We start from the raw sequence: 288358 nt of genomic DNA on the forward strand, positions 1-288358 counted from the left end.
TCAGTGGATGGCAGGTTCGGATTGGCTATAATTGAGTGTGTAAAACTATGAGTTGTGGGTTAGCCTAGCGTTGTGTATTATGGAAGTGAAAGATGCCTTGTTTTTGTTCTGTCCGTGTATGATTTATTCTGCACTGTGTGTGCCGAGGTGCATGTAGGTGGGTTTTATTTATTCCATTTGAGCAGGCTTTTTTGGTTGGCTAATTAACTATAATCCTCTTCTCGCAAATACGTTTGTGTAGTAATAGTAGGCTATTTATCATTTTTTTCTCATCGTTATGTGACCATGATTCGTGTGTGAGGTTGGTGCGTGTGTGTTATATGACTAGCTATTCTTAAGCTCCTCTCTGCAGAATACATAAAGAACCAAATCGATAAATCAACTAATATTTAAAAATGGCAATAACATCATGATTTTACTTTCGGTAGGGAGCACCTCCTTCTACTCAAAACATCTTCCCACGCCTATGATCCCAGGGGGAAAACAAGGGTTAACATGGCTTTCAAGCTGCTAGGCACATTATCCATACAGTCAGTGTGTCATGTGCAGACAGGCGTGACGGAGGAGGCGTGCTTCAGGGTGTGTAAGGTAACAAGAAAACGGCATGTTGTGGCTGAATACAAAGAATACCTACAGTTAAGAGTTCAACTGGCTAATTTGGAGCCAAACTGGGGTACCAGGATTGAAAAGCCTTATGTTGTGACCTATAAATCCATTTTGACACCCCCAGATCTGCAGTATTCTGGCCTTCACCCCTGAAGACAACAAGCACAAGATTGTCTTTTCTGTCTGTGGGCGACACGCTGTTGAGAAGGGAAATTGTGTAGCACTTTGTGGGTGGCCAGCGTTCTCAGGTTTTGCTTTGTGTTTGATTTTACACCAAGCTCAGATATTCAAACTCGCTTGGCTTGTGATCAATGTGAATTCTGCACGTGAGGTAGGGAGTTTGGGAATGGAAATGGGCCAGTGAGAAGTGTATACATAATGCCTGTAAAACAGTCTTTAATTTTGTAAAACCATAAGATTGTTGATAAAATTCTATAAAAAAAAACAAAAAAAACATGCACAGTCGAAGATCCTGACATCAAGGCGTGCCAATTAAGACTTTTGTTTCTTTTCTTTGCGATCTCTAATAGAGTTTACTAATGAGTTTATCTTTAATACCTTCTGCTGGTTAAGAAAGCACTCTGAGCACTGTGGGGGTGAGACATGAAAGGATTGCTCTTCAGGTGAATGCTTTTCAAGAGAACAGGGAGGCATTTATCTTCTCGGCTCGGCACGCCTGTCTCTCACGCAGCCTTCCCACACCACGGCGAACCCACAGGAACCCGCAGCAGTGCCGTCCCAGGAAAGCGCAGAGAACATTGATCATGTCAGCAAAAAGCTATAAGCAGTGATGGAACCAGCATCAACCCACAAAGGCACTGCCGCAGCTAACAGATTACTCAGAGAGGGAACTGCAGAAAATTTCTAGACTTTTATGAAAATCTAAAGGATTTGCCCTCCTCTTTTGCCCAGTTGTTCTTAGATGCATTCAAGATGCATTTAACATGCTAATCGACTGACGGGAAGTCAAAGCATACATTCCGATTGATTATGACAGCACTTAGCTTTCACCGTCCAGAATGTAGGAAGTCACTTATTGTACTTGTGTAAATTGTAAATTGTAAATTGGAATTTGTAAAATGTATTTTGAATTGCTGTTTTAGCTAAATTGAATTTCTAATGATTGATGCCTTGTACTTCACTGTATTTCTGCACTTTGTTTGCATTTATGTTGTAAGTCGCCCTGGATAAGGGCGTCTGCCAAGAAATAAAATTAATAATAATAATAATAATAATAATCTTCGTTTGAAATTCATTCCCCTCAATAGGCAAGCACCCACCACCCAGCTAGAAACCCCATTTGAAATCCAAACCTCCGCTAAATATATGGAGCCGATTCTTGTTTGAAGCACATGGCCCATCTTCCCTGGACAGAGAAAAAAGCCCTGACTTCAGAACCTAAGCCCAAAGAGTCTCCTTTTCACCCCTACAGAGAAACAGGTGCTCAAAATTAATTGAAGTTGAGTGGTGCCAAAAAGCAGCGTGTAAAAACACCGCCGCCAAAGCCTCGCAATGATCCTGGCACGGGCTCTAATGAGTCTGACTTCTTGGAATGAAAGCCCACTGAAGGCTGCCCAGTTTGTTTGGACAGGAATGGTGGAAACTGACCCGATTTTCATAGCCATTGTTCAAGTCATTTCACGGGCAACACATTTCAAGCTAGAGATTAGTTTGCCAGTCAGCCTAAAAACAGGGAGATATCACAGGGAACTCAGGTCTGGACTCAAACCATGTAAACACCACCTACTGACCAGCTGTGGAACAAACAAACAAACAACAAAAGTGAAATTGGTACAATTAAGCAAAAATTGACAGATAAAATGCTTAAAAGTACCTAATTTGTCCATTACAGGGGACTGGGGATCTCTTGGGGTTCTGAGAGACAGTTGAGAAGAGTCATCAGCTTTGCTCTTATGGAAATAAATACCTGAACTCTATTTAATAAGCAACTGCACAATTTATTTTTGTACAGGCTTAAGCCTAGGGGGATCTCTTTTGGGAGTATTGAAAGTGCCTGTTAGAAAAGGGGTCAATGAACTAGAATTTCATTTTCAGCAGTTTAATTGTATCGTGCAAATGAAAGATTGCATCATATCTGGACTTGGGTTGGATGCATCATTTCAAATTGCTGACATTTTCCAATTTTATTTTCTGCTCACTCTTTAAATTGCCTCTAGGCCATTGGCTTTCAGATGTGATGCACAGCCGACCTGTCGTAACTTAGTTAAGTACTTTATAGAAGTAAGATGTCAGTATGAGACAAGAAAACTGAACTTTAACTGAGCACAGAGAACATTGTTTTCTCCAACTTTCACAATAAATAACACGTTCTGTTTTTAAAATTATTTATTGTGCTGCAAAGAGCCAAAAAAAAAAAATAAAGAAAAAAAATACAGGAAATCGCCTTACAGTTTTTTCTTCTTAAAAAAGGAAAATAAAAAATAAAATAAAAATAAAAAATAACAAGCAAACTGCAAATGCTGCAGGAAAATCCAAAGTCTTCATCTATCTCCTTTAGGAAACTCTTTGCATTTTATTCTCTGTTAAACAAGCACAATGTCATTGGAGAGCAAAATGGGTACAGTATGTAGGAGTTTTCTTCTTTTCTTGAATAGAAGAAAAAAAAGAAAAAAAAAGAAGGAACAACCCATAAAACAATCCTAGTCCCACTTCGTGATAAAGTTTCAGAAACATCGCCCCAAACTCACAGGAGCAAACCTACAGAGAACAGGAGAGTTGGCTTTTCGGGAATACCTTGATGTCTTTGTTAACCGAGGAATTAATGGTTTCTTACGTTTTGCCTGTTTGGACAACGAAGCTCAGTAGGAGATAAAATGACAATCTAATATTAGCAAAGGAGTCAGTGTCTGTGTCCTCGAGCCCATCGCAATCCCCAGTTTTCATGAACACTGCTACATCGTCCTGTATGTTATATCCCACCAAATGACTTCAGGTTAATAAATTAGGTCATTAAAACAATAAATTAAACTGGTTTAATTTTTTTTTTACCCCAACATTTTTTTTTTTTCTTTCGGCAAGTGCCACTCAAGTATTTACAACAATACTTGCAAGTCCCACTACAAAACAAGCTAACAATTTATTTTCACATTAAACAAAAAAAGGGCAACTCTTTCATGAAAAGCACTTGTAAAAAAAATGACAAACAGGTAATTACTATATAAAAGTGCCAAGACCTGTCAAAATGAATATTAATTACATTTTTTTATACAATAGAAAGATAAAGTTACACCCAAGACAAACTACCACAAACCCCCAGCTTATTTCTGACAACATTCCAGTAGTTTTGACATCAGAAACATTTTTAAAAAGGAGAAAAAAAATGAAAAAAGAAAAAAAGAAAAAGAAAGCCATGCGGTTCAAAACACTCTCAGAAAGACCCACACTTCCTGCTGCTATTCTATGCAATGCAGTCTATTAAAATCTTATCAAGGTGAAGTACACAGATGTGAAAATTGCCTTTCAGAGAGGCTGAGCGATCAGCGGATTCAAAACAAGGCAACAAACAAAACAAATGAAAAAACGAAAACAAAACAAACAAAGGTACAATGAGATGGTCTTCCTTTTTCCTTTTTTTTTCCGCCTCAAAATCACAAGCAATCAAGCATGAACATGGAATGCCTGGTTAGCCGTTTCAATTCCAGATAAAATCTCTCTTTCTCAGTTATAAATACATTCAACAGGAAACAAAACATAGAAAATTATATATATATATATTTATATATATATGTACAATACTTTTTTTGTTTGTTTTAGCATAAAATATTTACATAAATATTCCTATAATGATAACATCTCAGGAAGCATAATCTCTTTATTTTATTTTTAAATTCTCAGCTGCAAAGAAAAACAAAAAGGTGCTTGAGTAATATACAATTAAGCAGCTCCCGAGCAAGGAAGCAATTTCTAACTCTGCATAACCAGTAAAATAAAAACAAACAAACTAAAATAAAATCTTGACTTTTTGTTGTTTGTGTGTGTGTGTGTGCATGTGTGTGTGTGTAGTATATTATATTTTGCTTCCAAATGTTCAGACCCCCCGTGACAAGATCCATCGATACTTACAATTGACCAAAACTGGGCTGCCACCTTCTACTGTCCGACACAAACACATCAAGATCCAGTGCTCAAACACAGAAACCAGTAGGCCTCGAAAATGTTGCGTTGTGTTTCAAAATGGTTTGCTACCTGTCCCTGCAGAACTGGCCATTTAAAAAACAAAGAAGCAGCACACATTACAATTTATATGTTCAGCATCAACCCACCCTTTTTTCCTGTATTTTTAAATGTTATTTTATGTATTATTATTTTTAAGATGCATCTTTGAGAGCGAAAGCCCTTGGTTTTTGTAAAGACAGTTTTGCCAACTCAGCAGACTTTGCAGATTGCAATCTACGGTAATGTTTCTAGCAAACAAAAAAAGTAAAATCATTAAAAGATGGCACCGTGTCGTCCTTTCAGTTCTTTAGTGGGATAGGCTTCGTCAAAAGCAGTTTTCAGAGCAGCAAAGACAGCCAATGTCTTGGGGGGCCCTGTCGATTAGGCTCCCTAGTCTCAAACTCGGCCTGAAAGACTCTCGCTTCCAAAGGGTCCACAGTCCCTCAACAGCACAATTACGAGCATACACAACTTTCAAGACTTTTAGAACTTTGGTGCTACAGTGTTCTAGAAAACACTTGGTCAGAATATCGTGGCGAAACAAAGCAGGAATGCGATCGTCTTGACACGCAACAGGAGACGCCCTGTGCTATCCCAGAGCCGTACGAGGTTACAAACCCAACACAATCCATCAAGCAAGTGCGAAATCAATTTATTATCATTTATTTGTATTATTACTAGTATTATTATTATTCGTTTTGTTTCTGTGGTGATTTTTTGTGGTTTCGTTTGCATTTATTCATGTATTTAATTACTTTTTTTTCTTTTAGTTTTTCTGTGAAAAGTTCAGTCATTTTTTCTCCTTTTTTTAAATTTAAAATTTGTTTTTTTATTATTATTTTTATTATTATTAATATATACTCTGTGCCCTAGAAAGTGCCATGCCTCCTCACACAGTTTGGTAGAAATTGTCCGCCTGCAGGTTGTTTTGTTTCTGCATGCTGTAGTAGCCGCTGTATCTGGAGTCTGGGTCCGCCATGCGAAGCATCCTCTGAGGACTGTCCACCTGAACCATGGTGCCCTTCTTACAGTCCACATACACCAGCTGGTTGTTCAGACAGGTGGGCTGGAACAAACAAGACACATCAAGACACTTATAGAGGAGACGCTCTTAACTTATTTCAGCAGTGATGGTCAAGAAGCATAAAATAAAACAGACTGTTCATTAGATATGATGTATGGGTCAGATTCTGCTAAAAATACAAATAAACAAGCATCTCACTGCCTGGAGTATATGACATTTAGATGAAACTCAACAAATACCTTAATTTATGACATATATCATAAAATACATGTATTTGAGGAGGACGGCCTCTCGTGTGTAACCTTCCTTCTGTCTGTTAATGAACAATAGCTGTTAGGAACTTACTTTACACACCTCTACATCCCACTGGTGAAAATGTTGCTTCCTACACAACTAAAGACTCTCTCGCTCTGGGCCATTACCCCTGGGCCGACCGTGACCCAGGCCAGAGGGGCAGTACCAATGAGAAGACAGGGCGGGTCCGTACCTTCGTGGGCGCTCGGTAGCAGGGCACGGGTATCCACTGCTTCTTCTGGTTGATGAGGAGGAGCGCGGTGATGGCGATCAGAGACACCATGATGGGCAGGGTGACCCAAGCTACCGAATGCAAGGTGCTGTCTTCGCTGGGCGTGGGGAGCTTCCCATATTGCATCTGGAGGTTACCTGCTTCCCCTGTGAAGACATCGTTGGACCCGCCGGTTCAGTTACAACTAGGATGGCACGCACTCACACGACACACAACTATTCCATCACAGTTTCGATGCAGTGTTTCTAGGACAATTTAATTTCTCACAATCTTACCATCTTAAAGGTGATAGTTAATCATGCCTTAAGAGTTTCAACCGGTTATAGATGGACAGAGATAATATAAACTGCTGCAAAAAGCATATTAGCAAACACTAGGAGAATAATAATAATAATAATAATAAACTAAAGAAAAGCAGTGCAAGCAATTAAAATACATTTTTACTATACCAGTTGCCAATTAGATTCCCATTTTTTGCCACTTTAATTTTTTCCAGATGGTCGAAGGTTTGAGCTTTCTACTAAACTATCCCATTAAAATTCTGCACCATCAACATAACGTTCCTTTCATTCTTATTCAAAACCAGCATGGGTTTGATTAACTACAGAAAGAGGTTTGTCCAAAACAATCTCTCCCCTGCCTAGCTTTAAACAGATGGCCTAACATACAAAGCTTACAAAAATGCATCTTTACACATTGAAACAGAGTTCTGTAGTCTAAAAATAAAAGTCGACTTTTTCTGTAATGATTTCAAGGGGAATTTGGGATGTTTTCACTTATGTATTTTTCCACAGGTCAACAAGGCAAGGTTAAAAAAAATCAGCAAAACAATCCTATGGCTGCAGCAACTACTACCAACAGCACCCCGACTACCAGTGGTTATAATAATAGTAGGAAAGTTATGATTATTTAGAAATGTTTTCTCTTGTCCTGATTTTATAATGCACTACTATACATTTGTTTAACCAAATAAATACTTCCTGAATTGGGTACTAATGACAGTATCTAGTGCAAAGCCAATTACATTATATACAAAGCCAATTCATTATTTTACAGATACCAGAATAAGATGGATTTGTTAATTATTTTTAATTTCTTCATCACCCCATGTCCGTCACACCCAGATGCCTTCCTAAATCATCCTGGAGCTCTGAGGAACACTACTCCACAGGGAGAGTGACTCCCAGATGTGCACGCAGTGAGAATTGACCCCGATGTGCACTCTTCACAATGAAGTCCTCACCACACAGGAACGTGAGCAATCGGAGTTCACAGCACACGCCTGTTCTGTCAGCAAGAGGAGTGAGCTCCCGTGACTGGGCGTTTAGGGATATAGTTGATCAAAGACTGACGTTTATAGCCTTTTCTCTCAAGTTCAGGAGCGAAATCCACGTGAGACACAAATTCATGACTGTCAGACGGCCTTTAATCCTGTTAGTTTCTTCATTACAGGTGTCTAACAAAAAAGAAAGCAGGTGGGATGCTGTTGTTAAGACTAAAAAAGTCCTAGACGACCGTTCAGAGATTTCTTTCAGGAAGTACAAATTGAAAAACCTCCTTTCCTAAATCTTATTGTATCTGGCTGTGTTGTTTTACAATCACTAATGAGAAAATGGGCCACAAATGTAGCTGTGGGGTAAAATATTTTGACCTATATATTTATGGCTTCCTCAACATTGTGTAAAGCTTATGCAACACAGTGAAAGCCTATGCTAACCCCCACTCCAGGGAACCACATGTCATTTCAGGAGCCGAGCCTTGCCTAAGTAATATGTACTGCGATTTAATTTCTTGTTAGCTGCAAGATAAAATCCTCAATCCTACTTTAAGCAAACGGTTTAATTTGTGGTTCGAGATCAAATGCACAATGAGGAAACTGACATGTCGGAAGCTAAATTAGTCAAAACGAAATGCCAGTTAAATTGGATCTGGGCGTAGGTGATTAATGCCATTGCATAGTTCTTGAGTTAAAATTATAAAGAAAGCAAAATAGAATTGACTTGAAGTTTAAAAGCAGCAATCTTGATTGGTCATTAACAGCTTTTTCTGAAATTTAATTAGGAAAGTTAGCTCAAAGTAGAAAGTCATGAGATTAAAAAAACAAAAACAGACCAGAAGTTCAAGCTCGGTCTCTAGAGAACAAAACCCTTTGGCTGTGAACATTTTTTAACCACAAGTCCAACGAAGAAGATGTCTTATTAACCAGAGTGAAATGTTAAGTGGCTCGGTACAATGACTCAGATGAGGCCGTCGATTCATCAACACCCTCCAACAATGTCACAGCAGCGCGGGCTGTCACACAGAGTCCTATAGCTTTCTCTCTCTTCAAACGAGGCTATAAAAATACACCGACTGGCAGACTCCAAAATAAGACCAGTAAAACCAAAAACACTCCATGCAGACACCGCCACCCTCTCACCTCTGAACTGCGGCAAGATCTCGTTCTCGCTGCCCGTCGGCCAGATTGGGACGTGGAGATCGTTCTCGCCTCTCTTGTCCGTTTTCTCAATGGGTATGTTGGTAGGTTCGGGCACATACATCTCTGAAAGGAAGAAAAAAAACATCATATAACAGTGTGGACTAGCGCTTAGGACTCCAAAATAGAGGCTCATAGCTTAAAACCACAGTTGCCACAGTGCCGCCTGTGCCCTTGAGCGAGGGGTATGAATGGCTACTCTTGTAAGTAGCTTTGGATAAAAGCTTCAGACAAATAAATTCATTATTTTAATTGTAATGATTTCTGATGAAATTAGGAAGCGTTCAAGGAGAGAAAATACAAGGCGATGCCAGCTGGCCTTCTCTCACACAGTATCTGAGCCACATCGGTCCCCAGGCCAACAGCCAGATCCATTTGTAATAGACTGTGCATGTGTAGGATTTGTTAAAAGAACTGGGAAAATTGTATCAAAAAGGTAACTGACTCATGATATAAATATACATACACACACACATACATATACATACACACACACTCACAATTAATCATATGAGTGTCTCATTCGGTCTTGGACACTCGCACCTATTACAGTTTTGAATTTCCAGAGAAGAGCATTTGGGATTAATATGTCCCTGTCACCGTGGTGCAGTACTGCACTCCCAGCCCCGATTAACTCACAGCGTGGCCTTCCCAGGTGAGCCGGCGAGCCCTGCATGCATGCGCTGAATAAATAACCTGATTGAGTTGTGCAAAGTGCTTACTCAGAGAGAGAGCCCGACTGCCGGCTCTCCCAGTGGCAGTGCCGGGCAGGAACAGAGCGGGCACGTCCTGCCGCGGCGTGAGTCAGTGGCAGTCAGTGAAGATGTGCACATTGTGTGTGTTAATTTGTTTACAAGCAGCTGGTGTTAGTTGGGGGAATGCTCTGGAGGAACCAGTTATGAATATGCAGGACAGGCTATTCTTCTCGTCTCACTGCACGCAATTTATTTTGCCTGCTTAAAAAATAAAGTTTTATTCTTCAAGCAGGGGTCTCCTTTAGACTTCTTCACGCATCTGGTCTGGTCTGATCTATTTTCCCGGGGATTTAGGGAATGAATCTCAAAGGCACACAGGCCTTTTAGCAAGAAATCATAAAGATTCACATTTTTAACCCTTGTCACCCTTGTAGCATTAAAGGACAATGTCAGTTCCTCGGCACCACAGCGGGAGTAGAGCCCTCTGATGAGATATCTATAAAGTGATCTTAGCCACCTTTAACCACGGCTAAGATGTACGAGCCTCGCTGGAGGAGGTGGAGTGCAGGAGTATTACGGGGTGTTTGACTGAGCAGGACAAGGCAGGGCCCAGTCCCTTCATTACCTCTGACCTGACTATTCAAAACGCCGTTGTAGGGCTACATAGTCACAGCGAGCTGCTCCCACAATCCATTTCAACCAAACGACTGACCGAAGAACAGGTGTGATTTAATGGCAATGGAGTTGGACCGTAAACCCGGCTGAACTCGATGAGCGACACGGGTCGTAGTCGTGAAATGGCTCGTTTTTCTCGGCAGGCTGTTTATGTCACACAGTTGGGTTTCCCACGGATTCATAAAAGTTTATGTGCATCAGGTTTTGCAGCCACATTTACTCCTTGCAAAATGAATTATGTAAACAAATGTATTCCGCCTGCTTTTCATGGAGTTATATAAAACAGCTAGCCGTCCAACGTGTGCTCCCATATGCAGAAGGGCAAACTTGTTAAAAAAGGTGTGTGTGTGTGTGTGTGTGTCAGTGGTTGGTGGGGAGTGACGTTACCTGAGCACATGTGGCAGCAGCTCCCCTCCACGTTGATGGGCTCCACGCAGGGCAGAGCTGGACAGCTGACCGTGGAGCACAGAGTCTGTCCCTGCAGGCAGTAGCAGTGAGTGCAGCTGTCGATGTCCCATCTCTCCTCGTCCGCGTACGTCTTCCCGTTGAAGTGGCACACGGCCTTCTTCGGAATCGTGTCCTCTATGAGCGAGAACAAAGGCACACCAGATTATTATAATTATTATTACGTAATTTAGCAGATGCATAGTTTTATGGTCTCTGCAGACTGTTTGAATCATGCTTTCATTCAATCTGTGAAACGGGTCTACCAATACATGGTAACTGAAAAACCAAACTGCCTTCCATCTGTAATTCCACTTTGCCTTCCCAAACTCACTCGAGGGAATTAATTTTTAATTTTAAACAATTTCCTAGGCTTGTTACGCGCAGGCGGCCCGTGAGTCACAGCATCCCACAAAGCAGCCATACCCTTCAGTGTATCACTGGCAGCTTATTTCAATCTATGTTTCCTTCCTAAACAACACTCAGAAAGGGAGTACTGTTTCCTACTGCAATGGCCATGGTTTGGTTTAAACACTCATTTCTGAACCCAAGGTCTGCAGCATCAATAAAATATACCAACCCTGCCGTATACTTTTCCTTCTAGGGAAGAGAGAAATACTTCTGCAGCAATGGATGTTGAATGCATGGGCTTCTTTATCATAGATATGCAACAAAAGCATAAAAAAAAAAAATAAATAAAAAAAAAAAAAATCGACAAATAACATTGGAAATGATTGACAATCATCAGGCCAGGCCTTACATATCCTGAGGGCAAATAAGAAGCCAATCAATTGATTACTTTATACATGAGCAGGGGCAGCCTCTTCTGCATGCTTTTCTATTCTCATCCTTTTCTATTAGAAAAGGATGAAACTCCACCACCAATGATGAAACAATAAAAGCACAGTGAATCACTAGAGGGTGCAAAAACACCTTGGTTTTGCAGTTCCCATGACACCATCATAGACATCCTCCCGAGAGAAGCAGCAGAGACTTGCCAATCAAAATTCCCTGTTTAAAGGACTTTGTAGAGCCACAAGGGGGAAAAAAGGCACCCAAGCGATATTGCTGTTCCTTTGTGTCTTCTGTAAGGGTTCGATGCACTAAACGGCTCCAGCGGGGTAGTGCTGGGGAATATAATAACCCCTGGGGTCCAGTCCGTGGATGCATCAGTGAAAGCTTTACAGGAGACAGATGATAGCACTGAAGGGGAAGATGCCGCACTAGATGCGGGACAGGGGATCTGCTGCTCTACAGAAACTGTGCGGCTCGTTAGCTTGATTAGCTAGGCTTGGGAAAACTCACACTTTGAAATAGTCCACAGGTTAGGGATTAATAAGTATGGCTCTCCCTTGATTAAGTGACTGTACACTGAAACCTCATTTGTAGCAGACAAGCTCATAACAAAGCATAAAAAATAGTGTGCTTTTGCAAGTAGAATTAGAATGGTAACCGAATTTCGCAGTTTGTCATTTTTAGAGTACTTACCATGAAATATTAAGTCTTTTCATTTGCAATTATACTCATAAACTGCATTTCCTGCTGTGACAGTATGGTTTGTAGATAGGAAACGGCTTAGTCAGGGACCTTATAACTGGAGCCTTTTATTCACTAAATAAAATCGATTAATTAACATTGATTTGATATTTAAACTGTACAAAGATGCATCACCCACTGAGCATAATTAACATTAGCTATTTGAAAACAAAGCTCGTGCAATTTTCAATACAATTAATTAGTCTACAGGTACTTGCACACTGGGACACCTATTTTAAATGTACTGCATGCTCCGGAACAGTGTACATGTAAATTAACTTTTTTACAGCAGGTGTCACGAAAAGGTATTTTTCTTAAACGCTGTGGGGAAGGCTATCCTCTAGAGATCTGCACAGAAACGCAGTTTGCAGCTTGACGTTTTACCTGCAAGGCAATTTCTGATGCATTTATTTTTTAATGTCTTGAAACTTGCATCTGGATGAAACACTTGTTTGGCACAGACCTTGGAAGTATATGAGAAATGACTCAGACCTGACTAGAATCAGAAAGCAAGCAAAACAAATACCAGCTGGTATGGGAGTTTATTTTTTCTATATACTCCCATTCCTATAATGTGATATTTCATTATGGACAGGTTAGGTGATGTGACTTCACATAGACGTCTGATGGGGTTGAAGTCGACCATTTGTATTTCACTTCTGAGAGTTCAACTCAATTTCAGCTACAATCATGAGCTTTTAAACTGCTACTGCTTAGCAGAAGTGTTAAAATACTTTTTTCCACTGAGCTTAAAATGTATATTTTAAAGAGATATTTTTTGGATTGCACATAATGTAGTTTTTTTATTTATTGCCAGATAGTACACAAGTAAGTACACAGAGTTGCAGTGTATAGTATGCAATGTTAATCAGCAATTCATTTTTAAAATGTATACATCTTCATTAAACTATACTTATTTAGCAATGGTATCTTTCCGGGCTGTGCTGCACACTGAATCAGCTGAGAGAAACTGTAAAGATTCCAGTTGGCCGAACAGAGTAAAGACCAGGAGCCGGTCAACTGCGGACTGTGACTGCATTGATTTTATTTTCGTCATTTAGACTACATCTGCAGATGGGAAGATAAGGAAATACATAAGCAGAGATATTAATGAACCAGGTTGCTGTGGTGTTTGGCAGCTGTATGGATAATACTGATAACGATAAGCCAAGGAATGGAATTAATTAACTTGTTAGCAGAAAACAGCTGCCTATTCTCTGCGCACTGTAAACCGCAAGCTGGAGTCAACTGCACAGTCAGGCAGGGGTTAAATTCGAAACAAGCACCATTAATTGCCGGCCGGTGAAGAATACCCTTGGGATCAACGGGGGAGCTGTGCTTTGCCACAACAGCAGAGAGGCCCGGGTGATCGCGGGAAGCACCTGCTGCTTGCGTTATGAAAATGTGGTGCCAAACAGAGCGGCAACGCAGTTAAAAATGCATTGGAAGCAGCGCAGTGAGAGAAACCTCCGGTACGATCTATCAGTCTTTCGTCTTGGATTTCTCCCGCTCTGAAGACAATTGCCCAAATCGCTTTTCTGCTGAACAGAGCCATCACTTCACCAGCCCCCCCCCCACCGTCTGGCCTCCTCTTATTTTGGTACAACAAGGCACAGCTTTATAAAGCTTAAGCGAACACTGCATTCTCTAGTAACTACACACACCCAAGTGGAAGAGTACATATAATAACCCTTATTTATATCCTTTTTTGAAGTTTGGGGAAAACAAAAAAATTGCATTGTACATTCTGTTCTGGGTCTGTGTCAAAGATGTGCAGAACATGCTGTGCTGTTAAAGAGTGGTGTCATTATTTTACTTTCTTCACTGTCTCACGTTCACATTAACCAATGCAAATGCAGAGAAGGCTGTTTGGACGCAGCTCTGAGTTGCGGTACAACCACACTGAGAAATGAGTGTGTTAATAATGCGGTGGTGTTTGTGTTTTCAAACCTGTGGAGTTGTGTTGCCTCTGAACGCTATTATTCTCTCTCCATTTTTTGTATTTCTCAATGAGGCCACATGCTTTGTCAAGTGCTGTTCTGCAAGGCCCCAGCACAGGCATAATTTAGAGAGGTACTGCCGGTGACAGAGTAGACCAGGAGCAGAATGACAAAATGTTCTTCTAAGCAGGAGCCCAATGCTGCAGTGTGAAAACACACCATTATGAGCTGAAACAATGTGATGCAAACTGAGAGCTCATCCTGTCGCTGACAAGGTTGTGCCCTGCGGTGATCCCCAGCTATGAGGGTTATTACTTCTGGAAGGTATGATTCAAGAGAAATGATATATGTGTCATGGCGTTTGTGAAGCGATCAAATTGGGTTCTCATGCCTAAAAGTGTACGAGTGGAGGCCAACAATGGTGCTGATGTTGGTCTGTCTAAATCATCAGTTACTGAATACCTCGAATGGACAGACAGTTTGAATAATGACTGAATCAATTAAGAAGTTTGGATAAAATACAAAACAGACTTTCTGGCTCTCCAGAAACAGGGGAGGCCAGTCATGATGTACTTTCTCCTCCTCTTTTTTCTTCTTCTTTGCAACCCAGTTCTGTATATATAACACACACAAAAAGCTCTTCTGCGCCAGAGAGCAATTTAACACGTATTCAGTGTCCTGGTAATCCTCAAGCAGAAGCAGCCAGTGTGAGTTCATTTTCACCGACTAATTTTCGAAGTGCAATGAGCTGTGGAAGTGGGCTGCATGTGGTTTGCGGTGCCGGACTAATCAAATACAGGTATGAACAGCCTTCCTACAAGAGGCCCCTTCTCATCAGCTGGTTTTATAGGGGCCAAATTAGTAGGTAGAGCACCTCGGCTTTCCCGGACCAGAGAGTGAAGCGCCATTTATGGCTGCGAGTGCTGCTGTTGAGAAGGTGGGTTCAGACGGATGTGTGACAGACATCCAGCGGAAATGATACAGTCATTAATCCCCCTAGATCGACAGGTGTCTGTAATTGGAGAAATCTTGGCAATAGCGGTTCTAGTTTAATGGCAGTGTTAATCGAGCAATAATTCACACTGGTTACTGTGACTCACTAAGCTGGTTGAAAACAGCAGCTTGTTATATATTTTGTAGCTATGAACAAGGTTCCAGCATTCACAATTCAACTCGAAATAGTCTAGTCCTAGAGACAGTCCTGCCAAATAAAATTGAGCATCTTTAACACATTGACGTATGCACCGAAAATACCGACGCTAACACAGATGACCTTAAATGTTTATGCAGGTGGCTGATGGCTCCTGCCTGGTAGTGTTTGGGGGAAACAAAACATACGTTCTTAGTTTTCTTGTATCTTAAACCTGATAACTCTAAGCTGGAAGAAAACAGAATTAAACTATGATCTTACTGACCACCCTCCTGTGGTGAAAGTATTGCCATATTTAAAGACACGGCTGGTGCTGCGCCTAATATAAATGCAGTGCAGGTGTCCTTTTTAACTTTCAGATCTCAATGAATTAAACTGTATTGTTTCCATTAATTGGGTTGCCTTCTGTTCATTACTAATTATGGGTAGAGTGCAGACAGCCCACCAGAATATGTAATGCGGCTGGTCAGTATGCAGTCCTTTTAAAATAATCAGGCAGTGTCAGTAGCTAATCCTAGAACAGGCTATCATCTCCAATGATATCAACATCTGGTCCCACCTCAATGATCCCACTTTACTTTTGCTTTGTAAAAACATTTGTTGTCTCTCTTTGAAAGTTTTCTTCTTGCTGATTATCTGGGAGTTCCAGTTCTCCAGGTGACCAGACTGTATATATTTGATCTTTTCTTTTATCATTACTGCCTGAGTGTCTCCTTTAAAACGCACACCCACAGACGCTCCCCTTAGAAGCAAACAAGAAGTTCCTGCTATGACGCATTTAATAAAGAGGATAAAAACAAACTAAGTGCTGAAAATGTATCCAAGCTGAAGGGAATAGAAGTTAATTACCTTTTCACATGCGGAATAGAGGCACTAAAAATAGTCAAGAAGTTTCAGCACATCGCACCTGTCTACCATTAAAATTCGACCGGCCCTTTGACGGTAGTTGCAGCTTAATACTGAATATAAGAAAATGCTCTTAAAACCAAGACTCCTGAGAACAGCTGTTTCAACTCATTAATGGCAGCTGAAACCATTGACTGAAGAAAAATAATGTTATTATAGGTTAGGGAAGAGGGTGGGGTGTAATTCAAATTGCTGCAAGTTCAGGCACTGTGCAATGTATATACATATAAATATAAATATATATACACATTGACATAGAACAAACTGCCAAAGGTCTCTCAGTGCTGAAGCAATACTGTCCTTACAGCATTAGCAAGTCCTTGCAAGGGACAGAAATATTTCTTTACGATCGCAGCTGAGGTTATGTAACCTTAATTAAACTTTACCCTGCAGCTGTCATCAGGAGAACAGCTTTCAAGGAAACAAAGACTAGGAAAAAGCAGCTTCTTTCAGTATCGATGAACTCCTAAAAACTGAGGGTGACCACCTAGGGGTGTTAGCGACTTACCCAGGCAGTAGGGGCAGCACTGCCCTTTCCTGAGGACAGGCCGGGCACAGGCAACGAGAGGGCAGGACTCAGAGTAGCAGCTGATCACCCCGTCCAGACAAATGCAGCTGGTGCACACGTTGGGCTTCCAGGACTCGGCCGCCAGGAAGATATCCCCTTCCTCGTTCTTGCAGTAGCTTGGCATGCTCTCATTGCTGGGCGACAATGGCTGCAAGGGCTCGTCTGAAATGGACAAAGGATTGGAATTAGGAGTGTGAGGTCATAACCACAATTATAATCATACTCTGATCAAAAAGGGCCTTGGTATTCAAATGGTATTGGACAACTTATGTATTCAAAGGTTGTGTTTCAAACCAAGTCATACTTGGGAAATTAAAGGCGTTTAGCATTGGTGTATTTTTAACAGTAGGTAGAGGAGTTACAATTGGAAATTTTAAAGTAGCTACTAATACAAATGCAGAACTAGAGGAGAGGAACCAGTCATCTACTAGAACCTAAGAAAACAGCTCAACAGGATAAAGCTCAGTTCAAAGCAACTTCTTCACTGCGTTGACATTTCACAGTTTCTCCCACAACTTCAAAGAAAATATGTCCAATGCAAAAAATTATAATAAAGCAATGGCATAAAGGCGATACATTGAATGGGACATGTGCCTTCAGGCATTATTTTTGCATTCTTTTGAAAAGAGAAAAAGAACAAAAGACTGGAATTAAAGTTAGAAAATGGTAGCAACCCCAGCTACGTAAATAGTGGCTTTTACTTTATTGGGTTAAATGTTTGCAGACAATGGATTGATGATAATAAAACTGTTGATACTCTAATAAAATATGTATAGTACCTTAGCAAATACTATAACGTCTAGAAGACCATTTTTGAGTCAAGATGTAATAAAATAAATACTTCAGGCAAAGTTAAAGCACAAATCTAGACATCGAGAACTACTAGAATGTACTTTTCCCCTCCAAGTGTTCTGCCGACAAATTATAGAATTTCATATGATCATCACACCAGCATCTATGGAGGATACAAAGATCAGTATTTGCCTGTATGACAAATCACACTTTTAAATCTATCATTTGTGTATGTGATCCTTAGTAAAAAATAAATATCACTGCCACACATACATTCCTCAGCTTTATTCAATTTTCTTATTTTACTTATGCTTTCCACTGATAACGCCAGGGCCTACAACAATTTATTAATATGTGACTAAAAATCATGTTATCTGTAAGTTACAATGAGATGTATTAATGAGCTCAGCACAAACATCTCTCACACCCACACACATTCATACTGTAATATACAACTTTCCTTGATTTCATTTTGTATTCGGGGAGATGAAGGAACAAAGTAATTTTAATAAATAGAACTTTCAGTAAACTTTTTTTATATTAGGACGTTTTTGTATTTTGTCATATATGTCAGACAGATCATGTATAATAATAATAATAATAATAATAATAATAATAATAACCAATGAGGAATAATAATAATAATAATAATTATTATATATATATATACACACACACACACACACACACACACCATTATGACCACCTGCCTAATATTGTGTAGGTCCCCTTTTTTGCCACCAAAACAGCCCTGATCCGTCGAGGCATGGACTCCACTAGACCTCTGAAGCTGTGCTGTGGTATCTGGCATCAAGACGTTAGCAGCAGATCCTTTAAGTCCTGTAAGTTGCGAGGCGGGGCCACCATGGATCGGACTTGTTTGTCCAGCACATCCCACAGATGCTCGATTGGATTGAGATCTGAGGAATTTGGAGGCCAAGTCAACACTTTGAACTCGTGATTCATCAGACCAGGCCACCTTCTTCCATTGCTCCGTGGTCCAGTTCTGATGCTCACGTGCCCATTGTAGGCGCTTTCGGCAGTGGACAGGGGTCAGCATGGGCACCCTGACTGATCTGCGGCTACGCAGCCCCATACGCAACAAACTGCGATGCACTGTGTTCTGACACCTTTCTATCAGAACCAGCATGAACTTTTTCAGCAATTTGAGCTACAGTAGCTCGTCTGTTGGATCGGACCACACGGGCCAGCCTTCACTCCCCACGTGCATCAATGAGCCTTGGCCGCCCATGACCCTGTCGCCGGTTCACCGCTTTTCCTTCCTTGGACCACTTTTGATAGGTACTGACCACTGCAGACCGGGAACACCCCACAAGAGCTGCAATTTTGGAGATGCCCTGACCCAGTCGTCTAGCCATCACAATTTGGCCCTTGTCAAAGTCGCTCACATCCTTACGCTGCCCATTTTTCCTGCTTCTGACACATCAACTTTGAGGACAAAATGTTCACTTGCTGCCTAATATATCCCCCCCACTGACAGGTGCCATGATAACGAGATTATCAGTGTTATTCACTTCAGCTGTCAGTGGTCATAATGTTATGGCTGATCGGTGTGTGTGTGTGTGTGTGTGCGTGTATATATATATATATATATATATATATATATATATATATATATATATATACAGTGAGGGAAAAAAGTATTTGATCCCCTGCTGATTTTGTATGTTTGCCCACTGACAAAGAAATGATCAGTCTATAATTTTAATGGTAGGTGTATTTTAACAGTGAGAGACAGAATAACAACAACAAAATCCAGAAAAACGCATTTCAGAAAAGTTATAAATTGATTTGCATGTTAATGAGGGAAATAAGTATTTGACCCCTTCGACTTAGTACTTGGTGACAAAACCCTTGTTGGCAATCACAGAGGTCAGACGTTTCTTGTAGTTGGCCACCAGGTTTGCACACATCTCAGGAGGGATTTTGTCCCACTCCTCTTTGCAGATTCTCTCCAAGTCATTAAGGTTTCGAGGCTGACATTTGGCAACTCGAACCTTCAGCTCCCTCCACAGATTTTCTATGGGATTAAGGTCTGGAGACTGGCTAGGCCACTCCAGGACCTTAATGTGCTTCTTCTTGAGACACTCCTTTGTTGCCTTGGCTTAGTGTGTTTTAGGTCATTGTCATGCTGGAATATCCATCCACGATCCATTTTCAATGCACAGGCTGAGGGAAGGAGGTTCTCACCCAAGATTTGACAGTACATGGCCCCGTCCATCGTCCCTTTGATGCGGTGCAGTTGTCCTGTCCCCTTAGCAGGAAAACACCCCCAAAGCATAATGTTTCCACCTCCATGTTTGACGGTGGGGATGGTGTTCTTGGGGTCATTCCTCCTCCTCCAAACACGGCGAGTTGAGTTGATGTCACCCAGTTCTCCTCTGAATCATTCAGATGTTCATTGGCAAACTTCAGACGGGCCTGTACATGTGCTTTCTTGAGCAGGGGGACCTTGCGGGCGCTGCAGGATTTCAGTCCTTCACGGCGTAGTGTGTTACCAATTGTTTTCTTGGTGACTATGGTCCCAGCTGCCTTGAGATCATTAACAAGATCCTCCCGTGTAGTTCTGGGCTGATTCCTCACCGTTCTCATGATCATTGAAACTCCACGAGGTGAGATCTTGCATGGAGCCCCAGACCGAGGGAGACTGACAGTTATTTTGTGTTTCTTCCATTTGCGAATAATCACACCAACTGTCACCTTCTCACCAAGCTGCTTGGCGATGGTCTTGTAGCTCATTCCAGCCTTGTGTAGGTCTACAATCTTGTCCCTGACATCCTTGGACAGCTCTTTGGTCTTGGCCATGGTGGAGAGTTTGGAATCTGATTGATTGATTGCTTCTGTGGACAGGTGTGTTTTATAAAGGTAACGAGCTGAGATTAGGAGCACTCCCTTTAAGAGACTGCTCCTAATCTCAGCTCATTACCTGTATAAAAGACACCTGGGAGCCAGAAATCTTGCTGATTGATAGGGGATCAAATACTTATTTCCCTCATTAACATGCAAATCAATGTATAACTTTTTTGAAATGCGTTTTTCTGGATTTTTTTGTTGTTATTCTGTCTCTCACTGTTAAAATACGCCTACCATTACAATTATAGACTGATCATTTCTTTGTCAGTGGGCAAACGTACAAAATCAGTAGGGGATCAAATACTTTTTTCCCCTCACTGTGTATATATATATATATATATATATATATATATATATATATACACTCACCTAAAGGATTATTAGGAACACCATACTAATACTGTGTTTGACCCCCTTTCGCCTTCAGAACTGCCTTAATTCTACGTGGCATTGATTCAACAAGGTGCTGAAAGCATTCTTTAGAAATGTTGGCCCATATTGATAGGATAGCATCTTGCAGTTGATGGAGATTTGTGGGATGCACATCCAGGGCACGAAGCTCCCGTTCCACCACATCCCAAAGATGCTCTATTGGGTTGAGATCTGGTGACTGTGGGGGCCAGTTTAGTACAGTGAACTCATTGTCATGTTCAAGAAACCAATTTGAAATAATTAGACCTTTGTGACATGGTGCATTATCCTGCTGGAAGTAGCCATCAGAGGATGGGTACATGGTGGTCATAAAGGGATGGACATGGTCAGAAACAATGCTCAGGTAGGCCGTGGCATTTAAACGATGCCCAATTGGCACTAAGGGGCCTAAAGTGTGCCAAGAAAACATCCCCCACACCATTACACCACCACCACCAGCCTGCACAGTGGTAACAAGGCATGATGGATCCATGTTCTCATTCTGTTTACGCCAAATTCTGACTCTACCATCTGAATGTCTCAACAGAAATCGAGACTCATCAGACCAGGCAACATTTTTCCAGTCTTCAACTGTCCAATTTTGGTGAGCTTGTGCAAATTGTAGCCTCTTTTTCCTATTTGTAGTGGAGATGAGTGGTACCCGGTGGGGTCTTCTGCTGTTGTAGCCCATCCGCCTCAAGGTTGTACGTGTTGTGGCTTCACAAATGCTTTGCTGCATACCTCGGTTGTAACGAGTGGTTATTTCAGTCAAAGTTGCTCTTCTATCAGCTTGAATCAGTCGGCCCATTCTTCTCTGACCTCTAGCATCAACAAGGCATTTTCGCCCACAGGACTGCCGCATACTGGATGTTTTTCCCTTTTCACACCATTCTTTGTAAACCCTAGAAATGGTTGTGCGTGAAAATCCCAGTAACTGAGCAGATTGTGAAATACTCAGACCGGCCCGTCTGGCACCAACAACCATGCCACGCTCAAAATTGCTTAAATCACCTTTCTTTCCCATTCAGACATTCAGTTTGGAGTTCAGGAGATTGTCTTGACCAGGACCACACCCCTAAATGCATTGAAGCAACTGCCATGTGATTGGTTGGTTAGATAATTGCATTAATGAGAAATTGAACAGGTGTTCCTAATAATCCTTTAGGTGAGTGTATATAGCTCTGGAAACAATTAAGAGACCACTGCAAAATTATCAGTTTCTCTGGTTTTACGATTTATAGGCATGTGTTTGGGTAAAATTAACATTGTTTTATTCTATGAACTACTGACAACATTTCTCCCAAATTCCAAATAAAGATATGAATAAAATGAAATGGCTGCCATACATGTAGAGATCCAATTTACTGAGCCATCGTTGATAAATTCAAAAGTCTTTACACTGAAAGTTGTCTGCTAGTGGACAGTTTGTTGTGTAAATGAATTAAGAGGTCAAAGACATCATAAGGGGTAGTGATTCAAATCAATTCAAATGATAAATTATCTGATTTAGTTTATATTAGTATCAAGTTGCTTCTTTGAAGTTTCATACACAGGTGTCCTAATGGGAAAACGAACTTGTGTTTGTCATCTGTCAATCATCTTACTGGTGTCATTTTAGAGACAACATTGTATCATGATAAAACCGCCCAAAATATCCTCCACACAAGCTGGCAACCTTACCATTGTCCCTTTCTTACTTCTTCCTCATAGGTTATAGTTTCTGTTTGAATATATTTTTTCCCATGTTCAGCATGGTTTGAGTTAGCGCTGGCTTATATGTTTAAGAGCAATGCAAGCACGCTTCTTTGCTGGATGTTCTGTTGATGAATCCACTTTGAGATACCTATCCAGCTTGTATTTGTCTTTATTTTTTTATTGTTTCTGTCACAGGTTGTTCAGTTAGGATGCAGCACATAAAAAAGAGGTTACTCTTTTGCTGGCAGTCAGCACTTTTTCTGCATTCTAAATATGTTAGTGAGCTGCCTCCTATCTACACAGCCACATCGACAGAATTTAAAGTAAATAAACGACAAAACAAATCTCAAAAAGCATGATTTCCACAACACTTTCGTGAAATAACAAGCAAAAAGCATTTGCATATAATTTTCTTCTAAGACTCTGTGTGGTATTTGTTTGAAGACGGTCACTAGAGTAAATTAACAAATTAATTGCAGTCATTAGCCATGCTAGGCGTGAGGTTTGTTACGACCGGAGTGCCCCCTGTGATGCTATCACACAGACTTTACCGAGAGCAATACGAACACACAAATGCCTCTTATCGGAGCCAAAACTCTAGAAGGCAAGGATTTCTGAAACATATTTATTAACATAAAAATACTTTTTATGTCTTTCCCCCCCCCACTCTCAGGGGGTTTACCCTGGTTACATAGTTTAAATTAATAATGAATCCAGTCAGAAATCTCCATGGTTACCAACTCTGCACAGCCGATCCCCCCCGAGGAGGCTGTTGTCACAAGGGCAGGACTCCACTTCAAAGGCACAGCTGCACATTACATTGTGGTTTATGGGAGCGGCCTTTCACAGAACCGATACACTGCAAGTGCAATGAGGGAGGATTTTATAGGTGTGCTTTTTATGGTTCTGGCTCATAAGCGGTTTAAAAAACGAAAACAAAAATTAATGAAGGAAAGGGGAAAAGATGAGAATGCCAAGACACCACTAACAAATTCAGGGACTTTAAATAAACCCTTCTTCAGACTATATATAACCTCCTTCCTCCCACCAACTGATGCACCACTGTGAAGAAGAGCAAAGAGCCACCAATCCAACAACTGCCCACTGGTATCTCACCAATCAAAGATGCTAGTCAAAGCTTCTGCCTCACAGAAAGTCCTACATGGTCTGAGCATTGGTGTGGGCGATGGCGTGAAGGGGCTCCACAGCCGTTTCATTTCAGCGGAGACTATCTTGGCACAGGCCCATTGAACCGGATGCCACTAAGACAAAACACTGTCCAGGACAGTCATGTTACTAATCCAGATCTACATTACTCACCTACATCCCACTATTACTCAGTGCTGGGATGTATTATCCAGTCAAATCAAATGTTTGCTTTTTTATTCTCTCCCAATTAAACTGCAGGGAGGTTTCATATAGAGCAGGGTGTATTTTTTTATGATGGAAACTAAGAACGTTATGTGGTGAGATAAGAATAAGTCAATACCAACGGCTCTAGATTGTGCCAAAGGACATACAGGCATTTCTTGATGTATAAAACCTTTTAAAGTTTAAAATGTTTTATGTGCCAAATGTCAACTGTCTGGGGGGTTGTTTTGTAGACGAAAACTATAATTTGCTTTTTGTTTACCTGCCAGACTCATGCCAGTTCAGCAAATCAATGAGAGTTGGGACGGGTGAAACAAATATTTCTGAACTGAATGATGGGGGCTACTATATATTTAAGGAAACCAAACAACAGATGCTAATGTATTCTGAAATCAATTTAAAAGCTTCAAATCCTTCAATCACTGTCACAGGAAACAAGCTCCTTATCTGACAGGTAAGGTGGTTGTATAAAAACACAGAGATCTTTGGCAAATGTCTTAGACCTCACCCCCTTGGTGCACATGCACACATCAATCAAAGAGAAAGGCGGCTGCAAATGAATCCTGACCATAATGTGACAATAATAGCAAGTGCTGATGAGAACTGCCCTTTTCCGAATCAATCAATCTCTGCAGTCAGACCACAGCCAGCGTCGAAAACCGGACTGTGCGTCAGCTGAACAGCTTCAAAGTTGCTAAACCACATGGTTGTATGGGAAATGAACATGGAACGACATTTAAGAGCTTAGTATGTCAAATTGTCAGTCCTGGCTAAGGGGAATTGAGCGATTTAACATGTAGTGGACAAGATGAGGTAGAAATACATTGACCATGCTCAAACGACTTAATAGCCATACTTATATTATGTCAATAACTGCTGGATTTTCAATTAAGTTCCTATACAATGTGAGAAAACTGGAATCAACACTTTTCCATTTTTAGCCACAATTTACTATAAGGGTAAATTGTAAATAAACTGCAAAAAAAAATTAAAATATATTAATCCAATCATTATTTTTCAAATGTATTGCTAGTTAGCAGATACTAAAACTATTGGTTATTTATTATTGGTATGTACAATGTATTATCATAATTTACAGCTATTGCATGATTTATTACAGGTTTATTAATGGTATGTAACAATTAACACTTGCATTAACAAACAGATTAACTGCAAAATAAATCTATTTTTAAATGTAAGCATTACTTATCCTTTTTTCCTATCCCTAACAGTCAAGATGACAGCTACGACCAAACAAAAACACAACTATCTGAAACTAACAAATTACACAAAGATTAACATTCTCATGACCAGAATACAAATTAATCAATTAATACATTAAAATTGAACATGACCTTAGTTTCTAATGTTAAACCATATCATAACTGTCAGAGATTAGGAGAAGGGTAATCTCCCATGATGCCACTCTGTAGTGTACAAAAGAGCAGCTACTATCCTTACTGGGCCGGCGGGGGGGTGGGGGGGATAACAAAATAACACAAATAAAAACCAGGAGCTAATTCTCCAGGAAGAGGCGCATTAATCAGCTGCCGTGCGAATTCACATGGAGATCCTGCGGCAGGTAGAACAAGAGCAGGAGGAGAAACAGAGGTGTAGCGTAACATTTGCCTGCTGCACTTAGTGATTTATTTTGATTCACAGCAGTAGGAGAAGGCTTTCAGACACTGGAGGATTTCACTGGAGTGTTTTCAGATCCTCAGGTTTTCTGTTTCCTTTCTTTCCTCTTTTTTTTTTACAGTAATTACAGAGCTCTCTACTGTGAAGGAGCTCATGTGTCTGGAGGTAGCTGAGCCACTCTTTCATCTGCTGACGAAACCGCCTGTAAAACCTGCTGCGAGGGGCAGGGGAGGGGTGTGTGTGTGTGTGTGTGTGTGTGTGTGTGTGTGTGTGTGTGTGTGTGTGTAAATGGGTCTCGTCTAAAACAAGAGCTTCACACTCCTGAAAAAAATTGATATACTGGTGGACATCAAGTATCTAGTAGTGTTATTTACATTATTCATGGGTTCATGGGTCTGAAAGCCTATTGACATATTGACACATTGAACAGCTGAGTAGCCATGATGTGAAAACGACAGATAAAGAGACGGGGAGATAAGGAGAAGATGAACTGAAGAAGTCTATTCGACCACTCCAAAATTAGCTCTGCCAAAGAGAATCTTGCATCCTCAAGTGCACCTGTCTGTTGATGAAATGCAGAAACACTTCCCCTCCTAGTTTGAATAGATCTCTCGATTATAAACGCTAATGAAAAACTGATTAACCAGAAATCTCTGATTCTCGGTCAGCTTTAGAGTTTTCCATAATCTCATCATCTCACAATACTGTATGACGTGCTTTGAAAGAGAAGTGGGAACAAAATACTGATTACTTAATAGCCTGTGGAGGCTGAAAACCCTCCCCCCCCACTTACCTACAGAACTGGAAACCAGATATGAATCTTTTAATTAACAAAACAAAACACAAAAATGTGTTTGGAGAAAGAAGGCCAGTTTTGCTTGCAGTTTTGTTTCTGTTTTTTGCCCATGTATAGTTCTTGTTTTTTAATTTAATCTCACAGTTAATGCGATTACAGGCTGCTTTTGATGTGAAAGGCAAAAACAGAGCATCCAATTAAGTATCGCATCAGTTATGGGTTAATTCAAAGTTTTCTTCAATTAAACCTTCTATTATTAACAGCTTGCCCTTTCTGTCTCCGTTTACCATTCAGTTGTACAGGAAACCGAAACTAAATATGCTGACTGTTCTTTTAGCTTTTGTTTTTTCCCCACAGCTTGACTCTTTCTGTCCATTCAAATGTGTGTAAAACGTGTGGCTGGGATGAGTGCGGAAACCATCTGAACCCCTCAGTCACTTAAACGTGATAGAGAGAGTGAGTGTGTGTGTATGTGTGTGTGTGTGTGTGTGTGTGTGTGTGTGTGTGTGTGTGTGTGCATGCGTGCGTGCGTCTCCCTCTTGACACATCTGCTGCCACTGACTGCACCATCACACGTCTTACCTGGACACTGTGGGCAGCAGGAGTCCTGGGTCCTGATGGGGTTCTGGCACAGCAGGGGAGGGCACACCTCCGTCTCGCACAGCACGCGCCCGCTGTGGCAGGTGCACTGGGTGCAGGAGTCAATGTTCCACGTCTCGCCCTCCACAAAGTACTCTCCGCTGGGGGCGTGGCAGATAGTCGAGTCACTGAGCTCAGGCTTCTTCGAGTTAGGGTCATCTGGAGCATGGTAAAAAAAAATTGTACTATTAATAGCAGCAAAACAAAGACCAGGTACACAAATATACAGTAAAACTGCCCTTTGTTACTGCATCACAGAATCTATGAGTACATTTGCAAGGTAAACTGTTCATATTACTTGTCTGTGAAAATGATTGTACTGCTTTAGTCCCCTAGTGAGAATGTGGGCAATATTGAACCTGCAAACAAACATTTACGTTTTCTCCTGCTGCAAAGTTAAGTATTTCCCTCTGATATTTAATGCCTATTACTGGAATTGCTCTGTGTTTGTAGCACCATCCTTTTGCCTTCATTCATTCTGTTGCTCAATATTTCACTTTATACTGCCCATAATAACTCCAAAGTGCTTCCTTTATGTGAGTAACTCTGGCATAATACCACATTAGAGCACTTTGATCATTCTTATAGATTTATGAGGCACTTCTTCACAAGGCAGAAGTGCATGTTTCAGAAGCTGTTCCACTCAAAGAAGAACAAAACACATGAATAATAATAAAAAAACAACAACAATGGTTTCCCTGAAATGGAAAACTAGCACTCACTAAAAGAAGAAATAGAAAAAACACGACTGTTCTTCTGTTTTTGTTTAAGTGTGGTTTCTCTGCCCCAGGTCCCTGCTAAGAAAAGCACTTATGAGACACAAAGCAGAGAGAAGAAAATTAAGTGACAGAAGTACAATTGAAACCACAGGCTCTACATTTAGACCCAGTGCAAAGTTGGTGAAAAACATTTCCCAGTGTGTTTTTTCTTTTTCCTGTGGTACTGTTCACCTTTTTAAGAGACTTTCAATACCTTGCAGAAACCTGGTATATAAACCAGCTGTCTCTGAAACACGTTAATAAGCACATACTTCATAACCCTTCCACTACTGCTGGGTCTCATTCTGACTAGGTTTTTTTTTTTTTTTTGTCATTCTGATTTAATTCTGGCGTTGGCTCCAAGCAGTATTGTAAATCATTTCGATCACATGGGCACGTTTTTCATCTTCTTAAGTATGGATTTCCTTGAAATTACTATCTGCGTCAGTTGCTCTTTGGAGCGCATCCTTTTAAGACATATCTAAAACGCCAGATAAGAGGAGAAAGCAATTTTTTTCCCTTCTGCATATGGAGAATTGAGGTCTGGGCAGATAAGGAAAATCAACAAAAAATCCACATTGCAGGCACAATGCTGGGGCTATAGGATGCGCTACAATATGTCAAAGCCGATATAAACAACAAAACGAGAAAACTTAATCCCCTGGGCCGTCAGAGAGACTTCCAGTGTGTTTTTTGAATTTTCTAAACATAATTTGCTCTTTGTTCCACTTTTCCAAACTCCATTAGAATTTTTCCTCTACTATGCTGGCAGATTTTACACCATTTTCCTCACGATGTTCTGGCTTCTGGAAAATCTTTGACCGGCCATTCTAATGTATAGCCAGTAGCTGCAACGATCAAAGCCATTGAAGTTTGTGTATGTGTGATTGTGAGTGATCTGGTATACTTGTGGGCCAGAGTCTTGACTGCTGAGATCCTATGAGACCCCAGTACGATTCCTGCTCTGCTTTACATGGTGTCTTAACCCTATTCTAAGAGACAGCGATTGACCCTGCCTTGAAAGACATGTCACCTGAGGGATATGATTTGGCCTTATCCATCCAAATTACTATTATTCTTGTCCAACAAGATTTTCGTTTGCTGATTATTTGCTCTGCTAAATAACTTCAGTGTGCCAAAACGTGAGGAAAGTGCACAGAGACCAATTCCACCAGCAAACGTGCAGCACTCGCATGCTTTTCTTGTACACATATTGCCAAATCTTTATCAAGTCTTTCCCATGAGCTATTTCTGCAGGAACAGCAAGTCAAACAACAGTCTGACACGGACACACTATGAGAGGTAAACCCCAGGAGATTTGTTTTTGAATTTTAAGGTTGTATTATTAGCATTGTGATTAATGATAGATCTTTTCTAATGTCTCCAAGTCAATATCATCAGGATCTTATTGATTAATTCATCCAGGGAACAACAATTTAATTTACTGGATACATAACAGTAATAGCAAGTTAGTTTTAAGTGTATTGTATGGTCAAACCCCCCAGAATAATTGCTGGTGAATATCACTGACACAGAAAGAGTAAAGTACTATTTTCTTCATATATTTTATTTTTTTCCTATTCTCCAAAATGTCTTTCAGTGTTGAGTGGACAGATTTAATCACCCCACCCCTACTCTGTTACCAGAGCTAAATTTCCTTAACCACTGCTTAGATTTATTGTCTGTGTATCGGCGGTGGCAGAAAGTACAATTTTTAATCTGTCTCATAACGGCTCTATCTCTCAAATCTTCAGTTCCCAGTGAGAGGTTTCTACAGATAAAAAAAAGTAATAATAAAAGAGGGGAAAGCGAAGTCATCAGCAGTGGTGCTGCTCTCCTGAATACAATGCATCCTCATACTACAGACATTGCCTGAAAATCGGTTAATTAAACAGATTTCTAATTGCATTCGCCTCGACTCGAGTCCCTTTCTTCCTCTTCTTGCAAAGTCTGCAGAAACCTTTTGTAACCCCGGTATTTTACCTCAGCCCATCAATTACTGTTGCAACAATGAGGGTGTAACTTTAACTGAAGGTGGAAGGGAAAGATGGGGGGGTGGGAAAGATAGGGGGGTGGGAAGGGATGAGGGTCATATTGTGCTGCAGATATGCATATAAATGATTTCTGCCACACGGCGGGAGATGTTCTACACGACAGAGAAAAAGGCGAATTAGTGTGTGACACAGTGTGATTAATGTGCTGTCAGAGGCGAGTGGTTAGTGTCTTTGAAAAGATGCACCGCAAAACACGATTTATAAAAAAATAAGCTGAAAAAGAGATTTCCCATTTATTCTTATTTCTAAAGTGTTTATTAAATCAGTGCCTTGTTCTCTTTGCTTTTTTCCTTAATAAACCGAAGACACCTGCAACCCGCAGGCGCAGATGCACAAGCAGGAGGTGCTCCCGTGGATCGCAAACAGTGCCGTGTCATCCCTCTCCAGCACAGGATTGCGTCCAGGCTTCTCAGTGACAGGCTGTTACGCTGTTTGCAGGGGAGCCAATTATACAAACGGGAGTATGAACAACCACAGAATGAAAATGCCAGAATAAAGGAAGATGCAAATCGAGGATAGATTAAAAGCCGGGAGAAATGAGTCTATGCAATTAACATATTTTTACATATATACACACAAAGAGGGAGAGCCAAGAAAACTTAAGCACAATTCTTTTTTTCTTTTTTTTTATGTATCAGTAGAGGCAGAATCTCCACCTCCTGATCATTTTAATTATGTGCTTGGAACTGTAGCTGCATATTTAGAGTTTGGTACAAACATTGTGCATCACATAACACAAAGTAAAATAAACCGGACTCAGATAAAAGAACAAAAGACTGAGAGACTGAGCCTTGGATCCTCACACTCCTGCCAGACACAAGGGAACAGTGCGTCAGAACTACCTCAGTGCTCTTTATTTGGAGAGTGTACGGACAATACAACCTGGCACGAATCAGCGGTGGTTGGACACAAAACAAACAACAAACAAACAAAACACAATCGCTGTGGTTTCAATTCTAGCGATGGGAGCTGCAATATGATCTCGGGCTGGTCTGTTCAACATCATGAAAAGGAAAGGCTGCAACACAAGTAGCTTAATATAGAGCACTGCCCATTTGTCCCTGACCTTTAAGGTAAGGATAAAGAGACACCTTTTGTTTTTTTTTGTTTTTTTGGGGGGATATTCACATCACAACACAGATCCTTGGCATACACAGTAGTTATGAACTAGTCCCTAGACTTCCAATCCTTCACTAAGCACAGGAATTCAGACTTAATAAAGTTAATAACAGTCAGGTGTTTGCTTTCCCAGAATGCTTTTCACTTGGATTATAATTGTAATAAGCTTGCCTATGACTAGAGTTTTTATTTTCCTCACAATTCCATGTATTTAATGTACTTGTAATTAAACAAAAACACCCACCACCAATCCCCAGTCCCTCTAATGATAACAATTTTAACTTAATGAAGTGGTTCTTGATAATGAAAGCCTTTCTTATTTCCTCTGATTGTTTTTTTTTTTTTTGACAGGACTACAATTCACTGTAGTGGTAAGAGAAACCCTATGTAGTTTGACACATGCTGCATGCAGATGTCAGATTGTTGAGCATGGCTCCTCTACAATACGCAAATCATTCTTATTAAAACCAAGTCACTGTTGCAAAGAATCAGGGTTCTCTCGTTCTGTGAATCTCCTGGTGTAGCAAAGGTACGGTGAGCAGCTAGAGGTCTCATTCAAAGGTTTTCTTATGCCTGCTGTGATGGGAGGACTATATCAAAAACTGGGTTGTAGTGCAGCAACAGGCCAGTTTATTGTGTTGCATGCTTTTACTACAGAACAAGCTGGATTCTGACAGCGAGGACCATGGGAATCGGGAGTGGAGGTGGGCGGATAGGGGCACCCCCCCGTTGAACTCCCATGTCTAGAAGCTGCGCAAACAATTAGAGGTAATTTTGAGTGAAGGGGTCAAGCAGTAGAGAAAGAGAGAGGTGAAAATGAGGTTTGGTAAAAAAAAGACAAAGATGCAATGATGCAAGTGAAAAAATCACAAGGGGCCACAAAGACACACAGTTGCGTGTTGCTAGCATATACCTCGTAATCTGAGCTTCATGCTAGAAAAGAATTGGAGGTGTGAGTGAGACCGGGCAATCTCGGTTATGTGAAAAGCAGAGAATGAGATTTCTCATCTTTCGAATTTAGTCTACAGCCTCAGGAGACATGATGGTGAGAGGCAATCTATTTGGGTTTTTGCATAACAACAACAACGATGAAGAACAGAGAGAACAAAAATAAACCCGTAGAAAAGAAAAAGAAAATCTGTAGCCCCTTGTACCAAACCAAGCAAAGATTAACTCTTCCCAGAGTCCCAGAAACTCGATACATGTGTCTTTGTTTTGCTTACCCCTTGTGATTTTTAATTCACTGCAAGTGGGACATATTAAACTAACCAATAAAATAAAACTCATCAGTAGTTCACATTTGCACAGTTTTCTAAGATTATTAGTCACAGTGGATTGGTTTCATATGTACCGCAAATTAGACATACTAAAAACTAGTCGTGGGGTTTTATAATACATGAGCACACAAGAAATACACACAGGTCTATAAAAATTCAAGAAAAAGGACTCCGTAACTCTGTGTTGTAACAAGCGATAACGTTATGTAACTCCACCACTAAACACAGCAGTCCCCCACACATAAAGCACAACACAATCAGGAAGACGAACTGTTGCTGGCCTTCCTTACCTGGACAGGACGGACAGCACTGCCCCGGGCGGATAGTGGGGTTTCCACAGGCGGGCACAGGGCAGGTGATCAGGGCACACATCTCCCGGCTGTTGTGGCAGTAGCACTCGCGGCAGCCATCGTGCCAGTTCTCCCCGCTCTCGTGCCGGCGGCCGTCCATCGACAGGCAGGAGCCGATTTTCACCGGAGGTGGCATTGAAGGGCCAACATCTGCAGGCAGACAGAGGGAAGAGAGAGAGACACACATCCTGGTTAGCTGCCTCAAAGCATCCATGTTTTGATGGAAAAGCGGCAGGAAAAAAAAACGAAAGCTGCATCCTGATTGATGAGAGGCATTATCAGCATTACCAGAACCTATTTCTGGTAGCAAAAGAAAAAAAATCCAATGTAATGAGATTTATGACAAAGGTATAAGCATCTGGCAACCTCACTCACAAATAATAAACCAACTACAGGCCAATAAGGATGGGTCTTTTATTGCCTTGGCAGATTTAATGAGCGGTAATTACATAATTGGTGTCCCAAAAAATCAGGCCCAATTAGCTATACTGTCTCAGGGAAGAGAGAGAAATAACTGCACTTTTTTAGTTTGTCTAGAAATTGTGTATTCAACTGACTAAATAACCTGGGGTGTGTGTGTGTGTGTGTGTGTGCGTGCGTCTCTTTTGCCTCTAAAACACCCCCACTTGGATGACCTTACACAGGAACTCTCTGGACCTTTCTTTGTATTACTTATCTCCGAGCCAATCAGATGTACTGGTGTTTTGGAGGACTGTGTACAGGAGGCACCAAATAGGACAAGTCATGTAGAAGGCTTTTGCTGGCCTTAAGACCGACCAAGCCAAGCGACAAGCGAGTTCCACACTTGTTCACCCCTAAAACCCTGCATTCCTGTCTACACGCATTTCATGTCACATAAATATGGAGAAACATGTCTACTTTATAGTGCAATGCTTTAATTTGCCATCTATGAAGGAGCATAAAGAAGGACCCTAAAATAGTGCCATCTCCGGAGGCCCCGAGCTCAGGAATAAGGCAAGCAGCCGTCTAAATCAATACCTTGTTGCAAAGAAAAAGAAATAAACAGCCTTGATTAAATCTGTCATCTAGATATTAGAGGGAATGTGTGTTTAAATATTAATCAGACAAGATTAAATGCAGCTCTTTATATTAATATTTCAGAGCAGGACTTAATGATTAAATATTCATAATAAATAAAATAATCATAATAATAAAAGCAAAAAAAGTTTGAGGAACACAATGGGGGAATGTCAAGAAAATTAAAGAGCGCGAGCGAGACAGAGACAAAGAGATTGTCTGCTTCAGACAGGATTATAAGAAATGTAATTGAATCACATGCACAATAAAATGTGGTAATTATCACAATACAGACACCGATTTTTAGTTATAGGGGAAAAAAAAATGCCCACGATGATGTAATAAGAGAGAACGGCATTTATTACTACAGGAGAGAAATATCGTACATCTCCCCTTGGGCGACAAAAATCTAATTTAGCATCATCTGACATTTCCAGACCCGTGGAGGGAAGCACAAAACTGAGAAGGAGCGGGCCAGTCGGCACGTACCTCGGCACTTGCAGATAAGGCAGCCGTGGCTCTCGTGCTCAAAGCCCATTGGACAGTCTTTGTCACATGGCAGTTCAGGACACTTCTTGCAACGGCAGATGTCGCAGCCATGCTTGTTCTTCCTACAAGGCACAAAGAAACACCAAATGCAGAAAAACAACAACAAAATACATTAAAGTACCTGTCAGGGCTTTGTTTTCAGGTGCTATCATCTATCTGCCTAGGTTGCAGGCCTCTTGAGAGCACACAACCTCTTAGGATTGACAGAAACCAAACTGACTTTATTGGGAGCTTAAACTAAACACACCAGCTACACATTTAGCTACAAATCTAGTATCCTGTTGTGAAGGCCCAAAATGATCCCTCTGGCTATCAACGCTATCTTCCTTCCCTTCCTCAAACCCAACTCTCTCATTTTCCAAGTGGACCATCTGCTTGGGTTGCAACCAATGAAAATAGAATAAATGCAAACAGATAGAATTTGGAAGAGGGCGGGAGGGGGTGGAGTAAAAAGTAAACAAAGGGCTTCGACGGCAAACAGATTGCTGTTCCGTTACTCCACCGTCCATTAACCTCATTTGTCAGCTTCACATTCTGGCAGCTTTTCTTAAGGTTTCCCTTTTGTCACATAAATAATAGGGCTTGGACAGCTGCATAACCATATGAAATTCACATTCAGGCAAAGCGATGGTATTCAACTCTGTGATAAGAAGCTATCAGGAGTGATTTCCATTGCGGTGCATATCAATGTGTCTGGCACAGAGAGTGAAAGACGAGTGAGAGAGAGATTTTGGTAAATGAATAATTCAGGTAAGCACCTTGGTGCTGAACAGAAGGTAGTGCTTTGGAAAAAAAAAAAAAAAAAAAAAAAAAAAAAAGATGTCTAGTTTGCAGGACTGGAAGACGTACATAAAAGTATGCAATACTTAACAGTGTGTTTGAGGAATGCAGGGATAAGTAACAAGGGCACCTGCATTAAGAGGAGTCTTTTCTACAAGACACCTAATTTAGTACCAGGACTGAGGTAACTATCAATGTCTAGACTGACAGCCCGGCTCTTCTGTTGTATCTTAATAACGTGGTGTAATTTGTGGACCAAACGTGCAGTAGGATCAAGAATGGCTGAAGCCCATAGCAAAAGTGATGCTGTGGTTTTCCAGGTACTACCGTATAATGTGTCAGTCATCAACAAAACTTGAGTATTATCACCTGTTAGGAAATCTGAAGAGGTACGGTACACAAGAAGGAGAATAGGCTGTGATTTTAGTCACAAAACATGAAACAAAACTGGACGGAGATCGTCAAGGTTTCTCAGATTTGTGCACCTCATCCAGTCTGCTTTGCTCATCTTTTAATAAAACAAAAACACAAGAACTACAATAAGCCCGTCACCTACAACAGCAATGCTGCATAATTATCCACACAGACACGATTGTGTATTTATAAATCAATCGGAACGGCCCCCCAGAACATTTTGCAAAAACACCATGGCGGTACAAAGACCTACAAGGAAAATGACATGTTGAATTCTCCCCTTGGGGTAGCTAGAAGAACTTAAACACCTGCGCACAATACTGATCTACCTCCATGCAGCATTCCTGCTTATCCAGGTTAAATAAGCGGTTGTTGAATGGCCAAATAGTTAGCCAAGTAAAAAGCAAGCCAAGCCGAGACAAGACCAGACAGTCGGGGAACACACAGACTAATCAGGCATACACATAACAATAATACTCAGATGCTAAAAACGGCTGCTCACCCCCTTCTTTGCCAAGGAGTGTCTGAGAATTTCCTTGTTTGAAAGTCACGGTATAACCCCCGTGGTAATAACCGAAATTAGCCAACATATATCACACACACAGAAAACAATCTGTCTGCCTTGGCCCATATTGTTTGAAAGGCAAAACCGAGTTAAATCAAAAGTTTGTTGAACTAAAGCACAGTAGGTCGTAAAAAAACGTTTGAGACGACCCAGGCAGTGCATTAAAACGTTGTAAATTGAGGATCGAAATCCTGTTGTAAAGCAGTTTCTCAACACCAGGGGGTTGAGTCTAGACACAGCCTGCCCGGCAGTGCTCAAATGAACCTCTTTGAAGCAGCATGGGAGTTCGGTGAACAGGAGGTGAAAGCCAGCTCGGCTCGGGTGCAAGGACCCTGGAAGTTGCTAGAGGCTGCCTGGAAGGACTTTCTGTGGGATCTTAATGGCACGAACACTGGTATGCAAGCAAACCTGAGAGATCTGATCTGCGTGTGAACATGTGGAGATACCAAGGGAGCATTCTCCTAATTATGAAGAGCCACATCTACCATTAAAGCGGACCTCACAAAAATAATAATAAAGTGTGTTAAAGACAGTACAGAACACTATCCTGCTGTTTGATTGTGCCATTATTATTTTTTAATTCCCACAAACCCATTTTGCAATGCTTCACACAGGGCCCAGTGTGGACCGATTTACACTGACTGTGGTGATTACTGGCATACACTCATGCAGCACAGCTGGGTTCAGTCATTTGCCTCTTCCACAGATGTCAGTTCTTTTAAAGCTGCCGTGTCACCTTGACTATGGTAGCCGTCAAGATCAAGGATGAGAATGAGAGCGTAGGAATGTCGGCTGAAGTCTGTTCGGTTATACAGAAACACCATTCAGAAGCATCCCAATCTAGTGGCAGATTGGGCAAACCCCTCCGAGAGGTGGGGGAAATTTTGTGTCCGTACTTCAGCAGTAACATGGGACAAAGTATTAACTAATCACAGAAATACCTGCAGTCATGTCATCTGTGCTAGCTGTCCCGGGCTTTGACCCTGATAATGTCTGAGGACAAACAAAACCCTAATAGAAGTAAGAGAGGTGACTAACATGAAGCCGAAAGGGCAGTCCTTGTCACAAACCACCGACTTGCACTTCTTGGGCCGCGGGCGACACTGGCAGATCCCACAGCCGTGAATGTCCGTCTGAAACCCAAAGGGGCATTCGAGTGAGCAGCCTGCGATCAGCCCAATGCACAGCTCCTCTCCTGCAAAGACACAGAGAGACACACACACACACACACACACAGCAGGTCAGCCAAAAAGACAATTCAAAAACTGGTGTTCTATCACCTATCAGACAAATTTACATACATTTAGAATTGGAAACAAAATATTCCAGGTCTTCATTTTTTGTCCCCTTTAGTTTGTTTTTGCTTTCACATTTTTTCTCTGTTCCCATTCCTAAATATTGTGGAAAGATTACACGGTCACCTGGTTTAATGTAGTGTAGATAATTAATATTCTGCAACAGTGTGGAAAATAGCAATTATGACCAGATACGAGCCTATTAGGTTGACAGGATTGTTCCTGAGCACATCTCTGGGGATGATGAGGCTGTTTGTGTATTTTGAGCAAAGTAATAAGGCACTTTGTTCTAAGCAGGTTCTTTACCGTCTATTAAAGCCATCCAATACTAACAGCAAATTGGCTGGGGCAATTCCAGGACAAACCATTAAGTGAATAATATCCATTTAATTTGATTTCTCAGTCCTAGTTAAATTCTTTTGACTTGTCAAGCTGACAAATGTAGTGCAAAGCCTTTCAGATCCCAGTGCACTTACAGAAAAAAACAAAGCAAACGATTGTGAAAGATTTACAGTAAGGATTCGGCTTTTACAGTTATTCATCTCCTGGAGTTTTTTTTCGGTTAAATCATGCTTCATATGTGACCGAGAAATAGTACCCCCGCAGGACAGGAAGTGCCAGTAATTGCTAGGGGTAGAGATGCGTACATGAAGAAAGCTCTTAGCGTACCAGCTGAGCTTGCATAGCAAACCTTCCTGTCTGTTGGCCTTGACTTCGTCACTGTGAAGTGCAGTCCTCAGAGGCACAACGGTCAGAATCCAGGCTTCAGGAAGGATTGCCCAATTCAGAGGAATTAAGTCACTTTTTGAGCCCCTCTGTATGTGGATGTGGAATAAATACGCAGACTGCCTGGTCTAGTGTTAAAAGGCAAAGATAAAATTGCTGCGTAGCTACAGATACCTTGCAATACCATCATTTAACCAAAGTGTACAGCGGTGTGCTGTAGAGCAGCAGTTGTCACTCAAAGAATCTTCACTCGGTGCAGTTGTCCGGCACTGTGTATACCAAGTGATGTGCAGGGGCCCCGGTTTTCCCCAGTGCTGATAAACCTTATGTGGGAAGAGATCTAATATTTTTTTAACAACAACTTCTGATTTAAAGGGGCTTATATAGGCTTCTGCTAGAAATCTTAAACACTATTACCTTCTTGTAAAGATCCTGGCTTGATTAAATATGATTCATATTCTGGAGCTAAATTGGCAGTCTTTGAGAAAAAGTACCACTCAGCACCAGGACATCAGTGCAGGGACTTTATTATATATATTTTTTTCTTCTTCTGAGATCCACAGTGACATTAATCACAGAATTACTTAATTGAACCCTGAAACAACTGGCGATTGCAAGCCACCTGAATCCTCCAACTTTGTGTAAACTAAACCATGTGAAAAGTAAACTTAAGCAAATGTCCTAGTTGCCTAAAGGTTTCAACTGAGAGCTCGGATGTATCCAAAATGGGCAGGACATGGTTTGAGGGTGAGATCAACTCTATATTTCCACCCACCACATTTCACATATTTGGAATTAATAATAATAATCATACTATGAAAAATACTTTTACTGTAGTGTTTCCATTCACTGTAAATGTGACTGAACCCAGAAAAAGAAAGATGCAATATATAATGTAGACGTTTTGATTTAGTTTTGAAGATTCTTCTCTGTGATCCAGTTCAGCAATTTCAGGTGGGCCTTTTTGTTTCTTTAAGTACTGTCTAGTACTTGATTTGAATTCACAATGCTTTCAAAGAGCAGTTCGTCAAGCAATTCCAATTACTTCTCAACCCCCACAATGCTGCTGTGTTCGGCAGCTTGGTGTTCAATGTTAGCCCATAAACAGAATATTGTCTTCTTTAAGTGGAGTTCACTATGCGTTTTAAGACAGAAGCAGCTTCTTTGTCTGCTGTTATTGTTATCTGCTCAGCCAGACCACTTGGTTCTGCATTATTTAGCCTTCTGGAAACAAAAGTGACATGGTTTTAGTCTGGAGTGCACTGATGCTGCAATTGAAGAGTTCGGTAAATCAATGCCCCAGATGTGGCACAGAATGGGTAACAGTGCTTACTTTTTATTCATTCATTAATTTATTTATATATTTTTGTTGGCTTGGTACTCCTGCACCCTTCCTAAAAAAATACCGGGTCAAAAATAAAGGTTTTATTGTAGTAATATAAAACACAACACTGCATTTATTCCCTGAAGGAGAGACCAGAATAAAAGACCATGTTAAGTGCATAGAACACACCTCCCTCGTCTATTGGTAAGCAACTTTTTCCTTTTGTTTTGAGGGTGAAAGAAAGCTACGCTGACGTGTGGTTGAGCTGCCTACACCTACAGTAAATGGATTTTGTCAGCGCAGCATTTTCTCTAACAAACAGTTGTCACAGAGCAGAGTGAAAAGCCGGCGAGAGTCTTGGTACAATCCAATTCGCGGCTGCATTTTGTCGAGCTGTTTATCCAAGTCAATTAACACAAACCCTGGTCTGTGGGAAGAGTTGACAGCCTAAGCCCATAAATACCTGCGGAAACTGCTTGGCAGTACATTAACTTTCAAGACCCACGTTGGCTTGCTGCAGTAGAAAAGTAAGGTCTCAGCTAGGAATATTTTCCGTTCAACTTTTCTTTGTGTGTATCACCCATTCTTGAGGCCTGATCTATGATTTTGCCACACAGACACCGTGAAAGCAAATAGTAGTTGTATTTTCAGGAAGATTTACATTTATATATATGTGTGTGTCTGGTGCAGATATATAGATATATACAGTATGCGTGTGTGTTAGCAGTCAGCCTACAGTAAATATAATGGCTTTTTGTTGTTTTGTTTAATTCCACTGCTTTAGGCCAATGCACACATAATCACTAACGTTGTGAAATGTGAAAAATACAAGACGCCTCGAGCACATGCAGTCGTTGCTGTTTACTTAAAGGTGTTCTGATGCACCACCATGTTATTATGCAGGCTCGTTTCCTCTTTGTTGGTAGAGAGGTGAGGAAGGCAGTGCTCAGTGAAATGCAGCAAAAAAAAGTTATTCAGCTGCATTTGCCATTTTCTTTGTTGTCGAAATAATGAGCGTCTGGGAGATAGGTAGCAGTGCGTTTACATGAGAAACAAAATATATCTTTGGTTACACCAGACACATCTGCATAACACTGAGAACCTGTGCCTCCAGAGGAAAAGAATGACAGGGTTGCTGAGCTGTACATAACACATGTGCACGGCGGCGGCGGTGTCTTCTCTCGCTCTCTCTTGATGCAATAATGGAAGTCTCTGCATAAGCAATTCCCCTTGTGCTGAGGACGGCTCGTGTTAACCCAGCGCAACACATTTGAGTATTTGTCTTACTTTATTAAACTAGCAGAGATGGAACAGTTTATCATCTGCCTTCAAGGGAGACAACTTGGAGATAAAATGCAAGGAAGATCTTGATCCTGCATTTAGTTTAGTGGTGTAGTGGAGGTTCAGGAGGGTTAAGTATTCTTTTAAAATTCATAAGGGTGTCACGCTGATCCATGGCATTGATCCTGCTTTGAGGGCCGTGTTAATAAAGCCCTTGATTATTGATTGATCTATGGCATTTTAAGCTCCATCCTCAGATCAGCTTACACGCACTTAAGAGGGAAGAGCAGGGCTGGGGTAGATTTATGAGTCTTTCATTGTCATGTTTTCTTTTCTTTTCCTAAAGACAAAGTGTGTGTGATACTTGACATCTCTCACTTCATTGCTTTGCTTGTCGTTGGACCCTAAATGTTATTTGTTTTCCTTTCCTCACCAAACGGTGAATCGATACAGAGGGCTTCCGAGATTGCAGGGCAATGGATTGATGACCATGTAACCAACTGGGAGGGGAAAGGCAATGATTTCAAAAATATGAATGCCAACTAAAGAGAGAAGATGGAAACAAAAAGAGGGCTTTGAATCTTTTATATCCCCCCAGCACTGAACATTTTAAGGTGAAAGTCAGGGTCGCTGCCCATTTTTACAGACAGTTGCAGGCAGCACTCTTTAATGATAGCCATTACTCTGCGGCAACTTGTTGACTAATCATGTGGTGAGTGGGCCGCTCCAGATGGCCTTGGGCATCCCATAAGTCAGAAGGTAAACAGTGAGATATGCAATATAAAAAGCTTTTTGAAAATGTATCACAGCAGAGATTAACAAAGAGCTGGGGAAAGGGATGTACTGTCAGAGCTGGCGCTGGAGTCTAGAAATCACTGAGAGCCACATTAGAAAGATAAATACACACAGACATAGACAAATGCATAAAAAATGAAATTAAGAAACAAAAACTCTGCTAATTTCATAAATATACATATTATATAACTGCCCAATATAATTTGAATACTATAAAGAACACAAGACAGACCTAATTGTGATTAATTAAAAAACATAAATACACATTAATAAATATAATAACGTTATTACTGTTTATTACAGTACCATGCTTACACTGGGCCTTCAAGCTAAATAAAATACATTTATTTACTTGGCTCTAATACAAATGAATGTTAATTAATACTTAGACCTCAAGGAATAAATACATTAATACCAGATACCACTGAATGAAGGAACTGTGCCATTTTGTTCTAATTGTGAATGCAGTTTTAATAAGTGAGACTTAAGGAAGGTTCATTTAAAGAGAACATCTGAACTCAATACAGCCAACCTAAATCTCATCAAATACTCTTGGAGTGAGACAGTGCCAAGGATCTTAAGTTTCCTTTATCAAAGTCATGCCTTCTTTGCGGTTTGCATACCAACTGCCCCGAGTCAACAGAGTCAACACGCAAACACGGGTACGGACTGTGACAGACTGCTGCCTCATAGTCTGCAAACAACAAAGGGCTGAAGGTGTACTAAACCTAAATATAGCACCTCGGTAAGCAAAGCATAACTTATTGTGAACGGTATATTTAGGTGAAAGGACACAGCTCCTCCCTTATACAGTGTTGGTGGCCTCCGCAGCCCAATCGGTCACATGCACGCAGGTCTATAACGTGTCTCTGCTGTGGCGCAGGATCGGATTTGGCTGCTGCTGCCACCACAAAGCATCAACCCGACTCATATTTTCTCGGCTCTGTGCAAGCTCCCCGAACCTATCCGTCTCTCTTATTTATTTCTAGCCCGTGCGCACGCTCCTGTAACGTCCACTCGGAGACATTGCTCTCAGGGTTATATATAGCAGGCATCTGTTGGAGTGTGAGGATGTTCTGGGATTTTATTTTTTTACAATAAAAAATGAAAGAGATTCTGGATAAGCCATTACAGATACATTTATGAAACAGATTTATAAACCTTGAATAGATGTAAAAAATATAGATACAAAAAAAGCTTTCAGGAGAAAAGCCAACACATAAACAAAAAGAATAATCAAAATATCCCTGTTCACTCCAAGTATAAAAGCTCTGAGAAAATTGCCCTGGTAGAGCAGCTGAGGGATAGAAATAAGAGCTTCACTCATGCATTTTTAATTACATGCTTTGTGATAGCACTTTGCCTAAGTGAAGTGTACGGCAGCTCAAAGTCATGGGGCCTAATTTCTAGGAGAGTACAGTGCAATACTAGGCGAGATTATGCTGAGAAAATTGAAGGTGGCATAAAAGTAATTTAATCTTTCTTAAATAGAAGGCCTGCAGGCCCAGAACTGGTGTAGCTCTCGAGTAACCCTGGCGATCTGTTTAACGTCCAGAGATTTTCTCACCGTGTAACCAACCGTGTTTTGGCAAAGTTTTGTTTCAATGCTTCAGCGGTGGGTGTGGGGCCTAAGCTTCTCATTGTTAAAGATAGTATTCAGGCAAACACGAAAGGACCCAGGGCAGGCATGACTAAGAAAGGAGAGTCATATAAGCTTCTGCAGAGCTCCCCCACCCCCCACAAAAAGAAAAAGAAAAGAAAAGTTTTATCAGACACTGTTTCGCCTCAGTTGTAATTCCTCTTGTGCTCCTGTATTTCAAATCCCCCTCGTGATGCACAGATGCGGCTTTGTTCCAAACACATCGGGGCAGGTAGGTGTGCAAGCGCAATTTACCACTTCCAAAAACTTGGTTTGCCCTCCATGACTCTGTGGCACCTTGCCTGGACTTTGCCTGGGTGGTTCTCTTTTGTTTTTTTTGTTTTTCGTCTAATTGCTTGTTTAAAATGCTTTGTGATGGACAATACATTGCAGGGCTGCAGTGGCAGGGCATGCTCTGTATTGCAAAGGAAGCTATGGGTTACATTTCATGTTTAAACCATGAGGCTGTGTGTACCCACGGTGAATATTGATAAGCCTGGCAGCACAGGGTTTTTAAGTGAATATTCGGAGGAATGGATGAAATGTGCACCAGTACTGGTGAGTGGCCGAAGTGATGGGCTGCTGAGGTCAAGCAATGAAGCGGTCGTTACCAAGAATTACAAATACTTTACATAGTCATTGCAAGCTGCGGACCATATACATTGAGAACTACTAGAAAAACATGAAAAGCCTCATGGTGAACTTACTTGTTTTACATTGACAGGTGCGGCAGCCATTCTGGTTCAATCGGAAGCCAAAAGTGCAGTCCTGGTCCGTGAGGGTGCAGTTCTCCAAGACCTCACAAATCGGAGGCCCAATAGTGATGTATGTCGGCTCTGGAAGACAACAGTTTGACATTTTAAACAACCTGGCTCTTAAGCATCTGCAAACCCTTTTTCAGTGATGCTTTTCCATGGCATGTTTCAAGTTGCCATAGATTTTTTAACCATCAGGAATGGCCCCTATCTGTTTCAGTTGACTCTTCCCAGGAGAAATGGTTGAACATCTGCATTAAGCCTATGAAGTATCAGAAGAATTTAAGAAGAAACAGACTTTGAATACTAGCACACTTTCCTGTAAAAACAAGGCCAAGGTTATGTCTCTTCTTGAGCACCTTATACCACATGCTCTTAACATATACCAAAAAAAACCCTCAAACCTCTGGGATTAGTACACCACTAACAAGCACCTTATAAGGTCATATGTACAATCCCCAACATAATACAGGTTTGGGCAATCTATCTATTGTAAATGTATTATAAAAGCAGAGAGAGGTGTAACAAAAGAAGAGAAAAAAGCTGATGCGTCTCGAGATGTTTTACGGTTTTACTTTCATATCTGCAGCTTAGTCACTTATGGCAGGGGCTAGCCAGCCACTGAGTTACTGTAGGCTTCTCCTGCTCTTTACTCCAGCTAGTTTTCCTACCTTTGTTCTTTCTCATGATCTCTTTTAACTGACTGCCAGTTCAAGGGGCCTTGCATTAAAATAAATTGTAGCCCTGCCAATCCCCCCCCGCCTTAATGGAATACAACAGCTGAGAGCCCCAGCCAGGAGTTAGCAAAAAGGGTCATTGGAGGGGAGTCAAACTCCCCAGGACGGCCTAGAGACGGATGTGAGCCTCCATCCAAATCTTATTTAGAAATTAACTGCAATCTGTGCGTCTCGGCCAAACAAATTGATTGAGTTGTCCTAATCCGCCCTGTCCCCTCTTTAAGGCCGTGTGTGGTGTGTGCCCAGGCAGTTGCTGAGGAACTCGGCAGCAGGCTTCGAGGGTGTCTTGTTTCATGGCGCTCACGCAGAGAAGCTGTGGACTGCAGGATGGGGGTGTGGGGGGGTATGGGGCTGAAAAATGACAACAAGACTAGAAGGGGGTATCACGTTTTACCCAGAGAAGCTGCTCATTCCCTGCGCCGACAATAGCAACACAGTTTACATGGAAAAAATGACAACAACAAGAACAGCAGTGCCAGCTTCGGTATTACATTCAGCAGGCTTGTGAGGCCCCCACTTCCCCTGACTGAGCTGATGACTGCTTGCCCTCGGCGCAGTCTAGTGTGAAAGTTCAGAAAATCTTTCAAGCACCATACGCTGATTGAGTTTCCACTGTTGATTGTGCATAAAAACAACAAACAACCACCCATCCAACCAACCAACCAACCAACCAAGCAACCATCCAGCCAAAACAATCATCCAACCAAACAAACATCCAGCCAAACAAACAACCAACCAACCAAATCCTGTAACTCCTTTTCACTCTTTAACTCTTCCCTTCCCACTGTTTCCATTGGCCAACTTGATTTTTTTTTACATTCTTACTATTAGAAGTGATTAAATGTTGTTCTTGAGATCTCACATTAATAGGTTAATACAAAAAACTGTCAGTCCAGAAGTCACATGACACATTTTAACATGAAGAGGTTAAATAGTTTCAGAATCTGAATTTACATCATATGATTGCCATGTCCTCTTTAGTTCAGGTAATGCAGAGTTTGTTTTATTACGTTTTATGAGCAACAAATGATTAATGGAGATTTATTAAATATGGGTAGAAAAAAAGCCATCCCTCATGAAACTGACTCCATGGTTTGCTTCACAATAAAGAAAAACCTGCTTTGAGCCAACAATAAATTCTGTCAAAATGCTTCTGTATATTTGTAGACTTTACACACTTAATCGAAATGGCAGGAACCTTTTCACAGAAATTAGTTTATTCTTTAGAATAAAGGAGACCAGCAAAAACTGAATCTAGTAGCACAGTAGTCAGCTAACTCAATGCCCCGGGAAAACAAAGTAATCAGTTAGTAGTCTTGTCACGTCGGCAGGTATTTCTCGCTCGTCTGGAAATAAACAGATGTAAATGAACCCAGAGCAAAATACTTAACTTTGTTTAAAAATTGCTACTTTCCCACTTGGATGGGGTTTTGCAAGATGTTAAAGTCCTCGTGAAGGGTAAAGGCACACAAACACAGGCATGTACAGGCTGGAACACAGGAAGATACATAAAACCCAGACTCTGTGATGACTGGAAAAAATATAAATACATAAAACATTAAAATCCATCAAAATCATGTGTGCTTTGGTTCATTTTCTTTACCAATTTGGTGCCATTGGTTTATTATTGAGATCAACTCACAAGGTCCACTGATAGGGGCACTTACAAGCAAACTATTGACAAGACAGAACAATGGCCTCCAGTCACACTGTTGGACTAAAGACAGAGCTGCTTTGATTGCTTTATCACCTCTCCTCTCCATGTTTTTGTGCCTTCTTGTCCATGCGCCCAGAGAACTGAAATTCAGTCCTTTTATTACGAATTTCACTCTGCAACACCCAAAGTAACAAAAAGTAATATAAACATTTGGGCACCGCAGTCCACAGTGCACCAAATGCCACATTTGAAAGGATGCTTTCTCGACCCCCTTCAGCAAAACGCGCATCCTCAGAGACGCCTTCGCTCAGGCTGTTCGGTTACTGAAGAGGCTATTGTGTAAAGTTCTCCTTTTTGATGAAAAGCCTAGCTCAAAGAAAACCGAAACAGAAGGGTTAGTCTGCGACATTTAGCACTGAATAAGTGAGCGTGAGGCTCAGTTCGCTTTTAATTTCATGTTCCACAAAATGTAAAACATGACACGAACAGTGCCGTAAACGTCTGGTCATACATAAACTCCTACACATTTTGCTAACCTTTTTAGAACTGGGACAACTCTAAGATTAGTTGAATGGTCTGAATGTTGAATGGACTCTGAAATGTCCCTTTCAACTCCCAGCCTCCAGTCAATCCTTTACAGTAATGAATCAGTTTACATTTGTTATTTCACATACTTTCTGGAAAATTAATTAGATTTTTTTTATGCATACAATATTTTTAAGTTAGAACCTAATACAATTCAATTAAAATATAGTTCAATATGTCTTCTTAATTAAGATCTCTTCTTAATTTAACAAAAGCACCTGCCACTCTGAACAAAAACACATGACTGTTATGCTTCTTGAATACTACTACTACTAATAATAAAACAACAGTAGATGTAAAACACTTCTGTAATGTTTTCATTAGTTTTAATACATTCAAATTATGTCAAACCTAACCAAAGTTCCTAAGGTCAAACTGTTTAATTAATTTGTATTCTATAAACAATTTGCCATTATCTGTGTGTTTTATGTTGTCATATTTCTCCCTGAATTCTTGTAAATGCACAAAAGCAACACAAAAGGAACAAACAAACAAACAAACAAACACAAACAGTGATGTGAACAGTCCTCTGGCATAGCAAACAAAGGGAAGCCTTCAAGCCCTAGAAATGAGTGCCTCAAAGGCACTTGACTGAGGAGACAATCTGGTCTCTTATGAGATGTTTGGATGTCGCTGGCTGCTAGGGTTGTTGTAGGGTGTCAGCATGCCGAGTCGTTATGCAGAAGCCTCAGGTCTCATGTTCTATAACTTGACTTAAAAAAATAAAATCTGTCCTACTGTGGCAAATATCTCAACCCATCATAAGCGCTAGGTGTTCCCTCTGATCCCACACTGCAGGAGCATTTTTAACAATCATGAGCCTTATAACAAACGCTGTGCCAACCCAAACTAGAAAAACATCCATTTTAAGTCACTTGTAATGAAGAAAACTTTCTGATATGAAAAAGTAAAGGCTTTTTTTAAATTGTCCCCATTCCTGTCTATTGAATTAATCGTCACACATTTCCTCAGATACAAGATGGACTATTCTCCGGTCAAGAATGATCAATTTCCTTTTTTTATTTTTTAAATGGATCAGGCCAAGGGGGCATATTCAATATAAGAACAATTATGCTGCTCATTCTAGGTTTTGTATTATTCTACAAGAGGGTGAAGGCTTTTATGTTTGACAGTTAAGTTGAATTCAAAAATAATGTACACACCTTCCAGCTACAATTTAAAAGCCCCCCTCCCCCTCCATGTGAAAGGGCTAAAGGCAATTTAATCAGATTTTGGCATTGTCACTAGTACCGGATCAATTCTCCATGCTTCACACTCCGCGGTTTGATAGCTCTCTTATTAAATCTGGACTGAGAAGCATTTCAGATTGGTGAGCGAATGCAAATATTTGCAGCAAACCTTGACCCAGTGTCACTTTATGGCAGCACATCAAGGACACCACAGGTAAAAGCTGCATTTCATCAAGACTGAAAGTTCAATATGATGGTACAAAGAGGCAGGATCAATGGCAGTGTGGCCTTCACAGATTCCATGCATTACATCTCATAAAAACACAATAATGAGCATCTTAAATCTTTTTTTATACAGAGTCAAACTTCTGTTAAAGAGTTTTGACAGAACAAGGTCCCTATGAAAAAGATTTGTATGACAATTGGAAATCAAACCAAAGCAAATGGTACGACCCATTTTTGCTTAGCTGTTTTGGTTTTAATAATTGATAAGATACGTCTGCACATTTCTGTGCTGACTCAGCTGCTAATTGACACACTGATCTTGCTTTGAGTCTTCCTCTTCAAATCATTTTAAAATTACACACTTTCAGTATATTGCGTCATCACCAATGACAAAAAGATGAAATAATACGAATATTATTGGTTATATCTCCTTTAAATTACCAATGTCCTAGTGCCAATTCAAATAAAATAAAGTTAATCAATTCTAATGTGTTTGTGTATGCATTAAATGCAAACGTTACAGACAAATACATAGGTAATGCATTTAGACATAGTTGATAAACATATTTCATTCCGTACACAAAATCAAAGAAAGAACAAATATCAATAATAATAAATATCCAATACATTGTTTCTGGTAGAAATATCATATTATACACATTAGTGTATTATTACACAAACACGATTAAGGCTCCTTCAGAAAAGGATGATGTTTAGAGGTCAAACACAATATGAGCTAATTACTCCCAGGTAGCAAAGTACATATCTCCAATTAAAATACATCAATCATCTTTTCTCTCTTTTTTTTTTACAGGGTTTAACGATGGAAATATTTTCCTTTTTATTTTCTTTCTATCAATGAAAACTTCCCAGTATGGCTTTAGCAATGCTAATTAAATTCTCATAGGAGGCTAATTAATGACAAAAGCCACACAAAAAAACACAAATTGCCTGAAAAGGAATGAACTTGTTAGTGTGACCTATTTTAATGGTTAATAACTGTCCTGTCTTCTCCATTTAAATATGCCCTAATACGTTAACTGTTCATAAATTGTTTTATGTTGTTTTATATAAAACACTCGGCAATCAGTCTGTCACTATGAGCCTGCACTGATGATGTACAGTAATATTATTAAAGAAAATGCAGGTGTACATTTAGTAGTAGTATTTTAATTTATTTTAATACCCAACTTCATGACTGACAGTAATGTATTTATACCTGTCAAACACACATACAGGTATCGGTACTCTTGTTCTCAGCCTTACTAGGAAAGTACAATGCTGAAATTTGTTCACAGACTTCAAGGACTGTTAATGAGGATTCTTATATTTCATATGATAAATAGTTTTTGTCCAATACACTGAATGTATATCTGGATTATCTTAACTAAAGCAACCTTCTGTAACACTATTGATTTTGAAAACATCTCAACAAATATATAGCTGATATATACACACAATGTTTATAAATGAATGAAACGGGAATGGATAAACAACGCTAAACGTGCATTTAAATATGTAATTGCTGGTGCTAAGGGTGCATATTCTTTTCTCAGTTACTGCTGATGAACCACAGCCAAAACACACATTAGGTTCACAGGTGTGTCCATGGTGCCTCCCAGGTGTGAATATCGAGTTTCCCAGGTGTGACTGCGCCGATGCTTTTAAAGATACCCGTCTGCTCAAGAAACTGGCCATCTAAAAATCTGCTTCCAGTCTCCCAAAGTCAGTTGTGAAAGTTTAAAACTGTTGAAGCAGCAAGAAGAAACAAAAGTACAGAAAGAGGTAAATAAATAAATGATAACTTGCTTTTAGCAATGTAAGTATCCAGAGTTTATTTGGAGTAAGAAAGAACCGGAGCGAACAAGGGCAGTAAAGCCAAAACACAAACACAAACAACTTTCAAAGGCATCTGGTCAATTCGGCCGAGTCAAAAATAAAAGTACAAAAGGTGAATTCAGGAAAGAATAAGGTTAGAGATCAACCCTATGACTGGCTGAGCTAATGCTCTGTGAAGGATGGAAATATAAAAACCTGGACAACGCACAGATCCCTCCTGGGTTTACTTTCTATTCCTGGAGCCAGAACACCGAGCAATAAACCGCTCTCTTCCAGTTGTCTGCTGTTTCATAACAAGCAGGGCCCTGTGCTTTTGAAATCTGAACAGACTTTGCATGTCAAAGGAAACACAGCAGCGCAAAACATCTTTTATAAGGGAGGCCGGCTGCAGGTGCAGTGGCAGGGAAAAGACCCACAGGAACATTTCACAGGATGAGGCATGCAGCAGCACGCCACTGAACAGAGACATATGGGGGAGGCGATTGGGAGTTCGCAAGGCCAGAGCTGAGGAGGAGACTGATGTGCAGCGGGGCTTGTAGGGTAGAACGGTGAAGGCGTTCCCTCTAGACTTGGCAGGTCATTCAAACCGTTCTTTTGAAGAGGCAAGTTCGTTCCTCTGGGCTGTGCGAATAAGGCACTCAGGGGGCCGCCCGGAATGACACTTCTGCGGTAGGCCTGACCACACGCTATAGGTCAGAATACCAAGAAATTAAGTTGGATAACAATTTCTGTTTATGTGTACAGAAGAAATAAATTTGATCTCTTATTTTTTAATTTGCTTTATTTGCATTATTGGTATAGGAGCCTCGATCCAGCTCTTTAATTAACAGCTAACAGAGCATTCACTGTAAACTGGGACAGAGTTTGGTGTGCAGCATTTTTGTTTGCCTTATCGATTTGGCCATGTTAAAATTGTTCCAATACAGGCAAGCTAACACCCCCTGAGCTAACATTGATCCAGTGGCCCTGGCCCAGTGAAGTATGAAGCATGAAACACAATCCGTAACACGCTGGTCAGCCTACTTTTAGTTTGCTTGATCTCAACTTTACTGGCAGAAGGGGCCTGTTTTAGTGCTGGCAATCAAAATGTGTTCCCAAAAGTAACCAACATAAAAAACTTTTTTTTCACTTTAACAGTGTTAAACTTTTAGCCAAATTGCTTGAGTGATCAGAAAATGTGAACTAAGCGCACCAAGGGAGTAAAAATGAATACATAATGTCTGTCTGCAGGTTTTCCACTTTCGGTGAGGTTTGTCCTCTCCTACTAATGTGAATACCTGTCTATAAACCTTTGCGTGCGTGCCTGCGTGCGTGTGCCACATAAAAGGACAGGAAAGCATTATATTTGCAAATTCCCAATACTTGGCATTAGTTACCCCTTGAAAATCCTGGTAGGAAGTGAACAGTCTAGTGGTGTATGGAAAGGGTCAGGGACGGAGAACACACTGTTGATACAGCGCACTATGCTCTAACCTTCATAACACAATTGCATCTTGTTCATGTTATCAAGGGGAGAGCAACCTGAACAACAACATAGAGCACACAAACATATCAACACAAAGAGGATCCTTATGATTAGTAATATTTTTTAGAGGCCTAATCATAATAATAACACCTGAGGATTAGGCACCAGATTCTTCCATCAGCACGGTGATGAATCACTCTGACCACACAATAGCAACTGATTAATTGCCGCAGTGGTTAGGCACTGTTTAGAGAGCTCACAATAATCCAAATCAATTGAATAATGAGCATTTAAGGGGTAAGGCACCTCCATTATAAGCTGTATTAAACGTTTGGCATGTGGGCATGTGTGTCACAGTGCTCTGTTTTAAGCTCTATGGAACACAGAGTTAAAGATCCATTATTTCAATGATCTGATAATCAATGGTTGCTAGGAGCCAGACGTTTCGGAGGCGGTTGCCTAGGAATAGAGCGGAGTCAGAATTCACCTGTGGAGTTATTCAGGACTGATATTTAATAAGAGCTTGCACTGTATTGTGAGCACCACTGGGTTTTTAATTCACAGCAATCGAAAGGAAAGGAAATTGAAGGAACTGTGACTTCCTGATGCTTTGCACTGAGTTAAAGGGAAAAAAAAATACACCAGTGGGCATTTCTGGAACAAGTGCCTGAGAGTTTGTTGAAAAAGACAGTGGCATTTCAATAGGAACTTTCTCAAAGCACCCATCCTGTCATGATCAAATAAAGCACTCCCTAAATAAAAATGTAAAAATGCCAAGCCAGCTTAAAAAAAGGGAACAAATGAAAGGCAAAAAATAAATAAAACATTTATAACCTCTAAAATCCATTATTCCATTTTACCACCTAGAGATTGTTCTGACTATTACGTTCATGTTAGAGATTGTTATTTAAAGCCTGCCCCCTGAAACAACTGTCTACCTATCTTTCTAAGTGCATAAGCGTGCAATCTAAATAACACACAAATAAATATACACACCAATATTATTACGTTTTTAGGTGATGTAAACCTCACTGATTCACATCTTTCTTCCCCGTCAGAAAGCCTGTGGCATATTTTCAATCTCAGGGCATAACATGGGCTTGTGAGCAGCCTCTCCGACCCTCCCTCATCGAGATTAGGCTTTGGAGGACTGAATGGATTTCAGCTCCTAATTGCCTTCACACAGACCTTTATTTACACTCAGGGCAAAACAGCAGCCTTCATTTTTGTTCTTGCATTTCTTTTCTCTGCATTAACTGTGACACAAGGAACCAGAGGTACAGCACCCGGGGGGGAGGAAATCAAAAAGCAAGCTAATTATATAAATAAACATAAGTAACCACCTAAGGAAGCAGTGTGAACAGGAAAAAAAAAGAATACAAGCATTTGAACAAGAAATTGGGAGGATGGGGGGTACCCAGAATGCCTCTGGTGAAGTCTTGAGGTAAAAACAAGTACAGTGCCATGCAAGCAAAGTTTAATGGTGACAGGATTCAGGATCATGCAACAAAACCCCTTGAATTGCAACATGTCAATCGCAAAGAGAAGAGTATCCAGCTGCCTAATTAGAATATTTTTTTCCCTCAAGTAGTGTTATGGTTGTGAACACAGTTCGTAATGTCTAAACTACATATTTATGCAGAGACATTTCACTCTCTCACCCTCCAAACGGATATGCATCACATTTTATTACTTAAAAACTGCAGTTAGTAGAAACCTGGCAAATGTTGGCCTAGAGGCTCAGAATGATCAGAAGAGCATTATCACAAGCATTCGATTAAAATATAACATTTTTTCACTTGGATCTGAAGATTCCAGAATGATATTCCTGATGGACAAGCGCAGATATGGTGACTCTGATGAGTCCTTAGAAACCGGTTTGATTTAGTTAGTTATTCATTTCCACTCCCTGCTTATTTCCCTCCACATTAATTACATTACTCTCCAGAGAAGTGTACGAGAGGAAGCTGAAAACAACAACAACAACAAAAAGACATAAGGGACTAAACTCATAAACTATTTACCACCAGTCTGTTTACTCGTTTCCCCTCAAACCAAACTGGAACAACACATTAAATTTGTAATGTGTCACATAAATCTTGCAGGGTGCTAATTTAGCACTTTACAAAGTTAAATGAGGTATAAGTAGCATCTGCAGTCAGACCTGGGATTCAGAGGAGGCCGTACAGAAGCACGTGAAAATGAATGACATCAATAGCACACCTACAGGCTGCAAATACGGCTCGTTTATAATCTGATACTGGCTCGTGCAAAGCTTTGGGTTTGGGACACTTTTCAGGTGACAATAACAGTTGCACCCCCAGGATATGCTTTTGAATCCAGTGTCCCAAACCCACTGAATCCCTTTCTGTGGCCATTCCTTCATTTAGGCACTTTATTACCTAAACAAACCAGTCTTATCTTGTTAGCCTTCCTTTCGGACAAGTAGAGCATTAAAGTGGAACAGGGAAGGTATTGTGAGACAAGAAAAGGTCTGAGAAGTAACTGTATGGCAGCTTAGGTGAACGGATGCTTTCGCACATAACAGCCCCACGTGGCCAAAGTTCTTAACTAGATTTAGAAATCAGTGTGTATGTAGGTGTACTGTAGAAACCCCTCCCTTCCAGTATTACTCTAGCTTGGCTTTGCTATTTAGTGTGAAGCAGCCACCCAGATCCTTCTGCGGATGCACTCTTGCAGCAGATGAAGACCGGGTGTAGAATACAGTTTGGGACAGCGACAAGCTCATATATGAGGAGGACGAGCCGCCCAACGCTTTGCTTTATGCTCTCCCCTCAAAGAAAGCATTTCTCCCCAATGAGGAAAAGGAAAAAGGTCAGATTCCTTTCAGTAACTCACATTACAATAGTGTCCAGATGATTCAAAACCAGAAGAATAAACATCCAACACTACAGTCAGCAGATGCCTTGTAATACGAATTGTATTTATCTCTTTGGCACAATGCACTGTGAGTCACTGGGCTCTGTGTTGGATTGTTGAGCAGTGCTTGCAGTTTCAAACTAAATGAAAGGACTGTAAATCCTGCAGCCCCAGCGATGCAGTCTGTACGGTGCTGTGATCTCTCCCGTCTTAAAACGCAGCGGAACGTGACATAGGAGGCATCTGCTTAAAGCACCTCACCTTGCCTGCCAGCAGCACGAGTATTTATTTATCCCAGTGTGCTAAAAGTGAACATTTCCTGTGTGTGAATGTTCAAAGGGAGGCTCAGTCTTGTGCTTTGAGAAGGAAAAATGTGGTGTCGGATGGTGAATACTGAGTGAAGCGCATGAAGTTACAGATGAATCACGTCTTTAGGCACCATCTTGATCGGAGTGAGAGGTTTCAAAGGATGATTGACTCATCAGGGGATATGTGAAAGGCTAAAACGGAGACTAGACACGTTTTCAACTCGGATCTGCACAGGGTTTTATTGCAGAAGGGCCAGAGTCGGATAGACCTAAAAAATTGTCCCCTAATGTTTAACGATCACCTCTTCCCCTGGATTCTTCTGGACTGGGTCATGACCAATTCACCATAAAAACACAGAAACTGTAAAAGCGAAGAGGCTTGAATGGTACTTAAAAATAAATTAATTAATACAATAAATAAATACACATACTCCAGCAATCCTTTGTAATGTATGCCAGAGATGAGGTCATAATCTGGTTAATGAAAATGACAACATAGTACTTCAAACATAAATCTTGACATACAACAGACCAAGAATGTGTTGGCTACGATTGCTACACTTAATACTCCGTGGGCTTAGAGGCATCGATTGCATTGAGGCTTTGAATATAATTAACCTTGTCCTTGTCTTTTTCTTTTTTAATATCTTTTTTTAAAAGAAAAAGAAAAAACGCCTGTTTCACCAGGCCTTCAAGTTTAATTTATGAGAAATTCCTCTGTTATTCGGCTTGGGCTGCAGTCACCATGTGTGAATCACTCCTGGCTCCCTTTCAGTAAGAAGTCATCCACAGTGCACAGAGGGTGTCCCCACAGTAACTTAATCCTCCTCGCCACCCACTGCTTGGCCATTTACTAAATCTATTTGAAAAGAATCAGCCGTAATGAATTTCAAATGCACATAAATTAAAGCTAATAGACGCGCACGCCGGTGCCACACAGGGAGAAAATAACCAGTGGGATATTCTTTTGATATGACGACTCCGTGGGAGTGGGCGTGCAAACAAACCACCCCAACCACGCGCACCATGAAAGGGTTGCCGTTGCTGCCAATCTGGGAAAGCGCTGTGGCGAGGCAGTGTGGAAATATAGACATGTTTAATAGTGCCGGGGGCAGGTCATCAATCTCAGGGCTGAGGCCGGCATTGATGCATCTCGATCAACTAAGTTCCCCCCCCACAGTGCATCCCAGTCCCAGTCGGTCATACCAGCAGGGGGATTTGATGCAGTTTGAAAAGCTGTGACTTATAGTAATGGCTTGTGTTGTGCGGAGAACCGAGTTTTCCCCAAGTTGGCTTCCACCCACCCTCCCCTTGGCAGCGCTCGGCCAACCATGCGATGGGAGACCAGCTCATCCATCCCTTAGTTCTGGAAGAGTGCTTTAACCAGATGCACCACTCAGGTGCCCCAGACCTATGCAGCTTTAACCTCACAGTGGCAATCCCATTACATGTAAGCATGTAAGGTAGCTTTCATCCCAGACTGGACTTGGCAAATCTCCCTGTAAATCTACAGGAACCAGGATGAGGTCCAACCCTCTGCAGGGATTTGCAGTGATGGATGCAATGCTGATGATGTTCAGCATAGAGAGATTTTTAAAACGCTGCAATCACCATTACAGCTTTAAAACTAGTAGGCAGAATCCAGGGAACAGAAAGAAATGCAAGGAAATAGCATCGGCCACGCTACAATAGTACAAATCTGTCCAACTGGGTTGCGATCCTAATTTCGCTTTCATATTAGAAAGCAGAGCATCAAAAAACATAACTGCGCTCTTTGTGTTTCTGTTAGACTGTGTACATGTGCGGCAGAATTGGCAGAATAGGGTATTGTAATAGGTGGGCGGACATTTAAAGATTTTACTTGAAAATGTTTGTGTGTGTGTGTGTGTGTGTGTGTGTGTGTGTGTGTGTGTATGTATATATATATATACATACATACATACATATACATACAAATATTCAATATTGTGATTTCTTATTTACTATGGAGTTTGGTTGTATGGTAGAAAATGGATTGTGTGGAAGTATAATGAGGAACTCTACATACGGTCAACTCCATTCCACTACAGCAGAGATCACAGCTGAATTGGCACCAACATATTTTAAACAGGCTCTGACATACACCCTGCTGTGTAGTGCGCAACTGTTACACAACGCGAGCAGTAGAATTTTGGACTCCTGTGAAACCGCTTTCACCACCCCAACATTGGCCAGATAGTACTATGCTCCCTACAAAATGCGTCTGGAAACATAGTAAATCTTCAGTACAAACAAACTGTAGTGGACTGGAAGAACAAAAGCCATAGGACTGGCAGAAGGATTCTTAGAATACATTCACACATTCTGACACCTACGTTGGATAAAACAAAGATGGAAATGGTCCCTTGGGGTGGAAACAAACCAAAGGAAAACAATAATGCACCAGCAGGGAGGCGTTTACTTCCTTTATGGGAAAGTGACTTACACATGGTGGCCCTTTAGATGGCTTTTGAATTAGTTTATGGCCCCTAAGAGAGTTGAATTGAAGGTCCTGCTGTGCGTCTATGTGGGGGTGGAAAATATGAACATGCAATCATAGATTCCACTATAAGAGGACCTGTAGTGGGACCCCTTGCTTTTCAAATGGGCATGTAAACAGTCTGTGAGAGCAAGGGTGAGGGCAATCAAACAACAACAAAAATATAGTTAAAAATATAAACCAGTATTGAGAATCACTGCTAGAGAGAGAAATGAGACAAAGAGCAGGAAAGAGAGAAAGAAGAAAGTATCTGGCCTTTGCACTTCACTAGACAACACTCAACAAAAAAATTATGCTCTGCTGCCTGGCTTCCATACAGTTGAAAAGACAAACAGTGGTTAAGCTTTGAAAAACACAGAAGGTCATGTGATCGAATCTCTTGTCACTAGGTTGAGGGTGGGGGAGAGACTGTACAATTTGAAGAATAATAAGGCAAAAAGCAAAGGGGGTTTGGTGGAGGAAACATTAGGAAGCTGAGGGGTAGCAGCGGGTTAGAAAAGGAAGAAAACCAACAAACGCATAAACAAGGTAAAGAGAGCACACACAAGCACCGAGACCGAGAGTTAGAGCTTAGAGACAGGAAACAAGTTTTCTTTGCCTGACCTTCAGTGGTTTTGGGAACACTGTTTTTTTGTTGTTGTTGTTTTTTTGGCTCTTTTAGATGTTGTTTGTTTTCACAAGCTGCCAAATGTGCCGGAATGCGAGCTATGCAGGTTTATGAATAGACCACTGTGGCTCTGACGTTGGAACAGCTTTGTTTGTTTGAGCCCTGTACTGGCCTGCTTCTGAAAAGTGGGTTGCAAACCCCCCCCCCCCTCTCCCTCTCCCTCTCCCTCTCCCTCCCTCTCTCTCTCTCTCTCTCTCTCATGCAGTATGACTGTGCTTCCTTCAGGGATATGGAGGCCCTCATCCAGTGGTGCCAGTGCGGATGCCTCCACATTCAAAATATGGACAACAAATTTCAAAACTAAATCCATAAAGGTGAGAGGAGAAGCAGAGCTCTTATGCAAGTTGGAGAAAGCTATGGTACAAGCAAGTGAATCCCAAACATCCCAAAGACAATAGCAGTGGCATGATTGGAAAAATCAACATCAACTAGTGTACTTTATTAACTCCCCGAAAGGCCATAGTTGAATGGTTATTTTTGACTTTTGAGGGGATGGTGTGTTGTTGTTGTTTTTTTTTTTTTTTTTTTAATGTTACCAGAAATGGATGCCCTGGAATACTTTGCTTACAGAGGCCCACTTGGAGATAGGACTCAAGGTCATATAGTGAAGTGAAATCCTGGGTCCGTAAAGGCATGCTTGAGGAATCCATTCACTTCTGTGTCACGAAATGAGCAATTAAAACCCCACGGCCTCCTTACCAATAAATATGTATATATATATGTTTCAAATAAATTAAGCTTCCCTTACCTGCACTAAATTAAAATAAGCAACACCTGCTGATCTGGGAGCAAAGCCAACGCTTGTGTTTACAGAACAGCACGAACCGTTCCTCGCAGGAAAACCAAACCGACGATTTCCTGCAGCAGACAGTGAAACCCTGTGGGCAAGGACTGCGAAGAGAGAGGACCCGGGCGATAATGTGCCGCAGTCATGAAGATTTATGTCCTGTCCGTATGGACCGCCAGAAAAGCATCAATATCCATGGCAACAGGACAAAAAGAGCAGATCTGGGCTCAAGTGAACCACAGAGGTGTTGTACATTCAGTGGTCGTTGACATGCTGGTTATAAAGTCCAGCACTGGTCAATCAAAGGCATGATAAATTAAACCTCTCCCTCCGGACTGATCGGTGATGGACTGGGTGGAGGCCGAGAAGGAATCTCAGACGATGCGGAACAATAAAACATCGCCCAAAGGCATGTCTCTTGCATGATTTCCACTCAATAGGAGACTTGGCTACTGAAAGGTGCTCTCGCAAAACTCGGCCTCTCTCTCCCCTCGCTGGGCCTCTTCTAACAATGCCCTCAAGGCTTTTGCACAAATTAATTTTGCTCATCTGAAGTTTCTAATGAAAACAAAGGAAGTATGTCCTTGGCCTCTCTTTTTATTTTTTCGAAATGTATTTCATTATTTGGAAGTCAAGATGTGCCACTGCTGTAAGAGCTGCTGCCTGGGAAGTGTCAGCATGTGGGATTAAGACTCCTGCATTAATTAATTAAATGAGCTCAAAAGGAGTTACCTGCCTTACCTGTTCATCTGGCAGTTTATCAATAACCTTTCCTTTACAAACACTGATACACAACCCAAGTTCTTGTGAGGGCTGGGGACAGTGACATGGTACAAAGGGCTGAGGGGGCTGTCAGGTTTTTTCTTTTTGGATCTAAAGGGTAGATATATAGGTACTGGACTCTAGAGCTTTTTTGCACTGAGAACAACAGATGTATTTGGGTTTACTGGGGAATTTGTGTTTATTTATTCATTTATTTTATTCCTAAGAGAAAGCATCTGTGTTCCAGGCAAATGTCAGGACTGGCAGGACAAAAATAGAATAAACATGTAGAATTCCATTTCTGTGTTACATTATTTTATCAGTGTAGCTAAGAGTAAAAACAAAAACAAAAAAGTACAACTGATTGTCTAGATTTGAACACTGACACCAGGCTTGTGTTTCCTAGCAGGAAAAAAGAAAGTAGCTTCTTTCGGCTCTTCCAGAACTTTGCAATGGAATAAAAGGCTCCGAATGAAATAAGACGTCTGTTTAGTAATGACTTTCACCTTGTGAGAAATTAGCTGCCTTCTTGGTTGGCATACTTTATTCCCCCCACCTGCTCCCGCACTCCCCACACCATACATTCCCATTCAGCCGCTCTCTCTCTGGCACACACGACTGCTCCCCAGTGACTCGAGGAGAGCACTGATCTCGACTCCCTTTCTTCTCAGGCGCTCCCCGGTGCTGAGGAAACATCATGGCCTCCTTCCAGAGATATCACTCCTGAACACGAAAGGGCTGAATGGAAAATTAATTTGATGGAAACACCCAGCCGGGAACTCCCAACAGAGCCCAGGAGAAACGAAAGCACATCATGGAGCGGTCTATCAAAAACCAGACTTTCAAATTGAACATGTCTTCATTGTTCAATGCAGAAAAGCCAGATTAGAGGGAGAAAAAAGGGGAAAATGAAGAAGTGTGTTTTCTAGGTATAGGAGCTGGACTTTCAAATGCTTTGCCACCATATAAAACGCTTTCAGATGCCTCCAAAGGTTTGTGTTTTCTTCAGGTGGGAACCCCACAACACAAAAATTCAAAAATAAAACGGCAACAATTTTCTTTAGTCATATGAAAAAACGAAACAAATAAAATCGTATATATAATACAAAAAAAACTAAAAACAACAAAAAAAACTTGCTAAATTCACAAAATCCCAGAGTGTGAAAAAACATCCTCTAATAAAGTGAAATTTGACAGGACACTCAAAGTCATTACATCCTGGTAACTGGGACCACTCTCTGTGGCTTGTGTTCATTCAGACTCCTCACCTTGAGGTTCATTTCATTTAATTAGCCAGATTCATCCAATTTTTGTACATAAGACTCCCGTTTGGATACTCTTAAGAGCATGTCTTAAGTAGGAAACATCTCATTAAGTATCGAGGGGAATTCAAACAGAAAGAAAAATGAAGCTTTTCATGATTGTACAAAAATGATCTGGGGCTGCTGCTGTGGTTGTCGTCGTCACAGTTTATTTTTTATTGCATCTCTGCATTCGAGAGCATTTTGAAGACATTTAACAAAACAAATACGTATTTACTGTAGTAGGCATTTACTGCAGTGTGCATCTATGGTGGTGCTCAGGCTACTGTGTGTTTCTGGCTCTTTAACATGGCTGAAGTGGCCTTCGGTCCTGTTTGTTAATTCGAAATGTGTATCTGTTTCACAGCTTACTTTCCAACCGAGCTTCTTGCTCCTCTGGACCATGTCATAAAGGCGTCCAGTGCATCCATTAATATTTATGTGTACGTTTTGGTACAAAACAGCTTCTCCTCTCCTGCAAAATGTTCAATACGGACGGAGACAAATGGGCATTCTGGTTTTATTGGTATCGTATACCCATTTAAGATTCAAATCTATATATTTGTTTTGCTACACATGACCAGAATAATATTTTCTCAGCACTTACACAAGCACGCGTCTCCGGCAGGTCTTACCAGTGTGAGAGTACGACCCCCTTAAGAAACTCCCTGTCGCTCATAAAACGCAGTTCAAATTCAAGCTGCAAGATGTATTGTGACTGTATATCATCGGAGGTCCAACCACCACAAAAACCTGCACATCCAGCAAATATATTAAGATTATAAATAAGGGCCCTGCAAGGAGCAATATTGCAAAAACACATCTGTGATAGAGCACTGAAGTTATAAATTGCATCCAAACCATTTTTGTTTTCTCTCAACACTTACAGCATCTTAAATACAAACTGCACATGCTCTCTTATCAGCGGGAAATTTCCATAATGTGTCCCAATCCACGCTACTACATATTCAAACGACACTGTAATCCTGTCGTTTTCAGATTCCTATCTCTAGGATAATCCTGCCCTAGAAAAGTTAAAGGCACCTTGAAAAGGAAGTTCAGGCTGTCATTGGACAGTCTAATTTACAGTGAGATATCAGTTCCCTGTGAGGATGGCACTGTCCAAAGCTAACACCACCCTCTCTCTCTAGCTGGACAGTAGGTTAGATTAGCTCTCTGTGAAAACAGCCATATCACTCCGAAAGTGACTGACTGTCTTCCCCTCTAATAGTTTACATTCCAGACCGCTTTCTGTATTACTGAACAAATACAAACCCAAGGAGTGGAATTCTCCAAGTTTCCTCTCTTTCGTATTTTCTTTCTCCACCCCAAAAGTAAATTTTAGATAGGGTAACATGCGTGATGTTGGCCCATGAAGGCTTCTTTTACTTCACTGATATTCCTGTGCCTGGTTACCGAAGCCGCTGAAGATTTTAAAACACATTCTTTATATATAAAAAAAATATATAGAGAGAAAACACAAACTACACACGGTGTTCCAAGCCACCAGGCTTCCATAATGAGCCGATACAAGATGAAAAGGATTCCCTGGGGGGGAGGGAAAGCACAAAAAGCTGTGAAAAACACTTCCAAATCCACTGCAGGAAAAGCAGAGATATGAATCTGTTATCAAATTCACCAAACCGACAAGAAAATATTCCCAACAATTTGTTTCACCCGACATAAGCTGTATAAACAGGATTAGTGCGATGCACAGCCACACAGAAGTCAGACTGCCATAACCGTGCAGTGTACCGTCAAAAAGGATTCACATGCTATCTGATAGAGCCATCAGGATTCATTCAGAGAAAAGCACATCCCGCTTATGAATATCTATTTGCTCCCTCAGATGTTGTAAACTTCCTTGTGTGCAAAAACCACAGCTTTAAAATGACTTCTCAGCACATGCGTGGGGAAAGCGCCTCGCCTCTCGCCCCTCAGAAGGAGCACTGATATATGCATGCTATTTCATTGCCCTGAAATATGGCGCATGTGAAGAGCACAACTCTGAGCGATGATTTATTTACCTCTTTAAGATAAGTATGCTGAAGAAAAAGAGCCTAGAGGAGAGCTTCCCATGAATTGCTGTCCTAGCGTATTATTTATTAAAGATGAGCGGGAAAGTGGGGATCCATCAGAGTCAACCCTGCAGCTCTTTTCCCAAAGTGGTAATCATTTTGTTTGTCAATCCATGGAGTCCCTTGGCTCCACCAACGTATTTTTGTGGAAGGGAAATGGCAACATTAAAAAAATTAAAATACATCTCCTTATAAACGTTTAAACTGGCTGTGACATATGGAGTAAACTCAATTTCATGAAAGAGCCGCTTTCCTTCGTGTGCTGTGGACAAAGTGCACCGGATCAAGCAAGTGTCGAGCAAACTGCATCTTGACCCCACTGACGAATGCGTCGCCTTACACAGGAACGCGGCACACGCTCCTGTTTCTGTGAAATAAAATGGAAACGAAAACAGAAACCAGGGAGAGCAGGGGAGAGTGGGGTGAAGATATTGTGCAAATTGCCTTTAAATAGGTTTTAAAAGTGTGTCAACACTCCGCTTCCCGTGGAACAATGATAACCACAAACAAACCAGCTCCACAGTCTGCTCTGAACACACTCTAGGCAGGAACAGCAGTACAGATGTGACAGCGTCTGCTCCAGATGTGTTTGTTTGGGTAATTTGCTGCTGGTTTCATTACATGGCTTACAAATCATGCTCAAAGTACAGACAGAAGACTGTTCGACTCAATTCTGCTCCATAAACTAGATAAAGCAGGGCTGCACATGACAAGAAAGAGTCAAGGAAGATGTTTGTTTCTTACAGGCCTCTCTCATGTGTACAGTTTCCCTTCGCAAAGAACCACACTAAAGAGGGAAACGAACGCTTTCTGATAAGCATATTGTTCGTCTCCACCTGCTTACTGGTTTTATCTGATTCCAACGCTGAATCATCCGTGAATGTGGAAATCTTTACACCGAAATGGATGCAAACAAAATCAATCATAAAATGTACTTCACTGAGATCAACTACAGTGGCCCAAGTCCAGCTACACTATGCAGGATGTCCTTTATTACTCGTTGGGTCAATAGTATGAAAATAAACATTTACATGGAGTAGAAGAAAATCAAAAACTGGATAATAAAAACACTGGAAAATACAGCACAAGTACCTTCAATATATTCTCATTGACAGGGTCAGGGATACACTACAGCTGGCTGTGCTATCCACAAGGGAGATATTTCATCAATGTCTAACAATAGGATCCCATGCAGTTACTTCAATAACACCATGAATCAGGGTATGTTTACGCTGCACGTGAAAACCTGTTCAAATCAGATTAGCCTTGTATCAGATTGGGAAACCTGGCCATGTAAACGACATAATTAGATTTGGGAATTGGTTTATGGCCAGATATCAGATTTCCTGTTACAGAATTTATGTACCACATGAAGTGTGTTCCCATCAGAAAAAAACAAAATTGCCCAATAGCAGGAATAGCAAGCGTGTATATATATAGGTTATTAAAAATTTAAAAATAAATGAAAGGAAAGAAAAAGAAAAAAAAAAAAAAAAACATCTCAAATTCCGGTTTCATCTCCATCGACAGCTCAGATAGAAATAATGAATGTGCCCGAGGTGGAAAAAATGAAAAGGAAGAACAAAAACAAAAAACACGCCAAGCAATGAAACGAACACACTGCCTGCTATCCACAGAGGAGACGTAGGCCTGCTGAACATTAATTTAATTTGAAAGACCTTTATATAAACAGAAAATATCATTAGCGCTGTGGTTGGGAGCCCTCGTATAAACAAGGGTTGTAATTAGAGCTGTGGGTACCATTGCTTTGTTGGAGCTGCCATACAAGACACAGTCGAGGTGTCGACATGGACCACTCTGTTTATGTTACTTCCCCTCCACACACACTATCACATAAAAATACATATTATATAAGGAAGTAAGATCACAAGCTGACTACAGATTTATGCAACTGTTCTACATGTCTATTGTATTTTTGTGTCTGAAGGCCCAGCAGTCAGAGAAAACTCAAGGCAAGCACAGTATCGTGGCACAAATCTGTCTTAGGAAGAGACGTTTCGCCAGGAGAATTTATACAAGCACCTAGTCCCTCACTCGGGAACTAAGAAAAGCCCTGGGAGGGAGGGGTGCGCAATGAAGTCACAGGAGCACATCCTCCCAATCAAATGCACTTGCCGTGGGGGATGATGCTCGGTGAGGGTGTGTCGGGGAGTTATTTACCAGTGACACAGCTGCCAACATGCTTTTTGTTCTCCAGCCCTTTTCCTGAAAATTGATATCAAACCTGGGGGAATGGATGGGGATGGATGAAAGGCATTGCTCCAAACTTTTAAAGGAAGCTGATCCGGCAGCTCGGGAAAGTTCCGCTCCATTTTGAAAACCCGAGCAGACAACGGGAGGATGAAAAATTGAAAAATGAAAAGGGCACAGGATCGTTATGTCACTTCTTGCATCTGCATTCACACCAATCAATTAACACGGCGGTTAAAACAGTGACACACGCAGTCAGGCGGAGACGGGCTCCTGTTTTCTCCAGAAGTGCTGCAGTCCTGCTTCCGAACATTACATGATATCAGAAGGCAGTGGCAAAAGCAGTTCTCACCTCATACACGCAACCTTGGCTCCCTCGCTCCCAGACATCTTAAAAGAGACGACTAATCCATTATGGGCAGCTTTCTACTGTCACAGAGAATCTCTTTCCAGCCTGTTGGCTCCAGCCTCAGTGAGCTTGACAGGGCTAAAATGCATCTTTGACTCCGGCCCCCTGTGTAAAAGCGCCAGGCCTTCAGGTTGCACCTCCAGTGTAGCAAATATAAAGACGCGACAGTTCTGTCTTAATAAACAGAGGCATTTCACAGATAGTAAACACAACGAGGAACTGTGCGACTGGAGCACTCTCTCCTTAGAACAGGTTTGTGTACAACAACCAAAGTAGGAACTAATCACTTTGCACATTCTAGTTTTTGCTGGTTTTGGACGAAAGAAAATAAACACTTTGGGTCCCTTTTGAATGTTTCCTTATTTCTGGTACAGGATTCAAGTAGATCTAAACTAATAAAGCTTAAAATGCTGACCATGCAAGTCTGGGGTTGCTAACCCCAGATTACAAAACAGTGCACACTAACCTCAGACTTGGTTAAATATGACAAACATACTGGAAAAACATGAATCAACAATAGCAACCCAAAGAAATGCCTTGGCTTCATTAGGAGCAACAGGATTTTACCTGTGTGATCATCTTCACTGTGGAGGCTACAACATTTAAACCAAATAAGTAGATTCAGCTGTCTAAAACACAGTAATCTGCACATCACATTGTGAGCACGTGCCTTAAGATACTCCCTAAGGCACACATCGTGACATCTACCCTGATGTTGAGTGCTGCTTTAATTGGAACTGTCATTCTAACACCTGTACACTATGAAAATAAAAAACAAAATATGATGCAATCGTGTTGCTGAATTGGAATAAAGCCTTTAACTATTCTATTATTCCTATTATTCAGATCCCGTGGAGACTGGACTGTTTGTGAGTGGGTGGATATAAAAAAATGGTTCAAGCAGAGTAATGGGATAATGTGTTTCAGGTAGGTACTTGGACCTGGCGCCCTCTGGATGTTGGAGACAACTTTACAGCACAGAGTGGTGGAGGTGCAAGGGTGGCATCCCTTACCTTCACACACCGGGCAGCACTCCCCTGGCACAGTCACGGGGTTGAGACAGCTGTGCCCACAAGCAGCCGCCACACAGCGGGCATCTCCACCAACACATTGGCAGAACGTGCAGTCGTCCTCTCGCCAGTGGTCACCATGTGCCAGGATCTGTCCGTTGACGTAGCAGCCAGCGAGGTTCAGCACGGGGTACATGGGATCTGAGGGGAGTCATATAAAAGCAGTATAAAGACACTGTTCTGTACTTGAAAATCCCTTCGGTGCAACCAATAGAGCTAAAAGACCAAACTGATTTGGGTCCAAGAAGTGGATTACATCATGTTATAAACACCATTGAACAGTAAAAAAACAACATTATTTATGTATTTAAAAATACAGAAGGTTTCCAAGGCTTAACACATGAGACTAACTAAACACAGCGGCGTAACTTTAGTGCCATTTTCAAAGGATTTCAGCCATCACACTTATTTACACAAATAAAACTGATGTATTTTTTTAATTATTATTATTTTTTTACTATAAAATCAACCTGCTTTTCCACATACACTTATGAAACAGAGCAGTGACTAATAGGTATGCAGTAAGTAAAAATTACCATATAGCTATACTACATACAAATAGTATGCATGTGTGTATGCAGAGCTCTGTTTATTTATTTACCCCAGTTACACAAAGAAAATATGTGATGGGAACATTTTAAAAGGCAAGTGGGAAGTTATTATTTGTACCTTCTAAATGAAGTGTGCAGATTATACTTATGTTGGCTCCAGTGTGTACTCTGTACGTGGCACCTGGTAGACAAATACACATTGGACAGTCCATGTGCAGTTAATTGAGCAGATTGGCAGGGGGGGGGCTTTAAAGACACAGTGCTTTATGATACAATACACACATTGTGGACAGCTCCTTGAAGTTGTCCCCCCCCCCCCACTTACAGCACAAACGATCAATTCCATATCATTCACTTGTCTAATAAAAAATCACGAATAACGTTAAAACCATAATAGTTAAAACATTAATTTAAACAGCACAAACCGGCACAAACGTAACACAAACGACAGAGATATGTTTGGTTTGATTCTGTTGTTGTGGGGGGGCAGAGTGACGTCACTCGCCGAAAATAAATAAATGTTAATATCTTCAAAACCAAAGCAGCACAAACGTTTATTTCAACGGGACAAACCAGCACAAACGAATGATATGGAATTGATCGTTTGTGCTGTAAGTGGGGGGGGCAACTTCACGGAGCTATTGTGGAGGGCTGTATGATACGCATGCTGTCAAGCCATCCACTCCTTTTTGCACTATGGGCCCCAGGCTATGGGCTCCCGAACCATCAGATCAGTTGGAGAGTTCCCCAGCTGTGGCCCCACCCCGTCTGCAATGCTCGACCAGGTGTGCAGTGACTGGACAGGAGCCCAGCCTATAGGACACCCCCTGTGCTGTGAGGTAGGGAGACATCTCAGTGCGTTACCTTCACAGACTGGGCAGCACTCTCCCTCAGGCACGTAGTATCGGTCACAGTGCAGGACGCCACACTGGGCGGTGAAGCAGATGGAGACTCCCCCCTGACAGCGGCAGAAGCGGCAGGCGTCCATCCGAAACATGTCCCCGTCGTAGTATTCCACCCCGTTGAAGATGCAGGCTGGCTTGGTTTCTGAAAAACACAGTCGTAAACAATTAAGTATGTAGGTAAGACACCCCAGGCCCAAGTACTTGAGCAGAGCTGTACATCTTTCACATTTGTTTCACTAACCTGTACCAAGTTATGCGGCATAATTAACTGTAATATTATTAATAGTAGTAATGTATTTGATGATGGAGCAGAGCCTGAGACTGTTTACAAGAGCAAAATATAAGGGACATCTGAGAATTAAGAGATCATGATGTTGTCTTTATCCCTATTCAAGACCCATCATGCTGTGCTGAGTGTGAGGGCTTGTGCTCCAGTCCTCTAGGCTCAATTCAAATACAGCAGGCCTGGAAGCCTGGAAGGGAGCCAGCCACCCACTCCCGCCCCGTTCATTTATTTTGGGAGGCTAAACTTTTTTGGTTGGTTTGTTTCTATGCATTTTATTTTTAGGGGGAAGGAACCTTCACATTGATCGTCAGCATCTCCCGGACCTCTATTAACAGCCAGGATGTTTATAACAAAAGTACAAATTAATTCACTTTGCTCAGTTGGCACATGATATATAGGGATACGTTCAGAATCCACATATTTCTCTAAGCTCTCTAAGCATCCACACATCACTCTAAATGCTTATCTGCTCCTTTCAGCTCTGTTTCATATAAAATATGACTTTAATACTGAAGTATCCAAACCTCTCCAACCAGCCAGCTATCTTAAAGGCCTCTCCAGCACGCAATTTGCTGAAAATTGTGCATAGTGTATACTGCTGGTGCTCAGCAGTTACACAGTGTGAACATCTGATGTACTGTAGTGGTGAACAGCTTGATATGCTAAACACAGAAATGCTGTAAGTAGAAGAAAGAGTAAGGAAAAAAAAAAGTTGTATTTGCTCCCACTCATTTATTTATAAACTGTCAAAATGTGCCATTTGACAGTTTCCAGAAGCCATTTATACATAAACATACTGCTTGGTCAATCACATCCCCTCATATTCACAAATTAAGACAAATACATTGAGTTTGTGGCACACCTGGTCTCAGCCATTCTCTCCAAAGGAACACGAAATTGCTCGAAACTGCTACATTTTCTTTAAATTGAAAACATTTCTCTTTTCTTCCTCACCCTCCTGGGGCCTGAATTGTTCTCTAGAGATGGCTAACTAATTCGACAACAACAATGATAAACATTTAACAGCATTGTCTTTTAAAACCACACAAACACAAAACTCTACCTTATACAATAAGGTATTGAGCCATTTCTAGAGGTGAATACATAGTTCAGTACCATGTTATAATAAATTGAGCAGTGCCTATTATCATTGCGGAAATAAACTAAACTACTAATTGCTGCTGGGGTTGGCTCAGTTTTGTGATAGGTGTTATGTTATGTTCATTTTGTCTGTGTCATGATTACTTATTTTAAAACACTGGAGTACAAAAAGCTTTGCGATCTATCTTGCCTGTTTTGCTGTGCTAGTTACCTGGCAAACACTAAACAGAACAGAGCAAACAATCACACAACTCCTTTCATAGAAACGCAACCTCTCAAATACCATCAGAACATAAGGAAACAAAGCACGTCAATTGCATGCAAATACATCACAAGACTTTCGTATAAATAATACATTATAGATGTCAATGCCGTGAAAAACTAGGTCACTGTGACCTATCTCCATCCCCGGCATGCAGACCAGAATATATAAACAACTCCCCAACCTCAACATCACTCGGTTCAAGGTGGATTACCCACAATGTACTGTAAGACTTAGCTCAGCAACTCTGGTGTCACCGGCTCTGAGGAACATAATTCACCGGGACATTGTAAGCATGAAGGAGAGATTATATCGACTGTATTTACTCAACACACAAATGGGTCTCGTACTCAGCCTCCTACAAAATAAAATAAATCAATAAATCTTGTGATCAGGCAAAAACAAGGAATGCAGTGTTAAAATAATTCAGGTCTGACAACTGGATTGAGAAACCCGATATCCAACACTTAGCAAAGCAAAGAGGTAAAATTCACACAGGAATTAGAAGTGAAGAATCACATTTTCCTCAAAGAGCCCAATTTCACAGGTCTACACAGTGGCATAAAACACCTTAAGCATTTAATAACTTGAGTATTAAATTCAGAAGCCTATTCTTTATGTAGACAATTGGTTTTCCCAACTGATTTCACAAGCCCAAGACACACCAACTTCACATAAAACCCCTCTACCCCCACCACCCCATACATACTTTAGAACAAAACTGAGTTTCAGAGAGAAACCTGAGCTTTTCCTGAATTGTGTCATTGGATTTTATGGAAAAACCTATGATTAAAAAAATTAAATCCAAAATCTGAATATTTCAACAAGCCAAGTTCTAAATAAGATTACAGATGAAGGTTGAAATGGTCTAATGGTTACATTTAGGTTGTGAGAGAACTGTCGTCAGTAATTTTGGAAACGTATTCACAAAATATAATTTAGCCATCAAATTACATTACAGGCTAGATTTAAGATTGGAGTCCCCAGGAAACTAAACCTTCCATTAAAAGTAGGGTTGTCTTTCTACTGACGTAATTAAATCGGGTATAGATTTGTGTGGGCCTAGCTTGGAAATTTGGGTTGAGGTACAGGCTGTTAAGGATTAAAAAGGTAACCGTCAAGGTAATGCAATTGCGGTTACAAGAATTCACTCTCTTCTGTAGCTTTCTACTAACATTTCAGTATGACATTAGAAAGCCATGCTCTCTTATCTTGTTGCTGGAACACCACTTGGATTTCCATCAGGTCGGGAGAAAGCCCAATTTATCTGACTTTCCCACCTTTCCTAAAAGAGAGCAACGCCGCAGCTACTTAAAATAAGACCCTAAAACACCTCACATTATGCCAACTAGCCACTCTGGATGTCAGTAATGGAATAATACATGGAACACTAAATTTAAATGTCATTGGAATTGTCATACAACTGAAGCCTTAGGCAAAACAAATAAATAAATAAACAAATCAGATAATTGGTTCCTGCACTGCCACAGTTCACTTCTCTGCCCGCTTAATATCCTTGCTAGAGGCCCTGCCGTGTCCTGGCTATATTTAACTCCCACAGAATCTGAGGGGCACCCCTGTATTCCTTGGCAGCTGGCGGACATCCTCAAGGAATTCTCAAGGCCCATTTTCGTCCACTCCCAAATAAGCCTGGTCATTGGATTCATCTGGCAGTTGAAATAAACTGTGGGTCAACATTCACAGAGGCAGAACTTTAAAGAAAAAAACAACAACTTTCATATATATTGTTGTTTTATATACTTGTATATATATATATATATATATATATATATATATATATATATATTGGTTTGTTTATTAAAGAAAAACTACATGGACACAACAGGAGAAAAAGAAGAGGGAAAAAAAGGCCGACGGCTCAAATCCCAAGATGGGGGCAGCCAAGGCCTGAACACAATCACCATAGCAACGAGTGTTTTACACTCCTGTTTTGTTCCCGAGGAAAAGAGGTGAGATGGGCCACCGAAATTACACTGTGTGTAAAAATTAAATTAAAATAAAATCGTAAAAAAAAAAAAAAGAAAAAAAAAAAACATGCTGACCTAAACTATAAGCTTGCTAACCAATATTGCAAAATGTATAACTACACCACAACCTCAATCTAAATCCTGCAAATCTGTGGATGTATTGTGCCCATTCTAAGGGTTTGGACAGAACGCCACAACCAATGACCTTTTTGTTATTTGAGTGAAACATGAAAGGCAAAAATAAAACTACAATGGAATTTCAAGATACAAACCTCTTCAATATGCTTCTGTTAATCCTCTTTCACTGTGCTGTACTGATATGTAATTTACCAGAGGGTGAGAGCATTGAGACTTTATTGATTGCAGATACAACTGTGGAGACATTTACCCTTTTAGAGGTGTTACATTTTAACCAAGGGCAGGAATGAATGACCTCAGTATAATGCCTCTCAGAAGTCACCACCATCAGATTAGTTGTATTGATGAGAGTAGCTGCCACAAATTAAATGCATCCTCCAATCACTGTGGCTGAATGTGTGAGACTGGCAAACATTCGATTTCTATGATTCAGCTGATCAACTACAGTTCGCAGATCTTTGACAACACTTCTGGGTTTGGCCAGACCTGGTGGGAGCTGTAGTTTTGCTGTTGATGATACTCTATACTTGTAATTTTCTCGTTAAGCATCTTGTCTCACTGCTTCAACACAAAGAGAAAACAAAAAAGTATTGTATGTAAGTGGTGGTGGTGTGGGTCAGCTACAGTTCACAGCTTTAATCTGTTCTTGCCAAAATCACTTGAACTCTAAGTCTCCATGGTTCAGGTAATGTACTTCCATCCTATAACTCTCTCCAATCTCAGGTCCCAGAAATCATTAGATTTTGAAAGAAACTTATGTCAGAAAAGGAGCCGTCCACATCCCACCCACACACCCCCTTCAAAAGCAAATTTAAAGCCTGCTTTATTGCTTCTGACACCCCGAAAGAAAACCTGGCAAACACATTGGGAAGAGTTTGTAAGTTTCCAGCAAGCCACTGTGTGATTTATACTGAAAACTACCTACATCAATTAACTTCCACTTTAGCTTGTCCCAGGACAGAACCCCCACCCCCACAAAAAAGAAGAAAAAAAAATAAATGAAGGGAGACACGGTGGAGAGGGAAAGAATCCAACAGCAACAGTTGCGGTCGCAAAACCTATTTTACAGCGTGCTTACTAAGGTAAATCGAAACAAGGACGAGGCTTGTCTTTATGTTGGAGGGCTGCCTGAAAGCACCGAGACATGCAGGCAGACTCTCGCCTTCCCCAGCTCTAAATAAACGAGTTCAATATTATAACCACCAGACCTGATGGAAGCAGAGGATTCTATACTGAATTTTATTACTGAAAAACATCAAGGGCCTCTTTGAGTGGCTCCCATGTGACTCAATCCTATGAAAGCCAGCGTTGACGAGCAAATGTGCCACCTGGAGGAAGGGTTACCCATCGCTAGGGTAAGGTGGGTCAATAGCAGGAGGGGAATCACTTGCGAACCCTGCGGCAAACTCATGGCGTTCTCGCCGAGATCTGTGTCGAGCCTCCACTAGACACGATCGGGTTGCTGCCTGCGTACTAGTGCTGCATGTCTTGAGACTGTATTCTGCAACTCTTTAATCTCTCCTGGTGTGGCTTGGCAGTTGTAGCCGTAAGCTACATGAATAACAAAGTCAAAAATATCAACCCGCAAACAAAATAAAGAAATGAATAACAAAAAGAAAAACATCAGTGCTAAGAAATTCAACATAGATCACGGTCCCTCTGGTCCACCTCCAATTACAAACAAACACAAACAAACTAAAACCAATATGACGACTCAAATAAATAATTTTCCATTTACAAAACACGTATTTCACAATAGGGTCAGTCAACAGCCTGCTAATTGACATGCCTCTTCACCGGCTTTTATGGGCTTTAAGCCATTTTTAAATTGGTGTTTTTATTGCTAAACGCCGAGCGCAACGTGCCTTGTTTAAGCGACAGAGCGTTCCGGATAATCTCGGCTTCGTCTTAAGCCAAAAATCCGCAAGTAATATTTCAGTTGCGAAGAAACGGGCCTGTGTTTTATATTTATGACCTTGCACTTAGGAGATGCAGTGAAGAATGCTCTCCATGACCCATGCGATTAAAAAGGAAAAGGCTTATCTTAGTGTATGACTTCCGTTCCATGGGGGATGCCTGGTCTCCCAGAAATAAATATTCCTGGCAGAGAAACAGCGTTAAATATAATCACGGAGCCGTTTCAATAAATCAAGAGTCAATTGAAATGCAGGCTTTTCTCCGTGGATGTCACAGCATAAAGATTCACACTGCCTGGAAGAAGCAGAGCGGTGTACCTCATTGACCCGCTTTCTAATGACAAGGGAAAGGGGGGCACTTTGAAGCAATTATTTTGTGCTTATTTAGTCATGGACTGTAAAAAATATGGACAGAGGTAGAATGAATACATTTCTTTTGGGGACTCATACATTAATGGCTAATGACAAACCACACATGAAAGATATCTAGATCTTCTATAATTTTTGCATGTGGGTAGAATCTCCAAGAGGAATCATGGGAACCATTGGCGTAGGTTTAGGGGTGACAGGGAGGACACATCCTCCCCAATGTTGAGAGAACATTAAAGTGTCACCCCAATCATTTATAGGTGGCTCAATTTTTTTTTTTATGTTTATGGGGGGACGATGCAATCATTCATAATCGCTATTTATGGAAAGTACGGGTGAAATCTGTCCCAGAGTTGTTACATTTATAGTAAGAACAGGCAGTCTTAAATTAGCCATGATTAGGGGCACAGACATTAGTTTTCAACACGTTATATCCAGGCTTCAGCTTTTCAGATGTCAAACAAGGACAATGAGTTGAAACAAAGTGTGTATGCTTCACAGTGGCAGCTGTGAGGAATATCTGGCATTCATAACAATTCACAAAGTACATTTTATTCCCTCTACTCACACACCTACACGCACACTGTGAAGATATATGCACAGATATCTGGAAAATGGGGGGAGAGGGAGAAAAAAAATAAAGGAGAGGTCAGAGACGGGGAATGAGATGATGCATTTCATTGGCCAAAGGTTCTGATTAAGGCTCCCTGTATATTCAGGTTGCGCAAATGAGGATTGAGGAAAAGTACAGCAATCTGTGTTTTTGTTCTGATTTTCTGGTGAAGCTCTTTTCTGCATTCGCTTGGTGTCTCTCCTGGGGACGCACCTCGCGTGGTACCTAAGATGAGCCACATGCCTGGCAGACTGCTGGTTTAGGCCCTGGCTGCACTGAGCTGTTTGTTTTGGACGTGGGCCAACCAGGACGCCACATTGGCCATGGCGTTCCCATTAACTTGGGAAGAAACTGCCTGGGGTTGGTTTTCCTCAACTTGCTTCACTTCTCTCCTACTGAGCAGACACCCTGTCATAGCCAAGTTGCAGTTTGCCAACTTGAACGAACACTGGGTTCATTAGCTCTGCCACGTTTTCCTGATTAAGTTATACCCCACTCGGCTGCAGTATAAGCCACAATGAAAGCCATTCTGAGCATACGGGGTTGCTTTCCAAAAAATAAAATAAAAATAAATATATATATCTATATAAAAATCAGTTCCAGGATGCTTCCTCTCTCCTCAATTACTTGAGCCCAAAGAGAGCGAAATGCAGAGCAGAGAATGGAAAATGCCAAGAGTCTCGGCATCGGTACCGCAAGTTATGAACTCAGTGGAAAACCATCCCTTGAAAGCGAGCCAATGCAACGTGAAATTACAAAATTATAGTCTGATAAAAAGCAACAGCAATAAACAACACAAACACGCCACACACACACGCACACAAACCCCACAAATAAAGAAAGTATGTAGCGTGTTTGGCAGCAGGTTGTATTGTTGTTGTGTGTGGCCTCCAGATGCCGGAGGTCCACTTCCCAACAGAAGCAGGATGACTGGGGTTGATTAAATAGCACTGGCAGCATCTCTGAGAACTGAGAACTCCATGCAAGAAAAACCTTGGAAGGAAAACATCAAAAACAAAACAACCTATTCAGGCTTGCTTTCTTCAAATGATCTTAATTAAATCAGCTTTATTTTTCATTTTTCATGGCAAGCAGGTCAAGAGCACGTGGTGCTGATTTTCCCACTTAAAAGCCGACAGGTTTTTGGAGTTTGCAATAGCCTCTTATTCAACGATACTCGTATAGTGGGTGGCACATTCAGAACTCTGTGGTCCACGGAATTCCAGTTTCTCTTTTGCATTGGGGACTACAATACATTAAACGTGCTGTTTTGGGGTAGTTTACATTTTGAAACACAGGTTTATTTATTTAAAAACCTAAAAAAGGTCAAGGAACCAGAATATTTTGAGCAGCACATACAGTATCTGACAAGAGAAGCAACCTCATCACCTGAGCAATTTAATTTAATCTGTTAAAGCCACTAAGCGGCAAGTTGCAAATTAATTTGAACCAAGAACAGTTATTGAAGGGTAATAAAACCCCACCTGAAAGAGATATATTTGTGAGGTTCTTTCAACTTCAGCCTGGAAGAAACACATTTGAATCAATTATTTGAACTAAATGCACAATGTCAGGATGCTGCAGCAAACGACAAAAACAAAAACATATTCCACATCCTGTTCATTTACCTGCAGTGGAAGTGACTGGATGGAGGCAACTCCAAATCAAAACAGCAGTCTGCCTTAAAGAACAGACACAGGCCTGAGTTTAACTACATCCTGTGCAAATATCTGCAATGTCATTGAGGACCATCTTAACTGACTTTCCTTAATGATTCAATGCTGTCAAACGGACGTTATCTTGTGTGGATTTTAGTCCCGAGGTGCGAAATAAAATTTGAATCGATGATCCCTTTGCATGAAAGTGCCTCAAGACAAAGACTGGAAGAGGGAGGATTGAGCTGGGCTCATTGCCACAGCAACAACAACAAAGGAATTTACCTTTTTCTCCAGGTAAATCTGGTCTGCAACACGTCAGCTGTGTGTTTATGTAAATGTGCAGGTTTACTGTAGTCTCTTATACTAGAACTTACAGAGATGCTTCTTTAAAATATGGATGTGTCTGAAAACGGTCAAACATATATCTTGTGTCTTGTTCTGTTCGTTGAACTTATTTTTGCGTAGATATATTGGTGGCCAAGGAAGGAAGACGCTCATTGTGCATTCAGATAAGCTAAGTACGGAGAAGGTGTTATGCATATGACTCCCACACAAATGCCTTGGGACAAAGTCTATTATCACTTCTTCCCAAGGTGTATTTTTTTTTTTTTTTAAGATTCATATGAATATTGTTAGTATAATAGGAGTATGAGACTCTTCTGGCAGTTATGGAAATTCAATAACTTTATCGCTTGCAGGGTTTTGAATCTAAGTACCAATTCAAATTTGTTCTCTACAAGTCAAGGAATCTGCTGGGCAGCTGTAAAAGTCCAGCACAATCTAAGTAAGTTCTCCTTGTTGTATCTGAAAGCAAGGGATCACACACATGTGGTTTCATTGCATGTTTGGTGTTGACAATGTAAACCACATTGCAAAGCACCTGTGGTTGTTTTATGCTACCTTATTAGAAGTATTCACATAACATAAGTGGACTGCTATTGTCAATGTTGTTTTGGGTTTGTATTGCTGAGTTAAAAGTGTCTTTATTTGTCTGAAAATTGATTTGGAGTTACGCTAAAATGAAACCAATGCAGATGTAATGCAGATGAGTTTAAAACATGTTAACACAGCTGTAGCGTTTCATCCATAGGGGACTGTATGTAATTTGTTTTTGTCTACCCTAGTGCTGGCCGTTTATTTTTAGAAAACTTTCTGAAAGAGGTGTTCTCCGAGGATAGTCTCAGAGGAGGAAAAAAATACAGCAAAACAAGACAAATATCATTTTATACAGTTTGAAGCCATGAAACACTTGTCTTGTTGTTATGTTATCTATCTTTCTTCCTGTGCGTTTAAGTGGTATGGTACATGAAAGGTGCATGTTTCCTATCCGATAGAAGTGTGGATTGATAAGCACAAACTGGGAATGTCAGACTGTGACAGCTACAAAAATGGAGAAAAACTACAGATGTGAAACTGAAATGATGCAACTTAGTAAATAAAATGTAACTACTTCTGCAAAATGTCAAGTCCAAACATTGAGCATGTATAAAAATAAACAGTTCTTGAAATGAAAAATAAAAAGTGACAGAACTCATTGACGGACCATTGATGGGACATATCACAAAAACAAACAGATACGTCTTCTGAATAAAGAGGTAACAGCCCTTCAAAGGCTGGGAAACCAGTGGCAGTACTGGGTACCAGTGAGTACTGGCCTATTTCAAGCACTACTGGGATAAAACATTAAGCCAAAAATGGAGCACATCCTTACGTGGCAGTGTATCATTGCGAGATGGCTACAAACAATAAATATGTACACCACAGGCTTAGCGTAAGTAAGAAAACCACATGTTTCTTGGGTGGTGCTCGTTTAAATGTCTACATACAATGCAGTGCTCCTGAACGGTGCTGCAGCAGAAGAAATAATTTGTTATGAATGTATTGTTTGGAAGGAATGAGTCATGTATTTAGGTTTAATAGACACGTCAATTAGAAAATCAAATCGAGCCACATTGTGATCCTCACACGCAGCTCATCAAAATTACAGAGAAACTGGAGTAAACCACCGCAGACCACAAGACAAACCCCCACAACCTTAAACAATGGTAATAACTGACACATTTAGGTTTATGTTGAGGCAACAAGATAAAAGATAAAGGGAGGAAACATTGTGTTTCATGGTCAGGAAACAGGTATCATATCTGTGTAAGGAAATGAAACTACTCCCAGTGGTTTCCTGTGCGTGCACAACCTGTTCATTTGTTTTGTCATGTTCACTATCAACCAGTTCATTTCCATGAACTCAAATGTAGACCAACTGATTGCCTTGTGTGGACGTGACTGGCTTAAATATCCTGGAGTTTCTCTGAACACAAAGTTTCATGCTTAGAAATGCAGCTGTGAAATCATTGAATTTCAGAAAGGAATACCGTTACCAGAGGTATTAACATGGGTTTGATTTCCTTAAGGCTTTCCACTTAAGTCAAGACATTTACACTGATAATAAACACTGACTATATAAATGAGACGAATCAAGGCATTAATCTTAAGCCTTCAGCTCTGAAAGCATGAACCTGAAGCTGAATGTTAGACCTGCGCCTTTGTGCTGGTACAAAAAAAGTGAACTAGATGCTTTTTCTGTGGAATGTAAGAATTCTTATATACACACACATATACATATATATATATATATATATATATATATATATATATATATATATATATATATATATATATATATATATATATATATATATATATATACACACACACACACACATATATACATATATATATACACACATATATACACACACATATATACATATATATACACACATATATACATACATATATATATATATCTATATCAGTGCAGTGACAATGGGGAAAGTGACAACACATTTATGCATATAAAGCTACAAAAATCATTATTCTATCATTGAATTGAAAGACCATTTTTTGAGTAATACAAATGTCATCCTCGATTGAGCTTTGTGTGGCACTTTTGCCCAATCCTATTCCCTGTTTTGTGAAACAGCGCGCTGGCTGACTGGCTGATCGTTCGGTACACTGAACTGTATCCAACTTTTAATGGACTTAACCCTCATAAGGGTTTACTTCGAACTAGACTAAGACCTTCTTGACCCGGCTTGCATATGTCTTTCTCCATAGAACATTCCCCACGGCACAATATGATTTATTGGTCATAACCTGTCTGGTCAAATATAACGCCCTTTTCAACTCCCTCATCATACGACCATTAAGACGGACAGCGCAACTGCTGCTCTGCAATGGCCATAGACGTGTTAAGCCGTGGCCCGCTCCTTATTTCTCCCTGCTGTGTTTGTTGCTATTGCACTGCTTCTGCACCACCAAATCTACCGTTTGCTTCTCCGGTGGGGCACAGACAAGCAGGCTGGACTATGCACAACAAACGCTGTAGAGATCAGGCCACTATCCCTGACACAAATGCATTTTAAAACAGATGCACCTTAAAAGGACTTGATCCGTTCGTTGGCAAGTATGATAATTTCACCACCGCTCAGTAACTGTTTCACTGCCTTAAAAAAAGTAACGTCATATGAATAAGGAGCAAAATATCATCAGTATTTCTGCACCAACAACAAACACAACATTAATAACAACACCACAAATAATAATAATAGTTCCACACATGCAAAGTAACTCGTAACTTATGTATCCTGAGGCCACAGTGTCGGCTCCATTTCTTTCCCAATTTGTTTATGCTGCCAAATTAAAGGGCTGGCTGTCTGGCACCATGCTCGGCACGTGGAGATCTTTTGCCTTTGTGCTCTAAACTGCTGCTGAGATAAAGCCCAAGTAATTGTGCAGCCTGAGGGGATGGAGACCGGCTGAGCTTGGTAAACCCGATATAAGACATTCAGCCTGCTCTAGCAAACTACAGCAAAACAAAGCAAAAGATGAAAACAAAAGCAGCTCCTCACTCAGCGTTTGCTTTTAAAATATTGTGCTCTGGAAAATACTTGTTGTTTTTCCCCGTCAAGGGTCTTCAGCTGAATTTGGGGGCCATCTACATCAGAGATAACCCTCCCTAGCAAGGGCCATGTGAGACAAGACCACATATTTTCTGGTCTGATGCTTTTAGAAAATCTCAGTCTCTATTGACAATGGTGTCTTAAAATCTAAGACTGGCTAGAAGTCATTAATCTGAACTTGTGTGTGTGTGTGTACTAGAAAAGGGTCTTTCTCCCAAAAAAGTGAGCAGACTAATTGCCTGTTTCAAAGGCCAGGCTTACACAGTCAGAGTGAAGGAACTCCGATCTCTCTAATCCCGAACAAACAGTAGCGAGGGGGAATTAAATCAAGTACAAACAGCGTCAATGGAAAATGGCCCCCTCGAAGCTCATCAATGAAACAAATGCACTGGCGGCACAAGTGGAAATTAGGAGCAGCCACATCCAGCACGGAAAAAAAGCAGCCAGTCTTATTGTTGGTGTCTGGGGGAGAACTACACCTCACTGAGAAATAGTTTCTTGCTGTTCCTACCCCTTCATATGTACAATGAATGTTTTCTTTAGTTTTTTCTCACTGGATTTAGCTGGATCTGCAGCTAGGCAGCTGGGGTGAGCTTTCTACACTGCAGGGAAAATAAATAAATCAATAGTTTGGAAGCTGTCCAGTTAGCTGTAATTGCTTCAATTTTTTTTCTTTGGTGACTACTACAGAGCCCAGAATGATCTCCCCATCTTTACTGCTCCTCTCTGGGGCGTCTGTAGGTCTCTCTGCTAATCTCTGGCAGGCTTGGAGGCTTGTGCGGCCTGTTGTCGCTCCTCTCAGTCACCTATTTAGACTGAGTGGCTGTGGTTGCTATAGCCACAACAACCAAACAGGTCTTGGCTGGAGCTGTCATTGCACTTCCCCGCTCACTTTATCAGCCTTGGGCTCTACCCAGCAGTATTTTAATGTACGTCCTGATTGTATGGAGTTGAACTACACTCGTTGGTTACCTTCAAATTCATTGCAGATAAAGGGATGGGGGGGCGGAAGAAGAATATACAGGAAGGGCGCTTAACCGCAACATAACTTTTCAGCATCCTTTAACAAAAGCAGCATGGCAAGACAAGAAAGGTGGTTTACCACTTGGTGATGAATGCGTAATTACAGCCCTTTTACATTATGGAGGAGTTGGAGCTGCCAGATTTGTCTGCCTTCAGAAGGGCGGTCTGTCACAATGCCAAGGTCTGCTGACATGGATGTTTGCCACTATGACAGCATACAAAAAGGCAAAACATATGCAGCTCCGGTTAAAAGGGAGGCCAAAAACTTTGAACGTTACAAGGCCTGCTTGGAATATCCAATGACTAAACGGTGAAGATTCAATAAAAAAGAAATGCATAAAAATCCATGTCCTCTCCTGGGTGTCACATGAAAATGCAGATCATTTTATTTTATTTTAATATTTTGGTCGTAACTATAAAAACGTGCTGTCATTTTATTTGATCTTTGCACGGACGTCACTTAATGTAGCACGTAACCAAGCTGCGGCGATTCCAGAATCTGGTCCGGACTGTTTAGAGGAAGTTTCCTCCTAAAAATATATTGTAGTAATATTTTACAGTTTAGAAACTTCTTTACATGGGAAACAGTCCTGAACACGAACAAGAACACCCTCACAAACACAGCACAATGTTCAAACAGAGGCTTTTACAGGACTAAAATGAGTGGAAGGTTGTCAGAAACGTAAATATTCAGAGGAAAAAGCATTTGTAATAGCTTACTGTAACAAGATATTACAGTAAACAAATTCACCAAAAAAACCAAAATCTATTTCCAATGCAAGTTTGACAGAGTAATCCCACTTTGAGAAGGATATATATATTTTTCTTTATTCAAACCTAATACGATGGCAACATATTTTCGTATTTATTAATTTGACTCTTACAGTGAGTTCCTTCATGTAAGCATATTAGTTACTGTAGAAAACTCTACATTTGCTGTAAGGTGTAATATATTTCTGTCATTCCACTCAGTTTGCAGGAGACAACATTGTGTTGTTCTCCACACAACATTGCCATTTACTCGCCTACTCTGAAGTCTGCTGCTGCATCTGTTGCCGTGTCCCCGCACTGTGAGAATCGCACACATATGCCAAGATTAAACTTTAAAACCCTCAAAACCGAGAGTCTTGCAGTTGGTGTCGAAACTGCACCTTGGGGGAGCTTCTGAGCAAGTTCTCCTGCTGTCAATTCAATTTGCAGTTACAGAGCTTGCGCTTTGAGCACGTCCTGGAAGGGCATATATTTGCAAACTGCGGCTTTTACGAACTGGTAAGAACCCAAAAGGAGTTAAGCTCACAGTAGCTAAAACGTGACATCACCTTTAGCTTCGGGAATGTAGCAATCTAATGCAGCAGCCACTCCCCTGTCTATTTCCCCCCCCTTTTGCCAGGGAACTCGCAAAATAATCTGATTACACGCAAGGAGGCAGGTGTTCCCTTTCAGACATGCCCTAACTGTCAAAGGGCCAATGGCACCAAATACTTTCACACTGCCTAATCTCTTCCATAACAGATTGTAAACACACACGGTCGCGCATTCCTGCTTCCCCAGGCTGGGCTGAGAAGAAAGGGAGATTTAACTTTTGTGAGAGATGAATGTGTGCTTGTGGAGCAGGGGACGCGGTGCGAAATGAGCATTGCATCGATCGATCCCTTGCACGACACTGAAGTGTGCGCAGGGCCAAGGGACGGCGATTCCTTTAACTGTTTCCTACCTCAACTTTGCCACGAATCTGTGCTCTGACCTGATGCAAATTCCCCGGGCCTAGCCAACACACAGGGAAACTGCAGTTAAAGATCAGTAAAAGAGGCTCACAGGGATGCTGTAATAATTAGACGCTGGCTGTACTGGATTTCACCAGTCTGTCCCAGAAGGTTTTGTCTCCTACATTGATAAATACTCATCCAAGAGGTTCAGCAGCTCCAGTGAGTCTGTAGCAGAGCCGGGTCTGAGGCAGCAACCTCCCGTTCCCAAGATGTTCATCAAATTGCTTTGGACAGGACACAACATTGGTCTTACACAATGTAATTAAACACACGTATACCGCTACAGTCATGTGCACGAGCGTAAGGCTGCATCTTTAACTCATTATAGTTGATACGGATGCACCAAAAGCATAAATAACAGGGGGGTGCTAAGGAAACTGTCCCAAACAGTCCTTCGATCCCATTTGAATGTCTCGATCACATAAATTACTTCATATTACTTTCCAATCATAAGGCCTTTTCTTGTGCATTTATTTATCTATATATATATATATATATATATATATATATATATATATATTAACTTAACTTATTATGATATATTATTTCTGATTGCACAAAAGCTGGTTGTGACCATCTGAGCTTTGAACACGGACATGCTGTGTCAAGCAAGGGACATTCCCGATGGACCCAAGAACAGCCTCACCCAGTCCTTGTCCATTCCCACTGGCGCATTTCAGCCTAAGCTTATCATTGCTGTGGTAAATCTTGCACAACACACACAAGAGATTTTATCACCCCTTGCCCTATGCACTGTTTACATCTTACAGTTTACAGCCGGTGTGCTGTGAAGCAAATAGTGAAATATACATAAATGTATGCATTTTATTCCTTGGCTGTTACATCACACCAGAGATTGAGAGACTGCTATACAATCACGTTGTCTCTATAGAATACCCCCGAGTCTTCTTTTTAGTTTTTTTACTTACTATATACGATGCTTTAAAAAAATAAATGCTGCTATTGACAAACACAATCATGCCTTGTTAAAACAGCCATCTCAACAATACATTTGCAACACATCTGCTGTGATTGGGGGCCTTTTTTCCCCTTATTATTAGGATTATTTGTGCATGCTGTGGCTTTGCTTCGACACACGTGGAGACCGTGGACTCAGACCCATGCAGGACGGCCTCCTGCATCGTGCGACGGGCCCGGTGCCTCAGGGTGATGTATTTAGACTGTGCTCAGCCAGCACACCCTTTCATTGCAGAGGCAGCAGTCACCTGTCAAGCAGCTAAAATAGCTTTTAAGTCTCCCCGTGCAGAGGGATTAGTGGAGTCAGTCATTCCAGCACATTACTTTAGAGAACGGAGGAGAAAAAACAACCCTGCTAGCTTATGCACCAGCATTCAGTACAAATCATGACAATTCGCTTTTCTTTACGTATCCCAAACAAAAATGTGAGCGTAGGTACTGTACTGTCAAGATTCAGCACCAGTTGTTTTTAACGTGGCTTTGTAAAAGTTTCCCCTTGGAAACAAAATGTGCAAACTCGTGATCCCCACATCTGTACAGCTGCTGATGCCAAAGACAAAGAAGTAGGCAGACGAGAAGACTATTCTGAAAGACTGAATAGACGCATACAAATGAATAGAAGGGCGGCAGGTTCCTGCTAATGTGAAAGAAACTGAAAATCAGTATGCAGTGAAGAATAAGTCCACAGCGATTTTCAATACATGTGGCAGTGCCGTACATGCTGCGTTTATAGTGCCTCACGACAAAGACGTATTGTACAGCTAAGTCACCTGTAATGGAAAACTTGAACAGATTAGTAGCTGTGCTATATTTAAGAAGGAAAAACCATAGCACCAGCTAAAGAAAAAGCTTAACTTCCTCTGTATGGCATGAAAGGCTGTGTATGGAAGTTGTCAAGACTACCTGGCCATCTCTCTCTCTCTCTATCTCTGCAGGGCATTGCAATTCACAGGCTAGCTGAGCCGGTCCTGACTGCAGTAAAGGTCTTTTTTTGCAACCAACCACCCATGCTGAGGTTTCAATGTACCGCTATGGGTTCTTTCGCCCATTGCACTGTATCTCTAACAGAGCATTACATCTCTGCTCCCTGGCAGGATGTCAGTATCATCCAAACTGAGGATGTTGCGTCCTATTCATTAATTTTCCAGGTGGGATCGAGCCGCAACGTTAACTACTGCCTAACTGGCATCGTCGTCCCATTTCCCTCCCCAACATCACAGTCATGACAATGTAAAGGCTACAAACAATGAAATATTGAGGACTGATTTTATAGCCTGAGATGTATTTACTTACTTTTAAAGAAAAGTGATAGAAGTTCCTTTGCCAATCGATGCCGATCTTTACATATGTTTCAGTTTCGACATGCTTTGAGGCTCACTGTGTTTAAGACATTTAATGACCTCACATGAGGCTGCGATCTCACATGAGTCACCGAATCTGGGCTGCTTCTTCGGGCTACACTCTGGATGCTGGTTCATACGAGGGAGAACAAGAGCAGGATTGAGTCAAAAGTCTTCTCGGAGGCAGGAGGTTTTGCTGTGTTTATGCTTCGAGAGCTCAAAAAAAGAAGGTACCCTTAAAGCAGGGTTTTAATTTCATAGCTGAAAGGTTTGAACAAACGATACGATAGCAAAGTGTTTGTCTCATCACAACCTCTTTCTATCGCGCGCCTTCAGAAGCAGGCATTCGCATACGACTCTGAAATTGATTTGATAAAAAATTATAAAAAAGGAGGGGTTTCAAATTGAACTTTTTCTTTGAGAATAATCTGATTAACCTCCGAGGAGCCGGCACAAATAACCTTCATTAGCACGGAGGAGAAGGGCGTCTCCCTGTGGATTCCCTCACTGTTCCCTTTCCTCGGGATTCGTCGATGGCACAGGAGTGAAACCCAGCAGACCTGGCCCTTCTGCACCGATGGTTTCACTCCAGCTCCACTGGCATCAGTCCTCATTTAACTGCCTGTAATTTCTGCTCTGCACATTGTCTGGGGACTGGATGCTCTCACTGCTTTTACCTTAGGAAAGCAATAAGCAACTGGGTCACCTGTAGTTCAGAGATCATGTTTTTTACATGGGGGAAAAAATAGAAACAATCGCATCACTTTAACTCTGTGTGGGAGGAGAGAGTGATGTAAGCTCTTATTTACTGAAGCTTTTCTCTTTAAAATATATTTCTAAGAAAATTGTGTTCCTGCTTTTCTTTTCTTTTAATAAGGTGCACATTGCCGTTGATTACCTAACAAATTGGACTGCTTTTAGAAGAACCTTGATTAAAGCAAAAAACTATATTAGTCACAGACATGTAACAGTGTTTATGTGAATTGAAACCTTTCAGTTTATGACTTACAGTTTTTAATTATTGCTAATGCAGTTTGTTCTTTTTTTTTGTGAACTTCAAAACAATTTTGATTTGGTATTAAAAATGTTAAGTGACTTGCAGATTAAGAGCTGTACGGCTTGCTAAAATCAAAGCATAAATTTATCTTGAAGAACTTGAAGAAACATAAACCAAATACAAGGCCATATTTAAATCACACATTACATAAACTGGATTGAGCCAGTTAAAATCTCAAAAATCCTTTGAAATTGTTATTCAGAAATAGTTCCTAATTCTGTATCAAGGATTCAATAGCTAAATCATTTTGATAGGCTTATTTTCAGGTGTTTCTGTACCATAACCTTCTGGATTCCCTCCAGCGAACAACATAATTTGTGTAATTTCTATTCTGCTGTAGGAAAATGTTCTACATAATGAAGAATTAAACGACCCCACTCATGAAACAGATCCACAGACAATTTTAGTTAAAAACCAAAATGACTAAAGCACGTACACACTCTCTACACTATGTATTGCTCTGCTTTACCAGCTTAAAAATGTGAATGTGTGTATATATCGAATTACTGTATTACTATTTGATGTGAGTATCATGCAAGTCAGTGAATCTTAAATTAAGTTCTTCACTGTCTGCGTATATATTTTTTCAGGCTACACATAATAGCAATACATTTCCTTCTGGATTCTGCCGTGACTGGCTCTCGGTTTTCAACTAGACACCTGTGGCTTTAGTGCTCATCTGGAGAAGGCAATCAATTATTCAGTAAAAATTATATATATATATATATATATATATATATATATTGCATTTTTGTGAAGACTCATTTGAGCCGTTTCAGGCATAGGTTTTAAAAATTCCAGTGCAGCCACATGTTACCCCATATATACTCTCAATTCCATAAAACATTCAATAGCTCAATCTTCAAATCTGAGCGAAAAAGAGCAAACATTATGCGGCGTGCCATACATGAGCAGCGGGATGATTATTCCCTATTCCCCCTGAGAAGACGTGAAATTCTCCAGCAACACTACAGAGCAATTAGACCATCAGTGTGGTTCCAGCTGTTTCGCTTAATTGAATTTCTGTATTTTGACATTTGGAGTAGTGAACGGAAAATCACACTGTCGATAGTGGCTCCAGGCTTTCGTGGAGCCTCGGTTATAATGAATCAGACGGTGATATTTAGAGGTTTTAATTAGTTATTTTTTTAATTAATTATTTTGTCCCACACACCCCTACCCCACAAGGTAGCCTAGTATATGTTTGCTCCACTTTCAATGAGCTTCCTGCTGGGAAGGGTGTGAGGAGGCAATTGGATGGAAATGACAGGAGAGGTATGTCCTTAAAAAGAGCGTCCATTCATTATCCAGTCAGTGACTTCCACTAAACATGAAGGGCACAGGATCAATAGCACATCTTGGCACCCAAAGGATATACACTGATTTGCTTGTCGTTCCCCCCCCCCCCCCCCCCCTCCTTCCAGTTCAATGGGATGAACGTTCACAAAACAGGGATTGGACATTGATATAGGGGAATAGACGCTGACAGTTTAATCGCAATTTACAGGCTACAGTGGCTTCTCAAAATAGGAAAGTCAGAGTAAGTATTTACTTTTTCACACAATCGCACCTCACCCCCCCCACACACACACACCGTACTGTACAACCTTACAGCTCATGAAAAAACATTTACCTAATTTGCAAAAATTATCGTCAGCAGTTTCAAAAATGGAAATTACCACTTTCTATATGTATCTATGTGAGCATTTGTGCAAGTGTGTGTGTGATTTATAACATTTCCATCACCCCCACTTCAACATAATTGTCAAGCTTTTCAATTGGGAAATGTGAATCCTATTGGGGCCAGATGTTCAGACTGCTTTCTGATTTTGTATTTTGTCCTTTTATCATCCTTCTCCTTTGATGCTCTAGCCCTGCCCCTTCGCCGTCTCGGAGAAGTATCCTTGAAGCCCAGGGGAAATATACTGGCAGGGCAGTGTGAGGGTAAAGCAATGATAGAGAAATTGGCTACATATATCGTGCACTATCACTTCTCAGAATTCACTCACAGGAACTGGGAGTTTTTACTTCTTTCTTGCCATGGTTCCAGGCATAAAAGGCAAAAGCAAAGACCCAATATATCTTTCCTGCCTTTTAATAATTAATTTTGATACTTTTTAAATATATTAAGCTGAAGCGATCCTGATGTTTCTCAATAGATCCTGCCATTTCTCTGCACTTCCAGTTTGAAATGTAATGCAGCTGGTAATGGATTCCCTGGCTATGACAAAAGGGATTCTGTGATCAAGAGACAGCAGTTTATCTACATTCAATTAGAAACTTGTTCATTTTGCATAATGAAGAAAGATATCAAATTCTGAGCACAAACCATACATAACAGAAGGTTATCATTCAATAAAAAATAAAAAAAGTATTTTCCACTACAAAGAAGATAAGTACATGTTTTATTACATTTGCAAATATTAACGACTATATTTCATTAATACCCTCCTTCGCCATTGTTAGTCAACTTGGCTCGGAGCTACAGCTCTCATATAAATGCAGAGATGCCCTCCCAAACACGCTGTTCTCCTGTGGTCAACTTCTATAAAGGTTGACTTTGTGCCAAAATATGTTGCAAGAGGTGTCAGTTTTCTAGGTTTCAGCCGTGCATGTGTGCTATTAAAAAAATGAAACTCATTAAGTGGCACATTTTCAGGCTAAAAAGAATATTAGAGTTGAGTAAAATAGACCACGGAAGATCAGAGAACATTTCTTTCTTTCGCTGTTGTTTTCACTCGGTATGCGTCTGCATCAGATCAGAATCAAAAAAACGTCCTTTAAAGCTGCACCCTTGGAATGGCGTCCCAACATCTCAAGGACATGCCCCGCGGCAGCGAGTCTCAAATAGAGAACTTCCCAACGACAGCCTCCCCAAACGACTGGAAAAGTAGGTGAAGCACACCGGTGACCTTTCACACGCCGTTCAATCAGCGTAATCGTGCCATTTATCTTGGTGCTCTGTGTTTAATATGCCTGAAAAAATACTCTGACAAGAACAGAGATCTCTCATCTATAATACCAAATATAGAAGCCCACATTTCCACACTTAAAAAAGTGGTAGGCTCCCTACACTTGTAATGGCCTTACCATAGGTTATATACTATGCAGATATGGGGGTTGGGTGTTTTTTTTGGGGGGTGGTGGACAACAACAAACTGCCAGTGCTAATAAAATGATACGATAAGGTACCTATACAACATCTAGCACAATAAGCCCCAGCTGCAAAGCTGGGAGTCTATCACAGTGGTTCGAGGACAACAGCACTGAAAATCTAGCATCGAGTCCTGAGCCTAATTCCATAGAATGGCTCTGCGATGAACTGCAAATCAGGGATAGAGGCTCTCCCTGCACTACAAACTGCGTCTGCAGAGGATAAAGGCACAGGATTGGCCATCTACCTAAAGGATCATGGACGTGGACCCTAAGGAATATTACCAACACCAGTCTTTTTGGCATTTGTCTTCTGATGTCTTGTCCCAACACTTTTCATATATTCATTAAAACATGAAACTGATATATTCATTAGAACAGAAACTGAAGGGGGTATACTTCAGCATCTGGAGAAGCACGCTGGTGTATGCAAACATGAAGCCCCGGAGAAGAAGAATCTTGTTTATAAACAATCTCCTTCACCCTCCAGGTACCGGCATGTCTCAACTAGCACTTGATAACATAAGGTGATATCTGTTTGTACAGTCTAGCCCTACAATGCATAGCATTCATTCACAGACAGGGGCTGAGCAGACTCCAAAGACAAACACATTCCTGCACCGGGGCTCTAAGCTGGTCCTGAACTTCCCTGTCAGGAGATAAAATTAGTTCACAAGTAACTGTTACAGTGAGTTACTGCATGGCATGTCTCCTTTCAGCATGCAGTTTGATTGCAGAGTTATGCTGATGTCGGAGGGGGTGAATCAGTCTAGAGTTCAGTCTAGAGTTCATCCACAGTGAAGCTTAGGCAAGAAATGCAATGTAAGATCCCAGTGAAATCCAAGTAAAGCTGGGAGAGATGAGGTGAAGTATGAAACAGCCATGGAGCAACATGTCAAAGGAAAGTACATGAATGAGGAAACCCTTTGGAAGTTGCTCACATCACTGTGTAGACTGACGGTGGTAAACTTCCATGATAGTGGCCACCATGTTGTGCAATTTGAAATTGTATTCAAATTTTAGTCGCAGTGGTTATGGAAGCATGTCTGTGGTTTTCTGGAACCTTCCCCCAAACCTGTAAAGGGCTGGTTTGCCTGGTAACACAGCTGTGTGCTTTCCACAGCTATTGTCACGGTGCCAAGTCAGTCTCCAACACAACACTGGGGACACTGGTCCAGGCCAAGAGTTATATTTACCCTCCAAGCTCATCTCTGCTCTTGCTCTGTGTTGCTATGTCACCCACGGGGTTTACAAATGCAACCACGAAAATAAACTTTGCTGTTAAGGATGTCTTTCAGAGAAGGACCCCCGCAAAAAATCTCCCCTCCATCATAACCCTACTGACACTCAACAGTGCCCATGGCAAAGGGACTTTTCCACTGGACTGCGACAACTTCATGATTCCAAACTGTTCACAGAATACCATGAAAGGAAGAGTCTGGATCATCGCCTTTGGCATATTATGTCCCGTAATGTGTGTTTGGTTTGATAATCTCTTTGTGTTCTTCTTTAATCATTACTACTTAAGCCACACGATTTCGGCGTTCGATTTACAGCTGCAATTAACATTGCATAAATATCGTTCTTTTTTTTGTCTAATTAGACCCCACACAACTTAATGATAAAACAGACTCAAATATTATGAAAGCAAACACTCCTGAATTGATACTAATTAGCGCTTCATTCTTCATATGTGCCGAGCATACTGCTTACCTTACACTGACAGATTTGTGGAACAAAAAGCATTTTGTTTGTTGGAAGACGCCCCTTATTACATCAATTATTACACCATTGCAAAAGTACAGAAGATGGAGCCGGGAGGATTGGGGAATTGTGTAAAATGGCAACGTTTAAAATATGATCTGGGACACATAGTAATTAATTTGTTCATCCGGTGTTTTAGAGAATGAAGGGCTTTTTCCAGTCAATGAGTAAAAACAAGTGAATGCAACTTGCAGTAAATGGGCTTATTTTGAATGGGACAACAAGCAATAAAAACAAGCAAAGACAAAAATGCATTTGCACAAGGAACATTTAAAGGCAGGCAGATACTTCCTGTAGCAAACTAAGAACTCCCAGCCCTAGTCATTACAGACACTAAATTATAATTTCAGGATAAATAGTTACTGTGAAGGTTTCCCAAAGATGGGGCAGGAAATTACATAATGCTTTAGCAGTGAATACCACAGATGTGCTAGAGCATGTCATATCCAACCAAGTACTAACCTGTTCTCTACAATACACACGAAGCAAATCAAAAAGTCCACCATTGTAGCTTTCAAATGGTGACAGACTTAGAGAGAGCAATTGCAGGCCTTTAAATATTCCTAACCATTTCTAAAACACAGCATATCATTTTAATCTAAACATATAGGCAGATTACATTTTCAAATCTCTTTAGCGCTAACCATACAGGGATATGTCACTTTTATTCACTGAAATGTCGATTTAAAGGGATGCTTGTTCTTTCACACATGTCTCAAAAGGGAAAATTAAAATGGAGGAGAAAAATATTACAGGAGGCTGGAAAAATATCAAGATTTTTTTCTAAATAAAGTGACTTCACCCGGCAACTGGATTGAACGGATCACGAGGATCTGTCTAGTTATTGGGCCAAAATGTAAAACCTGATTTGAGTCCATGCATGAAATCCACATAAGATCAACATGACACAAGCAAATGTTAATATGAGGTGATTTAGTATGTATTCTTAATTTTTTTATCCGTAGAGGGATGTAAGGATGTACAAAAGGTGACAACAGCTTAATCTGCATGAGACCATCTCCCTTCCTGACGTTGGTAATTGCACTGCAATTTACAGCATCACGCCTTTGCTAGATACTTTGTTTGTTTTTTGTTTTTCCTGAAAGTCAGACCAAAAACACTGTTTAGAGAGTGGCTGCCTTCAGTTTCAATTACCCTTTTCTTCATAGCTGTCCTTGTTTCCCCTTTCCACAATGAAATTAGCTGCCATACCTGTGTGTAGCCACTCAGTGCAAAAGCCTGCCAACTGGGAAAGGAATAATCAGGGCTCTCTGTCCGTAGGGAAACATTTCCAAATGCTCTGATGGTGAAAACTTGGTTTAACTGGTGGATTACTGCCACGCTGAAAATGCAAAAAAAAAAAAAAAAAACGACAACCCAGTAGACACTGACTCTGCAGATAACACGAGAGTTTCCTCACCCCGATCAATTTAGATTACTTTACTTTCACAATCCAGCATATTGCTCAACAGATGGAGGCATCAATGTGCCATAAAGCCCACACTTTATGCTCCATAAGCCGAATGATTTATTTAGGAAATGTACAAACCAGCATTAAAGTAGCGGATAAAAAAATGTGTGAGTGTCATGATTAGCTCACTGATCCGGCGGAGGGACTTCAAAGCTGAGACTGAGTTCGATAATCTTTTGTGTCTGCTTGTCCTGCGTGTCCCCACCTGGCCATCGCAGTGTGCTCCTGGGAACGGAAGACTTTCCATACCAGACACCAAAGTTTAAACTTGGTTGGGAGTATTAGGCTACCCAAGAGGCTTCTGGGAAACTCTAAAAAAGAGATCACCTTCAGCCTTCTACTGTAACAGCCACGATGGACTGACACTTCCATTGCTCTGGACCTGAGTCTCTGTAAGGACTCTGTAAGTACTTCAGATGTAAGCAGTAACCTTCTCATAAATGTGGATGAAGTGCCAAGGATTTTTAGTGTGTGTGTTTTGTTTTATTCTAGCAACATGCTGTCATCTAATTTGTGATGTCGGTCAAAACACTAACCAAATAACAATATCACTAGCATGCTGAAATGATTGAATTTGAAAACACACTGCTTCACTTGGGGATTTTCAGAGGCCCCAGTGCTCCACATGGAAAAAGCAAGGTATAACCAAGAAGCAAAGCAATACAGAATATTTTGACTTGGTTTGAGAATACTCAACAGCATTGATCATCTTCTTATCTATCCATCAATCCATCTCTCTATCTTTTTATATGTACACACAGTCGAAGACAATATTCTCCTTCCTGTGTATGAGACACACAGAATACAAGTCAATGTCAGAGAGGAACAGTATAATAATATAATAAATCAGATGTTTGTAAAAATACATATTGGATCATTTATCACACTTCCCAACTCACACACCTTCCAACTCAATTAAAAAAATGTATGTCATTGAAATTAGGAAACACAGGGATGGGTTGGACTACTACTACTTTGTTGGTTTAAAGAAACAATTGGGTGCTGTGAGTGGGAACACAGACCCAGTTTGTAACCTCGGAGTGTGCATGTGAAATCCCACAAGAGTTCAGCCACTAGATAACCTGTTCATAAAAAAAATAAATCACTTTTCACATCCAGCTCTAGCGCACCAGCACTGTCAATATTTTACATGAGAGCGCTTTGTGCACCCTGCTCAGCCTTTACGAGTTCTGACAAGAGCAAGTGTCAGCCCCGGAGAGGCGCGATCACAGGGGTTGTGTTTAATGTAAAACTCGAGTCATTTGGATTTCTATCAGCTGTCGGCAGTAATGGGTACATAAATAATTCCTTGTAGAATTAACGGTGAACTGAGCATCGAGAGATGAGAAAAAAGGGGAAAATAGGTGTGAGATGTACTAGAGTGTTTTATTTTTTGCCTTTTAAAAGTTGAATGTCTTCACACGGTCATCCATCCAGAGAAAAATGATATCAAGGCAGTTCTTGGTGCACTGGTGAAGTACATGTTCGGTTTTTGTGTGTCTAGATCTATCTGTCTATCTATATAAACACACAGACACACATTTATACATATGCATAGAAATACATACATATATTTAAAGCCTCATGTTTGCAAATTTGAAAACTAACTAGGAAACAGTAGATGGGAACCTCCTACCTCTGCACTTTTTGCGTATTTTGCAAACTAATTAATAATTGTTATGTCCGGAGATATTCATTGGGAGAATGCATACAATTATGCATTGCTTGGAACCCAATGTTGTGACAATAGGGAGGATGTTTGTATTCCCATCTGGGCTTCCTTTCATGTAATCAGTCATTAATCTGTATCTACTTACTCCTACATTATCCGGTTATGCTATTTTGTGACCTCAGACGAGATGGATAATTTTGTGTGTACGTTCAAGGGCTGTATCAAAAAACTGCATCGACAAACAGTGGTCTCAACAACAAAAGGCTTAATTCATCTTGATTCATACCAGTAGCTAACGTATCATTATGGAGTGGATTTGGGCTATGACATACTGTTCCCACAACCACAGCAAAACTGCCTAATAACCCCCACCAAAGTAACCTTAAAACAACAAATAAAGGATGGGTGTGTGTTTGGGGGCGGGGGGGTGGAGGATTTAGGAACAAAAAACAAATTTCCATGATGTGAGCTACTGCTCAGTTAATGGCCAAATCAGAGTGCTGTGTTGAATGGTATGTCATGAGCTACGTTTAGAAGGTTCAGAAGCTACAATTTTACATTTTAAACATATATTGTTGCCATGCCACCACAAGCCTTTAAATATACTTTACCTCATTGGATGCCATATCGATGGAATGGCACAAAGGACTCTCTCCATACTGTGAGGATTCAAATGCACGCCTTTGAGAAAACGGGTACAAATCTGAAGGATGGACTGATTTGTATGCAAATGTGCGATCTCAACGAATGAAGCATTTACTGCAAGTGAGTTTCCATCCAAATAGCTCCCCTTGTACATCAAACTCTCTCATTCTCGCTGCCTTGCTTTACACAATGTGAGCAGAGCATCGACCATTCAGTTGGAGCCGCTGCTTACATTCACCTGGTTAGCCTTCTTTAAGCACTACAGGAGATTTAGTAGGAGCGATTTAAGTTCTGGATAGGATAAAGTAGAACCTATTTTGCATTCATCACATTACTTTAGACTTACAGGGGCATCTTTTCCCTTAAAAAGTTGAAGTTCTCAATTTATGACTGACTTTGAAATGGAGGACAAACACAAAGCATTAAAGATCAGGTCCCATAGTGTTGTCTCAACATCTAGGGGGAAATCAAATCCAAATTATGGTAATAACTTCTCTATTATAAAATACAGATAAGGTGGAGCACTCGTCTTAGATTAATATTCCCACAGTGCCTCGAGTCATTAATTGCTTATTAGCCAGAAGATTCTTTGGCAGGTACAGTAAAGTGGGAAAGTCTTTTAAAACAGCTTGTTCACAGATTGTTGGAATGGTTGGAATTCCTCCCAACTGTTTGCTTAAATACGGAGTCATAAGCAGAGATAGCACATATTAAATCTGGGGAAAATAAACCAAACATTATATACAAATAGAAAAATGAAAGTGCCTTATCTCCATTTAGTCATACACCGGACATTTCTCTCATGTCACAAACATGATTCAGCGTGCTTAGCAGTGCTGAGTAATTATGGAAGCTCCAGAGATAAATACTCCCTAATAAAACTGGCCATAAATTGTGTCTGAATGGGGCACTCGGAGGAAAGGATTTTTAGCTTGGATATTGCAAGACACTACCCAGACCACTTGAATCTGAAAGGATTTTAGGAGTTACACCTGTAGTCTCCTGATTTAACGTAGCACCTGTTCTATGAGTCAAATGGAGTCTCTTATAGCCAGGAAGTCAGATAAGCAGGATGCCGGTACACATGGGAGCCGGTTAACTGGAAGAACAGAAAATAGTCTCCAAGAGAACCCACACACTCCCTCACTCGCACATTAATTTACTCACATACTCTCGCACACAATAACGCGCACAATTTTAATTAGCAATGGCTGAGATTTTGCAATTTTTCATTTTTGGTTGGTTCTGAAGGCAGCAAGGAACGTGAAAAGCCTGGGGGATAGAGAGAGGATGTGCTTCTACAGTGAGGGAAAAAAGTATTTGATCCCCTGCTGATTTTGTACGTTTGCCCACTGACAAAGAAATGATCAGTCTATAATTTTAATGGTAGGTGTATTTTAACAGTGACAGACAGAATAACAACAAAAAAATCCAGAAAAACGCATTTCAAAAAAGTTATAAATTGATTTGCATGTTAATGAGGGAAATAAGTATTTGATCCCCTATCAATCAGCAAGATTTCTGGCTCCCAGGTGTCTTTTATACAGGTAACGAGCTGAGATTAGGAGCACTCTCTTAAAGGGACTGCTCCTAATCTCAGCTCGTTACCTGTATAAAAGACACCTGTCCACAGAAGCAATCGATCAATCAGATTCCAAACTCTCCACCATGGCCAAGACCAAAGAGCTGTCCAAGGATGTCAGGGACAAGACTGTAGACCTACACAAGGCTGGAATGGGCTACAAGACCATCGCCAAGCAGCTTGGTGAGAAGGTGACAGTTGGTGTGATTATTCGCAAATGGAAGAAACACAAAATAACTGTCAGTCTCCCTCGGTCTGGGGCTCCATGCAAGATCTCACCTCGTGGAGTTTCAATGATCATGAGAACGGTGAGGAATCAGCCCAGAACTACACAGGAGGATCTTGTTAATGATCTCAAGGCAGCTGGGACCATAGTCACCAAGAAAACAATTGGTAACACTACGCCGTGAAGGACTGAAATCCTGCAGCGCCCGCAAGGTCCCCCTGCTCAAGAAAGCACATGTACAGGCCCGTCTGAAGTTTGCCAATGAACATCTGAATGATTCAGAGGAGAACTGGGTGACATCAACTCAACTCGCCGTGTTTGGAGGAGGAGGAATGACCCCAAGAACACCATCCCCACCGTCAAACATGGAGGTGGAAACATTATGCTTTGGGGGTGTTTTTCTGCTAAGGGGACAGGACAACTGCACCGCATCAAAGGGACGATGGACGGGGCCATGTACCGTCAAATCTTGGGTGAGAACCTCCTTCCCTCAGCCAGGGCATTGAAAATGGGTCGTGGATGGATATTCCAGCATGACAATGACCCAAAACACACAGCCAAGGCAACAAAGGAGTGGCTCAAGAAGAAGCACATTAAGGTCCTGGAGTGGCCTAGCCAGTCTCCAGACCTTAATCCCATAGAAACTCTGTGGAGGGAGCTGAAGGTTCGAGTTGCCAAACGTCAGCCTCGAAACCTTAATGACTTGGAGAGGATCTGCAAAGAGGAGTGGGACAAAATCCCTCCTGAGATGTGTGCAAACCTGGTGGCCAACTACAAGAAACGTCTGACCTCTGTGATTGCCAACAAGGGTTTTGCCACCAAGTACTAAGTCGAAGGGGTCAAATACTTATTTCCCTCATTAACATGCAAATCAATTTATAACTTTTTTGAAATGCGTTTTTCTGGATTTTGTTGTTGTTATTCTGTCTCTCACTGTTAAAATACACCTACCATTAAAATTATAGACTGATCATTTCTTTGTCAGTGGGCAAACGTACAAAATCAGCAGGGGATCAAATACTTTTTTCCCTCACTGTATATGTTTTCACAGTTTTTAAAAAGGGACTTCCTACTTACTTTCTACTGGTAAGCATGCAAGAACCTTTTATTAAAACATAAGTGAACCCTTGCGATTACGGTTGGGAGCTTATCAGCCCAACTGACTGTGCAAAACAAAGATCCCTGCTACCTGGTCAACATCCATTATAGAATCCTATGGCCATTTGCACAAGTGACTTTAATTAAAGAGAAATCAATAACAGCAAAAGCTCAATATGGCCCTGGGGTGAGTCAAAAAACATCAGCACAATGGGTGACCCTAGAGAAACTCCTACAGTTGGGTGAATTCTCAGTTAAAGGCCCATTCCAATCAAAGCTGGACATAAAGGAGGTCAGAAATACCCAACCTTGCCCCAAGCGATCTACAACAGCCACAACATTCAGTCCCGGAGCGGCTGAGTTCACTTCTGCCAGTAGACTGAGCTTCCTGAAGCTGCCTTACACAGAATAGGGATGATGCTTCAGGGGCATCATCACAGCCTTTACTCATTTAATACATTTTAATTATTTTAATCTAACATGGTTGTTGCCCTTGAAGCTTCCCAGAATCACCGTCTAAGAACACAACATGATGATTTGTTGGTTATTCTGAAACGTAGGTTTAAATCAGCTGTGCGTCCCAGTCTAAACTCTATTGCAAACGGATCTTAAGGTGTCTTGACTCAAACTGATCTTAAAGGATCTTACCATAGTCCTAAATCTTAATACTATTAAACTATTAACCCAAACACTAATTCCAACAGTAAGACTTAAATCTAATCCTTTAACTCTAACCCAACTCAAACACTGACTGTAAACCACCACCAAAACATTTTCAACAATATATACCCATATTCCTGTATACCCATACAGTTAATATGAAACTGGTTGAGTGCAAAGCTGTATCTCTAAAGTTGCATTAGTTTCCATTTTGTCACAGCCCACCTCTTACTCTTTTCCTCTCATTCATTTCAGAAATATCCTTATCAAGGCTCTTCACCCTTCAATAAAACACATTTTCAACCATCATAAACTCAAAAGCATAAAAAGCCTTCCAACTCACTCTTAAGTTATATGTAACAAGCTCAGCTATGGCAATAAACCCAGTATCTACTGCAGATGCAGACTGTGACTATTTTAAATTGATATGCTGTGCGTCTGGCTATCACCTTACAATGCAATTCGGAAGAGAGAACATTGCAGCCCATGTGCGCTTGACAGTATGAATTATATAGTCAGAAACAGCACTCCCCTATAAATTGCACACAGTATCAAAATACATCTCAGAAGAGTCTCCTTGCACAAATGTGTCTGGTATAGCCTTGAAGTATGCTGTAGATATGATGTTGTGAGGGTTATTTAGGAAAAAGGGCACCAGGCAATTTACTGTAGATAAGAATTGAAAAAAATTGAATTTGGCAAAACTTTTCCTTGCACTCTGTCTGTTGTTGGGCCAGAAGCTTCTTCCATTCTGCCCTATAACCTATAAAAGCTGCAGATGTGAGGAATTGAGAGCTTTGCCGTTTCCCCACTTGGATCTCGCAGCGCAGCGAAGGGAAGCACAGTCTTACCGTTGATGCACTCGAAGACATCGCAGCACTTGCCCGGAGTGCCGTCGCCGCGGGAGACGGCGTGGGGCGAACTTCCGGTGGCACACTGAGGGAAGCCGCACATGCTGGGCAGACACTCACACCTGGGGAGAAAGGGCAGTCAGCATCAGACAACCACTCGGCACATCCCCCCAAAGCAAGTATGATGCAGATCCCCAGATTCATTAAAGGGGATGGTTGACGGCATTTGCTATCTATATCTATTTATATTTATATGTATATCATAAGGAATAGAAATAGATGAAGTATCGCATGAGAAAGACCTAGGAGTCTATGTGGACTCCTCACTTTCTCCATCCAAACAATGTGGGGAAGCAATAAAAAAGGCAAAGAGACTGTTAGGGTATATTGTCAAAAGTGTAGAATTGAGAACAAGGGCAGTAATGTTCAGACTGTACAATGCACTAGTTAGAGCTCATCTGGATACTGTGTGCAGTTCTGGGCTCCACACTTCAAGAAAGATATCGCTGCTCTAGAGGCAGTTCAGAGGAGAGCAACCAGACTTATTCCAGGTCTGAAGGGAATGTCCTACTGAGAGACTGAGGACCTGAACCTTTTCACCCTGTAACAGAGGTGGGGACTTGATTCAAGTCTTCAAAATCATGAAAGGCATCGACCACATCAAACCAGAGGAGCTTTTCCAGATCAGCAGGGACACATGCACCCGGGGACACAAATGGAAATTGGGCTTCAAGGCATTCAAGACAGAAATCAGGAGACACTTCTTCACACAAAGAGGCGTCACAATCTGAACAAACTCCCCAGTGATGTGGTAGAAGCTGAAAATTTGGGAACATTTAAAAATAGACTGGATAGGATCCTTGGATCTCTTAGTTATTAATGGACACCAAACAAGCATGATGGGTCAAATGGCCTCCTCTCGTTTGTAAACTTTATGTTCTTATAAAATGTTAACCAGCTAAGAATTGTTTTAGTACCTAATAATCTAATTAATCTAATACCTTCTCCTTTTTATTGAATATAAATAATTACATGAACCAGTAAAATGTCTAGGAGAAATGAAGACAAAATAAAGCATCAGGAAATTCATGGGGGAGAGAAGTGGAGTTAAGGACTTTTGCAATGCTTTCTCTTCCAAACACACATGGAATATAGGAATGAACATAACAATGTGAAACAAATCTCCCTGGTTTTAGATTCTATGTCACTGGATTATGTTGGGTGTGGCCCAGGACATGGAGCTGCACAAGGAAAGGTATTCTGCAGGAGAGAGAGAACAAAAAAAGCTTGCATTAAACCCACACTATATACTAGGTGCCTGCTGAGGACAGGAAAAGGATTGCCAACCCTGAACAGCTTAAGAGTTTAACAGCTTTGCCTGATTAGATCAAATGAAAACCTGGCTGCTGGCAGAGACTGAGAGTCATCATCTCTTCGGTGTCGGCAGAGAAGAGAATTCTGGACTGGAGTTACAATTTGGTGGGGGGAAAAAAATGGCCAAAAACAATCCACTCGTGTTATTGTAAAATATCCCTCTACATTGAGCTACCGTTTGCCTGTCCTGGCATGTCATTTCAGAAGAGCAAGGAAAGAAACTCAGTTAAATCCTTGGCCTAAAGGGAATGTGAAAACTGTTAAGTTCTCAAAAGTAAAATGAACACACAAAATCATGCCATCATTGTCAACATAAAGTAACTGTGTGCGTGTCCGTGTGCATCTGTCTCTGAGTGTGTGTAAGAGAACGTAATGCAAATTCAATTTTGGGCCAGCAGGTATTTATTAAACTTATCCGTGTTCGAGTCCTTTGACTTCTTCAATGACTCCGCCTGCGAACTCAATCTGTGTTCAATCATGCAGCGCCGTTATTTTAGATACATTTGCCCAGTGGTCTAATTGACTCTTTAACTGATAGCATCTTTAAACAAGCCCTTTGGGCCTGTTTACTGCATGTAACCTGCGTGGTGGCTGTGCAACCGAGGGCTGGCAAATCCATCAGTTCTTCTCCTTGGACAAAATCCGCCTCCATTTAATGCGCTCGCTCCCCCCTGCAGACAGGCCATGTGGTAAGTGTCAACACTAAGTAATTGTGACTGTCATCTTATTTAGGATTTTTTTTTTGTACACCAGGTTTCCTGTGAGATCCCATAAGACATCTGTGGTGCAGAATGGTTTTGTCTAGGCTCCTTGGATTAAATTAAAGCATCACAGATAACTAATGACAATCCAAGAACAATGGTTTAAATACGCTGCTGACTGTAGCTCGCATTAAGAGCCATCTCCCTTTCTCACCTTAATTGTAAGGGACTTACGTTGCCCAGGGTCCTGCACAGCAAGTACAATGGGAGACCTCATTAGCAGAATTGGAGATGGGTTGTAGTTTTAATATTAATATGGTAGAGCTATAACATATAAAGTAGTATTATTAAAATATATGTAATTAAATAGCATAAGATGTTTTATAGCAGATAATAAATGGCATGGCAGAATATGATAATAGATTGATGTTGGCATGTAAATGTCATGTTATAAAGTATGTTATTAAATATAGTAATACAACTTATTATAGGAAAAAATCTAAAAGTCTAATATATTTATAATTTGTAATAGCATATAAAAATTTAAAACATAATTAATAGTATGTTAATAGATTGTTTATAATGAATACCTAAAGTGTTACCATTAGATGAGTATATGTACATAGAGAGATAGACGGATAGATAAACACATGCATATTTAGTTTGGAATAGGAGCTTTCCAGCTGAAAAATATCTGAGTACATAAAGCATCTGAGAACTTCGACTTGGCAGGTGAGTCACAGAGACTCCTCGGAGGATGGCAGGATTATATGAAAAGCTAATGAAATGTAGTAGTAATGTATGTGAAATGTAGCATTGAATGTGTCTGGAGCACTGGACTGGAAATGTCTAGCTACATGTACAGAGATTTTGTGCATTGGGGATTTGACTCAGTGTGTGAGACTTTTCAAACCCTGCACACAAAACATTCTGACTTCACCTGAAACAAAACACTGCAGCATGAAGTGAGAGTGGGGCAGGATCGGTTTGCACCGGCAAGCACACATTCACAGAGCAGTTGGAACTGTGTTGGCAACGCGTTTTATTAAATAATATCTCACTCGGCCAACTTCCTAAAAGTTTTATGGATCTCCGAATGAACTGGCTGGAGGGAAGACTAACTGATGTGAGACAGGAGGTTATAAATTGCCCCACAATAGGAGAGTTCTGAAAGAAAACTGAATTATCTGTATTTTCTTCCTGCCTGGGTTCTTGCTCACCTAATATAGGTGCTTATTTTGACAAACTGTACCAGTCTAAACACTATCCCCTGATCTCAAGCAACTGGTGATTTAAAGAGACCTAGTGTACTGCAGCCACCAACTACTGGAGCCAATCATCTACACATTAATGTCTGGTAAATCTTTGTAAAATCATTCCCATCAAAACAATAAGGAGTGGAGTTGGGTAGACACACTCAGGTGGAATGAAAACCTGAAGATACCACAGCCTTGCATGACTAGAGTTGTCCATTGCCTTGGTTGAAGCACCTGAAAAACTGTCATGTGGACTGTTTTGAATATGCGACGGGAAAGGTTAGGAGCAGGTCTGGCTCACCTGGTGGGCAGGGTGCAGCAGCCGTCAGCAGTGAGCCTGACCTGGGTCTCGTAGCTGTCTGCCGGGCACTGGACCTGCTGTACAGGGGGACACTCCACTGTGCTGCAATCCACACTAAAGACTGGCAGGGGGGAAGCAGGAGAAACCACACAGTTAGCCCATCTACGAGAATGAAGGGAGGAACCAAACCTGCAATGTAACAGTATGAGGCATGCTCCTAATCTATAGGAAATGGCTTTATATCAGGCAGGCAGTCTATGAATATGTAATTACCAAGCTATTAACACTGAATTTGTCATGTATAAAGGATTTATATATGAGAATAATGCACTTTGAGAGTCATTAGGTAAAAGGTCTAGTCACTAGTGAACTGGGCAGCTCTAAAATAGATCTTTATTACACAAATCACTGAGGACCTGTAGAGTACTGTTAAAATGATCCCATGATTCCTTGAGGCAAAATAATCCATGGTGGGTAGAAACCCAGGAGGCACTGCAGCGCTCCATACAGGAGACATATGGGAGCCCACAGGCTGTATGTACCTGGTTTGCACTCATACAGATCGCAGCACTCCCCGGGTTTCCCAGAAGCCTTGGAGACCAGGATGTTGAGATAGCCAGGCTGGCAGACTTTCCGCAGGCAGCCAGCAGGGTTGCAGACGCAGCGGCTGGGCAGGGGACAGCATTCTCCGGGGGGTGCGTACCCCTCGATCAAGACAGAATCTTCAGGGCAGCGGGGTGAAAACTGCACCTCGCAGCGCGCCTTGGAGCAGTCCGGCTTCTCATCTGGAAAGAGAAATGAAAAAAAAAATGTATTTGAGTGTGTGTGTGTGTGTATATATATATATATATATATATCAAAAAAGATGGCACAACTACACACTGTGCCACACAAAGCATCTCCGGAACAGACAACTCTTGAAACAGCAAGTGTTCTTCTGCAAGTGCATGTTCTCTGTTCCACAACATCAAAAGCTTTTTAAGCGAGGAAAAAATATCTGAGAGAAAGAAAAGAAAGCACCAGAGGAAAAATATCCATTTGCCACCTCTTGTGTAGGTATTGGAATGCTTTATTATATATATATATATATATATATATATATATATATATATATATATATATATATATATATATATATTTCTTAAGATGTCATACTAAAATCACTTAAACTCTTTTTGGGATCATAGCTCTGTGTAGATTAAGCTTTTTTCTTTTGACTTTCTGTGTTGTTGTTGTTGCCCTTCTGGTTGGCAGACAAGTACATTCCAAACAGCTGAAATGCTTTGTTTAGGTAAGGAATTCCAGGAACAGGAAAAGATTATTTAGTAAGCCAGGGCTGGTCTAATCCAGTTCACGGTTTGTGCCAGCGTCAGTTCTTATCAGAGTCAAACATTATCAAGAACGTTAAGAAAAATAACATACGATCACATAAAATACAAAAACAAAAAATATGACGAGCAGAGAGGTCTTTGTTCCATCTCTGAAATGTACACTGGTTGTGTAAGAGAGACACGCTGGAATCATTTATGCACTTAAAAATAATAAATTAATGGAGCAGATACTGACAAAAGATTACACACACATTTGGGCACGATTTCTATATCTGATCTCTTTATACCTGAGGTACCGAAGCAGTGGGAACCTCTGAGCTATTCATGTTTCAGCCCAGCAGGACACCGAACACTTCAGACAAAATCCCAACCTGCTCTGATGTGATTTTCTATGAAAGTGTGATTTACTATGGCACATTAGGACAAAACACTTCTATTGCGCTTGTGGAAAATGCCAAAGCTAATTTTGTGTTTCCAGACGGTTGGTGCATCGAGAAACAGGACAGACTTGGCACCAGAATGGGCTCAAATACAATACTTCAATCCCATGATTCATCGCAGCCTACGGTAACTTCCCAAATCACTGTGGATGCTCCGCTGAAACACCTCACAGCCCCCTTGTTCAGAGAGGAGAGAAGATATGATGCCTGTGCCATTTTCTGTGAAACTGTTCAATTTTGACCATTGCCATCAAGGTGAAAATGACATAAAAATAGTCTCCAAACAAAACTGTATACTACTTTAGATCCTGACAGCTATATTTCCAGTCCCTGCAGTTTATTGCTCTGAAACAGATTGCTAAAGTCTTACTAAGTGCTTCAGGAGTATGCAGGACAGGCCTGGATACATTGATTGGGTATTTTCTATTACTGATGCTGAAGGCAATGCATTACAAGAAGATATTTCTGGATGATTTAATTTGAGATGAGGCGTTTCTCAATCACCGTGATGTAATGAAACACTAACTTGATTTTTTTTTTTTTTTTTATCATCTTTTCTTGTTTCTTCCCCTAAGGATTTTATTATTTTTGCATTTCCTTCCAATATCGCACAATAAGAATTTCAATTTCTCATAAAAATACCAAGACTGGAATGCTAATGGATCCCCCCCTCAACCTACTTCACTGTAATTTTACTTTTACTTTTTTTTTTTCCAAGATCCAAGGTGAAGATCCTGAAAAACACTATCTCTTTAGCAGTCTCGAAAATGTTGTGAAGAATAATGTCTGGGCTAAAAAGGTTATCGCCTGGTGACTTGAAAGATAGGATCTCGAATGTTGAGCACAAGGCTAAGGATAAAGACCAATGGAGTTATTTTCTCAGTCATGACGCTTTTATTATAGTTAGTATTATGTTAGTTAAATAGCACAACTAGTGAACTGATTTGATTCTATGGCAACTTTAACCACAACTTTTCAGCTTTTCCTTCCCCCATCTCCCTCAAGTGTGTTCAAGCCGCTTTGAGTTTCCAGCAGCGTCTCACACCTCTGCATTATAGAGCACGGTCTCAGGCAATCAAACCTCACGCTTGGTTGGTAGCTGCTTGGTAGGTCTGTGTTTACGAATGTATTTTGATCGACCTCTCTCAAAGCTCCCGCTGACGTGAACCGAGCCCTCAGTGCGAACTTTGTGGTTGATGTAGCACAATGCAATTCAGTTGGGAGATTTGTGCGTCAGCATGAATGATTGTTAATTGTTTCAGCATTTATCTGTAATCGTTAAACCCTCCGTAGACAGAGGAGAGATCTCAGAGGGTTGCAGTGTGCAAAGCTGATCAAATCAATCCAAAACCTCACCTAAAACACATATCAGATTCTCAAAGCCTAAGATAGTAATGTGGGGATTCTAGTTTGAGATCCAACTTGTGTGACATTTCTTCCTTCCAGACTTGGGACGTTTTAAGTTTGCAAAAAATAAAGAGAAAATAAATATTATACATATTTGAGGGGAAAGCCTCTTCCATAAATATTTTAAATAATGTCACAGGTAATAAACAGGTTTATTTCCTGTTAACGCATACCATGGCATTCTGTCTGAGCCGTGAAGGACGTTCTATTTTTGCCACCCTGTCTGAGAGACGTGCAACCCCCCGTTTGTGATTACACAAAGCTGTGTTTTCCCCCGAAAGCAGACCATTTCCTCAACGCAACAAAACAATATTTTTCCAGGGTAGAACAATGAAGCTCAATTAGGCATGACGGTCGTTTAATGTTCCTGTTTTCCTCAGAGAATGTCCAGTTATGAAGTACACTTTGTTGTTGACTTGACAAAGGTGGGGGAGGGAGGCATATTCGTTGAACTTTACCCTCGGTATTGTTTTGACAAATTTCTTTGAAAACAAACAAAGCATACGTAAAGTATCATTTGCACCAGTGATGCAAATCTCAAACAAAGAATCAAACAAGATGGACAATGTATTGCATGTTTTAAATGTAACCCCCTGTATCAATGAACTGGAAGCCCCTACCCATAATGCACCTTTATTTTTCTTTTACAGTGCATGGAGTTCCATCTCTCTTCCCTATAAACTTCTAAATCGTCTCTATGGTATGAGGCCTTTGACTCCCTACACTCAGTATTCCAGCCCACAACTCTGAATTACATGTCTTTACCTACACTGCTTAAATCAGACATAACAACTGACCCTATTCCTCGCTGCCAGCCTTCTGGGCTTCTCAACTCTCTGAGGTTCGCCCTTCTGAGAGCAGTTCCAAACAGCTGCTCATAATTCATACAATAAATATGGCCTGCTACACTCTCAAGGAAAAACCTTCCTTGCTTAATTAAGTTTCTCCTCTCCTAAGCGGAATAGAGGCACAGCTTTATTTCAGAAGCATTTTTTTTTACTGGAGGATGCAAAGAATAAACAGCAGGCGCAGTAGAGCATCGCACAAAACATACACTAAACTTTATATATAGACCCAGTCCTTCTATATGAATACATCATGTCACTTAAGCAGACTATTATTATCATATAGGAAAACTGCCTCAAAACAGTCATAACAACAGATGTGCTCATTAAGACTATTTGCATAATCCTGATCTTGACTGGACCAATCATCTCTCCTTCCACATTCACTTTAACAAGATTTAATTCACAAATGTCTGACCCAATTATATCATAATTTTCAATTTAAATATAATACAACACAAGGTTAATTAAAATAAGTTACAAAAATAGTTTATGGAATTCTCTGAAAGGTGGCCAATGAGTTCTTGACCCCTTGTTGCTTAACCTGCCCAACTTAAAGAGATATCAAAATATCTTCTGCCTATTACTCTGTGCAAGTCCATTCCTAATCCTCTGCCCATTAACAGCTGTCTAGGGTCACTAACAGCAGTGTTTTACTATGTTGCTTCCTTTGCCTATCGGCTTCCAACAAAATTATGACAGCGTGATGGCTGCCCTCCATAACTACTCCAAACTAACACGCATGTGGAAATCCTAAGCAGGGTAGCAATATGCATAAGCACTGCTGGTGTGGATGCTGTGCAACTAGGAGCACGCAGTCATTAAGCACAGTGGGGATGTCTGGCTGTATGTACTTGTTTTTATAATATGCAATTACAATTATTTATTACACAATTTCAGGATATACTTTGTAAATTCCTTCATTGGCAAAGCGCTACTAGATGCTAGCTAGGGCATGATCTATGTAGAGTAAGTTTAATTAGCGTCATACGAGAAAACACAGAGACAATTTGGGCAAATGAAGGACATCTATTTACAAGTAAACGAGAGAGCATCTTATTTTTTTTCAATGGTGGGTAGTACCGGTAGCTTTCACTGTAGTTTGGACCTACCGAAGAAGCATGCTACACACAGTAGTACCTTGAGCACGGTCTCTTGGGATCCAGTACACCGGTTACTCTGCAGAAACTGAACCACATTCCCACACATTCATTCAGAGCAATGAACTCACAGACTGAACTTTCTCTACACACACGCGGGAATTAGGTGTTGAGAACAGACGGGCAATACTTTTCACAACTGACAAAATAATGCAAGCAATAGTGAGAAAAAAAAAAAAGATATTGAAGTATTTTTAAGTATATTAAGTGATGGCTCCCAGGAGTCTAATCCATGGTCGGACCCCTGCGGAGGCCTGTTCTCAGAGCTCCATACGCATTAACACACAACGGCTGCACCGATTCTGTAGAGACAGGTGTTAAAAGCCTCTCTGGAGTCTCTGTGGAAATATTTACTCTTACATTTTTTTTTTGTCTTTCTGTGTTCTGCTACTGTCCCCGTGCACAGTTTACAATTTCTTTTCCCTCAAGGATGCCAACGCTTTTTCTCTGAAGCAAGTGCTCTCCCGGACACATGGGACAAAAACCAAAAATTAACAGTAGGGTGCACCTGCGATTCCCAGCGTCTCTGATGTCGGCAGCTTTGCTTTGAAAAAGTCAGGATCAAATGTAAACTTTTGATGTAGCACGCTACCAAACCGGCGTTCAGATGCACGCACAAAAACACACATCGATCGTGACTTAGTTTTAGGTCTATAATTAAAACTGTCAAGAACTATATTAGAGGAATGTGTCCAGACTTGCACTCAGAAACATTAGCTACAATAGCAGCTTCCTCGGACCTCATCTGGACCAAGTATTTATGGTGCGTCTGCGTCAGGGGTGGGCGCATTATTGAGACAAATTCTACTGTGGTTTAGACTAAACAGGGCGAATCAATTACAGAGCTGAAAACCTGGCTTGTAATGCGTTCTCAACACAGTGCGCCTGTGAGGGATGCTTCCTGAATAGATGGGAGACAATAGAAACTGGGACAGAAAGCTCAGAAGACTAACAAAATAAGAATAAGGAGAAAGCAAGAGGAGACTTTTTGCCCTCAAAGGCCACACACACAGGGAAAAGCTGATACAGTTGTTTGTGAGGAGGTTTAGGAAACTGTACTGTTTCGATTCATTCTGCAGATCTTTACTCTCAGTGTCAATGCCTGAAACACAATTTTGATGCTGAGACATTATACACATTGAGGGTGACTTCTGAAGCTACTCAAAATGTTTTAATCTAACAATTTATGGTTTATATATGGAACAATAACAGAACATTCATATTTATTTAATATTTAGAGCGAGAAGGTGTACGTATTCAGGCCTAGTTCTTTGTAATACTATTCTCTTGTTAGCTTGACAAGACCATTGAACTGCAAAGCCATGAATATGTTATACTATGCTTGTGCAGATTTGGCAAAGGTTTGATAAGCCACTATTCAAATGCCTAAAGAAACTGTCCTTGTTTCATAGTGGACAAGATACTGACCGTGTCAGTATCAATGATGAGATCTCACAGTGGTGCAGGCAATACCAAATAAGATCTCTCTTACCATGTCACAGTGCCAGTGTGCCAATGTGAAAAATGATTTTGTCAGCAATATCAAGTGCAGTCAGTTCGGCTACAACAATCAGAACACTTGACCGGATTGTAATCAAACAGACACTGCCATAATATAAATATATATGCAATGCTAAAGAAAAATATATTAATAAAAGTCAAACAAGTACAAGAACGGCTTATAAAATGTGCAGGGTGTAAGTATTAATTAATGGTATGTAACATTTTTTGGATTGCTTGCTTCCGAAAGTGTCCCTCTCAGTCACAAATGTAATTTGATTTTGAAAGTAATAATGGTACTTTTGTAAAAGGCTTAGCCTTAGCAGTTAGGGTGACTTTATTTTAAGAACACTAAAATGAAAAACATTTGTCATGTAGAACAGCTATTTATTTTATTTTTTATTATTCAGCAAATGCATTCTGAGCCCGACTGGCCAGAGGAAAGTATTAATCTGGCATGAGTCGTTGCTGCTGCTTCTGCTACTTGCATGTCAATATCTTATAAAGCACATCCATAAGTGACAAACCAATGAGATATTTCAGTGTAAGTATGAATCTCTTTTTCTTTAAACAGCGTAAAATAATTAAAAGAATATGAAAGATAAATAAAAACACATTTATTGATTGAGCTGGTGAGTTGAAAAGGTATTGCTTTTTAAGAGGAGAAAGAAACTAAAACAAAATATATATTTAAATCCCACAAAGGCAAAATATCCATGGCAACAAAAGGTCTCCGTAACATCTACAACAATTCACCCTAACCTCTGACAGTAAACAGCCAATTAATATGCGTGTAAATGTGATATGTGGACAACAAATTTACTGAAAAAAAATTCTTGGAGAATGCTGTGCTTGATGTGGTTTGCCAGTTTTTTTATTGTCCATATTTTCTTTCTTTCTTTCTTGAAATGCAGTGGAGAAGTAGAAAGTGAGTGTGAAAGGGATACAATTCTCTCTGAAGGCAGACAATCAACTACACATCTCCAACAAGAGCCACTACCCACGTTGGGCTGTGTGCATTGTTAACGGTCGGCGAGTATAAATAGATGTGAATTCTTACGATACAGATGCTCAGTATTTACTTGTAATTGCACACCACATGTAATCATTAGAAATATCAATCATCCATGGCGGCATCACAATGTAGGTCAGATCAATTTTCTTCAATGACACTTCCCCTCCTCCATGCCTCCGACGTAGTTAAACAGCGTCAAAAGGCCATCTGAGCAGCGTACTGAAATGCCTGAATGCCAACACATATTTTGTAAAGTAGTTTTTTTCTTAACGTTCTCCAAGTGCACGACTAAACGCTACAGTGAAAGCACACTGACCGATTCGATTAAATTTGGAGGTGAAATCTTAAAAAAAAAAAAAAAAAAAAAATGGAGCAAAATCACTCTGTTTTAGTGAGCTCAGCAAAAGTCTTTATCATTGCCGACCTTGGTTCAGCACAGGGGAGAGCAAGCATCCTAAACAGCAGAGAGTCATTAGTGGAGTGGGGGGCTGCTAGTCTGTCAGGGAAGAGAAGAAAGGGTGGATCAAAATGCATTATAGTTCCACACTGTAAGACTCATTGAGAAGTTCCTCTTCACTTGTAGTGCCACTTGTTATGAAGGTATTTTAAATGAGAAAGCTGATAAGCTTCCCAGTCTCTGCAAAGCAGCAGGTGAAAGTGAGGAATCCTGAGGGAGCAATGAAAATGTGGAGCAACCCAACCAAATTACCAAAAGAAAGCAAACACCACAACTCTGGCTTTTGCATTACATAACTGTAATCCACGTTGCTGGCAGACAGTCTCTTCTCCAATACGTGTTTACACCGAGAGGAATGCTGCTAATCAGTGTTATTTCAGGGTAGTCTAGAACACAGCACGGCTAGAAAAGTGCTTCCAGAAACGTGTTGTTATGTCGCTGCGGCAAACCGGAACATCAAAGTGCTGTCTGGGAAGTCAACGCGTCCAACATTAACAAGGGACACCAGCAATCACTGCCAAAGTGTTTGGTCTGGTCTTTTTTCAGCAGCTACAATACACTGAGCCTCATTCTCCCAATGAATCCATCCCCAGGCTGACCTCAAACAAAATAAGACAACTAAGGAAAATGAAGACAAGTTTGCAGGTGCTTACAGAGTCGAGCAGTTCCAGGAACAACACCATAGCAGAGAACAGTTTCTCCGCAATTAATTACTCTGTACTTGATGGTGTACTCTACCATTTCCAAATGAACCTGTTGCTGGTTAAAAGAAGCGTATTATTTATCATGCAAGAAAACAAGCAATATACACTCACCTAAAGGATTATTAGGAACACCATACTAATACTGTGTTTGACCCCCTTTCGCCTTCAGAACTGCCTTAATTCTACGTGGCATTGATTCAACAAGGTGCTGAAAGCATTCTTTAGAAATGTTGGCCCATATTGATAGGATAGCATCTTGCAGTTGATGGAGATTAGTGGGATGCACATCCAGGGCACGAAGCTCCCGTTCCACCACATCCCAAAGATGCTCTATTGGGTTGAGATCTGGAGACTGTGGGGGCCAGTTTAGTACAGTGAACTCATTGTCATGTTCAAGAAACCAATTTGAAATGATTCGACCTTTGTGACATGGTGCATTATCCTGCTGGAAGTAGCCATCAGAGGATGGGTACATGGTGGTCATAAAGGGATGGACATGGTCAGAAACAATGCTCAGGTAGGCCGTGGCATTTAAACGATGCCCAATTGGCACTAAGGGGCCTAAAGTGTGCCAAGAAAACATCCCCCACACCATTACACCACCACCACCAGCCTGCACAGTGGTAACAAGGCATGATGGATCCATGTTCTCATTCTGTTTACGCCAAATTCTGACTCTACCATCTCAATGTCTCAACAGAAATCGAGACTCATCAGACCAGGCAACATTTTTCCAGTCTTCAACTGTCCAATTTTGGTGAGCTTGTGCAAATTGTAGCCTCTTTTTCCTATTTGTAGTGGAGATGAGTGGTACCCGGTGGGGTCTTCTGCTGTTGTAGCCCATCCGCCTCAAGGTTGTACGTGTTGTGGCTTCACAAATGCTTTGCTGCATACCTCGGTTGTAACGAGTGGTTATTTCAGTCAAAGTTGCTCTTCTATCAGCTTGAATCAGTCGGCCCATTCTCCTCTGACCTCTAGCATCAACAAGGCATTTTCGCCCACAGGACTGCCGCATACTGGATGTTTTTCCCTTTTCACACCATTCTTTGTAAACCCTAGAAATGGTTGTGCGTGAAAATCCCAGTAACTGAGCAGATTGTGAAATACTCAGACCGGCCCGTCTGGCACCAACAACCATGCCACGCTCAAAATGGCTTAAATCACCTTTCCTTCTCATTCAGACATTCAGTGTGGAGTTCAGGAGATTGTCTTGACCAGGACCACACCCCTAAATGCATTGAAGCAACTGCCATGTGATTGGTTGGTTAGATAATTGCATTAATGAGAAATTGAACAGGTGTTCCTAATAATCCTTTAGGTGAGTGTATATACATAGTTCTTCATTTTAAATACCCCCAAAGAAAAGGTGAGACTAACTGCAAATGCAAGACTGTGTAAAATTAAAGCTGGAGGCTTAATACCACAAGTGAAAATGTGTCATTTTTTGTTAGCCTTAAACTCAGAGTAGAAGGCACAGTTTAATTAAAAACAACATCAACAAAGGCAATATTCACTACTTTCCAAATGTACTACATTAACTTGGATGAACTCAAGACTTTTAAAAGTAAACATCTTAATTATGGACGATCAATGTTTAACCCCAACAGGTAGGGTTTTGCCAGTATTTGGTTTCCTGCTACAGGGCAATATTTTGTAACACTGCAGAAGAAATGGTAAATGTCTAAACTCTGCAGGCATTTCCTGAACTACATCAAGGAAGTCAGAAACCAATACCCTGCCTGAGAAGTGTTGGACAAGTTCGCTTGGCTGCAGGTGTCCTCCCAACCACAGGGAGGCCTCCAACGCTGGGCTAGGGCAGCTTCTCTCAGTCAAAGGCTTACACATGACAAAGCCTGTGAACAATACTTTCATCTCAAGCATGTGAGGCTCTTACGAGTGGAGAATTTCCCCAGCTGAGCCCTCAGGGATTTTGGTAACTTCTACCCCCCCCCCCTGTTATCGAAGTCCAGAACAACATGACAAGAGAACTGAAAGGTGGGGTGAATACAGTGTTTCCTGTTTTTAAAGGCATTAGTTCACTGTAGTGGAAAACACACACTCCACTTTTGCAGCAGCCCATTCTGGGATTCCTGTTTTGGTGCTCAACAAATCCAATTACGTTTCTGAGTACTTATCTTACTCTTAGCCACAGATGGAAACACCCTGCATTAAGTGGAATCAAATGGTCTCATCAATTAAAATATATGGGTATATAATCTTGAAGATGCCAAAAGTACAAATGAATGAATAAATATCAGCCGCTGCGAAGTTTTGAATAATTCTGATATATGATTTTAGATATTTCAATTGCCCTGTTAAAGCCTAAATTAAATACTCTCTTGCACTAAACAGCTGTGTATCTTCTGCACCCATCAGTTTCAGATGTACGAGCACTTGTTTCAGACATGAACTACTGAGAAAAGTCTCACACCCTTAAAGGAAAGAATAGAAAGCTATTCACAAGCAAATTTTTGTTTTTGTTTTGCTTTGTTACAGGTGCTGTCAGAGGCAGGACAGTCCTGGAAAATTTGACGCATGAACACTGTTCCCTTGAGGTCTACACTGTTTTAATTTCACATTTGAATCCAAGCTGAAAAGTCAGATGAAGCCCCCGAGCTCAAGCTATATGAATCAGAGCATAATAGCCAAGAGTCCAGTCACCCATAACTCCACAGCTACCATTAAAAAACAATCATGAGTGCAGTATCAGTCAGCAAGACCGATATTTAACAGCAATGGTTGAGTTCCGTGCACAAACAAATCTACTACAATGTATAACCTGCTTAGAACGACAGGCAGAGCGCAAATAACGAGACGAGTGCGATACGAGACGCAGTGTGGCCTCCACCATTGACGGGCAGCTCCCGGAGAACTGCACTGCCGCACAAAGCAAATCCATTTAAAGGAGGCAGGCCAGAATTTTGTGCTCTTCCACCCAGAGAACTAGAGATAAGCCAGTTCACTGGGCCTCAAAAGCAGGGCTCAGAGCAATTGAGTGCTAGAGAGAACTTGACAGCAGAAAATAAATAAATAACACAAACACCCAAATGCGCTAAAGGATTTGTCATGGGCTGAAAGAAGTTCTCTGAAGATCCCAGAGAAGATGCAGTCTTCGGGACGGATGGTTAATGTCGTGGCTGATGGGGATGAACAGGCCCACGTCGAGCAGTCATTTCGCATTGAATGTTTTACAGCTGACAGGAACAGCTGTGCTACTACAGTGCGTTGTGGAATAAACAGGTTTTTAACCCGAGCAGAAAGGTGACCATTAATAATTTACGGAGAGCACTGATGGGATTCTCGGCTGGGATTCCTCTTCAACAAATAGACTTTTATTGCTCGAGTTACATTATTCAATATCTTATTTTTTGTTGCTCTTGTTACAGACAGGAGGTCAATACCAAGCGCACACACACACACACAAAAGAACACGTTTCCACACGCAAGGTATGACAGCAGGCAAGCTGGGTGTTTTACAACACGTCTCAAAGGCTGGTATTTATGACTAACTAAACTCTGCAGCCCACAAGGCACATTTCTAAAGAACCGTCTCCACTTATGTCTCAAGCGGTTCTGTTGTCATGTAGGCCTAAATGATGCTTCAGACAAGGGAATGCAAAAAGATGTACACAATAAGACGGAGAGAGACGCGAGGCAGAAGGCAAAAAACACATAATGGTATAAACATTTCTAGTGGTTGTGTCAAATGTCGAGACACTTCAGTCAAAGGGAAACGGTATAGGAAATGGATGCTGGGGATGCCTGCCCCCTCCTGCCGCTTCCTGTCACCTTCAGATTAAAACAATAAATAAAAAGAAACAATTATAATAAGAAATTCTGAAGTCCCACACACTAATTTCTACAACCACTCACTGAAATAACACTTAACCCCGGGCAACTGTGATGTTCTTGTCTAATATATTAACTAGCATTACAAATAAGAAAAGATCATTAGACAGTTTTAATCATTTCTCTATAGACTGTTGCTTCTGACCCCCTGGCAGTGGGAGCAGGGCAATTAGCCTGCCTGCTTCCTAATAGACAGTTAAAAGCCCAATCAGTGTGGAAGCTTGCAAAGCACCTGGAATTCACCAGTGTATGGAAGTTGTAGCTAAAAGCGTGACTGGATGAGCAACAATGAAAGTAAGTCCAAAAGTCCTTCAAAGAGCGTTGCTGCCTCACGTGTAGCAAACCATACGTGTCCACCCACTCGACTCGTGAAGAAGTGCCTTTCAAAACATCTTTGCACGGCACGTTCTGCACCATTCCATCTGAGACACTCTGAATCAAAGCTCCATAGTGCGAGAAAAATTGTCAGATCTGTATCCTTGACAAGAAAACCGTCGGCTGCTTTTTCAACCATCTGTTCTATCCTAAGGTCACGTCAAACCATTTATTTATTGACGTATGTATTTGTTAATACACTTCTTGCAAACGAAATGACGTTTCCCATTTAATTCTACGATTCCTGGACAAATGTTTTACGGCACTGATAGCTGCGTCATTTTTCAATAATCTCTTCCAGCCATGAGATAAATCTGTTGATACATAATCACCCAATTTCCAGTTTAACTGAAAGCTCCAAAGAAAACCACAACTATTGAAAAGCAGCGAGAAGTGGAGAAACGACCGAGCAACTTTTCACGGCCTTGTTAGCAGAATTCCTGGTACCTGGTCTCTAACAGCCTGCGGAGAGACTTCAGCCACTTCCTGTTACTGTCAGTCTCCCTTGTAGAGTTACCCTTGTTCACTAAGCTTTTAAAATCGTATATACATGTTTCATGGGTAATCATTTATGTTTGAGTGAATTTTCACTTTTACTCTATGCAAGGGTAACTTGTTTTAAAAGTCAGGAAATGGAAATGCTTTGGACTCGTGTTTGTTTTGTGATGCAACATCAACTTGGACTTGCTTTTTCTGTTTTTCTTTTTTAAGAGAAAGATCAAGACAGAGATGGGGTCACAGGTTCCTTAACTACAGTCACTCGTGGCAACTAATTAGACTACAATAAGCAATGTCTGTCACATTTTATTTACTTGGCTGGCTTTTAGCAGCCGTCTCAACGTCAGAGGTTAAGTCAATTAGTCTGGGGGCCCCAAGCAAAGCAAAGCAAAAAAACAACGGGGAGGGACGCCTATTTTTGCTCAACATTTAATTTGGTCAACCAGCAGTGGTTAAAGGGAGAAAACAAGATTGGGAACAGGGTGAAAATTGCAATCACAGAAACGAACAGGCCTTTTCTGGATTAATTGAGACAGGTAAGCTGGTTTTTCAGGCCTCTACACGTTGACCATTTTAATTTGCCTATAAGACCTGGAGCACTATGGCTCCCCAGGATCAGGGCTGCAGAACACGATCCAAGCTCTCAGTCCTTTTTGAGAAAAACACATTTATTTTCCTGACTGCTTATGCTCATGCTTGCAGGGATTGACATAAACATGATTGGAAGCATTAAATACAGTTCTAGATAGAAGCTGAGCCGAACGGGATTTGTCACAGCTGAAGGTCTGTTTTATTTGATTTCTGACATTGTCCCTTTTACACACTGCTGTACTTGAGTTTCTACCACACTGTGTTAAATACACTTCCCTCCCAAACTGCCCACATTTCTTGTTATAATTACTTGTACTAGTTCATACCAATGGAGTTTTTTTTTTTTTTACACTGAACTTTGGGTTTCCTAATTTAAATACAGAATTCAACTATTCAACTACTTTGTCCCATTGTGTTTGACTTAAAAGGTAAATGTCGAGTAACTTGTATGCAAATTTAAAAAACTAAAATAACAACCACAGCTTAATCAGTTTAAAAATGAATGGAAGACAAATCCAAACATCAAGACCTGTGTGAGTATATCTGGATGTGATATTCTATTCTGTACAATGGGAAATGTTGATTGAAATACCTAATGCATTCATGAACACATACATAATCAAACTCACACACACCTTGCCCTGCTTTTAATGAATGCCACTTACCATAAAAACCTGTAATTAGATTCCAGTTCACCCCCTAACCAGCACTGTAATTCCCTGTAAGTATACCCTGTTGACCACTCCATTGATCGTTCGTACAGATTAATGAAGGGAATTAATTAAGCTTTTCTTGTGGACTTGGAACTGATTTTCATGGATTTCGAGTAGCTGCCGTGTGTCCAATCCTTCTGGGTATTTTTCCACCCCCCCCCCCCCTTTCCCTGGGAGAAAAATGCTGCTTAGCTGTTACATGTTCCTAAATCTCCAGTTTCATCATAAGATCAAACATCTGTGCTAAAGGCTTATCGAGAAGGGAAAAAAAGTCCTTGAAATCATCATGTGGTGCCGTTCCCTTATTTGAATCTTCACAGGAACGTTTTGTCATTTTCAATTCATATTTAAATAATATGTTGTTGTTATTGTTTTGGCTGCTCCCTCTGGTATTTACAGTACAAGTCTGCAAAATCCATTCTTCTCCCTTTCGTTCTTCTAGGAGTGCTATGTTCAGTGGCTAAACACAGAGTAAACAACTGTAATATTTGCTTTAAAGTTTTAGGTTCTGTAATCCTTCCCTCCGCCAGCTTAAGCCTGCACTTACACACGGTATTAAATGTTTAAATATTGGCCTTCGAGCTTGAACTTGGATTGCCCCATTTTCCCATATGACTGACTGAGAGCAGTTGCATTACATATCAGTTCTTATAAACAGGCATTGAGTCAAATTAAACCTGGAAAATATTTTAAGATGACAAATGTGTGTTTTTTAATAGAATATGACACTATACAAAAGCTGAACTCATTATTACATCTTCCAAAGCAAAAGTACCTAAGTGAAACATAAGAAACACTTAATTTGGCCTCAGCACAACACGAGCTGACAGTTCATCAACTCAAAGCCACCTCCTTCCCGTACATAAAAAACAAGAATGAAAAAGCAACAGGGTGCAATATCAGGCAGCACTGACAAAAATAATAAAATGTAGAGCTCGTTTACAGGTTTAATAGACCAAGTACACTGCTTTTATAAGCGGACAAACAGAGCAAGCCTTTACTTCATCCCTGGCTTCAGTACTTCAACATCAGAGACAAGTCTCCTTTCCACAGGGATCGTTTCCTCCCCTCTGACTTCCAGGGCTCATGTTAAATAGATGTCAGCGCTTCCCATGATACAGAAACAGAATTAATCTCTCCACACTATATGGGCAACAACACTGTGTCCTCATTACACAAGTATACTGATCCACAAATATGTCATGAAGTCTTAAGAGGGAAAAACTACCCTGAAGACTCTGCTTGACATGCTTTCTTTCCCCCTTCATTATTTGCTCTTTCAGTAAAGCAATGCATACATTTAGAAATGAAGCTTGTTTGCCAAACATCCAGCAGTGTGTGTATTAATTTAAGTAATGAATAATGAATACCGATATCTCGTGAGAGGAGACGTGGAGGGGTGTTGGTGTTGAGTAACAGTCGAGTTACAGGTAACGCGCTAAAGGAAAACATTTCAGTCTTTCTGTTGAATTAAAGATAGGGACACACATTTCTTTGCCGCAGTATAAATTACTGGCAGGTTTTCTCCTGAAAAACTTTTTTTTTTTAAATTGTGCTTTAATGCAGATGCTTCTCAGGCAACTGGGAGGTCAAAAAAGTCAAATCATTAGGATGTATTTATAATGGAATTTATAAGAAAAACGAGACAAATTAAGTCGTGATGTCACCTTAAAATTGATATTACTTCCACAGACCAGAGAGATTGCAATTTATTATTTATTCTTTAAGCCCCACAGAGACATCCGAGGTGATTAAGTTGAAAATGGTTGGTACGGAAAAAGTCAAAAGAGCCCAATTAATACTGTACTGTCATCCTTTGCCTCCAAAGAGGTAGGCTACTACAATGAATTAAACTGTGATATTCAATTGGAGGTCTGTCGGAGACCAGAGACTGAGAGCTGGTAGCGGTCACAGTCGGGACCAATCTAATCATTGTAATGACTGACTTGTCCATTTATCAAAGTAACCTTTTGACAATTTGAAAAAACTGAAAAACTCAGCACTTCTACAAAAATAAAAAGATGTGGTTGAGAGAGATCTGACTTGGAGGATTTTAGAACAAAGTTTGGAGAAAATCTGATGAGGAGAAAGGAATAAATTCAACTTTCCATAATGAATGAGTGTGTTTTAAGTCTATAATAAATTTCATTTTAGAAAGTAATTTGCGATTTAGATGGGGAAGTTGCTTCAGGTAAATGGGGAAAAGGGCAGTTTTCTTATCAGATCTACAACCCAAGGGGAGATCCATTTTATCACATATTCACTTCTTCTTCATAGTCCAATATGATTATCTTTGAAAGAAAAAGGGAGAGGAAAAAAAAAAAAAAAAAACAGGGAGCTAAGAGGCCTTAAGGGAGGCGAATGACATTTTGATTTCATCTCCAAAGGCTGGATTGGATTGCATCTGTGGCCAGCGCTGATAAGGAGCCACTTCGACCTGATGACTGTTAAACATCAGACAGTCAGAAACGTGCTCCTTTGACAAAGAGGCGTTTAACATAACATATTACAGCATTTTAGGCTTTTAGCTTTTTCGGATTCAATGGTGCAAATGACACAATTGTTAACCTTGTTCCCACACGGGGGTTAACCTTCAAATTCGGCCCCTCAAGAAATCTGATCAAGAAATCAAACAATCTGCCCCACCCCAACACAACAGACACACATATATACTGCAGTCCCTCCAATCCACATAACAGTCCCAGATCGCTACAATATACACACGCATGCATATATTCGAACAAGTACCCTGGTACAGAGATAACATGATTTGCAACAGAAAAACAAACGCAAAACAGACAATACACAAATGTCCTGCCTGATACAAGTGTCTTTCATTGCAGTCACACACACTGTCAAATGCTAAAACAACTGAAACACAATTACTAGGAAAAAAAAGACAATTACTGTGTTTTTTATACGATTATCATCATCGGCGGCAGTAGTAGTGTTTATTTAGGTGAAACCCATATCCAAGGAGACCTGCGTGGTTCTGCAAACAGTAAGCCACAGTGTTGTTCACATACACAACAATCGCATCTGAGTCAGTGGGTCTGGAGCATGTCCAATCTAACGACACAGCCACACCCAGGCATCCGGCATTTCAGACACCAAAACAACGGCGGCGGTTTCACAGACACTGAATTCGGGCTCCCTCTGAAAAGGCAGCGCTTCCCCGTCCGACACAGCACCGCGCATTCAGGACACGGACCTCCTCTTGTCTTCTGGAGGATCTCCTTTAAAGTACGGTGTTCACAAACAAGTGCCTGACCTGATCCTAGTCTTGATGGCACTGATTACACAGCGGTTATATGGGGAATACAGTATTACTCTCCCTCCCATACTGACTTGCTAAATTCGCTGTAGTGCGAGTGCAGTGGAACGTGTCATATTGGCAAGTACATTAAGTTCTGTAAGTGACGGCACACTGTGCAAGGGAAAACAGTTACACCGCGGGCTAATTTACACTTTCAAATAATTAAGTGCCTACCCTAGATGTGTCCTTCTTTGATTAATTTTTTAAAGGAGAATACCAAATTGTTCAAATATTCATGAAGCGGGTCATGTGGCCGAGATTGGTTTATACCAGTCCAATTGAGGCAATCAGAGGGCCACATCTTTTCAATCAAGTCACTAAACTAAAACCAACTGGAATGAATGCAGACGGCGACAGGAATTGGATCAGCCCCTGAGATGTAACGTGCGTTTAACTTCACACGCCATCGCTGGCGCATCACCTGCAAATCACTGCAGAGCAAAGTGCAAACCCACCGAGCGACAGCGTGTGAGAGACACTCGATAGCCAGGTGCCGTGGCCTTGGGACGGCAGGATCTTTGGGCAGATTGGAATTGCCACAAGACTAAACAGCACCATGATGACAGGCCGATTACCTGAGCTCCCACATAATTAACTTTTCATTCCCTGATAGAGTGAAGATGCACCGAGCTGTCACCAGGGAACAGAGGATTTTGCAGCCAATATGTCACAACTGTCATTGCCTGGCAGGTGAAATGCAACAGTTAAATGCTGATTGTATCAAAACTTTGACATCTCTCTCGATGTATGTTTGTTATCATTGTTGTTGCATTTTTCCATGTTTGAAAAGATGGGGGGCGGGGGGGCTGACACATTTTGAAGACACCTCTCATTACAGAGCTAGTAACATTTAATGAGATGGGATTCATATTGTGCTGCACAAGGAGGCTGCGGCTACAACACCAGCAGAATAAATCACACTGAGAGTTGGGAACTGTGCAGCCAGGATGACAAAAACGAATAGGAAGAAATAAATATGTTCAGTTCTCTGTTTGTATTTTTTTTTGTGCTATACTAGTTAACATTCATATGGAATTTAAGTATTTATTACTGTGTGGGGTTTCCACTGACACAGATAGTAAAGCAAGAAGGACAGCCAAAGACAGGACACATGAAGACTAATGGGAGCAGTTGGTGAGTGCCACTCACTTTAAACTGGATTTGTTTCTCAAAGAATAAAAAAGATAAAGCTTTCATGCACTGTTGCAGCCGGAACAAAAACGGTAACAATAATCGTTCACTGATTTGAGCATGTATGTGTATATATATATATATATATATATATATATATATATATATATATTCATATTCAGTTGCTGAACATAGTTGTTCTTTATAGTTCAGGTTAATCTGGTAAAAAAAAAAAAAAAAAAAAAAAAAAAGGAACATTTTCCTGTGGACCTGCAACCAAACATCCTGCTGCAACAACACCGCTGCCCCCCCTCCTAGAACAGGAAGTACATAAACAGACAGGGCCCTGGCGCCAGCTCCCAGGGGCCCCATACTGCTCCAGCCAGGGACCAACCTCCGTCCGGTGTTCCCCAGCACCACCTCAGAGCTTCTGCATTATGTAATGCGCAGTGCAACAAATCTGATAACTCTGTAATGAAGCGCAGCGCAGGGGCAAGCGGCCCTGTCTTTAAGAGTGGGGACAACTGATTCATGCTGTCGTTTACTTTGTGAGAAAAATAACAAACAAACAAACAAAACAAGATAATCTGCAGCATGCATGAAAATATTTAATCAGTCACCCTCTCCAGTTATCGTCTGTAATAAGCAGTTGTTTCTCACTGTAATTAACCTGAATGCAGATTGCGTTTTAACGACTTTGGTATTGATTTAGGTGTCCACCTCAGTTTTACTTATTCTACACTGCAGCCTCCGCCAAAACTATAACATCCTGCGTTTTCAAAAGCAAGAAGAAGAGAAGCTTCAAGTCAACAATTAAATACAAAACAAGCTGTATCATATAATGAAGCAGAAAACATCTCCGAGCTCCATTTCGAAACACCACCAGAGAAACACCCAAAAACTTGTAACAGTGTCATTTGGCATGATTTCCTGTGAGATAATGACATGATGATGACAAAAACTAAATCATGAATGCACTATATACATTAGATTGAATTATCAGCTGATTTTCTTCCTCCTTCTGGGAAAATATTGCATCTGAGTAATTTTAATCAAACGCAAAGGCACAATTCAATGATTCATAATGTCGTACATCCCTCAATATTTCACAAAGAGGAAACCCATAGAATACTAGCCGTTCCTTAATAAGCACTTATAGTAAGCTTATAATTACTTCCTGGCCACACATTTCCATCGCTGACTAACAGCAAGGATTCTGGGAGAACAGTGAATGGTGGTTAACGTGTACACCATTAAATTTGAGATAAGGCCAACTGTATGAAGATCAGTTATAAGCAGGCATATAGTATCACCTATTCCAGGAGAACACATCTGAACAAAGAAATGTCATGGCAACATGCAGTCAAATTACTCTGGGGTTGTTTCTTGCATGATCTACAATACTCTTTCTCCACAATAGGCTACTGTGTGGTTCATTATGTGGCACTATTAATCATATCAAAAGCATGAAGAGGAAAAAAAAAAAAAAGTGATATGTAAGTACAGGTCGATTCTGAAACTGACTACTATTGTGAACAGCCTTAAAGCACCATATTGTGGTTTACTGTTGCAAGAACAATAAATAATTGCAGTATGATATTAGGAGTCAAAACTTTTGTGGGAAAAGGTTCATAATAGACAATGCAGAGCACGAAATATGTGCTACTGGAATCAATTGAATCGTTTGGTCTCCTTCACCCTCCAATCTCCATCTTACACATTCAAGTGCTGTCCGATATATGCGCTGCCACTCTGCACACAGGGATTGTTGTTTTAAAGGAAGATTAAAACCATTTTGGCCGCTGCCTGTTTTTATTCTTTGAAGGAGAAAGCACATGCATTAGGGTGACGAAGCTGTGAAAAGTTCAACAACGAAGCTTCTGGGTCCTCCTTTTGTCCTCAGCGGAGGAGCACAGAGTCTCCACATAAGAGAATGCATTGATCTGTTAACAGGTTTTCTTAATTGGAAACTATGAACCTGGGAAAAAGCACATGACCGATATTTCTGCATCACAATCTCTCTCAGTTTATGACCAAACCTCATCATTACCTAGACATATCAAGATATCTGAATGGGGCTTGCATTGAAGGTTCAGAGTCAGTTTTGTTTCCCTCCGTTTGTGTGAAAACATTTTCCGAAGCCAACGGGATGCACAATTCCCCAGCCAATTTTAGAGAGGACAGGTTTTGTAAAGTTGCCCCTAAAGTGAAAGAAATTAACGGGTAAATTGAGCGTTAAGCCTCTGCTAATTTGAAAATGTTATTTGATTACTTGAGGCAGCTTTGCAATAAATAATGAGGGTCGTTCACTGGCCCCATTATAGTGGAATGCTTTGAAGAATGTTTTTAAGTCCACACCTTTGCCACAGTTACTAAAATTAATTATAGCTGGGGAACAAGCTAATTTCTGGCACAAACCTGATTAAATAATTTGAATACTTCACAAACGCTGGTAGGATTTTGCCTACCAGGCAGGCCGCATTGCACACAGCTGGATCCAAAGATAAATAATGGAAAAAACAAAATGCAATATACAAGTTTTTTTTTTTTAATTATTATTAATTAATTCCTCAATTGCAATACCTCACAGTAATGAACAAATGTGACTCTATCAACAGTTTAATTCTCAATTGACATGCTTTTCCTTGAGAGGGAAAACTGCTCTCCTTACACTTAAAGAGCCTCTAAGATAAGACAATTGGGCGTAGCAAAAGCAAACTTAATTTAGCATTTTAAACTGAACACTTTGTAGGGTTAGCTGACATGCAAGTATCATTGTTGATGTAAGTCCTTTGTATCCAATATAAGCTTATCATCAATTAATAAATATACTGTGGATTTATTATGTTGGGAAAAAATCAAAATAAGCACCGTACACATACAATAAAATGGCACAGGGAAAGTGCTTAAAAATATCGATCAATCACGTGTGTGTGCCATCTTCTGCTCCACCTCGCTTAGTTGCAAGAATACGTACCAGTGTAAAACATAAATAAACCATGTTTGAAGTGTTCAAATACCATCCGCAACATTATCCGCCATCGCCACCGACTTTCTCTACATCTGTGCTGCGCTGTTTCACGAGAAGGAGACGAATGCTTGGGCAGCTGGGTCTGCTTGGGTTGAATTAAGCGAGGGTCCATCATGGGTTACACAAGTCATGCCAAACTACCAGCTGGAGTACAGTAGCCCTTTCATCATCTCCGGTACGAGCAAATAGAGTCTTGCGGCCGGACACGCTTGTATGCATTCCATTGCCATTTAATAGATAATATAGTAAACCGAAACATTGCAAAAACAACACAGAAGGAGAAGGATTAATACGATAATATAAATGTACTATCTGGCAACATGCCTCATCATATAAAACCTCGTGGAGCCATCTGCTGCGCATCCCACTGCAAATCAGCACATGCACAGTCTGACTTTCACCTGCACCGTCTCGAAGATCCTGTGAGACACATTCAATTTCTCAGATCAGAGTGTAGTTAATCTATATGCAGCACTTACACCCATATGAATATTTATGTGTTTTTATACGTTTTCAAAGAGTAGCCAATATTCGCTAATTTGGGGGCGGGGAAAGACAATTTTCTGTGCCTAGTTAAAGTGGGTCATTGGGAGTATTCACTATGTTTTTATTTAATTTTGTTTACTTTCCAAGACTTTATCAAACTGAATTAAAAGAGTTGAAGAGGGTTCTCTCGTTTGTTCCACATATTCTGCCAAATATCAATAATATATTAAACAAAATAATAAGCATCAGATACTGGACTTGAAGAGACCTCCAAAGAATCAAAAATGCTGATTAAGTGTTAAAAAAAAATAAATCCCAGCAGCTGTTTAACTGCAGATGCACTGACCTCAGTCATGTGACTCACATACTGCCAATTTAGTATTTTTTCTATTTGTTTTTGGCTCATTCATATTTTCTTTTATAACCTGCAACCAGTTTTCACAAGATTTTTTTTTTGTCCTCACAGCTTAGCAAGCACTGGGAGAAAACAAATATTTGCTCTGACAGTGAATAGATCGTAATGAAAGAACAGCCGATTCACATTTGACCTTGTCTACACCCCTTCTCTATCCGCTGCCACAGAGAGAAACCGCAGCAAACCGACAGCAATCTACAGTCACAATACCGAGTGTGAAGCTGGCTGTTTGCTTTTGAAATGCTTCTCTCCGTGGAATCGCTGCGCTGTGTTACAGTAGCAGCGGCTGCCTTTGATCCCACCCGAGTTTTAATTTGCACATCGATCAATCCTCGGCACAAACCGAAGGGAGCTTCCAAACATTTTTGCGAGAACAAAACACAAGCACACATCTTCAAAGGCCTGCCTGGATCCTCATCTTCCGAAAAGTTGCAGAAAAGGCACATAATTACACTGGGGATTCTCGCTTTGATTTGGGGGAGTGAACAAGGAAAACAGGAAATGGAAATGGATTTTGCCTGACTTCTGTTGCATTTGTTGATTGACTGCCGGGTTTCAAAATGCATGTATAATAAATATGACGGAATCCAAGATACTAGGATACGAGCAAATACAGAACGCATTAATAATCTGATTCTTGATTATTTGCATAGTTTACTAACATTAAGCAAGGTTCAAGAAAAAAAATACCTAGAAGACAAATGTATAAAAGATGGGAACATGAAATCATTAACTTTGCAGGCATGACATAGAAAAGCTGTAGACTGAAGCAAGTGGAAGCATTTTGGGGAGGCCTTCATCCAGAAGTGGATTAATTCAGGCTGATGATGAGACACAGTACTGTGCAAAAGTTTTAGGCAGGTGTGAAAAAATGCTGTAAAGTAAGAATGCTTTCAAAAATAGACATGTTAATACATTATATTTATCAATTAGCAAAATGCAAAGTGAGTGAACAGAAGAAAAATCTACATCAAATCCATATTTGGTGTGACCACCCTTTGTCTTCAAAACAGCATCAGCTCTTCTAGGTACACTTGCACACAGTTTCTGAAGGAACTCGGCAGGTAGGTTGGCCCAAACATCTTGGAGAACTAACCACAGTTCTTCTGTGGATTTAGGCAGCCTCAGTTGCTTCTCTCTCTTCATGTAATCCCAGACAGACTCGATGATGTTGAGATCAGGGCTCTGCGGGGGCCATACCATCACTTCCAGGACTCCTTGTTCTTCTTTACGCTGAAGATAGTTCTTAATGACTGTCGCTGTATGTTTGGGGTTGTTGTCATGCTGCAGAATAAATTTGGGACCAATCAGATGCCTCCCTGATGGTATTGCATGATGGATAAGTATCTGCCTGTACTTCTCAGCATTGAGGAGACCATTCATTCAAACCAAATCCCCCACTCCATTTGCAGAAATGCAGCCCCAAACTTGCAAGGAACCTCCACCATGCTTCACTCTTGCCTGCAGACACTTATGCGTGAACTGCTCTCCAGCCCTTCGGTGAACAAACTGCCTTCTGCTACAGCCAAATATTTCACATTTTGATTCATCAGTCCAGAGCACCTGCTGCCATTTTTCTGCACCCCAGTTCCTGTGTTTTCATGCATAGTTGAGTCCCTTGGCCTTGTTGCCACATCAGAGGTATGGCTTTTTGGCCACAAGTCTTCCATGAAGGCCACTTCTGACCAGACTTCTCTGGACAGTAAATGGGTGTACCAGGGTCCCACTGTATTCTGCTAATTCTGGGCTGATGGCACTGCTGGACATCTTCCGATTGTGAAGGGAAGTCAGCATGATGCGTCTCATCTGCTGCAGGAAGTTTCCTTGGCCGACCACTGCGTCTACGATCCTCAGCGTTGCCTGTTTCTTTGTGCTTCTTCAAAAGAGCTTGGACAGCACATCTGGAAACCCCTGTCTGCCTTGAAATGTCTGCCTGGGAGAGACCTTGCTGATGCAGTAGAACTACCTTGTGTCTTGTTGCTGTGCTCAGTCTTGCCATGGTGTATGACTTTTGACAGTAAACGGTCTTCAGCAACCTCACCTTGTTAGCTGAGTCTGGCTGTTCCTCACCCAGTTTTATTCCTCCTACACAGCTGTTTCTGTTTCAGTTAATGATTGTGTTTCAACCTACATATTGAATTGATGATCATTAGCACCTGTTTGGTATAATTGTTTAATCAGACACCTGACTATATGCCTACAAAATCCCTGACTTTGTGCAAGTGTACCTAGAAGAATTGATGCTGTTTTGAAGACAAAGTATTTGACATATGTATTTGATGTAGATTTTTCTTCTGTTCACTGACTTGGCATTTTGTTAATTGATAAATATAATCTTTTAACATGTCTATTTTAGAAACTTTTGCACAGTATTGTATGTATGTTTATATATATATATATATATATATATATATATATATATATATATATATATATATATATATATATATATATATATATATATATATATACACACACACACACACACACACACACACACACACACACACACATATACATATATACATACATACATACATACATACATATCGGTGCATCCGGAAAGTATTCACAGCGCTTCACTTTTTCCACATTTTGTTATGTTACAGCCTTATTCCAAAATGGATTAAATTCATTATTTTCCTCAAGATTCTACAAACAATACCCCATAATGACAACATGAAAGATGTTTGAAATCTTTGCAAATGTATTAAAAATAAAAAAATAAAAAAGCACATAAGTATTCACAGCCTTTGCTCAATACTTTGTTGAAGCACCTTTGGCACCAATTACAGCAGTTTCTCCCATTCTTCTTTGCAGGACCTCTCAAGCTCCATCAGGTTGGATGGGGAGCTCTGGCTGGGCCACTCAAGGACATTCACAGAGTTGTCCTGTAGCCACTCCTTTGTGCTTAGGGTCGTTGTCCTGTTGGAAGAGGAACCTTCGCCCCAGTCTGAGGTCCAGAGCGCTCTGGAGCAGGTTTTCATCAAGGATGTCTCTGTACATTGCTGCATTCATCTTTCCCTCCATCCTGACTAGTCACTCCCAGTTCCTGCCGCTGAAAAACATCCCCACAGCATGATGCTGCCACCACCATGCTTCACTGTAGGGACGGTATTGGCCAGGTGATGAGCAGTGCCTGATTTCCTCCAGACATGATGCTTGCCATTCAGGCCAAAGAGTTCAATCTTTGTTTCTCATGGTCTGAGAGTCCTTCAGGTGCCTTTTGGCAAACTCCAGGTGGTCTGTCATGTGCCTTTTACTGAGGAGTGGCTTCCGTCTGGCCACTCTACCATACAGGCCTGATTGGTGGTGTGCTGCAGAGATGGTTGTTCTTCTGGAAGGTTCTCCTCTCTCCACAGAGACACACTGAAGCTCTGTCAGAGTGACCATCGGGTTCTTGGTCATCTCCCTGACTAAGGCCCTCCTGGTGGTTCCAAACTTCTTCCATTTACGGATGATGGAGGCCACTGTGCTCATTGGGACCTTCAATGCTGCAGACATTTTTCTGTACCCTTCCCCAGATCTGTGCCTCGATACAATCCTGTCTCGGCGGTCTACAGACAATTCCTTGGACTTCATGGCTTGGTTTGTGCTCTGACATGAACTGTTAACTGTGGGGCATTATATAGACAGGTGTGTGCCTTTCCAAATCATGTCCAATCAACTGAATTTACCATCAAGTTGTAGAAACATCTCAAGGATGATCAGTGGAAACAAGATGCACCTGAGCTCAATTTTGAATGTCATGGCAAAGGCTGTGAATACTTATGTACATGTGCTTTTTTTGTATTATATTTTAATGCATTTGCAAAGACTTCAAACAAACTTCTTTCACGTTGTCATTATGGGGTATTGTTTGTAGAATTTTGAGGAAAATAATGAATTTAATCAATTTTGGAATAAGGCTATAACAAAATGTGGAATACTGTGAATACTTTCCGGATGCACTGTATATATAGATAGATATATCTATATGCAGTGAGGGAAAAAAGTATTTGATCCCCTGCTGATTTTGTACGTTTGCCCACTGACAAAGAAATGATCAGTCTATAATTTTAATGGTAGGTGTATTTTAACAGTGAGAGACAGAATAACAACAACAAAATCCAGAAAAACGCATTTCAAAAAAGTTATAAATTGATTTGCATGTTAATAAGGGAAATAAGTATTTGACCCCTTCGACTTAGTACTTGGTGGCAAAACCCTTGTTGGCAATCACAGAGGTCAGACGTTTCTTGTAGTTGGCCACCAGGTTTGCACACATCTCAGGGGGGATTTTGTCCCACTCCTCTTTGCAGATCCTCTCCAAGTCATGAGGTTTCGAGGCTGATGTTTGGCAACTCGAACCTTCAGCTCCCTCCACAGATTTTCTATGGGATTAAGGTCTGGAGACTGGCTAGGCCACTCCAGGACCTTAATGTGCTTCTTCTTGAGCCACTCCTTTGTTGCCTTTGCTGTGTGTTTTGGGTCATTGTCATGCTGGAATACCATCCACGACCCATTTTTAATGCCCTGGCTGAGGGAAGGAGGTTCTCACCCAAGATTTGACGGTACATGGCCCCGTCCATCGTCCCTTTGATGCGGTGCAGTTGTCCTGTCCCCTTAGCAGAAAAACACACCCAAAGCATAATGTTTCCACCTCCATGTTTGACGGTGGAGATGGTGTTCTTGGGGTCATTCTTCCTCCTCCAAACACGGCGAGTTGAGTTGATGCCAAAGAGCTCGATTTTGGTCTCATCTGACCACAACACTTTCACCCAGTTCTCCTCTGAATCATTCAGATGTTCATTGGCGAACTTCAGACGGGCCTGTACATGTGCTTTCTTGAGCAGGGGGACCTTGCGGGCGCTGCAGGATTTCAGTCCTTCACGGCGTAGTGCGTTACCAATTGTTTTCTTGGTGACTATGGTCCCAGCTGCCTTGAGATCATTAACAAGATCCTCCCGTGTAGTTCTGGGCTGATTCCTCACCGTTCTCATGATCATTGAAACTCCACGAGGTGAGATCTTGCATGGAGCCCCAGACCGAGGGAGACTGACAGTTATTTTGTGTTTCTTCCATTTGCGAATAATCGCACCAACTGTTGTCACCTTCTCACCAAGCTGCTTGGAGATGGTCTTGTAGCCCATTCCAGCCTTGTGTAGGTCTACAATCTTGTCCCTGACATCCTTGGACAGCGCTTTGGTCTTGGCCATGGTGGAGAGTTTGGAATCTGATTGATTGATTGCTTCTGTGGACAGGTGTCTTTTATACAGGTAACGAGCTGAGATTAGGAGCAGTCCCTTTAAGAGAGTGCTCCTAATCTCAGCTCGTTACCTGTATAAAAGACACCTGGGAGCCAGAAATCTTGCTGATTTATAGGTCAGTGAGAAAACGTACAAAATCAGCAGGGGATCAAATACTTTTTTCCCTCACTGTGTGTATATATATATATATATATATATATATATACACACACACACACACACACACACACACACACACACACACACGGTGCATTTCTGTTTTCCATCTTTATCAAATATAAAAACATCTGTTCAATAGTTTGATGTTCTCAGAGGAAACAGTAGCACCCAGTTTGATAGGGTTCACTTTGACCTCCAAGCACTGTGGTAACATTTTGTCCCTCATTTCCATGGTTATCAAGATAAGTAAATCTGTTGTCATTTGAAATAACAATCTATACATTTTAATACAAAATTAAAAATGAAAGGCTTTCTTCTATGTATTTTTATTAGTATTAGGGCCCCATGAGGTATGTAGGAGGCCAAAGCAAATATATATATATATATATATATATATATATATATATATATATATATATATATATTTTAAAATAAAACTCATATTGTCCAAGATATTTTCAAACAGAAAAGTACTCTTCATTTATTAATTTTGATTTAGACAAGGTCTGATACAGTGGAGGAGTGCAAATAGGTGTGGGTGGGGTTGAGTGTAACAATATTAACAAAAACAAATTTAAAACAAAATCTGTGAAATCTAACGAACTATAAAAATTAATGCTGCATCCAAGCATAGCAAACGCTAGGAAAATCAGAGTGCTACATTAATTCAAACAGAGCAGGCCTCTTGGCAAAAAAACAGTTACCTCAGCTTTGTCTTCCATTCTAACACATCACAAAGAACACTATTGTGTTCTCCTTGCTAAGAGGTAAAACACATCCCGTGATTAAGAGGTAAGTAGGCCACATCGGCAGTGTGCTGAAACAGCGGCAGAATTGTTTGGAATGTACAAATGCATTGGGGGAAGAAAAAAAAAAAAACAATTGCCATATTTATCCCACAGGTTGCGTTTCTCTTTGCACACCACACAGAAGACATTAAGTTTTAGAGAGATGCATGTGACTGTTTGTCTCTTGATTGGGTACCTGCCTGTTTCCACCAACTCTTTGCCTCACAATCACCAGCCAAAGATTGATAGTGTTGTACTATTCTGTGGATCCATTAGTGTTCTTTAAGGTTAGTAAAAGGTTATTTACAGTTGAGCCTGTGCCAAAAGAGTAAATTCATTCATTTGTCATTCTCGTATTAATTTTGACTAAAGACAAGGACTGCAGATGACTTTTAATCTCAATTAAAAAAAAATTGCTTTAATAGTACAATGGAGTTGAAAACCTAGCCTGGCTAGAAGGGATGCACAAAATGGAAAAGCAGTCAAGAATAGGAGGAACTAAAATCAGCTCTTGCTTTGTTAACACCTTGTCACCCTTCTCTGTATTCTCTTTGTGCCACTGTAAGTTATTTTTATGTTGCACTTGTTTTTATTAGTTTGCTTGCATGTATAGTTTTTATAATACCACTGCTGCAAAGAAGAAGAAATGAAAAACTTTCACTTGCACAAAAACAAAATCTTTAAAGATTAAGAAATGTTTGCTTGCCCTCTATATATATATATATATATATATATATATATATATATATATATATATATATATATATATATATATATATATATATATATATATATATTTATTGTGTGTGTGTGTGTACATCAGATTGCATCAGTATTTTGATGTTTAAAAAAAAAAACTTTGTGTGTCAAATAATATTCTTAAAAAACAAAACACACAGGCAAAACTCCCATGGCACCCCTTTTGTAATGGAAGATTGATAAATAGCTCCCAGGCTAAAATATCTAGACCTGTTTCTTTTGGATCTGTTTTCTGAGAACACTAAATGAGTTGTTGCCATGTTCTTCAGCTCTTGGGAATGGACTCCCAGTGGAGGCCACACGCATTTTATCTGTGTTTGGGCTTACATCTGTAACAAACAGTTCTCTCATTGCCAGGACGTCTGGGAGATAATTATGCTAAGTGTCCCAGAGAAAAGCAAATCAAAAACTAAACATACACTCCCACATATATATATATTCTGAAACTCTCAGTGCACATCGTATGTGGAATGCAAAATTAAATGACATATTTAAGAAACTTTCTTTCTGAAACAAACTACACAGCCATGTAAGCAGATAATTCTCCAGGATCCTGATAAGGTAGCGCAAGTTTATCCCACGTCTTCCCCACGCTGAACACAATACCGTGTCAGTGATTGTTCCTGCACCAGGCCTAGCCTCGGTAAAAAAATAATCAATATAGATCTTGCATTTTGATGAAGGCCTCCACAACATGTCCAGGTGCACAGACTCATTAATTTGCATTCGTTTGTATTTTAATTTTCCAGCATGGACGATTGCAAGGGTAAGGACAGTGAGGACAGCTGGGAATGTCACATGGACGGCCATTATTATTCCCAAATACCTTCCTACAGCCAGTTCTATGAAACCATCATAAAAAATATAAGGGAAAACTAAGCAGATGCTGGCATTAAAAGAGACCTTTACCACATTTTAATTTCACTTGAGAGAAAAAGCGTCATTTAACGTCCGGGGGAATACAACTCCACAAGTTCAAACTGTGTGGTTAAAAGCATCTCTCACTGGCAAGTATGATTATGTCCATTTTCTTTCTTTCTCGCCACACCCACAAATTAGGAAGGATAGCATCCATGTAGTCAATAAAAAGAAAAATGAGAAATCATAACCAGGCACAGTAAGGTGGCACTAAAGGTTAACTTGGCAATCTATACCTTCTTTGAAGGTTTAATAACTTGCGTTCAAATATGACATCTCTCAGGTTTGCCCATTTCAGTTTGAGTGACCTTTTGGCCTTAACACACCACACAGCGCATTACTCCAGCCTTCAGATCTTCAGATACCAGACTGAACAGTGTGTGTAGAAAGGGGTTTAAATGAAGACTGAATTGCCTGTTCAGAGCTAATGATTCTCCCATTAGCCCTGACTACACTGTATAATTTGATGGTACCCAACCTTCAAATGCATTATGGGTTGGTGTGTCTGCAATGTCCACATAGCATCCAAACAAACAAACAAACAAACAAACAAGCAAAAACAGAAATCCTCCTTTACCCTGGCTCCCCTCAATCTTTTATTATTTATAAAAACTGCTACTGGTCTCTTCATTGGTGTGCAAGGAAATTTGCATTGTTTTCTCAGCATTGACTTATTTTCTTTTCCTACATCTGTCCCAAACCCTCCTTTACTTTAGTGTGGCTTTGCATCAGCCTTCTGTCTCGCCCTCTGTCCGTCAAACAGCAAAGGGGACAAGCTTGCTAACTACGAAGTTGTTTATTCTCCTTCCCTAAGCTACAGAAAGGATTAAGCGGCCCCCTCTACACAGAGGACAACCCCACCCCTCACCCCACTCTAAACCCAGCTCCTGGGTTTTTCACTTGAGCCACCCAAACCTTCCAAATAACTGGGTCTTAAGCCAGTTATAGACCAGGCCACAGCCCCCCCCAAAGCCATTAGATTGATTTGGATTAGCATGTTCAGTCATTAGACATAACAGCCGCCAGACTGTTTAATTGGGCTCCTCTGAATCTCTGTTGTGTGAAGATCAAAACCGGGAGGCTGGCCTCATTGTTGCCCTTTTAACTCCTCCGATAAGGTCAGAAAGAGGGAGGGAGGGAGAGGATTGTAGCGATGGTGGTTGCTTGGAGTAAAAGGAATCAACTGTGCATTGCCTTCCAATAGCACCATTACTTTCCTCTCAGTACCTACTGCCAGAAAACACAGAGAGCGAGAGAGAGAGAGAGAGAGAGAGAGAGAGAGAGAGAGAGAGAGAGGAACCCTAGCTTCCCATTAAATATAAGGGGTTTCTCTTAAGACCATTTACCATTTACAAAACAATATGGAGAAATGGGTGGGCGATTCAGTCTTCTCTTAGCTGTTCACTAACGAATCGGTGTAGAGCTCAAAATACGCAAATATATGACAACTTGCTTCTCAGTCCCAGGGGCAGAAAGTATTCTCCTGCTACGTCTTGCTGATTTTTTATGTGGAAAAGGAAAACAATATACAAGAGGCTGGTGGCTTTAAATGCACTGCAATCATCACCCCTGGACTCCTAGGATTGCACAAATAGAGCTTGTTTGTTTACTGTAGCAATATTTTACACTTCCTTCAGGTTCCACACAAATGTCAATGGTCTAAACACTGGATAGAAGCAGCCAAACAAATAAAAAACTAAAAATCTCACTTCCAAGACAGCGTAGGGAAAGTAGAGCGCACCAAACCCCGTGGAAAATAAAGTTCCCTGCAAATTGCCTGTGTAAAAGGGCGCAGTGGTAACGGTTTGAAAAACCAGGCGATCCCGCAATACCGTTGACAGCATTATTTTGGGTCAATTCAATTTATTTCATGTCAAAACAAAGACGGTCACAATGAGAATGGCAGATAAAAGCAGATATAAAAGGCAGAACTCATTCTCGCAACCCTGGGGATGGTACCCACACCTTCCGTTGCTTTTAAGATATCGCAGTCCCTAAATGTGTGTTTATGTGGGAGTTTTGAAACTTGAAATGGATCACTTAATATAATTTCCCTCAATTTCTTTCTCGGGTTTTCAGCAGCAGTGTTGAAAAGGACTGCCTAAAACCATCTAAGAACGGCAGATAGTTCTATGTATTATCACAAAGAAGAGCGACTCTATGGCACAATAACTCATGTTTAATTGGATATGCAGCTCTTTGATGGAAGATGTACTGTGGGAAAATATTTCAGCTTCCAGTGCACGTATTTCTGGAGACCTCAAAGCCCTACTCGGCTAATACAAGAAAATCCCAAGTATAATTTGAATAATGTGCCACTATTTTGATGTAGCTTTACTTATTTGGAGAAATGCCAAATCAAAATATCAGCAAAATGCATCTTTTTAATGTTCTCCTTTCACAGTCTGCACATTTACATGTTGAGTGCTACATTTTCCTATTGAGCAATACAGAAGTAATTCTGATTTGTTTATTTTTGTGTGTGACTTTTAAGAAGTATTTATTTGTTGAATAGTTTCTTTCTATTTGAGGCAGAAATAGTCAGATTTGACATTCTAAGTCCATTGTAATAACAGCCCTGAACAGAAGCATTGCAGGGAGAAACACCACGCCGGATGACGCACAACCTATTAATATAACGCACACAACCCATTTCCAACTTTCAGCGTTCTTGGCTCAGTAAACAGCAATATTACATGTGTCATCATTAAAGTGTGCAAAATAAGTGAATAATATATTAATGACATATCTGTTTGAATGTCTGTTAGTTTTCCCTGGGCTCTATTTGGAAATCAAGGTCAGATAAGGCGTTCTTGTCAATATTTCTCACTGTGTTGTTTTGTCACTGAAAATGGAATGGGTTGTAAATGTCTCAATTTGAAGATTGTTAGCCTTTCAAGCTTTTCATTTAGGAGCTTTCAATACAGGGCCGGCTCTAGCAGGGGGTGCATAAAGGGCAGAAATGTCTTTGTCCCCCCAAGCTAATACACTCCACTAATCTATTTTCAGCTTTTCATCAATAAATACTTCAATTTCGTGTCAGATTTCAACTGGAATTTAAACTTTAAAATTAAATGATGACCTCATGAGTGTTTTAGATTTTATGCTGGTTTTTAACTATTGGCTAGTGTCTATTGAGTTTTGTGTTCGTTTTTCCAGTGCAGAGACTGTACATCTTTCTTCCAAAAACTTTAAGTGTAACCAAGTGACATTTTTGAGACATTCACCCACGTAGCTGTGGTCTACACTTTTTATTAGTAGCTTTGTGTATAAAACATTGGAAATGAATGTATTTAGCCGCGATTGCCTACAATTCATGCATGCAAACATTTTAATGTTTAAAATGTTTGTTTTGATGTAAAATAAACTACACTCTATAGATAGGTATATAGATGTTCTTCTTTCCTGATTGAGGCACATCTGTAGAAACATAATATACACTGAGTGTATAAAACATTAGGAACACCTGCTCTTTCCCTGAAATAACCTGACGAGGTGAGGCCAGGTGAAAACTGTGATCCCTTATTCATGCAAGCTGTTAAACCCACTTCAATCAGTATAGATAAAGGGGAGGAGACAGGTTAAAGAAGGATTTTTAAGCCTTGGCACTATAAGACATGAATTGTGTATGTGTGCCATTCAGAGGGTAAATGGGCGAGACAAAAGATCGAAGTGCCTTTGAACATGTTATAGTAGTGGTAGGCGCACTAGTTTGAGTGTGTCAAGAACTGCAACGCTGCTGGGTTTTTCACGCTCAACAGTTTCCCTGTGTATCATGAGTACATGCATCCATCAGTGTCAACACTGCAAGCTGGTGGTGTTGCTGCGATGGTGTGAGGGGTATGTTCATGGCACACAATGGGCTCCTTGATAAAAGTGGAGCAACGTTTTAATGCCACAGGATATCTGAACATCATTGCCAATTGGGTGCATCCCTTCATGGCAGCAGGGCATCCTTCTGCTAATGGATGTTTTCAGCAGGATGATACCCCATGCCACATGCCTAGGATTGTCTAGGAATGGTTCCACGAACATGGCAGTGAACTCCGCTCACTGCAGTGGCCTGCCCAGTTGGGGTTGGGGCCATTTGAATACAGGTTTGGTGGATTCAGTGTACTCACATTTGGTATCAGCACAAAAGTACTTTCAGATGGACATCCCGACGCACCCCAGAAAAGGCCTGTGCACACTCAGATTCATGCTTCACTGTACTATTATTGGCTAGTTTCACTTTCCTTTTCTATTCAAAACATACACCTATTCTATACGACGAAAATGGGAAACAGGCAGCACGTTCTCATAATCTCGAGGGGTTGGAGGCACAGCCAGGAGATCATTGGCATCTGCCATGTGTCTGTGTTGTAGTGCAGCACCGAGGCACGTACTGCACGGTGCAAGGTTCACCTCCTCCTTGTCGTGAGCGTGATGTCCAGATGTTCGCGCTGGGCCGCTGTCCCACATTAGCACCACGAACGTGCGCTCGGCCCAACCCAGCAACCTGCGAATGGGCTTGTGTCGCACACGCGTGCTTCATAACGCTCGTCCCTAGTCGCTGGATGACACTCGTTTGCAGACGCATCTTACTGAAGTGAATGCAAAATGCAAAACTGATTCCCACGTCCCGTCCCTCACAACAGATATCAGTGCCATCACAGCTCATCATCCTGCCCCACGGCGCAGGCTTCCGAGACTCCGGTACGTGTCTGTGTCCCCCTGTAATGCGGGGGATCTATGTTCGGGCATCATTCCTGCCATCTGGTTCTGTGCTTCAGTATAATTCATTCAAAATCAAGGTCACGGTCTTAGAAATTCCACGATAAGAAAACTCCAGTGCTTTAAGTCAGAAATGAAGCCCTCATCTTGCCACTGTGTGTGCAGGACACGAACAAGCCTGCTGCTTCTAGGCAGTCAAAGATAACAGCAAGAAAATTGTATATATATATATATATATACACACACACATAATAAAGATTTATACACATATACATAGACACACAGTAAACTTTAATTTAAGGAAGAGTTAACCACAGAATCCACAACCTTAAAATGTTGACTTTATATCAAACCATAAAGATACGAAAATTGTGTAAGTTACCAATACAAATGTAATGACATTGAAAATTGTATTGTATTTCCTCGCCAGGATAAGCGGCGGATGGTTGTATTGTATTGTATTTACAGAGTTTCTGTAGATGCTTTAACAGTCCTAGTTAATGTTATTGTTTTTACTTTTTCATTTTTGCTGAATGTCACATTCACCGTCAGTCAGAGGGACTTAATCTCCCCTTTAATTACTCAAGAGTTCTCATTAACGATGTGGTAACACCAAGGTTAACTAAAGTCATGGCTCAAAGAGGAGAGAGAGAGAGAGAGAGAGAGAAAAGGGACTGTAGATAAAAGAGACAGACGTTAATGACCTCCCGAAGTGGCTGTACAAAGATTTATTTATTGACATGGAGGTATGCCCATTGGATTTCCAACACCTAGTGATGGTGTTTGTCGAGGTTTGGTTTGAGTGCTGCACTATGGGAACAATGTGATTGGCGAAAATGTACCACCAGCATTTACCAGTCACTTCGGAAGAGCTCAGAGCTATTAGACAATGCACACGTGTGAATCAAAACAGGCAAACCAAAAGTATGAGACAGGAAGTGGAAACTGCTACTGTCCGTCAGTGTGGTTGGGTTAGTTTAGTTTGTGGAACACATTCAATTAAGGGATTTAGGCTGTATTATTATTATTAATGCTTTTATGCACGTGTGTAGGTACTTCAGCCATATTAGCACAGAGACTTGGACACAAGGTGTAACTGGAGAGCTTTTCAGAGACACTCTTTCAGCCTTAATATTGCTAGAAATGCTCCCAGATATTGCCAAGTGTATTCAGTGAGCTCTCCTCTGTGCTTAGTGTATGGAATTGCTTCATAATACATACATTAGACTATTTGTTATGGTCTCCTTTTGTGTTTGCAATGCTTTCTTCTTTTTTGATAGTGCTATCCTATATTACACTGCAAATGCGGTTTATACTCAGCCTTCATCATATAGGAACTACAGCAAAGCAATTTAATTTCTGTGTTGTTGTTTTTTTTTTGTTTTGTTTTTTAATGTAAGTCATGTCTTTCCTCTCGATTCTATACAAAACCCCCTACAGCTGATAAACAAGACAAGGGCTTTGTGTTAAAATTAACACATGCTGTATTTTTGCATCTACTCGATCGACATTGTGTTATTTCCCTGCAACCACCTTTAATTTTAGTTATTTATTTAGCCTACTTACCTTTGGCTAATACAGTTCCTGAACCTCCATTAAAAGACCTGCAAAAATTATGCAGTTTGTCCAGGACTTGCGTGACTCACAGCCACCAGATGTTGGTATCACTGGCCGAAAACCAAGATGAGAAAAACTGCTAGCAATGAGGAAAGAATAGACTTTCCTATCTCCACCCTGGAGACACTCTTTAATTACCGCCCTGAGATCGCCTGTACTCTGGGAAGACAGGATTACAGTTTGTGTTGCGTACGGATCGATCTATCTCCACGGTGCTCTGCTGTCGGGTATTGTGCATGCATTGATGAAGGAAAGGCACATTCTTTGTGTAATACCTCCCAGGGCTGAAAATCCTTTTTTTGTATATACTCATTAATGCAATCACAGGTAAGAAAGCACTTTAGGTTAAATGTCTTGTTCAGATGCAGCTCTTTAGCACTTTGTTCTGCTTTCTTTTTTTCCTCCTCACAAACACCTACACATCACCCTCCCGGAGTCTTTTCCAGCTTGAGACTCCTATGGCAAGAAGGCCGGAGTGGAAGGCAATTTCATCTCAAGGCAATTTTTGTCTTCAGAGGGTTGAATATCTTGCATTTGCCAGGCAGCCCCTTTTATGATAAGTCACAAAGACGGCCAGGAAATAATCACAAAACATTTCCAGAAATTGCAGCGCCACTCGGAACGGTGTCAGCGGTCGGTGTACAAAGGATTCGATTTCTCCTGAGCAGAGTGTACGAGAAATCAAATCAGTTTTAGTCTACTATATGGAGTATAAAGAGGTCTGCTGCCTTGAACATCTAACTGAAGAAACGATCATCTCCTTCTCACAGATCTATCATTGCAGCAGCATGGTGCAAACAAAAACAACTTGTTGTCAAGGGAATCCCCCGGTTAGCCAAGCCACCGGGATACCTCTCCGTGTACCACAGGGGAGTGTCAGCAAGGGAGAGTATGAAGCCCATTCACTTTTAAGCCCAGGGTTCCTTGCTTTATTCCAATACTTTTAATAGAAATTTATAAGCAGGATTGAAAATTAACAAAACCACTTAAACTTGCTGTAGACATGCCGAATGCATGCTGGAATCCATGTGCAATAATATGTCAGATAACCCCTGAACCCACACTGACTGGTGCAGGAGCCGACAATCAGCCTGATCCTGGAATCAGATGGACCTGCGACTAACCCTCCGGCTGCGCACTGTGCACACAACAAGCGTGCAGATTATGAAAACAAAACCGGCGATTAGCCAGATAATGACAGGAAAAGCACACTATGGGTTTAGGGGCGAGGAACGAGCATGGCCACAGGAAAACAGAAAAGCCCTTGAAAAATAGAGGGTCTAACAGAACAGGAAGCCGGGACACAGAGCATCGGGTGGGTGTGCGTGTGAGAGGGGGGATGAAACAGCTGCTTTTACCACCATTTAAATCAACCGTCATGAATAAATAAAACAAGCGACTGAGGTAAATGCATAGCTAAGCATGAGATAGTAAAAATAAGGCACAAATGCAGGGAAGATAGATATACATGTGTGTTTTGTGTTTTTATGTGCACGCACTTCACAGGGTCTAATAAAGCAGTGGCCTTGAAATGCAGTTACCAATGGGAGATCAAGCCCAACTGGAGTGAAGTGGTTTGCCATGGAGCAAAGTTCAAGCAACATATTCAAAACAACCCCAGAATGGAGAAATTAGGCAGCGGCTAAATAATTAAACTTTCCTGGCCGTATGTAAAGATGGCACAGTACGGCTGGCTTCGTGCACTGAAACTCCCAGACTGTGATGCAACTGGATCTACCTTCCCCTTCCCGAAACCAAAGGGCCACAGAGCACAGGCACCAACCCAGACACGAATACCCATCCCTGATTAGATTACACAAGCCTACATCCACCCCTCCACTTCCACCTCCCTCACCACCTGCTGTCAGGCGCTGCTCCGCACATTCCTTGCGTACCTAGCGGCCAGTCAAGTGGAAATCACAGTCAGGGTCGCAAAACACTCCCTCGGTATGTGCTCTGGGGAATTATTAATGGATGACTTGCTAAATTCGCAGTCAGTCCTTGTGAGGGGCAGTGGCTCTTCAGTTCCCAAGCTGGGAGGGCAAATATCTTGTGTGCGGTTTTGTAAACTTATTTACCGATACTGCTGTGTGAAGAAGATATACATAGATTTATATAGGCAAACACACATTATATAAACCCAAAAACAAACCAAAAAGGGCACAATTTTTGTTTTTTTGTCATTTGTCTTACAGGAACACAAAGCCAGTGATTGAGACCTTTTCTATTAAGGTACTAAACACAAAGCAGGGAACATACATTTTCACTTTCTAGAGATCCCTACATGTAAGATGGAGTGGTTGTTAGAAACCTCAATGGTGTATCTACAAAAGGCTTTTTAAAGGGCATTCAAAGCTTAGGTTCTAGTCTAGGAAAAGTGAAAGTATTCATTTCAATCTGATTCTGACATAAACATGACGCATCTCTCTTGACATCTGGATGTAAAGAGATCAAGAGATATTTTGTTCCATGAGTGAAAGTCTTTTCAAATCGCATTCTTGGTGAACTGCATTTGGAGAAACAGACGTTTCTTTCCAGTGCTACAGAAACTCATGTGCACCGAAACAAGCTGTGATCCCCTGTCCCTGAAATTAGTACTAGTTGTTTTTTTTTTTGCTTGAAAACGCAAGCAGATAATAGACTCACCCAGGCTTAAATAACTTACTTTCCCGTTAGACATCAAGTGCCAAATCATAGCCCTCTGTGGACGGAGTGGAGAATCCGTGCCACTGCACAGCCTTCACATTTCCATCAATTCCTTTTAATGACCATTATTAGCTTTCACCATATTATTGCTCTCACCCCTCTGTTTCCTACAGTAAGACAATCCCATAATTACAGTTAAGCCCTGCGTGGTGAAAACAGCAATTAAAAAAACAGTAATTTGAATTGATCAGTGCTTTCACCAGCTGTGTAAAAGCTAGGAACTTGACACGCTTGCTCCTACTCGCATTTTGCCATTTTGTGTTTATTCTGCCCTCCCAAAGTCTCCCATTTTTTGGTTTCTTCCCATTCCCCTCTCCATTTGTTTTCATAAATCTGATCTGTAACCATATATGGCAAGTAAAATGCACTAGATTTTTAGCCTTAAGGTATAATGTGGGAGTTTTCAATGATTAAGGTGTTCTGGTTTTGGAGATTCCTTTTTCTGGACCATTAACATTTAATTGATGGTGATTACATAAAGTCTGCTTCAACCTTCTGACCTTGATTTTACAATCGGTGAAAAAAGCAGCCGAGACAGAATTCCTTATAAAGGGTACAAATTACCCCACACCATTATTTCAAGCAATTAACGCATGATCAGCTTTGATTGCTGGATGACTAGTTGAAGCAAAAATGGGTTTAAATTGATTCCTGGCTGTGTCAGTCCAGAGTATATATTCTCCATCATATCATTTATGTCTGTGCAGATTAGATTTCTGCTCTCTCATCACTGCTTTCTCTCAGTACTGGGATCATCATGCAATACCAGCATAGGTTAAAAGAACCTTCACTTAACGTTATTAAAGGAGGAAGAAAATGCCTACAGACCCAGCTTTAATACAAGCGAATTAGTTATTTTAAACTGGTTAGGAAACCTCCTTCTACTAGGTAGTCAAAGACACACCAAAATGACTTCCCTTTGAATAATAACATATGCAAATTTCATTCCTTGCTTTGTGCAGTATAACGTGCAAACCAAGGAAAACAGAAACCAGCTCCTTTTGTTGTCCTCAACAATGCAACCTCCAAAGCAAACAAACCTGGATGTATAAAGAATTATCCCACATGCCAAAAAAGAAAAGTAAATCTAGAATCATGCAGTTACTCGATAGGTCTGGATTTGTCACTGCGGCTCCGTTTCCCAGCACAGCTGCTGCAAGGAAAACAGCGCAATACTTTGCCTCTTGATTGCAAAAGTACTGTTCTTCAGATGTTCTCCACATTCACACCCTGAATGGACTATACCTGGTAAAGAAGAGACAACAGCCACAGAGGCAGACAACTCAGAAACTGCTTCTAGGTTTCCGGCAGCCTTCTTCAGAAATTCATCCTCTATGTAACGTCACCTCTTCTCAGAGATCAGAGATGGCAAAGACCCAATTACCGTGAGCCTAAGTCATTTAAAACAATAACCTAAACAGACAGGGGCCTTTGACAACTGCAGGGGAATTACAATTTCCTAATGCATATTCTAAATGCTTCTTTCAAGATGGAGCGACTGCCATTTTCTCTGAAATTACACGAGCACAAAAGGAGATAATACACCAAGAACAGAAAATGCCGCATTGTCATTTCATTCTTTTCCAATTAAAGTGGAGTGTCCCGAGCCACAATATTGCTCGGTGTTCTGAATTAACAAGAAAAAAGACATTTCTGCCGATAACATTTGTCTATGCGCGTGTTGGTTCATCTTCCACTGATAATTAACTCGAGAGTGCCTTATTTTAAAAGGTCACCTTCATGAGAAACACAATTTAAAACATTTCATTATAAAGTTCTCAGTTATTGTAAAAAGATCAATGTCTGCACTGGAAGCAAAATTATCTAATTTTCAGCCTTATTGCCGATCCACCCAGTCTTCCCTCCACCCCAAAATCTGTGAAATATGGCACCAGCAATTATGGAATATGACAGAAAGCAATCAAGTCTTCAAGGTATAATAAAACCAGTAAGAGTGACCCATCCCTTTGTTGAGGCTTTTCATTTACAAAAAAGTACCTTGAGGCAACTGTAGAAAAAAAGAAAGAAAAAAAGCTATAATGAGGTTCAAGTGATGAGAACCAAACAGAATTGCTGCAATTTTTCCTCATTAACAGTTTCACTCCACGCAGCAGGCACAACTGCTTTCAGACCACATGTGTAGTTCGTCTGACCTGTCGCTCTACTTTCATTCTGGGAACTGTTATCAGCAGTAATAGCCTTACTTTATATGGAAAATGACATCACAGGCCGCGTCGAGTCTTCCACTCCATGTTCTCGCGATTCAAGTGCACAACCGGTTTGCCGAGTCGAGTTTGTTCCCTAGTGTATATTATAATTTTGTTTGCCTGCATGCCTGTAGTCAACATCTCCTCGATTCATTGTTAGTGGGGAGGAGCAATCATCCCTGAGTGCAATCTGGGGCAGATTAATTTATTAAAAAGCAGCCAGGACGTACAGGTCTCGGGATATACAAGTTTAACTTCCAGGAGTGGTGAAGTAACACATCAAGCAGAGTTTAAAAGCATCTCGTGTGGAATGTCTGGATAAGATTACATTAACGAAATAACCACTTAATGGTCTCCGAAGTCCTCTGGCCGGCACTGAACCCCTTGTAAACTCTCAGACGACTGAAATGCATATAATCTTGGCAAGCAGTATAGAACAAGGGAGACTAGGAGTTCCATAGTGTTTATACTATATACCTAGTATTGGATCTGCTTTCATCTCCTTATCGAGTTCTCAGTTGAAACTTTTGGCTTCACCGGATGCCGAGTGGTTAAGACACAGTATGAACACAATTGCACAATCTGCTAAAATGTTTTAAATGAAATCCCTGTATTATACATCACTCAGTAAGTTTAAATTGCTTTTTTTACAAAAACAGATTTCTGGAATATTGTAAACATTTTCCGGAAATTGCATTACGGCGACAAAAAATTTGAATGAATTATGTGAAAGTTCTTTTGTATGTTTTTTGTAAGGGTTCTTATGCTCATGCAAACCACTTGCAACTTTTTAAAACTGTATGGATTCTGGGGAAGACTGCGAGGATCTGTTTGCAACCATCTGCCATTCGTGAAATTGTAAATATGATTTAGAGGTCAGTCTTTAAACATGAGTGAGGATGGGACGTGCCGCTCGTAAGCCAGTCACAGCTGATCCGTCTCCGTCCTCTGCATGCGGCGTTTTATCTGGTTGATAAATTTGCTTTGCAAGATTTTTTTATGGCGTCAATCTGCAAGATGTTGCCTTGCACGTCCTGCGAGCGCTTCTTATGATGTTGATCTGGGGAATTAATTTAGTCTGCAGCTTGTGGGAACATACCTCCATCAACACGCAGGGATCAAACAAGCAACTGCGTAGGTATGAAAAAAGAGTGCCCTGGGACAGCAAGTCAAACAGAAGACACTAAGGAAATCGAGGAAGTGAAGAAAGACAATTCTAAAAGGATTAGGAGTTATTTGTTTTAGTTTTTTTTCTGTGTTTTTGCATTTCCTCTGAATATGAACCTAAATGCTGCTAATTAAGACATACAGAGGAGGTAATATAACACACATGAGGGCACCTTTCCATTCCTTAAATTATCAACTTGCTCTCTCTCACTCTCTCTCTCTCATCTGAGACAAAGGCTAAGCGCTACGTCAACAAGAAAAACACAAAACAACTGCAACTGTCGCCTCCTGCAGTATTTTTTTCTCTATCCTCCCCCCCCACGCTCTCCAGCCTGACAAATGCAAGCTGACATTAGCCAGTTGGAAACAGTTCTATACTATAATCTTGTCCACTGAGTTTACCATTAAACCTGCACTGCTCCAGCTTAACTTGTCACAAGGCCTCTGTCAGCAGAGAGCAGTCACACATGGCAACGGATGGCGCATCGTGGGAATACAATGTACTCCTGCCTGGGCCTGGTGCAGTTAGTCTCTTAAAGTCTTGACAGATGTTGAGTGCCTGCTTATTTAAACCACAGCTCCTGGAGGGTTTTGATAGAAGCCTGCAGAATCACTGGGCGGATCTGACTTTCACTTTCCAGCAGAGTGAGACACTGGGGCCGTGTTTTTTAAAAGGTCTGAGGATTACCCTACAGATGTGTTGCATTTATTCAACATATATATAAGCATTTGTATGCCCCCATTTTCTTTTGTAATGCACTGTGTTCTGGTTGCATGGGCTCTTCCAGGTGATGCAAGATAACCGCTCTGAACAGCAAAAAACAATCTAAAACAACTTGCTTACTTTTCTAGTGGGTATTTTAAGATTGCATGAATATTTCACAACAGGGCTGACCAGCTAACAAGCTAGGGTGGTGCTCTGTCCCAGTTAAGCAAAGTACATCAATATGTTAACCACCATATGCCTTTGCAGAGTCCCAGTGCAGAGGAAATAAATAATTTCAATCTGAAAAGATGACATATTGAGACAACTTGTGTGTGAGAAATGCAGAACAGGTATGTCTGAGGAAGGAAGGGAGGGAAGGGAGGTAGAATGGTCAAACAAGGTCAAAGACTCGTACCAGTCAGCCTTGCAGTTTTTCAGGTATTGTCACAGACCTGCTAAGCCACAAGACACCTGCAAGTTCGAATCCACTGGAAAGACATCTGTTTCCGCACACTTCCACAAAAAAAAAAAAAAAGGCTGACATTTGACTCTACACGCTATAATTTAAAATAAAGTCTCCTGGAACAAGTACAGCCTCCTTTTCCCAGCATGCTGTTCACAAGTCGAGCTGACTGACCACAGGAGCAACTTATAAAAGTACAACCACCAGCACCCTGAGGACCTTGGACAGTTTTCTTTCCATCATAATAAAAAGGGAAAGAAAAAAATAGAGAGAGAGAAGAACATCTGTGTGGCATCTATCAGGCCGACGTCTCGATCTTGAAAAACAATAAAGCACAAGCAATCCCAGAATGCCGTGTGAATAATTCATCAGCTTCTTTCCCCAGTTTAAGCAGTCCTGTGCTTCATTATGTCAAGACAAAACCAGCATCAACAATGATGACAAAAAAGCAAGGGAAGACACAGAAGAAATTTTGAGCACATCAAACAAGCAATTAATGAGTACAGAGGGGACTTTCTTTAGGTTGAGAAGTGTAAATGCAGTGTCAGAAGATCTGTCTGTCCACTCCCTTGAACTCAACCATTTCGAGGGAAAGCTACACCAATCCCCCATCCAAAACCTGTCAAGTCCAGGCTTCTGATCCCATAGACAGCCAAAGTAAATAAAGAACAGTATCAATGGTTTCTTTGAGCTGGACTTGACGAAGCCAAACAGCTTTTGTATTGATTGAGGTCTTAAGTAAAGAGCAGAAAGTTTAACCAAAGTTTGTTGGTTTTCAGACGCCAAAACTTTCATATTATCTGTCTTGGACTACTGGAGCGAAAGACTATGTCTTAATCTGAAGCACTGTGTGAGTCTGCTTCAACACACAGCAACCATCACTCTGCCTAATTAAAATGCACAGCAAGGAAGTTCTCATCTCAGGCACAGAGTAAAATTTTGTAGTCACCTTATAAACAGTTATTAATAACAAAGAAATACAATTACATACAGGGAAACAGAAAATGCCTTATTGTGGAGGATATTGCATGATCAGAATTCAACACTTACAAATAAATGAATACATCTAATTCAATGTTCAATTCAATTAATTGTTCCTAAGAGACTCAGTTTCAGATTAGCACTTATCCTATTTTAAAAGTGATCCTTTTTCTCTGAAAATGTAGTGTGACGGGAACAAGCCCTTTGCATGTGCAATGAATTTGCAAAGGGTTAAAATTAAACTGATTATCTTGTTTAGAATTCACATTCTAATCCGGCAATCTAAACAACATAATTACGGAGACTGGGAATTTAATTTATTTATGAGTCTGAACAAAAAGAACAAGCTTAAACTATGATTGCAACCAGAAGCATTATCATCCCTAATTACCCTGCAAGAAACACTATAATTTGGGGTTGATATATGTAATGTAAAATATATTACTGTATACATTTTCTACTGTAAATGATCTAATTGTAGGTTTAACAACTACTAATTTGAATAACAAAACGAGTAGCTGTTTTATTTCCCAAGGCTTGGGTAAAGTAAATGATATCTGAGGGAATTGTCAAAAGTAATATGGATTGCGAGGAAATATAATGGTGTTACTCTCATAGGTTAAAATGACAAAAGTGTGGGCATCTCAATTACACATTTTATTAAAAGGGGGGGTATAAACATGCTTACCACTAGCATTCAGGATTGTTCTCTTTTTAGGACACAGTGTATGAAGGTAATACATGAAGCACAGCTAGCAACAGAATACTTTAGCTGTTAAATACATGTCTAAGTCTCGATTATACATAATGCATGCTGTGACTAGCAGACGCTGCACGGTACTCTAAAAGGACAGGCAGCGAAAATACTGTACGCTATGATTAATTCACAGAAAATATCCACCTACTTTGTAAAATACAATGTAAGCTCCCTGGCTTCTTCCAAGTACAACACAATAGAGCTCTATGAGTTTCCCCTGGGGAAATATGCTGTCAGCGAAATTATTCCATGCTAGGTAAACTTCCTTTTGCCAGAAGAGAAAGTTCCACTATTTAGAAACTGAAAGTACAGTCAATAGCTTGTCCATTACTGGCTTGTATGCCTCGGAAAACAGTCATGGTGGACTTTTACAAATTGTAAAACTCGTCAGTAGCAAAGGTCATAATTATTTTACAGCTGTCCTAGATACATTCCCACTCCCCTCCTTTCTCGCTTGCTTTGTTACCACCGGTTAGACAGATAAGTATTGTGCTGGTATAAAAACAGCTTCTGCTAGGAGGTAAAGATGAATGTCAGCTTTTGCATCTACTTCTGCATTATTATAATTATTATTATTATCAATAATTGTGAGAAGTTGTTAGACACTTATCATGTGTGCTATCTGTCCGAGAACCTCATTCCCCACCAGTTACAGACACGTTTTACCATTTCCCTAAATTCCCATTATGAAGATTCATGCAGCAAAAGGATAAAGGAAACTGACTAATTTAGAGCCTCTATTTCACTTCACTTCACAAAATACATATAATAACCATGTAAAGGTAATAAATTAAACCATTATTCCTGGTGTTTTTTAATACAATTGCAACCACCACTGTTGAAGTGCTGTCGCCTTATTGGGAAGTGTATATCGATGTGTGATTAAAGTCAAAAGCTTTCCTGAAGACAGAGGAAAGCGGTTAACACAAATCTTCTCTGACAGGAGGGGAGTGTCAGCTGCCAGTGGCCGAGAAACACTCACACCATGCTTAGGAGACTTTCCTTCCGAAAACTTGTCTCGGCCCTTTCATGCCTCCCATCTGAGGGGCGTGGGGACCAGGGTCTTTGGCTATAAGGAGCTTTTCCCTATCTTAATTAGTCCAAAGTACACATACTTTGCATGGCCATCAGGCTTACAAAGTTTTGATACGTCTAAAGGGCGACGTGGGAACTGGCGTGCTGTCCAGGGGAAAGATAATAATTATACACAGTCTAGATTTGAGTGCCACGTGCTCTCATAGGTGACCAATAGGATCGTCCCGTTGATGGTGAATGTAGGCCGAACTAGAACAGCTGGACTACATCTCCGGGGTCTGGACTTGAACTTGAGGAAAGACTCTGCCTCTGTAGGGCTGTTTAAATGCATTCGGTGGCTGGCTAGAGCCCCATACTGGGTTCTAGAACGATGGGTTCTATGATTAGCATTCATTTCCGTGTACACACAGAGGCATGTTAAAATTACACGTTAATAGGTTTAATCAGTCCTGCAGGGGAATCAAGTTTACCTTAATCAACTTCTGTTAAATCATTAACTACAGTGTGAGGGGGTTCGTGCAGTGCTACAGCATCTACATCTATCATGGTGAGGATGATTCAAACAGACACCAACACTTTGATCGGTGAATTGACACTCATCCCATGGAGAAACACTGCAGAGATTTATTTTGTATCTCTCTAACTTACATGCTTTTTAATGAAGGGTGCTTCTCTATTAGACTATTGCATTCACTGAAATTAACAGGCGTATTTATTCAGTGTTTCTCCTGAGGTAACCCCTATTTCCAAACTATTTCCTTTATACAACTTCTACAAGTAAAAACATACATTAATCAAATACTGGTATACGTATTCCTCTGATAATGATAGTTTGAATTCCAAGAGCCTTTAAGCAAGTTATCGTATGCTCACACATCAGATCAGTCATCAGCAGCAGTTCGCAATCTTGACAGCTCACTTCTCCAAAATCAGAACTGGGACCTTACAAGAAATGCTCTATTGCCTCCATCGGTCTGTTAAAAACTCCAGACATTTCATGAAGGGGACGTCCATAGGCGTTGTCCTTAAAAATATGATAATATACAAGAAGTGGATGTCCTATATCCCTGGCTTAAAGAAGAGAAAAGCCATTTTTCTGCAGTGAAGGGCCCGTGTGTGGAGAGAATGTAGCTGATGATTAACCGGAGTTGAAGGAGAAACTAGATAACATGAACCTGTAGTTCAAATTTGACAGTCAGCCAGAATAAAAGCAGCATTTCAAGATTTAATTAAAAGTATCAGACAGGTTTTGGAAGGCAACATTAAAAATACATACATACATACATACATACATACATACATACATACATACATAAATCTATCTTAGATACTATTCTTTACAGGTTTGGTTCACTGGGTTGCTCAACTCCAAAATCATAGCTTATAAAATATCAGAGACTCAAACTGCCCTTGACCTTCCCTTGTCGAGCTGCTCACAACCGTCCACCCTCTCTCTCAAATTCTGCCTACTTAAAACTTGCTCTTATGTTATTACAAGACATAATCCTCACACACCCAGCTTAGAAAAACAAGGCCAACTTCCCTCCCATCTTTCCAGATTGGTACAGGAGTGGGAAGAAAATAAGACAAAAAAAATATGAGCTCATCCAGACTAAATATTTACATACCATAGACAAGAGGGCTAGCTACCCCCCCACCCATACACACACACACACACACACACATTACTTTGGAACAGAACATCTGGGAGTAGATGAATATCCTGCAGGCAGGACCGCTTCCACCGCCTGAGCACATTTGAAACTGCTGATCCAAATATTTTATATATATATTTTCCATTTACTAGGCTTGACAGAAAGGATCAAAACCCCCTGATTACTTTGGTGTTGGTGGCGAGGGGAGTGCCTGTACTTCACTACTGTACACTTCACAGAGGGGTTTAATTTCTGCTTTTTTTCTCCTTCTTTCATCCTTTCTTTCGTATTAACCAGGTTTCTGGTTTCAGGGAAGGTTGAGAAGAAAGCTGCACCTCAGGTGAAGACAACAAGGCTCAGCTTTGTTTCTCAAGAGGCCCTTGAAGCGACGTCCCACATGGTGTGAGTGAGGGTGGAGACTGTTTTCCCCCTGGTCTTTGATTTCTGCGCGTTTGATATTTCGGGACAAATTACTACCAGGTCCTCCTTTGTAAGACCAAACAGGTACTGAATTTTTTATCCACAGACAAACGCTTGCTAGGGTCGGCCATGACCGAAAAACTGCCAGCCTTAACAACACACTCGCAGGAAGTGACTAGTTAATGACTCTTTGATGTGCATCAGCTGATTGCAGTTTAATAAGCATCCTTTTAATGGAAAGGAATGAAATTAAACCCGTGATTTATCAGTGACTTAACAGAGAAGAGGACTTCGATTATCACTAACCACAGCTTTAAAGGCAGTCGGGGACAACAGAAATAAATATCACAAAGTACCAGCCCTCCCTTAGTGGATCATAATGGGGCCTGATCTGAGGGAAATTGAACATAAAATAAAACAAAAACAAGCACAAGAACAACAAAGGTGCAGCCTCGGCTGAGGCATGGAATGAGCCAGGCCTGTTTCGCAGTGCACATCCCAGAGTGCAGTGCAAAAGGATCAAAAGAAATGCGAAATATTCTGGATGATGAAAGGAGTTCTGTCATAGCCTCCGCACAATGAGACGCAAATGCTGACTAAAATAAATATATGCATACATAAGTAAGCAAAACAAAAAACCTCCTGAGGTGAGCAGGGTGTACCCATCAGAGAGAAGCGTTGATGAAGCTATATAAAAAACTCTGCCGCTACTTTAAAACGCATACGCATCCTGCTGGGACTCGGCTCAACAATCATGCTTCATGGACTGCCTAATTGACTTAGCTAACTACAGAGAACAGGGATGTTTGCGAAAATGGAGAATGGTACTCACGATCACTGAGCAAACAGAACAAGAGATCAAACGGAGAGGCAGCGCTGCTGATGCTATTTTAAAACCAATTGTTTTGATCAGTGCTCATGGAATTACCATTCAAACACAACCATCATTATCTAAGTTGAGATGTTCTTGGTTAGACTAGAACGCTTTCTCATACTGTGCTAATCCTAATAAGAAGGGAAGCCTCCAAATGTAAGCCTTTTACTGTAGTATCTTCTGGAGGAAAACACAAAGGTGGCCAAGTTACATACAAATCTCTGCGCCTCGAAACTGTAGGTGAACAATGTTTTATTGTGCCTTAGAACACGGGAGTATCTAAGCGGTAAAGCAGACGGGTGTTCATTAGCTTTCCATGTCTTTCCAAGCCAAGGCTCACATCAAGCTGTGAGTGAAACCAGTCACATGGTTTCAATCTAGTCAAGTGGCCAAAACAAAAAAACCTACACTTCCCTCAGCTCTCTCGAATCCTACAGAACTTGAGGACAATGGTGACTGAAGTGGCACCTAATACACTTCCTTTCAGTGACTGGTCCCACCTTGTAGGGTCAGGCTGAGGCAAACTGGGTGGCACTTGTTCTACCATCATCTTTTGTTGCCATTCGTTCTGCGGCATGAACTTTAATTTATAATTGTCATTCATAAGTTACTACATTAAATTGGAAATCAATTATGTGATGACACCAATGTTCATTTTATTCATCAGATATCCACAAATTTGGTATACTACTAGTGTTGTTTCTGCTGTTAACCGTACCTCAAAATCCTCACTTATTGGACTCAGGTTTATGTGACGTATCATTACAATCCACCACAACTCTTATGTGAGGCACAAGTCGATCTATGTGACATTAATGCGGGGGGCAACAAAACAAGTGCCTTAGCTATCGTGGAGGCTACATACACAGCCAACTCAGATGGAGTTACATCAGTGACCTCCTGTCAAGTTCAAGTGCAAGTAATTCTGAATTCAGTACAGTACGTAGCCCAGGAATTGAGTCCTTCTGCAGACCTCATACTGGGAAACTCCAGGCTGCAGTTCAGTGACAAGGCAGAGCAAACTCGTCACATGAGTCAGGTCGACTGGCGTCAGCTATTGAAGATCTCTCCACACCTACAGGAAAGAGCAGTCTAATTCGCAAGCCTAGCACTTCACATTGCATTTGCAGACAGTGTAACAATTCAGACAGGACGTGGAGGTCAACGGAAATAGATTAACACCTAGTTTGAGGCTGTGATGGTATCACTTATTGGGAAGGGTAGAGGGGGTTGCATCATTACTGACTGTAAGATCTTCAAGGTTTTTTTTTCCACTGGACTACTGAATCTGTGATTAAACAAATTAACTACTTTACTTAACCCTTGATCTAAGTCTTCAACTTGTTGTTGATTTAAAGAAACCTATAAAAATGACTGTGTGGGCGGGAATGAACAACAAGGCCTAAAAATAGCAGCGCACTAGCCTATCTCTGGTGACCCCCAGGCTGCAGGTGTCTGCTTCCTTGGGACTCCTGTAGCACTTAATCAAAGCAGCACCAGCGGTTTATCAGCTGTTGTGCCTGTCAGGGAGCCAGGCGACGGATTTGCCGGGTGCTGATAAGAGGCTGGTACAGTACAGTGGGCGACACTCTTATCAGGTGTCATCGGGGCAGTACAAACAATCGCATGGCATTTCCTCACGTCTGTATAGTGAACAGGACTGTCTGCAGCAGGAGCAAAAAAACAACACCAACAAAAACAGGCTACCTGCTGTAGCAATTAGTCACGATAACCTGCACACAATTGGTAAAGATAACACAACTCGGCCCACACAATAAGTCACCATCCTTTTCTCACCCTTTACACTTATCATGTCACCATTGTTTTCCACCAGTGGTGTTCTCAAAACGGCACACAACTTCCATATCTAACTTTAAAAAAAACTCTTCTTTCACACCGTATCATGTAAATGACAAGCTCACCATTTTGCGCAAGTTAATCAATCCTTGTACAAACCGATTTCGGTACAAAAATGTCTTTGACTAAAAGGTCAAGAACGGAGCTGGAAACACCCTGTCAATAAATCTCTCCATCCGTTTGCCACCGTGTCTCACCCAACCAGAGTGGATCCGTTTATCTTCCTTGCGTTTCTGCTTACGTGTATTTATATTTTAATGCCTTCGGCGGTGTCTAACATTGCATATCTGGGAGATTTAAGGAGGAATGTGGGAATTAGGAGTTAAACAAATAGCTGAGTGTGATATGAGACGTGTGTACATCATAGCTGAGACAGCTGAGGGGACAAGGAGTTATTACCCAAGATGATCTGCTCATGGTTACTTACATGCTACTTACAGGCCCCCAAAACAAGCGTACTTTCATTGCAAACAGACTGCCTAACAATCTCACACACTGGCCGGTGCTTTGCCTCATTCAGAAAGGCGTAAATCCCCCGCAGACAGGCAAAGTGGAAAGAGTTAATCCCTAGTCGAGGCTTTCTGCGATTACCGTCGATGAACGAGAGATCAGACACGACTTTGGGAAAGTGCTCCTGAAGAGGCTGTGGGCTACTCAAGCAAAGTAGAATAAAACTGCCCATGACAATAAACTCTTGATATATATCCAATGAAAGCTCGAGGTTATATATACACACACACACACAACTCGCACAGACTTCCCAGATTAAAGCTATGATGAAAGTTTGAGTCAGCTCAACCAGCGCCCCACCCCCCCACACTCCCTCTCCATTCCACCCACAGTGGTTTCTCAGCTCCAGCCCTCAAGGAGAGATGCTGTTAAATAACACTTTAACCGACTCTAAGTGGCACTAAAGAACTCTGGAGCACTCACAGAAAAATCCTGATTTATACTACAAAGTCTTCATTCTAAATGGGCGGCCAGGGCTGTCTCTCAGTGGGTTTCCTATTGCCAACGGGTTTATCTTTTGTACTGGGTAAACATGAACAATAAGGAAGAATGTCATGCTTTTTTGGGGGGTGGGGGTCATAATTAAAGAAAGTAATATGGAAGGAAAACAATCAATTACAAATAATATTACAGTGGTAGTCTTCCATAAACTAACATTTGCATTTATGAAGGAGAATCATAAACACAGGCTGCAACTTTGAGACTACATCTATTGGGACTTTATGTATTGTTTCCACTGTGCAATTTCAAACTGCATCAATATTTTAAACCAACAACATGAGGGGGTTCAGTATGAAAAGGAGAAACTTCTTGGCTGATTCTCCTTGCTTTCTAGACGAAGCATTACTTGCATTCACACAAAAATCCCCTACAGAGAAGCCAGACCCCTATCAAACATACATCTTCTCCTTGAGCTGGAATGACCCTTGCGCCAAGACAAAAAAAAACACAAAAACAGTTTTGTCTGTCCCCTCCCAGCATCGAACATCTCATTGTTTAGAAAAATCAGTGTCCTTGGCAGCATTTGCAAATATTTAGCGATCCAAATGATATCTGCGCTGTAAACACCAGTGTGCACAGAGCAGGTCAGATCCCGCAGAGAGGTGAAGGGCAGTCGACGCTCGCAGCTTTGGCACTGGGATTGAAGTCGGCGTTGAGTTACTCTCGCCGGTTCCCCTGGGACAGCCCATGGATCACTGCTTCGAACTGTTTTCACAGGGTCACAGATAGCATAAACTTAAGAGAAGCACCTGCTGCTGCTGGAAGCGCCGAGCCCTTCCCTTCCACTGCGTCGAAAGTGACACAGAAGCGGTTTCAGAGTCAGCACACGTAAATGGTACAACTGCGAGCAATGCCATTAAGCAGCAAATGTGGAAAGGTCTTGTGTTTGTAGACAGTCATTCCTTATGGCTGCTAACGGAGATCTCAGCAATTCTGTTTAGGGGTACTGGGTGGAAGTGGAAGCTAAATATATGACACTGATACCATATCCTCTTGCAACTAACTACATATGACTCATTGCATCAAGACACGGCCCATTTAAGCTGCCTGGTAAGCGGTGTAGGGACAAAACAAGGTATTGTTTAAAGGCAAACCTTGGGAATTGAGGGTAGAGGGAAACCTTTTTGATTCACAACGTGTATAACATAATTCAAGAGCTGTTTAGCAGAATACAATGAGTTTGCCCTTTTCAAAAATTCCTCCCAATCGCCTGCGTTGAAGGTGTCTGTCTCTGAATGGCAGCGTGACCACCAATAAGTCGAACCTTGAACTTCTGTAAAACTCCTGTGACTGGGCAGCACTAGGAAAACTTCCCTGATCCAGTTCATATGAGAAGAAGTTTTTAACCACACAAGTAAGTGTAGGAATACCTCAACCTACACACAAAATCACAAGAAAGGGCCTGGAAACCAAACAGGTGTCAAAACAGGCGGCAGAGGAGGCTTACAAAAGCAGATGGGAGTGGAAACAAAATGGGCAACAACTGAAATGTAGAGTCTGCACGGTCCTGGGTTGTTGTTTTGCATATTAGGGCCTCGACACCTAACAACAAGCCCTAGCAGAAACATCGAATTAATGTAATTTACCCAGAAGTGATGCACCATGCTCCTCCTCATTCCTACCATACATACATACATACATAATTTGAACAGTACCTAGCAAAGGCTTACAGCACAAAGCTCAAGACTAAATCTGTTATGAGCCATTTTAAATGCCCCAAATGAAGCTCAGCGTTCATAGGATTCACTTTCAGCACCGCGAAAAGGGTTCTCAAGGAAACGCTGTACGGGGAACACAGGTTTTGAAATCTAAAAGAAAAGAAGGAAAAAAACAACAACTATAAAGTTATCGCTTTCAGTGTTCCCACCCCAACACCTTTTTCAAAACACACGCATATCACAGCTCACGTTGGGGAAGTGATCCTGAATTATGGACAGGCAGAGGCTGTGTGAAACCTACTGAAAGTGTCCGTTCAAAGCTGTAGAACCAAACGCCAAATATTATATATACAGACACACTTATGTAGAAAAAATAAGTCTGAACACTAAGAAATAAAATATGTACTGCGAAAAAAAATGTTTATATTTTACCGATCGAAGCACTGCATTGCCAGATTCTAACTTTTGGTGAATGTACAGTTAAAAGCTTTTAAGAAGGACTGCTATGCTATACTGTATTGTAATTGCTTAAATTGGCCAGCAGAGACTGTGGTCAGGCATGGAGGTTCAGTAGCCTGTTTCTATTCATTTATATTGAGAAACACAATTTAATACAGCAGCTACATTCTTAACTAGTAAAATGGCTTATAGTTTGTTAAAAAGTACTTTGTGCGATACCCTTTACCCCAGGAACAATGAAGGACAAATTGTTCAAAGGACGAAATTTGTCTGGGTAAAGAAAAGCCTTAAAACTAGATATTTTCTGATTCACAGGGCCGGGAAAATGTACTGGCTTTAACACATCCATTACAATCCCTCAGTAGGGCAATGGAACACACTACAAATAAAAAATCTCATGATATCACACAATCAGATTTGCTGAAGTCATTCTCATCTCTAGGTCATCTTCTGCAGTCGTCTCTTCCTCAGACCACCATGGGAACATTTTGGAAATGGCCTTGCTTCTCATCAGTGCGAGACTGGGGCCGGCGATGCACAATTCTAATGTGAGTGCAACGGTCAGTTTACCTTAGCAGGGTAGTGCATTTTAACTCAATCCTTCAGAGCAGAGAGGGTTCATGGTCGATCGTATTAATCCACCGTGACCCCCATAAGTCACTCTGATATAAATGTGGGATTGAAGAGAAGGGGAAGGACGAAAAAAAAAAAAAGAGGGCATTTTGCTCTGGGAGCAGCCGCTTTGTAGGTGCACTGCTGAGATTTGCAGAAGTCAGAGAGCAATTAAAAAATAAAGCGCAGTTCCACATAGACTGTAGCCTTTACACCCAGTTAGATCAGTGAAGGCAGATAACAGCACACTGACAAGGAGATAAGCCAGACAAGACAGGTCTATCTATTACACGTCTCCTTCCCCTGACGTAAATACATTTTTCTCTTAGATGCTTCACTTTTGCTGCCTGCCAGTGGGATGCTATTTTCTACTCCATTGTGATTCTTGTTGAGTTCAGTAACAGTGAGGAATTGAAGCCGTAAGCACATTTCTGAAGAAAGATAAATAAATTCAATTCGTGGCTCTTGTTAAAAGACTGAATGTCATTTTCCAAATGTTCTTTTTAAATGTGTGATTGTAGACCACACAGAATTAGCATTTTTCAAACCCTGCTTTTCACGATAAATTGGAAAATGCATCCCTAATCCCTCGGCTCATGTTTGATAAGCCACATATAAAGATGCTACAGCTTTTAGTTGTGCTAAAAAACAGCAATTTCATCTGGGATTTATCATTAGAGGCGTACATTATATTTAATACCTTGAGCAAATTTCACATGATATACAGCAACCTAAATATATATTATTCTGATTTATTCAACAAAATCATCCGAAAGGAATATGTTACACATGTTATAAGTATACAGCTGAGGTCACCTTGCTTCTCTCTCACACCTGGTGTGGTCAGCCTGCTCCGAAACAATGACTAACAAAGAGAAGAAGAAGAAGAAGGCCCTTCTAACAGTTTGAGCAAGAGAAACTGGGCCATCTACATCTAGTAGGGGAATGCTGAGTTAGTTGATGGCTGTTGCAGCTGTAATGCCCAGAGTGACAAGGCAGTGACCCAGGTGCACACATAATGAGCACAGATGACTCTCTGTCTGAGTTCAGTGGGTAAGGCAGAGCTTTTGATAGGTAAAATAGACCCTAGAGCTGGGAAAAGTCCACAATAGTGCCAGCAAAGCAACATGACAGCTCCTTGTGAAGTAACACCACAGCCTAGAGTCATTAGACGCATTACTGGATCCTCCCGTACAGCAGGTTGCAAAGTCATATTCCTCTTGTATTACATGTGCAATTGAATACAATGGTTCAGAGACTGAAATTTCCTAACATTTGAGTATCTGAATCGGACACAAATTAACAAAAGCCGCCACGGAATTTCTAACACACATTTTCATTCGCACTTAACAGGTAAAGAATACATTATTATTAGGATTATTATATTGCGTAGATGGCAAAGTGGGTATTCATTTTTCTGCCACACAGAGTGTCCCAAAATATGGTTAATACATCAACACACAGACAAACACCTAAACAGAGACACTCACACACACAGACAAAAATGACGCTAGTAACATTACGTATATCAGCTCCAAAGGTTAACTCAGTTTGCTTGATTGATTGGTTTGTGCATTCCTTCTCCCAGAGCATATTTATTGCTTGACTGGCTCTCACTGCTCAGTAGAAAAGAGTCTGTGACCAGCATGGAATTCGATGATGACACGCAAACACAAACCATGGTGCCGCTCCCAAAATAAAATACGCTTTTCCTTTAAAGGCACCCATACAAAAACTGAAAAAGCCATCTCGAAAAACAGGTCATAAATATATAAATTCAGGTGTTAGCACAGCAGCAAGCAAGAAAATAAAGGAAATGATGTTAAATTACTTCCAATTGCAGTGAGCCTTCACAAAAATACAGAGGGTGGTTTGAAAAAGTCTGAGAAAGTGTAAATTATACCCTGGAAAAGTGAAAAGTGAATGGAGAAAATTCATCCCAGCAAAGCCGACTGCCACCTGGAGCATGGCACTGCCTAGCCTCGTTTATGTCTAGATGACAAGTCGTTTTCAAAGATTGGCAGGGTTGTCGTACGGAAAATAGTGATTTTTTTAAATCTCTGGTTTCTTAAAAGCTGAACCTTAACACAATCTGCAAAGCTATGGACTAAAATTGCATACTTAATTTAGCTACACCTGGATTTCTGCTTTATTCGGTTTTTATATATATATATATATATATATATATATATATATATATATATATATATATATATATATATTCTTCCAAAGCCAAATGTTATTAAACAAATCATTAAAAGCACTTTAGGACATTCATGATATTCAGTTTTAATACGCACAAGTAGCTATGCAATTGCCAGGCTGATTTTGTGCCCACGGTATGTCAATGTTATTGATGCTGAGATTATCAATATTCTTAACATTTGGCAAGTGGTGCATGATCAAAATACTAATAGGTGTGTAGTGCAACCTGCTCTGCTTTCAATCCAGTCTCCTAAATCAGTGCTTCCCAACCCTGGGCTTGCAGGACCACTGAGCCTGGCTGCTGTACATTAAAACCGAGTTCTTAATTGATTCCTTAATTGAAACAAAGATTGTCTTATTGCTGCCTTGTTATTAAACAGATGGATATTATTCAGGTAAGTAGCGGACAACAGCGCTGGAATGAAAACCAGATGCAGGGAGTCGACCATGACCACGATTGGGAACTACTGTCCTAATTGACAGATTTGTTAATTCCGGAAAACATCGCTGTGTCACTGTAGCAGGGACCCAAAGATACACGTGCCACTGTGAAATGCACAGACTTAATTTGCACGTTGCGTCTCCTCCGCGGCGAAGCTGTGACACGGATGCAGGAAAATAAATTGAAATTTCTCCACATCAGAACAGCCTTCGCAACCCCACTTGGCACGGTCTGCAGACAATACTGCAGTTCAGACCCACAACCGTCTGCAGAAACTATACCTCTTGGCCAGCTCTGTGCAGTGCAGACACTCAATCTCCCATCTGGCTTCAATGACTTGTGCTACTGGTGGAAATGGGGGGGAAATCTACCCAAAACAAAAAGCAAACAGAAAGTAGTCGAGGGCTGGGGGCTCCGGTGTGAGCACATTGACAGGAGAGCGTACAGGAAACTAAATGAAATCACTCCCTAGGAATAGGCTTTAGAAAGCACAATGATTGCAGACTAAAGCCGTACACAAGTCATTTACAGAAATAAAGAGAGAGGAAGAAACAAATTAACAACCACCTGCTAAATAAACAATCAAATGTTCTATCTACTTGGAGACATTTTTCAACAAAGAAATGAAGAATCTCCCAAAACAATTAAGAAACATTTAACAAAAAGGCTATTTATGAGTATTTTTATTTTTTTTCAGACACAGCGCACACCCTGCCGGGTTACACTCAGCCCAGGTAATGTTTACACTGTCAACAAAATAAGAGGCCTTTCAACAACTGATAAAAGTTGGCAGATAACCCATTATCAGTACTTCACAGTTGTATTTTGGTTTTTATTTTCTTAAACTTTGTACATCCTCCATCAACGTTTCACAATAGTACAGTACCGTCAGTCAGTCAAGTAGCACCGAATGTTAACTGTTTGGTTGCATGTGTATGTGGACAGGCCCACGTTCCAGGGAGGATTCGTTTGTAAAAAAATGATAAGGCACATTTGGAAGAAAGGTTTGTTACAACAGAGAATAAAACAGGAAGCGGAGAACAGTTTCAGAGAAGGAGTTTTTTTCTTTTTATTACACTTTTTAGTGCAGAAAGTAGTGGGGTTTAGATGCATCTCAACAGGGGGTTTGGTACCAGTCCTAACTTACCTTCTTCCCCATACATAACATCCTGAATACATTTTTTTCCAATGAAGACACTATCTATCAAAATAGATTTCAACAAATATTTATATATATATATATATATATATATATATATATATATATATATATATATATATATATATATATATATATATATATTTATTTTTAATTTTTTAAAGGAAAAATAGGTGATTTAAAGAACTAATCTGAAAGGAATTAGCTGACAGCAGTCAAAATTCAGAACATATGGAGATTAATTCAGCGTCTTGGTTTAATTGATTCATACTCATAATAATGGGTCATAAATTGACTTAGGTCTAAACACAATCAAAACTCACCTGTAAATCACACATTTAATTGTAATAACGAGATCACCACTTTTGTACGAGTTTTGAAAATGTGAAGGGGTACAACTGTATCCTTTGCAATGAGCAGGTAGCCAGTTCAAAGTCTTGATATGGCCTAGGCTTGTGACTGACGCCACAAAACCCCTTAAAACAGAGGTTATCAATACAGAACAGGAAGCAAGACAAAGCACAAGACGACTTAGAATAAAACCACGGCCCCCACACCTCGCCGCACAAGAACACAATTATGCAAGCAGCAAAGCACTCAGTCTGATCTATAGGAAAGTGCATCCCCGCGGTGTCCAGTCATGTGTGCTGGGTTTGGAAGCGATATCTGCCCCCTGGATTTAAGAAGAAAAATAAAGCACACAAAAAGACTGAATACTTATAATCCAGGAAAGGATAACTTAAATAAAAGCAGCCAAAGGTTTCTTAAGACTCGACTTTCTTAAATATTAAGACACTTCTGGAAAGTGTCTTTAAAAGCCCTTAACTATGCTTTAGCTTCCACTTATTTGTCCATTAGGCTGTAAGTGAGAAGTCTTGAGGTAATGCATAAGTTATAGAATGCCATAAAAGAAAATCTGTCTGGTAACAATGTCCCCGCCTTCATCTTCGGCTCACATATTACCTATTAGGTTTTATTAGGTTTTATTTCTGAGCTATGGAATTTATGAGACAACAATGGCCCAAGTGGTCTAATTTATGCACAAACAAGGTACTGTCTGAGAAAGCCCAAAGGTTGAACAAGGGCAGGTTAGGTATATATTACTTTAATGACCTAATGAGATACTGGGATCAATTAGTCGACTTAAATTGCCTAAATAAGACCACGTCTGGGGCTAAAGTCTTGGACCTGGTTATGAAATGCAGTATTAGAAGTATTGCATTTGTCAAATACTAAGATAGCCTAAACTCAAATGCCATCTATATTTTAAGTGCCATTCTTCCCCCATTATGCACCCCAATCTGTCTATTTATCTACTTCTCTAGCTCTCTCTCTCTCTCTCTCTCTCTCTCTCTCTCTCTCTCTCTATATATATATATATATATATATATATATATATATATATATATATATATATATATATATATATATATATATATATATATATATACACTCACCTAAAGGATTATTAGGAACACCTGTTCAATTTCTCATTAATGCTATTATCTAACCAACCAATCACATGGCAGTTGCTTCAATGCATTTAGGGGTGTGGTCCTGGTCAAGACAATCTCCTGAACTCCAAACTGAATGTCTGAATTGGAAAGAAAGGTGATTTAAGCAATTTTGAGCGTGGCATGGTTGTTGGTGCCAGACGGGCCGGTCTGAGTATTTCACAATCTGCTCAGTTACTGGGATTTTCACGCATAACCATTTCTAGGGTTTACAAAGAATGGTGTGAAAAGGGAAAAACATCCAGTATGCGGCAGTCCTGTGGGGGAAAATGCCTTGTTGATGCTAGAGGTCAGAGGAGAATGGGCCGACTGATTCAAGCTGATAGAAGAGCAACTTTGACTGAAATAACCACTCGTTACAACCGAGGTATGCAGCAAAGCATTTGTGAAGCCACAACACGTACAACCTTGAGGCAGATGGGCTACAACAGCAGAAGACCCCACCGGGTACCACTCATCTCCACTACAAATAGGAAAAAGAGGCTACAATTTGCACAAGCTCACCAAAATTGGACAGTTGAAGACTGGAAAAATGTTGCCTGGTCTGATGAGTCTCGATTTCTGTTGAGACATTCAGATGGTAGAGTCAGAATTTGGCGTAAACAGAATGAGAACATGGATCCATCATGCCTTGTTACCACTGTGCAGGCTGGTGGTAGTGGTGTAATGGTGTGGGGGATGTTTTCTTGGCACACTTTAGGCCCCTTAGTGCCAATTGGGCATCGTTTAAATGCCACGGCCTACCTGAGCATTGTTTCTGACCATGTCCATCCCTTTATGACCACCATGTACCCATCCTCTGATGGCTACTTCCAGCAGGATAATGCACCATGTCACAAAGGTCGAATCATTTCAAATTGGTTTCTTGAACATGACAATGAGTTCACTGTACTAAACTGGCCCCCACAGTCACCAGATCTCAACCCAATAGAGCATCTTTGGGATGTGGTGGAACGGGAGCTTCGTGCCCTGGATGTGCATCCCACAAATCTCCATCAACTGCAAGATGCTATCCTATCAATATGGGCCAACATTTCTAAAGAATGCTTTCAGCACCTTGTTGAATCAATGCCACGTAGAATTAAGGCAGTTCTGAAGGAGAAAGGGGGTCAAACACAGTATTAGTATGGTGTTCCTAATAATCCTTTAGGTGAGTGTATATATATCAAACAATATTGCAAATATCTATTTCGTTCAACCCTGGGGAGCTTCCCAAGAGCCCAAGGAAGCTGTTGAGGTGAGCAGTTTCTTGGTCTTTGGGTAAGAGAAAATAATCTAAAACTCAAAAAAGAAACGCAGTATAAACGGAGGTGATAAATGCCCCAGTGTCACGATTAAAGGGCAAGCATCAGAGCTAAATGTCAGGTGTTTGAAAAGTAGGATAGAAAAAAAATTGCAAGAAACTAATTGGTTCTTTCTTGTCAGTATGGTTCAACCCACCCCCAGCCCCAGAATCCCCCCAAAGAAGGAGAGAGAGACCATTTTTCTGCCTCTTGCTTTTCTTTTCTCTCTCTCTCAAACATGAAACACAGGGTCTATGCGATCCTGCCAGACACCTCACAGAGCATGAGATGCCATGATGACTACATGACTCACACTAATTCTGTGGTAACCTTGAAAGCAAGACAGGAGATTGAGAACTGAGCTCGGGGCAGGATTTTTAAACCTCGTCCAAAGACCACAGTCAGGTTTGTGTCGAACGGGATCGTCCCATTAATCTCAACCCCCCGATGAAGTCCTACTTTCAGGAGTTTCCCAGTTAGAAAATAAATAAAAGTCTGAATTTCAAATCACAACATTAATTAAAAAAGAGAGTCTTTGACCGTCTGATGAAGATAATTCTACTGGGAGAACATTTTGACTCCAGTTGAAAGAACAGGACTCTCAGGCAGGAAAAAACTAAACTTTGAAGACACAGATTTTTAGCTCCTGCAGTCATCACGTGTGAGGAAAAGCTATTTAATCAGCTTCAGAACATCCCTCTCCACCATCCAGATACTCTCCCATTTTCTTTATTCATCGATTTAAAATTCATGTCGACTACAGAGCTGGCACAAGATGGAATACACCTAGCATCAGGCACTAACGATTTAATTTTATGTGACAAGGGGTAATGTAGAGACAAAGCTGCAGTCTATTGTGCGAGTTGAAAAGAGATGAAAAGGTTCGGGTTCGCTTTCCTTTTTTAGGTCTATTATATGTACCTTAATGGATGTTAAGTGGGCGTTAATTAAAATGTTTTCGCTGTCAGATTCTAATTATCATCAGTGCTTTCACAGTATTCTCAAGCGCAAATAATATGTAACTACTATACAGAGCAAAGCCTGAGGAGTCCTTGGCAGTGTAAGAACCACCATTACCAAAGCAAGTACATTTATGAATACAAGGTTCGTATTTGGATTACGTTATGGTTGCGTTTGAAATACTTCCAAATATATTAGCTTGATACAGGCAACTACAATACCAAGTGCTTTCATAAATTGCCATTGTCTGGAAGCTTCCCATTTGAAAGCACGGTTTCAAACTGAGAAGGCTCTCTGTCTTGTTGACTTTTGCTAGACGCCAAAAAGAAACTGCAGGAAATGCTGCAAATTAAAAAAAAACATTGCTTTCCAATAACAGGAAGGTAATGAGTGTGGGGTGCAACATAACTCTTTCACAACACAACATCTTTATTGAAATCTAAAGCCGACAAAACAGAGTAAGTTCACAGTTAAAAAAAAAAGTGTTTTCGGAAAGCTCATTTTAGGGCAATAATCCCTGCTTGCCCTGATTGGAGAGGAATGCGTTGCTTTGGTCCAATAGTGGATCAAGGTTACCCTCCATCTGTATTCTATTAATCACGAAAGCACGATTCATCAGAAATATGTCTGGTTCCAAGCTAACTTTTCCAGTTATCGCCATCTATGTGAAATGCAAACTAAACACTGCCACAGGGGGTCACGTTCAGGTCATCTATTGTAACTGCTGATTAAATATTGGGCCTCAAAGGTTACCAAAGTTATTTTATTAATTGCCTTTGTTATGATGACAAAGGACAGCCCGTCAACCATGACAGTCTGTTCGTTACTCAGCTTTGCTCAACGAAGGTCATTTAGCACATATACCTACACAGATCATCTGCTCCCCGTCTCGCTGAGAACAGATTCTATACCCAACTGATGTTTCTTTTCATTCTCTCTCATTAATGGAAACACAAAAGGAAAATGGAATGCCAATCGTGTTGTAAATTAATTTAAAACAAAATACGGATTGCAAAAGTGATGGAAATAAAAGTACCAAGCGGCTTCGGGTTTAGTCGGGGTGCGTTTCGCTCAGTGATGCGACGGAGAGCAGAACAGGACTGCGAAATATGATGAATGGGCCGACGATATGCATGCCTGCTTCAGACGTGTTCAAGTTCCTACGTCTGCATTAGCTTATCTTCAGAGAAAGGGAGTAGAGAGTCCATTCTGGCCATAGCAGAAGGTTGAATGCTTGATTTCACATAGTTGATAATCTTTACTTGGGATTGAATGACAGCCATGCCTCATGCAGTGCCTGGTACTGTACCGTTACACAAAGGAAAGCAGGCGAGTGCAATAATCCCTGTTCCCTTTAGTATGGCTGTAAACTACCAACAGACCTGCTTGGCTTCTTGCATTAATTATACCATTGGTTCGTGCCTCTGTCATTACCCAAAATGTTAAGCTTCTCTGACACGAATTAGATGAGCTCTGGGTGTCATAAGCCAATTAATGGCATCTTTGTAATCTGGTATGTTGCAATACAATAAAAGCACATATTTACTGTCCTCATGAGGTTTACCAGGACCATTCCTCCCACGTGCCTCAGCTGACATGTTAATAGACACGCAACATGAATTACGAGAGGCGTAGAGGGTTGTCTTTTGTTTACTGGAACTCATGCCTTTTCTTGGCAACAAATTCAGATCCTTTTTCATAGTGTGCAATGACAAGTACGAGTCAGAAGGCTGTTCACAAGGACTGAGGTTGATAAGGAAACTGAAAAGGAAGTACACTCTTTTGAGTGTAAGCAACACTTGGCCATATGTAGGCTTACAATCCAGACCAAGCATGTACCGTGAGTAGAAACAACCATTTGAGGCCTTGAGCTTCTTGGCATGTTTCTATTGGATGTGACATCCCAGCAAACCTCTCTTCATTTGCAAAATCAAACTTAATAAGTTAGAGGTCTGTTTGCAAATTGAAAATGTTCATAAGTTGGAAATACCATATATTCTTTATTCCTTAGATGTGGATGGCACTGGATCTTCTTGCTGCTTAGCAAAGCTTTCATTTTTTGAGTCCTGTGCCTCAAAACAAGCCACTGCTTTTTCCACCAAACGGAAGATTTCTGCCAGTTGATTGGTGGTAAATTGCTTCTGTTCCTGTCTACAGTCAGTGACAGTCTAACTACATGACGATAGCACTCACTTATTGGTACCCACACTTATCGGCTTGATGTCTGGGTTTTCTCAGAATGAAAAAAAAACAACCCATTAGCACTTTGTTCGTATCTTCGAAAGTTAGCCAAATCGAAAGTTCCTAAGTCGGGAACCTACTGTATATGCATTTACCTTAAAAGATACCTTTCAAATTTCCACCCTGAAAATGATGACGAAGGTGTAAAAGGCAAGAAGGAAATGAAAAAAAGAAAAGTCAAACTGCAGAACATAGATCAGATATTAAAAGGAGTCCGAATGAATCTACCAGGCACTTAACCAAAGCCACACATGACAAAACAAATCCATAGAGCTAATTATTCGCATTAAAAGAGGCACAAGAATAGCAAAAAACAGTGACTTCAGCTTATTAGCAGGCCTAGTCGCCCACACTGCATAACTGACGACAACAACGCTGAACAAAGCTTCAGAAAGTGCCTTCACAGTCCAAAACTAAAAAGAAATCCAGAATGCAGAGGTGTTGGCTTCATCTTTTTTTCTCTCTTTTTTTCTTGCTTTTAGCTTTTCATGAGCCTCCCTCTGAAACAACAAACTATTGAGCAGTGCTGGGCCTGGAGCAGAGAGCAGAAACATGTTGATTTTGGCAGGGCTCCGGTCCTATGTGCACACTGGGGCCTGCGAACAGCACGACTAACTCCCCAGCGCAAATATCCACTTCTGTAATCCTGCCAGGGAGTATAAAGACACAAACGCAAGAGGAGGAATGTGAAGCATTTCCTTTAATGTCCTCTGGCTAAGGGAGGTCAGAAGGTTGGAGTGGGGGGGGACGGAAAATAATGCTACTCCTGCCGAAAAATCTCTCTCTCAACCCCCCCGATTCCCTTCTCTCTCAGGAGCAAACAAGCTTTGACCCACACACATACTTCTGTAAAAGTTTATAAGAGTAAACCCCCCTTCTCAAAGACTTCGCTGTTCTAAGTCTCTTCTTCTTGTAGCTCCTGGCAGATGTATTTATTTTAATTCAGTGTGTGAGTTATTCTGATCATAATATAAAATACATTAAGGTCAATGCTTAAAAACAAAAGTGGATGGGATGGGATTTGGGGGGTAATGGAAAAATCAATTAATCATAACTTTGGCACTTGTTATCGTAACATTCCTTCAAGAATTAGGCAATCCATGTCATGTAAAAAAAACAAATGTATACCTCATGTATCTTCTCCATAATCATAAATATAATATTAAAGGGTCTGGGAACATGACAGATCTTGTGTTCACAGCAATGCAAGTCCACCTGTTTAAATCTACTTACGTCTCTCACAATACCAGGCCTTAAAGAGTGAATCTGGCCAGGAAACACATACATACATACTGCTGTAATATTACTAGTTATGAATTTCCCCAAGAGTGGTGAGTCCTAGAGGGTGTACAAATTGCCAGGCATACAGGATTTGGTTTAGTAAATAAGTGTGAAACAATAATGAGAACACAACAGAACTTAACATTCTCTCTCCATTTCCACACGTTAGATCTAAGCCTAATTAGAAACAAGCAAACCCCCCGAGTTACTGTAAATCAAATGAAAAGCATTAAAAAATTTACTTTATGTAAAATATCAGGGATAATTATACCTCTCGGCTTCAAATTAAGCCACACTAGAGAGCGTAAACCTGCCACTCATGGCAAAACCACTAATGAGGTCCGGCTCAACGTGTTGTATGACAGAGGATATCAGGAGCATGTAACTAACGCTGCCGCTGCTCGATCACCCATGAGGGCAATCCTCTGTTATTGCTAGTGTTATATCGTGCATACGCTTTCAAAAGTCCTGAGGGAGCAACATCATAACAATCCGTGCTTTGTTGAATTCTATAACAGCAAACCGTCGTCCCATTTCTACAGTTTACGATTCCTGAAAAAACCCAGGACAGACACTTGTATCTTCTCCCTGGCAGTCCCTCGGCAGACGTTGAGTAAACAGTCAGTGGTTTCACTTTAATCACTTCCACACGGGGGCCATCTCTAATACCGCTGCTACGTGTAGGGAACAGACCTCAACGCAGACCCCCTCTATCTAGAACAACTTCCAGGTCAAAGAGTTACATTCGTCAGTGGAGTAAAAATAGCAGCAAACTCTTAACCTCCATGTGTAAACATTTTAGAGACAGTTTTTCCCAGAAGATATATTTACATACTCTGCTTGTCACCGAATAATTAAGCAGTATATAATGTTAAAAGGATGTAAGTTTTATCTGAAGCACAGAAGACCTGATTAGTATTGTCCCAGAACACATCAGTTGCTTTATATTCATCTTCTCAAAATGTACAAAGCCTTTGCCTTATCATCGAGTACTTAAACCCAAGTGAACATATACTTGATATTAGCGGTTTAGGACTACAGTTTTGACCCATCGACTCTGGACCCAGAGGTCTTCACAAACAAGAATAGGAGGGTTTCAGATGACAGCAACACAGAGCCAGATCAGTCCAGGCTTCTCTGATTGGAATGAGACTGTAAGTGCTTCTGGAATGAGTCTCAGGTTTAATGCGACGGGACCTGCAGCTTTTCACAAGCCCTCATTGATTGCGAGCCTACAGGTTGCAAAGCATTTCCTTTGCCTGGATCAAATATTCCAAAAGACTTATTTACCCATATCTCTCTTTGTCATTTATGTTGGATCGAACGAGTCTGATCCATGGATGAAAGCTAATATTGCAAAATCCATAGTCTGTGTGCAGGAGCTGTGCAGCGGCGCCATGTGAGCAAGTAATAAACTGCCTAGTATCTTATACTGGTGTGGCAGAAAAAACAAAAGGAGAGGGAAAAAAAGAAAAGGGGAAAAGAAGATCAATTTGGGACAATTGCTGAGAATGAAAACAGCATGAAAACAGCAAATGGCTCCAGGCTCCCAAAGTGCCATAATTTGAGAATCTATACCATATGTAAACAAGTATTCAATCACTTAACGGATACTGATAAATTTTCCCAAAAGCTTTGGTAATCAAAAGCAGCTTAGATGCACTTTCACATGCCTGATTTTATTTTATTAATGTCTAACCACTTACATGACTTCTTATTCAATAAATATGCTTACAATGGAGTCCGGGAACATACCACATTCCCAGTTTTCCAGTTCCTTTCCTGTTTTGAATAACCGTGCTCAGATAATGCCTGAGAAGAAAATGTCATTTACACGCTGATCACTGTCATTGTGCCTAATTAGAGTATGCTTATTATTACCACAAGAAACAAAATGAAACCCCTGCCAATGTACCAAAACAGCTACACAGCTATTTCGAGATGGTTTTAATCTTTTCAGTTTTTTGTTAAATCTCTTGCCATGGTAATTTGTATTTTTCAGTTCATTAAATTATGTTTACTGCTGTTGATTACTTCATGTTTGTACTCTGCAAGCTTTCATCATAACCATTTTATCTACTGTTAAAAATACCCCAGTAATAGTGCCTCTGAGTTACGTCAGCTGCTTCAGTCTCTGAAGAAAATCTGTGATCTTTGTGAACTGGGAAATTCAGGAATGGCTAAATAAAAGGTCTGTTCCAAGGTAAACCACTCTCATCTGGTCGCCTTGTTTGAGGGGATCCCTTACATCTTACGTAATGGATCCCTTCAAATAAGGTGACCAGGTATTTTACGGTTTCTCTCAGAAAAGAAAGCTTTGGGGAAATAGCTGGCACCAAATATACTGATACAGAAACGTTGCTGCTTGTTATTTAAGGCATTAAATGATGTAGAAGGAACCAAGTTTTAGGAGGACAGTTGTTTTTCCCATGTCAGAGCAGGTGGGAGGGGGGGTTGGGGAATTGATTACGGTGCTGGTGTCAGACCGGGTTGGGTTTGCTGACAGTGTTTTGCATAGTTACTTCTTCAGTCTTCGATTCTTTTGAGGTAAAATTTTTAGGCAGGCTGTGAGAAAATATAGGGCGGCTAAAGCCCCACTAATAAGGGTCTTGTGCTGCCAATGGAATGAACATACTTTCAAATCTCCCTTCATTCTCTGAAAAAAAGCAGTTCATTAAGAATCTTCAAAGCAAACATGGAAAAATATCCAAGGAATAGTCCTTCATCTTAAATATAACGTCATATTGGAGGGTTAAAAAGGAAACTAGAAAGTTTGGATTACTGCTCCTATATCTCAATAGGTTTCTTGTTATCAAATATGTCCCATTTTTCTTTTCTTTTTTAAGTATACAAAGTAAGAAAAACAACATACAATTGACAAAGTTGAAGAGAGCATTGTTTTAAAGCACTAACAACCTAGACAAGCCCCCAAATAAACAAGGCAACATAACTTGCTTGATTTGGAAAGATCCATCCATCTGAATCAGATATTTTATGTTCAAAGAAGCTTTAGCTGTGGTATGTATCTGCTGGGATCTAATAAATAAACCCACAAACACGTATGAATATAAATCACTGTCATGTGCCTGTAAATTCAGATTGCTCTGTGATAAAAAGTAATACATATAAATAAAGCAAAAAAGAGACTATTTATATAGAGCCACTACAAAATATACCAATATTAGTAGAAATATTTTTTTAAACGCCTAAAAGGCAGCATTGAGTCTAGGCAATCACACAAACTAACTTATTTTGCCAGAACTTTCCTTTTAAAAACATACACTGGTATTAGATTTCAGTCATTCAACAAAGTTCTCAATGTTACTTGTGGGTTTCCCTCTCTATTCTTTTGTGTTCAGGAAACGGGGAATTTGCACCAATTCCTGGGAGAGTCGAAGGGGCTTCTGCTGGCTTCACACACCAGAACAGGAAATTGGCACCTGGGTCCACTTTTAGAGCCAGTTAAGCGATAGGAGGCAAACTCCTAACAAGCCTACAAGCATCGCCTGCATCCGCCACACAGTCCACATATCAGCGCTCACTCTCCCGACACTCACCACGGCAAGTATGCCAGGCAAACACTTTTAGCCAGCAGCAATAAAATCAGACGCCACCCAACAAGCCTCCCGGCTCCCCCTTCCAGCCCCATCTCCCCCTCACCCTACCCCTACATTCCTGAAAAATCTGCCCCCTCCCTGAACGAATCCTGGGCTCCAGCCTGCCCGAGCCCTCATCTCAGCTTTTCCCAGCTCTCCGTATATCCAACAGCCCAAAACAACACAGCTGCGATACACAAACTTTGATTACACCTGCGATAAAACACCTTGATGCAAACCCAAATAACATCATTGTTTACAGACTGTCTGAGGTCCATACCAGCCAGCAGACGGCTGACGTCTCCCTCAGTGAATTGTATTAAATGTATATGTTCCCTATGAAACAAACAGGACAAAGAACTCTTTACAATTTTCATGAGTTGAACACAAAAAAGCACGATTTTCAAAATGGATAACACACAAAGTCAGTTGTGAGGTCATTGGTAAACTACATTCAGGTCAACTGATACACAGGGTTTATAGAAAATGTACCTCATTACACTTTCTGAATCAAAGTGATTCAGTTAAAAATACATGGTTTTTTTGGGGTTTTTTGCCCTCTGCCTCGCTGTTGGCAAAAAAATAAAACTCGTTGAGAATAAAGCTTTACTTTTACCACTTACAGTGGCGTCCTCAGAGGTCAAAAGCTCCTGCAGTCGTCACAGTGCAAATTTATAAATATGGTCCCAGCTCTAGCAGGGCAACACAAATGTTCATGGAATCCTATCCTACTGCCAAGCGCTCAGCCATTAAGGGGGTAGTCAACAGAATGCCAGAATCAAGATTGTTACTTCCACGACAGACAAAACAAGACAAATCCAGCCCAAATTTAGCTCTCCTTATAAGACACATATGTACACAGAATGAGAAAGAACAATAAGCAGAAAGAGCATCAAAATCAGATTATAAAAGACAACAACTGAAGTCAACACAAGGGCTGTACTCAAACGGTTACAAACACGTTCTTCCTGTCTTAGTTGCAGTTGCAGGGCCAACAAGCAATCCCCGGTTGATATGTGCATTTCCAACAAACATATTTGCGGATCAGAAATTAATCTATTCATCTGTGTTTATTCCCAGTATGTATTATCATATCTGAGATGATTCGCCGACTCAAAGAACATCTCGTCAACTTCAGACGTCCTTTATCTGAATCCCCCACGTCGACGTGACAATTTCATATTCGGTTTCCGATCTCCCGATTTATCTTTCGGGACCTTGACGCGATGCCATTTTACATTCTCGACGGATTGAGCGAACAGCGAAAAATCCAAGTTCTCTCTCTTTTTAGAGGTTTCCAGATTGCCTACGATTTGCCTGCGAGACGCGACAGTAGAGCGGAGGGCTTACCTTCGATTCTCTTCAGCGCTGATTGACACATCTCCTGGCTGGGAAACTCGAACGGATTATTGCAGGTCCGAATGCTGTCGCACTCACATTTCCCATTGATTATGTTGCAGCCCGTTATCAGATTCTCATTGCAAGGTTCAAATCCAAGTAGCTGGTCATCACCCCAGTTTTCATCTGTTGAGAGAAAAACAGTAGCGCCATGAATCAGTTTGATTGTGGCTTTGTGACCCACAAAACAAAGTAACTTGCATTTCAGAACTTGTCTTCAACACCATGCCTTGGAAAGTTGTTTACAGATGTTAAGTACATGACCGGACTCTTTAACTAGTTGCCAATATAACTGAAGGATTGTATCTCAATTATGCATGGTACTGTACGTAGCTCAATTTAACGTATTTTCCAACGTTTGCTGGCACAAGTCTGCAGTGATGGACAGTTAACAAACTTTGCACTTGTGAAGACTGACCTCAGTAAGACTGAAAGAAAATGTATGGTTTCTCAGCTGCTTTAAACTTTCAATCTGCTGCTCTTCAAGGGACATGGTTTATAGCCCCCAAGATAAGATTTCTGTCTACTAATTATAGAAAAGCATTTTCTTCTTCAAGAAAAACACGTTGCGAGTGGTGGCCAGTAGAAAGAGTCAGGAAAGAGTCTCCACAGACTGATTCACAATCTGTCCCAGAACCTGCTTTCTCTACAGACCAAGCCTGCCCACTTATGCTTTAAACAACACTGTAATAAATCACAGCACCTGCTAATATGCAAGGGCCTCAGGAAGTTTCTAAAAAATACATCAATAAATAAATGGGTTGACCATTGCTGCCCAAATATATATTTATTTTGTATTGGCATTTAAAGCGTTTATTTTGAATCTCCTTTAACGGGCAATTGTTTGTTCATTTTTTTTATGTTGAATATTGTTGCACATCAGCGGTTGCTCTCAATCCTTAGTACATAAAACATCTGCCAAACTAATTATTTTAGCTACACAAATTATGGGAGTAAACAAACATTTATCACCAAAACTAGCTCAGTATAACCCTGATAACCTTATAAACCACATCTCGGGGATAAGTGTAGTGCAGCCTGCCAGGTCCTCCTCCTGTACTATTTGGTGCACCTTTCCTGTATAGCTGTATAGGAGGAAAAAATGTAAAGGAAAAAAAAGAAATGAATGGAAAAACTATGAAGTGTGGTGAACACTGACTATCTCTACATGTTGTTTATACAGTTGTTCTTTTTGGAACATTCCTAGGTATTCATTCCAGTTTTGAAAAAAGAAATGCTATCCTCTGGAAATCTCAGGAATGTGAAATCTCAGAGATCAAGGAACACGAGGAAATGACTCCTGTCTGGATACCGAGGAAGGGGTCACATGCTGTAGCTGGCAATAAAGCGCCATACGAGCTGTTCACAGAGCAGGCCGTTTTATAACAACGCTATGAGGCTTATAAGTAGCCCTTTCCTCTCTATGGCTATTCCTATTGCTTTCAAGTGTGTATGGGTACCCCCCACCCCCGCACAGTAACACTACAATCACTTATGCCGTCAAAGAACAAACATTGAAACATTTGGAAGAAGGTTTTTTAATATATATTATAATTATTTTTCACAGCTACTTAAGCATGTACGGCTGCATAAATCCCAGTTTACTGGCGGGTCATATATATCAATTGCATGTAAAAAACTATTCAGTGATATGGAGGGCAGTAAAGACTAACACTGGGACCGAAAATGGGCTCTTAAAATTACATTGTTACTGCAGGCTGTCCTAGTATAGCTTATCTTTACTATTAATCACACCTTCAGTAATAATCATCCATAAAAAGTTATCTATCGCTATATAACCGATATAGGTAACAACTCAATGCTGTAGTGGCATACACAAGCAAAGGGAATGATCCTTCTTATCCTTCCTTTCCCTCCCTCTCTCTCTCTCTCTGGTGGTAAATTCTAGTAAACAAAGAAATGATTCATAGACGTTCAATATTGTGTATGGTTGTTACCTAAATTGGTATTGGCTACACAGAGTGTATGACTGAATTATTCTTTATTCACACAGTTTATTGAATTAGCTGAACAGTCATCATAAACCAGAGAGTGAGATTTGTACCCCTGTCAGCAGTTTCTCCGAAATATATCAAACCGTTTCAAATCAGGAAAGGTCTCTCCTATTTAGTCTAGCTACTGATTATTAAAAAGAAGAAATATTTTCGTTATTCTAACATTTTGAAGTGTGGAAAACATGATGCAGTCTTTGAATATTGTGATCAAATATTAAATGTCTCTTTAAATTAAAATCAAAGTATCTTTTCTCCCAATGAAAATATAAACCTTCGTCCAGTTCCCCCATCGACAGAGATCCATCCAGCTGGGAGGCTTTATATTGACTGACGGTGATAAAGGAAAATGCCGCATGTCCTCTCCCATCAAATAAAATCAGTTGTTATATTTCATTATTTATTGTGCTGCCAGGTACTTCAATCCTCTGGTGAAGACGCCGTGTCTATCAAAATAGCATTCGGTGTATCGATCTGGGAGCCACATTCATGTGAAAACAAAACATAATAAACTTAATTGGGTGGATGAGCAATTTAAATGTTAACAATAATATAAAATAACGAACTAAACAAATACTGTACTTGTTTCTGCCGATGGGCTCGCTTAACTTGATGTTAGAGGTGGTTATAAGATGCAAAGGAACATTATATCATCAAGGGAATTCTTAGCCAACTTAGCAAACCAACTAAACGATTAAAACAAAGCCACCAATTCTGTCTGTGTGCGATCTACCCGTTATGTCTACACACTGGAAAACTCTTTGGAAACTATTCTAGAAAGTTGTTTAATGAAGCTGTCAGGACTTGTTTGCAGGAGTCTGTGTAAACTGGGAAGTGAGGAAATGAATTTACATTCTTCTAGGCAGGGGGGGGGGGGGGTTGTGAATCTTGCGTGTGATGAAAAACAGGAGAGCAAACGGGGAAATCATGATGGGAAGCCCCAGATGTCATTTTTGCAGTCTACTAATGCCTATTTTTCTAATGCAGTCTTTAGGATGCATTACATAGCAAGTCATAGTTCATGCAGTCCAAGTCAAATTCTGAACTTGAACCTGCACATTCGATTACCTCCATCACAAGGTGCTGTGTGTGTGGAATGGGTGGGTGTGAGTGTGTGTGAGAGAGAAGGAGAGAGAGAGAGATAATACAGAAAGAATGTGAATAAATAACGCTTAATTGTATTACAGTAAACAGTTCGAAAAACTCCATAACACAATGCACATGTAGTAAGCAGCTTGTCTTGATTATATTGCATAACGCTGAAGTTAGCTTGGCTTTGGAGATCTTAAGGATAACGGCACCATCTGCCAGTGCTTAAAAAGTTGTTGCCATCCAGTTAGAAGAATCTCGTGTCACTGCTTCCTGGAATCAAGTCCCTTATTTTCTTTTTTTGAATGAACATATTTTGGGAAGTTCGTGTCCAAGGAACACACCTGCAGATAAATATTGGTTTCAACACAGAGGCTGTAATTTTCAGGGCTGTTTCTATGCTTAGATTCTACATTTAGATGTCGATCTCTCTCTCTCTCTCTCTCATTTATTTAGGGGGAATTTGGAAGAAATGTAGTAAACTCCATCTGAGCAGAGGGGAATTGGGATCTGAAGCACGGCTGCTGTTAATCAGTAGCACTATCTGATTTTCCTCAGGTAACCTAAAACAGTTAGAGGTGGGGGAGTTATGGTGGTGGGGTGGGAGTGTGTCAGTTCTCTGTGCTTTATAACCATCTTTGATCTGGTGTATGTTCAGTTTATATATTTGTCTCAATAGTGCCGTCTACTGGCACCCCAAAAACACTTTCAAGATCCTTTGTCTGTTTCACCTGAGCGGCTTTCCAAATAAACCAATTAACCCCCTTTTTTTCTGTAAGCAACACAAAACGTTCATTAAATCTGGTTGGTATGTCATTGCAAAGCCACACTTTTCAATTTCTACAAAGAAACTGAAATCCAGGCATAATCCTACATGACAATTGAACTGCATAACAGGTTCAGAGGAGTCTGACAGAAGCAATTGTTCTGTTATAGGAAAAAGACATCCCTTGCTGTTGAAGGGACCATTCCGTGCTTTTACGCAGTTCAGGCAGTAATGACCTTCGGAAAATAATTCAGCTCTCCAACTTGATTTCTTACTTTTATGCCTAATAGAGCCTTGAATAGAAATGGAAACATTAGGATCCTGAATGCTAAGGGTAACCGGGGCAAAGCTGGCAGTAAAACATGCGCACATTTTTGCAGACGATATGCACATAAATAAATACATACAATAAAAGACGTTGAAATGTCTCTATCGGAGTATCTATACATTCCTGATGTACACGATTAGGCTGGCCACTCTTTCAGCCCCATGCTTGGTTAAATGAAACCCATCCCAAAAGCCTTCTTTTTAAAGCATGGAGCAAAGCATACGATCCCCAGTATCTGTGCCCCAAGTCTTTGGAGGACGAGGTCGCAGCACAGCATAGCGGGGATTGCACTGAAAAAACCAGCCATCCCTGGAAAGACTGGACCCAGGCCACCACGGCCAAAAACAGCCCGGATCCCGTCAGCAATACCCCAAAGAAATGGAAAACCGACATGCTGCAAACACATTAACCAGCTCGCTCGTCTCCCTGCCATCTGAGCTAACAGCAGGAAATTACGCCGATGTTAATGTAATGCTCGTCTTTCCTTCATAATAACAGAACTAATCAGAACACATGAAATCTATCCCCTGCAGCCTGACAAATGTAACACTAGTCTGTAGTTTTTCAGAAGGCATTCAGGTATTTTATGAATGCATGCATCTGAACTTCACAAGTCTGTCCCACGTTTGGAGCTAACCCAGCCATGGTGCGGGGTCCCCATCCACTTTGGGGGGGGGGGGTCTGTGATCACCGTTACTTCAGCACACTCATGTTGGTGCTGTGCGTTCAAAAAAAAGACATAAAGTGCATGTCACATATATAGGCTACCCTCACCTAAAAGCCAGGCACCGGCACGGAGACAAAGACGCACCAGCTAAAGTTGAAATGCACTGTTTTCTGCACGGGTGACACAGACGCCGTACCTTCACACAGCCCGACCTCGTACTGGGTGATGGAGCCGCCGTCCAACGGGGGTCGTATGACGCACCGCAGCCCCCGGTCGCAGGTCCCGTACAGTCCGTAAACTCCCCCGCAGCTCTCGTTCCTCTGCCGGGCGCACACCGAGCAGCAGCCGCAGATGCCGGGCACCACGGCGCCGGGGCAGTGGCGGGGCTCCTCGCACTTGGACTCGTCGCAGGGCAGGCACAGTAGAGCCCGGCTGCTTTTGGCGACCAGGAGCAGGAGCTGGGAGAGCAGCATACATTTTGCAACCAGGTACATCCTTGAAGAGGCCATTTGTAATTATGTATCCGCCAGCAAAAAACAAAAACAAAAAACAAGCCCCTCCGCAACAGTAACAACAGCAATGCCAGCCACACACACACACTCACTCACTCACTCACTCACACACACACAAGTGTAGCACTAGAGATGGCAACACACACACACACACACACACACACACACACACTCACACACAAGTACACGGTTCCAGTAGGATGCTGGTTAGGTCTGCGCTTTCATTGCCCCGCTGGGTGAAACTTTTTTTTTTCAAAAATGGAAAGAATGTAATGTGTCAACTCAAACACGGCTTCTTTCCCAAGAATAGGAGCAAGCCGACCAAATGGAAAGCAATCCAAAAAAAACAACAACAAAAAAAGGACAAAAATTATCCCACACTCGAAGGACACTGCATGGTTTATGCGGCACAGGACAAAGTTTGTTCCTGCTTCTCCCCACCACGACAAACTTTCTCTTCTGCAGTCATGTATCCGCCTGTGCGTTGGGTTTCTGTTGGGCTTTTCTGCTTTCCCTGTCTTTATGGTGTGGGCAGGCAAGGCGAGATGTTTCTGCTCAGCCCCACCGGCAATGCCCGGTCTTTGTCCTGCTGTGGCTGTGGTGCCGGCTGGAGTGGACTAAGCCTGGTCAGATACGAGCCGTCCTGCCGTCGCGCATTTGCTGTGCCTGCGTCTCATGTTGCTGGCTCTCCTCCTCCACCGGCCTCCCCCCGCCGCGCAGTCCCCCAGCAGCGTGACCTCATAACGCAGCCACTCCCCTCCTCCCCGGCTCGGCTCGGCTCCATTGGGCAGCTCTCTCCCGATATGGAGCCGAGGAAAGGTGGGCGCCGGAGCCGGTATAAAAGCGCACCGGCCTGCCCTGGAAGCCGCAGTCGTTGGCAGCTGTGGAAGTGCGCAGCGGGGCTGTCCACGGCCGGCGTCCCGGTGCAAAAAGCTGATTCTCCTGCAGACCCGTTGTTGTTGCGCAGCACGCCGGGGTACAGAAAGGCAGCTGACTGGTTCATTTCATTTCAAGGGTAGTTGCAGAAGAGTTGGTTTGGTGTCTTAAAGCTTTACAATGCCGCGTCCTCACGTCTGCAAAATGAACTAGAATATATTGTGAGATTAAATGTGTTCCTGTGCATAATCACAACAAGTCTGTACACTGTGGCATTATAAAGGTGTTTTGGAACATGGTGATATTATAAAATCATTAAATATAATCCCTGCAGTAAGGGATAAACTTTTTTAAATATATATATATATATATATATATATATATATATATATATATATATATATATATATAGATAGATAGATAGATATAGTTATCCTTTAAGGTGTTTTCAAAGTTGGGTGTTATATTAAACACAGTAAGGGGTAAAAAGTAGCATCCCACAATCTTCTGAAGCTTATACAGTGAAACACAAAAGCAAGGGCATATTTTCCTTATCTTTTTCCCTGTGCATTAGCTCTATGAATTGTTTAGTGTTCAAAACATGCTGGTACAGATGGTCTAAAAAGGCAAAGGAGAGCCAAACCGAAACAAAAACTGAGAATTGCACAAAGTCAGGGATTTTGTAGGCATATAGTCAGGTGTATGATTAAAAAATTACACCAAATGGGTGCTAATGATCACACCTGCCGAGTTCCTTCAAAAACAGCATTTTTTCACACCTGCCCAGAACTTTTGCACAGTACTTTATGAAATTGAATCCAAGGGGCTCTTGGAGTCTAGCATCTGCCTTGTAACTTGGGGCCAAGTTTTCAAAATCTGGGTAACAGTGAGCTGGATTTAGAAGCCTGTATTGTCTGCTCAAGTGTACTTTTATCTGGATCGTTCTGGTCTGTTTTTTCAAATAAAATGCCATCACTGGCTTACATGCAGCAGGAGAATTTCTGAAAAAGATGAAAATAATCTAATTTAAAGTTAAATGGGTCAGAAAATCTAAATCCAGTTTTCAAAATAAACATAATCCAAATACTGGAACTGACCAACCCTGCTTAAAAGCATCCCTGTCCTCTCCCTTCAAGGTTGCGCTATCCTTAGCCAACATCAGATTCCATTTGACTGCATTTTTGCAAAGCTCCCTGGCTTCCAAATCAAACACAACTGAGAAGGTAGACATGAAAGGGCAGAGTAATAAACCTTACCAACTTTGGCAATCACTTGCACACATTTTTTCCCCCTTAAATCTTGGAAAACAATGACTTTCTGTTATCATTTGTACCACTTGTAGAAGTTCTTTTCATGGGGGTAAAGCTACTATAATACCAGTGTGGATGTGACTGTTGAAAGGGTGTAATGCATGTTAAACTTTACCTGACAGTTGAAAGATGATACAGCTCAGTCCCCTGGCATACCAAATGGCAGGTTTCTTAAATTCTTGAAATATAGCCTAATGCCTTTCTTGCATGTTTCACTTTCAGATGAAAGTTGTCTCGGAGTCTCTCGGTGTGTTTTGCAGTGCGAGTAGTTTTATTTTGACTGTTCCACTCCTCTTTCCTTTATGTGAAATCCAGTGAACTGTGCACGTCTCCTGATTGACTGACAATAGGAATCAGAGTGTAAGTCAATATGTTTAGAAGAAGAAGAAGAAAAAAACTGAATTGTATGCAATAAAGTTATCAGTTACCTCTTAGTAATGCTTCATTGCCTTTTGTTTCTGTGCAAACATTTTCAAAGGAAGTAAGTGTTGTCATGTACCTGAAGAATGACATTCAATGTTGTGTTTTGAACTTGCTGATATGGTATTTAAACATGGCGCCCAAGTCAACATAAACAAACAAGCGAATACGTGTGTAACTCGTTGTAACTGTAGACCGAGGTAAAATACAACAACATCAACACTCTTGTAGTCATATGATCTGGTTGTTGTGGATCTCTGTGATCTTTGGACCTGTGGAACTGAAAACCACCAGACAAAGAAGTTCCCTCAGAGCAGGATTGGGAAATCCAGCCCTGGAGACTTTTGTTGTGACTGTAATGTTGGGATTGTGTCCATATAATAGAGCTGAGGGAATACCCTGTCTATCTCAGAGGTTCCGACACAAGCAGCATTCATAAACACTATTTCGGTGGACTTCGGAAGGGCCTCCTGTCAGTTTCAACAGCTATTATCCTTTCTTTCTTTTCTTCTCTTTCCCTTCTCTTTTTCATTTTCTTGCTGTGGCTGTGGGCGTCTGATCAAGTGGAAAAACTAAATTTGTCACCCACCAGTTGCACTCCTGCGGGTGCCTCCTGACATTGAGGAATGGGGTGATATTCTACCTTCATTGTATCTCCTCTTTGTGCCCGAGAAAGTTTAGATTTAATCTGGGCCCTGGTGTACAAATACTTACAGCCAGGGTGTATAAAAAATGACAAATTACATTGGATAAGGGGGCTTACTCTGATAAACTCTGCAACAAAGGCAACAAAGTATTTGTTTTTGTTTGAGAGTTTTATTTTCGAAACAGCACAAGCGATATCTAAATTATTATTAGTTTAATCCTCAGTCTTCAGTCTGAAAAAGGGCAAGAAAAGGTCAATGATTTGCATTGTTCCAGGATAAGAATGTGCTTTTTCATGTCATTATTTTGCCGGAAATGCACTGGACTCTGACTCAGATAACAGCTGCAACGCTGTATGACTTCAGGGTTAAGAATAGACTCAGTTCTTTGAAGTTCTCCTGTTGGTCTTTCATGACGTTAAAGCTACAATGATGGACACTGATGTTTTGCTGGACTTTCCAGGTATGGTTTTCCAACAGCTTTTTCTGTTCTCTTCTTCTTTGCTAAGCTTTGCCAAAATGCAGTAATCTGTGCCAATGTTACCCCCAGCCCCATTTTAAAATGAGTGCCACACTGTGAGTGAGATTATATCTTTAGTTATAGGCTGTCTAATAATGGCTCAGATTTTAAAAGAATACAAGTAATAAAAGGGGACAGATCTAATCAACAAATTTTGTTTCCTGTTGTGTCTGACACACCAATAGTAAATAGATTAGGCATTACCCTGGGGAATCCATTTATGCAACACACTGTTCTAAGATCTAAACTTCGTAAACAAAGACCATTCCAAGAGCCCGCTCACACAATCAATATTTAAAAGCCTCAAGGTACAAAATCCAAAACATTAATTAGAGAATCAGCAGTCGAACACTCCTATCTCGTTGTTTGTTTGCGTCTGGTACTGTAGGTGTTTAATAATCACTTAAAACAAATTCTGTGACATTCATATTCTGAACAGTGCTAGTATTTTTTATGTATTGTTTGTTTCTTTGTTTTGTGTCTGTTTGTTTGTTTATTTCTTTATGGATCACTGTCACTGTTTGACAGAGAATGTGTCCATAAAAACCTATTAAACAATCACATTGGGAAATGCATTTGGCAATCTGTTTGTAAAGGCTGATGAAAAACGGTCACCAAGGTCATTTCATTCATTCCAGTTCCAATTCAATCAATCAATCAATTTATATTTGGTATAGCGTCCCTTGCAAGGTAGTCACAGAGCGCTGGACAATATACAACACTAAAGTAAACCATTAGGCATAGAGGAGAGAAAAACAACAACCACCCATTTTATTTTCACAAGGCCTTAATATTTCACTTAATAGTCTTTTTATGACAACAGAATAATATGAACTCTAACCATTTTGTTTTCGTATTCATCTTGGAATGAGGTGTCGTTTGTTTTCTTTATCACACTATGGCGCATAACCTTATATTAAAATATCTGATGAGGTCTTCATCAGTTGTTTCTATTGCCACTGCAAAGACTTCATGTGACATCACCCATTTTAACCCTGACTCCAAAGTGTATACACTGAACGAGAGAGAGAGAGAGAGAGAGAGAGAGAGAGAGAGAGAGAGAGAGAGAGAGAGAGAGAGAGTGAAAGTTGTTTCATGGTGTGAGCCGCACGCTGAGAGAGACATCACATCGATGCCTTTAACAGGAAGCAACCGAATAAAAGGCCGCTTCCAAACACACGTTTTTAATCATTATAGACGTTGTGCTCCAGAATGCAATATAGCGAATGAAAGCAAGATGTAAGATGAAAGATGTCCCGAAAATGTTTTCCCAGTGAATGGAATTAATTAAGATCACACAAGAACCTTGCCCTTCACCTATTTGCAAGGGCAAGTGAGATGATGCTGATAATGATTCCACCGTCCTCAGATTCTAACTGGGTATAGACAGACGATCGGGTTTATACTTCAAATGAAAGAGAACGCACACATTCTTTCGGAGAAACCACATCCTTATCTCTCCTTCTCAGCCTTCGAGTCTCCAGAAGGCAGAGTGACGCAAATTACATTAATATCCAGAAATTTTCCATCCTTTGGCATGGCTTCAACATACCACACATTCCTTTTCACTTTGGCTTGGAATTTCCTCTTGCTGTTCCGCAGGAATAACACAAGAAGCAAGTCTATGAGAGCGGCCAGGCATGTAGCACCTTTCTGAAAAAGCAAACAAGATTCATAGATGCAGAAAGTGCTACAGAGGCAGAGCAGCTGCCTTATTGATCTCATTAGGCAGCCGGCAGAATATATTAAGGATCACGGTTGGGGGGAGGGGGGAGAAAAGCCTTTCTGATATAGATGAGCATTGATGTCACCGCCAATCAGAGCTTACTTTACCTGAACTCTGTAATGGAAAGCTTCTAGATGTGACTGAATGCGATCGCTGCAATGTGTTGTTGAATATATTTCTTGTAGTATATGTTAGATTAGGTAGGTTACCTGTTTGTTAATGGATTAATTAAATCATAGAAAAAGGAGGTCTAACGGCCCAACATGTTTGCGTGTATGTGTGTCTTACATACTGCTAGTACTATTTAAGATACTGCCAATCATTGAAAAATCTGATTACTCTGACTATGAGCTACAGCTCAGGTTAAGATAGCCTAGCTGGAACATTGCGATTGATTCTGGAGGTGCCATCATCATCGGAAACGGTTTAACAATCAGTTAGCTGCTTTATCTGAGGAGACCACCTGCCATTAATCATGATAATTTAGCCTGTGCTACCTACATCAGAAATGCCTGTATGAAAATTACAATCATCACTGGAAGCAAAGGCCATTTCTAATTAAGAAGATTCCTTGTAGTTATAGGAGCTATTTGACTGTATCGATCATTTGTTTCTTGCCTACTCTGTGTGTGTGCGTGTGTGTGTGTTTTAAATCTAGGTATAGACGCATTAAAGCATATAGAAGGGAAAAAAACAGTGAGAGCCTCGAGGGGGAATCTTCAATGTGGCTTTCTTTCATGTCTGACTTTAAATGTGTCTCCTCTGTGTGCTGGATGTCCCTGGAGGATGCACACAGAAATTGAGTAAAGTGTTTGATCATTACAGCCTACGCTGTAACCTATATTATAATAATAATACATGCAGACAAAAAGACAAATCCCAAAAGTGCCACGATTAATTAAATAGGGTGTAGGCCCAGCCTTAGACTTAATGACTGCTGCAGTCCTCCCGACAGATGGAAATGCTTTACTACTCTTCCCAGCAGCACCGTTTCTAGGGCAGCAGGGATCTTATGAAAGTTTAACACAGTCAATCTGCATGGCAATTTGGCAGTTTCCCCATGGTGTTCCCATGCCTGTACTTTGCTTGGCCATAGTTTCCCATAGTTGGTGTCATGGTTCGCTAAATTAGATGGAAACAGGAACTATTACATCTATAATTATTATCTACAATGAGGTTCTCGCAGCTCACTTTGTACAAACTTAGATGTCAAAATCGATTCAGAGTGACTTGATTTCATCCACTTTGCAAGAGAGATTAATATAGCAACTGATATTGCCTGACATCGACAACCTAGTATTATATTATAATATCAAAGACTTAAAGAGTACCATAGGAATTTAAATATTTTAAAGGATATATACTGCCTATTTTCAACAAAAACAACTACAGTGAGGGAAAAAAGTATTTGATCCCCTGCTGATTTTGTACGTTTGCCCACTGACAAAGAAATGATCAGTCTATAATTTTAATGGTAGTTGTATTTTAACAGTGAGAGACAGAATAACAACAAAAAAATCCAGAAAAAAACGCATTTCAAAAAAGTTATAAATTGATTTGCATATTAATGAGGGAAATAAGTATTTGATCCCCTATCAATCAGCAAGATTTCTGGCTCCCAGGTGTCTTTTATACAGGTAACGAGCTGAGATTAGGAGCTCTCTCTTAAAGGGAGTGCTCCTAATCTCAGCTCGTTACCTGTATAAAAGACACCTGTCCACAGAAGCAATCAATCAATCAGATTCCAAACTCTCCACCATGGCCAAGACCAAAGAGCTGTCCAAGGATGTCAGGGACAAGATTGTAGACCTACACAAGGCTGGAATGGGCTACAAGACCATCGCCAAGCAGCTTGGTGAGAAGGTGACAACAGTTGGTGGGATTATTCGCAAATGGAAGAAACACAAAATAACTGTCAGTCTCCCTCGGTCTGGGGCTCCATGCAAGATCTCACCTCGTGGAGTTTCAATGATCATGAGAACGGTGAGTAATCAGCCCAGAACTACATGGGAGGATTTTGTTAATGATCTCAAGGCAGCTGGGACCATAGTCACCAAGAAAACAATTGGTAACACACTACGCTGTGAAGGACTGAAATCCAGCAGCGCCCGCAAGGTCCCCCTGCTCAAGAAAGCACATGTACAGGCCCGTCTGAAGTTTGCCAATTAACATCTGAATGATTCAGAGGAGAACTGGGTGAAAGTGTTGTGGTCAGATGAGACCAAAATCAAGCTCTTTGGCATCAACTCAACTCGCCGTGTTTGGAGGAGGAGGAATGACCCCAAGAACACCATCCCCACCGTCAAACATGGAGGTGGAAACATTATGGTTTGGGGGTGTTTTTCTGCTAAGGGGACAGGACAACTGCACCGCATCAAAGGGATGATGGACAGGGCCATGTACCGTCAAATCTTGGGTGAGAACCTCCTTCCCTCAGCCAGGGCATTGAAAATGGGTCGTGGATGGGTATTCCAGCATGACAATGACCCAAAACACACAGCCAAGGCAACAAAGGAGTGGCTCAAGAAGAAGCACATTAAGGTCCTGGATTGGCCTAGCCAGTCTCCAGACCTTAATCCCATAGAAAATCTGTGGAGGGAGCTGAAGGTTCGAGTTGCCAAACGTCAGCCTCGAAACCTTAATGACTTGGAGAGATCTGCAAAGAGGAGTGGGACAAAATCCCTCCTGAGATGTGTGCAAACCTGGTGGCCAACTACAAGAAACGTCTGACCTCTGTGATTGCCAACAAGGGTTTTGCCACCAAGTACTAAGTCGAAGGGGTCAAATACTTATTTCCCTCATTAACATGCAAATCAATTTATAACTTTTTTGAAATGCGTTTTTCTGGATTTTTTTGTTGTTATTCTGTCTCTCACTGTTAAAATACACCTACCATTAAAATTATAGACTGATCATTTCTTTGTCAGTGGGCAAACGTACAAAATCAGCAGGGGATCAAATACTTTTTTCCCTCACTGTACTAGTGGATTAAGTGAGGCTTGAATGGATTTGAGCTTTTTTTACATAGATTATTAAAACATTAGGATACAGGTTTTCTACTCCAGAAATGTGATATTGGGATACATTTCAGCTTTCAAATGGCACTTCAGTAACAAAAGCCACGCCAGAACTCAGAAGTGAATCAACACAAGCCAATGCAGAAATAGGTGAAATAAAACAGTCCTTTTGGAACAGGAATCTGCCAGTGCTGAACAACATAACATGACCCACAGTGAAGTGATGATGATCAGTTCTGCCATTCATGGTTAAATAGACCTGTGTCAGTCAGAGTCCACTGTGTGGCAATTGTCTTCTTCCTGTCCTCCTGAATGGCTGTGTTTTCTCATGGCACCATCTTGTTCGGTATCTGTTAGTGGTGTCTTTTGTTCCACCAGGCGAAGAGTGTATGCTTGCAGTTGTTTACCTGAAAAAACATTAATGTGATGGATAATAATAGATACGCAATCCTCATATCTGACCTCTTTCCTCAGAGCAGTGGTAAATGACCTCTTCTATTCATTCAAGACACAAAACAGGAGACACTTCGTCACACAGAGAGTCGTCACAATCTGGAACAAACTCCCAAGCGATGTAGTTGAAGTGACAATTTGGGATCATTCAAAAATAGACTGGATAGGATCCTTGGATCACTTTGTTATTAATGGACACCAGACGAGCACAATGGGGCGAATGGCCTCCTCTCGTTTGTCAACTTTCTTATGTTCTATTCTCTGTTAGTTACCCAGCCTGACCGACCAGTAGGAAAACATATACTCCATTACATGAGGCAATAGGTTACTGGAAGTGTGGACGTAAAAATGACACTGAAACGCATCCACTGTTTCGGAAATTAAAAGATTTTCCCCATAGCCTTGTGATTTTTGTATTTGAAAGTTGCAAAGAAAAGGTTCCAGTATTTATTGTTGTTTTTCCGTCTTCAAATGATCTGTATCTACGTGTTTTGTCTCACTTTCTCTTGTTTTATTTTTAAATTGCGGTAAAGCAGCCAGTGCTGATTGCCTTGGTTCCCCGGAGACCTCATTTCACATGATTGTAATCATTTCTTTGGTTTGCAAAAAAAAGGAAAATGAAAAAAAAAAGATAATACTGCCAAACGATCCCCCAATCACATTTCCTCATTAAAACGGCCTGACTCACAAAAGTGTAATAAGGAAGAATTAAGAGTAATGATTAAAAAATGGTGCCCATTATTGTAAAGTGTGACTGTGTAATAATTAGTGGGTCACACTTTACAGTAATGAACACCAATTCGAATTCCATGAATCCCACAGGATATACACATGAATATGTTGTGCACTTCATCTGAGTTCTGCTGTTAATCACATGTATAACAGGGTGAGGGTCAGGGCTAGAAATAGGGTTACAGACTAGATTTGGGAACTCAGTGGAAGTGCAGGAGCCATTCATGTATTTCCTGTGGGATTCAAACATGAATTAATTTAGAATTGGTGCCCATTATTGTAAAGTGTTAACAATTACTGTTTTATAATACATTTATTTAAAATAATATTTTAAATAATGCCTGAACACAAGAGACAATGAGAAAAGTGTAAAACGAAGCTCTAATGCCCGTCAACTAAAGTAAATCAACGTATAAATGAAGAATTTAAACCTCAACTAATATTGTCGCTTCATTACCAGAAGGCAGTGTGATAACACACAATATTTAACTATGCAAAACATAACATGCATCTGGACTAATTCAATTAATAATTTGAGTTGTTTGTCTTCCAGTTGCAATCTCTTTATTGCTCACTACAGGAAAATCTAAATACAAACACAATACTATAACATAATCACATGCATATCATACAGACAATTGTGTTATGTTCTGTGGCACTTGTGTGAAATTCAATCTAAACAGATTTTGTCTGTGAAGCATTTGCACTATTACATCACGCACATATGTGCCTCCAGATTTGATCTGTAAGTAGAAAAAAGCAGGGAATGATTAATGTTATTCACAGCCACAAAATCAATGGAGTGACTTTTACACACCCCGTGTCAAAACTTAGTTCAATCATCTGAAATCTTTACCATATTCTCTTGACTTAATTGGTGTTCAGCAATCTCTGAAAAGATATCATTGATAATTAAATATAGTATAATGAACAAACACTTATTCGACTAAACAAATCATTCGAAACAATTCTCTTTATGCGCTCTAAAAGACAATAAATGTGATGAGACAATGCAGATAAATTAAGTCAAATCTATTTTGTTCAATTTGCAAACCCACCAAAAATAAATGATGTGCTTTCCCCTGATGGAATGAGAAATCGCTGATGTCTGTGAACAGCAGAATGAAAACACGGAGATGCCTAATGGATTTTTCTTTCTTTCTTTTTTAAGGTAAACGTGTTTTTCTCTGAAAGCAAATGTCTTGGTTTCTGAAACAGCTTTTGAAAATCTATAGTGCATTGCTTCTGAAATGCAGCCCTGTACGCTTCAACTACTGGCTATTATACTAAGATGTATTAAACAGGGGTTAACAGCTGTGTGTTCTTTTCTTTTCCCTTCAGCTTTTGTGAGCACATCCCTCTGGAACGGCAGGAATTTGAGTGACAAAACTGCCGCGAGCATTTCCAGTAGCGCCGGGCTGCAAGAATTTGGAGAATTCCGGAAGTCTGTGTGCTTCACTGCTTTGGCCAGTTACTGATTTGTCCATATAAAGACATACATGTTAGTCCCCTAGTTATCAGTCATTACCTCAAAAAGTTACTGTAGTCCCTGACATAAGTGCTTGTGTCTTAGAGGAAAGGCATGTTTTAAGCCCATATACATACATTTGCTGATGTTTAACAACCAGTGTGTACAGAATGAGACATAGATACACAAGCAGCCACGATCACAGGGTCACCGAACTCCTACAAAAAATGAAACGTAAACCATTGGCTTACACAAAAGTTCATTCTCCACTTTCCAAAATAAATATGTGAATGATGCGATGTTATCTCAGTTAATGAAACTTCTGCTTACTGGAGTACAGAGTGAGTTACCATGGCTCCAAAGAAGGGAATTTGCAGCAAATGTTTAAAACGTGTTAAAGTCTATTTCTTTATGTTTTCAAAAAATATTACAATGTAGCCACTTTCTTTCAGGATATGGTTATTTGTCTCTTCCCAATGGGAATACATTAGCAACATGACCTTCAAACAATAAATACATTTTATACTGCATTAATCAGAATAAGTCTGAATATGAAATCAGATATCAAGATATGAATATATTGTGTGACTGGAGGCCACTTTTTTAAAGGGATGTAAAGGCAGACTCTGGTTTGCTTGATTCTGGTTTGTTTGTTTGTTTTCTTATTTTAATGTTTGCATTCTTTTATATTTCAAGCATGTGCACAGTTTTATCTGTTTTAGAGTTGCACTGAAAAATAAGTTTTCCTTTCTCACAAGGTTATTGGTCCATTTTGTAGGCGTCTTTGACCAATCGTTCAATTAACCCTGCAATTTTGCACCATAAGAAAGTATTGTATATCCCCAATTTTGCACAGCAGGTCAGGTGACCTCTAATATTAGCCTCATTGTAGCCAGTTCAAAGGTTTTCCCTCCAGATCTCCAGAAATCCTTCATTTGTTTCAGAGAGAAGGACAGGGCAGATTGTTATTAAGATAAACTAGAATTGTATTAAAAGAAACATAATAATAGCAATAATCATACATAGGGGAATAGATTGGCATTGCTTGTAAAATATGAGGGTGAATACATTTCCAAAAAGAAGATTAGCCACTATCTGATGCTTGCTCTGGTAAAGGGTTACACTATTTTCTGACCTCATTAAAGACTGTAATAACTGACTACATGTTCAAAGTGTATATGCTGCAAGACGCATTTTGTATTATACAATTATTTAAAAGTCATTACAGTAACGTCTTCAGAGAGTGGAGTCTTTAGTCCCCCTGTAGTACGTAGTGAAACCAACAGCTATCCAAGTATTTCCTTATAGCTGGAAGAAAGTGAGCTAAGGATATCCGACCACTGAGCTTCCCTCTGAGATTAATGATTTCAAAGGCTGCTGCATATTTAGGAATTCATACACACACAAATATATAAATAAAAAAATCATTTGAAGCCTATTTTGAAAATTAACTTGGTATGGTCAGTCTAAATTCATTTCCCAGCGATAGGGAAGTGATAATTCAAATAAATAGATTCAAATTAAAAATATTAAATATTAAAAACAGAAACACACATCACTGGACTTTAAATGTACTCGATAGTGAAGGTCCTGTTGTCCTCTCTTATTTACGGTGTGATTTTAGTGATGATACATATTATTATTTTAAAGCATTTATCATTTTGTTTCTTGTCCCCGGCGAGACATTAAGTATTTCAAGTTTGTGTGAGCCCTGCTGTGGGAATTGTCTTTAGCTGCAGAGTAACAGGAGTAAAATACATCATTTTTATTAGGAGTGACTAACTGACAGTTTACACAATTGTAGATTTAGCATCTGAGGACTTTTATATGAAACCATGTTATTTATTTAAAGATATTTATGAAAACTAATTTAGGCCTGTGTTTTTATTTCCTGTGGCTGTGGCCTTCAAAGTGCGTCACCTTGGGAGAGATTAAGCTGGAAATTCAATACCACTGACATTCATACAATATTGAAGAAGCAAGAAATTATTTTAGTGGCGTGCAAGATATACTCCCGCAAACACCTCGGGAGTCATGGCACTTGTCAAAGATCAGCCAGAGAGGGGAGCATGCGATATATATGTATACATCCATAATTGTTGGCAATGCATTTGTATACATTGATTTAAGGTCATTATTTGTTATTACAGTTCTGTATGAATGTCTACTGTACTGTCCCATTGTATACCCAATATTGATAACTGATTTGAGTGTTATTCTGCCTAATAAGAACATATTATTCCAGACTTATTCCAGGTCTGAAGGGAATGTCCTACTGAGAGACTGAGGAACTGAACCTTTTCACCTTGGAACAGAGGAGACTACATGGGGACTTGATTCAAGTCTTCAAAATCATGAAGGGCATCAACCACATCAAACCAGAGGAGCTTTTCCAGATCAGCAGGGACACACGCACCCGGGGACACAAATGGAAATTGGGCTTCAAGGCATTCAAGACAGAAAACAGGAGACACTTCTTCACACAGAGAGTCGTCACAATCTGGAATAAACTCCCCAGCGATGTGGTTGAAGCGACAATTTGGGAACATTTCAAAATAGACTGGATAGGATCCTTGGATCACTCAGTTATTAATGGACACCAAACAAGCATGATGGGTCGAATGGCCTCCTCTCGTTTGTAAACTGTCTTATATAAATAAAGAATATGTATTCAAGAAACCTGACATTTCTTGATGGTCCCTAGTGTGCCTGGCTTGTTGACATAGCCGTGTAACTTGTTCCAGACTCCCACAACCCTTTGAGTAAAGTTTCCTTTATTCAGTCATCTGCAAGGGCGAGGACTTCTCAATTTTGACAGTCCTGGTTTGAAATACCTGTGCTGAAATACGCAAAAAGCAACCAGCCAGTGGCATGGGATAAAAATCGAACAAAGACAACCAATATTTCCCACACAATATGTTTTAGATGTTTCTTTCAATAAAAGTTCAAGCTTATCTTCTCCAAATCCATTTACATTAGAGCAGAGATCGTACAGCATTGAAAAATACAAGCTGCTTTTCTTTTTTCCCAATACCTTGAACAAGAATTTCAGTCTGATCAAGTACCTTCCCTAATATTAGTACTGAGACTATTGTCTGTCTCTCAGCACTGACAAAATATAGTTCTCCAGACCAGAACATGGGAAGACACGAAAGAGAAACTGAGACCTAAGCAACCTAAGCAAGTGGATTGTTTTTTTTTTTTTTAATTAGGCAGCCATAAGACCTTTAAATGTTGCTTTGGTTTTCCATTTCCTCGCTTCGGGCTTTGTTCTTTTCTCGCTGCTTGATGGGCTTGTGGAAGTAACCTGTCACATCACATTATTATCATACGAATTTGCATGTGTCGCTCAGTGCAATTCCAAGGTAACCACAGAGTGTGTTTCTCAATCATAATGAAACATATTTTATTTATGGAAAGAACCGTTCCTGTTATTTTAAACAAAAAGGAAAATGGGTGTACGAAACTACTATTTTAAATTCATGTATGCATTTACACGTGCTGTGAGTTGTAGTGGATCAATTCTGAACAGTCAATTCTCACTTAAATAGAAAAAAAAACATGAATAATAAAATAATGCAGCATCTAACACTTTTTTTGCTTCACTTATGCTACTGAATAAAATCGATAGCTCAAACTCCTTTGTTCAAGAGGTGGATATGACAGCAGTCAATATAATTTTATTATCTAGTTTGCAAGAAGCTACAAGTAATTTTAATGTTTTTAATTTATTTCTAACAATTACAATAACAGTCAATCGCATCAAATGCTCATAAACTATGGTAGCCTTCTGTAGTCATCAACAACGCATTTGTCAATCAGATGTCAAATAGAAATAGCTGAGCTTATTGCAGTAGGATACAGCAACTTGATGACCTACAAAATCCACAGTCTGTTTGATGGGTATGGTAATTTAAACACTGTCAAAAAATAAACAAGTGATTAATCTCACAGGTACTGCTGTGGCCTGTAATTTCTAGCAAGTCTGCCTGACTGAACCACTTTTGCCTTTTGCTGATTTCTTTATCAAACTAATTTTCTATTTATGTTGCCTTCCTGCCTTAAGGAAAAGCACTAGCATTTAAAGAAAAAAATAAAGGAGATGTAATGATAGTCCCATATTCCTTTTTTTCACAGTTTGGTTGCTTTAAAGATCTTGTTTGTTTATTTATTTAAAATATATTATGGCTGCACTGCTTTGTAACAGAGGAAGCAAACATGGTTTAACTGGTACACTTGAAAAGTCATTCAGGGTAGATTTATGAAGACAAAGTTGTTCACATGTTTAGAACTATCTGCAAAACATGAAAGCTGCAATTTCCCCTTCGAAATGCTCACGCAAAGCTTTGTTATCAGGTCGTATTGTTCAGGTCTAAAATGTAAGCTTCATACAATACCTCCTGCTATTATAACATGAAAGAGTTGCAAATTGGAAGAATGCATCCAGGTACAAACCAGCAGAAGCAATTTACTACAGGGAGGATATCACTCTGCACTGAAGCAGGAGGGGACTCTATACAAAAAAGAAATCTTGAAAATACTTATCTTTTGACAATTTGATCCATCATGCAGGAAATATATTTAAGTTGTCGTTGTGTGTGATCAATTATTGATCTGCTGTAGAAGCTTCAGAAGGCATGAGCAAAGAAAGTGTCAATAAAGAAGCTGAAGAAATTGTTGAATTAATAAGATCAATAAGATACAGGTGAATTCCAAAATGTGGCTTTGAAATACAACAGTCAAAAGCATGTACCCCTTCAACTAACACACTTATTCAAAGTTTATACAATTATGCTGCTTCAAATAGTAATTAACTGACCAAAAATACTATATCACAAATTAAACGTCATCTTTTGGTATAAACATTCAAGTGCTTCTCAGTATGTGAAGTGGATTGAAATGGCCCTCCCCTGCCCTTTAATTCATTAATCTAATCTAATGCACAAAAAATAAAAAGTAAACAATGTCTTTGAACTTCAAAACTTTGTTCAGCAGCTGCCTGACATTGTTTTGTTCGGCTTCTTTATGTCTTTGTTGTGTTTCCATTGCGTTGCGAGTAATTAACTGGGAGGATACTGTTTGTCTGAGTAATGAGTTGACACATGACTCAGCTGTTGACTTTCATGCCTCTCTCTGATCTGAGCCGCAATCGGAAATCTATTTTTTTCCCCTCTTTCCAGGGCACAGATGTCATTTTTAAACAGACTCTTGATGTCAGGCAGTTGTTGCTAAGCAGGCTGGATACATCAGCATGTCTTCTTCATTAGCTTTTTTTTCTTTTTGTAACTAATTAACTTTCATTTATACACAAACCAGCTTCAGTCCCGACAAATGACTTCCAATGCTCCTCTGAGCCTGCATTCCAAATGTGGTACTAAGAAGCTAGAAACCTCGTCTTTGATTCCCCTTTCGCATGCCACCAAGTGCGTGTCATCCTTACTGCATCTGGAGACAGATGTACAACAGCATTGTGATTTAAGTTTCATGTCACTGCCTGTTGTTTAATCAAAGCGCTGCTCTCGGCCCAGTGCAGGCTTGTGGTCTCTTTGCTTTCTGAAGGATGTGTCTCTTTGTCCTGTCAATATATAAGAGGCTGGAGGAGAAAGTCAGGGTGGACTGCCCTCAACTCTCTATTTTACCTCAGGTAGCTCAGGTGTTTGGCTTGGGGACTCCAGTCCATTGTAGTCACTCCCGGTACACTATCATCACACCTAGCTCAGTCCAAGTTCTGCCCTTGAACAAAAGAACCAATTCTCACACCTTATTGGTTTCTCCATCACTCAAGAAGGGTGAGAGAACCCTACAAAAAAACAGCATTGGCTCTGAGATTCATTTATAAGGTTGTATATGATGATTTAATTTAATTTAATGAAGAACCCGATAATGAACAATTCATAGTTTTGTAAATAGTTTACAAAAAAATGTTTTTCTGAAGGAGTTGATTTATCTCAGAGTGTTCTTATATGCTACAGAACCTATGAAAAACACTACCTCCTGCTTTTATAACATGAAAAGGCTGCAAATTGGCAGAATGTATCCAGGTACAAATTGGCAGAAGCAATTTAATACAGGGAGGATATCACTCTGCACTGAAGCCAGCGGTGACTCTATACAAAGAAATCAAACCTCGGGATCTCACACGGAAAGCTCTGGCAAGCTAGTTTCCTGTCCCTCTAAGGAGGACTCATGCCTTTCTTATGCTTTGAAATCTTAATTATTTCTGCTTTAAAAAATAGCACCAAAAAGGGATACGGCAAACAAACGCTACAGGATCTTAACATGAACGAGGGAAATGAGCAGGAATATTTCAGCTGGATAGCTTGGACCGTCAGAGTCCCTTTAAATATCTGTTCACTGCCATTCTTCACAATGCACCACTGCTGGGTATGGGAGCAGTGAAAGATGGGAACTCAACCAGACCCCCACAATTGATGGCGATTTAAAGCCCTCCATTCTTGACTAACTCATGGTGTGCCAAGACTCTGTTTAAAAATTAAAAGAAGTTCACAGCTTCTTCTGCCAATTGCATATCCCTCTGCTAAATGGGACTGATGTAGGCCTGAGAGGCTGGGCCAGCACTCACTGCCTGCGACATTCATTACCGCTTTTGAACATGTCAGATGCAACACAGTCCTCGCGTTGGGCAGACACACCTGTTTGTGCCATTGATAGATAGCTCTTGAACTATTGTGCAATGTACATCAGATGCAAATGAAGATGAGGTGTCATATTTCTACCCAGATCTCTGTTAGTCCCCAACAGCTGCTTCTTTTCATATTGTCATTTCAATATTTCATTTTTATTAATTTCACCTGATAATAATAATAATAATACAAATAATAGACAATTTGCTGTTTACAAAGCTTGGAAGTAAGGATAGGAGAGTATTGGTTCATCTCCTTGGTCATGGAAACACATGAAAAGACTTCTAGCTGCTGATAGGCCCCTGCATGTAGTGACTCACTTGGTCCGCCTCCTATTGTAGTTCAAATACATAGCACGCTTTTTTTGCTTGAGTAAGAAAAGCCAACAGAGTGACCTTGAAATTTGGGGAACTGTTTCTCCAAAACCCAATGTTATCTTTTAAATCTGAAACAGTTCCCCAAGGGATTTTGGGATACTGTATACCCACCGATTAGTTCAGTCCAGCCCACCCTGGACAGTAATGTCACTGTTGGGCAGTCAGTGATAGCAGAGTTGAACAGAGAGAGGGTATCTGTTTCCTCCACGGAGGTCTCTGAGTCATGCCCCCCTGAAGACACCGAGGAAATGGAGTCAGTGTGGCACTGATGAGAGTGAGATCTCTCTGACTCGATTCTGGAGAATACGTCAAGTGCCAACCTTGTTTGTCAACAAAGAGAGAAATCGATCAAGGTTACTGGAAGACTTCGAGAAAAAACGTTGAGGAGCACTAATTTTGTTGAACATGTTGAGAAATTTGAGAAACACTCGAGCTCCTGACACACCACTCGATGGAGAAACTTCGAGCCTTGAGATCCCTTTAGTGAAGTTCTCGACATCAAGAAGTAAAAAATGGCGAGGTGCTAGTACTGAGTGAGGGGGTGCTATAGTCATCTGACACACAGACAATGCTTCTCTTGCCAAGTGGCTCACTGCACACAGGGGCCAATCAGCAGTTTACTAGAAGGCTTTTCACATGTTTCCGTGCTAAAGGTGATGACCCACACTCCCTTGCGGAACTATTTTGGATTTGAAAGATAACTTACAGTGCATCCAGCAATTAAGAAATTGAAATTAAACAGTACACCCCAGGGATAGAAACAGAACATCCAGCAAGAGAACAGAAATAATTTAATTACATAGCTGGTAAAATTTGGACAGAAATCAATACCTATAAAAGCATAATTGCACAAGTCAGTAATTACACTGTTGACAAAGTGAGTTGTTTTTCTAATAGTATCCGGCAGCAACTATGTAGATGTAATTTGTTTGCCGCAGACATTACAACTAAAGAAGAAACATGTATAATAACAATCTCATTGTTCTTGACATATTAAATCAGGAATGTTACATTGCACAGCGAAAACATTTCCTGATTTGACATTATAAAAGATAAGTATGTTAGTTTATTTATATGTATATTGGCATTCTTATGAATACATACAAATAAGTGTAGCAGCATAACTGAAATAATCAAATCACAAGGACTAATTTTATGTCTAAATAAAGGACAAATTAATCAGAATTCCAATTTTAATGGCAAATGGATGCAATCAATTTTTGGTAGTATTAATATGTGCATGTATTACCTGTAATGTGTAACGAGTATGATAATCAATTAGTGATTTTCCTGATTGAAGACATGCATATTTCCGCAGTGCAGCAGATGTCAAAACTACCAGTGTGCAGATATGCATATTTATGAATAATGTCCTTAGAATTGATTTTTTTTTTCTGTTACAAGCAAGTGATCATATTTATAATGGAAAGAAAGTTCAGATGCAACTTCATCACTTTTCATTCCCAATGTATATCTTCCATTTTGTACCAATTAATACTAATACTACTAATAATAATATAATTTAATATATATGCAGATTCAGTGAATATGTACTATTTTTGTGTTAGTATGCAGGTTAGTATCAATTATAGTCTGTAGGTTAGTCTAATATTGTTAAAACTCAAATCCTGATTGCTAGGGAATCCAACTGCATGAAGAAAATATATGAATCTCTAGAACAACAGACCAAAATGACATCCACACGAAAAGCGAAACAGTCGAGAAACTGGACTGATCTCAGTCTTGTTGTGAGTTTGGACTGTTGTTCCATTCTTTGTTTAAGGAAAGATTATTCCATAGCTTTCCATAGCTAGGATTCCTTGACCACTGAAAACATGTTTCTTTCCAATTTGCAGATATTTGTGTTCCCATGTGTCACAGAACTTGACTTTGGAAACACTTCTGAGGATCTACAGCTCAGAGCTTTTGCCAGGGGTTTCAAAATTAGTTTCTGGAGGGTGGCATTGCCTTCTCATTCGCATTCCACCTGCAGCTCTGGATTACTTAATGAACTCCATTATTTGATCAATTAAACATATTAACACAGTTTTAAGGTCTCTTCCAGTTGATGGCTCAGACAGTTCTCTGGTTCGAGGTAACACTACCTGGAACACCATTTACAGCTTGTGGAAAAGTATTAAATTCATCCACTTAATTGGCTAATCAGATAAATTAAATAACTCTGAGCTAGAAAGCCTGAAGACACCACATCCCTCCAGGAATTCAGATTGATGCCCCTGACTTTATTCATAATGAAAAAAACCTATTGAATATGTAGAGGTGACTTCTTGTTTCATTTTAATTATTCTGAACTCGTGGGACTCTATCACACAGCTTAGTCTTACAAAACAGGATTAGATTAATTAACTAATTAAGTGTTGTATTGTACCAGTCACAGGGGTACATATATAAGTTTCGGGGATGTACTGCGATTCTTTCTTTTAAATGTGTGGCAGCGTCTGACCTGCTCTTAATTGACGTGCATTGGCTGGAATGAGTTCTAAAATAAAGGATCAGACTCGGGCTACCTAGAATAATTTGTGGTGCAGGTTTTAAGTTGGTATTTAAGAGTCTAGTGTAGATAATCCAGTTAATAGACTTCAGTTAAATAAACAATTAAATGAACACATTGCTCAATTCTGGCTCCGTTTTTAAAACCACATAGAAATGCATAAACAAGCAAGCAAGCCAACAAAAACATAAATATGTAAACTGCTTCAGATGCATAATTTTGAGATGGCGTGAGTTCTGAAACGATTTCTCTATAGGTTCTGATGAACTCGACAATATTTCTCCAGAGATGATTAAAACAGAATAATCATTTGACACTGCTGACAAAAGGAAGTACGCTCACTGTTCACACGTTGAAAACAAATGACGGAATAATCTGTATTCTCAGGGCCATTGTGAAACTCTGTCTGTGATGCCCTTAGTCTTAGTGCCATAACTCTCTGAGCTCTTCAAACACAGCTGTAACAAAGCAACAAGAAAAACAAAATTGAAATAAATACGCTCAAAGAAGAAAGGAAATTATTCCCATTATAATCGCTCTAGAAAGCCCCAAGGCTGAAGATATGGAGTCCTGTGCCAGGTGTGAAGATGCATCTTGCTCTGTTTAAGTGCATGCTTCTCAAGGTTGCAGATAAGATAACCTTAAAAAGTTAGATGTTTCATTTTTTCTACGCATCTAATCCACAGTTTATATAAAGCTGTGATCTCCAAATGTTTCGGACCCTTGGGGACATCTGAGAGTGCCAGTAAACCCCAGCATCTACAGAGTCTTAAATACCCTGTCAAAAAACTGAAACCTCGCATAGTCCTCCATTGAGCCTGCAGGATTTGCAGATGTGGCTTCAAAAGCTCATTCATTCACTCGCAAAAGCTACCACTGTTTTTTTTCGCTATCAACTGCCTGGAGGTGCAATTATTATTATTATTATTATTATTATTATTATTATTATTATTATTATTATTATTATTATTATTATTTTTTTTTTTTTATTATTATTTTTTTATTATTATTTTTTTTTATTTTATTTTTATTTCTTGGTAGACGCCCTTATCCAGGGTGACTTACACCATAAGTGCAAACAAAGTGCAAAAATACAGAGAAGTACAAGGCATCAATCATTACAAATTCAATTTGGCTAAAACAGCAACTCAAAATACATTTTACAACTTCCAATTTGCAATTTACACAATTGGGGTTGGTGAGGACAAATCAGGACTGTCGCTCTTCTGTTTTGATGATTACATCCAGCATTTTCATATGTTCCTTTTGGGTATTAAAGTTACTGAGGGCATCTTAAAGGATGGCAAAGAGTCTTTCTGACAGCCAGACAGTTTTGACACTGATTGAAAGTCTGCCCTGAGGGCTACTATAGTTTCTAATCACAGATGGTATGAGGTATTGCAATTAAACCATGTAGAAACTTCAAACAAATGACCTGAGATTCTCGCCAGACTGCTTGAAGAGGATGTTTAGTTTTCAGATGTTTACCTTCTATTATATCTCCTATCTTAATTACTTAATTGAACAAATTATGTGGATAAGAGAATAGATCAACAGTCTCTTCCATGTCTAACAATAACATAAGATTGTTTTCATCTTCTTCTTCTTCTAAACCCAGCTTTTGAATTACAATCTTCCTTATTCAATTGTATTATTTTATAATAAAATCCTTGTGACAGACTGGCCAGGGTGTACCCAGCCCTGCACTCTGTGTCTGGCAGATTAATGTCAAGACTAATCTAATGAGTTTCTTCAGTGTGTGTAGAAAGCTCTGATGGCTGAAAGGTACCTCAATTACTACCATTTTCTCTCCACCTAAACCATGTAAAGAGGTTTTTTCTTTTTCTTTTACTAATAACTCTCTGCTTCATTTAATGCTGCAGCTTCTGCCTATGAATGTATCCCAAGCCCTTGTGATCCATCAGGAAATACATTCTTAATTTGCACCGCTTTCATTTATGTACGGGATTGCATCTGTGGGGGAAACAACTCGCCCCTTTGACCCTTCTCCCTCCATTTAAATTTTTTAAATGCACAGTACCTCTGTAGTCCTTTTCTGTGTTATGCTTTCATCCCTAACATCTGGTGAATTTTAAATTCACTATGTATCTTTTAAATTCACTATGTATCTTTAGTAATTAATAATAGTAATAATAATTAAACATCACAGAAACCTTTCTTTCCATTCTGTGGAAGGGATGGTTGCTTCTGAGCTGTGGACATATCTGGCTACCCAAATCTGTGAAAGATAAATCGCAGCTCTTGTCTGTGTTTAAAATGATGTGATACTAAACTGTGATGTAGGGGCTTGTTCTGTGTTCATTTAGTTGGATTTGTCTGCAGCTTTTGACATACCAGATTTCGTTGTCACCTTCCAATCTCAAATACAAATTAATTCCTGTTTTAGTCCTGATTTAAAGCTGATCTTTCTGATTGTCATGTCCATCCAGTATCAGTTAGATACCGCTACAGAAACCAAGGGATTTACATATCATAGGCCCAATTTTTTTTCTACCAATTGGGGAACTGATACAGAATAATCAAATGAATCCCAATGACATCCCCCAGTAAATATCTAACCTTGTGCATCTGAAGCTGTCTTGCTGCTGTCTGAATAGTGGTTTGGTATCCAATCCTGGATGAGCAAAAGCTTGCTAAATAGATGGATGTTGTCTTGTCTTGGTGAAGTCTGGTCTTATCCTTCATGAGTTTTGGAAGACTCATCTTTACACCTGTACATCTTGACAAACAAAGCATGAAAACTATAATTCATCTTAAAATAAACACGCCTGTTTATTAAAGACGTCTGTGGTTTGGGTTATCCTAGATGACCCTTCATATTACTGATATATAACTCAGCAACCAATTTTATTGTAGCACCCTCAAGTGGCACTCTCTAGAACATCAGCTGAATATACTATCATCACAAAAGATGCACGGCACTGACTTTTGACCTCACCTGTTTGATGAGATCACCCTCAAGGGGAACGACTACAATGAAAATGATGAGAGCAAAACTTTCTCTTTTGCTCTTTGTCTGGTGGAATTTATTTTATTCAATTTTCATTCAAATCAGTATTTATTCAGATTAGTCTGTTGTATTACAGTAAGTTTGCCTGCTGTTGTCTGTATGTGTGTGTGTGTGTGTGTGTGTGTGTGTGTGTGTGTGTGTGTGTGTGTGTAGTAGGAATATTTTGCAGGGATGGTAGAGGCTGCATAGTGCACAGGCGTTCAGCATTGTTTCGATCAGATGACAGATTTGTGTTAACTGTGTTTATTCTTCTGGGTTGTGCTGTCGTGACTCAGTCATTTCCCATTGAGCCTTGTATTATTTTTCAGCAACTCTCATAAATGAACCAAAATGATTGCTTTCAGCTGCGGAGGGCCTGGCAAACACAGCGTGACCTGTTTCCATTTTGGAATTTTAATGCAATTATTATTGTCATTTTTCTTTTCTTATAACCTTTTTCAACACAGAATTTTCAAAGAGTAAACACAGCTGGGACGTGTACAACACAGAGCTGTGAGCGCATTCTTTAGTGCGTATCATTATTCTCAGATGATACCCACGTGTTGTTTTTTTTCATTTTGTTTTGTTCTTTGCATTGAATTGGCACTGTCATATCATAATAATAAAAATAATAATTTCGGACACTGTGTTTTGGGTTTTAGGAGATAAAACACACACAAAGACACACAAATAAGCCCAATGTAAACAAGAAAATCACAACCATTACTTAGCATAAATCAGTGAATAATAAACACAGGCAAACTTCTGATTCTAAGATATATGACTTGTTTTATACATCAAACATATGTATATGTTTCTGACCACAGAAGTCTAGGGCCTGTTTTTGCATTTTGTATTTTCATAGGAATGGACAGGAATGGACAAATGTCTGGTTTAAAGCACTTCTCTTTATGTGAATGTGATGCGTTCAGCATTGTAAGGAACATGTCTTCTATCAGATCTTCTTTTTATTTAATGTACAGCACCGATTACAGCCCCCACATTGGCTTCTTATCCCTCTCTTTATTAAATCCAAGACCCCTGTCCTTATCACTGCTCTCCCTTCCACCTCCCTTCTTCCTTCCCTGCTCCAGTCTCGTGTCCTCTCAATATTTCCCCTCCCCACCTGTAAATGGAGAACGTTAGCATTACATTACAAGAGCAGCAACAACAACAGCAGGACTACTTGAATTTGGATCTTATGAATGGTTATGAAACAATAACAGTTGAAAATGCATTTATACAGTGTACTTCTATCTGCTTAATAAGGTAGGCAGGCCGAGAAACAATACAAGACAGTTGAAATTGCCTAAAATAAATCAGTCTCTATTCCTAAATCAAGATTCCTTGTTTAGAAAATGAAATGTTGTTCTGTACTATTTGGCAATATTTGTTCAAGAGCGCACACACTTTGGATCAGAAGAGATGTCACTGCACAAAGATGCTACTGTAAAAGTCTTTCCCTTATGAACTGTAGCCAAGTACGCCACCTGGTGAGGCATGGGCACCCAAAGCCAATATTACCGCTTTATTTATTAGCAGACACAGCGTTAAGGGCAGTGTCAACCATTTTCTCAAGTTTCTATGTCTTACATGGCTTAGAAGGCACGTAAACTGGAGACATAATTGAGTCTCAAGAGATTTCAGCAGCTGAGATCATGTTTGCCTAGCATAGTTTCGCATTATTCCCCCCAAACAAACAAACAAACAAACAAACAAACAAGAATGCAAATGTTGGATTCTTCATGGACACACACAAAGCCCTCCTCACGATATTAAGAGTCATTCTTTCCTAAATTAGTAGGCAGACAAGGATCTTTTAATTATGCCCTCTTCATAACTTCGAATCGAGTAACTGAGTCATTGGTACAGCTTGTTTCTCTTCCTACATCAGAGCCGAGTAAATCTGATATTTTTTATCTCACAAACACCAATCTTGACAATCAAAGCATTTCAAGAATAGGATCATTTTACTCCTTAAAATATAGCAGCATGCTGTAGTAGTGTTTTCTTTTTTGCAAGACTTCAATCACTTATTCTCATTTGTCAGCTGAAGGAAGAAGAAACAGGTCACATCTATTCCACACATCAGCAAAGAGAAACCCTAATCCAAGGACACTCACTTAGACTTGCTTACCACACAGGAATGAGTGCAAATCGAAGCTTCAGCGCAGTGAGCTGCATTTACAAAGTGCCTAAATACTGTAAACTGAATTGACCGCCAGCCTCGTGTCACAATTGCCTGCTCTTCAGAGATTTATCTAATGAATGGTTTAAGAAGTGCTACTGACAAAATAATTTCAGAGGAAATAACAATGTTGAAGAAAGATTATTAGACACAGTTGTCTTTTTACATTTCAGGAGAGCAGAGAGGAAGCTGTAAGGGGGAATTCGAGAAGTTCATATTGAAAGGCAATACAGAGAAAGTGTCGAGGGGAGATTCAGGAAGACACATGTAATGTACTCTAATATGAGCTCTGCATTGCGACATGTAATGATAATATTAATGAGGTAATAGAGTGATTAGTGTTAATATCAATTTTAAATGAAATATTGCTGCTAAACAATGTTTCTGGTATTTATTTAGCCCTGACCTCTGTGACTCAGAAAGACTATAACCATCCTGATTATAGTCATTATAGTGTCTCACTCAGTTAATTCAACTGCAATCTTTACACTTTTCACTAAAGCCGTGTTCAATATATAGATGATAAATAATGAATAAATAATATATATATAATAATATATATAATAAATAATATAATAATCTAACTAAATTAACCTCCGCATAACAATGTTCAAGGTTTGACAATGCCTGTTCACTATCAGGCCAACTAAAATCATTGTTTTCAGTTTCTGGCGGCATCTCCGTTTCTGACAGGAATAGAAACACCGTGAGTTCAGTCTGCAGATTTCTTTCAGCACATGTTTTTTAAGTTGTTTACATCTTCTGCTCTAATTGCCACAACATGTTGTCAAAACCCATAAATGTTGTTCCTGCGGTAATGAAACATTTTGTAAATAAAGACACAGTCCTACCTTTTTCTTGGTATCGACCAATACCTAAAAATACTTTAGCCTAGTGTAAAGTACAAAAACAAGCACCCTTAAGAAAGACTTATAAACATAAAAAATACCAGAAAACTGCCCTTTTTTATTAAGAACAAGCTAACAAACAAACCAATTAAATAAATATCCAAACAAATAATCAATTAAAACTATGGTAAAACATGCAAAACAGAGTCCAACAAAAACATCCATAGTTGAGCACTTATTATATTTCTTATAATGCCTGAGGTGTGTTTTTTTCCTTGTTGATTTGATTAAACCTATTTACGAAGAAGGATTGTTATTACCAGCTTGACTTAAGAAAACAACATTTTAATTTTCAAGTCATAATCACTAAATCAACATTTTACTTCAAAAGGTTATGTGTGGTTTCAGTTGTTGAGCTGGAGTATGTGTACTTTAAATCATCAGGGGAGAACAATGTGAGATAAAATAAGAACAAATAAATAAATATATTTTCTTGTACTTATTTAACAGTCATGTATTCAGATTCCTTCATCTTTTCTCTTCCTTTTTGAGACCAAGTTGACGTTTGCTTTGATTCAACATATTCACTTAAAGCTCATTGAGTGAGACCTTTGAGATGGAGCGTGTCAGCTCTTAAACAGGACCGCTGTTGGAGGCTGTATTTAGAAATGCTCCACTGAGTCACGGCAGACAGTGTCTCTCTAACTCTGACCTTTTTGTGTTTTATAAACCCTTCCTTGACTTACTGCTCATGAACTCTTAAAAAGCAGTAGCCGGCATTTGTGGACCAGCACGGATTTCCATAATAAAGCAAAGAGACGTCTACTCAGAGTGTCAAGGAGGAACACAGCCTTATGGGAATGTTTTCATAGAAAGCAAGTTTAATGAAAAATAAGTGACCATATTTAAAGACAATCTAAAGTAAAAATACATTAACAATGGAAAACAAAATAAAAAATGTTTTAGTGCTGACATTTGTTTCTTTGGAGTAACTAAGACCACGTTCACACTTGAGATTTAGGCCGGCCCTGGGCCGGGTCAAAACTAGTCCCGCTTTTCGACCCGGCCTAACGCGGCCTAACTGTGACTGTGACGCGCCGGCCCTGGGCCGGTGAAAAGCGTCAGCGTGTGACGTAACTCAAGCCCCGGCCCCAGAGACTGCACGTCTCAGAGACACGGAATAAACACAGAGTAAACACTGAGTAAACACACAATAAACACAGAGTAAACACAGAGTAAACACATAATAAACACAGAGTAAACACAGAGTAAACACATAATAAACACAGAGTAAACACAGTATAAACACAGAATAAACACAGAGTAAACACACAATAAACACAGAGTAAACACAATAAACACAGAGTAAACACAATAAACACATAATAAACATAGAGTAAACACAATAAACACAGAGTAAACACAGAGTAAACACACATAAACACAGAGTAAACACATAATAAACACAGAGTAAACACCGAGTAAACACACAATAAACACAGAGTAAACACACAATAAACACAATAAACACAGAGTAAACACAGAGTAAACACAGAGTAAACACAATAAACACAGAGTAAACACAGTAAACACACAATAAACACAGAGTAAACACAATAAACACAGAGTAAACACATAATAAACACATAATAAACACAGAGTAAACACCGAGTAAACACACAATAAACACAGTAAACACAATAAACACATAATAAACACAGTAAACACAATAAACACAGAGTAAACACAGAGTAAACACAATAAACACAATAAACACAGAGTAAACACAGAGTAAACACACAATACACACAGAGTAAACACAATAAACACATAATAAACATAGAGTAAACACAATAAACACAGAGTAAACACCGAGTAAACACACATAAACACAGAGTAAACACAGAGTAAACACACAATAAATACAGAGTAAACACAATAAACACAGAGTAAACACAATAAACACAGAGTAAACACCGAGTAAACACACAATAAACACAGAGTAAACACAATAAACACATAATAAACACAGAGTAAACACAATAAACACAGAGTAAACACAGAGTAAACATAGAGTAAACCAAATAAACACAGAGTAAACACAATAAACACACAATAAACACAGAGTAAACACAATAAACACATAATAAACACAGAGTAAACACACACTAAACACAGAGTAAACACAATAAACACATAATAAACACAGAGTAAATACACAATAAACACAGAGTAAACACAATAAACACAGAGTAAACACAATAAACACAGAGTAAACACAGAGTAAACATGGTCACCAAGACAGCTGACACTGCAGGACACACAGTATTGTCTCTGTATTGTTGAGCTGAGCAGTACAGTCACAAATGCTGTCGTTGGAGGTGACGACTGGGCCGATGCAGAAATGAAAGCGCGGTTTACAATGAGGATGAAGATACAGGTGAAAAACAAACCGCAGGAGCGCAGCGCTGCTGTCTGAGGATATTATCACTACAGACGCGTCACAGAGGCTGCTTTCAATGCACACGATTGCACACTAATGGACACGATTTCTTGTGATTTAATGCAGATGTGCTAATAAAGGTGCTTCTCTTTTGGGTGAATTGTACAACAGTACTTTTAAACTTGCAGAATCGAAGATAGACATTAAAAAAGACATTCGATTCCCCATTGAACCAGCACATTTTTAATTATTTTAGAAAGATTCGGCTGCAAAGATTACTTTCAAATAAAATATAGAACCAAACAATAGCCAATCGATGTTAGTAAGTTGTGATTATAAACACATCGCACACACCTGTAAGCAGACCTAATGTCCTGCGTCACTAGTTTGTTTGAGCAGATGTGTTTATTCCCGGCATGCATTTCTTTTAGGCCGCTTTTCGCCCGCATATGTGACGCACTGAGGCTCCTAAACCCGCCAGTGTGTACGGGGTCTAACTTGATGTGTTGGTAAATCACAAATCAAAAAATAAATGAATAAAATAGACATTGAGAAAACAAAAAATATTGTTTTTTATATATTATTATTATTATTATTATTATTATTATTATTATTATTATATACGTATAATCTTTTAAAACTTTTGCTGTCTGGACAAATCGTCTGTAGGGACAAGAGAAAGAGGGCAGAGTAGAGAGTCCTGTGATCAAAGTGAGCAGTAGAGGCACTAAACTAAAGCATACATCAATAATTAAATGAACATTCACATATCACAGACTGCTCTCATCTGTTTCTTCATTTGCCTCCTCTAATCAGTGAGATTTTACTTGCAATAAATGAAGAGTAGAGAATCTATAGACTCTCTTCAGCCTGTGCAGAATCCAGACACAGGGACGACCTGGATTGGGTTTTGCACCATAGAAGGGTTTCGGGATAAAAACAGTACACAGGCTATTTTTGAATCCGGAATTGTATTACTCAGCTTTCCCTTTCTCTATTCCAAACCAAAAAAACTGTGTGGAGAAAACAGAGGCTGCAGAAAGCCAATTTAAGGAAATCCATCAACTATCTCAGATTAAAAGCAAAATACAATGTGGCCTGAGGGTGTATGTTGTTCAGTACATTTGGGATTAACCTGTCAATGATTGCAAAATCACTACACTTCAGTCTACATTGATTTAATTAAGGTAGTGCATGTTTATTCAGGGGGCTGTGTAGCTCGTGTTAGGAACATAGAGTTCCGGGGGCTTGACATGCCACTTTTTGGGTTTAGAAACAGTAATGCTCCACACATGCCGGGAATGCATGTTCTTCCCAGAGTTCTTGTCAGAAGACTTGTTATAGAACCTGCAACATACCAAAAGGAGTGTATGATGCAGGGTAAAAGTGCTAGGACAAAGGGCAATAATACAAAAATAAGAATTGGTGTCCGTGATTGTAAAGTGTGACGAAAGTGGTAATCCATCTTGCGTGAGGAAGGCTTCTTGCCCAATATCTGAGCTGTTTTGTAAGCATGTTATCTGCACCTTCATTAGTAATGGAGGTGATTAAACAATGGCAAATGTGCCCTGTGGAAAGTACAGACACAGACCAGTGAAAACCCCCAGTGCTGTTTAGAAGCACTGGCTTGCTTTCACCTATGGAATGACAATTTGTGAAGAATCCATCCAAAAATGTCACTGCCAGACTGTAGACATAGGCTTGATTGATAACTTATTATGCTGGGCAGACCTGAGGATCAAGCCTGACAATGCCTCACTAGTGGGTCAAAGCAGTCGGGGAGTTAAACTCTTTGCCATACTGACAAGCAAGCAATCACTTCATAAACGGAACTATAATATTACATTTGTGTCTAATCCTAGTCAGATGCTGAAGACTTAATAGAGAAAGATTAAGTCATAGCTGTCAGCTTTTAAGAGCTCTTCAGATTCCAACTGAGGTTTCCTCTTGATTTGAAAAGATGTTGGATGGAAGTGGATATCCCAAAAAGTAGGATGATCTGATTGACAGGCCTTTGTGCAAAAAAATGTACCCAAACTAATTGCCTTTCTATCGATTTTGTTTCCCCTCTTTAAAAAAATAAAAATAAAAGGAACATGAGAAACTTTCAGTAACAAACATTCCCTTCTGCATACATGCAAATCATTACATATGGCTAGATGGGATTATTAATATTATTTGAATTGTTATTATTATTATTATTATTATTATTATTATTATTATTATTATTATTAATAATAATAATAGTAGTAGTACAGCAGTAGTAGTAATGGTAGTGTTTATTAATATTATTATTATTATTATTGCAAACACATTGGCATTCAAAATGATGGGACCACTTTGGAAATCCTAATGAAATCCAGTGTAAACACAAAAAGTACACAAGAGAAATTGACTTACACGAAAGCTTATAATAGATTTCTAAAAGAAAATCAAACAGTGGATAGGTTTTACTAGCATTTTACCTTAGTTAATCTCATGAAGCTGGCTCCAAGGAATGAGATTGAATATAATGACCATGTATCCATAGTTACCCTTCATAAATAAGCATATTTTGTAAGGGGAATGGCAACAAAAGTTAATATTTTACTTAATGCAGTACAGACCCAGAATCAACAAATACAAATCCTTTGCAAACCAGCAGTCAACTTGCTGTGGATTTCAATTGCACACCTGTATCTATGGAGATAATAAAGAAATGTCTTCAAAAAGGTGTAGATGTACCGAGCTGCAGACTGGGCACTAAACCATCACACACAAATCATTCTGGAAACAAGAGATCATTGGAAGACAATAGCTGAGAACCTCTGAGGATTTCCTTTCCCTCCAGCAAGTGCTGAGGCCACTAATACAAGTAGGTTGTCTTGCATGCTCGAAAAACGTGATGCCAGTCATCCAATGGCTGGGCCCTGTTGGTATCTGATGCAGGAGATCCCACAATAGTAACATCATGACTCAGCGTCACTGAGCTGGATGAATGACTGCGGACTGTGCATTGCCATGGATGCAGCCCCCTGAATTGTCACACTGCGTTGTGTTTTAACATGAATCACAGTTTATTGAGTGGAGAGCACGTGTACACCAGAGTATCTGTGAAAGATTCTCCGAGGCCTGTAGCAGACAATCAAATCATATCTTATCGGGAGCGCGTCTTTTCTTTACGCACTTTTCATCACCAGCGTCTGTTCATCACCATTTTTCTTATTCTTCAGCAATATGCATATTCAGTTACAAATTACACATGGTCTGTCTCTTTTGATTTAGATAGAATATTCCTTAATGTCCTACGATTCCAAAACAGGCTTTTAGAACGGCAGTTGTAGTCGGTTTTTCAAAGTACTTATTCAATTCATTACATAAATATGGATAAAATATTAAATAAAAATTAACATCATATTGTCAAAAGTGTAGAATTGAGAACAAGGGCAGTGATGTTCAGACTGTGCAATGCACTAGTTAGAGCTCATCTGGATACTGTGTGCAGTTCTGGGCTCCACACTTCAAGAAAGATATCGCTGCTCTAGAGGCAGTTCAGAGGAGAGCAACCAGACTTATTCCAGGTCTGAAGGAAATGTCCTACTGAGAGACTGAGGACCTGAACCTTTTCACCCTGAACAGAGGAGACTACGTGGGGACTTGATCCAAGTCTTCAAAATCATGAAAGGCATCGATCACATCAAACCAGAGGAGCTTTTCCAGATCAGCAGGGACACACGCACCCGGGGACACAAATGGAAATTGGGCTTCAAGGCATTCAAGACAGAAATCAGGAGACACTTCTTCACACAGAGAGTCGTCACAATCTGAACAAACTCCCCAACAATGTGGTAGAAGCTGAAAATGTGGGAACATTTAAAAATAGACTGGATAGGATCTTTGCATCACTTAGTTATTAATGGACACCAAATGAGCACAATGGGTCGAATGGCCTCCTCTCGTTTGTAAACTTACTTACCTACTGGTATCAAACTTATTAACTTATCTGTAATCTCTGTGTTGATCACGTTTAGGCCTGTGCTACTCCTATTGTCACTGCAAACCAAAATGTCCTGGTCCACTGTGTATTTTTTATTCCAGCTAAATTATTTAACTGGACCATTTTATTTGCTAAACTCAAGAAATTATGCTTTGTTTCCAGGTTGTGAGCAGGCAGAGATGTAAAGATCTGTGAATCAAGAGACATGTGTGCAAAGGAAGGGATTTCATCAATCCAAAAAGGGCATGGGAATACAAAATGAAACAAATCAAAACACCATGTTTTCCATGTCAAATGTTTTGCAGGAAACCTAGTGGTGCTGGCATGATATGAACATATGTTTTGACAGAAGTGTTTATTTAATTATAAGGGAGGCATGCTGTTTAACCTTTACAAGCAAAAGGTATGGAGAAAAGAGGCAAAATACCCAATCAATTAGGAAACAAATCTCCTTTATGTTTGTTAAACATTTAAAATATCTAGCTTCTGGTTGGCAAGGACATTGTGCCATGCCTTTTTATAAACAATACTTTTTCTGTCAAGCATAAATTAAACTGACTTTGGAGAATGTTCGTGTAGCTGACAACTCAAACTCATAAATGTGCTTCCTGCCAAAAACAGGGCTGATGTACTTTGTACACTCAGAGTTGTGCTTCTCTTCTACAATGAATGCAAAAAGAAAAAAAAGGTTCTACTCCTTCCAAATAGCTCAGAAATTGTATACCTTGTGTTATCCTGATGTTTGGCATTCTGTTTTCTGTATGGGCTTCAAATTCGGGCAGTGGCTCTCGAAAAGCAACAATGTTACCATAGAAACATTTTTTTTCACATGGTTTTACAAAAAAAGCAGAAAACATCAAACATCAGACAATGTTTTTTGTATGTTTTTAACAAAGCATTTCTGATTGTTTCAGTGCAGATTTAGTTGCATCTTTAAAACATATTGTTCATGTTTGGTCGTCTTACTTCCTTCCATTTAAGCTTCTGTTTGACGTTCTGTGCATCTTCTGACACACAACTCTCATTTCATATCCCAGATGCAATGTAGAAAGAAAATTATTACATTCTAACATTATTTGCAAAGGGTGCTCGAACCATGGTCTCTAGAAGCTTTACAATTGAAACTCTCTTACATAACAAATCTACATTAGCAAAACATACAAAGAAAACTAAAACTGTTTTTCCATTTTATGTTGTTTTTTCAATCTCAAGGGAGCCTACACATTAGATATACATCTCACATGCATTACAAAACACCTTCCCTGGGATTTAAAAAATGGTTGATGAATTAAGTGATGTTACTCTAATATACATACAGTAATATGCAGCACAATTTTATCTGGGCCGCGGTTGACCTGCAAGATTATTATATAATGTATAATGTCATCGCTTTTGAATTGCTAGCCATACAATGATAGCTTAATGGCATATTTGAACTGAAGACATACCCCTGCTTTATTTGCAATATATGTGAAAGGATTAGCAGCGAGAGAGTTTCTGCAAACCTTTTAATTGATATTAACACCGTTTACATCTCGCCACAAGTTCAAGGTATGCATCCTGGCTAATTACTGTAGAATCACAAAAGCCGGGATCACTATCGGTATGACCCTGTGAAAATTGGGTCCCTTTTCCTCTTAGAGAAGTAATTAGGCTACAATCCTGTCCAACCCAGCCGGAGGTGGAGCACTGAGAGGGTTAGCTTCCACCGAATAAAGCTTCCACCTGTGTGCGCTGATTATTGCCCCAATGGTAATATATATCTATTTACACCATTTATTTAAAAGGTACAAATCTTGGACATGGTATATAAATATTTGTTTTAAAAGCTACATATATGAATCTTGGACTCTATGTAAAATGATATCGTTTACGTTTAACAGTTGTGTTCAGTTTTCACTGACAAATTCTGGAATTAGAATTTTAAAACGCATCTTTTGTTCCGGCAGCAGATTTTTTCCCTTTGTGGACTTTCTTTATATGTGTGTATCATTATTATTATTATTATTATTATTATTATGATTTGCATCCATTGCTCATAGCAGACAGAGACAGAGTATAATGCTCAATGCAAAGTCCTGGCAGGATGATGTTTCCTTTCATATAGAGATAGAATGCATTTATGTTAGCATGGGAGCATGTAATTGAAGTGCCTATTTATGCCATATATCAGGGTTATGTGTCGTTGGCCATAATGGTATCCGGTAACAGGGCTGTGGAGCTAGTGGGCCATTATTTGTAATCTAATTGAATGTGTTTCACCTTCCATTTCAATTGTTGTGTTCTGGCCCATTCTCCCCCACCCCTTCATACACATTCTGTTCCTTTATCCTCTCCATTTTCTTATCCAAAAAAGACTCCTTCCCAGCTCCATTAAGCTCCATCAGTGTTTTCCACTTGTTTTTTTCCCCTTTTAAAGTTTCATATAACCTTCGCGGTTTGCAGACCTCTGCTCTAGCCCCCAACCTTACTGTTTGCTCTCCGTCTCATTAAAATCTTTATTAAACACCACTTGTCAATGCGATTATCACAGGTGCTCATCTTGCCAATTATAGCAGGTATCTCACTGAGTGGCTCGAATAGTGCGGATCAGTTAAAAGGAACAGCTTTGATTGAATTTGACAGGCCAGTTGTGGTTTTCGACTTCGAGGATGAGAACATGCCTTTTCAGCGAGGGGGGGGGGGGTTTGGAAAGATATGGAGAAAGGAATAAAAAAAGAAAGGAAAAGAAACACAAACTCATTACTCCGACTCATACCTTTGAGGTGTGTGTGGAGTTTCAATGGCCCCATTGTCTGAAAGGTTCTCTGCTCAGGATCAAACGGCATCAATCATTTAATAGAAGGTCCTTGCACTACCCAACATGCACCACTTTACTAGGATGCTAGAAGGTTTTAGAAGGTAACATGTGATGTGCATTGTTATTCTGTCATCAGGGGACATTATTTCCAAAGCTGTCACCGGGGGTAATAGAGAAGGAGGTGTTCTGAGAGGGAATACATCACTTTCCTAAATGTAGACAATGTGAGGAAGCAATACAAACAACAGCAGACAGCACGATGCTTAGATATCTTGTCTAAAATGAAGAGTGTAAAACACAGGAATCAAGTTTAAAAGTGTACAATGCACTTGGGGCTGCCCAAATACAAATATTGACCTACCTGCAGATCACAAAGCAACAACTTGTACCGTATCATGATGTAAGTTATTGTCAGAAGCCATTTTCTGCTGCTTGACCGTAGAACAGTAAGAGACAAATTTCATGTTGAGGTATATTTTTGCAATTATTGATAAATTGAACATGGAGTTAAAAAACAAACAGGGTGCATACGAAGACACGTGTGCACACTTCGGTTTCTTAATTAATCATGTCCCTGTCTGACGGTGAGCTATGATTTGCAGCCCACAAATTACAAAGAAGGTACCACTATGATTTACATGATGACTTTGCTGGAGAATTGTGTCAGTTTGTCAATTTTACAAAAGGACATGAGTGATACTTCACCAATACATTTTATTTTATTTATCTGTGGGAGAAACAGGTTCAGTGTCTATGTTTACATGCAGAGAATTTCGCCAATCCAAGTGAATTTGTTCTGATTGAAGATTCCAAATGAACTGTTTATATTAACACTAACATGAGGCAATCTGTTGGAGGCATTCATTTATATGTACAAGGGATGTCATCGGTATACAATTTGAGCACATGCGTAGAGCACCCTTTATTGTCAATGTTACTGAGACAACAAAAAGCTCATTAAGTAAGCTCATTAGCTCAAAAAGCTCACTAATATTTCTAATAATATTGACAATTCTACAGGCTCAACAAAATCTACTCGTGCACTTGTTGAACATTAGAAGGCGAGAACAAGAATTAGTGCACCGCAATGTCAATTTGATTCAAATTATTAGCTTGATACCTTTCGCCCATCGATATTTTTGATAATTTAAAGTCTTTCAAATTCGTAACAACGCAGTAGATCAGACCAATTTTCACCTTGTTTTTGGATTTAACTCCAAATTAACGGATATGCGCTGAAAGAACACATCATTTCTGATTAAGAAAGTGGCCAGATTAAAGTGTTTACATGGATAAAACTCTAATATTCTTCTATTAAACAGATTATCAAAGGTCTACACCAGCACTTTCATTCAGATCTACATTTAATACGGAATGAGTTCAATCTGATTAGTTTGTTCCAATTCAGGTGTTAGTCGGTTATTAATGGATTATTAGGCTCCATGTAAATATAGTCACAAGTAATGGTGAGTTAATAATATTTTGTCTCCTTATATTGTAGCATGCACCATATTGTCTGGTGTTTTTTCTTGAGATAGTCAGTGATGAGAATTGACTGTGATTATTACACTAATTTTCATTGCTGTGTGGCTGGTATAGGCTGGTTTAGGTGCAGGGTACCCTGAGCTGTGTGTGATTAATGTTCCCTAGCAATTGACATTAGGGTTGCTCTGCTAGAGTTGTGTGTGTGCGTTGTTGCGTAGTCGAATATTCACTATCAGCTGATTGCATTTTTTAGAGGCTCCGGAAATTGCTCTAGCCCAGGGCCCTGAAATCTGTAAATATGGCCCTGTACACAGGTAAATCCATTTTTTTCATTTGGTGTGGCTCCTGATCTGGAATACTGAAGTCACATCACACTTACTAATTGCAAAAGAAAGAAAATGACTAAATTAGACGGCTTCAGACTTTGTGCACCTTATAATTCACAATCATTACAGAGCTTCAGAATGTGATACAACAATCAAACAGCACACAATCCTCAAGCTAATTAGAAACTCTAGAAATATATGGTAATTTTTTTTGTTCTTGTTTTATTTAGTTTTTGTTATGTAATGGAATATTGTTCAGTCAACCTTTAATGTGATCTTTAAATGATAACCACTCACTTACTTTAAGCACAACAAATACAGTTGCTAGGGGACATTTTGGGCATCACTGGTGGTTTATATTTAAAGAAACATTGAGATACACTTCCTTGAGGTTTATAGTTCTGGCCAATTCCCCCGCAGCCAAATAGGTCACATGAGCTCAAAGGAACAAACATAAAACTCTTTTCAGATGCTGAATCCAAAACAACATAAAATAGAATACAATTATAATTCCCATTTATATATTAACAAATGTATTTACTAGGCAACACAAAACATCTTTCCCTGCCTTCAAATGAACACTGTACAACTGCAACCAAACCGAACTCCACCTCCTCAAGGTAGCAAGTGATTTCAAGGCGTCTGCACCTTAAGAAATCTCGACCCGTTACGCCTCCCGTGGCTCGAAGCCAAAGCTGTGCGGCAGGAGAAGAGCTCAAGTAGGGTTGGCACGGCTGAGAGGAAAGCTGTCATGAGACCTGTTGGCATGGCCTCCGAAAATAAAGACTGTTGGAGACCCTTACCTTTGAACTAGACTAATTTGAGTTTCACAAAGCGAGACAGGGTAATCCACAGAGTATAATCATATTTAAGTTAACTTTTTTATGTAAAAGAATCAGGTCAACTGTTACATTATTTACAATGTTGGTTACAACTAATGTTATAAGGTAGATAAGTTGCAAATTAAGATGAAAATGTGGACATTATTTTGGCCTTTAGGTAGTTAATACACAGATTCAGAGTTTGGCTCTAATGATGTATATATAATGAATTATTTATTAATGTATTTATTTAGATTTTTAATCGTTTGATAGTTTTTTTATCTTAAGGATATCTTTATCTTAAGTTTAACATTTTGCAATATTCATATACATCTCAGCTGGGAGGATGGGATCAACCATGATGTTTCCACTTTTTCAGTCAAATTACTTTAAAAACCCAGTGAATAAAAGTTAAATGATATCATAAGCTAAACTAAAGTGCAGCCCGGAACGTTTTGAAACGCACTGTGGCATATTTTAATGCTGTTTTCTTGGGAGGGAGATTTTCTCTCTCTAAACAAACGGGGCTAAAAAAGGCAATTGAAAAAACAGCACAGCACGAATTTCAGAACCAAGGCCGTGTGACTCAGTACCTTCAGTTACACCCAATATGGTCACTGCACTGAATTCCTGTTGAACAAAAGGCTTTTTTTTTTTATTGGACGTCAGGATTGTGTGTCCAGCTCTGCAGGTGATAAATGGCCAACTAAATATATAACAAACTGATGAAGTGTGAGTCACCCACGCAGCTCTGTGTGAAATAAAAATACATACAAATAAATACAATACAAAATAAGCAAAACTGAAAGAAAAATGAAAAAGCATTAACACGAGAGACTATCTTTCCTGCTTCACAGCAATAATACAAATCTGTGGCGTACAGCTACGAATGAGAATATGACCTCTTTGGCATCATCAGTAACAAATGCTAATAAAAAAAAAATCCCCACATGGATTAATTAATAAGAAAGAATAATGCTCTATTGTTACCCTAATGCGATTTGTAATTAACCCCATTAAGGTGAGAAAGAAAATCCGCTTGCAGCATGGAATTGCTTTCTCTGGATACACAAAAGAATTACGGAAGCTGATTTTGCGAGCAATAATTGATCAACTGAATGCAAGGTTAAAAAGGTTTCTTTATTGTATTGTTGTTGGCTAAATGTGAGGTCATACTGGTGACTTTTGTCATGGGCGAAAAATGATTAACAGTTTTCAATGTGTTGCCCTTTCAGTGTTTGAAGGTCGCATGGGAAACATATGCGTAGTCACCAAGACAGCGGCATTGTGGGAACAAAGAATGCCCGGCAATAACATGTCAGCCTTTTCCCCCAAGAACAATCGGGGAAAAAAGTAAAGCTAAGTCACTCAGCTGCTGACTGAATTATAAAAAGCTTAAGAATTAGACAAAAAAAAATGGTTCCGGGAAAATCAAACATTTAAAATCAAAAGGTTTAACAGCTTGATAAAAGTATGTATATGTATGTATAAAATATAAACGGAAATGTGCACGTATGTGTGCATGTATGCTTATATGTATGTATTTATGTTTTGACTTATTTATTGAATGAATGTTCACAGAATGATTAACATTCACCTGCTCATCAGATTTACATACTTATGTAATTATAAATTAATTCATAATCTATCAGTCATCTTAAACAGCTAAAAATATTTCACTAGTGAAATGCTGATGGTGACTGAACTATCACTCTTGAAATGCATGAATAAATATACAAACAAACACATACATAATCTAACTACATAAACGTGTTAATCTTGGCCTGCTTTGCTAAATTGTTTGCCCTCTGTGTCTTTAATATCTTGTATTTACAGGATGAAATTGTATTTAATTGATTAAATTAGCATTACACTTTGCTCTGGGCTAGGGCTATAGAGAGAGTCCCCAGTTAATTTAGGCATTTGTTAAGGTTAAGGGCTGTTTTTGTACTGAGTTAAGTGAATTGCATATAGATTTGTGTAGCTTGAAATTTTGGTGTTGCCTAGTGGTGGGGCTCTAGTTACGGTTTGGTCCTTAAAATGTGGAAGTAACCTATTGATTTAATATTATGGGTTATAGTCAAAGCCTATTTTCCACTCAGCAGTATAATTAGTAGAGAGATTCTGAATATTTCTGAATATTTCTGAATATTTCTTAGGTGTTAGGCTAAATTCATTGCCATATCTGTATTATCTGAAGAGGAGAAGTTTCAACATAAATAAGAAAATGAAAATCCAAACTTACATAATTTGATATGGCTAATTTTTAATTAGGGATACAGATGAAGATATGAATGGTGTTAGTTTGTTTAGAGAGCATTGAATTGAGTAATTTATCTAAATTCTGCATTTAAATTAAATTAAGCAATTAACTTAGGGTTACAATTTGTTGTGGGCTAGGTTCACAGTCACCTTCAAACTTAGTTAAGGTGAAGGCTGAGGTTGGTTTTCTAGAAAGTTAATTGAATTTTGTGCAGATTTGTGTAGGCCTAGCTTGAAAAGTTTGTGTTGCCTAGGGTTGAGGTTCACGCTGTTGTTCATGTGGCAGGTAGTGATGTAATACAATGGTATATAGTGCAAGTTCTCTCCTTTTGACACAATAGATAATTCTAACTCTAGCTGTTTGTTTAATTAATTTTCATCTCTGTATGAAGTTACACCTACGTTACTTATTTTACTCGACACCAACCTTTGTTTAATTCCTAATCAATGATATGTTTATTCTTATTTATTTATTTAATTGTGTGTGACTTCTCACAATATTGAGCAGCACACCTGTTCATGTGTGATGACACAGCAACATGCCACAGCACACTATCTGAGAAACACTATATTATGCAGACTATATTTCATCTTATGAATAAGCCATTTCAGTTTTTATATGTTTTTGACCTAGAATATGTTTTAAAACATTTAACATTTAAATTCCTCTGCTTGTAGGCCATTTTTTATATGTAAAGCTACTCCATTACTTCTTCTGTTTTGCCTGTATTTTCTGAATAATGTATACCCAGTAATATTATATTCTTCCACTTCACTTTCCATTAGCTATGTTTCACTGACTCCCATAACATCGCAGTTAAAGTCGAATGCAGGAGCCTTTCATTTTACGTGCTTTTCCGAAAGCTTCCAGTGCTGTGATGTAATCACTTCTCATTTGACGTGCCATATTCCCTTTGAATGTTTGACCTATTTTTAATTCACTTGCTTCTTCCATGTGAATTTTGGACTAATTTGTCTCTTCTCTTGTTCACTCCTCTCTACTCTGTATTCTGTCTGTAGTGGTGAGCACCAACTGAACTCTATTACTGAACTGTACACGACAGGAAGAATAATCCCCCTCTACCTCAATAGCACTGTTACCTGTAAACCTTCATAATCAGCAACACATAAACCAGATTTATAGAACAGGCATATTCTATGCCTCTGTGCAAACATATAAGAAAGCATTCATCCTGGCAAGGGTAGGGTTTTGCGTGTATGAAGAAAATCTGTCCACCATACAGAAACCGTCTGGTAGAGAATCTTAAACACACTCATGCTTTTTAAAAGCTAAGGGCTGTATCAATAAAATATTTACAATGTAAACCATGTCAAGTGAGGTGAAAATGTGATATATTTTGTTAAGCCGTGCTGGGCAGCATGGTGGGAGCCTGTCCCAGACCCCGTGGGAGGAAAGTTACTTGGGGAACACCTGATCTGCTGTTCCCTCCGTGACTGGCTCCCCCCTCGATACAACAGGAAGTGACAGGCTGAGGTGAGGAGAGGAGGACAGCCTTGGGGGATAGAAAGAGTGAGAGAGGCGTATTGATAATTTATAAATGGAATTATTAATGGTTCATAACTGTTGTATAAACTATTAACAATCATTTATTAATGACACCGTAATATAAAGTGTAACCAACTAAACTATATCTACCATATTTAGCTCTCCTTATTGATTCTAATATAATCTAAGATTTTCGGTAACAGTTTATATTAGGCGTTCCAAATTATTGGAATTACACAATTACACAATTACAGTGTAAATTGTGAGAGTCTATCCACAAACATTAGATGACCCCCTTTTGAACACAGAGTGGTGCTACTTTACAGGTAGCTGTAAAACAAGGTGTAAATGTATACATTTCACTGGATATAACAAAATCCAAGCATTTGGATCCAACATCCAAGTCTCCTGGTACTTTGTTCTGACAACATATCATTCCCGACTATATGATATGAAATATGATTTCTATTCCTTTTTTTGTTATTATTATAGATCAGTTGGTCAAAGTTCCCAAGATGCAGTTTGCTTAAAAAAGACAGCAGTAGAATTGAACGCAAAAGACCAGGAAAACAACAAGATAATCCTTTTAATGAGACTATTGGAGTGTAATAAGCACCCTTCACAGCACAAACATAAGTGATTTCAGCTGCTCTATCATAGACAGTGATCCCAACTTCACAACATGAAAATAACCGAAGTTCAAACATAAAATATATATACAATTGGATTTTAATTGCATGCTGTAGTTTTGAAATGGGGGTATCCTGAATGCAGGAAAGATCATGTCTCAGCAGTAATAGGTCTTACTCATTGTTTATACTTCAAAACATGTATACTTATGCAACAGGTTTCAAGTCGGGTGTCTATTGTGAGGTGTGAAAGCTCCAGTAGTTTAGTAAGGATTGGAACATAATTATTAAAGTATAATTTATGATTGTATGGTTACACAAGTTGTGCCAACAGTAGTTTGATTACTCATGTTTCCATTTCCAAGGCAAAACTGATTATTTGTGAAGTTCTTGAAACAGGCGTTGTCTCTTCAACAGTCATTGTCCTTGTTCAAGTCCTACTGTACCAACTCACTTAGACCCTCTGCTCTGTATTTTTACTGACCTGCAGAACATTCTCTCTCTATCCATCAGGTATTAACATCAATCAGAACAACAACAACACACTAACCATGGTTTCTTAAGTGGTTTATGCTGGAAGACATGACATGCTCACTTCTAACATTGGCTCTATTTGTGAAAGAACATTACACACGTCTTGTAAACAACAAATCTAGATAAGTGCTGCATTGGTGTACTGTGGATTCCAGGTCTCTCTTTTGCTGATAAACTTAAACACAACTTATTAATTGCAATAGCATGTCTTCAATCCCTGCTCAAGGTAATGATTTTAGGAGAAAGTACCAGGTATCTGCAAAATAAATTATTTCCACAGCGTGAATTGGCATGGAAGACCAGTCTTAAAGTCCATCTGTGTGAAAAATAATGATGCTTTGTGAAGCCTGATCAAATATAAATAAGCTTTCAATTTACTTTACCATATGCTAACAATTACTGTAAATAACTGATTAGTACAAAGTGTATGAAACATCTTAATCCATTGGAAAGTATTTGAAAAGGTGACAAGCACTGAAAACAGAGTTTAAATGTATACATTTCACTGGATATAACAAAATCCAAGCATTTGGATCCAACATCCAAGCCTCCTGGTACTTTGTTCTGACAACATATCATTCCCGACTATATGATATGAAATATGATTACTATTCCTTTTTTTGTTATTATTATAGATCAGTTGGTCAAAGTTCCCAAGATGCAGTTGGCTTAAAAAAGACAGCAGTAGAATTGAACGCAAAAGACCAGGAAAACAACAAGATAATCCTTTTAATGAGACTATTGGAGTGTAATAAGCACCCTTCACAGCACAAACATAAGTGATTTCAGCTGCTCTATCATAGACAGTGATCAAACTTCACAACATGAAAATAACCGAAGTTCAAACATAAAATATATATACAATTGGATTTTAATTGCATGCTGTAGTTTTGAAATGGGGGTATCCTGAATGCAGGAAAGATCATGTCTCAGCAGTAATAGGTCTTACTCATTGTTTATACTTCAAAACATGTATACTTATGCAACAGGTTTCAAGTCGGGTGTCTATTGTGAGGTGTTAAAGCTCCAGTAGTTTAGTAAGGATTGGAACATAATTATTAAAGTATAATTTATGATTGTATGGTTACACAAGTTGTGCCAACTGAGATTATAATTAAGATGGGACATTCATAACAGTAGTTTGATTACTCATGTTTCCATTTCCAAGGCAAAACTGATTATTTGTGAAGTTCTTGAAACAGGCGTTGTCTCTTCAACAGTCATTGTCCTTGTTCAAGTCCTACTGTACCAACTCACTTAGACCCTCTGCTCTGTATTTTTACTGACCTGCAGAACATTCTCTCTCTATCCATCAGGTATTAACATCAATCAGAACAACAACAACACACTAACCATGGTTTCTTAAGTGGTTTATGCTGGAAGACATGACATGCTCACTTCTAACATTGGCTCTATTTGTGAAAGAACATTACACACGTCTTGTAAACAACAAATCTAGATAAGTGCTGCATTGGTGTACTGTGGATTCCAGGTCTCTCTTTTGCTGATAAACTTAAACACAACTTATTAATTGCAATAGCATGTCTTCAATCCCTGCTCAAGGTAATGATTTTAGGAGAAAGTACCAGGTATCTGCAAAATAAATTATTTCCACAGCGTGAATTGGCATGGAAGACCAGTCTTAAAGTCCATCTGTGTGAAAAATAATGATGCTTTGTGAAGCCTGATCAAATATAAATAAGCTTTCAATTTACTTTACCATATGCTAACAATTACTGTAAATAACTGATTAGTACAAAGTATATGAAACATCTTAATCCATTGGAAAGTATTTGAAAAGGTGACAAGCACTGAAAACAGAGTTTAAGCAAATTTCACACCCAAAGGTAAACTAGTGGTCTATTATTAAGAATTGGAGAGAATATGTCACTGTGAAACTGTGAATCTGCCTACATCAGGTCGTCCTCACAAACTGAGTATCTGGGTGAGAAGGGCACTATTCAGGGAGGCCACCAAGAGGCCTATGGCCACTCTAAAGGAGTCTAAAGGAGCTGAGCTGGGAGACACTGTGCATACTGTAACAATAGCCCGGGTGCTTCCCAAAAGTGGCCTTTATGGGAGAGTGGCAAAACTCACATCAAATCTCGGGTAGAGTTTGCCAGAAAGCAAGTGGGAGACTCTGAGACCAAGTGGAGGAAGATTCTATGGTCTGATGAGACTAAAATAGAGCTTTTTGGCCTCAACACTAAGGGCTACATTTGGCGCAAGCCTAACTCCACACATCATTTTGCATGCCATGGGTGTACTGGCACGGGAACACCCTAACCAAAGACTACGCCACTCTGATTTTTACCCTGAGTCAGAGAACTCAAACCTACACCCTCCCCCGCACAGGATGTCTGGATCTCGGCACACCAGCAGGACACCATGTAAGGATAAGTACAACAAGGTGTAATTACAATTAATACACAGCAATAAAGAAAACCAATTACAGGCAACACAATTCTTATAAAAGGGAATGCAAATATCTTTATTAAAACTATAAAACTAATGTCCCTAACTAAATCTAAGCATTTCCCCTATAGCGGCCAGAAGGAACATCACTGGAACGTCTGTAAACACATAACACACCTAAATCATGTTGAAATTCATATCTAAAGATGTCTGCCAAGGAAGATGCATCAAGTCAGTCCCAACTCCTAACTATCCCTCTCATTATCATAGATAGCCTAACAAGTCACTCACAATTCCCTTAGTTGGTAGTGCTACATTTCTACTTCTCCTCCTAGAAAGTGCTGTATGTAGCTAATCCAATGCTTCCTCCTTTTGTGTGTGGCAGGGGTCTGGAGCTCTCTCCATCTACGTCTGCCTCTCTCTCTCGGTTCTCTCTATCTCTCTCTATCTCTCTATCTCTCTATCTCAGTTCGTCTGCCAGCTGGTGCGCTTTCTCTCTTGGTCCGTCTGCTGGCTGGTTCGCTTTCTTGGCTCGGGTACTGGGGTATAGAGGAAAGGGGCATGCGGCTCCTGGGTACATGACCCTTCACACCCATCCATGGGCCCCCCGAGCGAGCGGTCAAGGAAACTTGAGCTCATGGGGCTGTCCATCTTCCACCGCGCTGCTACAGGCACACATGGTAGTCAGGACACGCACCCATCTCCTGCTCACCCACTCTTCCGCTCAGCCCCAGGGTGGATGGCCAGTTACTCACGCCCTCTTACACCACCTCTTATCCCTGCCCTCACTTCAAGCACTCCCCTTGTCCCTCTCCTGCCCAGGTAGAACAACCGCCTTCTCCCCTGCTTGTATTGCGACTCTTGCTTTGTCTCTTGCCACCTCCTCTCTGATCTGGTTCTGCTTTGCAACTGAGGGACCCCGTTTTTATCACCCCACGTGGGTGGAAAAGAGTCAGTCATATGTGCCCAGGTTGTTCCAAGGTCTGACAGGATAAGCTCATTGTGAAGAAAAAAAACTCATGGTAGTAATAGTTATCAAACAATAAAGCAATTAGCAATTAGTGAAGAACTAAATAATATGTGAATAAGGTATTTAACAAAAATACACAAAGTGCATAAAAAGCATACATTTAGAATAAATACAATCATAAGAAATCAAAAACATCAGTGTAGTAACGAGCTGTCACCGAATGTGACAATCATCCTGAGAACACCATCCCTACCGTGAAGCATGGTGGTGCAGCATCATGCTACGGGGATGCTTCTCTGCATCAGGGCCTGGAAACCTTGTAAAGATAGAGGACAAAATGGATGCGGCAAAGTATAGAGAAATCCTGGAAGAAAACCCGTTGAAGTCTGCAAGAGACCTGGGACTTGGGAGAAGATTCATCTTCCAGCAGGACAATGACCCCAAACATACAGCCAAAGCCACACTAGAGTGGAATAAAAAAAAAAAGGTCAATGTCCTGGAGTGACCCAGTCAAAGCCTGGACCTCAATCCCATTGAGAATATGTGGAAAGAGTTGAATATTGCTGTTCACCAAAGGTCCCCATCCAACTTGATGGAGCTTGAGCAATTGTGCAAGGAAGAATGAGCAGAAATTGATGTGTCCAGATGTGCAAAGCTGGTAGAGACTTATCCACATAGACTCATGGCTGTAATTGCTGCCAAAGGAGCCTCTAACAAATATTGACTGAAGGGGGTGATTACTTATGCATTCAAGTATTTTCTGTTTTGTATTTGTAATTAATTTAGAAAAATTTGCAGATTATATATTTTTTTATATAACACAATGACATGTGGAAAAGTCCAGGGGGGTGAATACTTTTAAGACCCACTATACATTGACAGATATTAAAGTATGTAATCCATGTTTATTAATATTATCTGTGGTGGTAATTCTGAATAGTTGAAACTAACAATCAAAAGCAAATTAAGTCTATTTGTAAACATATGCATTAAAATAATTGTTATATTATCATATTTACACCCTGATGTTTAACAAAGTACGGCCCAATTTAACAGTTAAAATTGCCATCCTATTTTTACCAAGCTATACACTGAACAGCATTTAACAGCTGCGGGTAACTGCACTTTGTGCTTGTAATTTTTCTCCCTCTTCCATTAATAATTGTGTTTCCTTTTTGCTGGATTCAAAGATGCAGACGATTTTTAAAGGGTTGTAATGAACAGATTGCTTTTTGACTATTAAATTGACACATCACATTTTGGGCAAGTTCTAATTAACAGAGTGCATGTTTGGATAATTTCTTCTTTGCTTTTTATAGAATGTTATATGAGCTATATATATATGCAGTAAACTCAAAAAGAATAAAGCTAAGCAAACCAGATACCAATAAACAAATACAATATAAACACATCTGCAGTCCCTGGCACTATATATTTTAGTAAATGGCTAATGTGACCTCACACCCAGATTAATCTGTTATCAAGATAGCATCATTCCAGATGTTTTCGTCGTCAGCAAAAGTAAATCTATTAAAAAAGAACTAAAACAGTCAAGTCCAAAAAAGTAAAAAATTCTTAACCAGGAAGCACTAATCATTTTATTTTCAACATCTGCCTGATGCATCTCCACCCTTGGCCTGAAAGATGATGTTGATTGTCTTGAGCAGTGTGGGAGTTTGTCTCCATAGGCTGTTGATGTATATGCTTTCAGATTGTCTTAATGGTCTTTCCTGAGTTCATGCTGGCTAGTGGACATGAGTCTATTTAGCATAAAAGCTTCTCCTAAAACATAAACCCTAAATATGACCTAAACAACCCACCCCAATACAATTATTGTATTTACTTTTCACAGGAGTTCTCCCTCAAATAAAATCACATCCACTTGCTGTCCATACACATTTATTTCTTATATAAATGATCTCACAGTCTGTACAGTAGAGACCCGGTGGCTAGGGAACCAACGAAATTTGATTAAAGCAGCCAATAATGTGTTAAAGAAGTTACATCTAAGCTTGATTAGACTGTATAGCAGACAGTTCTGGAACAGCAAGACTGGAGAACACACATAAGACATACATTTTTTTTTTTCATTTTTCCTTATCAAGTATTTTATTTCACGTCTGTTCTTCTTGCACCCTATGAAGTTGACACCTGCAAAGTCTTCAAAAAGCCCAGCTGTTAATTTAATTGAAACAACAAAACAAGTGATAGGTCTTTGAACTCTGCTTTCGGTCCATATAATTAGCAAGAATTGATTTGTCAAGGCTCTTTCATAGCGAATACTATCAGATAAGTTGCCCAGTGGCTTTTGATATCAAACCCCTCAATGGAAAGACGTAAAGCGACTGCTGTATGGAACTGTTACATGTGCAGTTTGACCAGATGCTTTTGCTGTTGCTTTCTCTCTCATCGCAGCTGCTCATCTCACCTGAACTGAGTTGCTGGGGAACCTATGAGCATTTTATAGCCACCCTTTGCTGGTGACATGATATTCATATATTCTAATCAACTGCCAGCACAAGGTTCCACACTCCAGTGGCAATGTACGTCGCCGCACACCTCCCGGCTCTGTGAGTGATTGGTTGCGCTTGGCCCCGGAGCGCTTCATAAATCAATTATGGCAAGGGAAATGGAATGCTGGCTGTACAAAGCTGTGCGAACCCCCAATCGTCCAGGAACCTGTCAGTCTGCACAATGGGTAATGTGTGCTAGTCACTCGCTGTCACTCCTGCAGATTGTTCCTGCTCATTTTCCAATCCTCTGGAGGGCTTTTAATCCAACGTAACATGGTTCGTCTGGTGCTTGTTTCTCAATGTGCATTCGGAGACTGTGGCTGACTTTTTATTTATTTGCTTTTTTATTTATATTTAGGTGTTAATGCGTTTCTCCAGCAGGTTGTCAGATTCTGGCTCTGATCAGGGTGTGCTGGAGTGAATGTTTTTGGACCAAATATTTGATTTCGTTTTGGTTTTGTTTTTACTTACGTTGCTAGCCAAGTCTTTTGGAGTATCAATTAATTTAATTTCATGCTCGACTTTCAACTCGTATGCAGTTGGCTTACCGCTTAAAAGTGCTGCTATGATGAAGGCATTTTACCCCTCGTAGATTAGCACAAGCAAGCTACCATATATCTAGTTTTTAAAAATGTCTAAGACTCTATCAGTATCAGTACAACTGTTGAGCTTTGTACGTTATCCATTACATCTGCTTGAGTTGATAACTTACAGTGTAACATACAGTGTTGTGCACACACATGCACATGCACACACGCCCAACAGGTTGATCTCATCGCTTTAGCAAGAAGTCATTCAGAGTGAATCATTCTTCTCCCCTAGATTTGATTGAAAAGCAATTCATTTACAGTCCAGTTTGTTTTTTCTCTTTTTTTGATCTGTCTTTTCATCCATTCACTGCATGCAGTGATACTAATTCCAGGGTATGGACCTACCCTGTTGAGGAGCTGAATCTCGAAACTTCAACTAGAAAGATGAGCCCCATACGCCCCCCAGCCCCTCTGAGTTGAGGTCACATCGAGCCTGTGAACCAAGGATGCTGTGCGGGTGTCAGCCAGTCTGCTCTTGATGTGAAGCCCAGCTGCTTACAGGGAGGAGGGAAACTGGCATCTTCAATTGCCTCTTTTCACAGCGGGAGTTTCTGTCAGAGGAGGTGTTTTACACAAAACAAAAGGATAGATAATGTAAAAAGCGAGCACAAAGACCTCAAACACACGACTCTGTATTGATAGATAACAGCGGGTCATTTTATCCCTCTCGAATATACAGACACATAAAAGTGTGTGCTTTGCCTGGATTTGTTGATGTACCAATCTATGATGTTAAGGGTGGCTTATCCAGTTCTAATTGTCCAGTTATTCAATTATAATCATTGTTTACTGTGTTTTTAATCCAATATTTTAAGGGGTTTACTGACATTTTCTTTGGATATTTCCAATTTTTGCATCTTATACAACTAATAAAAGTCTGTTTTGAACATTAAGGAATATTCAATCTAAATCAAAAGAGACTGTCCATGTGTAATTTGTACCCGAATATGTAAAATGATGGTGAACTGTCGCTGGTAATGAGATGTTCTTGTTGAAAAGTGAGTGATGAAAAGATGGGATCCCTTTATCCATGCCAGCTTGTTAAAATAGTTGAAGTAATTATGTTACTGTAAAATCTAAGATAGTAGTAACAGCACTGAACCAATCAGATTATTACATTGTTATATTGCAGTTCAATTACATTCATCTTGTATTATAAATAACATATAAATGACAATATAAATTAGTTATTAATTGAATCACTGAGTGTGTTATTTGGCTGTCCGTATAATTTGCTGTGCCAAAATGTATTTTTCTTCTAACCTATTGTAATGCTTCAAACTAAAAATGTTACTTATCCTTATTTAATAATCAGGTTGCTGTTGTTTCATCTCCATTGCAGTTTTTTTTTAAGGTCATATTGTTCTTTTATAGCAATGCAGATACAACAGTTAGAGAAGAACAAAAAATTGCTATAAAGTCATTTTTCTTCTTGGATTTTACTAAAATGAGAAGTTGACACAGTAGGAAAATACATGCTATAATTAAAAATAATATAATTAAATAATAATAATAATATAATTAAAAAATGTTCTTCATCTGCATACGGTCTATTTAGAGTTTCTTAAAGCTCGCCCCTTTTCTCTCTTTTTTTAACAATTAACAGAGGGAAACCAATTTGTCTGCAATATCTAGGGTGCTGTTTCATAGCCTACAATAAAATGGTCTGAAAGCATGTGGTCTTTTTTCTTCTTTCAATGGGAACACCGTTAAATAGGGGAAGTTCAATACAATGGAAACTCTACATTTGAGGCAATACAGAGAGTTCTTTCACTAGCTTCAGCGTGGAGAGAAAGGGCTAATTTAAAACGAGCGCCCAGTGATTTTCACCCCATTAGGTATATTGTGCACGTATTTAAAGGTCTGATGAAATTAATTTGTACAGAGTTAAGATTTACAGTAATTACTTAAGCAGCTGTTTATCTATTTGTTGCAGAGTGACCCTGCTGCTCTTATGGTGTTTATCGTGCATTAACATTTCTCTGGCTCCTATGTATACCTTTGCAGGTCCCAAGACCCTTTGCTTGAGAAGTACCACTCTACATCAATAAGTTACTATGGAAACTTATTTGGTCAGGTTTTGTAGATACAATAAGTCGATAAATTACAATTTATGCTCTCAGTGGACACAACAGACGTAATGTTTTGACGCGATAGTGCCCAAACTGACACAAGTTAACAGAATATTTGAGAAAATGTTGTTTTTGTTGTCTTGATAAAGCTGTTAAATAATCCTTTACTCTCTGCGGTGCTTTGATTTTAATTAAAATGTGGAAACCATTGAAGTACAAATTATTTGGTTCCCCGCAAGCATACATAACCCTTGAATTCAGTTTCATATTTAAGTTATTCCATTAAGTGGATCTGGCAGAGAAAAATTTATCCATTTGTTAGTTTTTGACTATTGCAAAAAACAACTGCCCAGAAAAAAAAAGCCCATTTGATTAAAGAAATACCCTTAAGTTTTGCAGACAAATCAAATTGTGTTGCAGAAAGAGAAAGGGCTCCTATTTTGGTACATTCTTTTATGTGTCTGCATGAAAGTATAATAATAGTGTAGGTACAGGTGTAGGTATATTCTGGTATTTTAAGTCAGTTCAGAAACATTCAGAAACTGGCATTTAGCCAAGAACAACAGTAACAATTAAGATGTTTCAAATTCCCAACGATTTAGGTGTGTAGCTGTTAAAGGCTAAAACCGCTATATAATCCTATGGAATAAGCCTTCAAATTCCATACAAGTAAAGCCCAGTATATATCTATCTATCTATCTATCTATATATATATATATATATACACTCACCTAAAGGATTATTAGGAACACCTGTTCAATTTCTCATTAATGCAATTATCTAACCAACCAATCACATGGCAGTTGCTTCAATGCATTTAGGGGTGTGGTCCTGGTCAAGACAATCTCCTGAACTCCAAACTGAATGTCTGAATGGGAAAGAAAGGTGATTTAAGCAATTTTGAGTGTGGCATGGTTGTTGGTGCCAGACGGGCCGGTCTGAGTATTTCACAATCTGCTGAGTTACTGGGATTTTCACGCACAACCATTTCTAGGGTTTACAAAGAATGGTGTGAAAAGGGAAAAACATCCAGTATGCGGCAGTCCTGTGGGCGAAATTGCCTTGTTGATGCTAGAGGTCAGAGGAGAAGGGGCCGACTGATTCAAGCTGATAGAAGAGCAACTTTGACTGAAATAACCACTCGTTACAACCGAGGTATGCAGCAAAGCATTTGTGAAGCCACAACACGTACAACCTTGAGGCAGATGGGCTACAACAGCAGAAGACCCCACCGGGTACCACTCATCTCCACTATATATGTGTATATGTATATATATACATATACACTCACCTAAAGGATTATTAGGAACACCATACTAATACTGTGTTTGACCCCCTTTCGCCTTCAGAACTGCCTTAATTCTACGTGGCATTGATTCAACAAGGTGCTGAAAGCATTCTTTAGAAATGTTGGCCCATATTGATAGGATAGCATCTTGCAGTTGATGGAGATTTGTGGGATGCACATCCAGGGCACGAAGCTCCCGTTCCACCACATCCCAAAGATGCTCTATTGGGTTGAGATCTGGTGACTGTGGGGGCCAGTTTAGTACAGTGAACTCATTGTCATGTTCAAGAAACCAATTTGAAATGATTCGACCTTTGTGACTTGGTGCATTATCCTGCTGGAAGTAGCCATCAGAGGATGGTGGTCATAAAGGGATGGACATGGTCAGAAACAATGCTCAGGTAGGCCGTGGCATTTAAACGATGCCCAATTGGCACTAAGGGGCCTAAAGTGTGCCAAGAAAACATCCCCCACACCATTACACCACCACCACCAGCCTGCACAGTAGTAACAAGGCATGATGGATCCATGTTCTCATTCTGTTTACGCCAAATTCTGACTCTACCATCTGAATGTCTCAACAGAAATAAAGACTCATCAGACCAGGCAACATTTTTCCAGTCTTCAACTGTCCAATTTTGGTGAGCTTGTGCAAATTGTAGCCTCTTTTTCCTATTTGTAGTGGAGATGAGTGGTACCCGGTGGGGTCTTCTGCTGTTGTAGCCCATCCGCCTCAAGGTTGTACGTGTTGTGGCTTCACAAATGCTTTGCTGCTTACCTCGGTTGTAACGAGTGGTTATTTCAGTCAAAGTTGCTCTTCTATCAGCTTGAATCAGTCGGCCCATTCTCCTCTGACCTCTAGCATCAACAAGGCATTTTCGCCCACAGGACTGCCGCATACTGGATGTTTTTCCATTTTCACACCATTCTTTGTAAACCCTAGAAATGGTTGTGCGTGAAAATCCCAGTAACTGAGCAGATTGTGAAATACTCAGACCGGCCCGTCTGGCACCAACAACCATGCCATGCTCAAAATTGCTTAAATCACCTTTCTCTCCCATTCAGACATTCAGTTTGGAGTTCAGGAGATTGTCTTGACCAGGACCACACCCCTAAATGCATTGAAGCAACTGCCATGTGATTGGTTGGTTAGATAATTGCATTAATGAGAAATTGAACAGGTGTTCCTAATAATCCTTTAAGTGAGTGTATATATATAGCTATTTCTAGTGTATATCTATGTCTACACAGCAGCCTCCAAACTATTTATTATTTTTGAAAGCACCTGGAAACTTTGACTTTATGCTTTCTTCCATGCGTTTCTTAGACTGCAAGCACACAAGACATACATCTATCACTCAGGTCGTGGATTGTCTAACCTGTAGTACCTTCATCCAGCTCTTTCTGCACGAGAGACTCTGGTACCAGTGAATGAAAGCTTTTCAGAGTTAAAGTGGAGACACATTAAGTCTCTGTACTGCAGACATGGAGAAACGGGTTGTGCCAAGCGCAGGGAAAGAGATGTATTCTTGGTAAAACAAGATCTGGTATGTCTTCACATCCGTGTGTTCTCAATTCACACTGCTGGCCTTTTGAGGCGGCTGAACATTCTTGAACCTGGAGATGTGTGGGACAATGTACAGATATTGGCAGCAGCCTGAAAGACCAGAGCTTGTGGTGCACCGGGGACGCACGGCCATGATTCACCTCTGAGGATGATGACAACACCTCGGAAACTCAGCCAAATGGCCGTGACCTGTAAACATGTGCAGATGCTGAGGAGTGTAGCTTTTGTCAAACCTCTTCAGTGTTCATCCTCTGTGTGCGATGATTCATTCGCAGGTGGGGCTCCAGCTGCTCAGCTGTAATCTCGGGTGGCTTGGACAGAAGGTAGCGCAACCCTCTCCTGATTCCAATTTTCAGGAACATATTGGAAACAGAAGAATGATTATCTAAATTATTATTATGTACGAAAAAATATTATCTATAACAAAACTGAAAAAAACTACACTCGCTTTCACAACGCAACAACAGTGCACATTCTTAAGTTGTTGTTTTTCTGGCTTTACTATCGTTACTATGTGAAATTCCACATTTTCAGGATGCATTGCATGAGTGCATAAGCATTTTCTTTGTGTGTGTTTCTATTAACTTTTTTCTTGTCCAGGACCCCAGATACAATTTGTGTTGAGTTCTGCTGAAAGGCAAAGATGTTTGATGTTTTTATTCACATTAACATGTTTTAAAATGTATCACATCAAGCTACAATTACCAACAGTTTTATTATTTCAGAACTGTAGAGTGCCTGCTGTGCTGACTCATGTAAAAAGGTTTAAGCAATGCCTTGATAAAAGTGATTCAACAAATAGAAATAGAAATACTACATTTTCAAAAGGCAAAAGTCGGCAGCTTTATCAAACATGCTTATATTCAAAGCCATTGAAGTTACAGAAAACACATTTATTGATGACACTTTAATAAGGTTACATGAATAGCAGTTAATCAGCAGACAATAGACTAATAAGTGATGATGAATAAAAGCTGGATTCATGTAATAGTTGAACCTAATTCACTTCAAGTCTTCAAGTTAGGAAATGTAATTAACATTGGACAACAAATCTGATGCTTGGATGTTCACCAACATCACCAACAACATCTCTTGTATAGGACATGAACAGTATTTACTTATTTTTACTGGATGACATGAACACTAGTTAATAAGCACAGTAATAACATAGTTTTAGACTGTATGTAATCATCTATAAATGGTGGACATCTTATTAAGTTTGATAACAGTAGGTAAGTAAGTTTACAAGTAAGTTTAGGAGGCCATTTGACCCATCATGCTCGTTTGGTGTCCATTAATAACTAAGTGATCCAAGGATCCTATCCAGTCTGTTTTTAAATGTTCCCAAATTGTCACTTCAACCACATCGCTGGGGAGTTTGTTCAGATTGTGACGACTCTCTGTGTGAAGAAGTGTCTCCTGTTTTCTGCTTTGAATGCCTTGAAGCCCAATTTCCATTTGTGTCCCCGGGTGCGTGTGTCCCGGCAGATCTGGAAAAGCTCCTCTGGTTTGATGTGGTCAATGCCCTTCATGATTTATTAACTGCTTTTTTTATTCCTTAGAGCCACCAGATTCAGAACAAAACAACAGGAACATATTTTCCTTCTAATTGTGTCCTAGTGGAAGAAAGCTTCCAATTCACAGGTGGAATGTGAGAAGCTGTGATAAAATGATCTGTGAAACCAAGCTTTTCAAAAGGAGTCTAACCTATAAATAACCTCTTTGTGTTTCAGCCCAGGTTGATGAATGTCCATTTGCACATGAAATTCAGGGAAAGAGGACATACAAATAAGCAAGCGATGTATTTCTGAGAAAAGCACATGAAGCTCAAGGAATGATCACTGACACTTTCTTCTTAAAAAAAATGCATTTATTTGCTTTAAATTTAAAGTGATTCAGATGGGTACCTGTTTTTACAGGTAGGTTTTTACTGGAGTGATCTGGGTAAAATACCTTGGTGAGGGGTACAGTAGTAGTGTTTCACATGGGGAAATAAGCAGCGTAAAAGAAAAAAGAAAATCATGGATATATCATACACATTCCTGAAAGCAAAGCAAACGAACAATACAAATATGCATTCTTTAAGGGCTGGCTGGCAGTAAAATAGTACTTAAAATAACACTTTTAAAAGTAAATTCCATAAAGGCTAGAGCACCTGAAGGTTGAGAACTGAGAACTTAAGATAAGTCATTTATGAGCACATTATCAATGTTTCTTTTTTGTGAATATAAAGAAGACCCATCACTTTTGCCCTTGCCCCCTTGCCTACAGTGCTTTTATCTGGTCATTTTCAACGTATTTAAATTATTTGTTTAGATTATAAGTAGTTTTTGAGCACTGGAATGGTACCTTGTATTCTGAAATAGGTCATTATTAGTCAATTTTTGAAGAAATCTATTTAAGACCAGGGCACCGTTCGCTATTATAGACTGATTTGCAATCACGCTTTTTTGGCTAAAGTTATCAAATGTGTGATGGTCTCTTAGCAGCTTCATCATCTGTCAGAAAATTATCTATTTAAACACTTTCAATTCTGCATGTAGCTTAGATGACAGTTGTGGCCTCTGGCTCGATTGCTATACTTGAATTACTTAAGCTGAGAGCTGCTTTTGATATAGTTGATCATAACATTCTTCTTAGGTGCCTCAGGGACTTAGTACACATTAACATCACTGTTCGTAGTTGCTTTGAGTAATAGCTTTATAACAGTTTGTGTCAGTTGGTGTGTTTTATATATATATATATAGCGTCTGCCTTTGGTTTTCACTTTCACGCTGATGGCTCCCAAATGTGTCTTTTTACAAGATCTGCTGCCGAACAGGGTGCTTTCTGTGCAGGACATAATCTTATGGAAGTAACACACTTTTTGGTCTGTTTAAGTGTAGAGAAAGAAAGCGAAAGCTCTGATGGCTGGCTTTACTGGCATATTCAACAGTTTCAGATTGACTCTTGACAGACCTGATCTCAGTCCTCCTACACAAGTCAGAAACCCTTGGCCTTGGCTGTTACTGAACCGAGCTTACAGTGCGAGCTCCTCATTCGTTACGACACTGTGGTGTCCTCTTTCTCTTTTCTTCCAATGAACACGGCCTGTTTCAAACTTCATCTCTGTCTTAGCTCATGCCAGGAAACTAATTTGAGCATTTATATCCGGCGGCATTGGCCACTTAATTGTGTTTAGTGTTTCAAAGAAGAGGAAAACACAACAAATAACACACACACACACACAAACAGATTTCAGTTGGTGCTGCCTGGACTTTTACTGAATCTTACAAACATACCCTTCTGACCCCCTTCTGACTTCATTACATTGGCAGTCTGTCAAATGTAGAGTCGATTTTCAGATCTTGGCTTTGGCTCTTCATGCTGTGAATTGCTCTGCTCCTTTGCACTCCAAGGACCAGCTCCTACAGCTCACTCCCTGCCAGTTATCTTTTTACACCCAAGGCTGCTACTTTGCTAAGACACAGTCAAGGAATATGTGGTCCTTCAGACACTTACACTAAACTTATTACTGATTATTACTGATCTTAATAACTTGCCTAATTGTTATTGGTAATCATTAATTTTGTTTGCTGATAATAATTTTGTTTGCTGACAATATAAAGAGGGGAAACATGACCGAATGTATAAACAGATTCACTCACTGTTCAACAGTTTTAGAAGTGTTTATCTTAAACTTGGGAGTATCTGCATGATTCAGTCCACTCTGGCTTTGAATGCCAAGGACCTGTGTGGTGTTTGGAAGGGTTCTGCACCTGCGCTCAAGCTTTGGAGTAGGACAATCATCTGAAGAACAAAAAAGCAGCATTTTGATCATATGAGCCTTTTAATTGACTTTTTATTGATGGATTGGCATGTTTTTATCAAGCTAACACACTTTACAAGGCTTTACATCACCACGAAAAATGCATTTAGCAAACACATTAGAGAGAAAAACATTACGTTACATACTACAGCTTTCTGTATCAGAGTTAAACACAATACATTAGGAAAGAGTACAGAGCTGAAACAGTACCCACGAGAGGCAGAATACGAGAAATTAAGTAACCCTGTATTAAAATGATTAATTATGAATTAACTCAAGCCACCACTACAAGAAAAAAACACCAAATATCAGAATTACATCAGTTTTGTGTAATTTTGCAAGCGGGGGTGGGGGGGGACAGCTCTAATTTGTAATTAAAGAGTAATTGACCTGACAGCCCATATGAGAATGAAATGCGTGGTGATATTTAACCAGAAAAAACACATCTAGGCTTGCTTTGTTAAATCAAATGCTAAGAGCAAAAGAGTCTCGGGCTGACTGGTGACATTTAAATCAATTCTTAAAGTAACGGTCCCAGAAAGTTTTACAAATCTAATCAAGATACCATGTTGGCTGAGCGTGTTTAAAGATGCAGGTAGGTAAACACAAAATGACAGTGGGAAATTGGAGGAAATAATTAAAGGATCACAGGAGACTGAATATTAGCTTTTCCCCCTCAAACTAGTGAATTAAATGGGAAAAAAGTTTACCCTGACTGCAGAGAAACCAGTGGCAAATAAGGTGTTTGGTGGTTTATTAGTTTTAATTGCAGGTTAGGTTAGTTTAACTAAGGGAACTGAAATATACCTAAATTAGATTAGCACATTCATTTATTTATTTTATTTATTATTATTATTTTTATTTTATTTATGTTAACTATTACAGGAGTATAATTGCGGCTATGTAGCTCTTCCACACCATTACATTTAATTGTACAGTCACACAGAAGGTCTTGATATATATAATTTGTAAACTAATTTGCTTTAAAATAAAACAAAAAAATAACGTACAAAAAGGATCGCCAAATCAGAATCTCGGACAGTGGTAAGAAAAACAGAAATGGCTTAATTCACTGATGCAGAAACAGGTACTTGCAATTGTTACACCCCAAGTAATACTATTCAGAGATGTATAGCTATTTTACTGCTGTAAGCAACTCAAATCTTATATAAGAGAAGAAATGTAGAAAATGCACAGAAAATGCAGCTCCCAGCAGGGTTACCATATGCGTCTGTAACATCACGGGGCATACAGAGTTTTAGTTTGGTACGTGACAGAAAATAGTTAAATTGCCTTAGATGCAATTTAATATTTCCCCAATATATTAGCTTTTCAGATAGTAAAGGAATTGTTAAACAAACAAACCCAAAAATTTTTGTTCTAATAATAAATTCAACTGAAGTACAATTTTGAAAGTCATTTTAAAATGCCATAGATACATTATTATAATTAACAGCAAATGGACATTCAGGAGATCTTAGTTAGAAAGGTTAATTTTTAATTTTAATTTTTTTATCTTAACACCAGAGACCAATCAACCAATAAGTGACCATTTTCAACTAAAGCCATTACATTTCCTGATCAAATAAGTGCACCTTAAACAATAGCATGAGGAAACATTAGCAAGCTCTTTATTGCTGTCCCTCCCAGGTGAATGGCAAATGCAAGACAAACCTGTTACTTCCATAGTAAAAGCAGTGACACTCAATGTTTAAAAATAGGTTTTTGTGGCTTGCATATAATAGGCTCCGTTTATCCAAGCATGGCATTATCTCTCATTTACTGGCAGTAATTTAAGCCTGTGATTGCTTCTGTCTCATAACTGCATGTAAAAAAGTGATTCTGTGACCTGTAATGCGAGACTGGGGCCTCATTACCTTGTTAATGAATCGAAATAGAGTTAAGGAATACAGGTAAAGATTTTTTAATTTCTTCCTCCCGACATCAGTTGATAAATATTCAAAGAATTTACTTACATAACTGTTGCAAATGTGTGTGATTCTATATGTGCTTATTCCATGTTAAACATGCCAGAAGAAATGGTTGGGGTTAATTCCACTTTTTCAATTCCAATTCTCAATTCTTTTTCCAGTTATTTTTGCCATTGACATAACAGGCTCAACTGGAATTGAAAAAATATTTTTAAAAGAAGCTTTAAGAGTTTGTTGTGTCTTTGTTACTTTCTGTATTTGAAAATGACACAATTGAATTTATTTGTAAGCATTTAACATGGTTTGCACATCTGTATTGTGCAATATTCACCCATTTCATTGGAAAAAGTGTTCAAGCTCTGTCACATTGGATGGGGATTGTTGGTAGACAACAATCTTGAAGTCTTGCCACAGATTCTCCCATCTCAGGAATGGATGGAGTTGTCATTGTCATTGTCTTCTCTGATCAATGTGCTTCTTTACCCGACTGCTCAGTTTGGGAGGACAGCCTGCTCTAAGCAGATAGTGGGTGGTGCCGTATACCTTCCACTTAATGTTCGAGTTGACTGTGCTCCAAGGGATATGCAATGCTTTTGAAATCTTTTTATCTTTATGGAACAAGATTGACAGGAGAAGCATTTCAAGAAAGAAGAAAACAAAACTGCTTTCATCATGGGGACAGCAAAGGTCCTCGACCCAGGCTTTTAATGAGTGCATTATCCGTTTTCAGTGCCACACCTTTCATAGGAATTTCTCTGCGGACTTGTTTAAAGACATCATTAAACTCAGAATATATTGCAAAATGCATATTTCCTATTTTCGCTTTTGCTGTTTACAAGGCCGTGATGTCTTGCAGGAGAGAAGTTTTGGCTGGACGGTGAAGAGAAGGCGTTTGATTCTCACACATTTTTCATCACCTCTGCGGCCCCAGTATTGTTTTATAAATGGTAGATTATATATAGAGATGGTAGAAAGATTTTCTGGCTTTCTTTTTCTTTAATTATAATTTTTCCACAGTTTTCTCATTTTTTAAACTTATGTTATAACACAAAAACACATTGTTACCCAACCTTTCCAGACATGTAGGCCAAGGTACTGTAGACACAAGACAGAATGTTTATGTGTTTTTTTTTTTAACACTTGCAAGAATAGAGCTATGGTGTCCTCAGTTTCCCTGCACATTTTAATTGGAAAAGCACCAGACACCATCACCCTTACTCTATGGGAAAAAAGGCGAGGATGAAAATGGAGTGGTGTTTACCGACTACATTTTCCCTTGTGGTCTCTGTTTGTTTAAACCTGTCTACCCCTTTTTTTGTTCTTTCTTATAAGGAAGCTCAGACATTTTCTTTCCCAGACAATCCTTTGTTTCCCTGCAGTTCACAAGCAGCTCAGAGGTGAAGGATGAATAAACTAGGCCACAGACAGCCTCTTATAACCTGCCTGCCCTCTTGACTCACCTATATAGACTACTAATGGTCATTGCTAATCACTATAATTCTGAAGACTTGGGCTCCTTTCGGCCACCTCTGAACCAGCAGCTTGTCAGACTAACGTCTCATTCTATTAACATGAGGCCCAACTCTTTGCCCTCCAAAGATAACATGAATCCAATGTGCAACCCTTTTACAAGATGTGGATTTTCTGTTCTGTTTCTGTTTATTTTTGAAAGTGTTTATTAGGGGTGAAGGATAGAAAATAGTGGAAACTTGAGCCTTCTGTCTATCCACAGGGGTGTTTAAACAGCAGCAGGAACACAGCTGTTTCACCTTCCCTCCACACTGCTGCAAAAGCACCTGGCTGAGAATATACTACAGTCCTACAATCCATCTGCGATCCACAAGACTGCCCAGTTGTCAGATGCCTTTGTGAAATGGACTATCGGCCGACCTAAGTGTAAAGAACTCTCCTGATTTGTATTCTTCTCCCAGTTTGTAACTACAGACAACAAACGCAATGAGGCCCATCGAGTAAACATGCGACCTGAACTCCAAGCAGCAAACAAAACATACATTCTGCAGGAGTAGAACGCCTTCCACTTGGCAAGAACAGTGCAGCGTTACAGGTCAGGATGTCATGAAGAGAGCCCTGGAAAATGCTCCATTACTGTGATTTGCACTCCGCTAAGAAGTAATGTATCTGGGATAATGCAATTATTCAGTATTAACTGAAGGTTGTTTATAGGAGGTTCTTTCAGCCTCCAATTATACTCTATATGTATGTATAGTATATCACTATACAAGATTGGAATTGCCTGTTGTTTTTCACTTGGCTCATCACTCATCACTAATTTGTGATGTTGCTAGAAACAATTATAGGGATTTTGGGAATACACGGAGCAACTCCTTACTAGTCAGTCATGGACTATTTATGAAGGCCAGAGACATCTACTTTGCTGTGGAAAAAATTACAATTATGAATGTATTCAGCCTCCTGCATAAATTATGGAGAAAAAATGTAGTGAAATTCCTTAGAGGATCGGAGGATGCCAAACGGCCACAAAGCCAGACAGATTCACTTCCAAGATCATCGTTTTCATCACTGGAGCCAAACACAATTGTACTACAAGCGTGCATGTCCAAAAAACTAATTTGTGGGTGTCATCAGAGCACAAAACATGCTCCAAATCGACATCAGATTCACTCAGTCTCTTCGGTGTCTGTGGCCAGTCCAGGAAAGGCTCAATCTACAGACCACTACTACGGGCATTCGAATCATGCAGCAGACATCTGGCTGTGGTCTTTGAGATGTTTCATCAGGGGTGGCAACCCTGAACCTGAAAGATTGCAGTGTTGTCCTGTTTTTTCCCATTTTGACTCTCGGTGAACATTTTTTTCCGTGCAGGACCAGGCTTAGCCAGTAATGTTGTATCCTGATGATGTCACTGTTTCTTGAACAATTCCAGTCCACGAGGGTCATGGGTCTTTTTTTGCATTTCATTCTGCCTCAGGTCTTAGTTGCTTAATGTAAGTTATTATTAGGATAATAAATCAAATCTCCTGTCTCTTCCAGGGCTTAATCAGTTGCTTATGGTATCCAGAAACCATTAAATCCTGCCAGATCGTGAAGTTGTATACCCCTGACCTTTGAGGGAGCCTATGAGACCCCTTTTCTCAGCCCACCCTGATGAAGGCACCTCTGTGTGGAAATGTCAGCAGGTTGTCTTGAACACATGCACACAATGAATGTTTCCAGCGCTAATTTACACAACAGCATGGCAGCTACATCATTTCCTTGTTTGTTCCATATAAACACAAAAACAAAGAGCAGTCTGAGTCACAGAGAAAATGGGAATGCCAGCTTTACACGACAGAGGGAATTAACCAGTTAGATAGGGCATTATAATTGTAGCTGTTCTGTGAGAGGAAAATATTTATCTCACAAAAGGTTAAATGGAAATCGATTCCCTAGACAGCAGTTTGCTGCAGAAGCCGATCTTCTGGGGGCAGCTTAATTGGGCATGTTTATAACTGACAGACTCTTGAGCGTTCAAGGGTCTGGTTCACATTTTTCCTGCTTTCTTTTCATTCCAAGAAATGTATGCACCCAGGAAAGACCTGCAGATTAGCCTTTTGGGATTGTAGGTATCAAGATGTTCTCAAACCTGTTTTAAAGGCAGTGACCAATCACCGTGGCGCATGTGTAGTTCTACGCCAGTGTAAGAATCCCTCGCCAGCCTAATCTACGGCTGAACGCAAAACCCATAATGTTTATCACAGCATAATTATATTGTTTAAGTGATAGACATAAAAAAACAGTGATGGTTCATTATATTTTATAGTATCTTAAGGCAATATTCTATTTGATGGTCTTAAATATACTGCTATTGTGCAAAACCTGACATTGATTTCTACTCTTATCTGATTGTCTGTTATTGGCATGCTTCTAAAATAAAAAGAAATGAGGCCAGTAATCAAACACAGCAAAGGTAATTTGGAAGTGAAGGCCTTACAGTTAGACTGATGCATAAGCAAAAGTGTGTTGTATCTGTATGATACTGGTTTGACTGTGTTTTTTCCACTTACATCCAGCACTTTACCTTTGTGAATGATATCATTATGTGTTAAAGATGCGCCAAAACTAATTGACCTAAGCGATTCACTCACACCCAGACAGATTATCAAAGAATGCAGTTGAGGGAAATCTAAGGAATATATTACAAAATTTAATTCATTGGCAACAATTACAGCGTCGACAGTCATTTGTGTGAAATGTGTTTAATGCATTTTAGAGGATTTGTTCTTGTATGCTAATTAATACATGACAAATAGCAAGCTCAATCTGACAGGGCAAAATCCACAATAATCCTGCTTTAGTAATGCATCCCAAAAGGGCAACAGCCTCACATCCAGCAATCCGTGAATAGTTGAAATAAGCCTCAGCGACTGCTTGTATGCATTGAAAATTGATGTGGTGTCAATTGAATGAAATTACTTGCAAGACCCCGGTATTTGAAATGCAAATCCCATCCTAATTTCATTGCAGAGATTTACCATGTGATTATAAATCCTCTCCCTTTTAATCCTGAGACGCATGAGAAACCTGTGCCAGTAATAGGGGGCTAAACAATATTGCTTGCATGTGCAGAACTTAATGCGTTCTTAGAGCTAACTGCTCCCAGCATCCACTTAGGCAACTGATGGCATTGTGTGGCTACTATCAGCTATCAGAAAGGGCCTCAGTACATGGGAGACATTCATAAAATGCTGCATGAATCATGAGAAACATAATAATGACTGTTCCCAGGCCATGTCTTTACTTCTACAAATGTCAGTAGGTACAGTGAGGGAAAAAAGTATTTGATCCCCTGCTGATTTTGTATGTTTGCCCACTGACAAAGAAATGATCAGTCTATAATTTTAATGGTAGGTGTATTTTAACAGTGAGAGACAGAATAACAACAAAAAAATCCAGAAAAACGCATTCCAAAAAAGTTATAAATTGATTTGCATATTAATGAGGGAAATAAGTATTTGATCCCCTATCAATCAGCAAGATTTCTGGCTCCCAGGTGTCTTTTATACAGGTAACGAGCTGAGATTAAGAGCACTCTCTTAAAGGGAGTGCTCCTAATCTCAGCTCGTTACCTGTATAAAAGACACCTGTCCACAGAAGCTATCAATCAAGCAGATTCCAAACTCTCCACCATGGCCAAGACCAAAGAGCTGTCCAAGGATGTCAGGGACAAGATTGTAGACCTACACAAGGCTGGAATGAGCTACAAGACCATCGCCAAGCAGCTTGGTGAGAAGGTGACAACAGTTGGTGGGATTATTCGTAAATGGAAGAAACACAAAATAACTGGGGCTCCATGCAAGATCCATGCAAGATCTCACCTCGTGGAGTTTCAATGATCATGAGAACGGTGAGGAATCAGCCCAGAACTACATGGGAGGATCTTGTTAATGATCTCAAGGCAGCTGGGACCATAGTCACCAAGAAAACAATTGGTAACACACTACGCCGTGAAGGACTGAAATCCTGCAGCGCCTGCAAGGTCCCCCTGCTCAAGAAAGCACATGTACAGGCCCGTCTGAAGTTTGCCAATGAACATCTGAATGATTCAGAGGAGAACTGGGTGAAAGTGTTGTGGTCAGGTGAGACCAAAATCGAGCTCTTTGGCATCAACTCAACTCGTCGTGTTTGGAGGAGGAGGAATGACCCCAAGAACACCATCTCCACCGTCAAACATGGAGGTGGAAACATTATGCTTTGGGGGTGTTTTTCTGCTAAGGGGACAGGACAACTGCACCACATCAAAGGGACGATGGACGTGGTCATGTACCGTCAAATCTTGGGTGAGAACCTCCTTCCCTCAGCCAGGGCATTGAAAATGGGTCGTGGATGGGTATTCCAGCATGACAATGACCCAAAACACACAGCCAAGGCAACAAAGGAGTGGCTCAAGAAGAAGCACATTAAGGTCCTGGAGTGGCCTAGCCAGTCTCCAGACCTTAATCCCATAGAAAATCTGTGGAGGGAGCTGAAGGTTCGAGTTGCCAAACGTCAGCCTCGAAACCTTAATGACTTGGAGAGGATCTGCAAAGAGGAGTGAGACAAAAACCTTCCTGAGATGTGTGCAAACCTGGTGGCCAACTACAAGAAACGTCTGACCTCTGTGATTGCCAACAAGGGTTTTGCCACCAAGTACTAAGTCGAAGGGGTCAAATACTTATTTCCCTCATTAACATGCAAATCAATTTATAAGTTTTTTTAAATGTGTTTTTCTGGATTTTTTTGTTGATATTCTGTCTCTCAGTGTTAAAATACACCTACCATTAAAATGATAGACTGATCATTTCTTTGTCAGTTGGCAAACGTACAAAATCAGCAGGGGATCAAATACTTTTTTCCCTCACTGTATATCTTTGTGTACCTACCAGCTACTGTTTGCAATAACACAGGGTTTTTTGTTTTATAAGCACCTGCTGTGTGTTAATATGAATCATATAAAGGGAGCTCTGATGAGATGCATCTTAATTGTAAATGTTACTGCTGGATATTTATAAAGGATTTGTTAATGACTATAAGCAGGTCAATTTGATCTGACGGGATCTGGGGAGTTTACAGTATGTAAGCAGTCCTTACAGTGAACTATAATAGAAAGCATAGGTTTTTTATGATTATGATTATTGTTTAGATTATTATTTTATTGTATAGTGTCACACAGAATAGAACAATATGGCATTAACTGCTGTTGTTGGATACCTGGGCATTGGTGAAGTTGTTCTCTTGTTTATATTGTTGATTACATTTGGCAAAAAAATATATACCTTGTAGTTATTCATTTTATGCAAATGTATAACGTCTGTAATTACATGGAAAATTAATACCCCCCACAACAATAAGCAAAGTTAATAAAACTTGTAAAACACATAACTGTTTGACATGCTGTGTGGTTCAGTAGTACTGTTAGTGTGGAATTTGCTTTGTACTTCCTTGGACAATGTATAAATAGTTGCCCTCTAAGAGCATGTATGCTGTTATTCAATAAGGTTAATTTACAAACTCAGTTCAGCTGCAGGGAAGAAAACACATATGACCTACAGTAATATAATTGTTAATTATAGTGCACCTGTATCAATTTAGATTGTGCTTAAAAGCATAATACCTTCATGATGTCTGACACTCCGCATTACAACTTTTATAACTGTTATTTTTCTTGACCGGTTACATTGACTTGATTAATGGCTCTTAAGCGTATTTGCTGTACTCTAAAACTGTCACAAATAGCCGAAGCGTGTGCCCTCACATGATTCAAGCTGAGAATAACAGCAGCAGTACTGCAAAAGCGATGGATACGGTTTGAACATTTTCAGAACTGGTGTCTCCAGTTAAAATGAAAACCAGAAGACATGGCAGCCTTCCAGGAACGGAGTCTGAGGCCACTGATTTATGCTATAATACACCATGCAGAGATTTCCAGGAAGTTTGGAGAAGCTGCCACATGGTTTAAATTGTTTTTAAGCAGTAAAATGTTGGTTAATATGCAGAGAACAACAACAACAAAAAATACTTACATATTGTGTGTGTAAGAATACAGTACATGGAAGTAATATTTAACATCATATAATATGATAAGATCAATGCAAATATCAGTTACACATTTGTTAAAAGCTTTTTCTTTAACAAAAGAAAATTAGTGCACAGTTTAATAGTGTAATGCTTTCTTAAACACTTTAACAGTAAGATAAATTGCATCTTAACTGCACAATAATCATAGTTTATTTAGCTCGCATTCTTTTGGGATCCCAGCTTTACAATGTTTATAATACTTACTCTGCGCTCTGGTGAGCAAGGGAGCATGTTGCCAGGGTGTCTGAAGTCATTCAAATGTGTAACAGTTTGAATTAGATCACCTATCGTTGTCCATATAACCACTTTATCCTCTTCAACAAAGCAGCTGTAACAACACAAACCTCACATGAGTGCCGTTAACCCAGTGCACCATGAATTTGAATGTTTCATTAACCGCCTGCTTTCCCCCCCCATTGTCAATCTTATGACTCTTCCATGCACACAACCTCTTGGGAAGCTCTTTAACATGGAGAGTAATTAACCTCACAAAAGGAAAAATCTAATATTTAGTTAATTGTGTAATCATATAAGAATGTATGATTTTGTGTGGGAGACATTACGAAGGTCAGTGTTCTTCATTAGCAGAGCAAAATAAAAATAAAAGAGGAAAATACTCAATATGGGACTCTGCTTCGCTCTGTGTTGATGTTTCACTGATGATTCTTGGACACCCACTAACAGTGTCTGACAGCTGGATTTGAAAAATAAATAAATGGGTAAACATTGCCAGCTATGCCAGATTCCGGGTGAAAACCACATTCACACTTGCACAGTGCATCAGGAAAAATATGTGCATAAATAAATATACAAACAAATAAATAATTGTGTATATATATTTATAGTTATAATTTTAATAAAGAAAATGAAAATATATTCAGATACATTAACTCATAATATTCCCAACATGCCCCCCAGCGCTTTATTTATGTTTATGTTCTTTATTGACTATATTTGGTCATATTTAAGTCAAAGCATTTACAATAGCACCTGTCTTTTTAAATGACATGCAATTTGTGGAAAACCTTACATGCTGATTCTTATCACTTTGCTCTTTTGGACAAATTGCATATTGTTTTGGTCATATCATCCCTAAAAATATGTAGAGTTTTATGGCACTAACATATTACAATGTGTTCAGTGTTAGGATCAATTCATTGCAGAGAGTCGCTACTTTACTCTCATTGCCACACAGCACTCAGTATGTCAAATTATACTTAGCAGTGTGGTGCGTGAATGCTGGGTTGAGCTTGGTATTTAGTTTCTCAACACAGCTTCTGTAAGCAATTGCAAAAGGTGTTAGGTACCCTAGTTAGCACTCGCTGCTATTATTATCTTGATACTTGCAAAGTCTTAAAACAGGTTGTCAATGTGAGCCCAAAACTCCATTATCCAGGGGGACATCAATGGCATACAAATACTTGACTCTTAGTGAGTGCTAATGAGAATAACATATAAAGAAACACATCAAGAGAAGTTGGAAGAGTCTGATTCCAGGTGTGTATGTACACATTACGCTGTCTAAAATCCACTCCACAGGCTGGTATCAATGGTTAAAATGGGGAAGTCTATTTTCAATACTCTGAGTGTGATATTTGTTAACACTTTTAAATTAGTGAGGCTTCAGATTCGATATACTACACCCCGTCCCCTGTAGTTAAAGCATGTCCTCACTCTGCTCCTTCATCTCCCCTGAGATGGACTAACGCAGTCCCAAAATCCCACTGCTGACACCAGTGTAATCCACTGGCGGGAGTTCTGGCCATGGCAAGACTCAAACCCTGTTCTCTAGCGACCTAACCACATCACTTAAAGGCCCAGGTTTTTTAGCAAGGCTTCATAATCAATACAACATATCAATGTTGCTGAATGTTTAGTTATTTTCTTTTTTGTGTTCTCATTTAAAAAAGTTTTATTTTGTTAATACCAATACCAATATTGTGTTGATTCTCTACTTTGTTGCATTTTGCATCAATGTTCATATTTTGCTCCTGGCCTGAATGGTTGCTCTGCATATGTTCTAAATGTTTTAATAAAAACTGTACCATGTTTTCCATCATTATGTCACTGTTTGGACACTCATTAAATCTACCCTGAATCTCTTGTCCCGACTACTGAGGCAATAGCTATATGTGTCTTCACAGTCTAACATCTCATGGAGTCCATGCCCAACACAACATTTAGAAGAGTTTTTTTAATGTTTTGGCCACTGGGTGTATGGGTGTACCTGTGTATGCATGTGTGTGTGTGTGTGTGTGTGCATGTGAGTGTGTGTGATCTGGGAAATGCTATGGCTCAGCAGTAGTTAACAAGCTAATGACTTAATAAATCATGGGATTAATGTGATTTGACTACTTGATCAATATCACTGAAACCGTGTGTAGCTCTGATAAATGTATCCTGCAGCTTCTAAGTTAACATGCTCTATTGAGCTGATCTATTTATTGTGAGAGGGAGTTACCTCGAAGTACCTTGGGATCAAGAGTAGAACAACTAATAAACTAAAGCATAAGAGTGAGCAATGAAAAACTATTCTGCACTATTTTGATATAAATTCTTCAACATATCTCTTCCAGTGGCATTAATAACATCTGTTTAATCTTTAGCACAGAGAAACATTTTCAGCAAAGGTAGTCAAAGGTTTTTGCACCCTTCATTTAAAACAATCTTACTTAGTGTCTCGTATAGTTTAGTACACCTTAAACTTAGTACACTCATTACATTCTATGTATTTTTGTGTTACTTATTTACATGATTCAGCCTACAGAAAACAATCAATCAATCAATCATTCACATTTATTTGTATAGCACACTTAAAACAACACATGTTGACCAAAGTGCTTTACAGTAACAAAATTTAAAATACAATCACAATTTAAAACATGCACAATAAAAGTCAAGACAATAAGAGTAAATCTACAAACAGTTATAAACAATAGAATAAAAATGAGTCTTCAACTGAGATTTAAAAGACTCAATACTATCACATAATCTAATATGAATCGGCAGACTGTAGTTAAAGCATGTCCTCACACATTTATCAGAGCTACACAGTGATATTGATCAAGTAGTCATATCACATTAATCCCATGATTTATTAAGTCATTAGCTTGTTAACTACTGCTGAGCCATAGCATTTCCCAGATCACACACACTCACATGCACACACACACACACACATGCATACACAGGTACACCCATACACCCAGTGGCCAAAACATTAAAAAAACTCTTCTAAATGTTGTGTTGGGCATGGACTCCATGAGATGTTAGACTGTGAAGACACATATAGCTATTGCCTCAGTAGTCGGGACAAGAGATTCAGGGTAGATTTAATGAGTGTCCAAACAGTGACATAATGATGGAAAACATGGTACAGTTTTTATTAAAACATTTAGAACATATGCAGAGCAACCATTCAGGCCAGGAGCAAAATATGAACATTGATGCAAAATGCAACAAAGTAGAGAATCAACACAATATTGGTATTGGTATTAACAAAATAAAACTTTTATAAATGAGAACACAAAAAAGAAAATAACTAAACATTCAGCAACATTGATATGTTGTATCGATTATGAAGCCTTGCTAAAAAACCTGGGCCTTTAAGTGATGTGGTTAGGTCGCTAGAGAACGGGGTTCGAGTCTTGCCATAGCCAGAACTCCCGCCAGTGGATTACACTGGTGTCAGCAGTGGGATTTCGGGACTGCGTCAGTCCATCTCAGGGGAGATGAAGGAGCAGAGTGAGGACATGCTTTAACTACAGTCTGCTGATTCATTAAAACATTAAAGATTCCAGGTGGATGATTTGAGTCCAGACCTTTGAATGTACCTCTGTTCTCCACATGGTTCAGGCAACTGTTATCTTTACTGTTTTTCCCAAATGAAGGGTGTGAAGACTTTTGAATTTGACTGGATCTAGACGAAATAGCATTACATTGATTTCACCCACGTTTTCTTTTCTTTTCCATTCACAGCAATTTCCTCTCACAAATGTCTTGATCTAAACCTGAACTCAACAAATCAACTGGTGATTGAATTGGGTGGGAATTGGGGGGGGTACCATATCCACTGAAAGGGCCAATGGTTTTGTTAATGTGCCCAAAATCCATTTGCATGGATTTCCAATTGGTGGAGAAAAGGCACTTGAAAAGAGACGTGCTGAGCTGTTAAAAGTGTCACCAGACCCTTTGACTGTAAATCCATTCCCGCTTTTTCAGACTTTGCAGTCAATTAAGTTAAGACATAAGCAAGAGCAATTAAGCTGAAAGGCAGTAATTTATCGAGTATTGGATTGGATGCTTTGATGGACTTTTTTTCAGTGTCTTTTTGAAACACTTCTTTATGTCACCAGTGTGATCCACAATCCAGGCAAATGGAAAGGGAGTTTATGGCTGAAGACACACCTTGCTTAATTTAGTTGTTTTACAAATCAGACCTGGAACATGGCTGATAATGTTTTCATCTATGTAAATGGTCATTCTTTTGAAATATTTTGCCAATACTAGCAAAAATTGCCACTTCGACAAATCTCATTACATACACAATGAAGAATATAACTTATGATTTAATGAAAACCAGAGAAAGATCCCCAAGAACCTTAGAAACATTGTGTAAACTGTGCATCTACAATTATAATACCACCTGTAGTTTCACATTTCATCCAAGGCACAAGATCATGAGGACAGGGCCCGCAGGCTCCACTGAAAAGAAAATAGTGTGCAGATTATTTAGTGAGTGTGCTGTACTTATTGTAGGAAGAGAATCAGAGATTTTAGGATAGAAAATTGTGTAATATTGTTTTGTCAATTTTTTGTTAATCATTTAGATCTCGGTGCAAGTAGTATTATTTTTACTACTACGCAGAACTGGACTTCAAAGTGATGCTGAAAGTGAAAACACTGCTGCTTATTTGCTTTACAGCAATCAGGTGAAGCTGTTCAGTATTCCTGCTACTGATTAGGTTGATTAACAGCTGATCAATGATGCCAATCAGATCAGGAGAGACCTTATACATTCGCTTTTATATACAATTATACAAATGGAAAAGACTACTTTAATATATTAAAAGCTGCAACATGGAAAGACAATACATTTAACGCACACTTGGTTTAGAAAAACATAAGGTTTTATTATTTATCTGTATTGCCGAGCAACAAGATTCAAATTAGCAACACAATTATGCTTTATTTCAACATGCGTGACTCTCGATTTTAAATACAATTATAAAATCCCAGCTTGTCTCAAAGTGTCCCTATGACTAATGTTACTTGGTCACCATATGACTGAGAATTTACTGACCTCATTTTTGTGTTGTTATATCTAAATTGGCCACCTACGTGCAAGGTGAACGGACGTTTTCATGTAACTTAACCGTCCTTCCTTTTTACAAATTAGAAGTGGTACTTTATAATAATTGATGTACTAGTGTATTTTTAGTCCACTAAAAGCAGAAAAGTTGGTATGTAATTACAAAATAAACAAAGAAAGAAGCCTGACTACAATTTTCTTATTGGAGGATATAAAGAATTCAGACAAAGCAAGGGCTTACACATAAAAGCTAAAATGAGCACAAGTCCAAAAACTGTAAATATTAAAACACCATAAAAATTTGCAATGCTTAAACATACATGGATGATATTGAAGTCAAATTCTTTAAACATCTCTAGCATAGCCTTCATTCTCAGTTACTAGCAGAGTCCTCTGCACTCTCAGTAAGCTGCAATGCAAATCAGACTTTTGGAAAATGTGCATATGGACACATTCCTCCTACATCATGATCCACAGCCTTAAGGAAATAAACGGATTTCGCTTTTTTTACAATAAAAGAATCACATCAGTCTCATCCTTAATTTATCTAAGAATAAGGAGGCTTTAAAACATTGACAAGGCTGAGAATCCACTTTGTTTTTGCTAATCATATGGGTTTCGGTATTCCTTCTGGATGTCGTTTTGTTTTATATAGATTTCTACGTTAAGTTAATGTTTGTGAAATTGTGTGCATAGAGATTTTTTTATTTGCGGAGAATTACATAAGTTGTGCTTTTTTTTTGTTTCTTTCTCCCTAAGTGATTTTTCTACAGCCTTGTCACCTCCAGGTAAACACAAGCACAATATCTAGCAGAATCACACCAGTTTTCTTTTATTTTCTTTCAAAACCTGTTACATCATCTTTTAAGGGATTTCTGGAGCATCAAATCCGGTGAAAGGCAAATTTTTTCACGTCAAGCTGCTCCTAAAACTCAATGCTGAAACAGAGTTTAAAATTGTAAATGAAGTTGTTTCTGAATTCGAGTTTAGCAATATTAGTCTGCATATTATGCTCAGATGAACTCAGCACTTTGGTAGCACTGGCAGACAACACCCCAGAGTGGAATCACTGGTTCAAAGTTTATTCGTGGAATATCACAGAATACACAGACCTTTGAGTCTTTGAGTCTGTTACTGACACTAAAATGTTCACCGAAAGGAAAAACAAGACCATTGACTGTAAGCAAAATGAAAGGAAATCAAATCAAATTTTCCCACATGGTTAAGTGTTTTACTGTTTAATGTCTGCAAGTGCAATGTATCTGCCTGCTAACGTCATCGAGGCACAACAAAACATCCAAATCCTATATTGTGGATACTGAAATAAGTCAGAAAAGATGCACAATAATTTCATATAATGTAAACTTGGTTAGTGAAATTGGAATTTACCCATAAGCCCCTGTGGATATATATATATATATATATATATATATATATATATATATATACATACATTTTTTAAATAAAGAAATTGGTACAGCAGCATTATGGAAGGAATATCTTTAATAAAATGTGGGTGGGTAATTGAATGAATGGAGAGTCAGTTACCTATACAGCAAATCCATTATCCATGCTTTGACACAAAACTAGCTCCAAGCGTGGGATAAATTAAATAAAGCATTATCCAAATAAATTCAACAAAATTAGAAGGCAGCAGAGTGGTTGTTTTTTTCCAGCTGCCATCACATTATCATAGAGTGTCAGTGTGATAAATCAATTGGTTCATGCATTAGATTTTTAAATATATTTGTTATTTGACTTCACTTTCAATGATAACTGTATCTGTACGTTGCCTTGTGGTAACATATATTGAAGCTAGTGGAAACATCTTAGCGAGGCCTTCATCCAGGAGTATATCAAAATAGGGTGTTGCTCATTAGGATGATATATATGTACAAAAACGCATATACACATTCTTTTTTTCATATATTGTCTTAAATCTATTCAATCAACCGGAACTGTATTGTCTATAGGCTGAATCAGTATTCTCCGAAACTCTGGTAAATGCATATATTAATGGACAGGATCTATTAATCATAATGAATCACTGAAGAACATAACAGTCTTTACAGGTACTATAACACATGGGTACAGGAAGGGTTTTATATTTCCAAGGTTTATTTTTTACTACCAGTGTACTTTGTTACTTGGGACAAATCTGTATATCAAATGCAGACAATATAGTAACAATTCCACGTGTAATAAACCCAGTGTTTTGAATTAATGTTAACACAATATAATCATTAATCTCCTTTGGCACCTGGTGTTTTCTCCATTCTTTTAAATAATTAAGTTGCATAAATAAGGTCTCAGCCTCCAAATGTATAAAAGGTGCTACTCATTCGAGTTAATCGGATGCTGATTGTTTTGTGGGTGATATTACGTAATGATCTGGCTTTGTGGAAAACTTAAAAAAAAAAAAATCTATCAATGAATAATTGTACATAAAATAAAATAACAAGCTTCGAAGTGAAATGGAGAATTTAAAAGCCACTCTGCCACTTATACTATGACTCATTTTGTGCTGCTATTAGTATTACTAACTGTAGTGCAATGCAAGTTTTGGACATAGTTTCAGATTCTGGAAGCATAATTCAGGGCTCAGATCACAGTTGCTTAACATGGCCAGAGATTGCGTGTAAATCACTCTTGTTTAATTTTATTACAGAACCGTTACGTGTATATGCTAAGATGTATTTAAGTGTCAGTGGGAATACACTGATGCCCAAGGAATTACAATACACAACTATTACATCTGACATTCAGATAGATAGGTCCTAAACTGTGGCTTCAATCAAGCTGTGTTGGTAGCTTGATTAAGATTGTTTGTGAATGGTGCTGTTAAAGATATTTTGACCTTGTTAGTTCTTAATTGCAGTCCTCGGCTGTGGTGGTATTTAAGCGAGACTGCTCAAAACAACTGCAGTAAGAGCTGGGATCCAGGGAGGCAGGCATTTACCAGCACTGAGCTCAGCTGTAAGCAACTTTAGGTGTATTAATTTAAATGTATTAGCTTGCTCTTAAATGAGCAACAAGTAAAATGTTGCAAATATGCTGCTTTATATTGATTTTCTTCTACACTTGTAAATGTAAGTCTCTTTGGATAAAGACATCGGCCACAAGATTGTATAAAGAAAATAAATGCATGAGTGGGCTGGTTTCCTGCTTTCACAAAGCGTTGCCTCCTGAATAGCAGTTCATCAAATAAGACTCCAATCACGTAGTATGGCAGGGAGATTACATTGTTTAATCCCACAGCATGGTTCCTCCCACTCTTACAGATGACCTTCAGTCTGAATACTTTAATTGAGAACAATATATGTTTACTGGTTTTGTCTAATGTCTGCATAACACCTAATAAAAATAATAACTCAGAAATGGGATATTTCAATTCTGATGTTTTGTGAGCATGAGATGATTTAGCTCATGATCTTGATATTGCAAGCTGTCATCTCTTGACTAGATAACAAGTTTGAAATCCCAAAAGTCTGAGATAAATCATCCTGTGATCTTGAGAACACACCTCAGGTCTTAATGAGTCATCTTAAGCTACAGATGAGTTCTTAGAAAAAATTGCTTAAGTCCAGCTGCACTGCAAAACTTTTGGCGCTGGTTTTACAGATGTAAATTAGCACTACTCGTGGATTACTCAGTGGCTATATTTACATGCAGAGAATTTTGTCAATCTGCAAGAATTCGTTCCGATTGAAGATTGTAAATTAATTGTTTATATGTAAACTAACAAAAGGCATTCTGTTTGAGGTGTTCATTTATATGTACAAGGGATGTAATTGGAATTTTTTGTGCGTGCGTAGAGCACCCTTTAGTGTCAAGGTTACTATGATGACAACAAGTTAATTCTTGCCAGTGGTAGCAGGTACACAATACTTGTATTTCTAATCCTTTTGAAAAATCCGCAGACTCAGCAAAATATACTCCTTGTGCACTTGTTGAAGGCGAGAACAAGAATTAGCGTACCATAGTATCCAATTTGATTCAAATGATTAGCTTGATGCCCATACCTCCCTCCATGACACTGGATGAATGTACGATAGTATTCAAGTCTTTCAAACTTTGTATCATGATAAACTTAGTTTCCATTGTAGACCAATTTTTGCCACTCGCCATGTTTTTGGATTTAACTGCGTGACACAAATTAACAGACATGCACTGAAAGAACCCATAAGTAAACGTATTAAAGCGATTACTTGGCTATTAGATGCTAACATTCTTCTATTGAATGGATTATCAGAAGTCTACCCCCCTTTCATTCAGATTGAAATTGAATTCGGAATGCGCTCAATCTGATTAGTCTGTTCCAATTCAAGTGTTTATATGAGGGTATTGTATTCTGATTGAGATGTTAGTCAGATTATTAATGGAATATTTGGCTCCAAGTAAACATAACCATAGTTATTTTAGGAAGAGTAGTCTTGGCTATTATGGGTCTGTGAAACCAGCCATTTGACTTTAATTGTAATAAATATGACTTTTTTCTTTTGTTGTAATGATCATACTATACAGGGAATGTGTAGCTTCTGCATTTCTCATTTAGCCAATGTAAATTACCCAATTCATGGTAATAGACAGGAGGAATATTAAAATATAGTGCAGTGCAAGTTTTGGACCTAGTTTCCCTTTTTCCCCCTTCTTTTTTGTTCTGTTGGTGCACTTGGGCATGGGCCTTGAGGCAGGGGGAAAATATAGGATTACACCATGAAAAGGGGATCTTGACTGGTAAAACATAGTGAGTCATTCCCTGTGTCATGACTCTGGAGGCCATTTTTAAACCAAACCACTGGTGTAATGCTACCACAAAACCCAACCACTTACCAATGTTGTCAAGTGCATCTCCTCCTCTCAAAGCATAAAGCCCTGAATGGGACATGAGCAAAGTGAAAAGCTGGTTCCTCACTCAAAAGCACAGTGAGACAGAGCTACATAAATCAAGAATTGTAAACTGATCCACTGAAGAATCAATGCATTATTTTGATTACCTCCTTGAAAGGTACGTTCAGTACTGGTTCCTCCTGTGTTTAAATTACAGGTAATCCCCTTCTCTTTCACAGAGAGCACACAGAGGCATCAAAATCAGCTCATCAGAGACATTCAGTTCAATAGTATCCTCTGTGTCTGAGAAATGCAAATTTGGATGCACTTTCACTTGGACTAATTGTTCAAACTGAAAGTGGCTGGTCTGGAATTCAATTCAGAGCAGCTGACAGCACAATTGGTGTTTTCTGCAGTGGCTACATTAAAGGAAACTCGCGGTGTCTCTGAACGGGAGAAGAAATACCTCGGCTGTATCAATCAGCCCCGACAGATAACACACAAGGTCTGGAAAATTGGAAATAAAAAGGACAAACAACAGGGAAGAAGACAAAGAGGCATCTCCACTCATGCATTCTCCAGATAAATTACAGTATTACCAGGTACGCGGATGTTCATTCAGTAGTGGATAGCATGAGAGTACAGATGCATTTTAAATTATATCCATTACATACAGAAAACTGAAATATTTACAGCTACTTCAAAGACTGAACAAAAGGAGGAGTGTAAATGTACTATATGCTGTGTGTATAACAATGAAAACCCTAATGTAAGATAAGTTCATCTTTTTAATTTAAATCTGTCTGTCTAAAACCCTCAAAGTAGGATATGAAGCAATAGTATTTGAACTTCTCTCTAATGCCCAGCAAGTAAATTGGTATGAAAATGGCTGTTTGTAAGCATTTCTCTAGAACTGATTCAAAGACTAAATTGTACCACCAATAAAAGTGTGCTCAATGCTGTCCAGATATGTAGAAAAATATAGAAAGATTAATACTGCTTCCTCATTCATGGTGAAGTAATACAAAGTCTTCCTAAACCTTCCAGTACAGAAATTAAAATCACAGCACAGTGCTGATATGCCATGTATGACGTAAAGGACACAAAACATGTTTTTTAAGTGAATATGACTGCACTTAGCATTTGCTATCTTTCTTCTAATCTTGTTATTCTAAGAGTTACAGCTTTTACTCTAGTTATTACATGTTTATTAATCATCAACACTATTTGCATACAGTTAACACAAACATAATATTCTTAATTGGGCAAATTATTTTTTTATGCAAATGAAAGTTACGTTTAAAGGTGATACTAAATCATCTTGTACTGTCTGTGGTTTTCTACTGTTGCTGTTCAGTCAGCGGTCATGGCAGTCTATTACTGATGCAGACTGTTTAAGAACATGGTGGATACAGTGTTTCTGTTCAGGTAGAAAGAGATAACAGAATAATGGGACTGATTTGAATAATGGACTAGGCCCACAGTAAATGTGTTCCCTGGTGTGGTGTTTGTAGGGTATTTAAATCAAACTGGTAAATGGCGCACGGAAGAACATGTTCAATGATTGCTGTGCACAGGTGATGGATACACAGGCTGGCTTACATTCAACTTTGGTTTCTGTGTTCCACACCTGTCTTTGAAGCTGTAATTAACATGGATAATGCATGTCTGTTTCTCAATGAGATCACAGAAAGCTGACACTGAATTTATTGACAAACAGAATAATGTTCAGCCTGTCCTCAACTTGCTTAATAAACTGTTGCTGTCTTCAACTAAATACTACTAAATAATCAGTCACCAAGTAATGATACCCAGATGCAGGCATTAATATAATTGTATCTTACTCTACAACAATATCCTTTATTGATTAAAACGTCTGTATGGGCATACATTTCAGCCACCCTGTCATTGATACAGCTAACCTAAATGAGTTACTGCTATGGTCTAATACCAAATTATATTTTTAAACAAAGGTTTCATCAATCAAATTGTTCAATTAAAGTGTTTGATTACCTAAGCGAACAGGAACTCAGATGGAACAAAAGAGAGTTACCTGTATATTTTGATTGCTGTTTTTCTATGTATTGAAATCCAAATTTGAAAGCATGGCACATTAATAATAATAATAATAATAATAATAATAATAATAATAATAATAATAATAATAATAATAATAATTCAAAAATCCCTTTCTGTCAGTGCTTTTTACTCCAGCATGTAGTGACAGAAATGTCAATGTTAATAATTTACTCTTTGCAGGTTTGGATGATTCAGTCAAAGCTGTATTCAGTCAAAGATTCTACCAGCATATGTAAGTTTGTTTTGCTGTGATATTTACCAATGTTGCAGATTACAGCATGATGTAATTTTAAATAAATATGCCTTTGATCATGGTATTCTAAACAATTTCTCCCTTTCTTGAGAGCATTACATCCTTTGATATCCCACAAGAGCACACTGCAGCATTCAGTTACAGTGGTACAAAATATGATACAATTTTGTGAACTTTTTAAATACAGATATATATCGTTTGTGGACATTATTAAATTCTGGGTATTATATCTAAGTAATATAATGGATCATGCTCATTTTCCCTCATCATAGCTTCATAATTGCCAATGATAGACTACACAGAGTGGTAGAGAGCTTCTTATGATATTAAGAAACTGAAAAATAAACAGCAAATGTGTAACTGTATGGGGTGCCATTCAGGAAATAATTATTGGTTTGTAGAAATATAAATTGGTTCAGCTATATATGTGGGTAAAATGGATTCCACATAATATATATCTAAACCAATCTATTCCTACTGATAATAATAATAATATAATATAATATATATATATATTTATGAGCCAATATACGGCTCTGGAACAAATTAAGAGACCACTGCAATTTTTTCTTAAATCAGCATCTCTGCATGTATGGCAGCCATTCCATTCCAGTGTCTGTTGAATGCCAACACAGGCACACCTCCTTCTGCTGAATGAGGTGGTGATTAGGTGATCACCTGAACCAGGCTCCTAAGGGTGGGGCTGAAGTCATGCAAAGCTAGAAAAAAGCCCTTCATCAATGAGAAGCAAAGAAGAGCCAGGCTGGGGTTTGCAGCAGACCATAAGGATTGGACCATAGAGGACTGGAGTAAGGTCATTTCTCTGATGAGTCCAATTTTCAGCTTTGCCCAACACCTGGTCATCTAATGGTGAGATGGAGACCTGGAGAGGCCTACAAGCCAGTGTCTCGCACCCACTGTGAAATTTGGTGGAGGATCGGTGATGATCTGGGGGTGCTTCAGCAAGGCTGGAATTGGGCAGATTTGTCTGTGTGAAGGACGCATTAATCAAGCCACATACAAGGTTGTCCTGGAAGACAGCTTGCTTCCTTCTGCTCTGACAATGTTCCCTAACTCTGAGGATTGTTTTTTCCAGCAGGACAATGCTCCATGCCACACAGCCAGGTCAATCAAGGTGTGGATGGAGGACCACCAGATCAAGACCCTGTCATGGCCAACCCAATCTCCAGACCTGAACCCCATTGAAAACCTCTGGAATGTGATCAAGAAGATGATTGTATGGTCACAAGCCATCAAACAAAGCCGAGCTGCTTGAATTGATGTCACCCAACATCAATGTGAAAGACTGGTGGAGAGCATGCCAAGACGCATGAAGGCTGTGAGTGAAAATCAGGGTTATTCCACCAAATACTGATTTCTGAACTCTTCCCAAGTTAAAACATTAGTATTGTGTTGTTTACAAAGGAATATGAACTTATTTTCTTTGCATTATTCGAGGTCTGACAACACTGCATCTTTTTTGTTATTTTGACCAGTTGTCATTTTCTGCAAATAAATGCTATAAATGACAATATTTGTAATTGGAATTTGGGAGGAATGTTGTCAGTAGTTTATAGAATAAAACAAAAATGTTAATTTTACCCAAACACATACCTATAAATTGTAAAACCAGAGAAACTGATCATTTTGCAGTGGTCTCTTAATTTTTTCCAGAGCTGTGTATATTTCTGACCCAATAAATAATTCTGAACCAATGTACTGTATATATATCTAAACCAATGTATATATACTGGTTCAGATATGTTGGTATATATATATATATATATATACCAACATATCTGAACCAGTATATATTTCTGAACCAATGTACAGTACTGTGCAAAAGTTTTAGGCAGGTGTGATAAAATGCTGTAAAGTAAGAATGCTTTCAAAAATAGACATGTTAATAGATTAACTTAAATGCATTTTTTTATCTGGATAGTATCCATGTGCCAGTTTAAAATGCCAAAATAGTAAAGTAGTATCTGTATGCAATGATCTGCAAGTGAAACTTCTGAACATTTTTTAGAAGTGTTCTACACTCAAGGGAGAATACCAGATAAAATACCCCTAATTTAGAAGCCTTGTGCTCAGATCCTTTATTCTAGGATTTTCAAAATCGATGTTATAGACTGTTGTCTGGAGGAATGTGTACACACTGCTTACACACTCATCATAAGAAAGGCTAAAAACAAAATGAGCTTTGAGACTGCTGTTCAGCATGATGTAGAAGTCTTGGATGTTGCTTCTCAGGGTTCCCACAGCCAGAAGATAAGGTTGATGTTGTCCATCAATGTGACTGATGTGTTCCTCAAGACTGCAGCAAGACTGCAACGAAAGACAACATTTTGGGTGCTACTAAAAGTGAAACCTCAGATGTGATTTTTTGCACTGTTTTTCACACTGCTGGTCCACATTGCACATCCTGCTGCTTTCATACTGTTCAGAGGAGTTGATATATACTGTAGGTAGGGAATGCTGATGCCCCAAACCCGCAGGTGCTCAAGAGGCCACAATGAGCCACACTTGCAGGCCTTCCAAAGAAAGAAGCTCTGCCAGCTTGAGAACTCCCAACCCCGGCGGCGCTTGGAAAGGCAGGATGTGAGACGAGTCTCTCACCTGTCTGTAGTGGCACACATATACCCACTATGATACTCGTTTCTGCGCTTCCCAGTACAATGGTGTACAATGTGAAGGGGAGAAGGGGGTTATTGTTCAAATCCCTATACACATTAGTCTGATTAGAAAAATAACATAAAAATACAGTACGTTAAATTAACATTAAACAAACTTGCAACCCCTATATCGATACAAAGAACAAGTTTAAAATGGGGAAAATGTATATTTGATTAAGCTATAGGAACCAAAAAAGGCATTGTCCTGTTCTGAAATGCATACCTTGTGAAATTTTATCACATGATCGACAGCATCACGGACACTTATTTTAACAGATTTCTTTTTCCCTCCTGGTGATGATGGCAAAAGGTGGACAAGCAGTAGAATGGAGGACATGTCACTATCCCAGCCTACATCGATAATAATGAAAAAACAGAGTCAGTGCCCTCAATTTACACAATTAGTTTTTGTTTCACTGAAGCCATTAAGTCAGTATTTACCGGGCATTTCTTCCGATTCACTGTCGTAGTCACTGTTATTTTCTGGCAACTTGAGGAGGCCACTTAAGTGTGGACTTGTCATCAGGATTTTAGCCTCTGTAATGATTTTGGATTTAAAGGCCTTGGTCCACTTTTCCATGAGCTTTGATAAAGTTTCAGGCCCAAATAAAAGAGAAAAATCTTGAAGAATCTAAATTGAAATATAACCATTTAAAATAAGTCAATTTATTTTTATGACACTAACAGTAGAAAGTGGAACCAATGATTTTTATAAGTATACTAATAAACAACTACATTAGCTATATTTTAGATTAAGAAAGAAACCAAATCACACCTAAAATACAAACATTTAAAATTGAATTGAGACATAACGCTATGACTGTAGTTCCTTAGTCTTCTAATACAGGGGTTCCCATACTTTTCAACCCAAGTTACCCACTTGAGGACCCTCACAGGAAAGTAGCTCACGCAAAAATTGTGTGGGCGGGGTCACGGCAAAATAGCGTGAGAGCGGGGGGGTCGCTTACATCCGCCATTACATTTTATTTCTCGCGCACCCCTTGGGGTCAGCCTCCAGTTTGGGAACCGCTGTTCTAATATATAGTTATTCTTAGTGACATTTTTCTTTAAACCTACCAAACCCTTTGTATCCAAAAGCCTTGGAAAAACAGAGTATTGTGGTTGACTTTTCTGGATCGTGAATTCGTTTTTGTCAATACTCAAAGGAAGAATGATCCCTTTTTTAAAAAGCTTATTTTTACTTTTACAGTTGTTTTAAACTGTAAAACTGGTGGAGATCGTTCAGACAAGTGTTCAATTTGGAACAAAAACCATACAGTAGTGATTCTCAGCCCTGGTCCTAATGTACCTGTGTGTCTGCTGGTTTTCATTCCAAATGAGTTGCTCCAAATTGTCAGCTACTTAATTAAACTACTTAAACTTACATTTCTCCAACTGTTAAAACAGCTTAAAAGGTCAGTATAAGCCATTTTTTAGTTCAATTAAGGATTAAGTTATTTAGAGCTCACTTAAAATGAAACACAGCACAGACAAGAGTCTTCCAGAACCAGGGTTGAGTAAATTTATCCCAATCAGGTACAATTATCTAAGTTAGGACCTGCTTGGAGCAAGGATCTGAACTGGAATGGATCTTGAGGGCCTGAGTTGTGCACATCTGCCCTAGAGGAGACTAATCTCTTTTGCTTTGATGGCTCTAGAGCCTTCAACTTCAACCCGTGATGTTTTTTGTTTAGGGCTTGCAAAAAAGTCAAAATCATGCCCACTGTCTGAAGATAATAAGAGCATATATGTGCGTGTGCTTGGAGATGAGCATGTAAGAGGACAACCTGAAATCATACGAATAATACAATGTTAAAACAAATGCTCAATTAAAAACATCAGTGTCACCACAGTGATAAAATAGCAAAAGAACCAGGGTTCGAATTGCAGGGGGGATTGGAGGGGTTTAACCCCCCTAATTAAGACATAGACCCTGACGAAAAGAGGTAAAAACAACAGGTTATGGGGGGGTCGAAACATTTATATAACGTAAGTGCTAGCGTGATGGAAACACCGTCTGCATCCGCCCCCCCCAACTACCACCGCGGACGAAACACCGTCTGCACCCTTCCCCCCGGTAGCACCACACACACAAACGACAATCTATCTGCACCTCTGGTTGGCCTCATCTGCTTTACACTGCTGACCCCCCCGATTATCACTGTATATTTTGCACTTTGAAAAGAACTGATAGATATTTTGTTATACAGCTCAACTACATCTGTTACAATTGTATTTTGTATTATACACTTTAAGGTCCATGCATGTCTTGGTTAAAATACACAACGCTCCCCACCAAATAGATGGATTTATGTTTGTTATGCAGATCATGGTGCACATAATTAAGCCCATGTCACAATTTAAGTCTACCTTTTCTTAAAGCTTATGACAAAATAAAATAAATAAATATAAACTGATCTTGTTAAATAAACATGGCTTTCAATAAAAACTACTTATTTTTAATCATTTAATACACATTTGTCTGTCACACTTACCCTTGTCATTTGATAGTTTGATCACAAACAATTAATCTGCTTTGAGTTCTAAGACTTCATTGTCATTTGTCAATCTCAGTTCCAGTCTCATCCAACACGTGTATCTTGCATTCAGAAAGAAGATTGAATTTCTGTGTAACTTGAGAAATAATTAGTTTTAGAAGCAAAAAGTAATTATATGTATTAAAAAAAAAAAATTCACCCCCACCCACTCATGTTCTTAATAGCTGCACATGGTGAGGTAAATAATTTTAAAAAGGCACAGCATGTAAATAACACACATTATTTTACTTGAATAGCCAGTTAAATAAAACTTTAATACCAATGTACTTGCGTAGTATAAACATCAGGATACAAATTACCTGCAAAGCAAGTCATCTTAATACTAACCTTGTCGAATGAAATCTGCATAGGAAGCCTCACTGAGTTTAACATATTTATTTGTTCCGACATACTGCACTTTGGAAAGCGGAGGTTGCTTTGATCATAATCACGCCCGATTTGGTAGGGGAATGCCCATGGATAGAGGTTCAAATAGAAGGCATCAAGGTGCCATCTGTGTTAAACACAGGGTCCCAAGTGACACTGTTTAGCGAGTCCCTGTTCCAGCAGTATTTAGGCCCTCTTGCAATCATGGGATGAGAAGAGACCCCATGGTCAAAGCTAAGAACCGCTAATGGTTCCCCGATACCCCAGAAAGTGTGGTCATTGTTTCTGACAACAAGTTAAGTGCCACTAGAGGGATCCTCGAAATGGGAGGGAGGGTTTTGGGAGGAGTCCTGTCTCGGGTCCAGGAGGCGAAGAAGCATGTCATAGCCTATGCCAGCCACAGCCTGCACCTGCCCAAGAGGAACGACCAGAAATACAGCTCTTTTAAATTGGAACTGTTGGCCTTCAAGTGGGCCGCCACAGAGCAGTTCAAGGATTTCCTCTGGGGGACAAAGTGTGTAGTGTATACAGACAATAACCCCCTGGTACACTTAAGTACGGCCCGGTTGTGGGTGGTTGAGCAGAGATGGATGGCGCAGCTATCCAATTTTGACTTTGAGATTAAGTATCGACCTGGCCGAAATTATCAGAATGCGGATATCTTGTCTCGATTGCCGGGAGATGGACCAGATGAAGGGGATGACAAGGTGCAGGCTGTGACGGATGAGGACAGCGCTGGGCCAACCGGAGCAGGACAGGATGAGGTTTTTCCTTGGCAGGAGGACCCTGCCATCCAGCAGTTAAGTGAGTGGGTGCTAGCAGGGAAACGACATTCCGGTGTTGTACAACAGTCCTCCACTACAGAAACTAAGCGGATTCTGCAAGAATGGCCAGAATTGAGGGTCTGCCAGGGCCTGTTGGCCCGATTGATAGCAGGGGAAGGGACTGTCCAGATCACAATGGAACTGTGGAAAGCAGCTGTGGGAGAAATACCACGTAGCCTCCGGACTCTATCCATTTTAAGAAAGAGCTACTTCTGGTATGGGATGAGGGAAGATTCCAAAGAATGGACGGCTGAGTGTGCTCCTGGGCCAAGGTGCGACCGGAGGTGGGCCCCCCCCTTGTCCCTATAGTGACCTCTTACCCCCTAGAAGCAGTGGCCATCGATCATCTGTCCTTGGGTAGACTGGAGGACTGTTAGCCCTACATCTTGGTTATGGTCAATTTATTTACACTCTACAACTGGGCCATTCTAGTATGTGATCAATCAGCCCCTGCTACAGTAAAACCTTTATGGAAAGCTATAATTCAACCTTTTGGGTGCCTGGAGAGGTTTCATAGCGATAGGGGGACTAGTTTTGAGCCCCAGTTAACGGCAGACTTGGGTAACCTTTATGGGATTTGAAAGAGCAGGACCACCCCCTATCATCCCCAGGGTAACAGCGTGAGCGCATGAATCAGACCTTGCTTTCTTTGGGAGGGAGAACAGCGTCATTGGTCTGAGAAGCTTCCCGAACTCCTGCATGCCTACAATAATGTAACCCATGACAGTACCGGCTACTCACCATTTTTCCTTGTTTGGTAGGCAAACTTGGCTCCCGATCGATGTTGCTATGGGGACCTTGCCAGCGGAGACCCCTCAAATGTTGGAAGGGTGGGTGGCCAGTCATGGCTGCAGGTTACGGGAGGTGTATCATGCTGTGGCTGGTAAGGTCCAGCAGCACCAACTCAGAGGTAGCCGGCGATGGAACCAGAGAGCCAAAGGTGTTCCACTGTTGCCAGGGGAATGAGTCCTGATTAGGAACTTTAGCAGGAGAGTACAGGGGAAGTTGGCTCCACATTGGACGCCAGAGCCATTTGTCATTGTGATACTGTTAAGTGGGGGAGGTCCTGCATACAAGGTATGACCCGAAGGGAGAGATGGCCTGGAGGGTACGATACATCATCGCCATTTATGTGTCTGCCATGTCCCGTTACCCCAGGCTCCAACAGAAATTGAGTCCTCTTGGGTAGAGAGATGGGGTGGTATCCCCTCCCCATGCAAGTGGTCCCCCAAGTGATCCTCGGGCTAAGACCTGAGCCGGCTGTGATCCCATGGGATGGAGTAGTGCCAGATCCCTTAGTAGCCCCAGTAGAACCCTTACGACGGTCACAGAGAGAGACCCAGGGGATGAGACAACTACAATACCAGGAGTGAGTGAGAGAAACAAATTTAGCCTGTAAAGGATTTAGTGGGGGGAGTGTCATGAGATGTATTCATTGATGTATTTATTATTGTGTGTGTTTCTTTATTATTCACTTGTTTAAATCACTTGTTACGTTACCGGTTGGCTTAATTCAATAATTGTTTAATTCTTCACATGTTTTTTGTGTGGTGGAGACGAGGTCCTTTGAAGTCACGGAGGTCTGGAGACTGGATCGGGTCAGCCTGGGGAGAGAGACACGCTGTAAAAGGGGGTGAGAAAGGGTGAGAAAGGTGTTGCAAGCCGCCTGCTATGTGAAAGTATAAGTCACTTATCTGTGTTGTGCAGACTGTAAAAAATATGAAATAATTATAATCAACAAACTAAATTATAATCACTACAGCAAATGGGTGCTGTGCTCAGAAATGATCCTGCAAACTACTCACACTGCCCTTGTAAGAAAGATATCGCTTTAGACTAAATAGTAAAGGTGTGGTGAATTAGTTATTTTGGTCTGCATATTAATTTCTGATTGGGTTCGTTACAATGTTTCACTCTCGTTAACGGCTGCTTACTTGGGGAAAAATGTATATTATATTATATTTTCAAAAGGCATACAGTAATATTATGAGAAGAGTTAAATCGTAGTATGGTGTCTGTCGCAGTGTCTGAAAATCAGAACAGATATGTATATTTCTGAACTGATATATTTTTATTAATTCTATGAATATGTACATTTATTTGCATAAATATGTGTCCATATTGATGTGGACACATATTGGTTTAGATTGATTGGATATCTATTAACATAGTTTTCAATATATATATCGGTTCAGAAATATATATATTGGTTCAGATTTCTTGGTTCAGATATATATAGATCGGTTCAGGAATATTTATATTGGTTCAGAAATAAATACATTGGTTCAGATATATATTGGTTCAGATATGTTAGTTCAGATATATATAGATTGGTTCAGAAATATACATCGGTTCAGAATTAGTTATTGTTTCAGATATATATAAATCGGTACAGAAATATATAGATCGGTTCAGAAATATATGCATTGGTCAGAAATATATACATTGGTTCAGATATATATAAATCGGTTCATAAATATATATATATATATTGGTTCATAAATATATACATTGGTTCATAAATATATATATTGGTAGGAATAGATTGGTTTAGAAATATATTATGTGGAATCCATTTTACTCATATATATAACTGAACCATTGTATATTTCTACAAACCAATAATTATTTCCTGAACGGCACCCCATATAACTGGATGGATTTACAGTGTATTTGTTTAATATACACTCACCTAAAGGATTATTAGGAACACCTGTTCAATTTCTCATTAATGCAATTATCTAACCAACCAATCACATGGCAGTTGCTTCAATGCATTTAGGGGTGTGGTCCTGGTCAAGACAATCTCCTGAACTCCAAACTGAATGTCTGAATGGGAAAGAAAGGTGATTTAAGCAATTTTGAGCGTGGCATGGTTGTTGGTGCCAGACGGGCCGGTCTGAGTATTTCACAATCTGCTCAGTTACTGGGATTTTCACACACAACCATTTCTAGGGTTTACAAAGAATGGTGTGAAAAGGGAAAAACATCCAGTATGCGGCAGTCCTGTGGGTGAAAATGCCTTGTTGATGCTAGAGGTCAGAGGAGAATGGGCCAACTGATTCAAGCTGATAGGAGAGCAACTTTGACTGAAATAACCACTCGTTACAACCGAGGTATGCAGCAAAGCATTTGTGAAGCCACAATACGTACAACCTTGAGGCGGATGGGCTACAACAGCAGAAGACCCCACCGGGTACCACTCATCTCCACTACAAATAGGAAAAAGAGGCTACAATTTGCACAAGCTCACCAAAATTGGACAGTTGAAGACTGGAAAAATGTTGCCTGGTCTGATGAGTCTCGATTTCTGTTGAGACATTCAGATGGTAGAGTCAGAATTTGGCGTAAACAGAATGAGAACATGGATCCATCATGCCTTGTTACCACTGTGCAGGCTGGTGGTGGTGGTGTAATGGTGTGGGGGATGTTTTCTTGGCACACTTTAGGCCCCTTAGTGCCAATTGGGCATCGTTTAAATGCCACGGCCTACCTGAGCATTGTTTCTGACCATGTCCATCCCTTTATGACCACCATGTACCCATCCTCTGATGGCTACTTCCAGCAGGATAATGCACCATGTCACAAAGGTCGAATCATTTCAAATTGGTTTCTTGAACATGACAATGAGTTCACTGTACTAAACTGGCCCCCACAGTCACCAGGTCTCAACCCAATAGAGCATCTTTGGGATGTGGTGGAACGGGAGCTTCGTGCCCTGGATGTGCATCCCACAAATCTCCATCAACTGCAAGATGCTATCCTATCAATATGGGCCAACATTTCTAAAGAATGCTTTCAGCACCTTGTTGAATCAATGCCACGTAGAATTAAGGCAGTTCTGAAGGCGAAAGGGGGTCAAACACATTATTAGTATGGTGTTCCTAATAATCCTTTAGGTGAGTGTATATGTATATATACAGTGAGGGAAAAAAGTATTTGATCCCCTGCTGATTTTGTACGTTTGCCCACTGACAAAGAAATTATTAGTCTATAATTTTAATGGTAGTTGTATTTTAACAGTGAGAGACAGAAGACCAACAAAAAAATCCAGAAAAACGCATTTCAAAAAAGTTATACATTGATTTGCATGTTAATGAGGGAAATAAGTATTTGATCCCCTATCAATCAGCAAGATTTCTGGCTCCCAGATGTCTTTTATACAGGTAACGAGCTGAGATTAGGAGCACTCTCTTAAAGGGAGTGCTCCTAATCTCAGCTTGTTACCTGTATAAAAGACATCTGTCCACGGAAGCAATCAATCAATCAGATTCCAAACTCTCCACCATGGCCAAGACCAAAGAGCTGTCCAAGGATATCAGGGACAAGATTGTAGACCTACACAAGGCTGGAATGGGCTACAAGACCATTGCCAAGCAGCTTGGTGAGAAGGTGACAGTTGGTGTGATTATTCGTAAATGGAAGAAACACAAAATAACTGTCAGTCTCCCTCGGTCTGGGGCTCCATGCAAGATCTCACCTCGTGGAGTTTCAATGATCATGAGAACGGTGAGGAATCAGCCCAGAACTACATGGGAGGATTTTGTTAATGATCTCAAGGCAGCTGGGACCATAGTCACCAAGAAAACAATTGGTAACACACTACGCTGTGAAGGACTGAAATCCAGCAGCGCCCGCAAGGTCCCCCTGCTCAAGAAAGCACATGTACAGGCCCGTCTGAAGTTTGCCAATGAACATCTGAATGATTCAGAGGAGAACTGGGTGAAAGTGTTGTGGTCAGATGAGACCAAAATCGAGCTCTTTGGCATCAACTCAACTCGCCGTGTTTGGAGGAGGAGGAATGACCCCAAGAACACCATCCCCACCGTCAAACATGGAGGTGGAAACATTATGCTTTGGGGGTGTTTTTCTGCTAAGGGGACAGGACAACTGCACCGCATCAAAGGGACGATGGACGGGGCCATGTACCGTCAAATCTTGGGTGAGAACCTCCTTCCCTCAGCCAGGGCATTGAAAATGGGTCGTGGATGGGTATTCCAGCATGACAATGACCCAAAACACACAGCCAAGGCAACAAAGGAGTGGCTCAAGAAGAAGCACATTAAGGTCCTGGAGTGGCCTAGCCAGTCTCCAGACCTTAATCCCATAGAAAATCTGTGGAGGGAGCTGAAGGTTCGAGTTGCCAAATGTCAGCCTCGAAACCTTAATGACTTGGAGAGGATCTGCAAAGAGGAGTGGGACAAAATCCCTCCTGAGATGTGTGCAAACCTGGTGGCCAACTACAAGAAACGTCTGACCTCTGTGATTGCCAACAAGGGTTTTGCCACCAAGTACTAAGTCGAAGGGGTCAAATACTTATTTCCCTCATTAACATGCAAATCAATTTATAACTTTTTTGAAATGCGTTTTTCTGGATTTTGTTGTTGTTATTCTGTCTCTCACTGCTAAAATACACCTACCATTAAAATTATAGACTGATCATTTCTTTGTCAGTGGGCAAACGTGAAAAGTCAGCAGGGGATCAAATACTTTTTTCCCCCACTGTATGTATTGGATTTTACATTATATGCACAGTATTGCAGTTTCATTTGCTAATTATAGTTCCCACTCCTGTTGGGGGAGATGTGCAAGGGGTTACCCTGATTAGCAGGATAATGCTGTCTGGATAGCAGCACCCGCAGTTTGCAGTGCCTTAGGCAAGTGTTGAATGCAGAGGTGTTGTGTTGTCAGGAAAGAAAATAGATTTACAATTTGAGCAGTGTGCAGATGCCTAGTTCCCGAGAGAGACACAAGTTTCATCCTGTTGGGATTAGACTCGAGCATCATCATGCAGAAATATTGAAACCAGAGTTTAATGAGAGAAATGATAACAACATACACTGAATGTTCAGACTATGAAAAAAGGACCATTTAAAGCTGGTAGGCAGGTATATAGTGTGTGTGCAATTCAGAGGGGAAATGGGCAAGACAATAGATTTAATCATTTTTTAATGGAGCATCATCATTGACACCAGCCAGGTAAGAGTATGTCAAAAACAGTAACCCTGCTGGAGTTTTCTCGCATGACAGTGTCATGGGTGTTTTGAGAATGGTCCACCGGCCAGAAAACATCCAGGCAATGGAAGTACTGTGGTCAGAAATAACTCTTTGATGAATGAGGCCAACGAAGGCTGACACGATTTGTGCATCCCAGTTTGTACTGTCTGATCCCACGACACCACACCTGTATTAACGACCTTGATCCCTGTCTCTGTCTACATTGCCCAGGTAACTGGCCCTTGACCTCTTGCACATCTGACTAGACTTTCTCACCTCACACCTGGGTTCACAACCCTGGCCTCAGAGAACATTACATGTGGGGAGTATTTTCGTGGCACACATTTGGGTCTATTAATATGAGTGGAGCAACATTTAAATGCCACAGGAAATCTGAACATTGCATCACCTCGGCGGGCCAGATCACACTCCCAAGCATTGTATCCCTTCATGGCAGCTGTGTGTCCATCTGCGAATGGGTTCTTTCAGCAGAATTATGCCCCATGCCACCAGGCTAGGATTTTCCAGGAAAGGTGCCACAAACACTGAATTCAGCTCACTGCAGTGGCCTCCCCAGATCTCAATCCCATCTAGCATCTGTGGGATGAGATGGTATGAGATATTTGGAGTAGACATCAACCACCAGCCATTTACAAACACAATGTTCACAATACATGTATCAGAGAAAGATTAAACCTGTGTATGGTTTTTGTTTGTTTTATTATGCAGTCACAATAGTGTAAACTATTTTATAATAGACATTTAATTTGATTTAAAAATAAATTGCTTTTTTTAGAGACAATTATATTTCATGTTTTTCATTTACACTAATGCCATCTGAAAGTAATGTATGTTAATGCATTTATAGTTCATGTAATTTTAAAATCAGATTATTTTATTCTATTTCATTTTCATATTGATTTGTCATGAAAAATGTCAGCATTGTCATTCAAATTGGCTATCACAGTGTTGCATGCTCATTTTTAAGACATCATTGTCTAATTGTACATTTAATTTTAAAAATCAGATTTTTTCTGATCACAATCACTCCTGCAGGATTCCGCAGAAAACACCTTTTTATATCCCAGAATGTAAGAAAAATGTCTGCAGATTTCTGGGGCGACTAATTAGGGAAATGTATATATTTTCAATATGTATTTCTGTTTTTCTGTACACTTTGGTTCTAAGGAGTGGGTTAGGCAAATTCTATTTGGGAATGTGGTAGAAGGGTCTATCTCTCATAATGTCTCATTCAAAAGACCAGTGACAAACTAATATTAGAAAATGATTGTGTGCCAACAGCCAATCAACATCCAGATCTGCAGCGGTGAAATGCCCAACTGTACATTCAATAGAATCAATCATAAATCAATCCACGCATATATCGGCTTAGCATAAGGTACACAAACCACTACATAAGAGCAACAACTGTTCAACTACTTTCTGACACTGGTCTGGAAAAGAGGGAAATCATGTCATTGACAGGACAGGAACGAAAGCTTAATTCCCAGCTACTGAACAGCAGATCCACAGGAAATACCCAATTGGTTCACAGTTTTAACTTCAGCAGGATCCAAAAGTCACTCTGCCTCAAAACCAGCCAGTCAAAGTGCTGCACTGTTTCAGCTCCAGCCAATCCACTCCCTGCCAGCTTGAAAGAAGCCCCGCCTCCAGCAACAACCGACGTAATACTACAAGGACAAGTTTAGTAACTTTAGTATTACTTTCTCTGTCAATGTCCAGATCAATTATAAGAAACACTAACGACACAGTAGTAATTGAAATGAATACACTATATATATATATATATATATATATATATATATATATATATATATATAGTGTATTCATTCAGTTCATTCATTCAGTGTATTTCAATCAAACTATTTTTAGCAGTGGAAGGTTACTGGACAAAATATCATATAAAATATCAAGGTAAATATAGGCTTTTAAGTTTATTTAATAAAAAAAAACATAAATAATTTACCAATAGCAATAGAGACCATCAATGCTCTATTGCTTAAATGAACACTTTAATTTTGTTGCAATATCTTTTCCTACTGCAATGATCTTCGCTTTCAGACTCTGAACTCCTTATCTTCATATGAGATAAGAAACTAGCTGGAGTGTGCAAAAATAAAGAGCGTGCCGAGAAGATCATATAATTCCTCTCTTTCATTATCAGGATTGCTCTGTCATATGAGGTAGGATGCACAGTTGCTTTCTGTCATAATGGTGATTTTTGATTCAGAGAATTATGAGGGAGATTGCTGCTCTAGTTGTCCTGGCATTGTACTGTGTGTCAATATATAATCATACTGCTGTCAGTCATTAATGTCAAAGGTTAATGCATATTTCTTCTCTGTAACATTGGCTTCGCTCTGGCACTAAGACTGTATATTTATACATGATTACAAATCATTCAAACTTTAACTTGACATGGGAATTGAAAACAAATATGAAAACTGAGACTGGCAATGCTTCATATTAATTATCTATAATCTCAACATAATTAAGTGACACAGGATTGATTATTCAGGCCATGCTGAGCGCATCTAAATTAAACCTGTATTTAGAACAGATTACATTTTTACTCATATTATTTCCCTTGTTCAATAGGAAATTAACTAATTACAATTATACCCATATAAAGATTAACTGTGGTAAATCACAGTACTAACACAGTAAAATGTATACAAGTGTACAAACAAACCATGAAAAACCCTGACATGACAAACTGCATGCATGGTAAAACCAAGGGGAAACTGCTAAACAACTGTACAAACTGACTATGCTAAAGCTTTTAAAGGGTATTATTTGCAAAGATAAAACCATCTGTAAACCATTAAACCACTGAAGCCAATTGTTATTTGTGTGACTCAGGTATAGTCATGGTGCTCTTAATCTTTGAATTAAAGAAAAAAGCACATTATGCTCCTAGAAAGTGAATCATATTAAATTGTATGTAATGCTTACCAATTGGGAAATAAACCAGCTTTCATTTACTGTTAAACATTTATTCAAAACAATAATAACAATAATAATAAAATGGAGAACCATGTCTTATTTGATTTCACTTTTCAACAATGTTGGTAGATTTCCTTTGTATTCTGTCAAAACAGCACTCATCTATCTGTGTTTTACTTTCCACTTGTCCTGGTACACTTATAATCTAAGGATATATTTCAACTACTCAGTCATTATTTTCCCTCAGGCAGGATTTTAACTTCATACACATTGCCATAACTCAAGCGACACCAAAGGCTACATGACAGACTTTTAAAAGGTTCTGACCACATCTTATTTCAGTTTACCCAAATTACTCTGAGATTCTAAATTACACGCTTCAGAAGTGTAATCAATAATTTACCTAATTAGTGCCCAGTAAAGCATATCTGGAGAGCCTTTCAGGCTTTTTCAGTATTGCACAGCACTTAATCAATTCTCAATTTACATCTATTCCAAATACATTGAGTGCTTGTTGCCCAGGTGAGTTCACTTAAATGTCAAAACTACATTACGAAGCTCAATTGAAAAAGTTCAAGCCAAGCTAATTTACTATGTACCTTTTGAAGGCCAGAAGTAATTGGGACTTTTAACATGAGGTTTTGCATCTGAAGTACATGGAGCTGCATCAATACTTTTTTTCTTATTCTCTTAAGTCTAGAAATAAACTTTCATTTCACAAAGTGATTTTGCACAGGCTAATTGATTACAAATTGGCAAACACAACCCTGACCTTGTTGGCTCGCATAAAACAGCACAGCACAGACTGTCAAGATCCACTCTTTGAAGGCGCAGAGATTTCTTAAGGATACACATTTCCCGAGACACATAAATGCAACAGTCAACAGTCAACCTGAAAGCTGCCTCTAAAGTTTCAGCAATAGCAGCACTATAATGTATAAATTCCTAGACTGTACAAAATTAGCCCTATATTTTCCATAGCATACAGATATACACCGATCAGCCATAACATTATGCCCACTGACAGGTGAAGTGAATAACACTGATAATCTCGTTATCATGGCACCTGTCAGTGGGTGGGATATATTAGGCAGCAAGTGAACATTTTGTCCTCAAAGTTGATGTGTTAGAAGCAGGAAAAATGGGCAGTGTAAGGATCTGAGCGACTTTGACAAGGGCCACATTGTGATGGCTAGACGACTGGGTCAGAGCATCTCCAAAACTGCAGCTCTTGTGGGGTGTTCCCGGTCTGCAGTGGTCAGTACCTATCAAAAGTGGTGCATCAGTGCATCGCAGTTTGTTGCGTATGGGGCTGCGTAGCTGCAGACCAGTCAGGGTGCTCATGCTGACCCCTGTTCACTGCCGAAAGCACCTACAATGGGCACGTGAGCATCAGAACTGGATCTGCTGCTAACGTCTTGGTGCCAGATACCACAGCACACCTTCAGAGGTCTAGTGGAGTCCATGCCTCGATGGGTCAGGGCTGTTTTGGTGGCAAAAATTAGGAGACTCTATAGGATTAAGTGCAAATTAAAAACAGAGCTTTAATTCTAAAAGCCCCTGGATTGCATGAGAAAAAAACAAACTGAGTTAGCTTTTCAGATCACTGTGAGATTGATTGTAGATCTTTTTAACTCCACACATAAGTTGCCACATTTTAAAAATAAGTAGCCAAATGTCCAAGCCACTTGAAGAAAAATGTTCTGAAATGAAGTTAGAAACTCCTTTACACTTCAATCAAACACATCAGTTGTTTTCAACGTCAGCTTAATGTGTAATATTGATTACAGATATGGACCAATGTTGTTAACAATTTATCACTTAAAGGTAGGGTATGCAATCTTTCCCAGAAACATTTGTTGTTATACTGGTTGAAAGTCTCTTCACATCCTGATGGCAATCAATAATTTAAGTGGTCTAAATGTATATATATATATATATATATATATATATATATATATATATATACACTCACCTAAAGGATTATTAGGAACACCTGTTCAATTTCTCATGAATGCAATTATCTAACCAACCAATCACATGGCAGTTGCTTCAATGCATTTAGGGGTGTGGTCCTGGTCAAGACAATCTCCTGAACTCCAAACTGAATGTCTGAATGGGAAAGAAAGGTGATTTAAGCAATTTTGAGCGTGGCATGGTTGTTGGTGCCAGACGGGCCGGTCTGAGTATTTCACAATCTGCTCAGTTACTAGGATTTTCACGCACAACCATTTCTGGGTTTACAAAGAATGGTGTGAAAAGGGAAAAACATCCAGTATGCGGCAGTCCTGTGGGGGAAAATGCCTTGTTGATGCTAGAGGTCAGAGGAGAATGGGCCGACTGATTCAAGCTGATAGAAGAGCAACTTTGACTGAAATAACCACTCGTTACAACCGAGGTATGCAGCAAAGCATTTGTGAAGCCACAACACGTACAACCTTGAGGCGGATGGGCTACAACAGCAGAAGACCCCACCGGGTACCACTCATCTCCACTACAAATAGGAAAAAGAGGCTACAATTTGCACAAGCTCACCAAAATTGGACAGTTGAAGACTGGAAAAATGTTCCTGGTCTGATGAGTCTCGATTTCTGTTGAGACATTCAGATGGTAGAGTCAGAATTTGGCGTAAACAGAATGAGAACATGGATCCATCATGCCTTGTTACCACTGTGCAGGCTGGTGGTGGTGGTGTAATGGTGTGGGGGATGTTTTCTTGGCACACTTTAGGCCCCTTAGTGCCAATTGGGCATCGTTTAAATGCCACGGCCTACCTGAGCATTGTTTCTGACCATGTCCATCCCTTTATGACCACCATGTACCCATCCTCTGATGGCTACTTCCAGCAGGATAATGCACCATGTCACAAAGGTCGAATCATTTCAAATTGGTTTCTTGAACATGACAATGAGTTCACTGTACTAAACTGGCCCCCACAGTCACCAGATCTCAACCCAATAGAGCATCTTTGGGATGTGGTGGAACGGGAGCTTCGTGCCCTGGATGTGCATCCCACAAATCCCCATCAACTGCAAGATGCTATCCTATCAATATGGGCCAACATTTCTAAAGAATGCTTTCAGCACCTTGTTGAATCAATGCCACGTAGAATTAAGGCAGTTCTGAAGGCGAAAGGGGGTCAAACACAGTATTAGTATGGTGTTCCTAATAATCCTTTAGGTGAGTGTATATACATCTTCTGTGGAAGCGACAGGACTAAAAAAGGATCGACCAATCATTGCATTCGGTCCGAATGTAATGATAGGTTGTCCTTCCTGTCTGTCAATCTATATTTGCATACCGTCGCGCAACTTGTTCGCGCAGACGATCACACGTCATCAGCGCGGGAACCTTGACTGTGCAGAGCGAGCGCGAGATTTTTAAAAACATAATAACCGTAAATAAGATGTTTACTTCATTATTATTGTAATGTCTAACCTGGAATGAGACGTGCGGTCATCTGAAACTGTTGCGATCGATTCCACCCACACGTCTCTCCTGGCGCTGAGACTCTGCTGTGTGTGCGCATGTGTGGTAGAGGGGGCGTGGCTTTGGAGACGCTCTGAAGCGAGGGCGGCTCTGTGCTTTCAGAACCAGCTGCTACTGCTCCCTCTCAGGATTGCAGACCCGAGCTTTAAGTGCTGTGTGTTACTGAAGTGTCCTTAAGGGGTCTCCAATAGCACCAATGAACAGTAATCATGGAGTATGTGTCACACCTTATGGGTGTTCAGTAGGTACATGCTAACACGATTACGACACCTCAGTTTATATCGAGCGAGGATCTTATTCCACCAAATAAATTCCCCCCAAGAGCAGGCTCAATTGAGACCCCAGTACACCAGGCACGCAGAAAGAGGAACAGGTTAGTTTATTTTGTACTCTCTTTTCAGAATGCCAGGGCACCTGTCAGCACAAAATACAAAACATTGTCAGGGGAATGTATAATAATAATAAAACCTAATCTTAAACCCGCCTTTCATTTCATAGACGAATAAAAGACTAAAAATCCCTATCCTAAACCAAAGAAATAGAATAACGAGCTAAATAAAACTATATAAAATATTTTACTTCTAAATTCTCCAACATCACAAGATGTCTAGCAGTGGTAGCAAATTCCCCAATATCATATACAAGATGTCCCAGTGATATACACAGCAAATAATCATCATTCATGCTTCCTTGCAGGTACAGTAGCAGCACACCACACTGACAGGTATGTGCGGTGTGGTATAGTCCAAAGAGGCTATTTGAATGAAGACTTCAATCTTTCTCTTCTGTTTCTTGTTAGGGAGCCCAGACCAGCACCCCACTGTCCAGCAGGACTCTGTGCTGGAGCTGCAGGTGAGAAAGCGTTAGTAATGATCCTAATGTAAGCAACAAATGTTCCACTAATGTTCTCTTCCAATTTCTCTTCTTACAGATTGCCGGTGCATGCAGGAGGGGTAAGGACAGTGATAAAGCCAAGTCACGGCCCTCTCCGTGACACTGACATATGCACTGTGTGAGCAACAGACGTCTGAATACAATCAACTTCCAAACGTCTGAAATTGCAACAGCACATTGTGCACCGACATCACAGAAATCTCATGTTTTTGTCTCCATAAGAAATATTGCTTCTAATGACTTACTAACATATTGTGATTATCAGTTATGACTTTTTAATTTTTCATCAGTACCACAATAAATTGGAAAATGTCACAGTTTTGGAATTTTGTTTTTTAATGCTTTGGAATCTGACTGAATATGTTAGACAGGGTTAGCCAGAAAGATCTACACTAAGTAGTTGTCCAGTATATTAGAGATGAAGATTTAAACTTGCTTCAAGTATCCTCCTCAGCAGTAACAACTACTGTACTTTCCCTTGAATTTTGTATTTAATTTGGAAAGAAGAGAAAAGTTGAAAAGGCTAGAAAAGTAACAGAAATAAGAATTTCCTGTGACCACATGGCAGACAGCCAAGCACCTGTAAAATAAAATAAAATAAAATTAAGCAGAAAATCAGCGGAAACAAAATCTTGTTGCAGCAATTTGATGACACTTTGAAATACCAACTTGAACCAAAAATAGTGAATGAATGAGTTCTTTATCCTTATTCTTTTATCATTTATCGGAACAAAAGATTAAACATCTTGTCCAGTCCCCCTCCATTCCCCTCAGAGTGAACGCTTTTGCATGATTGCTTAATTATCTGGCACTTAATATTGCCATTCCTATTATTATATGAATGTGTTCAACGAAACAAAGCTGTTAGCTGTAATTTGTATATTTCCAGCTCATAATTACACAATTCAGTTCCTTCAATTCTCATGTTTCTTTCCGTCCTCTGTTTCGTAGTAGAAATAAAATAATTCCACGATATTCTGCGTTTAAAAAGCGTAATTATTTTCTCTCTCATGTCCCTTCTCCGGCTCCGTAGTAAATGCAACCCACACACAGTTTTTTTCTTGCCCACTAAACCTAGAAAGGTTATCTGAAGTTTGACCCTCTAGCTGAGTGAATCTACAGCCAAGGGAAATGGATACACTCTTACACTCTTGTCTTGTCTTGGTCAGCAATAAATGGGCGAGGTGATAAGAGGCGCGGGAGGGAGCATTGCCGAGGAAAAGTGATTTCATGAAGGGGCAGTATATCTGTGGTGTTCAGAGAAACCAGCAGAGAATTTACAGTCAGTCATCAAGCAGCTTCTACTACAGCAGAGAAATGCGTTTGCTGTGTCGAAATAGGGAGTGCTGTACTTTGTGCTGCAGAATGCCAGTTTAGTTTTAAACGAGGACAAGGAAGAAAGAAAGCGTGATTGTTTAATGTCATTGGTTTTAAAAAATGACATTACATAACATGACATCAATAAAATAATTAAGCTTTTCCATATCATTTCTCTTAATGGTTATTTCTGTAATTATTTCTGTTGGAAGCAGAACTGGAGACCAAATGCTGGTACTCTTGTGTTGGCTCTTTTCTAAGAATAAAAAAAGAAAACGGGAAAGAAAAAAAGACACACACATAGAGTTTAATAAACTCTTTTGAAACCACGGAGGGTTGTGTGAGGTGGTCCAGAGACTGACATCCCTGTGGGGGGGAGATATTATGGGGTCATCTGAGAAACGATAAGACGCAAGGCCTGGGGGAAACGATCCTCCAAGAAAGGAAGAGCTGAACGGGCCAAATGGCTTCTCCTTTCCCATCATTTTTTATCATTTCATGGCTTTTGAGCATGCTTGTCCAGTCTGTGTGCTGACAGTCGAGGCGGAACTGCAGCAGCAATCTCACTGCAGGGCCCCGCGGGCTCATTCATCTAATGCAGCCCATCCGTTCTGGGGTGAGGCAGTAATTCTCCTCCCCAAGGAAGAGTTTATTTGCCCTTTGGCCCTAAAAGCCGCATTGCCTCAAAATACTCATTTATCGCTTACACCTACACTAAGTCCACTCTGACTGGATAACCACCCCCTGACCTCCCAGCCTAATGAAATTGGTTATGAAGCTGTGATTTTTACTATCACTGAGAAAACCCAGTTCCTCGTGTGTGCCTGTAAAGCTTTGTGGCAGCGTGTCTAATTAGTTGAATTACTCTTTTACAATGTGTTTTTTAGGCCCCACACAGAACTGAAAACTAGAAACAGATGTAAAGACACAGACATCATAATGGAGATTAACTGGGATTAGATGGCAGTTGACCAACTGTTGTCTTTAAATATGCGAATATCTGTTAAAGTCCTTAAGTCGTAATGCCTCTAGAGACAATGTTTCTGATCAAAGGACCTTTTTATTGGATTGAGAAGTGAGAACCTTACATTTAAAAATTATTTAAAATTTAAAATCTATAAAAGAGTAGATACAAAAATATTGTATTATTATTATTAAGAGAAATAAGATTGCAGACTTTAGGACTGTGCAGATTATGACCAAAAGATTTAAAAAGTCTTTTAATATTCACAGCTGTTGTTTCTTCTAAAATAAAAACATTCGATTTTTTAAACAATGTGTAGCTGGACATTGATGGCACCTCATGGAGAATTGGTCTGTCCTCTTTTGATGTATCCTCTTTGAGGGAACTGCAGAATATGACAAAAAAGCCCATCATGGTAATCTTTCATTTTCAGTTATATATAAAATAAGAAGGTTCCAGGAAAAAAAAAGAATGCATTTATTATTATATAAGAATCTTTAAGTAACAGTAGGCATGTGTTGTATCCCCCTGAGAAGGGGAAGATAAATATAAAATGAATACAGGACACAGAGCTGCCTTCTTCAAGCCATAATTGTACTGAATGTTTATTTGCATTAAATCATCAAATTCAAGAGTAGAGATATTACATCCACCAATGTTTGTGTTTTCGTTTAAAAAAAATAAATACAACATTTAGAGTTACGGTCTCTTTTCTTAAACCTTAACATCACAGGAAACCAAGATATAAATGGTCTTCAATGCATACATTCTCTTGAAAATATATCATGAACAGAATCAAATAAATTACATGGGCTCATATACACATTTCTGTAAAACATTTACCTAGAAACATTCACATAACCCAAAACATAGATGCTATATAGCGCTTTCACTTACCCCTTTTAAAAGGTGTTCTTTTACATTAACAGATACAAATAAAAATCTACTAATGCAGCTCCTGATCACTCTCTAGTAATAACATACACACACAGCGCTCTCTCTCTCTGATTATGCGCTTGCTGTGTGGACTAGCTGTAGTTGGCTAAAGCGGCAAAATCCTTTGATGTACCTTTCAATATATAGCTAACTTTTTTACATTGCCTTATCAAAACCTTCGACAAATAAAATCACAACAACATCGATTTAACATATTTGTATTCTTAAAAGTGTTTCAACTACATATCTGAGAAGGGGAAGATAAGTATAAAATGAATACGGGACACAGAGCTGCCTTCTTCAAGCCGGAATTGTACTGAATGAGGCGCGCTGTGCACTTTATGAGGCTTAACAGATCAATTTAAAATAATTTTAAATTAAAACATATTTTAAAAGATGACCCATGACATTCACTATTTGTTTTTAACTGATAATCTTTATAAACATTCTTTTGATAAATTATTTTGTTCCATACACCACCTCCCCTTCAAAAATAGATGTCGTCCCTGACATCATAACCTATAACCTGTGAAGCTTTTGACCTGTGGCCTGAAAAAAACGTTACAATGTACCCAGCTTAACATACAGTCCATGACTGAGTACTGCTCGGCTTAACACAAATTCCATGAGCACTCTGTGGTTCTCTTACAATCTGTCTCTGTCTCAAACAGTCTTTGTTGGTTTCTAGTACCCATACATGTAGAGTGGTTGGTACTGAGAAGGCTGTACAGGTGTTGTCCATGTCATCATTGCTTGCAGGTCACCGTAGGGTAAAGTCTGGTACTGGTAAGGCGCTTTACTTGGGGGACCTGCAGTGTAACAGACTGGAGTTCCAAGATTGTCATAAGTGAAGATCCTGGGTGGTCTGCGTTCTCTCCTTGGCAACTGATATCTTGCTTTGCTTCACTGTTGCTTTCACTCTCATCTGGTGATGGTGGTACTTGATTGCCCAGTTCATCCGCAGGTTGTTCCTCTTCCTCTGCTGGTTGCTGTTCTTGCTGATTTTCTGGTTCTGCTGGTATCTCATCGATTTCTTCTGAAGTAACGTTATTTGACAATCTGGTATGTTCCACGGTGACATCCTCTTGGGGGGGTACAGCATGTAGGTAGTACTCCTCGTCATCGACCTCATCCCCTTGATCCCTTGTAAGCTGGTAAGCTACTCACATTCCTTGAGATGATTTTTCCATATATTCCTGTTGGCTAACAGTCCCGGTAGTTTCACCAAGGCCAAACACTAGATCAACAGGCAGTCTTGGGCGTCTCCTGTACATGAGATAGAATGGTGAATATCCCGTGACCTCACAACAAGTGCTGTTATATACAAACACAAGCCAGCTGAGTAATTCTTTCCAGTTTGACTTCTGCTTATTTGTCAGTGTTTTCAGCATCGGGAGTAAAGTCCTGCTGAAGCGTTCAACCTGTCCATTCCCTTGCGGGTGGTACGGTGTTGTTCTTGATCCAGCGACACCAGAGTGTTTCTTCAGCTGAGCGAAGAGCTGATTCTCAAATTCACCACCTTGATCATGATGAATCCTTTTCTGGAAGCCAAACCTCAGTGCGAAGCCATAGAATATCTTGTCACCGACTGTCTTTGCAGATTTGTTTGTTGTGGCATAAGCTTGTGCAAAGCGGGTGAAGTGGTCAACAATTACCAGTACGTATTCGCATTTGCCTTTGCACTTGTCCAAATATAGGAAGTCAATAGATACCAGCTCAAACGGCTGAGTTGTCACGATGCTCGTCATTGGTGCTCTTATTTCATGACACGACTTCTTCTGTTTCAGACAGGTACAGCTCCTTATCACGTAGTGTTCGATTTCTTTTTTCATGTATGGCCAGGAGAAATGGTCTTTATTGGTGATGTAGTATGGTCTACGCCTTGATGGCCCATTTCATCATGCAGCTTCCTGAAGATTTCTCTCTAGTATTTTGCATTTCATACTGAATGAGCTGAATTGGTGTCCTACAGGCTTAGTGTTTGACATTTTCCATTCTAGTATTGGTCCAAAGGTCTGCATGTCTCTCTGAGCCTCTCTTATTTCTGATTGTAAGAGGTACCTGTATTTGTTTCCACCCATTTCTGCACACAGGACTGAGATTGCCATTGACCATGCAACACTTGAGTCTTTTGCCTGAACAGCCTGGGCTGTAGCTCCAACAGCATCGGATGACAGTTCCTCTGTACATGCTCTCATCATCGTCTCAATATCTACTGGCATTCTCAACAAGCTGTCGGCATCAACGTTCTCTTTGCCTGGTCGATATTTGATTGTAAAGTGGAAGTCAGCGAGTTCTGCTACCCATCTACATCCCATTGTGTTTAACTTGGCAAGGGATAACACATAACTTAAGGGATTATTATCACTACAGACAGTAAACATTGGTGAATTGTACAGATAGTTCCAAAACTTTTCTGTAATTGACCACTTGATAGCTAGGAACTCTAATTTTCCCGAGCTGAGATTATAGTTTTTCTCTGATACAGTCAAAGTTCAAGATAGATCTCGCGATGTCAGCTGGATCCATTTTGCTTCCTTCCTCTGATACGATTCTTCCAAGGTAGCGAACCTCACGACTGAAGACCTCACACTTGCTTGGCTTAAGCTTTATTCCATGCTGTCTCAGCTTCTGTAGCACTTTACTTACATCATGAATGTAATCTTCAAAGGTTTTACTGAACACTAATGTATCGTCAAGGTAAGGTACGATCTCTCATCTCTTAATCCTTCCAAGCATTCTTCCATACAACGTTGGAATGCATCAGGAGCATTCATTAGACCAAATGGTATCCTCACCCATTCATATAAACCCCATGGGGCCACGAATGCAGTCTGGGGCTTACTGTCTTTTGCCATAAAGCCCTGATGATAGGCTTTGCCTTGATCTGATAGTGAGAACCAGGAATTTCCTCCCATACTATCCTTGATGTCTTGCACTCTGGGAATAGGTTGGCAATCAGGATTGGTTTTCTTATTTATCTCTCTGTAATCAATGCACAGTTGCAGGCTGCCATCCTTTTTCCTTACACAGACAACTGGTGATGCATACGAAGAAGTAGATTTTCCACCTATCCCTGTGCAATAAGGTCATGTAAATAGTCTTTCACTTCTCTGTAGAGTGCCTTGGGCACAGACAGGTAGGTGCTTGCTACAGGTTCGGTGTCTTTCATTGAAATGCTCAGTTTTAGCTTCTCAATATGTCCGATGTCATTGTCTGATTTGGAGAAAGAGCTTGATTCTTCTCTTAGCATTTGTTTTAATGTCTGTTGTTCTTTTCGCTTAGGTGACTCAGATTGACAGGCGGATCCCATAAGTCAACTTGATCATTGTTTGTCTGGACTTGGTTTACAGTGACTGAAGCCTTTGAACAGGACCCCTTCAGTAGTGTGGCTGGATAGACTGTCTGTACTTGCTGCACAGTGCCGATGATAGTTCTCCCTGTCAACACGATGTCATGGCCAGTAGGGTTCTGTACATCAATGACGTTATATGGTTAAACACCTTTTCTGTTTCACTACAGTCTCCGGGAACTCAAGGCCCTCAGTCCTCTGAGAATTTACATCAGGTTCAAAAATCAATGTGGTGTCTTCCTTTAATGGCTGTGTTTGCACTCGACATTCAACATGGACTGATGTGTGTTTTGGCACAGTGATTCTCTCTTTTGTAGTTCTGACCATGTACTCATGTGTTTGTTCAGCACTCACTATGAAAGCCTGAATCTTGTTTTTCTCTAGACAAGGGAAAGCCATACTCACAGTTCTTGGGTTTACCTGTTCTCTGTCTCTGGGGTCAGACTGTTCCCGTTCACTTTTGTTCACTACCTGTTCAATGACATTAAACCCAATAATTGGATGAGAAAGATGTCTGCCTTTCATTACAAGCACTGGAATAATAATATCTCTGTTATTGGCTCCCTCTGAGACTAACCTGATTCTCTCTGTAATCTCTCTTTTTCTTGATTGGTTTTGTCTGATGTGCTAATTTCACCAGTTACCTGGAAACCAGCTAATTTATCTTTAAGGCAAAGTAGATCAGCCAGACCTCCATCCTCTAGTCCTAGGATCTCTTCACTTTCAAGATCCTGTGTAATATGAGATATGAAATATGAGCTCTTGTTCTGACACTAAGGTATTCAAAAAAT

The 288358-nt window shown here is 39.9% G+C and overlaps 1 protein-coding gene across 1 annotated transcript; it reads right to left on the minus strand.

The window, feature by feature from the left end:
• Positions 1-2934: 2934 nt before the first annotated feature.
• crim1 (cysteine rich transmembrane BMP regulator 1 (chordin-like)) lies at positions 2935-181200 on the minus strand. The gene is made up of 17 exons (XM_066697496.1): positions 180183-181200; positions 175077-175250; positions 103553-103795; positions 103011-103131; positions 99379-99500; positions 67762-67944; positions 66290-66487; positions 43610-43738; positions 36881-37037; positions 34024-34145; positions 32437-32646; positions 26882-27097; positions 16663-16884; positions 10566-10760; positions 8752-8874; positions 6294-6478; positions 2935-5848 (listed from the first exon to the last, which is right to left on the minus strand). The coding sequence occupies exons 1-17, from the start codon at positions 180493-180495 to the stop codon at positions 5672-5674; spliced, it is 3090 nt and encodes a 1029-aa protein (XP_066553593.1). The 5' UTR covers positions 180496-181200; the 3' UTR covers positions 2935-5671.
• Between the last annotated feature and the right edge of the window lie 107158 nt (positions 181201-288358).

Source organism: Amia ocellicauda, chromosome 1 (assembly GCF_036373705.1).
Source record: "Amia ocellicauda isolate fAmiCal2 chromosome 1, fAmiCal2.hap1, whole genome shotgun sequence".
In the NCBI taxonomy this organism is placed as follows: Eukaryota; Metazoa; Chordata; class Actinopteri; order Amiiformes; family Amiidae; genus Amia; species Amia ocellicauda.

What these genes read in the sequence shown, in the direction of transcription:
- crim1 (XM_066697496.1), bottom strand. Translation starts at nt 180,495, where the DNA reads ATGGCCTCTTCAAGGATGTACCTGGTTGCAAAATGTATGCTGCTCTCC. An exon ending in AGCGCTGAAGAGAATCGAAG is followed by an intron (nt 103,796 to 175,076) that starts GTAAGCCCTCCG and finishes TTCTCTTTCCAG; the next exon opens with ATGAGAAGCCGGACTGCTCC. An exon ending in GACTGCCCTTTCGGCTTCAT is followed by an intron (nt 34,146 to 36,880) that starts GTTAGTCACCTC and finishes TGTGCCTTGTAG; the next exon opens with GAAGAACAAGCATGGCTGCG.